The sequence below is a fragment of the Danaus plexippus genome, chromosome 10 (assembly GCF_018135715.1).
Source record: "Danaus plexippus chromosome 10, MEX_DaPlex, whole genome shotgun sequence".
Lineage (NCBI taxonomy): Eukaryota > Metazoa > Arthropoda > Insecta > Lepidoptera > Nymphalidae > Danaus > Danaus plexippus.
The window spans coordinates 9,175,255-9,427,843 of record NC_083543.1 but is presented as its reverse complement, the minus strand read 5'-3'; the positions used below and the strand labels follow the sequence as shown (position 1 = coordinate 9,427,843).

The 252,589-nt window shown below is 32.6% G+C and overlaps 6 protein-coding genes across 8 annotated transcripts; 4 read left to right on the top strand and 2 right to left on the bottom strand.

Moving 5' to 3' along the window:
* Nucleotides 1-4,451: 4,451 nt before the first annotated feature.
* LOC133318959 (uncharacterized) lies at nt 4,452-6,144 on the bottom strand (the record flags this gene model as incomplete). The annotated part of the gene is made up of 1 exon (XM_061521614.1): nt 4,452-6,144. A coding segment is annotated over exon 1 (1,693 nt), but the record flags the coding sequence as incomplete, so codon positions are not given.
* Nucleotides 6,145-10,155: 4,011 nt separating this feature from the next.
* On the top strand, nt 10,156-13,872 carry LOC116767141 (inorganic pyrophosphatase). The gene is made up of 4 exons (XM_032657327.2): nt 10,156-10,351; nt 12,195-12,799; nt 12,882-13,053; nt 13,204-13,872. Exons 1-4 carry the CDS (start codon nt 10,168-10,170, stop codon nt 13,233-13,235), a joined length of 993 nt encoding a protein of 330 aa, XP_032513218.2. The 5' UTR covers nt 10,156-10,167; the 3' UTR covers nt 13,236-13,872.
* Nucleotides 13,873-19,524: 5,652 nt separating this feature from the next.
* Nucleotides 19,525-24,035, top strand: LOC116767140 (proteoglycan Cow). The gene is made up of 9 exons (XM_032657326.2): nt 19,525-19,715; nt 20,123-20,177; nt 20,258-20,360; nt 21,838-22,174; nt 22,263-22,332; nt 22,411-22,509; nt 22,579-22,677; nt 22,740-23,027; nt 23,099-24,035. The coding sequence occupies exons 1-9, from the start codon at nt 19,608-19,610 to the stop codon at nt 23,224-23,226; spliced, it is 1,287 nt and encodes a 428-aa protein (XP_032513217.2). The 5' UTR covers nt 19,525-19,607; the 3' UTR covers nt 23,227-24,035.
* Nucleotides 24,036-26,981: 2,946 nt separating this feature from the next.
* On the bottom strand, nt 26,982-27,366 carry LOC116767072 (cytochrome b-c1 complex subunit 10-like). The gene has a single exon (XM_032657228.2). It carries the CDS (start codon nt 27,228-27,230, stop codon nt 27,051-27,053), a length of 180 nt encoding a protein of 59 aa, XP_032513119.1. The 5' UTR covers nt 27,231-27,366; the 3' UTR covers nt 26,982-27,050.
* A 259-nt stretch (nt 27,367-27,625) lies between these two features.
* Nucleotides 27,626-31,450, top strand: LOC116766861 (protein ST7 homolog). The gene is made up of 5 exons (XM_032656995.2): nt 27,626-27,990; nt 29,912-30,085; nt 30,155-30,340; nt 30,413-30,691; nt 30,762-31,450. Exons 1-5 carry the CDS (start codon nt 27,844-27,846, stop codon nt 31,338-31,340), a joined length of 1,365 nt encoding a protein of 454 aa, XP_032512886.2. The 5' UTR covers nt 27,626-27,843; the 3' UTR covers nt 31,341-31,450.
* A 4,476-nt stretch (nt 31,451-35,926) lies between these two features.
* Nucleotides 35,927-211,021, top strand: LOC116766723 (EGFR adapter protein-like). 3 transcript variants are annotated; one of them, XM_032656786.2, is made up of 12 exons: nt 35,927-36,128; nt 36,662-36,747; nt 160,487-160,567; nt 188,019-188,096; nt 188,368-188,514; nt 200,086-200,166; nt 205,821-205,906; nt 206,413-206,679; nt 206,792-206,923; nt 207,478-207,634; nt 207,811-207,978; nt 208,340-211,021. In XM_032656786.2, the coding sequence occupies exons 1-12, from the start codon at nt 35,927-35,929 to the stop codon at nt 208,493-208,495; spliced, it is 1,641 nt and encodes a 546-aa protein (XP_032512677.1). In that variant the 3' UTR covers nt 208,496-211,021. The 3 variants fall into 3 exon arrangements, with proteins under 3 accessions (XP_032512677.1, XP_032512674.1, XP_032512678.1); XM_032656783.2 differs by having other exon boundaries at nt 206,774-206,923; XM_032656787.2 differs by lacking the exons at nt 35,927-36,128; nt 36,662-36,747 and adding an exon at nt 142,358-142,607 and having other exon boundaries at nt 206,774-206,923.
* Nucleotides 211,022-252,589: the final 41,568 nt, after the last annotated feature.

The following is a 252,589-nucleotide window of genomic DNA, read 5'->3' as shown; positions in this document are numbered from 1 at the left end:
AACCAACCAACCTTGTTTATTACATGTATAAATAAAATAAAACTGTGATGATTGTTAAATACTAGGTACCGAATTCATTAGTAGACAGATGATTAGGCTGATGCACATGCTTAATATTAAAAGGGTTAACTACTAATATAAATATAAAAAAAACACAATGTTCTTTTAAAAAAAAAAAAAAAGAATTTATAAACCTTGTTTAATTAATAATAAAACACAAACCGGATCTTTTTTTTAAAGACATGACTTTGTTTACACTACAGGAACAAAAGTCGTACTCTAAAAGACTAAAACCATGTATAAAGTAATATGTCGTCATTGAAGTATTTTAATGTCCATGGTTAAAGATTTCAGGAGTTTGAACCTATTGTTTTGGAAATAGAAATATAATCCTACATTTTCATAAAATATAATATTTTAATTCCATATCTCACACAGATTTTTTGTTTCATTGTTTGTTTTTTTCAAAAAGCTATCATAGACATGACTTACATGCTTCTATTTTAGTATCGTAGAAGAAACGCTTATCTATCAGTTTTTCCAAGAAAATTAAAAAAAAAAATAAAGTTCGTTTAAATTTAATTATAAATATCTTAAATAACGATGTAAATAAATTATACATACCGACAATTAACCTCAAATCTATAAATGCACTCAAAATAGTTTATTCAAATCAGTTTTATCACTAATATTCAATATATATAGATATACTAATAAATAATAAATTATTAGTAAATACTATCACCGTCGTATATCAAATTGATTCAATAATATTTATTTATTCATAAATAAATGTTTAATTGTACTGTTATGAAACACGTGTTCTCAATATGAAAATACTAGAATATACAACTTGAACATAGTTATCAATTTTCATACCACCTAGAACTAACTTCACGATGTAGAATTTATCTGTCGGTGTGCGCGCGCATCGTAAAAATTCACTCTCATCATTTTTCTCCAACGCGCCAAAAGAAGTATAACTTCAAAAAGTGAAAATGTTATAAAAAGAAAATATTTATTATTGGTCATAGAATAATTTCTAGGGCTTATCGAATACAAATTACGCTCTCCTGTAAACAACGGGTTTTTATTTGACCTTATATACGTAGGAACCGTCGATACATGTGAATAAAAAAAAAAGACGAGTGGCACTCGACTTTTTTTTTTATAAAGCATAGCATTTTTTATCAACTTATGCAATTATAATTATATATCTATTTTATTTATGCAGTATTTTTTTTATATTAATTCAAGTTACAATTTGGTCGTGACGACCGATATATTTTTTTTCTTTTATTCAATAAATGAGAAGTTAATATTGTTCAAAATATTTTTATTTTATATTTCAATAAAAGTCTGTTTTTTATCAGCGAAGTTGATGTTGAAATCGCCAGCCAAGATAAGTGGAAATTTATTACCACTCTTACCAAGTATTTTCGACGCTTCTTCCGTGCACTTCAGTAAAGTGCGATGAATAAAATGCTCTACCTCGTCTAATTTAGGATTCGGAGAAATGTAAATTGCTACCATGACTATGTGTAGGCCATTTCTAAGTTTGCATAAGCACGCACAAATATCTCCAACAAATGAGCCCCTAACATTAACATCGCTAACGTGTGCAATATTTATTTCAATATTCGGAATCATAACATTAGTAACACTATTATTATTTTGGTAAATAGCTACCGCATCTTTTTGGAACGGTCTCTCGTTTGAATTGAACAATACAATTGACATTAGATATTTTAATCGGATTATCAGGCGTCATGCAAGTTTCGGTAAGAAGTAACACTTTGCTTGCCTCGTAACTGAATCTTCTAAATCGTATTTGTGACTATTTATACTTTGGCAGTTGAAAGTAATTATTGAAATGCCATTTCTATTACTAATGAAATCTAATACACTTTGAGCTATCGTCTGAACACTATTTAGAGTTATTCTTTTGAATTCTTGCAACAAAGATGCAGTCGATGCAGCTTGCTTTTGATTAAGATAAAACTTAAATGTAGAATAATCGTTTTTTGTCGTGATATACAATTTTTCAATATTAGTCACCCGAGAGAGCGCAACATAAACGAGTTCCTGAGAATGTGCTTTATTATACTCATATACTATTTCGTCAAAAGTTCCACCTTGCGACTTATGTATAGTTAGAACAAGAGCTGAAGTTAATGATGAAGTAGTTTTTTTATTATTGAAAATGAAAAACAAATCTAAAATAGACCAACAAGAATACAAAAACATAAAAAGTAAACTGTCGAAGTAAAATGAAAAATTGCCACTTGGATACGAAAGCAAAACACGTTTCAGTATCGACTTCTGAATCGCGCTATCAGTATTTTGTAGCTCGCTGACTATATATACGGTTGAGAGTACTCATTGCTCGGAAGTGTATTCTTAAGTGTGATGCTACTACTGTACGTTGATCGTTTCTTTGTATTTTAACGTTTGCAGGTCTATCAGCATATGCCATCAGGTAATTACTTTTTTTTTAATTTTAACACATTATACATACACGGTAAGGTCTAATTAGTTGCGGGCTTGAACTTGCTCGTGGACGAAGACAATAAGCACCTAGAATTGTGTGTGAAAGAGATAGAATCAGTTGTGAGCAGTTAGCAACTAGTTAACCTTCATACGTGTAGTCGCACGCACACATACACCGTGCCGAAGTTTGCCGAACTGAAACGATGTTCGATGATAGCTGTTAGGAATTTTTGTTACGGAATTTCTGGATTTGGTCTACACGCTCAAGGTCCGCGATAGAAGCTATGCAATATCTTAAAAAAACCTGTGGGATTTTATATTGTTTCTCAAATGTATCTTTTATCATAGGCCCATTTGGAGTTGCTTTAAGAATGGGGTAAGGCTTGACGTTTGATTTTATAGACCTTTTGATCAAGAAAATATGTATTACATTTGAAATCGCAAATCATAATTAATTTACTTCGCTTGTGGTTTTAAAGAATTTTCTTTAAGAAGAGGATCATTATAAGATAGTAAACATAGAACTCACAAAATATTTCCAAAATCACAGACATGATCTTTTAACAAAAAAAAAAAGGCTAAAAGTAAAGAGAGATCCGGAAAACACAAAAATAATTAGGAAAATATACATTAAATATTTACAAGGTTGGTCCGGTCAAAACTAAATTTGAAGTTATTAATAGAGTTTTTGTTCATCGTGAACAGTTTCCCAATTGTATGGCATAAGCTATAATTATACACAAAAGTCAGGGCCTAGATGTCAATAACGCGCTGATGATTATCGGTTCTGCATAATTCACATCCGGTCAACTTTACGTGGCACTTTTGCAAGTTACAAGTCGTGGGAGGCTATATCAAATTTATGTCTACTTTGGAAGTATTAAAGCGCAAAAAATTCAGTTTATGAATACAATAGACTAAGAAGCGTTTACCGATCAAACTTATCAAAAACTTAAACATTAAAGCCTCCGAGAAGAATCCATAGACACAGGGAGTGGGAACTATAGTTGAAGCTAAAGAAATAGTACCTGAAAAAAAATAGGAAGATTACCTACAAAAAAACCAAAAGATCAAAAGTCAGAGTGGACTTTCAGAAAATTCGTTGATGGTATTCGAGAATCAGAAGGTACCGGAAAAGGAGTTGTCTGAAGTGCTTATGAGTTAAATTGTGTTTTCATGCGATTGCCAAGTAAATCTATTTAAATCTATTATCTATTTAAACATATTTTTTTTTAATAATCTATTTAAACATATTTTTTTTTATTGTTATAACTTAAGATAGAAGGTCCCCTTAGCAGAAATTAAATAAACTAATCGACTTGGTATTGCATCGATCTTACAACTTTTTACTACAAAAGAACTGTGTTACAAGTCAAATTTTTTTTTACAAGTTTTGTTTTTGATGGCATCATTATACCATGGCATCATTATATTAAACTAGCTTTTGCCCGCGACTTCGTTCGCGTTTACTTCAGGTTCGTCCCGTCTAGTCTAGTAATAAGTAAGAAATACGGTAACTAAGCACTGCAGAGCCCTAATCATAGGCCTATAGGTAGCTACTGCAGTATGCTCCTATAAACTACATTTAACGATCTTTTTCCTTCAGCATAAACATGCAGATTCTTCGCTTTGGAAACACGTGAGCAAGCCACATAGAGCTGACCGTGAGAAAAACATGGCGTGCCCAAATGTAGGCCTGCTACCTTCAAGGTTTGACCCTGCGATTTGTTGATCGTCATTGAAAATGCGACTTTTAATGGGAACTGCAGGCGTTTAAAATTGAATGGTAAGTTGTTGGGTATGATTGGGATGCGCGGTATAAGAACATTGTCTCCCTTGGCTTCTCCAGTTAAAATTGTAGCCTTCACTATATGCCTTCCTAATTCGGTAACTCGCAACCGAGTACCGTTGCATAATCTTGGCGCATCCAGGTTACGCATTAACAAAACGGGTACACCTACCTTTAAATTCCAACTTGTGTGATGGCACCCCGGACAACTCTAAAGAGTTTAGGAACTCTACGGGATAACTTGTAGTGTCATCGGATGACATAACTGTGTCAATGGAATTATACACTGATGTTTCGCTGTTTATTTCGGCCAAGATTTTTTTATTTATTTTCGCAACAATCTCATTTTTTGGTGCCAATATGGTTCTTTCACACAACCAATTTTCGTCAAGAATATTTTGTTGCAGATTCGGAAAAACTTGTTCAATAAGTTCGTTTTCTGTCTCCACAGCATGACAAAATTGCTGTGTGAAAAGAACCATACCTTCTTGGTCGGTGTTTAGGTGGCCTTCACCAATTTCTAGCAGTTTTTGAGCATATGCTCCTGATTCGACATCGCTGAATAACTGGACTCGCATGTTAGTGGTAAGATAAAGCTTTTCAACTTTAGACCACAGATATGAGGCTTTTAGACATGCGTTAATTTCATCTGCTGCAGTGCCTCTCTCGATAACAGGTAAAGTCTGTCTAAAATCCCCTGCCAATAACACTACCACACCACCCATCAACTTTCGATTGCTGTGAATATCTTGTAGACAGCGATCAAGCGCCTCAATGGCGCGTTTGTGTGACATAGTGCACTCGTCCCACACGATCAGCATACATTGTTGCAAGAGGGCGCCACGGGCACTGCTCTTACTGATGTTGCACGTTGGGGTTTCTTCGCTCGCCAGATTAAGAGGTAATTTAAAAACCGAATGTGCCGTTCGTCCACCGCTCAGCAATATTGCAGCGATCCCAGAGGAAGCCACCGCTAATGCAACTTTACGGTCCTTACGAATTTTTGCTAGAAGCAAATTAAGCAAAAATGTTTTAACTGTACCGCCCGGGGCGTCAAGAAAGAAAAGGCCGCCTTTGTCAAGCTCAACTCGTTGTAATATTTTGTTATAAATGTTTTTTTGTTCGGGTAGCAGGCGTGGTTCAGTTTCGCTGACCTGAGCGTCTAATAAAGCAATATCGTAGCTTAGCTCTTTGATCAAATCGGTCGACAACTCTCCTCGACGCTCTGGTGTAGGCATACCGAAGTCAGACAATTTCTTACCGGAAATCGTTATTATTTTGTCCTCTATATGTCTCAGTGCTTCATTGAAACATAGATCATTGTTAACTTGATCCATCCTTTCAAATCTATGCAAGATATCCTTCGATAATGCAGATTTATACTTATCCCATAGTTGAAGAGGATTGGATAAACCGCAAGTGCATATCAATATTGCAAATAGTTCTCTTATTTGCGAAGGAGAGCGACACAGCACTGCCTCTTCCATTGTGGCATCCCAGTGGTTGTCATCTTCCAACAACCCCAACTTCTCACACGCTTGTCGAAAAGTTTCAAGTTCTTGGCCGTCAACTGTTTTTAGATCCAAAAAGCTAGTGGGGCCCTGTACTACATTCAGCAGCATTCGCAAACAGTAACATTCGAAGTTACTAACATGCACTGTGTAAATGCGCCCAAGAGCATCTCCTGCCTTCACACCTGGCCAGCCGTCGACAGGTGTGCCTTGTAAACGACGTTTCCATTCTTTCGACGACACGTTCCATGTATAGTAGCGGGGTACGTCAACATAAAGTAATGTTTTTGCAAATGCGTCATTTTGGCAAAGCAGGGAAAATGCAGTTAGTGTCGTCTTAGGTGGTGCGGCCATTCTCTCTCTAAAATTGTTTTCAGTGAAGTAAATCCGCTGACCGTTAGGCAGATGAACCGCAAGGTGAGTGACTGTTGGGTGTCTTTCATGCAGAGGCAGACCCAAGATCCGCCACGCTGCTTCGTTACTACTAACATATCTACCGGCTCGATACGTTTGCACCTCATCTCTCGGGTCAATATTAACATTCCCTTGCTGTCGAATGTTAAAAATAGCCTGGTCGCTGCCTTTGTTTATATATTTACAAATATATTTTATCGCCTGTACCGTATTGCAGAACTCTACATTTATGTGACAGTTATAAATTTTAGACAGAAGAGGAGAATATGGGACAATCCAGCTATTGTCAACCAATACTTCCTGTGTTCCACCTCGGGTTTTTAGAGTTATCGTACGGCCGCCATCTCCTGGTGTTCTACGCCTGTATTAAGGATAGCCTTTGTCGTTAGTTTGAGTATCTTTCAAAAGCGCCCTTGGATACTTTTTGGTGCATTTTCCTTCTTTCATGCATGGTGATGACGGATTTAGTGCACCACAGGGACCGTGAATCATATTTTTGGTTACAGTATCGTAGAGTTTTCGATCACTTTCTGGATTTGGTATCTCCGCACTTATGACTTCATCAATTTGGTTGGGGCGTAATTTTTTCGTCAACCACAGCAGTAAGTGCACGTGAGGCAGACCTCTTTTTTGCCACTCGATCGAGTACATGAAACACTTCATATCTCCAAATATTTTACCTTTTGTAAGTAGAGTAACCAATTTTTGTACTTTTATTTTAAATAACCTGGCTGTTAAGTCATGTCTGTCTGTTGCATTTTGACCTGGAATGAGCTCTTTAGTAATTTCTGGCCAAGCGGGATTACATGTCATTGTAATAAACAGATCAGGCCTCCCGTAGTTACGCACGTATGTGAACGCATCCTGCGTGTACTCATGAAGATATCTCGGGCTATTTACAAATGACGATGGGAGTATTACCAATTGACCCAAATTGTTTGGATCTAAATCCGCATCATTCCTGACCGCGTCTTGTAAATGTATATAGTTTTCTGCTCGCAGTTTTGTTTGGTTTAAAGCAATAAACCTTAAGCGCTCACTCTCCACTTTGACATACATGTCCACCAAAAACTGAAGAAAGAGAAACCTACATCGAAGCAATAAATTAAAATTGTTGCGACGTACCATCATATGATATGCATAAAAGTCTTTGCACGACACTTTTTTGTTCGGTATAGGCTGTTTTGTAACTGGGTTTGTCTGAGGAATATCAAAACTGTACCCCTCTTGTCCTTTCCAAAAAATTATCGGGTACTCGAGAGCATCATAAAATCTATGAGTGTCCGGAACTCTAGTAAGCCGGCCATCGTGCGCCTGAATAACAATGTCCCGAGACGCAGTTTGTTCAGTACTAACTACTACGGCAGCTATTTGGTTTGTGATCGGGGCATTGAATCGTCTTTCGTGTTCACCACGTGGTACACGATCTGGGTGTATCACGACCTTGTAATCATCGCTAGTCACTCTATCTTTAGCCATTTTAAATTCATGCACTAAAACGTTGTGATCATGTAGAACTTTTTGTATTTTTTGAACTGCGTTTCTTTCCACACCTGGTACGTACTCAGAACGCCTATCAACTTGTGCTTCCTCATCACCCATGAAATAAACTTGCAAAAATTTTGGTTGCGTATTAGCAGCAGGAAGCAAAGAGCCAATTGTGTGGTATATTTGCCCTTGGATTGTAAAAGTCGGGCAAAATCCTGACATCGACACAATGTTATCAGCTCCAAAAGATGTCATATGGAAGCATGTATTGTATTTTCTTATGTTTTTTAAAAAACGGCGAACTCATCTGTTTCATTTGAAAAAAGTTCTTTAAGAGGTTCAACAGGCTCGTCTATTGAAGGAAGAACTACTTTTCCTCCCGAACAACACATGCCTGCAGCTTCCTCTTTCCATTTAAGAGCACCGCAAAATCTGCATTCTTTATTCATCGCTTCTATTTTTATAAGCTTGTGGCTTTCGTAATCAAGAGTTTCATCGTACTCAAATGCAGCTTTATCGAATACTCCCCACGCGTTTCTTGTAAATATTAATCGTCGCTGTTGTGCCCTTTCAGCAACAGCGCGTCTGCGAGCTTCAGCAGCTTCAACAGTTTCAGTAGCTCTTTGGGACCCTATGTAAGTCGCTTGCTGAAGACGCCGAGCTTGAGACTGTTCGGGTGTCTCAGAAGCCCGTTGAGATGCCAGATATTCAGCGTTCTGTTGACGTCGAGCTTGAGACTGTTCGGGTGTCTCCGCAGCCCGTTGAGATGCTAGATACTCAGCATGCTGTCGACGTCGATCCTGGGACTGTTCGGGTGTCTAAGAAGCCCGTTGAGATGCCAGATATTCAGCGTTCTGTTGACGTCGAGCTTGAGACTGTTCGGGTGTCTGTGCAGCCCGTTGAGATGCTAGATACTCAGCATGCTGTCGACGTCTATCTTGGGACTGCTCTGGTGTCTCAGCAGCTCTTTGAGCTGCCTCACGCTCTGCTTGTTTAAGCCTTCGCAGTTCGGCTTGTGGAAACGTCTCGTTAAGTCTAGCTACTTTCATAGTTCGAGCTTTATTAGAGCTTTGGGAAAGATTAGACTTACGCTTTCGCGGCATAATTCTTAAGTACGTGTTGTTTCTATACTTCCAAAAAATGCAGTACGGTAGTTATTGTTATGATTGTACTTTAATGCAATCCTTGCCTATTTAATTAACCTATCTATATAGTAATTCAATTATCAATGAAGTAATTCGTTATAATTAACCTATTTATATAATTTGTTATAATTAACGGTAAATAACCTATCTATATAGTAATTGAATTATCAATGAAGTAATTCGTTATATAATTAACCTATTTATATAATTTGTTATAATTAACTGTAAGTAACCTATCTATATAGTAATTGAATTATCAATGAAGTAATTAATAAAAATGAAGTATCTTTTTGTACGTGTAACTCCTAACCAAAAAGAAACCTGGCAATAACTAACCTTAGGCCTATATTACTTAAAGTAGGCGACCATACGTTTTTATCAAATCGCTAGTGCCTTGAAAATTCGCAAAACGGACACAACCGTCTACGACGTCTGCCCTCACGCGTCTGCCCGTGTTCGGGTCGCGCACTCAGCGATGAGCCACTTCTTCCCCACCGCACCTACCCCGCTCCCCCCACGCCCCGTTCGCCTGGCGCCGCTGCCGGTATTTATCACCGAAACGGTATTTATCGCCGAAATTGCTATGACTCTGCATTTTAAATCTGTGATATCTTCGAAAATATTTATTTAATTTACATGCTGTAAAAAGCCATATTGATCTTTATTAAATGCACAATGTATTTAAGATACTTAATTGGATAAGGATTAATACTGTATTGCTTAAAATCGCTTCGTAAATAAGCCATTATTTCTCGTACAAAGTAAAGGATAAAAAATGGTTATTATGGGTTATTCCTAAGAGATAAACATATACCATCACGGACTTTTTTGTAGACCTTTTTAAGTTGTACAATACTGTAGTAAATTGTTTTGATCTATCTTGTAGGATTCAGTCAGCGTTTGCAATGTAAGCGCAAAAAATGTGGTTTTTTTTACGACCTCACTTTAAAAACCTCAAAAATTGTAGCCTATGTGTTATTCTGATGTATAAGCTATATCGTGGTAAAGTTTCATTCAAATCCATTAGTAGTAGTCCATCCAGTAGTTTTTACGTGAAAGAGTAACAAACATCCATACATCCATACTTACAAACTTTCGCCTTTATAATAGTAGTAGGATAAATTAGTAGTATATTATTAAAATTTAAAATATCATCAACAACAACATTTAATTTATATTTATTTTCTAACGACCAATCAGTCTTGTATTAAGAAAAATTTCAAAACAATATCTAAAATAGGAAAAGAAGTCAACATCGATTGCAACCTTAACTCCGCAAACAAATTAAAATGTCACCTTACGAACGTCAAAGTAACGTCAAACGTGTAAAATGTCAGTAACACGCGTTTTAGCGGCGAGTCCCCGGTGTTTGTCATTTGTTAAAACGCTTTGTGCGTCTGTCGGCATAGTTCACGTTAGGAAAGTGACGACGGTTACTGAAACGATCCGCTCCAAGATGTTCATCGCTGAAGAACGTGGCTCTCCTTTCGCGCCCGACTACAGGGTCTATTTTAGTAAGTCCTAGAATACTGTACTTCAAAACTTATTCATAAATTATCAGTCCAAAGGTTGATAAGAAACGTTTCCGTATTATCGAGTTCTCAGAGTCGGTTTACGTCATTTGGTAAGAGTTGCAGTGAAAGGTTGACCTTACATTCACAAGTCTCCGTTTAGAAACCTGTAGTTAGGTGGCATTTATATTAATAAATTCAAACTCTCTAAGACGGAAATTTAATTTTAAGATTATCAAAGTGTTTCGCGTTGTGAGTTCCGAGAGTAAATCTAATATGTATCTTTACGCCCCAATCAACCAATCGATATAATTCAAACTTTTTGTCATTCTGTTTTGTATTGACCGAGGACCATATTTGCCAACACTTGAATCTTAAATACCTTTAAGTATCATGAAGCTTATGTAATTGTTATGGAAACAAATATTAGTAAAGATAATCTAACAACAGAAGTGAGATAATTTTAATATGGATAGATTAGTAAAGATAAGTAATATTTGTTTGAATGTGGACTGTTGCAGTGTCTATATTATATAACATAAGTGTTTGTCTGACTCCTATCAAGTTCAAATCTCTTACTGTCACATGCATGTTCAGGGTCGGAGGATGTCTCATGTTCATGTATATTTTGATTCTTTACAATCTCATGAATCTGTAACAAACAAAGAGACTTACTTTGGTATTTACAGATGTGACTTGTGTTTTTAAACTCTGTAAGATTAACATCCATCTTAATGAATGATTTTTCTCTCCGACAGTGTTTAATACAATTTAATATATAAAGTAACTTTGATATATTTGATTGTGAATCATTCTCTTCAAATGTTATGGTCTTAACACTGGACTCTCTACAGCAATTCAAGTACATGTTCATATTTTCATATATATTTTTATTTTCCATCCCGTGTTAATGAGATCACAGTCCAACAGATCAATAGGAAACAATGTCATCTCTTGTTTATTTTACTGTTTAAATAAAACACTTGTGACATATTAATAGAATCTTTATTCTTCATTATAAAACCTCTCCCACACTTACAATGCTTTTTAATGTTATATTAAACTAAACATGTTTGTATAATAATAAATGTACTACTGATAAATATACAGGTACAGTAAATGAAGCAGAAAATATTACATTCCTTAGGGTCTCCAGCATACAAATACATTAAGAACTGATCCGTTAACATGATGTTCTATTTCATGGAATTCTTCCACGACGGCCATCCTCACTGCAGCGTGGAGTCCGATGGAGTCGGTTCCTCGGGCTGGTTACAAAAACAATAACTTTCTACATAATAAGTTTTCAATTTGAAAATTAAAAAAATATATAGTAATAATAATAAAGGTTTATTAAAAAGCTATTAATGAGATCTAATACTTTCGGATTATGGATGTAGTTTTTTTCAAATAATGAAATTCGTGTAGTGATCCGAAAATACTAATTTCATTTAAATGTAGCTATTTAATTATATTTCAAATAAATATTACGTCTCGCATCTTAAGGCTACATGAAAAGATTCATTTAAATATACTTTGAAATGAGTTATTTTTTTATTTTCATTATAATATATGTATGCCTCTTTATTTTAACTTTAATAATTAATATTTCCATTGCTTAATCTTGAGCACACAACATTAGCACATAACAAGCAAATTGTATAGAAGAAGCACCCTATGGCCGACTCAGAATTAATATCTTCAAAATGTCATTTAATATGAGAAATTAAATATATAATATTTTTGAGAAATCATTGAATAATAGACAGAATGAATCCATTGAGGATGATTGACCCTCGCTTAAAAAAAAAAATACATTCCATTAAGATGTGTGTTCCATCCCCAGAGGACGAGAGCGGTCCCGTCTCTCCGCTCCACGACATCCCGCTGTGGGCGGACCGCGGCCGGCGCGAGGCGCACATGGTGGTGGAGGTGCCGCGCTGGAGCAACGCCAAGATGGAGATCAGTCTCGGGGAACCTCTCAACCCAATCAAGCAGGACGTGAAGAAAGGTGCGCTCAGGTTCGTGGCCAACGTGTTCCCCCACCACGGGTACATCTGGAACTACGGAGCGCTGCCTCAGACCTGGGAGAACCCGCAGCACGTGGACCCCGCCACGCAAGCCCGCGGCGACAACGACCCCATAGACGTCATAGAGATCGGCGAGAGGGTCGCGGCCAGAGGTGACGTCATCACCGTCAAGATACTCGGAACACTCGCTCTCATCGACGAAGGAGAGACAGACTGGAAGTTGATAGCCATCGACGTGAAGGACCCCGCGGCCGCCAGGATGAACGACGTGGCCGACGTGGAGACCGTGTTCCCGGGGCTACTGAGGGCCACCGTGGAGTGGTTCAGATTGTACAAGGTGCCGGACGGGAAGCCCGTCAACCAGTTCGCCTTCGACGGAGAGGCCAAAGATGCCGCCTTCGCGCACCGCGTCGTGGACGAGGTCAGCGAAAGGACGAAAGGGTCAGTGTCGAGTGTAGTTCGGCTCGGAGCTGGGGACTGAGTGAGGCGTTCTCTGGTCGCAGGTGCACGAGTTTTGGAAGGCGCTGGTGGCGGGGGAGGCCGCGGACGCCAGCGACATCTGTAAGATGAACGTGTCGGTCGCGAACAGCGCGGCGCGCGTGGAGCGCGGGGAGGCGGCGCGAGTGTTGGCCGGAGCTCCGCCGGCAGCTCTGCCTCAGGACATACCAGCCAGCGGTACGTACGGTGTCGTGACACGACGCGATTAGCACTGGTTGTGAGTGTACTCGTCTAATGTGCACTTGTATGTTCTGTGTAAACAGTTTCACTAATATCTTTCCGCGACTCCTGCTGTCCTCGTCTTATAACATTTATTTTTCATTTCAGTTGACAAGTGGCACTACTTGTCGAGTCTCTAACCATCGTCCTCGTCCAGGGTCAACTCTTCGTCGGTCGCTTGTGGTGCAATCATATAGGATGTATAGGAAGGATTCTCTCTAATAATGACGCCTTGTTATATTGTTGGGATAAAAAAAAATAAGGGCAATGTTAGATTTTTCGTGTTTTCTTATTAAGTTATTTAAAAAAAAATGCATTATTTAACTAAAAATTACCTTGAAATGCCCCCATCTTCAACATGAAAACATTTTTTGTTAAAATTTATACAAAAAGAAAGATAACAAACCAGAAAAAAGTAATGTATCAGGAAGTTTTTATCAGATATAGTGAGTTGTTCAAATGTGAGAGATTATAGATTGATAAGCCTAAGTTCAAGTGTGATGATTCAAATATTATTATACATGTTGTTATTATTTAATGTTTTTGTTCGCCTGCTTGTTGTTGACTCGCTCCTTTAATTACTCGCTCCAATATTAATAAAATAGTTTGGTGAAACGACGTTGAATGCAAATATCAGCGGGGGGCGGGAACTGTTTAATGTTAGGTTTGCATTTAAAGAATTCAATAAAACGATAATATTCTGTGTCTGTGAGGAGCAGACTCAGAGCGCTGTGCTTTATTAATAATGATTCAATAAATCTTTGAAATATTTCATTATTACGTGTAGTTATTGATTGTCTTCAAAGTAATATATAACTGACTATTCCTGTCATTATCTTTCATAATATTTCATGACGGCCTAGTACTGAGCCTCTAGGTTCGAACCAAACACACGGAGAAAGTCTCAAATAATTTGCATCAAATATAGAATGTAATATAAGATTTCACAGATGTCACACGTTGATAAGTTTACATAGTGATGTTTACGAGCCATCCATAAAGTACGGCCCACGTTAATGAAGAGGGAGGGTAACACCGAAGTGTGACGAGGGGCATGTCGAGGTCAATAGTTTAGTGACGAAATTTAAAACACTAAAACGCAAAATGAAACTAGTATTATTCGGATTTACTACGCGGATTTTATTATTTAAAAACTACATAATCCCGACGTTTCGGTTACTTTGCAGCAACCGTGATCACCTCGTCTGCCCGTGATTCAATCGCCGAATCCAGCTAGGATGGGCAGCGTTTGGGAAGCTCCGTAAAATCTTTTCGTCCAAAATACCTCAGTGCCTTAAGACGAAGGTATTTAATCAGTGTGTGTTGCCAGTGATGACATGGATCCGAAACGTGCTTCATCAAAGGGCTTATGAATAGCCTCAGAGTCGCTCAAAGAGTTATACTCGGAGTTTGTCTACGGGATTGAATCAGAAATGAGGAGATACGTAGAAAAACGAGAGTCACAGACATAGCTAAACGGATTAGCTCTTTGAAGTGGCAGTGGACAGGCCAATATAGCCCGGAGAACACATGGCCGTTGGGGCCGAAAAGTGCTCGAATGAAGACCGCGGATTGGAAAGCGCAGCGTCGGACGTCCACCAACGAGATGGACGGACGACTTAGTCAAGGCCGCGGGTTTACGGTGGATGCAGGCGGCTTCGACCGAACTGCTTGGAAGTCGATGAGGGAGGACTATGTCCAGCAGTGGACCTCACATGGCTGAAATAGTAGTAGTAGTAGTAACTATGAGATAATCTCATACAACGTCATTTAACTTCTAGAGTTCTGTTGTAGCTAATGCATTATGCAAGTGAGACACTCAAATTTATTGTTTTCTAACTAGTCGTTTGTTTTGAAAATTTTTATGAAATGATGAACTTTATATTGATTTTATTAGATCATTATTTCAAAAAAATAAGTAAAAAATGTAAATAGCTGCCTCCTTTGATTATTTTTAAATACAAACTTAAATTTGAGGGGTTCACAAGTCCTAAAATTCATTCATGTGTACTTTACGGATGGCCTCTTACGAGTACACCTCTTTTACGACCGTTCATTCTATATCGTTAAATTTCGTTTAGGTTAAAAAATCACAGGAATGAGAAAAGAGATGGCTCAGTGTTGAGCTTTCTCTAAAGGCTACAAGTTTTTAGTTTGTTTTTTCTTATAATATTCGTTGGTTGTTTTAAATACCTATGGCCTTCATCCGTGCAAAGACGTGCACACTGCACAGTATATTCTGCCAATGTGGTGAAGAATGGAAGGAAACACGGTACACGATTAAATTGTGAATGAAATAAAATTTAACAGCTTCGAATCAAATCACAATTTGGAACTTTGTTAGTAGATCTAAAACAACACAAATTCCATTAAATACAAACATAGGATATATACTTTATAAAAAAAAGTAAAACTAATTCTATTATAATACAAAGGTTAAACAATTTATTACAACTGAATTCTAATGATTTTAATAAAGGACGGGGAATGTTGACGGAAAGAACATCATAGAGAAGGTGAAGGAGTTTAGAACATCCGAAGAGAAGATGGGAGTCGGAAGCTTCATCAGGGCCACATTTATGCTTATAACATTAATAATGAAATATCTTCACAGTTCGCTTATCAGATACATCATGTGTTTCTGACAGACAGATGTCAACGTCAACGTCTGAGATAATTAAAGTGGTGTTCAGTAACGAAACTACGGTAATGATTTCTTTTATATATTTATTATTTTTTATTTCTGAAACAACACACTTTTTTATGTTATAATTAATTATTTATTTATTTTGTCATAAAAATACTATTTAGTGTACGTAAACTTTGGAGTACTCCTCATTATTTATTAGGAGTTTTACGATTTATTTAGTCAATGACATGACGGTGATATATTAAATACCGCTTACAAAACAATATTTTGTAAAATATACAAAAATATAAGTGAAGACCTACTATAAGAACTTGTTGCTTTATTTATTTTTTGTTTGCTTCAGTGCTCCTAGTCTTAATTGGACCCATTAATTTAATTAAGCTTTTATTAAATGTAATTCTGATATTATTATTATAGCTCTGTATCGTCAATGTTGTGTCAAGAGTTACATCACCGGTTCAATTTCTTACTTAGGTAAATAGGTTTGAAATGAAATTGCGATCTCAAAAATGATAATTCGGTTTTCTGATATTATCATGAAGGGTGTTATTTTCACCTGATAAAGAAACCTTCCAATCTTTAGTAATATAACTGATATTTGTACCAACGACCACCCACTTATGGTTACAAAGATGACAGGAGTGAACGACAACATTGGTTGATGTAGATTGCAGGCTTATAAAAAAAAGTTATATTATTCTACAAAATATTTTAATTGGCATTTTATTTTTTCTTTTACCTATACATGAAACAAAAATAAAAAGCGATTGCTCCAAGACAACTCTCTTAAAAAAAAATGTTGTAAGTGGACGAAGTCTTATTAAAGAATTAAATGAACTTATAGCTTTTACTTTTAATATTTTTTTTCATGAATTTCACTTTTTTTACATTATTAATATATAATTGTTTCACAATAAAAATACCGGTCTAGAGCGAGTACTCCCTGTTTTTATCATATTTTTAGAAATTAAACTTGAAGGCGGACAGGCATTAGGTTATATAGTTCTGAGAAAATATAAAGTTATCAGTAACTTCTTAATTTAGAAATACATAGATTTTGATAACAACGAGATCGAATTTCAGAAGTTTTAAAGGGGTTACCTTTATCTATAGAGGCAATATAGAATCCCACAGGATATATGAGCGTCGGCGTCCAGAACAGACATTTCCGTAGGCGCGAATATTGAAGTGCGTCGTGTTAATAGAGCTAACGGTTCCTTGGGAAACCAACATCCCCAAAGACCATGCCATCAAGATCAATAAGTATTACGAAGCTCACTAAGAATAGGTTCGTGGCAAATTTGTACGCGGTAGAAGTGGGAGCGAGCGTTGTAAAAGCTAAATCTCTCCACAACCTACTAAAAACCTTGGGCCTGTCCAGATCTAACATCAAATCATCTTTAGAACATACTTCGAAGGCAGCTTTACCAGATTAGGTAAATTTTTGTTTTTATTGTTACAGTAATTCATAGCTAATTTTATTTCTCTCTCACTCAATTTAGTAAGAGACAAACCAGAGCTTATTGCAGGTCTTGCTAACGTCAGTACTCAGTAGTCGAATGTAACCAGAAAAGTCTCTGTTCAGCATTGTAATTTACGTCAAAGTATATTTTTATTTAATAGTTTTATTCTTTTCTTTAATCAAGGAATTTTCATAAAACGAGTTTGCCTATTTCCATGTAAAATAAAAAAAAAACGCCTAATTAGAACAAAAAACTCGTAGTTTTATGTTATCAAGACGTGGTATAAACTTCCAATACATTGTTATTAAAAAAAATATAAAACAATTGACAGCTACGTATGATAAAAGTGTAAATGGTCAAGCAGAGGTTTCAATAACTTCTGATGGATAATTTGAGTAGGTACCTCAAAGCATAGTCCTCACATTAAACTCAAACAATTTAATCTTAAGTGTAGCATTGTTTTCAGTTTAACATGTATTTGTGTCGGCCACTTTCCTTAGCAGCCTAGTCGTTATAGAAGATTAATATCAGATTAGACTAAGCAAATAATGTTTTTTTTTTCCTTATGTTAATTTTTTTGTCTTATTATCATTATTTATTGTACTAATATAGTTGTAAGGGTTCTTTTTTTTGTAACTAACAAATGGACTGTAAATTGTCTGAAATAAACAAATTATTATTATTATTATATCAATAGATTGACAAACCCAGTATATTACCACGTAAAAAACTTTTATTTTGATATAAATGACCTCAAAATATGTTTTATATCCCTTTATAAAGATAGGTCATATCAATAGGTTTTCGTTCAGTGTAGAGCTAGAGGTGTAACGGAATTCATCAGGTCTGTAGTAGGTACCTCATCCGTTACGTTATTTCACATTTTTTTACATACATCGTCATTACGTTAAATACTGAAATTGCTGTGACGTATCCTCTGAAATTAGATTGCCTATTGTACTTTTAAATCAGGCGCTCTTCTTCACTCACAGCTTAAACATTATGATGACCAATACATTATACAGCTCTCTGCTGATTTTGTTCTGCTCTCCGTGGGAGTCACTTTTAAATATCATGTACGATAAAAAAGATTAATTATAGTTTTTAAATCGTACGCAAAGTTACACTTGGATTTTTCCCCGCACTCTTTACTAGTAAAGTAACTTTTTAATTTTATCTCTCTTCAATAATCAGAATAATCGCATGTTAAGTTATGGCTTCCTTTCCTTCACCCTTTTTAAGCGTCTCTCTTATGAAATCTAACCGTCCGTAGTTATTACATGTTCCATATTACATTAAATACGAAGAAAAAATCAAAGCGTATATTTAGATATTAATTTCGTAACATTAATTCCCATTTTTTAATTATTAAATCAAGATTAAGAACTCATTTGTAATACCTACAGTAGCTTGTTCTGCTAACTTAGACTCGGATGCCTGCGATACAAAAAGTTTGAGTTTATATTCTTTAGTACGTTCGTAGATATCTTATGATTTAATAAAAAAGATATCTTAAATTAACTTATTGAAAGTACAGCTACGGACACTTTAAGTTAAGGTTGTGACTGATACTGATGATGGCGCTGAAAGTTGTTAGAGGTCGTCCGACAGTCGCGACAACTAACTTAAATCGCTTCAGGCTTTTTAAAAATTCCTATTCGTTCTTTTCTGTGAAACATTCCACGGATCCTCACAGACTTATTCCTCATTCATCATATGGAACTGTATATAAAGCTCTCTGAACATTAAACTGTATTATTGTTGACCCGAGCTGTGTTCACCTCACTGTTCATCGATCGCAGTCGTTGGCGCCACTGCGTCTGCCCCCCTCCCTCACCTCCTCACCCTCGCCCCTCCTTCACCCCCCGGGAGACGGTCGAGCTGGTGTCTCTCTCGGGCGAGGGCTCGCTCCTGACACCCGGGGTTGGGGGGAGGAGGGGGACACCGGCACAGCCTGGGACTGAAGATTAGACTAGAACAGATATGACAGGGTGTCCCAGTCAGGAAATAAAATGTTGCACTCACCTAAGCCTTAACAACGAGTGTTTACATACGAGTACGTATTGATAATGGAATAACTTAACCGTTCTATATAATTTGAATAAATGCTGCTTAAATCTTAGTTGCCTAAAAGGGATTGTTCGAATAGAATAAGCCCAATGAGAAATTTGAAGGTCGTTATTTCTAGGACTAATCCCTAACTTAACATCCGTCCTGAACCCTGACCGCCGCCCGGGGTCCCCCGCATGTCCTCTGAGAGTCAATCCGTGTGTAGGTACAACGCGAGCCCTTTCTTGTTGTCGTGTCGCGGAGGGTCGCCGGCTGCGGCAGTCTCCCGTCTCGCGCGAGCCTGACGACCGCGCTCTACTTTGTGACTAAATCACCACTTACCGAGCGCAATGCGGCCTAGGGGGCTGGCAGCTCTGCTGGCTGCCCTGCTGGCTGCGCTGCCTGCCAACGCCGCTCAGAGGAGGATCGACCAGGACTTCGAGTTCGACGATGCCCCGGTATCTGACCTACATAATATATAAACGTACCCTTGGTGATGTTTTGAAAATTATATATTTTATTGTTTTTGTGACCTACATAATACTTATTTCGATGTATTTTTCTTTCTAATGTGTATTTAATTGTAGGTATGAATCCCCGACAGGTTCCGTACGACAGGTACGATGTAGGTCAACAATAATGAATTGTTAACGTTAGCTTTTCATATTCAATTTTGCAATCACACCTTCACAGTTACAAACCATGTTGAGACAGATAATTGAATAATTTAATTTAGAAAATCCTGCATATTTCTTTAATATTTAATGGACAAGTTATATATCGGTTGTACCTAGTCGTATAACGTTAGGGTGTCGCAACAACGATATGTGTCATATGCAAATGTAGGCAAACGATTTCGTTTCAGGAGACGGCCGTAACGCACGCGCGTCGTCCTCGGAGATATGTTTACGATCCTGAGAGTAAGTATCGTCCGTTTAATGTGCTGGAGCTGCAATTCCTCGTACCCATGTAACGAACATCAGTAACTGTTCTCACTCAGATCCGATGTGTCGCGCTCTCGTGTGCAAGAAGCGCGAGGTGTGTCTGCTGCGCGACTCCTACACCGCGCTTTGCGCCTCCAAGAAAGACGTTCTCAGGAGAGGGTATTTATTGTTGACTTCAACATTTCATCGAACCAATACCGCAACACACTTTATACTAACACTAAGCAAAGAGTGGGGCGACGGTCGCTTTTAGGAACTTAAAAAAATACTATTATTGAGAAATTATCAATTTAGCACTTAAAGTTACATATATTTATTAGAAGAATACGCGTGTTTTGTAAATTCATAAAGGAAGCTGAAGCACCGAAGCAAAATTTATTAATTTTACAATTTTGCGGTAACAGGTCAGTTGGTGTTTCTAAAATAAAATTGTCTTATAACTTTATGATTTCAAGACTTCCAAACCTTACTGAATCATGAGTCGCTAGATAAAAGTTCATATCACGATATAACGAAAGTAGGTTGTTCGTGCAAAACACAACGTGACAGGTCTGGGCAGTGGGTCATGAGATCCACACACCTACACATGTTGTGTGATGATCTTTGATGTCCACCAACACTGTAATAGAGCTTTTTAGTTTTAGCAGGACCTAATATTTTTTTAAATTTTATACTAAAAAAACTGAAAAAAAATTCATTTCCATAGGTATAGCTATGGACAGATTTTTCAATTCAAAAACAACTTCGAAATATTACGATGTTAACCTGAATACATATTTTTGATTCTCACCTAAAGGGATCTCGCCGTTTAATTTTAAAAGGTCAATAATGTTCATGCCACTGTATAGATTTAAAAAAACAATGAACATTCAACTTACCTCCTACATGCGAATCTGGCCGTATTAATTTATACATTTTAAATTATTCTCAAAATATATAACTATTTGTTCGTTAATAAGTTAAATTTTAAAAATTTTGAAATATTGGATATGCTTCAAGGAATTTGTAAATTGAAATAATTTAATACAAAAGTTATGCTCTAACCTAACGACTTCTCAAACTGTAAAAGTATTTGGTTTTAATGACCTCTAAAACTTTCCTGACTTTTCGGTTAAATATAACTACAATTTTCGGATATGTTAAACGTTTTCCCTTTTCGAACTAAATTCTCCCGACGTCTCAGTTCTATTGCACCGCCCGTGATCACGTCATGAAAATAGTAATAAAAATAATTTTGTTTTTAAAATTAAGCGAAAATTTGGAAGTATTAGGGTATGTGCTTCTTTAACACTGATCATTACTAATTATAGATAATTTTAACTGATATATTTATACCTAATGCTCAATCATTTAGTATATAAAATGACAGTTCGATTCCTTACATCGCCGCAAACAATTATTAAAATATTTGTAGCGGAAATAAAATTTCACTTCGGCTATTGACGGGCGCCAGTCTACTACAAGCCTCTTGGGTAGTTTTCAAACCTCAAAACATTTTCAACTGCGTCTGCCTCAACTCCTGAACACTTTTAAGCTTTTTTAAGAGTGATACATTCAATATTCGGCTTTTATCAATTTTTTCTCTGATGAGAACTTTTCCCATTCGATTCATTCGATCTAATGATCTCTTCGACAGAGATCAAATAGTTTCGGACGTGTCGAGCGATGACGAGGACGTATTCTACGAGTCTTCCTCGGAGCACCGAGCGGGGTCCAGTCCCGGGTCCGGTCCGGGGTCAGGTCCGGGGTCCGGTCCGGGGCCCGGCCGTTGTGTGGGGTGCGGCGGGGCGGCGCGCGCGGCCTTCCTCTGCGGCTCCGACAACCGCACCTACTCGTCCTTGTGCCGGCTGGACCTCCATAACTGCGTGCACCGCTCGTCGCCGCCCGTGCGCCTCGCCTGCCGCGGCTTCTGTCCCTGCAAGCCCCGAGCGCCGCGCCCTCGACAGCACCGCACCCGCGGCTTCTACGAAGATGTACGTATGTTTCATTACAATAGCGTTATTATAATCGAATTGTTTCGAAACGTTATATTTAAAGGATGATCACTGTTGCATATTATAGGAACGAAGACGTCGCCGACTCGACTCTCACAACGAGGTGTACGAGCGCCCTTTCCGCCGTCCGTCTCAAGGTATTTTGGATAGTGTATCGACGTGACGGATATCTCGGGACAGAGTGTTGTCTAATTAACTCAACTTTTCTTCAACAGACGTTGATGGTTGCGCTCTCGATAAGATGGCTAACCGTCTCCTCGACTGGTTCTCCGTCTTGATGGACGAGGCGGGAGGCGTTCCTCCGCCGCAAGAAGGTAATTAGAGGAACGATAATCATGAAAAGTAAGTCTCCCTTTTGCTAGTCTTTCCGTGTGTGTGTGCAGGTTTCCCCTCAGGCTGTAAGCCCGAGGTCCGTTGGATGTTCTCCCACCTGGACGCCGGCGGCGACGGGCTGCTGTCTCCGAGCGACTTGTACGCGCTCCGTAAGTATTTCTTTCATTTCAGGACCCATCCTGCATCAGTCGCCCTAACCCGTCTGTCTCAGGTCACGACGAGCGCGAGCGTTGTCTCCGGCCGTTCCTGTCGTCGTGTGGTCCGGGGGCGCTGTCTCGTTGGTCCTGGTGCGGATGCCTGTCCCGGGCCTCTCGGCCGTGCGCGGCGCTGTCTCGGGCTCACCCCGCTCCTCCTCCGGGCTCGTACGTGCCGTCCTGCGATTCTCGCGGTTGGTACAGACCTCGCCAGTGTCACGCCGCACTCGGCGTGTGTTGGTGTGTGGACGCGCATGGCGTGGAGCTCGCCGGCTCGAGGACTAAGGGAAAGCCTCGGTGCCCCGGTAATGACGCATCCGCTAATTGTACCTTGTACGTTATTACTATCGCAATACTGATCGACTCTGGTTTGTAGGTGAAGACGAGGCTGAGGAGACGGAGTCTCGGGGGGGTGAGGTGAGGGAGGGTGACGTGAGGGGAGCACCAGATGACGATGAGGATGCTGGAGGCAGCGGCGACAGGAACAACGAACTGAGGTTCTAATAAACAGGAGTGCGAGGGACAAGGAGGGGGGATGCAGGGGAAGCAGTTCTAATATTATAACCATTCCATTAATTTCAGTAGCTTATTCTTTTGCAAGCGAAACGAACTGAAACTTACGGTATTTAAACGACGCGATGGTTATCGTGTTAGAGTTCATTGACCTCTATACACAAAAGGTCATTTTTGTTCGTTTTGCTCAATTTGTTCATCTTAAAAGAATAGATTGTAACGAATTTTGATAAAACAGGCCTACAATATTTTATTCTTCGGTTAACGTTTAAGAGAAATTGGATAAAGAACTTATTTTCATACGTAAATAAAAATACAGAGTTAATTTGCAAAAAATATCTTTACCATTCGTCGTATTTTCTTACATTTAAACATAAGCGCGTAAGCAAGTATAAGTTACAAATCATTATTTCTCATCATATAGTATACTAAATTATATATTATAGTTCTCATCAAACATTGTAGCAATAATCGTAAGTAACGTATTACTTTCAAAAATTTAACAAACTTATACTTTAAAATGTGCTCTAAAATAAGAATGTTCCACAACCAGCTTATGAAGTAATGATATTTATAAGTTTTTAATCTAGTTGTAGGCTAGTACCTTGTTAATAAGATTTCATATAAAGTTCATGGGCACTAAATGTTCAAAATTAAGAATGATTTGGATCAATGAATGTATGTACGTAATACAAAAGTAAATAATGATTTTTTCACGAGATATGATGCTCTCAGAAAACAATATACCTGTTATGTACTGTGCTTTGGTTTATGCAATAAAAAAATAGTTACTACATCAACCAAGTCTATTATTATTTCAAATGCTCCTTCATTCTTATAGACCCAAGTGGAGTCGAGTCAAGCACATCGTATCACAATGAGAGCCGCTTTCGCTTTGGGCTGTATTAAAAACATGACGTTTTCTGAAGAAAATGAACGTTTTCGGATTACTATGCATTATGTTATTATTTTAAAACTACATACACCCGACATTTTCGTTACTTTGCAACAACCGTGATCACGGGCAAACGAGATGAGAATGTCTGTCAGTTGGTCTTGTTACTTATCATCTAACGCCAACGCTTTCTTAATTCGTTAACTGACAGACACTCTTTTTGTGCCTGTGGTCTGTCTGGTCTGGACGTGTTATATTTTAAATTCTATATCATGCCAAATTGCCAACGACAGCATCGGCTCCACTCGGGTCCCTGCATCGTATGCGCTCGCAGCTGTTCCGACGAAGATACTGAATGAACTTGTACCTGTATATTTTATCCTGTATCCTGGCCTGTGTTAACAAAGTACTGTAAGAATATAAACTTAGAATGATTGGATAACACAAAACACGAATAAAAAGAGAGAGCTAGAGGGAATGCGTGGCGCTCGAACGCAAGCGAGTAATCAATTGTGACTTGTAAGTAATTTTAATAAAGTTTTTCTTAAAGAAACTCTTTAATTCCTTAATAATCAATTTCTACCCCTTCCTGTTTTCATTCCAACATCACGGAGTTTAACTTCTTCCACGCTGAGGGACTTCATGCACAATATTTTTTTTATTTAAAAGCGTTTATTTATTTTTGATGTAGACTATGTTTCTTTTCTTGGTAAAGTGAAAATACTATAATTAATTTATTCAACCGAAACCTTAGTGATGGACATCTAGAAGATGGTTCTGCTAGTGGAACCGAACACTTAATGCTGGATGACGATGTTCAAAGTAACGAATAGTATGAACCATCAGATTCCGAAGAAAGTCATGTAAGTCGTTTAGACATGAAAGGCGATAGGTGACTGTAATACTTATACTTTAGAAAATTCACATAACATTGTCATTCAGCAGCCACGCCGGAGCATACGTGCTAAAAATCCGTACGCCCGGGCAGCACTTAAAGGGAACACTTCGATTAGGATCTCTGCGATCATACGTACCATACGTACTCTTCATCACCGTATCATACGCCCTGCAACAGGACCCGGTCGCACCTGCAGACTGTAGAGCATTGGCAAGTAAAGTATCTTCCTTTGATATATTTTTACTTATGCAATTTTCGAGACAGTAGTCAGGTGAACGAACGTTGAAATATCTGTTAAAAGATCTAAACCAGAATATGTGATTGATGAAGAACAAACCTGGGAAAAGAGTGTCACCACTAACCATCGGGTGGATCTTTCGTTAAAGAATTGACGCATACGATTCACGGAACAAACAGGAATGTTATAATCAACAACTGGTTTACATCAATTCCATTAGCCAAGGGTTTACAACTCCAGCCATATAATTCACACTAGCTGGCACGCTTAGAGTAAATAAAAAGAGATTCCAGAAGAAATGAAAAAACAATTGATGAACCAGATAAGTTAATTCCTCAATATTTTGTTACTTACTTTGCAGTTCTTTAAACTAAATCTATCGAACATAGTTTACTTGAGTTAAGCCCTCCTTTAGTTTAGTTATCATAGCCTTAAGATAACCAAACCTTCTAGAAAACATCTCATATAGTTTTATGACCCAACACAAGGAGGTGAGGAATGGATTGGACCCGATGCGCTCTTCGTCGAGTAGCCGAAAAACGAAAATTGATGGCCCAAATGTATTTTCTATGGGATGATTAATATTGCCTTGGTCAAAAGCTATGGTATACAGTCTCATAATCTATAGACATCAGGCCCAACAGATATTCCTAGGAAAATGCTACAATTTCAAAATATTCTTATCAGTTTAAAGTAGCACTAATTTAATGATTATAAAATGAAAATTGAAAGTAAAATATAAATATCATTTCCTCAGGTATATTTCCAAAGCTGTCGTGTAATGATTCTAAAGTAATTATATAAATAAATCAAATATAAGAGATTCCATATGGATGAGGTCAAAACACAACATACGAGAATATGTGAAGGTTGCTCTCACACAAATATCTCTTATTAAATTATAAATAACTAGAGTTGGAGCATTAGAAGACTCAATACAATATGTCAGTAGAGCCGAGGTCGCTATTCATTGTGTAGTCTCCTACAACAATGTTATCATTCTAATTCATTGGAAGGCTTTATTAATTTAAGTTTTCACTTTAAATTACGTTGTCATTCTCCCTCACAACATTTATACATTTATACTCAGTTCTACTGATATAAATGCAAGTTTGTAAAGACATGAATGTTTGGTATGGACGCTTGTTGCTCTTTCATTTAAAATGTGTGAATCTGATTTTCAAGAAACTTTCCAACAATGTAACAGTCACCAAGAAACATGTAAACCTTAATTCATTCCTTCATTCCTCATCATTTAAACAGAACAGAATCACAATAGTTGTATATAGTAAGAGGTTGTGTCACGGGCGACAGATGTTACTGAAGTCTGTCCACCACTTATTTGTATAAAATACACATCATGCATCCTCTGTCCCCAACACCTCACAGAACACTACACCGCCAAAGATATGAACAAAAACTAGATAACTATAAATAATTCAATGCTACATGTATTATATCCTTACAGCAGCTTATCACCCTTCCAATATTAATAGATAGCAAGGTTTTATTGTTATTTATAGGAGTAACTTGGGGAAACAACTATAATAGATAGATGTATGTCAATAGTTGATTATTGAAGTTATTTTACGAGCAGAATTATCAAGTACAATATTTCCAATATCTGCCTATACCCATATAAAATTATAAATGTGTTTAATAGGATTCTACCAAAGAGCAAATGGAGAAAGTCAATTATTAATAAAAGTCCAAAACAGTAATCACAACTTATAATTACATACTATTATAAATAAATTGTCTCTACACTGACGACAACACTCCTCTTACTCTTCCTTAGGTTCGTCCTTGAACTTGCCTCTGTAAAAGGGGATTTTAGTGACGAACACCTTCCAGTCGGTGAAGTAAAGGAGTCCGATGAACGCTCCGCCACCGAAACCAGCCGCCGAGGAAGCGAAGCTGGCGGCGATCTCCGCGTGTTTCTTGCCTATTCTTCCCAACATCATGGATGTGATGTGATGATACCAAACTCTCGAGGGTCCTTGTAGTCACAGTATTACTTTGATTTTGAAGAGATGTTACGTAAAGTAACCTTCTCAGATTTTAATGACAATTGAATCTGACAGCTGAAATATGACAACTGATTGGAAATTACTCTCTCTATTAGAGTTTATTTTTGGATTAGCCCATTGTCTAGCAAATTTTTATAATTTCAAGTGATCTAGTTTTAAAATAGTTCTTATAGAAGGATGTTTAAGGTAGGAGGCACACATGTATCTTATTTTATATTTTTGCTTTCGATAAAAAAAAAACACCAGCTTATAATTATTTTTCAAAGAAATAATCTTAGTGAAGGGTTCTTTGAATATAATATTATTTTTATTATTTTATTTTAAAACTGTCAACAGTGAAAATAAAAAAAGATATTTTTATAATCACTCCTTACAGGTTTTTAAACTGTTAGCTGTCATTTGCGAATCGATTATTTGGTGTAATCTGAAACTTTGTTTTTATGGGAATATTTGAATTTGTGATGAAATCGATAAATCATGTTGTGAATGCGTAGACCCATTCGGTGTGGTTCTGGTTTGCTAATATATAAAGTGTATAAGAATAATTATGATGTGGGATGCGTCATCGTTCTTAAGCTCGCTCACGCCTAAGTTTTATGTAGCTCTGACCGGGACTTCGTCGCTCATCTCCGGCCTCATCCTTATTTTCGAGTGGTGGTACTTCAAGAAGTATGGAACTTCTTTCATTGAACAGGTGCCTTTTATATTCCCACAATATTCACATACGTTTTTGTTATTATAATTTTATAATTAAAAATATATATCTTAAAAATAATTCAATGAGAAATAACTTTAATTATTATTTACCTTATTCTTAGAATTTCAATTCATAGTTATATTTTTTAAGGTTGACTTCATCCAAAGTACTGTATATAAATATATATTCTATTAAAATTTGTGTATTTGACTTTTAATTCTCAGTAAAACCTAAAGACGTTATGATTTCTATATCTACATTTGTCAGACAAAAAATATAGTTTATCCTCAGTTTCGAAGGGTTTCATATTAAAAATGATGTTGTTATTTTTATTATCTGTAAAATATAAAAATCCTAATTAATTACTACAGAAACAGTTCAAGTGTTTTTAACAACAAACTGATATTGATGTAACATGAGGGATGTTTGATGTCAACAAATAAACAACAAAATAGTGAAACTTAATATAGTTAATGCAACTAATAAAGATCCTGACTGTAAATTAGAGTTGTTTTTGTTGTTGTAGTTCAGAGTTTATTTATATGTATTTTATATCACCACCTACGAAGGTGGTTTATGGGATTTTATTTTTGATGTGTGTTGAGTTTTTGAATGTCTTGAATATTTATCAAAGTTCACAAACATTTATAATAATATTATTTACATTAGAGAAACGGTCTGTGAAATAAGGAAAGAAACATTACCTGAACTGTGGAACACAACTTACAGTGACTTTCAGATGCTTCTCAAATGAATTACTTTTAAGTAATCATTTAAGAGTCCTTTTATTCAAAAAATACTCAAAGTTTCACCACTGTTAGAGCTGTGTTGGAAACAAATAGAATTTTTGTATATAAAGTCCAATAAAACTAAGAGAATTGTTAAATAAATATTTTTATCTTTTCATACAAAATACAAAAAGGAATCATTATATAGTTTTAACTTCATTAGACTGAGATGATGCCGGCCTCTTTGCCTCCATCGGTCACCCGCGACTGGAGCCTCGTGAAGTTGCTTATATTAAAGAGTGAATCTCATGTTTTAAGTATATTACTATTCATGATCTGATTAATAGAACATAATCTCAACAACTCCTTTTTAACTTCATTAGCTCTGTAAAGTTTTGTGTATTTTTTTTGCCTTGTAACCCTTGATATATAACAACTTGCTGTCTGTCACACCTCAGTGTTAATGTGTGATGTGGGTTATATATGTGAGGGTTGAATAACATATCTTAGATATTTAAAAAATCTGTGTGTAAACATACATTGGACCTGCATCCAGTTTGACAAACTACCTATCCTCGATCATAAAGACAGGTAGGTATATACTGAGATTAATCAATGAGGTGATTGAAAATAAAAACATAGTAATTTCGATAAAGAAGTTAGCTGGCAAATATCTAACACCCGCGGATCGGATCCCTTTATCAAAAATAGGAAATCAAGTGGCCTTGACCACACTTCCACACATCAAGACACATTAAGTTATTGTTGGCTGAAGATGACAAATAACGACACTTACTGACAAACTGTTTCACCTCGTCTGTCCGTGACGTCACAATCACTGCAAAGTAAAGGAAACGTCGGGAAAATATAAATGATAAGTAAATATGACAAACATAGCTATATTTAAGTGTATTCTCGTAACTATCACAAAAATATCTAGAATATCCGTGTTGAAATCAAATATTATAAAAAAATAGGAACAGTTCACACGAAGGAAAGATTGAAAAAAGCACACACTGGTTAGCAATATAAGACAGTTGCAACCAGTGTAGTCAACCAGTGTTGTCTTGATGCGACCCGATGTTTCCTCACTAAATAAGTAGATAAATAACAAACGAACCCTCACATGTTAATTATTATAAATTCTCTTGAACTGTCGGTGAACTACTCAGCATAGTGCTGTACGCTAGGTCTCTCTCAACCATCTCGGGCCGTGGCTGGGCGGCAACGGTGACGGAGACCCGCTCGACCTTAAGGTCTGGAGGAACCCCATGTCGCTCCTCCGCGGCGCCGAGTACGGCCGACTGTGGGGCGCCGTCCGCCGCGCGCCGCTCACCTACTACGACATGAACCTCTCCGCACAGGTGAGTCGCCGACATCCAGCGATGTGTTTCATTGACCTTCGACGAAGTCCTCAATCGTCTGTCCCTCAGGAGCATCAAGCGTGGTTCTGTAGCGGCGCGGGGACGTCCGGCGTGGACGAGACGCTGGCTCGAGCGTGGCGCGAGCGAGAGCCAGCTGCGCGGGTTGCGTGTGCTCGCGCCGCTCTCGCGCTAAGGCCGGACTGCGCAGCCGCCCTGCTGCTGCTGGCCGAGGAAGACGCGCCCACCGTCCTCGAGGTCGGCTTCCACACGCGCCTGCTGGTAGGATAGACTCGATCGATCGCTGACGGCGCCGTGCGTGTGGTTCAGGCTGAGCGCGTCCTGCGGCGGGCGTGGCGTGCGGGCGAGGCGTCGTGGCGCTCGCTGGCGGCGGCAGGGTCGGCGGCGGCGGCGCGGCGTGAAGCTGCCGTGTTAGCGCACGTGAAGCGCCGCGCCGCCATGTGTGCTCGCCGCCTCGGTCGCCTGCGAGACGCCGCCCGCCTCTTCCGGGAGTTGGCGCGGGACGCTCCGCCGGCGCTGAGTTCCCTCTCGTTACACGAGAACCTCATCGAGGTACTCCTCGAGCAAAAGGCCTACGCCGACGTCCAGGTCAGTGTCCGGCTCCTCGAGATGATAATGGTCCCGGCGTCTTTTACCATTCTATGTTGTGTGATGTCAGGCTCTCCTCGCTCGCTACGACGACGCGTGTCTGTCTTTGCCGCGCTCCGCGACCGTCTGCTACACGGCGGCACTGCTGAAGGCTCGCGCTGCCGCTAGCAGTTTCTCGACCTCAAACACAGCGCGGTCGCTGATCGAGTCCGCGCTGGAGGCCGCACGCCGCGCCATCGACTACAACGCCCACGTCCCCGAGTACCTCCTGGAGCTGCGGCCGTTGACTCTTCCGCCCGAGCACTACCTCCGGCGTGGAGACAGCGAGGCGGTGGCGTACGCGTTCTGGCATCTCCGCCACTGGCGCGCGGTAGACGGAGCGTTGGAGTTGCTGAGCGTGGCGTGGACGGCAGCGGGGCGCGGCGCCTACGTGACGGCGTGGTCGTCGTGCGCGGACCGTGAGCTACTGCCGGCGCACCATCCTCCCCCCCTGATGCCCCGCGGTTACACTCCCGGTCTCCTGCCTCTGGCGGCGGCGCTCTGTGGCGCTGCAGCGCTGTTGGCAGCGCTCGCTCAGCGGTGGCCGTCGCTGGCGCTGGCCGCGCTCGACCCTCGCCGAGTGCTGCTCGCGTTGCTTGCGGCGCTCTGAACGAAACACGCGAGGATATATCACTATAATTTCTCAAAAACTTATGTACTATGTATTAAAATGAATCTTAACAGTTTATTATAAGCTCAATAAACAGTAGTCTGACGTGACGCTGGTTTTACTACCTCAGACATACCTAACTATTTATAACTTACTTTTATATTACCTTACTATTTTCTTAATAAAGAGTCTCAACCAAGTTTTTCAGCAACATGAATATAGAAGAGAAGCTATTTATACCATAAAATTGCAAAACTATTTTATTGAAGTTATTCGGAAAGTAGATAACAAGCATTTTGATTGTATGACACCTATTAATATTAATATAACAGGGGGCTTTCCGAATGTTGTTAAAATATTCGTAGAAGCTAAAGTAATGGAAAGGTGGAACATGGATGTGCCGAAAGGTCTAGTTAGAGGCAATATGGCAATTATCACAGAAATAATCTGGCCCAGTTTTCGCAGAAGTCAACCATACGAAGAGTAACTTACATCAGTATGGTGTGCACATTTTGTTAACTCGGTGAAAAGTTTTACACTTACCCCTAGGACTAGGGAAGGAGGTGGTAATGTGTGATTCATGGACCAGAAATGAATTATAATATCAAAGATTTTATGAATGGCAAACCATGAAATGTTAATTTATTTAATACTCGGTACGAGTCCCGGCTTCGCACGGGCTCTTTACAAGAACTATAAAATAGCCTATATAATTTTGAGAATTATTAAACTTATATTATGATAACTTTCATTTGATACGCCCGATTTAAATGATTTAAAAAGTAATTTACAGGTACTGATGTAGGCTTGAAAACGAAGTAATTTATTTTTCTGGACTTTTCTGTACCCCTATATAAGATACACAATTCCACCATATATTATTTTTTTATATCTCAAAAAATTTAGGCAGTGTTTTGATTAAAAGCTTTCAGACGGCTTGTGTTTTCGCGACATCTTCAACAAATATCTTTAATTTACACACAATTAAATACAAAAACTTAACAAATTATATATTAACACCTTCCTCGAAAATCACGCTATCGAGTGGTGATAACTGTTTGATAATCGATGCAGCAGTTTTTCCGTTTATCGCGAACAGACAGACAGACAGACGCGGCGAGGGACTTTTTTTATAATATGTATTGATACTTCTTTGCGTTAAGGTTATTATGGTTTGTAAAAAAAGTACCTACTAAATTTATGATATTTATAAAGATATTTAATTTTTCATGAACCAGTAAGTATTTAAGCTTAAAAAAATTACGATTACTATTACGATTTGTTTTTTTTTATGTGAAAAGTGGCAAACGAGCAGACGGCCTACTTGATGGGCAGCAGTAATCGTCGCCCGTGGACATCCATAAATGTAGCGGATGCGTTGTTAACCTTAATTTTTTCGATTTTTTTCGATTTTTTTTGTTCGAAACCTGGCAAGTACCAATGTATTTTTTCATAGTCATATGTACTTTCTAAGAGTATTTAGACAGACGGGGAAGGAAAACATGGTGAGGAAACCTGGACTTATAATTTCAAATTATAAGTTTGAAATCGCCAACCATTCTTGAGCAAGCGTGGTGATCAATGCTCCATGTGAGAAGAGGCCTTTGCTCAGCAGTGGGCACCGATAGGCTGATGATGATGATGAGGAAAGGGTAGGAACGGGGAAAGGTTCGAGTGCTCTTCGTGTTGACGCAAGAAAGTATTAAAATAGTGATTTTTTTTTTTTATGCTAAAGGGATCAATCGAGCGGAAGGTCTACCTGATGGGTGGTAGTTACCGACGCCCATGGACATCTGCTACATAAGGGATGTTGCGGATGCGTTGTTGATTGTGGAAGAGGGAGAGGAAAGTGTGGGGAAACGGAAAGGGCAACCGGCTCTGACTCATCCTAATTTTCTTCAAATTTTAATATCTGAATTGTTTTCAAGATTTCGTTTATCTCGTTGAAGTTGGGTTTTGGGTTTGCCTGTATTTCATGTTTTTCAATCTTATCACTTACTATTCGCCTTCTACATATACATGAGTCTTGTTATTTATTCTTGTTAATAATTAACAAGTAAGTGATGGTATTTTCCCGAGATAAAGTTTTATTTAAGCACTTAATCCCTATTTTTCGTTTTAAATAAATTTTTCTTATCTTGACAAATTTATTGTAGAAAGTATTTTTTTTTTCATCTGTCGGTCTGTTTGTGTCCACTCAGTGAGAGAGGGAGGGAGAGCTCTTAAGATAAGTTACTTTCGTATCTATATCAGTTGACGTTAATCTCCGTGTTTTATGAAATAAATAAAAAAAAGCCTATATTTCTCACAGAAAAATTGAGTATACATGAATTGTTAGTATTTAGTATATCTATTACTTATCTCTATGATTTAATTTATATAATTTATACTATTTAGTGTTACTTATTTTAATTATGTTTAATTTAGAATGCTTAAACTAAAATTAGTCTGCAAGAACCCTTATGCAGGTAAAGGCCTCCTCCAAATTTTTCCAATCTTCTCTGCATTTTGCATCCAGTTTGGTCCTGCTGTGTTTTTAATTTCGTCCTCCCATCTTTAACGAGGTCTTCCTTTTTTTTGCTAACCGGACCTCTCCACTCTATAATAGTTTTGGTCCATCGCTGGTCTTAAAGGCGCGTGTCACGTGGCTGGTCCACTTCCATTTCAGCGATAGAGTTTGGAAAAGACCGTCTGTTGATTTGGTGGTATTTCTAATTTTTGTATGTATTTTTTGTATTTTCCTGATACTTAACATACTTCTCTACATCCCATGTTGGCATGATATAATTTTGTCTTTGACATTTTTGTTAAATTTTCACGTCTGGCAAGCGTAGATGAGACATGGTATGACACAAGAGTTCATCACTTTGGTTTTCAGCTTAATAGGTAATGAGCTCTTAAATATTTCTTTTAAGCTCCAATATTTGTTCCATGTTAGCTGTGCCCCACGTGGTACTTCATGATAGTTGTTTGACCCATTGAAGCTTACTTGATTGCCGAGGTAGATGTACTGGTCTGTATATTTTATTGGTTCACCGTCAATATGTACTGTTACCCTAGTACTACTGGTCTTCATTTTAAGACTTTACCATGTACTGTAGTTCTGTATCTTTTTCAGATACCAGAACCAGATCATCGGCGAAACGGAGGTGATTCAAGTGTTTATTATTGATCTTAATGCCGAACTGATAAGAAAAGTAGAGGCGAGAGCGGATCTCCCTGTTTTACCCCCCTCTCTACAGAGAACTATGGACCGACCGTATCCAGTTTAACTCTACTTTTGCTATCTCTATATATAAGCTTTTTATGACTTGAATGACTTAAATTAATAAATAATTAATTAATTTAAATTAATAATTATTAATTTAAATATAATTTAAATTAATAATTTTCCACGTCTTGTTATGAAAAAGTTTCCCAAATGTAGTTGTGCGAAACAGAGTCGAATGCTTTTTTATAATCAATATAAGCCATGTAGAGTGGTCTTCTTCTCTCTTGATATGTCTCTATAAGAAGCTCCTGCGTGTGGATATGATCTATTGCAGAGAAACCCTTTCGAAATCCCGTCGTCGCTTTTTGTCTGAATCTAATATAGCAGAACTATGTTAGATTCAGACCTTTGGGTGGGTGTTATTCGAGTTTGTAGAATGTGATTAAATAATTTTGTCAAGGGCATGACCAGGAGTGGAGTGGCTAAATGTAGACTTTCGTTTGTTTTGTTATCCGAGCCCGGGCTCTTGTCTGTTTTGAGTTTATTCAATGACTCCATGGTTTTGTTCTCTTGTTTTATATTTTATACCAAATATATTTTTATATGATTCATCTATAAAATTCGTTTATTAGTTTATGTTCCTCTGTACACATAAAAGTTTGACATATATAACTTTACATTCATTGTTACTTACATTCATATACACACATACTTCATACATATGACATTATGTTTCAAACTGTTTTGTTTTGGTAATAATTTAAATAATATATATATTTTTTGAGAACACAGGACACATGGGACTGAAAAGGAACGAAAGTGTCAAAGTCACAAGAATATATGACCCATTTTATAATTTTCATAGAAAATAATTATTTTCCACACAAAATTTACGTCAGATAATAAGTAGATAAGCAACAGGCGGCGCCAGTTATAGCTCTACATGGAACGAAAAAGATTCATCTGCTTCGTTGGGGTCGCGTAAGAACGTCGGACGTCAGTAGAGCCCCGGACGTGAGCCGGAGAGGATGCTGACGGAGAGATGCCTCTCACCTCAGGAGACCTCTGACGCGAATGTTACGACGTTCGCTGTAAACATACTATAAACTTAGTTCGAGTGCATCGTTTATAATATCGTGTACAGTGTAGGGTTTCATATCTTAAAGTATTGTTAAATTCTTAAAATCACGTGTAACGGAGTTTGTTTTGATAAAAAGTTTCTGGTCGTCGAAAGTTTTTTGTTTTCGAGTCGTAATATTCAAACTAGAAAGAAGTATGTCGTGTGTGTAGTGCGTGAGGTGTGCTCCGCGCGATGTGAGTGTGTGAGCCGGCGCGTGCTGTGCGCGTGCAGCACGGATGCAGGAAAGCGCGCGCGATGGCGGCGCGCCGCCTCGTGCTCAACGGTCTGACGGCGGAGGTGGCGGGTGTGGGCGGTGTGGGGGCGGACCCGGGGAGAGGAAACACTTCGCCGGAGTTCTACCACGAGCTGGAGCTGTACCGGCAGCTGCTGGCGCTGACAGAGACCACGCCGCGCCGCGCGCGCACACCTGACCCGCCGCCGCCACAACACGAACACGGTCAGAATATATTGATAATGATGTGTTTGTCATTATTATGTGTGAGATGTGAAGGATTAGTTAGATCCAAAACCAAAATGAACAAACAAAACATTAAAAACACGTTACATATATTCGTTGTATTTTGTCAAATAATTTATTCAAAAGGAAATCATACCTTTTTCGGCTTCAATTTCTATGAGATAACTTGTTGAATTACGACTCAAATAGTAGCTCAAAACTGCTATAGCGATAAAATCATAATTATACGAAAAAGTTACCTGTTATTGTTAATTGTAGAATTAAAAAGTTGAATGTTTTATCGACAAACTTTTATTCCGCGTAAAATAATGGTTTTCACTGCGGTTCCGTTATATGGTACAAAAATTATAATTATCTTCAGCCTAAAACTGCATAATGATTATGTTCTTTTTTTTCTAAAAGTTTCTACATATATATATATTGCATAAAATATCTTCCATGCCTCATTGTTTTTATAATTTTATGTCAATTGGTTAAATATAACAAACAAATGTAGTAAGTTCTGTGTGCAGAGTGTTTGCCGCGGCGATGTCGTACGCCCGCACCACGCTCGCGCCGTGCCGACTCCGCACCGCCGCCGTCCGCGCGCCACGCTCGGGTGAGTTACAAATCATTTAACGAATCATAATGAATAGACGATGTAATGATATTACATGACTTTAATATATAGGATATATGATGTGTATGATGCAAATGGAACGAATTAGTTGAAGGTAGGAAGTGTTAGGCGCGGTGGACAGTCTCAGAGCTCGACGATATTCCTCAGTCAGCTGAAGTTGGTTCTAAAGCCTTCATTGTAATATTGTTGTGTTTATGTTTACACACAACACGCGCTGCTCTTATCAAGCGTAACTGTCGATGGAAAGCCAATTGCCGACAACCTAATTAATATTCATAAGTATATTTTATGTTTTTCATAGTACTGATATATAAATACGTATCTATTGCGATGATCCATAACATTTATATTTTTATAACAGAAGGATAGCAACAATGTTTTCATACTATTTAAGTTGTTGTGTTTTTCTCGGGATGAGAAAATTATCTTAAAATGTTGAGTTTTATCAGCGTTCGTTGAGAACAGAGCCTAATAAAGAACTCGTTTGCCGCCGCACGTAACTCATTTCGAACGTCTTAAAAAGCCATTTACTGTTTTACATTTAACGTCCGGTGTTTAGCGACGGACGGGCGGTCGGAATATTAATACTGAATCTTCTTTAATTAGTATATAGAATAAAAATGTTTGCCGTTTATAAAAAGGTATAATTTTGCAAATTTTTGTGGTGACCGCGTAGTTGTTATATTTCTCTATGAGACGAGTTTTTTTGGCTGAAGTTTTCATAGATAATTTTTTCAGGCCCCTCATTCCTAGAAGTTAATCACTTTAAAAGTGTTTAACGACAACAGGAACATGTAATGTCGTTATCAAAAGTAAGAATGTAAGGTGGTGGTGGTGGTGGTTATCAATAGTAGGAATGCAATGTGATGTAATAGTAATGTTAGCGTCAGAGCGGAGTTTCCTTCTCTGCCTACTCCGGGGGTCGCGGAGGGATCATCTTATTAGTCTTTACGTTCAATTTAAATTGGACAATATTTTAAAATAATTTATGTATTCGGGTTGAAATGAGTCTGAGGAGATACAATAAGTATTTATAATTCTTATCGAAAAATATTGTGCAGGAGCAATGATTATAATTGCCTATTAAGAGTGTATTACTATGAGACCATTTCAATAATAGAATGATGGTGGATTCTCTGGGTGCTGTGTATGTTAATAATCAGTGAAGTTTAACATTTGCCGGTGACCTCGTCACCCCTTTCCCCTCTCTATTTATCCCCCGCAGACCTCACATAACAACTCTACTAATTATACTAAAGTGCACCGAAACCAACACATTATATTATAATTGCTTTAAACCAATTCTTCAGAATCCTTAACTTATTATTCCAGCATTCTTTGTACATACAACACCTCTATATCAATACGTTTTTAGAAGTTTGTTTCTTACTAATACGTAGCGTCTACGTTTGTCTACGATTGTCTACGTCGGAGCTATTGTGTTCGTAGTCACAACGCTAGATGTTTAGAAGTTTTGACAATAAACACTAGATATTTTAATGAATATTTCACTCTTGTACATATCGAGAATGCTGAAAAGAAAAATTGTTTTTAATTACCATAAGTGCTCATGATAAGAACTACACATAAGATTGTGATGCCTCTCTTTGATATAACGTCGGCGGCGACTTTGTTCTTGTTCCTCCCACATGAAACTTTTGTTTGAAGTTGACCGCGTACCGTTATCAAGTAAATGGCTTCATTGTATCTTTCTTTATCATCTTATAGAGCGGTTTTCTTACATCGACTCACGAAGACAACTCTCGCCACTAGTTGCGGCAAGTTCTGTTTAGCAAAATATTTCCCCATGATGTATTTGAAGGGAGACAAACTATTTTTTCTATGTATATAAGTAGTATCCGATGCCACAGTGGAGGTTGTGAAGTGTACTAGTATCGTAGTGTGATCGCGAGGACGCACTGCGAGCTCTGTACTCATTAATATTTATAAGAAGTCGCTCGTTGCTCTCAGTTTATATTAGTCGGTCAAAGGCACCGTCGACCACTTTTACATATTATTTAACATAATAGAGAGAACTAATCACATATACATATCTCAATTTACGTAGCAGTCTTTGTTTTATTTACATAAGTTGCGATGAAGTTTAATATTCCATAATTAATTGTAATTTATAAACAGAGAAATATTTTTATAAGTTTGACTCACCCCGACAAACAATGTAACCTTCCATAAAGTTGTAGTGAAAAGCTTTTGAATGTAACCAAGCGTTACATGTGATCGCTGAGTGTTCCATGACTCCGAGGTGACCGATGACAACGACACGCTCTTTATATAACAATCATTCAATGATCTTCTTCTTTTGATACAACGATCACTCATGTCTCAATGTACTTTATGAATATTTGATACCTCACACGTTTCATTAAAGGGAACTGAATCTTAAAACAGCTATGACATTGTTTTATTAAGACCATAAACTCTAAATTATTTACTAATAAAGAGTTTATATAAAGGCGGTTTTCGTTTTATAACATCTTTATTTAGTGAATGAAAAAATTCATAAAAGGCAAATATTATTTTATTAGAGACGAGAAGAGATCGTCAAGTGCGTGTATTATAAACATGTGCTCATCGCCTTATCAGATACATTCAAAACATTCAAATGGATTGATTTCCTTGAACGAGCAAATTCGCGCTAAGGTTGCACAATATTTTTTAACACGTTTCATTATAAACTACAATTTTTAAAATTTTTCCATATACTTCTGACGGAACAATTTTTATCTACTATATTCATGATTTATCAAAGAAACGACTTGTACTAGTATGAATTCTCATAAATGAAGTTTTTTTTGTAAACGTTAGTAGTTGTGATTTAAGAAAGTTTTTCATTTAAAACTAACATACTTTCCATTGCACTTGAAAGAAGGTCCTGAACATTTAGCAATGTGATCGATACTGGCAAGTCTTTAGAGTGTAATGTTGACACTAGACATTAATTTAGAAAACATCTCCAAGCGGTTTATTAAAACTAAAGAGAGACTGTGGACTGAAAATATTTGTAAACACTTACAGAAATAGAATGTACGAGTATCTGGGACGAGTCCTGTGGAACAAAATCTACTTATGTTTAATATAGTCATAGATTTTGTTTCCCCTGTTTAATGATATACAAACAATAATTATACATATTTATAAAATAAAAAGTACTAGGTAGCAACTCGCAGGGCATCTCAACTACAAAGTCTTTTAATAACGATAATATTTCGAAATATGTCTATATTTAAAAATATAAGCCACTAACCCTACACTCACAAGAACGCATGTTTCGAACTTTACTCCTAGAACAATGTTCTCGAACAGAGCTTTTCTGTTCGCCGAATATTCTTTAAAGTCACTGTTAAAAGACTTTCTCTTCTCGCATATTCTTCTAACACTTCATCAGCTCATTAACATCTACAAAATAAAGCTCAAGTAGAAGCCTTTGTATGGACTCAATAATTGGTAAATTTTTCGATTAAAAAACCTATCAATAACTCCTACAACATTTATTTGTCGTTTCAAACTCCTCTGATCTATCATATAAGCAATATTACTGAAAAAGTATCTTTAACATTTTAGAAGTTGAGTTTCGGGGACAGAGCTTTTTTCCTTATTCTTGTCCTACTTTAAAAATGAATAAAAATATAAAATTATTTTTAATTAATTGCGATTGCGAATTAAAATAAACTAATTCGTAAGAAAATAGAACATTAAATGTATATCAACAATTTTTCCATGTTACGTTATGAACAGTTACATTGGTGACTTGTTACATATAAGAAGTTCATTATTATCATACAAAGAATGTAATACATAAGGAACGTCGTAACATATTTTCTATAGTTAAAGCGACGATTAGGACATTTGTTGTCAGAAACATTCCCGCGTCTAGTGAGAAATAAAATAGAATAAATGTGGCCGCGTCCGCTGACTACCGGCGATATTAACAATAAAAGAAAACCGACTGAAAGAATTCACTGACCAAGCGAGGTTCAAAAACATTACTTAAAGTTTTAAAAAGAATAGTCTGGTTGAATTCACTGCATACAGAAGCTGAGTCGACATAGGGAATAATATTCTATGAGAAGAAATATCTATTACGAAGGAAAGAAACATTACCGTTTCTTATCTGAATGCTTAGAGAAAACTAAATGGAAAGCAAAGTCATGGAGTTTGGGCCCATCGGGACACAAACGAAATATTGTCTAGTGTTTTCGTAACAAAACAATCCCGTCGAGGGATTCACGATTTTATATACATGTGATAAGGTTTATATTACTATTGAACTTTTCGAGTATCAGTAAACAGGGTCGCCGATAAATAAAAGGTCCCGTGTCCGGGACCGGTGGACCTGCGGGCCCTCTGTCAGAGGTTGTTACACGTTCGGTGATCAGCTGAATTAGAATATTATGACGTTTGATAGTTACAATTATTACTGGATCCTTAAAGCAATGGAGTTATTTTTAGTATGTACGTTGTATTGTGTATATAGTCACGTGGCACAGATTATAGATTTCGTTATCAGCCGCGTACCGTATCTATTGTTTTAACTCGCTTTAAATATTTCTCTTTGAGCTTAATTCTGAAGACCACGCGGAAAAAGTCGTGGGCCAAAACTAGTATTCTACAAATGATAACATCTTAAGGTGTGAATATTGGATGATGTGTATTAGTTATTATCTGTTCACGGGAGATGTCATCGTACTGTTGTCTGAAGTTCATACAGTGTGAGGTAATAATAAGAACTCGTCACAGACGTATCAAGATTTAACAGCTATTAGGATCAAGCAGACGAGCAGCTAGACCACAGACAGAGGAACTAAAGAAACACAAAAATATATTAATGTGATATTTTAAATACATATTACATAAAATTAAATGATTGGATCCATGTTCGAGTGTTCGAGTCAAATGTCCAATTGAAAGTTATAACTCGGCGGCTTGGAGTGTCATTAAACTGGTTTCATAACTTTAAGTATATTGACAATTTTGAATTTTTCAAAATTATTACATAATCGATGTTATTGAGTTACTCTTCCAGCCTCACATTCTATACTACTACAAACGATGTTATATTGTGTGTCTGTGTGTGTGTATGTGTTTAACTAGAGATGTCTGTACTTTTTAAGAATAGTTTTTAGATGTATTACCTATTACATATAAGAATACCACCTTTATTAAATTAAAGATAAGTAGGGAACGTTAAAAGAATATCCGACTTGAAAACAAAGAGTTCATTAAAGTGTTTATATTGTGTTCGAGTTATAGTTAAGTCATGTTTAAACCAACGTTACATCGTGCATTCGATGGATTTGAAAAATATATGATTACACTTGATATGACGAGAAATTGAATTCCATATATATAATATACCTGTGTGATATTATTTTAAACCACTTCTCATGTCCCAGTTGCTCATAACAAAATATCAGATATTCATTCATGTGTATAACTAAAAAATCTTACCTGTTTTGTTTTGGTTTCGACGCAAAAAAGGCCGGCTCTAAGATAATGATAACATTTGTAACTGAAATGATATGATATGCTAGAAATCGTTTCAATTTACAAAATAAAAAGCTTTGGTTTAAATCGAAACGTTCATTTATAAAGAAACATGCGCTGTATTTTTTAGAATCGTTGAACTTTGTCCTCAATACCTTTATTTAGACAACTCTTCGAACTTTATCCACGGTTTAAAGTATATAGTGAAGTCACAAAATAAATAATTTTGATAAGGAAACGATGCTTATAAATATTAAGTTCTTTTTCCATTTATGAATCTTAAACATTAAGAAAACTATTGCAGAAATAGGAAACTTAATTAAGTATTTACGTTTACTTTAACATGCCTAACTGAGTTGTGAAGTTCGTCCGAAATATGAAACCACAAAATATCATTCTAATTGCGTTGTACCAAGGTGTTCGTAAACTCATTGAGTTCTACGAGCTTTCTTCATCGACAAAGTACGAAATTGACCCTACAAGATATGGTAATTGCGTAGTGCCTAAATACTTCTTTAGGAGATCTATAAACTACCTGAAAGCAACTTCAAAACTACAGACTTATTATTACAAGAAGCTATTGTTAATTATTTTATTTTGTGTCAGTTTGAAGGAAGTTAATTTTTAATACATTGGATTAACAAACATGCTTCACTGTCTTTGTGTGCTTGATTTAAACGAAGTTCAAAAAGTTTTATGAATTTCCTTAAGATAAATGTGATAAAGCGTTTTTAAATCCGTCATATATATTCGCGTCACAGTTGGTTGTTTCTATTATAACTTATATGTTGTATACGACGTTCATCGTATCAACTGTTATGTTTCGAAAAACAAATACAACTCACATCAAAAATTTAACAGAAGCAATATATATCTGAACCAGCCCGTCTTCCGCTCTGTACCGTTCCGTTCCGTTCGGAGACAAACCACACGATCGTCATTTGTTCTCGATATCACATAAAATCTGTCAAAGGATATTATTGTGTAGAAGTTATATTGTTAGTGCGGACATTTGGCACCGGTCGCCGCGCGCTGCGGACCGTTCATAACATCACAGCATTGGAAAACGATGCTTTATTAAAATTTATAACTTCACTGTTCAAATCTAAATAACAATAAACAATATACGATGACATGGCAATCAAAATATTTTAAAAGGAGTAAGTCTAAAGGAAAATGAAGAAAAGTGAAGGAAACTATAATACAAAACAAGTTTTGTTCACGTTAACACTTACCACCCGTAATCCCAGTCTTCAAGTGTCTCCTTCGTCCTCCTGAGGATGCTCTCCTCTGTCCTCTCCCCAACACTAACGATATTGAATTGCAAATTTGACACAAGAAGCTGACGGGACGAGGGACGTGACACTGGCTGTGTGTGTGTGTGTGTGTGTGTGTGTGTGTGTGTGTGTATTTGTTATGTGTGTGTGTGTGTGTGTGTGTGTGTGTGTGTGTGTGTGTGTGTGTGTGTGTGTGTGTGTGTGTGTGCGCGCGTGTGTGTGCGTATATCGTAATTTAAACTACTAATAATACTATCAAACATAAAAAATAAGTCGCTACTACAAAATCACAGGCATAATCATACACATGGAATTTATATGAAGACAATAATTAATATTTTATTCATGTACATTGTTTTGAGTCGTCACTGTGATCGGTTTCAGAAAATAAAACAATACTGAATGAGGATCTAAAGCTCACTGAAGAACTTGTCACCAGAATTATAAAAACATTCCGACATGTCCGTGAATGAGAACCTTCTGTGAACGTAACCACCTGCCTCAGGTGACGGTGAGGAAGTTGGATCGAATGATTTTACTGTGATCGAAATATTGAGACATACAGTGACCATTACCTCTTACACTGGATACATGGATGGTATGAAGGACGGAGGTATTATATTACTTTATGGATTTGTCTTCGTGAACTTTACGCTATCCCATATTATATTACTGTTTATAGTTAAAATTTACCTAAAGACCTGTCTTTAGTTATTGTATAAACATATTACATGTATTAAATCGAATCATCAAGTTCAATATCTCATGAGCTATTCATCGAAAGCGATGTCTTCTTCACGGTGACCGGTAACGTAACAATCTAACTATAAGGTCGGTTTACATTCACCTTAAATAAGGAATTTTAATGTAATAATTACGGCAAAAATTTTTTACTCATAAAATAATGGAGTAATAATTTGCAATGAAAAAGTTACATTATTTTTTATTTTAGTTTATTTACTTGAAAAAAGAATTTTCATACTATACGTATATTATATTCACAATTTGACTAACTTTTGAGTTTAGTACAGACGAGAAATTAGTTAATTAATCAATTTAATAAGTCGATGTTAAAATAGTTGAGTTCGAGTCATCGCCTTGCAACCTGCTAATGAGTGTCCGAAAACCAATTCTGAAGATTCGCTTCTTAGAGGGTTATTGAGGGTAATTTCCATCGTGCACGATCGGTGCTGCGCGAACAAAAATATCACAGATCGCATCAAACATAGTTTAGTGAAAGTCAGAGCAAGTTTTATCACTAAAGAACAGAAGCTTCACAGCTTACATCGATCATGATCAATCAAATCAAATCAAATTAAAACCTCTTCTGATAATAATATATTTAATATTTGTTAAGTTTTCAGGCATTTTAATATTCAATGGACATTATGAACCATCAACTTTGTCTAAATTGTTTAAACTGTCAATGTGATTTTATCTTTCATAATATATAAACTACGCTTGTAATATGATGTGACTACCAACACAAGACCGGAAATATACTTCTTAAGACATATGTACTTCCGGAAAGTGATGGTATTATGATGTGAGGAAGAAACGGCAGCCTCTTCTTGGCATCATAATGTTAACAATGATTCCTCAACATTTTATGTCTTAAGGAATATATTCAGTAATCGATTGCTCGAGTCAATGTTAAATGTTAACATATTTATTTTATAAGTTTCACCAGCATTTTATGAATATTTTTAAGATTATAAAGCTATTGTCAGTAAATCGGTTACTGTTTGAGATATTATCAATGGAATTCCATATTGTTATATAAAACTCCTCCGGGGTTGTAGTCCCTATCACATTAGAACTAGAAAAGTTAAGCACCGAATGCAACAAGACTTCATTTGATTTTCTTCTCTAATGTTGGAAAAATAAACTCTAGGCCAGGTCGTGACGTCACGAGTCATAAAAATCGTTAAAAATTTACATCCGTCCCATGTTTCAAGAACTTTTAATTAAACTGGTCCTGAGATGTTCATAAATATAAATCGAAAAAGCTCAAAGCGAACTCAATATCTATATAACTATTATCTTATTATGTCAACATCATTAGTCTACATTTGTTGTTTTGTCTCTTCGATCGCTCAACAATTATATAATCCGCATCATAAAGCTTATGAACAACAGTGCGAGATGTCTCCAGGGCTCCAGTTTTTAGGTAAAGTTAATAAAGATATATTAGAAGGCAATAGTAATTATACCAGTATGTTTAAAGACATTGTTTTCAATAAATCAAAGAATTGGTATAACATTGCAGCAATAATTATTTGAGATTCCGTAATATTCTAAAAATAAAAAGGGTCACGTCTGAAATATATTGTTTAAATATTTTAAAGCGACGACCGACGAAGATATCTTTCCCATTTTGGATGAAATATATTTAGAGTTTTCTCTTTGTGCATGTTATTTGTATTATATAAGGCACATCGTATGTTCTATTTTCTAAGACATTCACAATTTCAATTCACGTATTTGTTATTTATTAAAGAAGATTTTGTTGTTGTAAGAAATTGAAAACGTAATTCCACAAACAAATATTTTCATGCTTGTGCTCGGTACAGTCGCGAGGAAGCTATATTAGATGCGTCCTTGTGAATTGCGAGTACTTTAATTGACTAACACCCATTCACTTAAAATTAATAATTTCAAAGCATTTTTGAAGTTTTTATAATACCACAGCCTAAACATGTCCTGCGATTTGTTCGAATATCTTCATTATATAAGGAGTAAGTATGTTCTACATATTGATATGCTTGAAGTAATTTTCCTTTGTTTAAATCAGAATATATTGCAATTACCAGTTGCTTTAACTGAACTAAATAGTATTTTGACGGAATTGTTTATTTAAGAAAGTCAACTCAAGTTTCCAGATGAATCGATTTTTAAATTATTTATAATGTTCAGACAATCGTCTTTAATGCTGATTCATTCAGCTATGCGAGGGGAGTTTGTCTACGGGATCGAATCAGAAATGAGGAGATACGTAGAAGAACGAGAGTCACCGACATGGCTAAACGGATTAGCTCTTTGCAGTGGCAGTGGGCAGGCCATATAGCCCGGAGAACAGATGGCTGTTGGGGACGAAAAGTGCTCGAATGGAGACCGCGGATCGGAAAGCGCAGCGTCTCACGTCCACCAACGAAATGGACGGACGACTTAGTCAAGGCCGCCGGTTCACGGTGGATGACCGTTCAGGCCGCTTCGACCGAACCGCTTGGAAGTCGTGGAGGGAGGCCTATGTCCAGCATTGGACATCACATGACTGAAATAGTAGTAGCAGTAGACATTAATAAAAATTTTGTAAGATTTTCTCTTACCCAATTTTTTGTTTTCAGCTAAACATAAATCAAAATAATATTCCGCTCAATTGAAATATCAAATATTGAAGTTTTGAATAATTTTAATGTTGTTATAATTCTTATATAAAAGGAGCCATAAAGTTTTCCAACACAAGTCATACTTTTTTAATAGGTTTTACTTTCTTAATTACAGATTCAACAAAACATATATATATATATATATATATATCATTAGTAACTTTTTATGAATACTCGTATGCAGTAGAGTCTGAGTGAGTATTTATTCAGTGTATGGTCTATGTAGGTCGCGGTGGCCAGGAAAGGGTTTTCTTATTAAAGTTTTTTGGCTGTTTTGATATATATTTTCATAAAACTAATCCACACCAGTTCAGTCTATTTTTTACGGCAATTAAATCAGTTCATTTTAACGTCATGTGCTCGTATGTAGTTTCCTATTCCTTCCTTAAATATTTCTAAGCTAGTTCACTTATGTTACGTCATTTTATAGACAGTCTTAAATACAAATAAAATGGTCCAGGAATGAAAAAAATATTGTCGGCTATCGTCCGGCAATTAAAAACTTTAAATTGCATTCAAATCCTACAAATATATAAGTGACTTTTTGATTATATTGATAACATACAACAGGATAAAACACGTACATCTATGATATATGTTTTTACTGAAAGTTAAACAAATAATGTGACAATGTGCTCTATAATAAAAACATAACGCAATATAAAAAATGCACACACTAAATGAACTTTTACGCTCAAACATTCACTATTCAATTATAAAATATGTTTTTATATTTCGAAATTATTCAATTTTCATGAAAAAAAATGTTGCCAACATTTATCAAAGGCTTTGCAATTTTTATAAAATATGGAAGACAAATCAACACAACATTTTCATGTAAATTGTCGTTAGATTTAACCAGTTTCCAATATTTAAAAAAAATATAAGAATTTTATAACTCATCCTTTTTGGTCTTGGATCAGAACAAATTTTTTAGAATAAAAAAATAACAAATAAAAGTAGTTTAATGAGAAATAAATTGAAATTATTAGGTAATCTCGACTTAAGTGAATCTGAGACGACCTCATGTTTGTTTTTATTGTGACCCTTAACCTGCCTCGCCGTACAGCGAGAGCACTACACCTGAACTACCATCAATGTTGATATCAATCATCGTCACTCCGCGTTCGACTCATAAATCACGTCGGGAAAAATCTTGCGAACTGTTTGTGAAGGGCACTTTATTATAATATGGATCTTTTATAAAATATAGCTTCAGATGGAGCGAATCTTTAATTTTAAATTTAAAACTTTTCAAATTTTCACATAAATTGTTTTAAATAATTTGTATCGTAGCCAACCTCTTTCATACAATGTGGACAAGTAAGGGTAACACTCTTTATGTATTCTCATGCCGATTGTAGCTCATTTCAAAGACCGGAATATCCATACCATAGTATTGTACTTATCGGTGTTTTCCTTCTTATCCTCTTCCCTATTGACATTTCACAGCTTCATTCGATAGCTTCAATGACAGTTTGTTCATCCGATAGCTTCACGAACAATTCTTGAGTAGAAACGGCAGTCGTTGGAGAATATTTGTGAATTGTGAGACACAATCCAGTGATTGGTTTATAATTGCAGTATGTGTAAACCAATACTGATTTATAAGACTATCCGTTTGTTATGTCTGTATTTATATATTTTCTCCTAAACATTAACTAAATTGGACTCCTCGGATTCACGGAATGGAGTTGACGAGGATAACGATGGGACATTGAGTTCAGGTACATCCATCTACGTGTCTAGGCTCGAATACACACTGTGAGATATAATGTTTGGATAGTTCTTTACTATTATTCCAACTGTTGGTAGGTGGAAATGAACGCACTATCTCAGTAACAACCTGTTCACTATAGACTTGAGAATAACTTAATTATAATTAGCAGGAATTTCTTAAAGGAAACAGAGAGGCTGGCTACTTTTAACGGTCGGCTTGATTGGTTTTAAACAAGTTGCGGTCGTTAAGAAGCTCTTTGGATGTGCCTTGATTGAGTTCCAAGCAGTGAGGTGACGTTAGCTAGCGCCTACCCAAATGTGATTGCATTATTCAAAACACTGCCGGTATTGTGCTTGGTACTGACGAAGAAGTGGGCCGTATAGAAGTACTAGTAATTTGATATAAATTATAATACATCTGATGTTATGACTATCGTGGATATCAACTGTGTTGTGCTTTCTGTTGCCAGTTATCGAAGATTTCTTTTTCTGGTATTCATTTTTAGGATCAACTAGATTGCATGTTAATATATTTGTTATTAGATTATATAATAATTTTAGGAACTCTAGTAATAGATAATTCGGCTCGGTCAAAGATAGTATCATCAGAACAAAAAAATCTGCTGACGGTTGTATATTACGCGTAGTACTATGTCAAGAGATAAGCTTAGCAAGTACATTTCTATAGTACGGAGTATTTAAGGTTATTGAAGTCAAACGTTCCCTTAGTAATATGTTTTTGTCATCCATAGTAAAACAGACGTCCTCGTTGACTTTTAGTGCTCCGATGGTGATATGAAATTCAAAAGAAGAAATTAAAACAATATTTGGATATTAACAATATACACGCGCCAAAATAAGAGTAGAGCAACTAGCAAGAATTCCGTTAAAAAGGTTTTTTAAATTCCACGTGGTAAAACAGGATTTAACTACAATAGAACTTTTGCGTTCAGTATTTATAAGAGAAGTTGTGAAAATTTGTTCGTGTTCTGTCGGCTTTCATTTACTTTTCTTCATATATCTGACATTATATTGTATACTGGTGCTCCTTTACGTCAATTCAATGCAAATTATCAGTACACAAGCTCCTTCAAAACTAAATGTTGTCAAATACAATAAAAAACAATATCTGTATATTCAAAGAAAAATACAAAGACTTTAAGATAATTATGGAATAGACTTTTACTCATGTTTCTTCTTTATAATAAACAATTCAACTATTAGATCACAGAGGAACCTCTATTAATATAACTATTGGTATTAGTATACTAAATGTATATACTATTTCAATATGTATCGGAGTCTCAAGTCCGTCACGAGCGCTCCGTCTGTGAATATTCATGATGCGAACCAGAGGACGTCTCGTATATTAGTCGCTATAAATACATATTGTAATGTTCTGTTTGTACTAACTTGGTAAAAATAATACCTTCGCTTATTAAGTAATTATTAAAAAAAAATATTTCAATAAATATTTTTTCTTCCTAAAATAATAAAAATTATTTCATTTTTAATATATTTGATTGTAAGTTGTTGTTAAGTTATCAACATTAACTATGTTACTATAAGACAACAGGTAGTAGAGCCTAGCTGTGGTCCAGTTACTGCAGCTCGAACATGTGCTGCTCGAGTGCAACTTTTTATATAAAAAAATAATCGTTCACAAAGTCGCTTGTGGATACATTATTTGTATTTTATCTGTTTTATTAAATTTTGTTATGAATTTGGTTATTTCACGTACTTGTATGTCAATTATAAGAATTATATATTCATAAAGGAAGTTTAACTGTAAATGTTAGGTATTATTATTATTTTGTAAATTATTAGATTTTTTTTAATGTTAAAATTCGAGAGCTAGCCTTTAGTTTCAGAATATTATTATTGCCATAGAAAAACTAATAAAAAGTTACAAATATATTTACTGTTCCAGTTTTGAATACTTCATTAGAGGATTTTAAGTACAGTATAAGTTACATCCCAACAACGTTTTGATTATATTTACACATACAGCCTTAACGTCTTTGTATTAAAGTCGTTTGTAACAATTATCACACGAGCTGAACGTTCGAAAAGGAATAGGAATTCAATTCAGTAGAATTTGTTGTCAGACGGAATTCGTAATAAAGGAGCAAGTTAAATGAAAACCAACAAGAAGAGAGCAAGATGTGTGCGATCAGCAAACGGCGGCACACTATTAATATTATTACATTCTGAATAGGATTGTTAGAAATATATTCTTAATGCACTATTGTTCATCATTATGTCGAGTACCTTGAAAGATTACAATAACTTTTTATGAGTGGAAAAATAGAACCACCGCAAACAAATAAAAAATTAAGTTAACGGACTTCGACTGCAAAAAATCTGAATAAGAGAAGCAACTGTTTACGATCCTCATCGGAGCCTTAACGTTATTTTTGTGCAGATTGTATCTGAACGTGTTTGAGAACAATATGTTTAATATCTATAGTGGATCAAAATCTATTGTTTTTTGTTCAAATTCTAATAAATATTTGTATGTTTTTATTTTATTGCTTTAATTGTTCGATAGTCATTAATATTTATTTATTATTCTAACGCCTATATTATGTGTGTAAGAAATGATACAGTTTTATAAAAAAATATAAAACTGAGCATATGTAACATATAACACAATAACGTGAGTACATACCTTTATCTGCAATACTCCGGCTCTTAGTGGGCCCATCGTCTACCCTCAAAATATTTAAAGTATTTAAAGAACAGTTACATAATATCTTAGCAATTAGTAACGACAGTTTCTCCGGTATACAAAATATAATCGTCCTATATGTGTGTCGATAAAACTATAACTTATTATATTAATAATGTCAACGTTTTATTTCTTCAATGTTATATAAATCTTATTTAGATTAGTCTTGTTTATGAACTGCGTCATGACTGGTGCTGCCGTCATTTAATTATTCGCTAGTTCATTATATAAAGGATCTTAATTAAGATTCGCTTGTCATTAATAACCTATAGTTAGGGAATAATGTAACAGTTTTCAAATTATAAAAGTTTAGTCACTTTATACGCCGTATTTCTATAGTCGGGAATTTCCTCATTACGCTAAACTTATGCTCCACGTTCATAAATTTTGTTATTTATTAATACGCCCTACTTTTTTGTATCAAAATAAGTGACACTTATGATTTGAACTCAATAAGGACACAACATAACAAGTTCAACGACCGCACACTCTCTCGGCCCGAAGTTAAAAAAATGAACACTAATGTAAATCAATTAAAGTTACTAGTCAGGTGGCCTCTTACAAGAAATAGAAATCATAGAAAAATTAACTTAACACCGAAACTGACTTAGATTTCACTTCGCTTCGTTTTATTATCGGTTTTTAATCAGACATATATCATTTCAGTGACGTTTCATTTTCACGGACTCAAATTATCTACCTTCATAAATTTTCGAACAAAAGAGACTTATAGACATTGACCGGTTGAAAGAAAATTAATTTCCTTTGAAAATTGATTTAAATTTGTTCATTACCGTTAGATGTTATCAGATATGAAGGAACGGAGACCAGACCAGCTGCAAATGAGATCCAAACCGCAAAGATAATGTACAGAGATAAACAGAATCAATTCAAATTATATAGCTTTGAACATGTTACGAGTACAGTAAATGGCAAGTTTCTTCACACGCAATAAATGTTTTTTATTTAATTTGTAGTTTAATTTTATCACACATTATAAATTTTTCTCTTGTTTGCTTTTTATTCGTTTTTTTGTTAATGATTAAAATTTTTATTTCTATATTCTCTGAGAGAACAGCGATGATAACTAAACGGCCATTGGTAGGTGAAGACGGGAAGTGTGGGCGAGGTGGTTGGGGATACTCGGTATAACGGTTGTCCGATGATCGCACAATGCATCCACAATACATTCTGGAAGGCTCAGCTGCCAGCTGACGAAATATTTCTATAGTACTATCCTTGCAGGACCGGAGTGAAAAGGAATGCAATAACAGCCGAAGAGTCCGTGCGGGAGCCCTTGCGTAATCCACACGAAGAAACCTCAAAACCTAAACTAGCCTTTAAGCTATTTTAATTCAATAAGTTGCCTACATAGTCAGTGCTAACTACCTGGTGTCTCTCTTATTACAAATTAAAAAACGAAAAAGAAATGGAGGTGTTTTTTAGTGACTTCTTCAATATTACAGGATTTCTGCAATATCAGGGGATTTAATTCAAACCTAGACGTAGAACATCAACATCTTAATTGTGCAGCCGACCATTGTTTTGACAATCTGTCAGAGACACATAGCCTGTGTGGCGGATACATCTTATTTAATATATCCCGGCTACAATCTAGAACATATATTTCTGAGACACGCCGGTGTATGTGTATATGTTAGACAGAATGTCTTTCTCCGTCTCTTCCATTAAAAGACAGTGATCTATCGGTCTTTTGGGGTTGTGTGGATAATAATATTTATTAATATAATTGACCTGTTTCCTTCAATTTAGTGATGGCCACTAGTGGTGGTCGAAATATATCCGTGCATCTTCGGCCCACAAAGGGTCACAGGTCAGATCCACCAATTTACGTGCGTATCACCTTATCTCTCCAAGTTGATATAGATTGTAATCTAGCGCGAAGCTAGAAGACCTGATTGGATCTTGACAGATTACTACTACGATATTCACGGAATATGGAATGCTGAAAGTGTCACAACTAAACAATATACAATAGCATAATTTCATATGTGCATAAAAGTATATACGTTGTTCTAAATATATTTTAGATACCATCTTCTGTTTCACTGTTCCTACAGATGTGAAGTCAATGTTGTTTTATGTACAATAGGTGAGTGTTACGATCTCTCGTGATCTCGGATGTGAAGCCCCCACCTCTCATCGCTCACCAACGAAAGGCAATTTGTAAAACAATAATGTACGAGTTCCGGAATATTCAACTCGTTTTTAGTTCAGAGAAGATTTCCTCTTTTTGAATCCTTTGAAAGTTTATAAAATAGATGTCACTAAAAATTCAGGCTGGGATTTTATACAGCTCCTAAAAAATGCCTAGAGGATGACGGATTTAAAAATACTGAGATGACTATATTTTTTAGTTCTTCTAATATTTGCGAGTTCTCGTTTAAATATTGAAGGCGGTGAGAGATTTGTGGAGTTGTTTGTTTATTTGTTTTAATGTATTTTGGTATTACGTGGTATCGGTAATAAAGCTATGAAATTATGCATTCCATACACTTCAAAAGCGATTTCATGTCTACACGACTTATTTCAGTCTGCGATATTTAGCATATTATTTTATATATACTAAATGAAGAATATTGTTTCGTGTTCACTGTCAATGAAAACGTATTTATTTCCTGAGAACACGCTTGAGAGAGCTGCCATACTCACACATAATTACTGATGTGTTGAATCAAAAAAAAATGTACTCTCCAATACGAGAACGGTAACTGATACCTGATAAATGGTTGATAATTGAGTTCACAAGATGCCTTTTACAATTTAAAGGCTTTCATAGATATGTAATCTATTAATATTTATTGAAAAAAAAATTGTTACTTTTTAAATAAAATAATGTATACAGATACCCATCTTTCTTTTCCAGAGAAGTCCGCGGTTACGGATATCGATATCTGGCACAACACTAGTTTTAACGTTGTCCGTTCTTATTTTAACCGCATGACAGCTTACGTTTTGTTGTCCTGTGATGTCAAAGATATCATTCAGACCATTGAGTTGGGTGAGGGATATAGGTAATTTTTCACACCATAGAACAAGGATCATAATAAAGAAGTCCTTAATTCCTATTAATATATCTCTGATTAAAGCAGAAAAGTTATATAACGTTACTCTAGAATCTTCGTAATCGATATTGAAGGTTAGCGATCGATTTGAACAACTGACGCACTACTGACAGTTTTCTAGAAACTAGTGTGGACGCAAAAAAAATTATAATCCTTACCAGTATGAGTTTGATGACGGTTTTCTTAAAGGTGTTGCGACGCTCGTGCCTTCGTGAACTCAGATTGATTATTTATAAACGTTTTAGGGGTTTTATTGTGATTACGTGAATGGAAATTGCACATATTACTTTCTTGGTCTAATCTTTTGAATTTAAACATTTGTTGACAAAGTGTCGGTTAACAACGCCATCTACTGCCAAGTAGCTTCAATTTTGTCACTGTGTCGGTAAATCAGTTCTGTTGTTGATCATTTTTAATGCCTGAAACAACGGTTCAAACAATTTTTATGGAAAATTAAATCTAGCTAGATCATTTGTTTTAGTCCGAAACCCTTTACATAAACAAAAAAAAAATCATCGAAATCGTTAGAGCCTTTTCCGAGATGTACAAATATAAGATACATATAAATTTCTCGTTTATTAAGTCTATTTGTCAACATGTTTGGAAAATATACTTTACCCAAATACAATGCACAGAATATTATGTACAGACATCGACATGTGGTCGTATTTGTAATACTATGCAATTTTTATAATAGGTCTTATTTTAGTTCAAGCGGTATGATTTATTCTTTATCTTTGTTCATGAATTTCTAAAATTAAGGAATAATTTCCAATCCTCATTTATTACTATTCATAAATATTTGTAAAGCTGGTGTCGGTAAGTTGTAAGTCGGAGTGTTGTAAGGAAGTGAATATGTTTTAGAGGCAGTCTATTCACATTAACATTCACATTTTTGTTTAAATGAAACTAACATATTTTCGGATATACTACGTTTTTTCAATTAATTTATTTAATTTTAAAAGACTTTGTTAGAATTTTTGTCTTATTTCCCTTGTTATACAAGTTTTTTATTAATTTCAAAGCTCCACGATCGATTGAAATAACATTTTAAAAATGACTTCAAACAATCAACAACTTGTGTCATAGCTAGTTATGATTTATGATTATTGAATGTTGCTTTTTTATAAAAAAATACATATTGGTTATTACTTTTGATGAGGTTTTGTGAAGGATTAAAGACAAATGTTTCCAGTTAGTTCCAGACTTCCAGTGACTGTTGTTTGTAATACAATATATTACATGACCAAGGCAGCTATATATTAATGTTATGAACACAATGAAAACTATGTTACATAGATCTGGTGTAGGAGGAGGGGGAGGAGAGGATCCAGGGGTGAATGACCTCGCGTGACCTGTTGAATATTGTTTGTTTTTAGTTCATAAATCACCAATTAACATTCCTTTTATTTTAGTTTCTATGGAAACAAATATTTTATACATGATAATTTTAGACATTCTCTTTAACAATTTAACCATATATTTATCACTTAATTAAAGATGGAGAAATTTACTCCTATAATAAACATTATGATCCACAGCGACCCAACACAGTTGTTGGGTTGTATTTCATGTGCTACCTCGTCCTCTCTACTCCTACATGTAGAATTTAAATGTTAGTTGTTTCAAAGTAATCTAATGTTAAAACATGCATTTGTATCATAAAGGTCACTTTAAGAAAACTCTTTTGGCACATACAATAAAAACTGCGCGGTCGATTCATAACAGCCTATTTTTTTTATTTCTTGTGACATGAACATGATTTTGGTCATTTGTTGTTCATATATTATAATTAGTAAATCGTAGCTAATTGACAAATAATATTAATTATTAATAAATCCTGAACAAGTCCTCTCTCCCTCTCTTTCCCTCTCTGATCTCTCTCCTTCGGTATAATTACAGTAATTTGTATCTTCGTGTGAGCTTCGCCATCATTATCCTCAACACACTCACACTTATTGAAAAAAGAAATTAAATGCAACTTCCTCATGCATATACCAATCCAAACTTGATTTTACTAAAGTCTACATTAATGTGTTTGTAAACTGCCGCAGTTTTGTTCTTGCTTGTTGTTTGTGAACGTTTTATGAATGTTACTTTAGGTCTTAAAATGTGAAATTATATGTTTTAAACAACAGTAGTAGTATTTGTCACATCGCTGTAACTCACCACACGTATCGTCATTCGTTCGTTCTGGCTTCAACAAAAATGTAACTACTGATTTAATTCAATATTAAAACATATCCCTCAATCTCTAAACCATCTTCTCTCTGTGCTGCTCTCTTCGGGCGGTGTGTTCAGGTTGTGTCTATTGCTGACACAAGTCACATTGTAATATTCATAACATACAGAACGCGTATCATTCAATCTATTAACGATTTAAAGAATTGGAAGTTACAAAATCAGCTTCATGAATATGATATAGAATTACTCTTTTCATGATAAAGTTGAATAATTTATATCTCATTAAAGTGTAAATATAATTACGGCATCCAGTTTGTCGTTGGGTTTCAAAATTATGTATAATACGAGCTGGTTTCGTATGTTTTATATTAATACCCTTCACTGACTAAATTGCTCTATTATAATTTTTTGTTTACATTTTTTAAGTATTCACTCATATATCTGATTGTAAAACTAAAATTTTTTTAAAAAAAATATTCATTCATCATTCAGAACTCGGTGTCAGGTATTATTTTGTTTACGAGTATATATTAAACTTCTTCCTTCGGTCGAATAAATAGTATAACTGCTGGAGTAGATGGGAGGACAGTAGTACCCTTATTTCATATAGTATATTTCAATCCATATATTTGAATTCATAGAGTATATTCTTGTATTGTAGTGTAAGCGAAATAATATAAGAGTGGAACAACCTTGCGGTGTCTAAGAAATGTACACATTATTAAAAACATAGTTGAGTATTTGACAAAACGCAAGACGAAAGTCAACTAGTAAATGTTAGGAACTTTATTAATCAATTTATATATATATATATATATATATATATATATATAAGTAACTTTCTTCACCTGGAATGAACTGCTTGTTATTTTTTGAACTGTGTCTTTAATCGAATTAAGTAAAACGTAATCAGCAGTCGCCGCCGGCGACGTGTTTCAGTCGGAACTGTTCTTTAAAATCTTTTTTATATTTTTCTCATCGCTAATATAACTATTATATTTTTTTGAGAATTTTCAAAGATTTTAATTATATTAAAATAAAAAATATATGAGACTAACATTATATTGCTAAAGACGACTCTTCTAGAATCCCTGTACCAACATATTACATTTACCTACATATATTAAAAATATTGTTTTTAGAATATAACCAATATTTTAAAATTTCTTTTTCAATTCAACTTGATGGATCATCCCATTAAAGACATTAAAATAAATATCATATAATTTGTCAATAACCTACTTGTGTATTTAACGAACTTTATATTTCTAAATAAAATGCCTAAATTTATTTTAAATTTAATCAAAACTGTATTTTTGCAAACGTTGAAAATTAAAGTTTTTTCCAATGATCTTAATGTATGATTATCTTAAAATCTTGTTACTTAAGATGTAAAATATATCTTATTATTCGTATTTTTGGAGGCTCGTTGAAGTAGTTTAAATTTGTTAAATACAAAGAATTGATAAGTTTTTGAAACTTATGATAAAAGTAGTCAGAATAATAATACACTACCTGCTAATAATTATTTGTCAAAGCTTAGACACCACCGGCCTTACTGAACCTGCTGTTCTCCACATCTGCTGTAGTCGAAAAGCGTTGGAAAAACTGTTGTCCCTAACAGGGTGAAATGTTAGTCAGAGGGGCCAAACCATTGCCATGGCAAGACTATCACAAAAGATACAAAAATGGCAAATTTATCTATATTGACCAGCCCAGGGAGAAGGTATCTAAAGTTAAGGTCTTGGCGATTCCTACGCAAAGCCCTTACCTAAGTTTTCGAAGTGTCTATGCCTAGAAGTGGACAGATTCCATGATATCATTGTATGTATCGGTGGTCACCCGAAATCGTGTAACTTCAGGACTCGCAATAATATTTGCAGGATTTTCATCCGGTTCTTGATCTCGGTATGGAGAGTAGGTTGCGGCGCATAAAACCTAGCCAATTGGGATATGGGCGGCGCCCGTATCACTCAGCGGGGAAAAAGCTTTGTGCTGTCGGCGCCCCCGTGACCATCTTTTTTCCCTTCAACTTTTTATTCGTTTTGTTGGGATTTTTTTCCGTAAAACCCAAGTACTTACCCCGGTGTTAGGTTTGCATCTCTTCGTGGGGAGCTTTTGATAAATATTTCACGTGTCGCCGAGGTAGAGTTTAATACCACTAGGGATTGCCTAAATTCCAAACTGGCTACGGACCAGATGGTATTTCACGGCGCATGAGATTTATTTGACTTCTGTTTGGGTCTTGGATAGTTTCCTAGATTTTGGAATATCGGTCGACTGTATCTGGTACGCAAAGAGGGCCAAATGACTCTTAATCCGGGTTAGACGAGACGTTAATATTAGACGAGACGTGCAAATTCTTTGAAAGGATCTCCATTACTCCTCTTATCACGGATCTGGAAAAGGTAGGTCCAGAATTTATAGAGCCACACTTTGTTTCGATGGCGGGCCGATCATAAATCGCCGTTATTGTAATCCTAAACAAGTACGAAGGCGGCGGTAGGAGAGAGGCATGTAGTGATCGCGATTCCTCCCATTGTTTAAGACTCTTAAAAGTTTGATTAAGCCCCTTAATCTTAGTAGTTACTTTCGAAAAACTAAATCGTTTATTTATAAAGGATGGAAAAAGTATGAATTTTGACATATTAAGATTAAAATGGAATGTAGATGAAATGAATGCAAAAAACGACAATAATTTTTAAAAGATTCGTGCGTGCCCTTCCTAAATGGTTAAACTTTTTAAAAAGTTAGCATCTCAATGTACTTAGCCTTTACAAATATTTTCAACTTCTATCCAAACTATTAATAGCTTCATCTCTGCTGGCAAGTTTTCAGTTAGCTGTTGTTCACGTCATATAAAGTTAGTTGTTGCCCTAAACTCATTCCTAATTGTATTGAGCGGGAAGAGCATCTCTTCAAGAACGTTATTTTTCATTTCTTTCTTTAGCATATTAAAATAAAATTCTATTAACTCGGTAGGGGTTGGTTCTCTTGTCTTATTATAAACTTCTTTTATTTAAGAAGTATAAGACAACAGAACAGTCCACTTATTTTGAATAAATGTTTATAGAATTTTGTATGAATAAATTGTTAGATAAAATAATTATTGATAAAAGCTAATTAATTAATAAATTATCAACAGAATTACAATCTCCATCGTACTCGATCAATTTGTCACTCGACTGTGTGATGGACACGAACTAAGCATTAGGTACGACCAATTGTTAGGTATATGTTTAGAATTTGTATATCGTGTATGAATTTATGAGATTAAATAAAATTGTACTATGTTGGTCTCAAAAATATCAAAAAGTAGATATAACATAAATAAAAGGAACTCTATTAAGCTTCAAAGCGTCAAAACAAACTTTGCTTCGAATTCCGGATTTAGAGCAAAGGTAGATTAATTATTAAAGTAGAATTATCTTAAATACTCTTTCTATTTGCATTACTTTAACATATAAAAAATATGACGAAGAAGTTAAAGAAAAAACAAGTTGAACCATAACACTATAGTTCTGAACTTGTACCAGAACGCAAATTCGCTGATATAAGTTTAGAAGCAGTTTGTTTTAAAAGTATCGAAGTGAAACGTGCTTTGAAAACTGTCCACTTGAGTGTGGAGCGGGCTGCGTGAACTTATTAAAACATTTAATATGAGAATGTATCTTAAATTTTCACCGTAGTAAGAGATAATTACTAACTGTCATCTGAGAAAATAAAAAGAATTACAATAATATAATTCTAAGTAATATAGTTCTGCTTCCCGCTGGAAGTCATCATCATCATCCTTAGATATGAAAGAGACGTATATTATAAAGTAACGTAAGAGTACTGTAACCTTATATTATTTGTGAACAAAGAGTTATAAAGATGAAAGTTATAGCATTTAGAATTTATTGATTCTCATATAACAGTATCTGAGTGATCGAGTATCGCTCGGTATTCTTTAAGGATCGCGCAAGAACCTGAAATTGCTCGCTTAATATTAGATGTTAAATTGTGATTGATGAAGAATAGTTTAGAAATGAGAGAGATTTTTTTTTGGTAGAAAATGATTTAGCTACCGTCCTTATAAAAAGATTTACAGATGACTTTTATTACCGTTTTTATATTCATAAATCAAAATACATCGTCACTATGTTCCCGACTTTGTTAATAAGAATACTAAGGATTCAGCGCTTTGTTGCTATTGTTATCAAATGGTCTGGTCAGCTATCACAGTATAGCATTTCTCTTTAATTTTAACGCATCTTTCACTGGAAGTGTCTTTTATTATTAAATAATAGCATTTTTTTAGCTTTTATCTTTAACTTAAAGTACTGATATAGCTTATTCCTTCATTTCTTTTTATTTTCTCAGCAGGAGTGACATCATATATTAGTTATTAGCATATTATTGAATGTTGTTAAAACTCTGTAAACATGTTTACGTCAGCGTCAGTTAGGAAGAGAACAGTTCATTCCGATCAGGGGGTAGTTTTGTAAAACTGTTAACATTACAAAATGACATTTAATACATACATTCATATGGTTTTTTTTTTGACTTCCTAATTAAATTTACTATTTACTTTAAACTTTTTATTTCATAATAGTAACGTATTAAAATTCAATATTTTGAGGTACCGAGTCTTATTGTTGTTAGTAAATAAAATAAATTCTAAACAACAAAAGACCGCCGTGATTTGTATTTTCGTAGAGAAATCTCACTTGGATATTATATATTTCATTAGTAACTTTATTATAGAAATGAAATCTTGGCGACACGGTGTTATGAGGCTTACGTGTAGTTATGTACTATCAATATTTGTATCGTACTCGTGCAGATACGAGTATAGAGTGAATGGAGTAAATATATGAAAAGAAATCACATGTCAAGTAAATACAAGTCTAGGTTGAGGTTTATTGAATAATTCGAAACGTGAACTTCCACTTCCACTAGCACTGCGTTCCAGGGCTTTATGTAATTACATTAATTACATTTTTGGGTTTCTTAAACCATTCGGTCGTTCTGTGAATATACCTATTTTCGCAAAAATAATATTGCATTCAATAAAATTATCAGACAATCCCATAATTTTTCTATTCTTATAAACATTTTGATTACAAAAGCTATGTATCATGTATTAGTCAACACATCTGTACACAGCACGCTCGAAGACATTTCCTCATTTACGTCATCTATAAACCCTTTCAACTATAAAAATACAAAGATACACTCGAATACTACAGACGCAAGTGATTTAGATTGCAGTTTATTTTAAATTTTGTCTGAAATATTATAAGTTGAATCAAAAATCCTTCAATATCGTTTTTGATTGACGCGTAAAGAATGTCTGATTAAACATTTTAGATTTTTGTTCTTGCTATCAATTTCCGTTTTACCGTTTTTTCACGTTTTGTTTCTTCAAGCTGAAAACATATTTCGTCTAGAATCTCATAGGAAGCTACAAAAAGATATGTACGTTATTTTACGAATAATTAAAGTATGAGCCCGTATTTTTTGGTTTTCGTAATCAGGTAATTTTTTTCGTTATATTACTCTGCGGTCGGTTCGAGTTCTTGATAGTTAGTGTTATTTTTAATCTGTTAGAAGAAAAAACTTTACTGAAAGACGAAACAAGTTCCTTTGGATTCAGAGGTTATCTCAAACACTAATTTTGTGAAAGACTTCGTAGAGTAATAGGACACTCATTTTATTAAAGCTTAATCAAAAACTTAAAAAAAAATCTCAAGGGCACTACGACAGGTAATTATGTTAATGTTAGATAAATAAGATTATATTGTAAAGAACAAAAAACTGAATAATGATACTTATCGCAGACTTTTATAATAGACAAAGATCCCAGGGATCAGACCTTTCTTGTTATTTTCTGATAAACATTTATAATAAGTTAGAATTAGTGTCTACACTAAACGTAAACATCTCTGATGGCTTATACCGACTGCCAATTCCCAGGTAAGCAAATAATACAAAAATCCTTATGATTTTACCATTAACCTGCATTTGTTTGGACAATGAAAGGTTTTAATAGTAATAAATCACTTTATTATTATTAAAACCATTCATTGGACAAATTACAAGATAATTTTAATGAAAGAGTATTAAAAACGCACTTAATTATCATGCATGCTGAATGGATAGATGTTGGTAATTGGCCCCTAGCAACAAAATATATTTAAATAGCTAAATATTAAAATTAAAAAATGAGTATGAGACTGTTAGGAGGATTGTATTTTTCGCTGTCGATATTTAAAGTGTGTTCCAAAAAATTCTGCTTATAGAAAGTGTGTGGCAGTAGTCATTTGAAATTGTTTACAACATATGTAAAAATCAAACCCTAGACTAAAAGTGAGTAAAACTTTTACTCACCTGTAGCATCTGGCAACTGAGAATTGGTCGCCAGTAATAGCTAGCAGACATGTTAACGTTTCCTGTACTGATTTGATATGTTTTGTCTATCAGAAAATAAGGGATCTTGGACTTGTAATGTTTAATATGCGATCTGAGTAGTCTTGTTCCGTGCTGCTATCGATACATTACAGTAACGAACAAACATTTATATTTACTAAAATCACGGAATCAACTTTTACTCAACGAAATAATCTACATGAGATATTGAACTTTCAGAATTACTGTATTAAAAGAACATTATCGTCAACCTTTTTAAATAATTTACTATTTACATCAACACACAAAGAGACACTTTTTTTATGCTTGAAATTTGTGTAATTGCCCTTGATAATTATAATTTAACCAGCAATTTTTATAATTGTAAGCGGAGTACTTAAAGTATCGATAACATAATTTATATTTACTACCACTACTAAACAGACACTTAGAAGTTATATAGTATAAAGTCAAATTTGTTAATTTTTGTATTAATTTACAAAGCCGAATTGAGTTTTAAGGATCAATGTTATAAGTACGGTAGGCGATCTCTCTCTTTTGAAATAAAGTGGATAGCGCTTGACTATGAACCCATTTCTCAAAGAATGATTACTAATACTACATCTTATAACGCGTGAATCAGTCTCGAAGTTCTCAAATTTGTTACACAGAAAAACCATATAAATATATTGTCTATTCGGTCATTCAAATGTGTTGTAAGTGTTCATTGATGTTACCAGCCCTAGTGCTGTATAGTTTTATACATATGTAGTTCATTTACAATAGAAAGATAAAAAATAATATAATGATATAATATTCTTAATGCTCTTAAAATGTAAACCTTTTCTTCTGTAAGTGGCTATCACGAGTTACAAAAGCGCTTCCATTGTACCGCCTCGAGGGAGAGATGACACGCCGACGATATGTAGAGATTCCGTTAACTTTTCACACTCTGAAGTTATATTACTATACTATACTATACTACATATACTTCATATGTTGCAATTACATATTAATTATTTTTTAGACTTTTTAATTTTTTTAACCGACTTCAAATATAAAATCAACATGTATTAAAGAATTGGACTGCTGAAGGTAATAATTAAAAATGTTGGTATGTGATATATATAGTTAAATATCTTAAATTTCTGAAAAGAAACTAAAAATGAATAATAGCAGAAATATATGTTTACTCTAACAATAATTATTATTAATCTTGATTTATTACTTACACCTGTTTCGTTGTAAGAATCGATAAGTAATAATAAATTACTGATATAAAAGATGATTTGAAATTAATAGAAGCACGTCTGAGCGTCCTGAGGGAAATTACTCTGTGATTGTGATCGCGGCGTCGCTCATGAGATATAATGACGGTTTTTTTGATAGAATTCAAATACAAAATAATAAACCCTTTTTGAAAAATTTTTTGATCAGGAACAAACAAATACGTCTGTCAATCATATCGAGAAATCTAAAATTATTACAGTTCGTCTTCAAAATAACTTTAGTTATAATCTATTCTTCATAGTTCTGTTTGGCCTTTTAAAGTAATTTTAATTATTTTTATAAATAATGTTATTGTAGATATCCACAAGAATTGTAAGTTCACTTACGAGCTTTTTTTGACCATCTTTTACCCGACGCTTATTGAGGCCGGCTTGGTGATAGTGAATGCCTTAATCCAAATCTTAATCGTTGGCTAACTTATGCACTCATGGGTACAAGAGAGATCGTGGAAAGTTACTCCTTTGATATCTAAAGTAAACCAAAGTGTACCATATCTTGTACATACCTTGTATTCTGGTCGGAAGTCGTTATCCTAGTCTGGTATTAGTTATTTATAATGAACTCTTTGTTGTTGTGTAAAATTAGTGTAGTTAATCGTCTTAAGTGATTCATTTGATAAAAAAGATCTCAGAGAAAACCTGATCTATATACATCATCTACCGTATTTTTCTTAAAGCTGAATATTAAGAGAGAAGGTTATCTGGCGTTATATATATATTATATCTACTTTGAGAAGCTTCAAGGAATCGTGACTATGATAAGTGCAAATGGAACCGTGATCTTTGACTGTGGTTTTGACCGTGGAATAGGTAGGTAACACTATCAAGAAGATCAACACGTGTTATTATCCTACCAATATTACTTGAACTAAATCATTTGTATTCCCCTTTAATGATTTGTACTGTTCCTCGCATTTGATTCATGAGATATGAAAAATGGTCGTCTAAATAAAATTATATTTTAAAATGCATAATATGCAATGGAAAATTTAATGTACAAAATAAGTATTAGCTGATTAAAATTAATTTAAAATAATTGCTATTGTCATCTTCTCATAAATTGTGTTTTATTATTGAAATGTATAAATGTTAAGAGCTCAGAACTGTAATCATTACTTTGAACAACCTCATGTGGCAGAGTCTAAGAAACTTTCAATCTGGCAACAAATACATGTGTTGTAGGTGTACATTATCAAAGGTCGGTATGGAACGCTTCTCATTTAGGGACGTTAAAATTAAAATGTTATAAACATCCAATAGGATTAAATGGCTTTCATTATTGTGGGACTGACAGCAAAGTGTGAATTATAATTATGGTGCAAAGATTGTATAGAGGATACCGACTTGGAAATAAAAAAAAACGTTTTACGAAATGAAAAAATAAAAACAACTTAATAATGAAAACTAAAACGAACGCCTGATAAATATGGCGATAAAAATATATTATATTTGTATAAGACTATTGTTTAACTGAATTATTAAAGAAAACGACGAAATTTATTATTAAAGCACTCATGTGGTGTCGGTTTTTGAGCGGATGTAGAAACAGTATTAAAGTTAGTCTGGCATAGTGATCTGTTTGTTTTAATTAAAAGGAAATTACTTATCTGCAGTTATTCGTAGTTTAAATTAAACATTAAATTATTAATAAACTCAAAAAACATCTTGGACGGTGTTTTGTAAACACGAGCATCATTTATTAATTCATGTTGAGTGAATTCTCCTTCGTCGTGTAAGTTAATTGAAAAAAAAAAATGTAAAAAGAGATTATAACGTTCTTGTTTTTCTTAACAATCTGTAGCTATTCCTCGATACTCGAATTCACTTTAAAAACTCCACATCGGTGTCCACTTCAATATTTTATGTTTAATATGAGAATTGGCGAGTTCCATAGGAATTTTATTGTTCCTATATTAAAGAAGGATTTATTTGAAACAGTACATTTTTATAATAAAAGATATTTTATGGAAGCAGTTTTCTTTTTATTTTAATTTTCAATTAATTTTTTTTTGGATTTTCTATACGATGTCAGGAATATGTTAAGCTTCGTTACAATGATGTAGGTATTATACATTCGAGTATGTGTGTAGGTGGGACGGTGAAAGTCGACTGTAGTGATCATAAATCAGACACCAGTCCTCACTAGGAACCAACTCATTAAAATATAGGAAGAAGAGACTCTGGTATGAATATCATTCTGTTGAAATACTGAGTCATAAAAAAATGGATATTATAATTAAAAAATTTAAAATATGTTTAAACATTTTAGTGTGATGTTGCTTTTTCATAAAGGGTTACGCGCTCAGTTGGCGTGAAACAATCTTCGATTATTTTTATGATAATTGTTATAAAACCGAATGTAACTTTTTTATGGAAATAAACGCTCAAACCACTTCAATTAAAATATTAATTACAATAATTGGATCCTTGTCTTATGGAGATAAGGACGATATTCTCATTGAATGTGTTTAAAGAATAAGGTGAAAATGTTTGATGTCTGTCTAAAATAAATATGAGAGCATTAACTTACAATATGAAGTCGTAGTGGCTTGGAGGTGAAAGGCCCGCCTCTCATACGCGAGGGCACGGGTTCGAAACCTGGCAAATACCAATTTGATCTTTTCCAAGGCATATGTACTTTCTAAGAGTATTTAGACACCACTGACCGACGGTGAAGGGAAACAACGTGACGAAACCTGGTATTATAATTTTTAATTATAAGATTGAAATCGCCCATTCGTCTTGATAAAGCATGGTGATCAATGCTCTAATCTTCTTCATGTGAGAAGAAGCCTTTGCTCAGCAGTGGGCTCCGATAGGTTGATGATGATGAAGCGTAATAAAAAATTCTTTTAGTGTTTATGGAAACTATTATTATGTGTGACGAGTTAGAAAATAACGAAATTATTTTTACTTAATACAAGAATATTGTGGATAGAAAATTAACAAAAGAACATAAAAAAGTTTTATTGTTCGTATAAAACCTAATTCCACAATTGTTCAAAACGTTTGGTCGTTTCGTCTCGTCGGCGACAACTCTCTGACTAATAAAACAATCTCTGACGTGGAAGTTGTCCTCAGCACATCGAGTATTGAACAAAGAACAACTTATCACGGACACAGTTCGGTTTGAATGTTTCATGCTTATCAGTATTTTAGTCGATTCTCTAATGCTCTACTTAAAGTATGATAATGCTAGAGTTGAATGCGGCTTTGGCTCATATTAATCCTCTCTAAAAACGTTCGTTATCATGATTCATTAGATATTTTCAAGATCTGTCACTCAGAACCTGTCTGGGTGACTATGGAATTACATGAAGATGGTGTGTGTCATTTTGATAATCCGTCTCTAATTGAAGGAATAATAGCATAACAAACATTCCGTAGAATTAACAAATCTGAAATCGTTTAAAAAGTACCCCATGTAACTCTTATCATGTCATGTGCTTGTGAATGACATTTCTGTAACAAAAAGTCGATAGATTAGACAAAATTATAGACAGATTTCTGTAGGTATCGTATATAATTTCATTTGCGTTCAGTGAAAAGTTCTTTATTTGAAATTATGAATAAAAGCTTAAAAATATAAAAATATAGTATTAAGGTGAAATATTAAAATATTTTCACAACAACGAATTAACGCAATCCTGGTGGGAGTTCGTCTGAAGGTTTGTCAAATATTTATTGTAAGTCTTTAATATAAAATCCGTTCAATATAATGCATTAACCACAGACTCGTCTGTACTCTTATGTGGAATATTGTTATTTAATGAGTATGTAGCCGACAAGCAATTTAGCGATTTGGGTTGTGATTTACTGGAATATATTTTATGTATGAATTATAGAAATGGAACAATTATATGGCGAATAGAAATTGACGCTAAACTAAATATTTATTGTAAGATTCTACTCATTCTGTCCACAGTCCACACTGTCTGTCATTTCACACTTCGTTTAGTTTTGTTATTTGTTTGTAAGTCGTTCGATTATATATTTATGAATCAGAGTTGTAGCGCACAACAAAAAAACGTGACCCTCACTCAGAAAATAAACCTGAACTCAGAAATTAAAATATGTTACCATCACGGAAACAATGTTTTTGTTTAATTTTATTATCCCATCTTTATTTTAGGCGCATTTGCTTATGATATATAAAGGTAGTATACTTGTAGCTTCTCCGCGCAGTAGCTACCTACGGTCCTCTACGGTCTGCGCGGACTAAGTTTTATCAACTCTGTAATTTACCCGAGTACACTTCTTCACTTTTAAACTAGTTATAACTAAGAATCATATCTTTTCTAGAAAACTAATCTGAACTAATTTTTTACTAAGACTAATTTGTGTGCATAAAATGAACGTTAAATAAATCTACAAAGAAGATAAAAATATATTTTGGTGTTAGAAGAAAAAAATGTCCAGCGTGAAGAATGTTTTGTGAGTAGTAACAACATGTTTGTTGTATCTAATATTTATAAATTCCTCACCAACCTCTTCATATTTTCATGATGTATTATGATAAAATATAAAACCCCTACAATAATTCCCCAAAATAAAAAAACACGTACCATTGTAAAGTCATGTAAAAATATTTAAAATTTGGAATGCTTTGATTATGTGAATCCAATATTATACTAAGAAAATTTTATTTTAATATTATGTTTCGTCTACAAAACTCAATTATTTTGTGAATAAAATGTACAAATAAAGATTATAAGAGCAACTTCCAGTAAAACGACGTTAACTGTATTATGAAAATAACGTTATATTCCTATACAACACATTGTGATTTAACGCCCATTCGTGGAAATAATAATACCGCCAATATTAACCTGCATCATATTTATCAACATTTATTTTTTTTAAACTCAAAAATATTAATCAGTATTCAAAAGTTACATAACATCTATACACCGTGAAATACAAATATTAAAAATAAATAAATAATTTAAGTTCAAAGATATTTGCATTCGCAGATTGTACGTCGAATGAGCTCGTAAATAACTTAACATTGTAAATCGTTCAGTGTTGTCCGCTTATCGGTTGGTTCGGTTTAATTCCACTGTTTTTGCATCATCATTTAACTGTTGTTTTTAATAAATGGTTTGTTTTAAATTATAGTTGTTCTGCTGTGGTGTTGTTTTGTATGTTTCACACAAATAATAATAATATCTAAATGATCTCAACAAGGGATCCTGGTTGATAAAACTTACGGTAATGTTTTAAATTTTGAACTTTATTTTTTTCCCTCATATATTTTTAAGGCGATATGCGGGAATATTTAAAGGAGGTTCTAAAGAAATGTGTTTTTTTTTTCTGAATTTTTTTTTTAATTTATATTGTAAACATGTATTGTAAAATTTTTTTTTCGTCAAAGGTGACAAACGAGCAGACTTCCTACTTAAAGGAAGGTATCAGTGTCGCCCATGGACATCTGCAACATAAGAGATGTTGTTGAAATTAGAAATATACTAATTTCGACAGAGAGGATTACCCCTCCGGTAATTATTTAACACCAAAGATTATTCGAAATTTAAAAAAATATTTGTCCGCTCCCACAGCACAAAACCATTCTTTTCCTTTCATTTCATTTTACGGCATTCTTTTCATTGATCCATTTTTTCATCTAGAGCAGAATGCAAAGAAATTGTAAAATCTTTGGCACACACTTTTATCTCATCTGCCCGTGATCACGGCTGCTGTAAAGTAACTGAAACGTCGGATAATGTAAAATAAAATAATAAATGGGCTTAGTATACACGAAAGTCATAATGTCATTTTAATATAAGAGAATGGCTATAACAAGACCTACCATCTGATATGTCGTTAAAGTTTAAAGTGGTAAACCATTTTTGTCCTATATATAAATATATGTATGTTAACAAATTAATTCGGAAAGTAAAAATAGTTGATTTAAAGGAGAATTATTTGTAATTAAGATATTGTGAAAACTGAAGACTTACTTTGTTTCTGGACGTAAATATATTTTATTGTTATATTTATAACCATTAAATTGGAACAGATTTATTAAATTTTCTTGGCTTTGAGTTTCTCCACGGCATGTATTTGAATACAAGTTTGTAAGCCACATTTAATATACCAAGTCCAAAACATGTCATTAAGATCTATGTATTGCATTTAAACATTGACATGTTTAAGCCCTCTCTATAAACACTCATACATCCGACAATTATATAGAAAACTAAGATATGAAAAATAATTAGTTAAGTTGATAGTGCCCCAAATTTTTTATTATGGAAGTTTCTTATCAAAGAAATTGTATGTTAAGCTGGAATTTAAAAGCCGTTTAGTTATAAGAAATATTTACTTTGTATTCCACGCTCAAAGAATCTTTTACCAAATTTCCCAAATACAATTTAAGCTTTCCTTATTGCATTCCACCGCCTTCCCACGGTACGATCTTTCTTCTTTATAAAACGATCCAATCACTCAGATGTCTTGCGATAAACTTAATGAACCTTAAAAAGACAACTTAAGGTTTATCCTTACAAGACTTGATATATTTTTATTATAAATCTTTAGTATCATAACTAAGTATGTTTCTGCACGTCCGTAGGCATACATATGGACAAGCTTTTTGTTCCGAACCATTATTATAAATTTATAGTTTAGAAGTACAACATTTTTATTTTTTATTTTTATCCAACGTCAATATGTTAGCAATATCTTTTTACTTTTCGTTGTAATAAAATTCAGTTCTTGAAGTTTTAGATTAATTTTAAATATGAATATTTCTTTGAAGCCCTAACAGAACTTATCTGTTGCTATGGCTTTGAGGAATTAATAAAGACATAAATCATTTACTATTATATAGTAATTTTCAAACATATTGATCGATTCATTCATTGTTGTCATTTATATTAATATTAACTGGCTATTGACGTCGAAAGGACAACAGATGTCTTCCTCAGTAGTAACTATCAAAGAACTAGCGCTTTTAATGTTATAAATTTAACTCTTCATGTGGTAAATCGTCACTCAATTATTTGTAATTATCTGTTTATTTTTTAAAAGAGGAAAACTAATTTAAATTTTACCTTTTTTTTATGTGAAATGTGGCAAATGATACCTCATGGGCTGGGTAGTAGCGACCGCCGCCCATGGAAATCCGCAACATCTATTTTGCGGATGCGTTGACAACCTTGCTAGTTGAGGAAAAGGGAGGGGTGGGAGTAAAGATATGATAGGAAAGGGTGGGAACAGGGAAACAGCAACCGGGTCTCTCGCTCATCGGACGAAACGCAGCTCCTAAAGGCTACCTCACGCCGATCTTCTGTGAGAGGGTGGTACTTCCCCGGTCGAGCCAGCCCATGTTCGAGCTGTAGTAACTTGACCACAGCTAGGTTCTACCACCTACTAAAAAAAATTTTTAAAATATAATTACAATGAATATATTATTATTATTATTATTGTCAATATTTAGTTCTTACTCTGTATTTACAATGTTCATAAACATGAACACTATTTATTTACAGTCGATAGAACCTGGTTTTCACGATTTCCATAATCATCTATGTAGTTTGTTTCGTGTGAAGGGAGACAAGACAGCCCACTATTGGAAAAGATTCTTCTTTTTACTCTGCGTTTTTTAAACAAATTTCATTTTAAATTTTTTCACTTTCCGTTACTCTGGACCCTTAAAATCTATATATTATACTTACAGTTATTATAATACACGTATTTAAGTGATCAAAGAAGTTTATTATTTTAAGTTGAAAATCGTTAGTTACAAAATAATGTAAATGAACTGTCGGCTCACCTTTGTTGTTGTGTCTCACTTTGGTCAAAGGTTGATTATGTGTTTCGTTAATATTTTAATTTTATAACAAAGTTATAATTAAACTGTGGCGTTGTGCTCGCGGCGAGACTTAGTTAGAGGTAGTAGATATTAGTAAAGTCAAAAATTAATATCGACCACTCGTTATGTTGTCATACAATAACCAGCCTTGTCCAGTTATAGCTTAACTTAAAAGAGTCTCAATAGTATTCAATATTGATCAGAATTTTAAACATATCAGTTTTGATAAGCTAAAAACAAATTTTTATTATGTCATCGTAACAAAATTATTGTTCCCTTAACAATCTATTAACTGAGAACATTGTCAATAGAAATCTTAAGTAATAATAAATTACTGATATAAAAGATGATTTGAAATTAATAGAAGCACGTCTGAGCGTCCTGAGGGAAATTACTCTGTGATTGTGATCACGGCGTCGCTCATGAGACGCTGTCATCACAATGACGGTTCCGTTCTGGAGGTGAATCTTCACGGACCCCGAACTTGTTTGACGTCATTTCAGTTTTAAAATGATTCATCATTATTGAGTGTATTGACACAAACAGAATATATATAAATAAGTTGTGAATTTAACTTTGCGGCAAATAGTTATTATGAAATGTTTATTTTGGTAGCGAAAATGCCGATACTATGATTGTTACCAAATTAAGGTTTTACGATTGTAGCATTGGTTTCTTTAAGACTAGTTCCAAGTCATTAAAATGTATTATTTTATATAAAACATTTGCTACTTTTATGTTTTCGTCAAGCTCTACTAGTTTATCTAAACTACAAAGTTTATCTAATTTCTTTATTAAAAGAGCTTTATTTATAAATCATTACTACCTCGACTTCGTGCGTCTCGTCAAATAGGTGTCAATTTTACATGTCTGCTCTCTTTTCGTTAATTCTTTATTATTTGTTGCAAAAGTTTAGATTTGTCACGCCTTCATACATGCTAGAACAACTAACGTCCCTTGTATTGTCTCCAAAAATTCACTCTCTTTTTTAGTGCTACACTAGTTTTATTTAAATCTTTTGAGTTTATAAGCATATTACAGACATACGAGACCTTAATCCGAGAATATATTACTTCTTACACATGTTTTTTAAATTTATACAAAACTACGACTTGCACGTCTTTGCTCCTTCATCGTGTAACTCTGAGAACGTAGTCAGCGAATAGAAATGAAATCAAGAAAAGTTTAGAGCAAACTTACAGAAACATTTCCACTGTTCGATATCATATATTTTATTTTTATTATTGTTTTATTCATTCTTATCTGCTTTTTATTATAAAAGTTGTGGTTTTCATTTATTATCAGGTGGGATGATAGTCAAGCACTATTCTTATGTCATAAAAACACTTAATGTATTAAAAATAGTGTCCGTTTAGGTTATATATTTTTAAGAAAATTTAAAGTTGTCAGTTAATTCTCAATTTAGAAATAGATAGATTTTGATAATAACGAGATCGAAGTTCAGAAATTTTTAAGGAGTAACCTCTATCTATATATAGAGGCAATATAGAATCCCACAGAATATTTGTGCATCGGCGTCAAGACCAGACGTGTTTCTGTATTTGATTATTTTAAAGTGCTTTGTGTTAATAGAGCTAACGGTTCTTGGGAAACCAACATCCCCAAAGACCATGCCATTAAAGTCAATAAATATTACGAGCTCACTAAGAATAGTTTACAATTTTTCTATACGGTATTTCTATACGGTAGAAGTGGGAGCGAGAGGTATAACAACCAAATCTCTCTACAACCTACTAAAAGACTTGGGCATGTCCAGAATTAACGTCAATTCATTCTTAGAAAGTACTTCAAATTTAGCTCTGGTAAGGTCGCAAGTCCTAGGCACTGATACAACTCCTCTTCCTATAACGCGATGGATCCGGCATCCGCACGGAAAATCCAGGGTTTGCTGCTAAGTTTCGTCTCAGTAACCATGACCATAGATGATATTTTACCACTTTTTATTCACGCGTTTGTGTGTTGAATCTCAAAAAAATAAATCAATTAAAAATAACGCAGTCAATTAAAACTTAAAATTATTCATAATTCTGCAAATAAATTATTTTTGTCAATTTTTTGTGTCCTGTGGATATATTTATTAAAAAAAATTAAAACATTTTAAAATTTTGTGACTTTTCTTTTCTTCGTCACTAAAACATTACAAAGTTATATGATGTAAAGTTAAAAGTACTTTAGTTTCATTTAACAGTTGTAATAACGAGTACTTAACAAGATTTAAAAAGTACAGATGCCGTGTTACTTCTACTGAAGGTCGCTTATCACAGACGAACGTCAGTTGATTCGTGGGTCGGTCGGAGCGCTTGAAACATTTTTCCCTCTTTCATCGAAACTACGGCTTCCGGGAGATTACGGGATTATCCGACATTAAGAACAATTTTCTTTAAGGTCACGACAATTTGTCGAGTCAATTGTCCTAATAGGACACCAACAGTGAGATATTTTAAATGAAACTAGTATTATTCGGATTAACTACGCGGATTTTATTATTTAAAAACTACATAATCCCGACGATTCGGATACTTTGTCGTGATCACGGGCAGACGAGATGTGAATATCACAGAGCCATATAAAAATAATAAAATACGCGTAGTAATCCAAAAAATATTAGTTTTATTTAAATGAATACTAGCGAAAGTCTTAGATCTCATTGTTCGCTATTTGTTACATGTGCTAATGTTTGTATATAGATTTAAATTTGCTCTCTTCGTATGTATCATTTTACTGCCGTATATTTTTTGACGATAACACATTAATCCACTGTGTGCCAACAAATAGGGTTACAATTGTAACGTCCCATCAAAGTTAATTGAGTCATACTTTTTTGGTTTTCGCTTGATGTGAACATTTAAACTCTGGCCATTTGATCCGTTAATTCGTTTATCTTGAGCTGTCAACTTTCACATACTTTGTGTACTTTATCTTGAATGCATTATGTTTGGGTCAGGATGCATTATGTTTGGTTTTATTGCTGTTGCTGTTCTACGTTGGAAGGTAAAAAAATCACATTTATTCTATTCAAAGAAACCAAAACTAATAAAAATATTTTTAACAATTATAATATTTAGAAAATATTCAAAACAAGATATTTATTTTTCAATGTGAGTTAAAATTATGTTTAAATGATAATTGAGGGCATATTTCTTTGGAACACATGATTTAAAAATAAGAATAATATGTCTATATAACAATTAATTAAAACTCACGAACTATGGCTTATAAACTAATGTTTTTAATTAATGAATACAACAAATAGGGGCTTATTAAAGCTTACCTAAAACTGAGATTAATACTGAGAACATCCAAGGAGTTCAAGTATCATTTTCCTTTTCTATATTTATACAACGATCCTATATCATAATATGTTTCTTCTGTCTGACCCCTTCAATGAAGTTAATATTTTACTGTCAAAGTATTCTCAGCCCAGTTTATCAACTCACTATACACATCACCTTAATAGAAATCGTCCTTTAAGACTGGATACGCTTTAGTTTTTGTCAACATTAATATTGTCTATCACTTTTTCACAAATTATTTTTTCGTAAACTGATTTTTTGGTTGTAAGATTGTCATTAAATTCTTATTTATTTTAATAAGGTTAATTGTGCTAATTCATTTCTTAAATACATAATATATGATTTAACCATTGGATTAAAAATTTTGTAATAATTGTGTCAATTATTTTTTATTCTATTTTATAGTTTGAGACTCGTCAGTGTTAGAAGATTTTTGTGTGTGTTTCAAAAAAACGAAAAACTAATTCCGTTTTTCAAAACTGTACAAGCTGTGAGACTGAAACCTAAATAGTATTTAATAAAACGAAACAGTGAGGAGCGAACTCGACTCTGAAGTTACTTGTTTCGGTTTCGATGCAATTAGTCGTTAAGTAGAGCACAGAGCGTCCTCGGGAATTGAAAACAATACAGCATTTTAAAAATGTTATTTAAGATATAAATATAAAATATATTTAAAAGTTCCAAAGTACCAAAATTTGCCCGAACAAATACCTGTATGTAGAAATTCGGTGTTATCATTGGTATATAACTTAATATTTTTTTTACAAAAGCCATCAAATAAAAAAGCTTTTATTAAGCTTAATTTAATAAAATACAAAGAGGTGATATTTTGCTATTAAAACAAAATATTACAAATTATCTTAATACGCAATTAACTATTTGTTCCTTTAAAATAATCAGTTATTTTGTTGACTGTTAGTGAAATCGGTTATTAATTTTTTACCTAATATACATACTGACCGCAGTGCCATCTGCCGGGCGAGTTTGGGAATCTAAACCATTTGTGGCGCCACCCACATGCATACAAAAATATTAATTCAGATCGTTCACACATAAAGATAATCGTTAAATTTCCTAAACGACCGATCCTTTATGAAGAGATATAATAGTTCTATTCTAAGCAACAATAAACAATACACAGGGAGTCAATCAAACTAATTGTTTGATGAAATAAATTATAAAATTAGTAGACTGTCCTGAAATCCTTTTTGGTCAGTCGGTTAACCGCTACCGTAATTCCAGTGAATTGCCAGAAACCAGAACGATCACTTAATAATATTAATAGTAATTGTATTCTCTGATTTATATAATGTATTACAGTTTGTGAATTAAGTTCATTTTGTACATTGTTACAAGCTGAATAAACATCCTACATAAATGATTATTTAAATATTAAGTTACTTCTGTTGCAAAACTGACGGCGTAATAGCAGGATTAAATACACTAAGGAATTTGTTTGTGATATTTGTGTTGTGACATTTTAATACTTAAATTATAAGTGAAACGAAATTCTTAACCGTATCTCTTATATCGTTTACATATGAATAAATTTACGCTATAAATGTAAATTGCATACGCGAGAGTAATTGCACAAAGATTCCTTGAGCCTTTTGTGAGCTCTATTATATATTTCGTCTAAATATGTAACTCTTTCGATAAATTTTGTTCAGCAAGATAAGAATTGTTTTAAATTAAAAAAAAAAAACAAAATAGTATTTATAATAAAATTAAAACGTTACCATGACCGACTGGTAGCTGTCATGTACGATGTACGATGATAATAAATCTCTCAAAAGAAAATCAGTTTTGAATTTAACGGATGTTTAAAGAGGGTGTTCAATACTACTTCTTCTTCTCTCTCTATTATATTTTTATATTAAAGTGTTCTTCAATAACTTTAGAAATTTAACTATTCAACACACAACCAAGCGAAGGCCTCGACTTCCATAATTGGGGCATCGGCTACAAAGTCCTTTTAAAATCTACCACACTCCGTTGGTTAGTGAACATCATCACTCAAAATAAGATATCTTTCAGAATCTTTGTTACAAGAACGTAATAAATGTTAGAATAATCTTCTCTCTTCATGTTAAATGGTTCGACTAATTCAATATCCTCGCGAGATTCCGTGACTTGTTACTCGGTGTCTACTGAAAGGTCCACCTCGTTTTATTCCTCACTACCATTATATGGTTATCATAAATTATCATAAGCGGTTTTTAATGTTGTGACTAATAACTTATTAATTATCATCCTTAACATTTCGTTCACGGTTCTGTTGTAAACTGTCATGAATATTTAATTGTTAAGGCTTGCTACGAGCTAGCAACAGGAAGCCAGCAACAGGAATTATTTAATATAAGATGTTATATTGCTTTATTATATGATGATCCAAATAAAAAACCCAGCGATAATTTCATACTTTAAACGTTTATTTAGTCCAATGAAGAAATTTTGTATTTTGTTAAATTAACTCTTAGGAGTAACTGAAGGTATTATGTTCATTGTATTTATGAAAGAGTAAATATTACCTTTATTCTAAGCCAGAAGGAGGCCAGAAGTAAAATATAAACAAGAAGAAATAAGAAAAATAAGGGGGTTTTCTGGGTCGTTTCTGGATCGTTTAACAATAATATTAATTTCTTTTCAAACTTTAGATTCCCGTTTTTTCAGACTAGCAGGAACCGAAGCCTAACTAATTATTTCAAGTTTATTATTAACGAATTCATTAATTTGTTTCATTCTATAGATTTTCTCTTCATGTTAAACCATATCACGGTTCCTTTTAATTTCTCTTCTATATTTTCGCGACATTTTTAATGAACATGGAATGGTTTGTATTGCTCTTAATTTTGGTTGTCTAATACTCTTCTATAACTCTTAATACTTCGCTAACGATTTAACACATGTTTCAAATTGTATGTCGTTAATATTCGGCCACGTGACGCAAGCGTCATGGGATATATAAAAAGCTAACAAAATAAAATATTGTTAATAAAATAATTATCAATGCAATCTCCTTCGTCTGATGGATAAGGTGCTTTTTATGTTTTTAAATAACAAAACATAATTATAATTAATAAAAAACTTGTCTTGACGGCTCTTTATAACATCAGCAATATGCACGTGACCGTCTCCTTAGAATCGAATCATGGTTGTTTTAGAGTAATGATTTCTATATGTACAGTGAATACATCCATATAAAGGGAGTTTAAACCATTAATTTAAATATTAATACACACTCACACATAACAGACACTCACTTTATTTATTTCACCGACTGTTACTGACTTGGACTGGGTGGAGACTGACTGACTTGGTGGGATTGAATATAACTTGCTTATATTCAATCTAGTCAGGCTACAGTATAGGCCAAAAGTAGCCATAACCTCGGTATTCTCCAGAATACACTCCGGAGAGTATGAACAGGACTTACAAGCTTTTAATCGTTGCATCCCCTTCCTATCATTATACAACCAGACCAACGGTGTGCTTCCATCCTTTCGGCTTAGACCTTTCTCGCCACCGGACGAAGCGATACGCTTCCTCCTTTCGCACGCGTCAGCAAAAGATTAGAATAGGTTGCCTGCGTCTGTATTTCCTTCAAATTATAATTTGAGCGTTTTCAAGAATAGGGTGAATAGGCTGTTACTGACATTGTCAGCCGCCACATACGACTTCATTTCCAACTTCCAGCCGATGAAATTACAGTCAAGACTTATCCAGTTTGTGTCTGCATGTCTTACCTACCCAGTTGAAATTTAAAAGAAAAAAACGACGAGGAGTGTAACAACGCCCTTCTCTGAAAAAATATACCGGAGCAACGTGTACGAAATGTGTACACACGTGTGTGTGTTTGTTTTAGTACTATTTGTATTGAATTGGACATTCCCTTCTATATTATTAGCAGTTTTGTCGTCAGGATTTAAGAGCAGGAGATCTCTTATCTATCGGAGAGTTTCGGGATGGAGAGTAGAGTAGAGAAGAGTCGCTTTGACAACGGAGTTCGTTAGCTGATGTAAATTATTATTGATCACGCGTTGGTATCGTAAGAGTTCAGAGGTTGCTATGGAGATCGGTATTCCTTATGTACGTGAGTACGTCTTTGGCAATGCGCATTAAATTATTTTGCAGCACTTACAGACTTAATTGCTGAAGGACGAGGATGGGTTAAAAACACGCTGAGTACCACAGACCTGGAAGTAGGCTGGTCTTGTGAATTATGACGTTATTTTTAAGGCAGATTTTACTTTTACTGCAGATCAAGGGTTATATGATCACATGTGAAGTAGGCGGCCCTATTTTTAACTATCTGAATATGTTGATGGAAGGTGCTATAATTTTCCAGATTGATCCCTAAATATTAGGCTTAATTTTTTAACATAGAATGCCGAAACTGCTTCTTCTATTGAAAATAACTGCGGAGGTCTCTCGGGACATAATATCCAAGCACAGGATGTTTACACCGAGCGATGGTTGAACTCGAACTCCGGTGGAGTTTGTGCCCAGAGTCGTGTATTTTCTGGAATAAATTTTATTAATGATATTTGCACAACATCGTCACTAGGTATTTCACGGAACACAGGCCAGGTCATGGTCTTCACTGTTTTGAGAGCTCTCTCATAACAATGTTCAAATAAAACATTACTACAAATTGCTGTTAATTTTAATTTCTAATATTTCGGAAGGAATAATAGGAACTTGAAGGGAATTTTTATGTGAGTATACAAAATGTTCAAAAAAAGATATTCAGATAGTAAACAATATTTTCGGCTGTAATTTCTTGTTTTTTATTTTATATAAAATATAACTTTTCAGAAATTTAGACTTTATAGTAATTTCAAAATAAACGATTTAAGCTATTCTTAAAACTACTTAAAATTATTAACTCCAACGAAAGTTAAGTTTAAATCGAGTGAGTCGGCTCACGTGCACGGTGCAGTCACTTTATTGGAAGGTGAAATAAAACTTCGTCTTCACAGTCCAGACGATACCTACAGCTGTAAAAGAATCAAAATAAAACCTATTACAACTTTCTTTCCACTTGACGAATCTGCAAAGTTCCTTTACACGGACAAGGAATAAATATATCATATTAATTTAACATTTGGAGTTAACCTAACGGAAAATTATTATTTTTATTATTATTATCAATAATAACATTAATATTCAACAAATCTCATCAAAGGCATTGGATAGCTTTAGTTGTCAATGATTTGGAAGCACAGCGCACACAGACAAACTTCTACAAACTACGCTTTTATAAATCAGAGACATCCAACAAGCTAAAAAGTTGAGTCGGATTCAGTATCTTAAAATTTATTTCTTTCACATTCAATAGATCTTAATGCCAAGAACCAATAATTATTTGTTTCTGATTTACGAAGATTAATGTATCCACTTATTTGTTCTCAGTGACAAACATTGCTTGTTTACTCAATCACTGATTATGTTTGTTGGTTTTGTTTCTTTTTACGAAGTATATATTTTATTGTTCATGATCTTGTTTTATAATACAAAAATACCAAAGATTTTTTACATTGAAACCAAAACATTTAGTCGATCAATATGAGTTACACCTCGATTAATACCCAGAGCCGAGGTCATGGCAACATTAATTAATTTATATTAATGCTCTCATTTCAATATTCTTATGAGAGATTCCACACGTACATTGCTAACTGTATCGTCAAACCAGATATATCCCTCTGAATGTTTTTTGTTTTGTCTGGAACTAGGGAAATTAAGGCACTCCGTTTCTATTCTCACCTACAGAACTCTGTACTATTGCATAACTCATTGTTATAATCATTCAATGATTTCAGAAACAGCTCTTTTAGTTAACCTTCGTATTAGCTGGAAGTTATGGATAGTTTATCCACCTATAACTAAATAATTAAATTTAGTTCACTTTTCTGGGAAATTTACTATACATAAAAACTTCTTCATATTAAAATAACAGTTAGATATCAATACTGATCTGGACGTGCCCATATTTGAGTAAGGTATTATTTCGTTAATATATATTTTTAGTAGTTAAGTTGTAATACATTTAAGCATAAACGACCATCGATATTGTTGCTGATTTAAATGTGTGTTTTTTTTGTGGCACTCATCTTTGGGAATGGCTTCTTTATCTGTCTTGAACAGTGATGTATATAAAGAATAATTAACCCTTTCTGACTACGTTCATCTCTTGACTTAAGTTGTGGCTCTGTGATGACCTTAGAGTACAGTATACTATGGGTAAAATGTCATGTTTCTACCTTCATAAGTTTGTTAAAATCGAATTCATTAGTGGATCTGGACTTGAATATGAAAATATTAAAGTCCAGTTTATGTTTTGTGGGTAATCATATGTCTCATATACAAATGAAACTTTTCTCGTATGATTTGGCCTAATTAAAGAAATCATTCGCTTATATCTTTTGAGGGCAACAAAATTTTTGATGAGTTTTACACATGTTATGGAAATGTCAAATCGTACATGTTCCGAATTCTTCAATAATGTCTCTTGAATAATATTGAGTATGATTTAAATAAAAGAAGTTTTGGGTTTGCAGCGAAATAATGTGTACAATGGCAAATACCGTGTCACGAGCCTCTTCAGTTTGAGAACTCATTCATCAAGTATAAAATAGGACCATCCTTAGAAATGTTTACTGTGGATTTATTCGAAATGGCCAGAAACGTATTAGCATAACGCTTTAGGAAGGAAAGATTATTTGTATTTGTTTATAAAATTATTTTGCACAAAAGTAAAATAACAAGCAATATAAGCTTTTAAAAAGAACAAAGTGGCAGATGAAATAGTTTTAACAAGAAATAAGATCATTTTGAGCTTAGTCACTTTTTACACATGCCTCCCTATAATAAATAAGTTAACAATTAAGCATCTTTAAAACGATAATGAAAGTTTCTAGATCATTTAGGCTACTAAAATGTTAATTTACAGAACAATATAAAGTTTGTTTTATATAGAATCGAATTCAATAAAATAATTCAAGGATACGGGCGATTTGTTTTACTTTTGATAGAAAAAAGAACAAAACAGAAAGATGTCAATAAAAGTATAGGTACAAATAAGATCACATACAAAAAAATAATAAGCCCTAGACTTGACGTAACTTGTAGATATAAAGACTAAAGTATGAAAATACATAAATAAATAAAACACAATTTGAAGCTTATTCCTGATGTGAAGTAGAAGTTTCTTTACCGGTTCAGTTTAATATTGATTCTTAAAGTGCGTCTGAATCTTATTTTAGTAATTATAAACTTATTTATCAGCTTCGTACATGAACACTGGTTCTGAGACTTGTATGTACGAATACTGCAGTAGTTTCTGCATATAATAATCCTTGTTAATTAGTTATTCAACGTCGTGTTCCGAATTATTAATACTACATACTGATTGACACTCCCATAAATATGTATATGTTATAGTAATATGCACAGAATTAATTTTAATATTTCGACAATTTGCATGCACTTAGCTTCTTATACATATTTGTTTAATGAAAGTGTTTTTAAATAATTTCAAGAAGTCTTTTTCATTAGTTATACCTCAAAGGTGTAATTTACTTGGTGGAATTTTAGAATCTTGGAGGTATTAAAGTTCTCCAATAGCCGATTAAGAAATGGACATTTCACTTGTTGTTTTTAAGTTTGTTGTTTCGGTAGTTATTAATTATATATATACAACAATATAATAAGCAGGTATTGAGATCTCGTTTTGGTCTTGACGTGAAGGTACAGACCCGTATTCATACATTTTGAGCCATAGCGCAGTAAAGACATTTTTTCCTCCGTTGTTTAAATATTGGTATACTGTCTAAATCTTGGAATATTTTCGACATGGTACCTGTATAAAAAAACCGTGTAACCCCACGATAATTTCGTGTCAACAAACTATATAATGAGCAGTAAAGAATTTTACCCTTAGAAAGCGTGCGTCCTGCTATTGATAAGACTCCTCAAAGTAAAAAAAACTGCAATGCAACCAATGGAGACAACAGCTTTATATATTTTTTATGGTTTTTATCTGCTTGAGGAAACTGTTTATCTTGACCGAAACTTTTTAATAACTTGGAAGTCATCTGCAGTAATCAGTTTTTGGTCGGTAAAATTATCTCGGATCTCAATTTTGTGTAGTTTATTAAGTCCAAGGGTAAAGAAATTTTTGCCAGGACAGTTCTTAAAGGAAGAACGGCAGAACTTCACGCCTTCTATGGCTCTATAGAACTCTAGTCCGTTTGTGTGTGAAGTGCTACTAGTGCTGCCAAACTTCCCGTCAATCTTTGGCTTCGTAGTGAAACGTGCAAAAAGTCGTTTTGGTTGCCATGATATCGGGTCTTTCAGAAAAATCAATACGTGTCTTACTTCTTTATGCTTACAGTATGGAATGTTAAGATGGGAACGGTTTACTTACTTAGGTCTATCTTCCTCTCACGTATAATTTGTATGTCTTTAAAGCAAAAATATAACGTATTTATCATCTCAAATTACATTAAACAAAATAAAAAATATATTTCTATTAAAATTAAAAAGACTTAGCAGCTAACTTATTACTACTAGAATTGATAAATATGTAATAAAATATAGTTAAAAAAAACTTAAGACAGAAGAAAAAGTGGCATTGTAATAAATTATATATTAATATATGAAGGGTATATAATATTCCATTATAAAGCCACCCACGCGTCTTTATTACGCGAAGGTAATTATCTATCTAATACACCAACTACTTCGTACGGAGCAAAATAAATGAGTCTGCGGTGATTATGGTACATTATTCTGTAGACATTGTATGTTTAAGATGCCTCAAAACCACAATACTGGTCTTGACATTATTATAATATTATCATTATTATATTTGTTTTAACAACTGTGTTAAAAAAGGAAGTTGTAGAATGTTTTGATTGTTCGCGAACGAGCAAAACTAATAACGCACGAAATGAAAGCTCACGAACGTCAAAAAGCAACAACAAAATGTGAAACAGACAATCTTTAATATGTACAGAGCTGTTACAGGTACAACATTGTAAATGTATGATCCTCAACAGAGCTATTGCTTTTTTGTAATTACTCTTTATACTTATTGTTTCGCTGAGAATTACTTTTATGATATTTTTGTAACAAGTTTACACACGCACTCAAACATACACGCAACTAATAAAAAAATAAGATAACAGACAAAAATCCAGAAAGAATTCACCAATTTAATTAATTTTATTTGGATACTATCTAAAAAATTCGTAATAACAAAAAAAAAATACATACAAGAATATATGTGTTATTGATTAGTGAATAATAATGTACAGGTTAGTTGATGAAAACTTTTCTTGATATCATTTCTATTCGCTGACTACGTTCCTACAGTAACACGATGAAGTTAGAAGAGACATGCATTTTTTAATTCTGTTTGAATTTAGAATGCACATTTGAATTCCTTCTCCAAAACATAACTTATATGATTTATATTCATATGTTTGAACGCAATATAAAGTTACGAAAATAGTAGTTACTGTTTAAATAAATTATTTTAAATTAAAAGAAAAAAAAAGATCACTTAACATCTTATATTACTAAACCATTATAAAGTATTAAGAAGTGATATTAGCATCTCGAAATATCCCCTAAGAAGCTTCGATTTTACTCCTTAGGTGGCCTTAAAACAAAAATGCTCCCATTTACGATAAATTATATGTAATTAATTTAAATTTTAATTGAGAAACCTCACAAAGGAGTATGTCCGTTATAATATTTTTTTACCGCCTATAATTTTGGAATAATATTGAAGTTTGGTTTTGACTTTCAGTTATGATTTGTTTGGATAGACATGGATATTTTTACCAAGACTATAAAGTCATAAAAACTAAAGCTTACTAACAACGTACAAATACTACGTAAGTCTGACTTGTTAAAAACCTCTAAAAATTTTAGAACTCACATCGGCGAATAGAAATAAAGAAATGTAATAAGGGTTTTTATATGTAGACCAGACAACTATCGTATAACATAGGATTGGAAGGTGGTAAAGCCTAGCTGTGGTCATGTTACTACAGCTCGAACATGGGCTGGCTCGACCGGGGAAGTACCAACTCTCACAGAAGATCGGGGTGAAGTAGCCTTTAGTGTCTGCGTTTCGTCCGATGAGAGAGAGAGAGAGAGCATGTTGCCCTTTCTCCGTTCCCACCCTTTCCTGAAATTTCCTTATTCCCACCCCTCCCTTTTCCTCAAACTTCAAGGTTGGCAACGCATCCGCAACATCTAGTTGCGGATATCCATGGGCGACGGTCACTACCCACTGCCCATCAATTAGGCCGTCTGCTCGTTTGCCACCTTTCACATTAAAAAAAAAACATATCATGGGGGAATGAGTTCCCTCGCAAATTAGTCTTGGCATACCGTTAATATAGAAATGTTTATATTTAACTATATAACTGTTAAATATTTTTTATATAACCGATAAATAATTATAGTTTTATTTTGAACCAAATGAACCCAGCATTGTTCCTAAAATTTGAATTAATATCGATTGTTCCGAAAATAATTATGGAGGTACGTTAAACTCAACATTATCATTCCTGAGTTAATGAAATTACCACTCAAAATTAATATTAATTGTGTTTGATTTAGTTAAAAGTTTATTACTTTTTCAACGAAAGTTGATGCAACCTTTACTATTTAGTAAATGGCTCCCGTAGCAAACTGTCAATAGATTATATAAGAAAACGAAATAACTCAATGTTATATTAACCTTTAATTTAATGTTTCACTTACAATAATAAGATTTTCGCGAGTTTTATTCATTTAAATGAAACTAGTATTTTTGTAAGACTCACATCTCGTCTGCCCGTGATAAACGACCAATATAATCTTAAATATTTTTTTTTAAATTGTAAAACATTTTGCTTGCTCTATTAATGGTAAAAAGTTGTATTCTTGAACAATTTATGACTTTATTATTATAATAACAACTCCATGATAAAAGACGTTTTCTCGGCGCTCGAACAAAAGTAAAGTTTAGTATAGCATAGTCTTGTAAAGCTTCTCAAGGAGTCACGGTACAAAGTTTTAATTAAACATTATACTTAGCCTCTGTGGTCATTTCTGTTACGGGATAAGTTTAGTTCTTAGTGATTACGACGTTGTTCATGGATCGCACTATTACTTATAATGTAAATGTTAGGACTTGTAGTAACGCTATGTGCAGAACAAATTGGAAGTCGCTAAAGAGAGCGGTTTATTTAACACCATCTGAGATTCAACTCGGAACTTGTTGGCTCACAAACAAATGAAACCGTTTTCCTTACAATTAGGAGTGACCGTGTAAGTTTTAATTCACAATTATCTTATATTGCCACTACGTTTAACTAATACAATGACACACTGTGACACGTGTTATATTAGAAATATCTATGTTTCGTTTTTAAACGTATGTTACGTGTGACCGATCTGGCTCTTTGAACAATAATTATGTATTCTGGGATTCTGCAAACTAATACAATATATTAAAACAGTTTATGTCCCTTATTATACATAGAAGTAAGATTAGAATTTATTGTATTAGCACTCGTAATTTTATTGTATTTATAATAATCTTTGACTTCCTTTTTACCTTTGTATAGAGACAAAATTAGTAGAAAATCTCGGTAAAGCCTTTAAAAAAATTATATAAGTTGGAAGACTTAGAGATCGATAGATTGAGATCGATTGATTGGTTAAGTTGAAGGCAGTTATATTACCGAAAACTCTTACCTTATTATTTTATGATAGTATATAATTTAAACATAAATTGTTCTGTGAACTATTGGAATCGCATCTCTGGCAAACGTTTAACACTTCTTACTTGTGGGTAAATTATAAAAGAAGATTGATGGCCTTACAGGGAATAGGTAAGAAATTAAAATGTAATTTCTATAATTAACAAATCACACTTTTTGATTGAGTATTCGGTTAACTGTATTTGATGTGGCTACTACGTATTGCCTTATATTAATTTTTGAAATTAGAGACCTTAAACCGCAATTCAGGTCGAGAAATATTGTCTTTGGTACTATTATTACACTTGGTCCTTTGTGTGAGAAATTAAATTTCAGAATAAGCCGTTTTATATTGAAAATGTTACTAAATAAAGAAAATACTGTTGGATAGCTAATCAATTTTGGAAGAGGATGTCGGAGCCTGGCAAATATTATAAAGACACAAAAAACTATGTTTATTTGGAAATGATTCAGGTAGTGCAACCACATTAAGATAATAATCGAAAAAATCTCATTTAATAAGTATTTCTCTGGAGGTTCTAATTGGCAAACATATGTATGTGTACTGGTATGTGAACAAAAGGGACAGTGCCATAACAACGAAACCTATAGGCAGCAATCCTTCAGTTATTGATTTGATTTTTTTTGTGAGAAGAATTTTTGATGTGTGTAAATTTTAACAAATCATTTTCACTGCTTTGTCACTCCGTACCTTATATACACATTCTTGCCCGCGGTTCGATCACTTTAATTTTATTTAAGGGTTATAATAATCCTATACTGTCGCTGATTGTTGGAGCGACATCCAGATTCCTGTAACGACCACTTACTTCTAAAATCAATTTAGTTCTAAAATTATTATTTGAGATGGAGCTTGTCGCCAAAGAAGTTCCTAAGTTTTGTCTACAGGCGAGATTTGTGCTCATATATTTTAGTGAATTGATATTGATTCGGCAGTAAGCTGAAATTATTTAATATTTTATAGGGGCTCAATAAGAATTTAATGATTCAATCAATGTATGAAGGGTGTGTTTTTGGTAACTAGACTGATAACAACTTTCTCGGAATAGGCTTCTATTTGCACTTATAATATTCGATTTCCTCGCAGTGTTATTTATTCCTTTATATTTTATAGAGAAAGATAAAAATTTATTATATACTAAGAACCCTTTCTCGACTTTTTTTCAAAACTAATATAACTTTTAATGTAAATAGATAGTTATGAAAACATCAATAAGTATAAAATTGGTTATGAATTTCTTATAATCGGTTTAATTTTATGATTGGTATAAAAGGGTGAGAGGAGATCTTTCAATAACATAATAACTCTTGTTTATTTTATAATAAGTTGTCTGTGGTCACTTGAGTTCACTCGCTTCAGTAGGTCCCGAACCAGTCCTTTAGTAAGGGATTAATGAAATGCTTGCTCAACCCTTTTAAGATTGAATGCCTAAGAGCGCAAAATAAGATAATTTCAAAGATGAATATGCGTCTAACCGTGACCTAAATACCGTGCCATCGTGCAACGGTTTTATTCTAAAAAGATGTTTTTTTAAGTAGGAATAAATTTGTTTGTAATGAAATAAATAACTATGTTTTATACGTGTCATAACCGGTAACGTTTTTTAAATAATTTACATTACATTTGGCGAAAACAAACAGACAAACAAATACTACGACAAAATAATTATGCAATTTTTAAAATCTGTGGATGTGAATTTATAATTTTTATAAAAATAAAAATATTTATAAATAATATAATAGATTTGATAACTTTTTCTTTTTATCACATCTAATACACGTACCTCTCATATCCTTACATTACTTTGACTTTGAACTAATATTTATTTACATACAACTGTATGCGTTTCATTCTTTGTAACGGCATTCCAGTTCTATGAGACTCTTTTCAACGTCAGCAGGTGGGCTCAGCCCTACATTGCAAACAGGTTTGGAGTTTAGCCAAAAATTTTGACAAATTCGTTATAGATAACAAAGATACCTTTTCTTTAAATTTTCTTTTTTATGCCGGATAGATCTGAAAATAAATAATTTTAATAAACTTAAATAATATTCAGCATACATATAATATAAGAATAGTTTTTTAAACGGGAATTCAAGAACTATAATATAATAATCGAGAACCAGAGCATAATTATGAAAACAACTCATTAGTTTGTAAAATTATTGTCACCATTCGACAAGCCCGCCTCTCTCAGCTGCTGGACGGAGACGCGTCTTAAGAGCGCCAAACATTTATGAGTACTTTTTCATTAATGTAATAATAAAGCGATTCAACATGCTTGATTCTTTCCAGATGAGTCAATAAGTAGAGTAGGTGAGGATGGTCGATGGTTTCTGTACGAACACACTGCGGAAGCGCGAGATGAAATAAATTAATTATCCTCTTACATCTGTTTCATTACAGTCGAGATCACTACGATGAGTATCTCCCTTCATGTTCATAGAAACGGCTTCACACTATCTATTTGTAATATTTAATTAACGTTATAAACATATATTTTGTATTGGAATAAATACACGTTTTTTTGCGATAAATTGTATTTCAGAGTGAGAAGAAAATCACTCGTAATACATCGCGTTAACCAAAAGATTCTAAGGATTCTTAATTTGAAATGGTCGAATGGGAATGTAATGATGCCTTTTGTATGTTCGACTTTGATTTCGATCACATTTCTTTGTTACTTTGAAGCGAGTTTCGTAGAATATTGCCCATTATATTCAGTAACAGAAAGCTTGTTTAATACAAACACTAATTTCATTAGTTTGGTATAATTTAATAATGATACAAACTATTTATATTGTTAGTAATTTTTCTAGACCTTTATTAAACTTGCAGTTTACATGTATAACGTAAATTTATTGAGGAAAAATCTTACACTACAATTTATAGTTGAGTGTGTGACGTCATCCTAGATTCAATATGGCAAAATACTTAAGATGGCGAACTTGTTTTATGATACCCGTTCAACATGAGAACTAAATGAAAGGGTATATTGATTTAAACGAAACTAATATATTTCGGATATACTACGTGGATTTTATTATTTTAAAACTACATACTACTACATGTGACGACATCTCGTCTGCCCGTGATCACGGTTGCTGAAAAGTAATCGAAACGTCGGGATTATGTAGTTTTAAAATAATAAAATCCGTGTGGTATATCTGAAATATATTATTTTTATTTAAATGAATAAAACTCGCGAAAGTCTTAGATCTCATTAGGGTATATTGATATTAATTATAATGGTATTTAAAACTTATTCATTGAACGTAAATGAAATATCTTGTTCTGAATTATAAATGCGGTAGTAACTCTTCCTATTTGTCTGTATGTTACGTTTGCTGAGTTTTGGTATAGAGACAGATGGAACCCTGGAGAAGGACATAGGCTATCTTTTAACCCGATCCCGACACTACACGGGTTGATCCATGAAGCGCAGTTCGCGTTAAGTGGCCGTAATGGCAGAGAACGACTCTGACGTCCACGCGGGCGGAGTCGCGGGCAAAAGCTAGTATTGCTATATATTGCTGACGTTCCGTTATAAGTTGATGCTTAGACTCCAAAATCTTTCTAGAATTTAGCCCGAAGGACACAAATCTTGTATTTATAAGAAAAATATTATAGGTCTACGTTATTTGCATCATGTATACATAACTATGCATTTAGTAAGAAGCGGTAATTTAAACACCATAATCAGAGATTTACAATTTATTATAACTTCAACATTGTTACAATTAAGACATTACAAAACATATATATCGACATTTTTATATTGACATCTTATAGTTTAGGTTTCATGTAAATCATTTACAGTATTGAACAGTCAAAAAGTATCAAAACGTATTTTTATAATAACGGAAATAAGTACAGTTTATATTTCAGAAACATATTGTAAAACGTTTTGTTCATGTCTTGATATTTAAATTAATTTAAATAAAACTAATACTTTTCGGACTTACTACGCGCATTTTATTATACAAAAAAACTATATACGCCCGAAGTTTCGGTTACTTTTCAGCAACCATGTTCACGGACAGACGAGATACCCATCCCACGTCTAAAATTAAAAGGTTTAAAATACGCGTAGTAAATGCGAAAAATATTAATTTCATTTAAATGAATACTCGCGAACGTTTTAGATCTCACTGTATTGTAATTTCATTTTAATTCATTCAACCATTAAATTTGAAATGTTAGTTACAATGAATAAGACTACAAGACGCGAGTCAGAATTAACATACTTTTATTGTTGAAACGTATTTTTATTTTGTGAAGGGTCGACTCGTGCAACTGATGTTGTTATGTTATCTCGTGAAAAACGTTACTATCATTGTAATTCGAAGTTCTTCCTTTGGATTCTTAAAACGCGCCTTAAATATTAATTCAAAAGGTTTCAGTGTTACAAGACGTTTAAAACACGTTCTACCTATATATCGGATTTTTTTCGAGTGTCAAGAATAAAAGGAAACAGTAACTAGTTTTAGTCCGTTGAATTATAACGTAGGTTTATGTTAAAATCTCACTTACTAATGATAGCTTTTGATGTTTAAAGTTTTTCCTTCGAGGTTTTATTACATTCATATTTAACTTCTTAGTATTCCGTATATTCCGAGTACCAATCTGATCCGTTTTTAATGTTTATCTTAATATTTCTTTCAGTGCCTTCAGTGTCGTTAGATATAAAGGATGAAAATAATATTCCTTTTTATAGTTTGCGAACTCATTGTTCTTGTTATTGCAAAGAACCGTCAAGGACATATATTTACCATTTACAAGTTGGTCGAGGGGTCGATCGAGGGGGTTCTAGGTCTTCAGCATAAACGTCGAGAGAAGCTATAAGTGACGGCTTTGCATTTGTTGCATATCTTCCCTTTTATTAAATATTTAGTTTTATGTTTTCTTAATAATTAAATAGTCTCGTTTAGGCATGAATATTGTTAATTTTTTTTTTAAATTAAACTATGAGGCTAACCTCATGTATAAAGTTTGCAATATGTATCAGTTGTAGCATGTAGTACGTTCAGGGATCTCGTCCTAAAATTCCAAAGTGCTTCCTACAAAATGTTTCAAACTGGAAACTTGTAACGAAACTATGTTATCAATTACAACAAGATATTTGAATTATTGTTCAATCGTTTTGTATTATAAGGCATTTAAAGCGTCTAGCGTATGGTCGTGGCTCTTCTCGCTTAGTATTAAGGATGGGAAGATTAACGTTTTATCTTTTTGAAATCGTATAGTAAGTTTTTTAATAAAATTCTTTATAACCATTTATTTTGTAATTTTTAGAGAAGAAAAATTATTTATTTATTTTAAAAGTATGTGAATATTATGACAAAAGGTAATACTCTTGTGTGCGGGGGATTACTTCGATAAAAGAACTCGTGCCTAAGATATACTGAGATCTATGTAATGAAGTTGTAAGCGCAATCATTGATTGTTGTACGAATGTACCCCAATTAATAACTTTAATACTACTTTAATATAAATTAATAGATCCAAAATAAGACTCTATGAATAAATAACTAAATTTTAAATTTACTTGTTCTTAATAGATTAAGTATTAATAAAACAAGAATATTTTTATTCATTGATCGCCTCATTAAATGTTACATAACTCTATAAATCAGCTCAGTTGTTTGAATATTGAGTTGATGGAGGTGTCTCGAATCTTTAAAAGTAATGACCTTTTATATTTCTCCTTATAGCACTAAGCCCGAGGGTTGGTATTTTCACACTACTGAGAGTTGTAATATTAAACTTCTCGGCGAGTCATAGAAAAGTTTTAATTAAATTTCATTTTACTTAACCTTCCCACTAACTTAAATTTAATGTTGAGGTTCAAAATTACGTTATGCTAATATAATTGCAGGTACGTAAGTTTGTTTACTGAACGTTGTTTATTACTAACGTAATAAATTACTGAACGTTATTAACTGGTTTTATTATAAATGTTAAGCCACAATGCAGTTTATTCATTGTAAGACTAAATAAATTTCCAAAATCATGGAAAAGATAACATTTAAGTCGCAGTACTTGTATTGCTTGTGAGAGTATTAATTTAACGCTTTATTAGTTTGATACATGTTTTAAATATGAGAGTTTTTTAATATATATATAGACGCGAGCCTTTACGTAGTAAATTAACTAAACCAATATAATAATGACTGTTTGTTGTACTAGACCGACTTTACCGTCATCCCCCTAAATACCATTCGTTGTTACTCTTCACCCTGTCAGTACACAGTCTCCGCTTACTCCTATGTTAACTTAACACGTACGATTCCCTCTTTATTAGCTCCTCGATCACCTGTCTAAACCCCAACACCCAATAAAATGTTTATCGTTTCGTAAGATGTTCGTGGGAGAGGTTGACGTGAACCGATATCGGTTGCAACATGTTTGTTCATTCTACTCAGTCATCAGGGCTCGTGAGTAAAGAATTGTATTCGTTTATTTTCTTTAGACAACTTGTAGTATGAATATGACAATACTTTTATTTTCTTATCAACTTCAAGGGTAAAAGTGTTTATCAAATTATAATTGTCGCGCTAATTTTCATGTTCTCATTATGATGTTACTTCTGTAACAAAATTAAGCTCTTTCTGTTCAATTTTAACATCTGTTCTGTGATAGACCCAGATGGCGCCGAGGCGTTGCAATTACAACTTATTAAATGATTACATTTCTGACTTAAGTCTTAACTGTTTGATAAAAGAGTTTCAAATTTTACTTAGTACTCTACTTAAATGACTTGTCTTCGGTTTATCAATTGTACAATTATTGAGAATCTTCAGCATGTGATAAACTTAGTTTTATAGGCTTATGAGTTTTTAAAACATATACTATACAATAACATAGCACAAGGCAAAAAACTAACAAACAAACTTTTAACATTTTAAATTTTGAGTTGAAAAAAATATTAAAAACTTCTCACAACCTAATAAATAGTTAATAAAAAAAATTATACACACAATCAATCTTAAAAAAATAGTATTTATGTAAGTTTTTTTACTTATACTAAACTACTTTAAAGTAGAAACTAATGTATACAGTACAATGGCCGAAGAAGAACTTGTAAAAATAAATATGCAAAATACAAACGAAGAGCTCATTTTTCACTGCCGATTTTGGCAGGAGATGTCATGTTTACGTTTGATTTCAGTTTTACAAATTTATGAGAATAAAAAGAATCTTCACAGAATTATAGTTTGACGAATACAGGGGCACCAAAATGATCTCTTATGGGTTTTAATAGAAACCGGTTTTGTCTGTTCAAAGTTTGATGTAACTTGGAGAACGAAGTATAATGTGGCTTAGACAAATATAGAATCAAATGCATCAAGACGGCGAACCCGGTTCGAATAAAAATTATTTGTGAAAAAATTGTCTAGTCATATCGATAGCGATAAATAAGTTTATAAAGATTGTTTGGTTTTAAGAAGTAGTGTATTTAAATAGCGCTAAGTTTTTAGGATCTAGTACGTAGTAGTCATTTTATCACGATACCTTTGAGCAAGCCTTTCAACATCTTCGCAGTAAGCATGGTCACAGACAGATAACTTGAATTTTTATTCTTTGCTTTTTTTATGCCTTAAACAGCAAACGTGTTGATAGTCCAACTTAACGTGAGTGCTCACTGATATTAGCAACACCAGGTTTGCTAATACATTGTAAGCATTGGAGGTAAGAAGGTACTTGGGAACATAACTTTAAAAAAATGGATGAAAATTAAATTTCATCTTATAAAGAATGAAGAAGAAAAATGAATCTCAAAGCTATCCAAAGATATATATCAGTTTATAAAGTAAGAAATGCGAACTATAACAATAACTGTCCAAAATGTACTATTATCTTGAATCATTAACAAATATCCATTTTGCGACACAGATTTTTTTGTTTATATTTATGCAGTATAATTCACATACATCGGATACAATAACACTTTCGGTATGAAACGTAAAATATATGATTTTCAAAAGATTTTCGCGACTACTCTGTATCGCCTCGAGGGAGAAATGAAACCTCTCCGATGTAACGTGAATTAGATAACATTCACATGACATTAAAATATTAAAATTGAAATAAATTTTATAAAGAAAATTGTTCTTGTGAAATAAAATTGTGTAACGTTTCGTTTCATGTTTTAATTAAATTGCATGTTATATAATATTAAAAATGAAAATACTTTATGAAGATGACCTTGTATGATGTTATTTTATATAAAAATAAATAAATAATGCGAAGTTAAATACAATTTTATAAGATTAAACGTAAATTAAATAATATATATTTTTATTTTGACCAAATTCCAGCTTTATTGGTTTTGCTCATAGCAGTACATAAATATATCACAAAACAGTACAATTTATAAACGAAAATTTTAAATTAATATTTGAAGCACATCTTAAAAGTCCTGAGGGAAATTATGGCTTGATAGGAATCGGGACGCGTATTAGTTGAAATATAGATTTTAATTAGGTTCTTTATTCAGGAAAAAGCCTCATCATTGTTTATATATATTATATATACAAATTAAATAAATATAAGTTTCAAGGAATATAATTGTGTATGGAATTAAATGTTAAGAAGATGTGTTATTTATAGATGACAGTAGCAAGGCAAGAATGTTATCGGTTGAAACTTGAGTTTTAGCAAAAGTTAAACTTCATAAGGAATAATTTTTCATGTTTATTTTATTCGTGAACACAAATTGAACAAATAAAAGTCTGAAATTAATTTCATTCATTTTAGTGACTTCATTTTTACGACTTTAATGAAGAAATAGTGACTCATGCAAAATAGAATACAAGGTGGTATCAAGTAAATAAACGGATGTAAGCCGCGGTTTCTGCTTCATTGCATGTCTCTTTGAACAGGTGTTCACGAAACCAATAAAGAAGCAATAGCGAGTCAGAGACTGATAGACTCTTTTTACAGACGTCTGAAACACAGAGGGGTCTTAAACCGTCTAGAGGATAGTAGAATTGTTCTGAAGGGTTACAATACTTTCAATAATTATTCAATGTTTACCTTTATTCCATAATTACGGAGGCTTCAACCTGATTGACTCATTTTAAACGTATATATGTATATTTTTATTTAAATATATCGGACCTCTTGTAATTTTTAACCATTTGTAAGTATTTTGTATTTCTAACATAATCGTATAACAAAATATATTATACAGTTTCGATTGTTGATTTTCCCAAAGTGTTTTATAATATGGAGTTTGTTGTGAAGGTGTGATAATGGATTCAAAATATTTATGTTATCATAATACTATGACTTTTTCCACTCACAAATACAACTTTTATATTATGGCTATAAAACATTGTACAATATTAAATGTAATAAACTGGTTCAAGGTACTTCGTTCACCATCGACTTTTAAGAGAACTACATTTAAGATTAGATGAACACATGGTAATGGAATAAAATACATTTTTCGTGGGTAGGTGTAAAATAAGGAACACATTTAATTTTTGATCCACTGTGTTTCATATTTTGAAATTCAATAATTCGTTAATAATGCAATAATAAGTATCCTACTTACGTGGCTTCCATTAACTTCTAGAAACATTCATTACTAATTTTTAAAATTCACAAATCAATTTGCACACTGAACTCAGCAAAAACATAGAAGACATTGTCTAAATATTTCACTCCACAATGGATCCCTTTGATAAGGAACTAGCACAATCTCGAGTACCTAAATCTTCAAGCCATTTCAAAGATCTTTTCAGTCTATCTGCTGAATACATCTCCTTCAAAACCTTGGTCTGGAAAACATTATTAATGTTACAGCAGCAGTTACAGCTATTATCAGCGAGTTTTGATAAGCATGAGGCAATTTGTAGAAACAAAATTCTACTTTTCACGGACTCAATGAAACTTCTGACACTGTGACACATTCCATCGCCAAATCTGTATTATCTGACCGCATGTAGGTGCCTGGATTGGTATGGAGGGTATTGACGTCTGTGATAGACTTCTATTCTTGTGAAATTGTCAAGAAACCACGAATCCAAGACAGAAAGTTTTTCAGGCCTCACGGAAACATTTCGGTATTAAAAACTGCTGGATTTCCGATGGGATATAGTTGTCGTCTTGCCAAATAAAAGCAAAACAAAGATTGTATCCAACAGTGAGCTGAAGGACTTAATAGAGAAGATTTCTAAAGGTGCATTACTTGTAGACCAACATTTTAGATCTCGTCGTATTCAGAAAGTTAAATGATTATCTTTCTGGCACTTTCTTTTCTAATTAACAATATTGTCATATTTGTTTTCCTTTTTTTTATAACATGGCCTTCATCCGTGCAAGTCATATTTGTTCTTCTTCTTCTTTGTTTTGGTTAGTGGCATTTCCTTATAGATTTCGCCAAATCATGTGCTGATATTATACTGAACTATGTAAAGAGGGATTTGTGAATGAACAAGGTTGCGACTAGAGACTAAGAACTTTAATACTGCTGAGATCGTTCACCGATAGGTAAAATGTTGATGTATCTAAAACAAACAAGAAAAGACGCATACTATATATAAAAATAGTTAATTGATTAAAAGACACACTGTCTACAGTTTGATGTTATTTTGGTTAATAAAAGAACATAGAATATAAACAAAAGGAGAATTAACAAAAGAGAGCAAGGACTTGAAGTCAATGGGGCGGTTGATATCGGGAGGGAGGAGATCATAGAGAGAGGAAGACAGTCGAGGGCAAGTGAAAAAAATGTGATCTGGGGATCCTTCATCAAGACCGCACTCACAAAGAGCTGTCCTTTATGCGTAGCTTACCCAAGTGGACAAGGGTACACGCGTGTCCTAGCCTTAAGTCATATTTGTTTCAAGTGTTTATTTTTGTGACATTTATACTGTGATTTCTATGTGACAGTTCTATCAAGTTGTGTTCGGATATTCGTAATCACAACTTTGTCATTGCTGCAGTGTATAGTGCTGTATATATTATGTTTGTCTTTTTTTTAAAAGCAGTCATGTGCAAAGGATGTTATCTGACTTAATTTAAGGTGGTTAATTGTTTTTATAAATTTTAGTATAATATTTTTAATATTTTAATAATTTTATATATATTATATGTTATGTGTGGTAGTATATTAAATATTGACATTGATAATTATTTATTTTCTGATACCTCTAAAGTCGATAGCCTGTCTTCTTGTTCTGATTTACAAATCCATAGTATTTTTCATGATTCTTCTATTTTCTTTAACACTGTACATATTAATGCACAGATTATTCCAACGCATTATTCCGATCTTCTGGCATCCTTTAGCAACACATGTGCTGACTACATTTTGGTCTTTGTGTCATGGCTGAAACCTTCTCTTTACAACATTCCTAATTTTACCCTCGTACGTAATGACAGAACTCTTAAAAGAGGCGGAGGAATTTGTATCTATCTTTGTAATGACTTGCCCTTTCATACTATTTCTCAGCCTCCACAATGTGTTTTTGAACCTATTTTTAAAAACTTGATTTCATCTTTAAATCTTTCAATCCTTCCCTTGTCTGCAATTTACTATTCTTAAAATGCTGGATCTTCTCTTCTCTAAAATTGTGTCTCAACCTGAATTTGCTAGCTCTTGTGTCCAAGTGTCGTCGCCTTTTTCTTACTATGACCTCATTTTTCTAAATTATAGTTTATATATCACAAGGCGTAAACGCCGTACATTTTTTTGTCGTAGTCTAAAAACTGTTAATACTAATGCTCTTAGATCTGTAGCACGGTGAATAGATAGGACTCCTTTTTACAATTCCGCGAGTATCTTAGAAAAAGTGAAGGTTTTCAAATCTGAAATTTATAAAGTATATGATATCCATGCTTCTATGAGACTTATTCAAGTTAGGCATTATCCTACACTTTGGCTTACTCCAACAATGAAATCCTTAATGGCCAAACAGGATAAAGCCAAACGTAAATTCAGAAAGGATCAGTCGCTTGGTGACCATGCTGCCTGCAAAAAGCTGCGTAGTTTCTATAATAGAATGTGTAGGGATGCAAAGCGTAGCTATATCTTCTCCTCTATTTGCAATACTTCAAACTCACAAATGTGGAGCTTTCTAAACTCATTAGGTGTGGGTAATCATTCCAAGTGTAAATCCTTCCAAAATATTAAATTAAATGATTTAAATAATCATTTCTCCTATCCTCCGGTGTCTGTGCCTTCTTCTCGTAAGAACTATTCTTTAATGAAACTGGCTTCCGCCTCCCCATCTAATGTTAACTCTTTTTTATTTCCCATAATAAAAGAACATAACAGAATCAATGTTGACATACTTGTACCAATACTTAGCATTGTATTACCTGTATTAACTCATATTTTTAATTTTTTTTGGTATCAAGAACAACAAGACCCCACCATAGTACCAGTTTTGCTTTACTGAAAGTAACAGATGATGTCCGGTACGCTATGGATAATAGGAACTAAATATATTAGTTCTCCTGGACTTCAGTAATGCATTTAGCTCGGTTGACATTTTATTAGGAATCCTCTCCTCGCTCTCGTTATCTTCAGCTGTTATTAAATGTTTTCAATCTTACCTCGTTGGTCGTCGGCAGTTGGTGAAATCCTATAAGAGCTCCTCTGATTGGAATGGCACATATTGGGTTACCACAAGGCATCGTCTACAAGGTCAGTCGTGGTGGCCTGGAGGTTAAAGGCCCGCCTCTCATACGTGAGGGCACGGGTTCGAAACCTGGCAAGTACCAATGTGATCTTTTCCGAGTCATATGTACTTTCTATGAGTATTTAGATACCACTGACGGACGGTGAAGGAAAACATCGTGAGGAAACCTGGTTTTATAGTTTCAAATTATAAGACCGAAATCGCCAACCCGTCTTGAGCTAGCGTGGTGATTAATGCTCTAACCTTCTCCATGCGAGAAAGAGGCCTTGGCTCAGCAGTGGGCTCCGATAGGCTGATGATGATGATGATGATGACGATCGTCCTATCTCCTTTACTCTTTTCTATTTTCATAAATAATATTTCTAAAAATATTTCATTTCCCTACCATCTCTATGCAGATATCTTGCAGCTCTATAGGCATGGTAGAGCATGCTACACAACTGTGTAAAAACTTAGGTTTATTCATTGGTCGTGAACAGCTCAAGTGAATGAAATAAGTAGAAAAATTCACCGTAGCCTATATTCTCTTAAACGTCTGTAAAACTTTCTTCCTTTTAAAACTAAAATTATTCTTGTACAATCTCTTCTTTTTTCCTTACTCGATTACGGTGATGTTTGCTACTTAGATGCCACTGATGAGCTGCTCGATAAATTGGATCTTTCTCAGAATTTATGCATCCGTTTTATTTTCGGCTTGCGTTAATACGACCACTTTTCTGAATTCCGCAGTAAGTTAAAGTGGCTCCTCATCCGCTTCCACCGGAATATACATGTTTTAACGCTAATGTACAATATGTTCATTCTTCTCCCCCGCACCTACTTGAGTCCTTCCTAATCGCTCTTTTTACACAAAATTCTTTTGATTTCTTCCCTTTAATACATTTTTTTTCTCGTAAATCCTTCTCTGTCCAAGGAGCACAAATTTGGAACTCACTCCCACCTTCTGTTTACAAAGACAGTCCAGGTGCACTTGCATTTAAACATCGACTTAAGAGACATCTTGAGTCACTTTTATCTTCTGATATGTTATGTTTTTTTATTTACACTATTTCGACAAAATGTGGTATGGATATATATATTTATATATGTGTATCTACCACATATCTTTTCTAGTTTCCTCTAACAAAAAAGTTTCTGGTAGAGATCACTTTTAAGAGATAAGTTATCCTTTGTGTATAACAATTTTTTTATAATAATGAAACTATTTCTACTATTGGTAAAATAAATAAATAAATGAATTAATTAATCAATAAATGATTCAATGAATGAAGGAACAAACAAACGAACGAACGAAAGAATGAATGAATGAATAAATAAAAGTTCATTTATATTTGTTATAAACTTTATTTGGAAATTGGCTCAACTATTTATGATTGAGATCTGTAATGTAAAGGGAGTTCCACAACATACTCATAAACGATTGCAGTTCATAACAGTATTTTAAATCAAACGTGCTAAACTAACTTATTCTAAAAATTGTGAAAAAAGACATTTTTAATAACAGCAGTTATAAAATGCCGAAGGCTGAATTTTAAAAGTTCTATTGTTCCCGACAGTTTCATGGACAAAAGAAATTTTAAAATACTACACGTGATAGACCTGTTACCTTTTGAACAATTATTAAAATGTGTGAAAAGGTAGTTTTTGGGTGGTGGTCAGATTCTTAATTTATAAAAAAACTGTGCTCCAATAACATTTAGTTGGTAATTCAGTTGGTGTCACTTGACACTTGGTGAAAGTCTTTGCTTGCGACGTTTCTCGTTTATTTAGTTTAAATTGGCATTAAATTTCTATTAAATTAAAATATCATGTAATTTAACAAAGTTTATAGTAAATATTCTGAACAACTATATTTTGGCCATATGAGGTTAATTTCTTTCCCATACTATTTCAATGTTAATCAACAAGCTTATATTTGAACCATTTTCATTACACAGCCTTGCGAACTTAAACACTCGGCTCTAACTAAAACACTTGAGGGATATGAAAATTCAACGTTAAACTTATCAAGAGTACATTTGATTAGTGACTAGACTTACATTACAACTTTGATAAAATTCAACCTAATTATGAAATGATAGAAACGTTTTTTCATATTATTGACTCAGTGACTCGATGTTTCACAGAAATCTGTGACTAAAGAATATGTAACGACTGTACAATATTATATTTTTACTTTAAGGAATATTTTTGTATGATTAAACTGTATTAAACGCTTGCTGTAAACTTGTTCTCCGCCAACAGTCAAAAGTTACTTAAATTTGTTTTATCCGGGTACGGGTCGGAGACATCTTTTTTAATGAACATCAAACAGTCTGCAAAAGTTATGTGCTATAACAATTTCTGATAATTTATTTCATCCCACATAACGTTATTATCTCTCACGGCTGGAGGCTCATTGTCTCATTCGGCTCAAACAATTCGAGTTCGAAGCGAGCCTTGCAAAAAAAACATACAGATTATGTATTCGTCTGAAAAATATAGAACTTCTAGTTTAAGCTCCTGATTTAGCTAGACTTAGAATTATTATCTATATATTATTAGTTTAAAATACCAACTATTTTTTATTAAAAATTGTCAATTTTAGCTTATTTTTATTAAATGATAACTAATTAATTGCTGTGTTTTTCTACATTTAGCTCCAAACTAATGGTATTAAGATTTCTAGTACCTGTTTTTGAAAATTCAGCAAAACATGTTGTCCAATGATTCTGTGTACGTTTGCAACTTTTCGTTGAATTCCATTCATAGGGGTAGCTAAGAAATTTGGATTTAATTGAATATAATTGTAATATACTGTACAAAAATGTTGAAGCTTTGCAAACTTACGGGAAAATTTTAACATTATAAAAAACTTCTTTAAAAGCTATCGATCTCAGCGTAACTGGCATCCTATGCATGAACAAAGGTCTTCTGGCTACTTGTGTCAATCATTCTCTACCCTTAACGATCCACTGTTTCCTCAGAATTTGAAATAAAATTTCAGTTACTGGAGAACTTTACGAGTCAAAACTTCTTTCTTCATCAAGACTCACACTTTTCTCTCTTTCGCATCGTATGGGTTACTTCTCGAATTATATCACAGTACACGCAACTAGTCTCATTAATGGTTACCAGAAAACATCTGACCTTTCCCAACAGATTGACCTTCAAGAGACCTTTAACGGAGTATTTGTTTTAACATTGAAAAACTCTTTAACGATTCTTTATTATCATATTTATATTCTCTTTTTATTCATGTATTTATTTTCGGATAAGGTATGTATATATTAGGTTACATATTATATATGATAAAGTTCTATTTACTGAGTTTGTAACTTAATTTTGAAAAGTTGTATTATTTCCTTCTCTAATTTCGGTTAAAGTTTTGTGCCGCTACTATTTTCTTCAAAGTACCTTTAATGCTTTAACAACTAAATAAACCATTTGTGCATCTTTAAGACTTTAAATAATAAATAAATTAAAACTTTACGCCACGTTCCTCGTATCTTCTATCAAAAGGTTTTTTGTATATTATATCAAGTGAAACTTAAATCAAATCTCTTACTCACCAATCGAATCAAAATATATAAATTTAACGTCGCACTGATACATTATTATATTATTTAGAAGGAAACATTAATATTTCCATCCAGTGTTGTATATCTTTATACCAAATAAGTTATTTTCAGTAACTCAACGAGCGACTAATAACATAACAACACAGCCGTAATTCAAACTCAGCGGTAATCTTTTTGTTTATTATCTTAGGAAACGTTTTTGGTTTTCTCGAATGTAAAGGATGAAATAAAATGTTTTTCCTTTGACTTATAGCTCCTTGAAGTTATCATCTTTTATCGTCCCGATAAATAAATAAAGAAATTGCAAATTTTACTTGAATAATTTTAATATTTGGTGGGCTTGGAAATTTTTTGTCAAGTGGTTCACAAAATATGACATAATTAATTTGGAAATTTCTGATTTGTTGTCTAAAAGAGAGACCCTCTTCATATCTCAAAAAAAAGTCTCTTTAAACTCAGTAGTTTTCAAATATTGTCAGAATAAATAGAGCTTTAAGAATCTGTAATATTTTTCTTTTTTTCTGAAGTTTTTCGCTTAATAAGGCCGACTTAGAAGACTATAAACAATATCATGATATGTGAATGATAATTTAAATACCCTCCTAATGTCAAAATATGAGCAGTTCGTTGTTCGGTGTCTATATCTATCCCCGTCAGCCGTCTCCCGGCTCTGGTCCTCATAAATCACGCCGAGACTCGACTTCACCTGAAACAAACTTTCAAAATAGACGTGGAAGGTACTTTATCAAAATTGTAACTTTTCACATTCTTTTGAAGGCTCTAGAGTTTGTTACTATTTGCTACAATAAGTTCAAGTGAATATTTTAACTGTCATTACATAACATTAATAAATTTATATACGAAAAAAAAACATACCAGATGCTATTTTTTGATCACAGAGACTCAAAAGAAAATAAAATGTATTTTCTGCAGGCTTATTATTATTCTCATATTTGCGTGTCATCCGTACTTTTAATATCAATTGGTATAAATATCGATATATTTATAAAAAAATTCTCCAATCTTACTATAAAAGTAAATGTTCAATAATCTTGTGATTCGATACTGTTACTGTAAATATATAACATGTTTTTAATAACCCTAATTTAAACTAAATAAACTCTTCAATAATTAAAAATTTTGAAACATTGAATCGATACAAGTAAGATTCGAATGAGTGATCCCCGGAATATTCCGTCCTTGTTGTTTCAAGTTTATGCTATGACCCTGATTAATTTAGATTTATTAATTATTTTTAATAGATTTACAAAGCTGCTTTAATGTTAGAAAAATAATAAGATATCTAGACAAAAAATTAAAAAAACACTTTAAAGAATTTTATAAACATAATGTCACAAAATGTATAGTTTGTTAATTAAAAAGTAACATTTATATATCATTAACTAAATGTGTCTCTTTGGATATATACAAAGGGTAGGATAACATTGTCTTAGACGTTATCCTGAACATCTTTTAACGTCCCAAAAAGATATGGAATTACTTTAATTCTCTCTCCCAGCAAAATACAAACTGCTTCTTATAAAATGGGATTTTGAATAGATACAAAAGATTTATATATATGAAGATATTAATGATAAGTGTGAAGAAATCAGAAAAAGTCAACACTTAAGACTGATTACAAATAAAGCATTAATATACCAGAAGAAATATGTTCTATTTTTAATTGGTCGGGAAAATTAAGAAAGAGAGCAAATCCGACAAAAAAATACAAATTTTAGACTGAAATATTCCCCTGTAGTAAAAATATATGTGAGAGCCAGGTGATTCTAGTGGAACCGAGAGCGAGACCCTAGTTCCTTAGAAGGCCGTCGGGTCTTGGCGTTCAGTACCGGCGACGTAGAATGGGTTTCCATTTTGAAGAACGGATAGTCTTTATTCAAAATAATACTCGTTTATTGCTAACAAATTCTTACAATGACTGTCAAGAATTGTATAGCAGAGATTCTACCACTGTGGCTCCTAAGAGCGACCAATGTAGAATGAATTCGATACGATTATGCTTGGTCCTGTACGTGGTAGATTCTGTTTTACAATTGTGGGTACTTGAACAAAAGTAATCACATGATATATTGCTAAGACTATTTACATTGATGAAGTGGGTAATTTGAAAACACGGCAACGAATTTCTTCCATAAGTTCTTAAATTTTATATATATTGCAGATCTCCTTGGACACTCAGCCGCTAGGTCTTAAATGTGTTTCTTTACTTTATTTGCCTTTCTTTATGTTAGACAATTTGTTTCACTATCCTTTCCACGGCTTTGATTGGCTTTTCCTTATTTCTATTAATAATACAATATAAATGGAACAGAATGTCAGTTACAAAATTCCCTCCATCACAGACCATGTTCCCTGTATTTTGATAAATAAAAAACAAAACAAAACTTATTGCATGAGTATATAATTTTTGTCAAAAATACAAATTTCTATATAAACAGGCCTTCATGTCAAAATAATAACTAACTACCCCTAGGTAACAAACATTTACACTGGAACTAAAAATAATGATATAACTTCCATATTTTTATGAATGATCAATAAAGTTTTCAAATTATGCATGGTTATGGCGGAGTTATAATTTTGTCAATATTTTTCATATTCAATTCATATTATATTTAATGAAATTATTATTTTTTTTCCACCACAATATAGAACCACTTATCTTTTGAATCTGTATGATCACTTTGAAGCCTACTTTTATCGCTTTTTTAAGTGTTTACTTCAGCATATTATATGTTAAGAGAGCTTGTACCCTTCTTAATAATATTTATTGGAATTTTATGAGTACACTAAAATTGATTCGGATATTTTGCCATTCAGATATTAATTTCTAAACTCAGTTCTTAATAATGAGTGAAGGAGGGAGATGTTCATCTTTGCACAGAAAACGTAATCGTTAACTGTTACCCAACATTAAAACACAACCCAATAACAAATTGCATTAAAGTATTGGCCATTCATTAGATAAGGTAAATATAACGTGTCAGATGAATTCAATTGAATATTTTTATTAACCAAATATGTGAATAAATATTCCGAAAGCAATAGGAAGACTTTGTCAATAATCCGATTTCTTTCTCCGATTACCGTGATGTTGCACGCCCTTCCTATATGCATAATGCTTAGTCCAAGTTTGTACAGCTACCCTACATACAAAAGCGTTTCCCGTATATCATTCAGTAAACTTCGTAAATATTATAATGTGAGATTTATGAATCAAGAACTCGTAACGTTGTGTATGAAGTGTTTCGATGATAACTTGGACTAAGCATACTGGTCAACCTTTTTATTACAAACCATCATCTTAATTTATTTCCTTAACTTATTTGATCTTTGTGTGTGCTATGTTTGTGTTATAAATAATATATTTGATGTTCGTTACTTTCTTTTTTTTAATGATTAATAAAAATCAAAAGTGTATTTCAAGTTCTGCCTATATTTTTAAAACGGTCAAAGAACAAGTGGTACACTTTTTTAACCACTGTGAACTGCTTACCGATGTAAATGTTCAAAACCAAATATTAAGAATAACCGAAAAAATCCTAAGTTCCACTTCAATAAGTATAACATGTATATGACTGATGTTTTATAATTCAGTACATTATGTCTAGACGGCTACTGTTTGTGATCTAGTACGAACTGCTCCTATTAATCATATTCGTCGCGATTTAGGATTTTTCTGACGCATCTTGATTTTAAATTCATTTATATCTTATTGGAGAGTACATTTCCAGTTCCATAAAAACAATACAAATTATAATAATTTACCTTTTTAATATTACTCAAAGTTCTGAGTTCACATATAGTAGTCAATGTTGAATTTTATATTTGCTCTGGCAACTTTCGACTATCCAATACACCCTTACAGATTATTGATTTGTTTGTTCAAGTTGTTTATTGTTTAAAGTCAAAGAAAGCCGGATGTCGAACACAGTATGAATGTATGTACGTTGTTGTTGTTGTTGTTTTGAATGTGTTCGTTGATACACATTAATCTTAGTTTCCCGTCTCGAGTGCAACACACCTGGAACACGGGTTTATAGTCAGTTCGCTTATAAATTATAACCTTCGAAAATGTCGTCTTCAGGTGTTTCAAACTAATCCCACAAGTATTTATATATTCAGGATTTTGGCAAATTCATTTTAAGGTTATTGTAATAACAGATTCATACTTCATTAAAAATATTTACAGTTTATTATGTATAGTTTTAATTTATAATAAACATAAAAATACTACTGACTCAGTTTTAATTAGAAAATACAACGAACACAACGTACATGTTTATCTTCTTTATAGAAAACGGATAGATAAAGATTTTTATTAACGCACTAATAAAACAAGACTTGCTACAACGACATGCTTTGTGCACGTTGTTGGAATAAAATAACATGAAGATATCTTGTAACGTTCTAATATTACAGCCACCGTGTTAAATGAGTCGAGTAATTTAATACATACTTAGTGATCCCTTTTGCAATGTCGATTTGTAAGCTCGATATTTTATCCCGAGCAGATTCAAAATGATAATGAAATTTCAAATAACCGTAACCTCTAATCTAAATGAAGACTCGCTTTAATAAAAGATGACTTTAAATACACGCTGGTATAAGTTTACATTCCATATTTATGAAATTTAAATCTTGTAACAGTTATGTTTCAGAGATTTAAGCAAATACTTGTTATATAGCAACCATTAATTATTAGAATTTTCATTTACAACTTCGACTACAACATGTCACTATGTTTAAGAAATTTTAAGAATTAAAAATTTAATGTATATGCAGAATGAAAAAGATTAAATTGAATTTGTAAAAAGTGATTCAGGACAAAAACAAAATAAACAATCGTTATCGATGAAATATTGAAGAGATTGAAATACTTTATCGTCAGTAAAACGAGAATTGAGCCAACAGCCAATTGGAGCTACGTCGCCGAAGCTCGCTTTTATCCCTCTTGTTAATATTGTTTGTAAATATTAATGTGTATCTTTTGAAATTACTCTCAACCTAAAAATATTTTAATCAGCCCGAAGAGAAGTCATCAGTAATATTGCGAGAAATTGCGAATAGCTCTACCCTCGAGATTGCTATTGTCATATATCGGAATTGTGAATTTTAATTTATATTAACACAAAATATACTTTTTGTTACGTAATACTTCATTCACATCTGTGTTCGTTACATAAAGGATGCTTTGGCTCCGAGCAAGGTATTTTCGATTATTAAGCAGATAAGTTTGCTCCGATAGGAGATTTGTCACTGATGCTCCATATAAGTGTGGTACACACAGCACACTATGTCCATCAACTGCTGATGACTTCTCATGGTCATTGTCCTGAATTATCTGAAACCGAAATTATGATGGACGAAAACCTGTATCGTTTGAAAGACAAGAGTCCCCGGGTCACCGTCCCAACAAATTCCTTATGACTACTACCATGTTGGACTACCACTTATTTATAGCGGGGCAATTAATTCATCCGTTGTCTTTCTTTGTCGTTACAAAAAGAAAAGGTTAAATATAGTTATTAACAATGTGTTATTTAATAGCATTATTTTATGGCGTGTCTATCAAAGCGTAATATATTATAAAAGAAAGGGTCTACGTCAAAAGCGGGTCCTTTATTTACTATCTTTATTTTTTTTAATGAAGCTATAATCAACCAACGACTTGGAAATTGCACGTAAATCACTACGTCGCACCCAGAGATTTCAATACTTTTCCTACTTTGTGTAATTGTCCCTTGCCCTACTTTGATGGAGTAGATTTAAATAAATATATTTTTGCCCAGCCTTTTTGAACTGACCAAGATTTAGGTTTAATCTTAAATATATTTATGAAGGCGGCTTCCATGAGGAAAAAATTGTATTCTTTCTTTTTCTTTTTTATAAGTTTTAACATCAAATATGTTGTTACAAAAAAAAGAAAGTTTATTTTGTATATTGTCCTAATAATAAAATATATGGTTAGGATAAAAAAATATCCGCATATCTGTTTTCACATTCTTTTATTCATTTTGTTTTTAAAATTTCAAACTTTTTAATGCTAATGAATGAGTGAATCATACTAACTGACGACCTGTGAAGAAAATGTTCGAATTCTATTTTATGACTTTCTTTCCTGCTATGACCAATGCTTTTGTTTCACACAGTCTAAGACAATACGATACCCAAGACTGGATACAAAACTAAGAAGATTTTCAGACAAATGCCTTGTTCCTAATTCCTAATAAAGATTGATTCAGTTCTAGACCTCTCGAATCTGTCATAACCCCAAATCCTTGACGCGGTGTTAACGACATACATTTTTCGAAAGATCATACTAATATAAGTTACTACAAAGAAACATAATTAACTTTGGTAGGATGAATCATTTAAATCAAGGATGAAACAAACACACACATACCATGTCAGTACCACGTTTTTACTTTGTATACCAGATTGTTTCTATGAAAGTAAAAGAAAATGAAAAAATCTATATGCAAAATAACTAAGAGTCGTGATATTCGTTACCTTTTCTTGATTCTCGTGTACCAGAACGTGCTCTATTATGTGTTTCATACACATATTTCATGAGAGCAAAACAAACAAAATTTTTGTTTTTCTGATCACAATAAATACTATACGACAACCAACTTAAAACTTATATAAAACTCCACTGTAAATGATTATAATGTAACCAATTATAATTAGATAATCTGGACAAAAAGAAATTATTTATAATTTAATAAAATCATTCATAAATACTCGTGTACATATTTTTTTGAAAACTCTTCGCCATCATTATTAAAGTAACTTTTAAATATATATTCAAAATTTTCGAGTCTATTTGGAACATCTGCGCGTCTGATGCATTGTATGTAATCTGTTACAGCCTGCGACATAATTTATTAAATTTGAAATCTTATAGTAACTTGACTTCTTTATACTTATAGTTATAATATCAGAAGATTCCACTTTTTACCATTCCGAATGTGAGGAGACTATTTTTAAAATAATTAGAACGAAATGGCTTCGATAATAATAAAAGGCACTTTATTTATATGTAACGTATTAAATTCCTTGCAACCTTTATATCTTTGCCATTTAATTACATAAGTATTTATTATACACAAGTACAACAACAATTGACAATATATTTTAATGACATAAAGTGGAAGTGATGATATTCTTGTTTTTTTTTTTGAACATATTGTAATCATACAAAGACTTCTTAAATTTCGTCCATCTATCGCATGCAGCATTACATGATTGCCAGGGAGTGGGAGTACAACGGATTAAGATCATTTCGACAATCATGATAGATAACACAAACCGAGCGTGTAGCATTTATAATCACACATTCGTGGAAGTCCTGAACTATATTTTGTGTTTCCGTCGGCGATTTAAATAAATACTGATATCATATCATTTATAAATACTATTGTGTTTGTATTATATTCTATAAATATGAATAGTTGGATATCTGTCTTTTGTTGATTTACTATGAAAAGCCTAATTCTATTATGAAGTTTAGATTAAAATAAATTTTGAAATATAAATATATATTGTATGATTTTTGTAAAGTATTTATGATCAACAATGTATAGTTTTACTTAATGAAAAAAATTACATATATGTATAACATTCGTCGCCAAACTTTTAAAAAGCTAAAATACTAATCGAAGTAATTTTCGCAATGCCTTAAAAACAACACTGGATTTAATTTTTGAAAACCAAATATCCCACTTAAGCAAACTCCAGCTATATTTTTCTACTCTGAGTGTAACTTGGAGAGTAATTTAAGCAAAGCCTCCTTTAAACATTAATTATATTAAATATTTAATGTTAAAGAAAAAGGTCTCACTTGGGTATAGATTAAACCTTTTTGCAGGAAATAAAACAAAAATTAATATGATACAAATTATGCATCTGTAATCATTTTGAAAAAAACTAAAATAGTCGAAAACGTGCTTTTAAATGAATCATTCAAAATGATGTAATAATCTTCGAAATAAAATATAACATTAATAACAAATATTTTTTTATTTTATATTATTTATCTCATTTAATTCTTCCAACACATATAAGAGATACATCCAGTTGTCGCGTCGTAACACACTTGTAGAGTTTCGTATTACGCATCATTAAGTAAATTGAAAAGGTGATATATGTTTGTTTATTTACTTCTTATTTATAATATAACTCTTTGAGAGGACAGTTTCAAACAAGAGTATAATGTAAAAGATAAGATCGATAATTGTTTATGGTTCGATATATAACAACGAATGCGAATGTGTGGTTTGGTGTTTGTACGCTTTTTGTGAGATCTTAGTGATAAATGTTTCATATTAGCCACAAGTGACAAGACCACAACACGCACAGAATGCACAGGGTGTGTTGTGTGCAGAGTGCACAGGGCATGTTGTGTGCAGAGAGCACAGGGTGAAGTTTCATCGAGTTTGTATTCAGAAGTTCGCTAACTGTAACAACTGTGACATGAACCAAGTACTCTGTAATTTACAGAATGAAGTGAGACGTAATCATAGTTCCATAAATATTTAAGTGGTTTATTTAAAGCATCCAAATTTTAACAATCTCACCCTTATTACTTTGGATTAAAAAAATACAGAATCATTCTTTAAAAACATTAAATGTGAAAATCGTATTAAAAGCAGATAATAAAAATGAAATGTATATAATTCACAGTACGATATAATATCTCGGACGTCTGTCCGTGAAGTACGAGTGTTATGTCAGCAACAATTTCTTCTTTGATACAGCAACATCAGCAAATATTCTTTATACACGAACAACTAATAAGATCTCCGGTCCCTCGTATTTGGTTCCGTTTATATTTTTCTTGAATTCTAAATTGTGACAAAAATGTAGATTTATGTCAATTTTATTTTATTATGAATATTTATTATTAAGTAATGGTGCAAGCAGCAAGAACAGAATGAAGAAATTAAATTATCTCTAACCACATTTTTCATATGGTGTTTTAAAGTTTTAGAATTTTCTTAAAAACTACATCAAGTATAATTTTTTACTTGCTTATTTCGGTAAAATGTCAAATTACAATTGTTAATTAAGTACATCGATGTTTTCTATGAAAAATTTGTTCTTATGATGAATTAGTAACGAAAAAAATCTCCGGAAAACCTAAAATTCATTGGTCGGGGTTCAAACTAGAGGTTGTAATACAAAGTATTGCGCACATTGGGCTTATTGCTGCTGCGACTTACCGATACCTTAAAAATATAATAATAATAATTTATATATGTTGTCTCCTCGGAAGTTAACACGATTAAAACTTTCCGTATGGGTGAAATTTATTTGCAATGAAGATATTGATACGTTTTGGACAATATCTTTCATTCCGTATTATTATTGCAGTCGTATTTAATTAAGTTATAAAATTGTTTAATTATTTATAACCATTAAGTAAAATATTGCCGGGTATACGTTATGATGAGTTCCGTTTAATTTCAATCGAAAATAAATAAAAAGTTATGGAATGGTATTAAATTTATTTTCATTAACACCAGGTTCATGCAACACGAACAGTACTTGATAATCAAACAATTTATAATAAGCGAAATATTATATTTATAGCCATACAGAATAATACAACTTTGAATTACAGAAAAGAATTTGAAATACTTAAATTATCCTCGTTTTTTTGCAATACGCCTCCTTTTACTATTTTTATGGTTATTTTAGATGAGATGTTTTTCTTTGTCATAAAATTATCTACGCTTTATGAACAGCGACATAAATCCCTAACCTTGATATTACAATGTCTCAATATTCCAGCAATAAAAAGCGAGGCTATCATAAATATCCGACGTTGTCACAGAACAGAAAATACAACTTATTCTATGTAAAATAAAATACTGCATAAAAACCCTTCCCATGAAAAAAAAATTATAGAGACCCTTGTCTTAAAAACCACATGAACAAAATGGGACAATCGAAGAATTTTAATGTTGTTTCAACTTCTATAAAATTAAGGGAACGAGGAATAAAAATCCTTCAGATATTTCATGAGAGTGTTCCTTAGTGACAGTTGTGATCCTCTTTTCAATCTTCACATACAGTTTTTTGGAACTAAGTTATCATAACACTATAGTTAAATACGTAAAAATAAAGTTTCTACTTCTCCTAACACACCATTCCAGACATATAAACTTGTTTACTATTAAATATAAAAGAGCACGCTCCTTACTGTACTCTGACTTGAAACAGATGAAGATTACGTATTTATTTAATTTTGATTTTAGATTGATCCCTTGCTTTAATAACAATAACAACGATAGTGTTTTAATGAGAAGAAACCTCTTAGCATTCAATGGATTCACCGTGCGGGTGCCGGGTCCATCGCGTTGCAGGGAGAGGAGCTTCAACAGTGCCTGGGACTTGCGATCCAAGTGTAGGCTTAAGGGGCCCCTAACTAACGCGCGTAAAACGCTCACTTCCACTGTCCAAGCTCCTCTCCCTATCTAACCAAATTTGAAAAGAATCTACTAGGGCTGCCTTCAAAGTACGTTCCAGGAATGAATTGATGTGAGTTCTGGACAGGTCCAAATCTTTTAGTAGGTTATAGGGAGATTTAGCCGTTAAACCTTTGCTCCCACTTCTACCATGTATAAATCCACGACGAACCTATTTCGAGTGAGTTCATTTGTGAGCTCTTAATATTTGTTGACCTTGATGGTATGGTCTTTGGGGATGTTGGTTTCCCAAGGAACCGTAAGCTCCATCATCACAACGCGCTTTAAAATTCGCGAATACATAAATATGTCTGGTCTGGAGGCCGACATACAAATATCCTAGGAGATTTTGTATTTAATAATTTGAAATAGTGAGTTTATTGTTAATGTAGTTATGTTAAGAATGTTTTTAGTCCCAAGTAATATAGTCATATAAGCCTTAATTAAATAGAAAACCTCTATGTTCACAACACGCGAAAAGCATAAAGTAAAGTAAGGACGCGTTGTTTGTTAAAAGATTACGATACTATTGTCTTTATAACATACATACTTATATATTATGTGACTATTAATTGAAATACAGTTGTGATTGTTGTTTATATAATACGTGTAACTATAATAAGCTCATAGGTAAATATAATAAATACATTTATATTAATACTGCACGAGCACCTCTCCTCGTTTCATTGCATTGTTCGCTCCTGTTCGCAATGAAGACAGAATATATAAGTTAGCACAGCTTCCAAAATAAAAGTTTGTTTGGAGAATGTCAGAAGCATTTCATTTAAAACAGTTGTGAACTGAGTTCCAATTATCACGTAAACCAGACTTACGGCATATCTAGTTTAGGCAAACTTTATTGCTTTTTCTGTGAACCTAATTTCGAAATTTAAACTAAAGAAGAGGAAGAATAGAAGAACACAGGAAAAATTTTGCTCATTATGAAATATTAAACATTTATAATAATAAAAACATATAAGTAAATTATTTCTTCTCAAATCTAATATAAGTAAAAATAACAAAATTGAAATAAACGGGTGGTGTGGAAAAACTTAACTGAATTTTTCGCTCGTGGCACATTCGCTTTGTACTTCATCGTCCATCGTTCCCCCGAGGCCACACAATGTAGACGGTAGACGGTTATGATGCTACAGATAGCCATTTTTGTTAGAAAATGTCTGTTTATAAAATTATTTGACTCATATTTCGACTTATAAATCACGCTTGTTAATAAATTAATAATAAAACAGTATTGAAAAATACGAGTTCCGAAAGTATTTCATTTAATTATGTAAATATGTTGGAATACAGTCTGCATACTAATTAATTAACACCAGTCATTAAAAATATTCTTCTCGATTGTAATTTAAAAATGTTAACTTTGTCGTCTTTTCTATAATATGATCGGTAGTAACCCAATAAATGAAGAGCTGTGAGAACATCTTTTGAAAGCATTTAATCTGTTAAGACACCTTCTACGAAGACGAAAAAGTTTAAAAATCATAACAATATTAGTTGAATATAATACTTTGTATTGGCTTCTATGTTTTTTTTTTATTTATATGTACGTCTGTAGTATATAAGTTTTTTTTTACAAATAAAATCTGTGTTTCAAAGCACGAAGAAGCTATTCCACAAAATTCAGTATTAGTTTGCAATTCATATTTTATAAGTAGTCTATATCGTCTTCATATCGAGTACAGACGTGTTGGGTTTGATTGTATACACTCTTACAAGTAACTCTGGCTTCAACATCTCAATATTTTAAACAAAACGTCGTTGGGCTATTTGAATTACATCTTTTTATTAAAAAATATAATTAAAGCATTGAGGAAAACATTAATATAGAAGTAAATTATTTGTGTTACATAATGTTACGTTTTCTTGAGAAAATAACTAAAAAATGTGTACTTGAAATTTTGTAAGTGTATATGATAGCAATAATTATAGTTTTGAGTGAGTTAGTTAATTTTTTAAATAAAAATATTTATCTGAATAGTTTTAAAAACTCTCTTTCTTTTTTTTAAGTTGTATAACTATTGTTTTATGTGAAGTAACCAGATTTGTACTACGTTAAAAGTTGAAATTGTTGGTAATTAAAATTGTATACAACTTCAGATGTACTTCTCTGTACGTATATATTTCCGTATGTATAATATTTTCCTCAGCGGATTTATTCGACAAAAATTAAAATTCTATAGCGACGCGGACGTCTACGTTAGAATTCATATGTCATATGTTCGTTTTGTTTAAGTTTTGATCTTTTTTATAAACATCTTTATGAATATTTATTTTCAGCATTCTCATAAATCAACTTTTATATTAATATATATTTAATTTCGTAAATGTTACTTATATGAAACTAATATTTTTACACATTACTACTCGTATTATGTTATTTTTAAAAAATGCATAAAATATTAGTTTCGTTTAAATGAATGCTTGCGAAAGTCTTAGATCTCATTTTATAAAAGTTATATTTGGTACCGCACATATCCATATATCATGTTAAATATAATCACATTAGCAGATTTCGATCGTTTCCATATTAAGTGTGTCAATAACACAAGCCACAACGTGTGGGATTACAGATTCATGAGATTACAGATATGAACGCGGCGCTTGGCGATTATTACATTTAGCTGATGATAGTTATTATATATTTAAAATAAAAATATATATATATGCCTAATTACACTTGAAAATAATTAATATATAATATTTGTTAGAGAAACTATTTTCTCCCAAATGAATACATAGATACGAATATATTGAACGAAGTAACTTGACCTACAAGTGGAACGATATAAGGTTACCTTTGATAATGTAATAGGATTTCTCTAATCAGCATTACTATTAAAATTCCTCTCAACTCCCCTTAATAGAGTTGCAGACTGCACTGGGTGCGTTGAATACACTCCCTGACTATGACACATCTCACAAGCATATAAAAAACTATAGAAACTTAGCAATCTTAGGTTTATTTGTAAAAAAATGAGGCTACACTAATCACTCTACATTTCCTTGGCTAAGAAAGGAAAAAAATTGGCTTTTCGCCTTAAACTGAAATGCCTAAAATATTTAAAATTTATTATCTACTCTCTTATTATATTTACTTTCACTAATCGTAACTAACACTAGGAACCAATTTAATAATAAATATCTAATTATGTCTATTTATATTTATATCACTGTGAGGTATAATTATAAAATGATGATATTGATGCAAGAAAAAAGTAGGAAAGAGTGAAACGAGCTTTGACATTAATTTAATTACAAAGACCGGTACGTACTCACAAGTTATTGACCTCCTTTTTAAAAATTGGGTCAAAGAAAATAGGAACAGTGAGATAAGGTAAGGACATGTGAAAAGAAAACGATCAAATAAAATTCAATGTTCCAACTTCATGTTTAAAATGGAATGTGATCAAAGAAAATGTAATGTTGCTTCGTAAGTTAGACTGACATTAGAAACACATAATACAAAAGTTGTTTAAAGTAAACTAGCTTCATACTGAATAAGAAGAGGGAAGTATGGTTGACGTGGTCAATAAAAACTAAATTATATCATACTATCTATCGAAGTTATTCAAAGTACATTAATACATGTTCAAAAACGCAAAAGATTATCTTAATTCCTATAAGTATCAGAAAACACATCGCTGGGCGAATGAGGGCTTGTCTAATTTCGTAGGATTTGAGTTTGATCAGTGACTCGTATAATCGCAGGATCAAGCTCACCTCACCGAGCTCACTGTGCTTTGAATTTAACTAGTTGAAGCACACTCTACTCCCGGCAGTCGGAACAGGGAGACGGGAGTTTTGAACGGATTCAACTGGATATATTTTCAATTCACAAAATCGGAGTTGGAATATTGAGCTCTGATATTTTCATTCATGTTGAGTATTTTTAAAGCATTTTACTTTAATCCCCGTTTACGAACTGACTAGATTATGGCAGCGATTCTGTTCTCTTGGAATTTTAATTGGATTCAGAGAAAATTAGAATGTATACTTAAATAATATAGATATAGTAATCAACGTGCAGCGCCATCTAGTCTTCGTGCAGTATTTTTTGATTCGAATAACAACAACCTGTATATTTTTGGAACATTACAAATATAAGTAAGACCGTGAAAATATGTTTATATGTCAATACGAGTATATATAAGTGATAGATGTTGTGTATAGTATGATAAAGATACTTTTGTGAAATTTTCTGTCATGGTATAAGTAAGAAAAGGAATTCAGGAAAGTTTACAAATTCCCTCAGCACTTGGTCTGTGTCCCTTTACTGGCCATGAAGTACGCCCGCCGTCTGCCAAACGACCCGGGAGTATCGTTGAATTGCTTAAAGAGAATATATACATCAGAAGAATGCTACATATTTAAGGTGGTGGTTTAATATTTGGAATACTTTTGTTTTAACCTACTTCCTTATGTTTTTATCAAGTCACGAACACTGAGCATCTGAAAAACTTAACAGAGAATTTTGCGAGCCTTCTAGTCTTTCTTATTATTCAAATATTACGGCTTTAATATATCTTGTATATTGAAGGTTAACAAATTGTTAACATTAATATTATTTGTAATCCTTAACCTCGTTTATAATTGATTGAAAAAGTCTTAGTGACACAAAATGTCAAGTAAATGTAGGTCTCTCTTCATATAACTTAGTATAAACGAATGACACTCAATCTGACCTATCATGGTCCGTTTGATGTTCCTAATAACAATTGGCCCTACGGTGTTGATTGCGCTCGGGGGAGTACCTGCTTCAGAGTCATTCTATAACCTCAAAAACCGCAGTATTACTGTTAATAAAGAAACTGTTCAAATCATTACAAACATATTTTACAACATTCCAACAGTTGTTAGAGGCTGTTACTTGTAATTATGTCAGATATTTGAATGTTATTGGTACTTAGAAATATAATAAGATGTTAAGTCTAAAATAAGTGTCTGGCATTAATAAATAATATATTTCAAAAAAATAATAATCAATTGTGAACATTATCAATAGATAATAAGAATACATAAATAATCCGTTTAAAAAAAAAAAACTTTTAGGCATGTTTTTATACTAATAGTTCTATATGAGTCAAAAGGAAAAAAAAGGTTCTGAAAATTAAAAAAAAAAGAATATGTTAAATAAATATATAATAGTCTAGTTTGTCATTCAATGAGGATTAGTAGCTTACTAGCTTTAGGTTTTAGGGCACCCTGGTAACATTTATCACAATTAATATATGGTGAAAAAATTATTACAAAAGTTTTATTCTATTGACTTGCTCAAATCGTAAATAATATAATAATAGTTCTCATTAAGTTTTGACCAAAAAAATACACAAGAAAATCTAAACAGCGCCCAATTTGTTTTAATATATATGTGTTTGTTATAGAATATTAAATTAAAAGCTTATATGTTTTGTTTTGAAAACCACGTGGAGGTCATTACCAATTATTAACTTAAAATTATTTTCTGATAAATCTATTTAATGTAGTGAGAAAAGAGGTAGATCCAATGAGTAGTTTTAAGTGCTGTTTAATAAATGTATGCTGAATTTAATTGTTGTATCCAAAGGGCTCCATAACATTAATAACATATTTAACATTCTACATACTTATCACAAACAATATTTCTGATGTGATCATTAATGCAGCGAACGTGTGAAGGATTTCGTGCTAAGCAATAATCCCCTGTCAATCTACTTAAGGCACACGGCGCTGGGAGCAGAGCCGCGCGGAGCTTCCGTCGACAGCAGACAAGGGACTATTTTATAGCAGAATAATAGAAAACATTTCACACGTTATTAAATAAAATAATTTGGTAATAAAAAGAGTTAACAAGTTAAAATGAAAAATATATTGTATGAATATAAAATGACTCTTATAACAAGTTATAGGAATAAAAATTAAACAACTGCAAGGAGGTCGAACCTCGCGACCTGTCGCTTACAAGCCTATGAGCAAACACAAAGATCCACAAGAGGTACTCGTTCCAAGATATTACTTTCAAGATTGTTTCCAAGCATTGCGAAAAATTACGTCTTTGGCTAGAAGAACCAAAAATCTAATATTTAAACTTATCTGGGTTATTATCAAGGATTTAGGATCGGAACCAATTTACGATATGGGTAGTAGGGTCGTCTTTTATAAAAGTAATTGTTTGTTGGTAGATTTCCAGCTTAAAAGAATATAAAACTTGAGATCATCCGCATATAAAGGATACTTGGAGAGTTTGATTTTATAAATAAAATCCGAGCTGTGTAAAATGAACAGTATTTCTTAAATAAAACCTTGTACGGCCTAGTAGTTGGACCTAGACTTAGTAAACAAGAAATTATCAGATGCAAATTTACAGGCGGTCATATATAGATATCAATTCGAAATGTTAAATAAGCATTGTTAGCCCGTACTAAGATTGAATATCTTTAGAATGTCAGTTTTAACAGGAATAAGGTAATAGTAGCGTATTAAAACTGTGAAAAGATGAAGAACAGAAGAAAAACAAATAACATCCACAAGCAAGAGTATTGTGTTACAAGTGTGTTATCAGTCAAATGCAAGAACAACAACTGTGCCATTAATTACTCTAAAACCTTATCGATGTCCTGGAAAATCCTCTGTCATCTTAGAATATTCTGACACTTACGAGTCGTAAATTTTTTCCATTATTTCATCAAAGCGTTGAAAGTTATTAATTAGACGGAGGCTTTTGCGAGTATGAGGAATCCGAATTTTGAATATTTGACTGACAGGATTAGCTTCTCAATTACTTTGAAAAGATTTTAAATAAGATTTTTTTCTAAACTACAAGAAAAGATCACACAATAAACACATTTGTATCTACAAGGATATATGATTCAATTATCATCTGGATCGTTCTTGGTTGTTATACCTTCAGATTTGAAGTAGAAAATAAGCTGCAATTGATAAACACGCTAGCCTAATAAAAGCCTATTTATTCTTGCCTTGAACCCACACAAATTGTCCGTCCCAGGAAACTCAGACGGAGTCAAACTGTTCCAATTCTTCTCTGTACGAGAGGAAGGAAGCCGCGAATCGAAAATCTTATGTACACAAACACTCCCAGAGGAAACAGTAACCTTACAGTAATGGAAGTGAAATATTTCAATATTTGTAGACTAGTATCGGTAGAGGCGGATGTTCACATCAATAGATCTCCCAACGAGAGACGTACACACAGAAGTCTCGACATCAATAAAGCTTACAGTAGTCATTGTTTCTCTTTTATATTTTTGAAATTATGTCACACAGCTTTTAAGTATAAGATAAATTTCATATTTAACAACATATTCCAAGTGGGACAAATGTTGTATTTGCTTAGGTTTTTCTATGTTTCAGTTCAGTTACAAACACAATATTTCAAAAGGTGATAAAATGTTCATTATAGTTAAAAGAAATGTTTTTTTATAAACCTTTGTCTCTTATTTTCGCTATCTGTAACACTTAAGGAAACCCGGAGATATATCAAATATAGATTAAGGGCCTTCACCTCTGTTAGTCAGGGTAAGGTGCGCATAAACAATATCCACCTGGTTGGTATACTTATTCGAAGCCTATGTTAAAGTCTATCGTAAAATCTTATCTGAGATCCTCGTGTCTTTAAAACTAAAGTAACCTGCATCATTCTGTCAATGTGTCTTTCTTATCTTTATTCATGTTCCGAAGTCATTTTACAAAGTATCTTTTGCTTTGTTAATAATATATAAATTAATTGAATTAAGAATTGCGCTCTCTCATTTCTGTAATCAGCACTTTTTAGTGTGATTTTGAAAAAAAAAAAGATATATTTTAGAAAGTTTTTATTATTGTCGGTACACTTTTTTAAATTTTAAGGTGTAAGTTAGATTTCTCTTTAGACTCTATATTGTTAAATGCTTTTTACTATACTATGTAATTTGTCATCGGAAGCTTTGATATATGAGTATCGGGGTTCTCATTTTGTTTCACACATTATATACACTACGGGTGTGTGATGTGATCCAGCGTCTCTACATTCTTTGAGCGCTTTTAAACCGTTTTCACAAGGTACAACGATTCTCACAACAGTATTTACAAATATATAAAAATATATGTACATTTTTGTAGATAAAGATAATCATAAGAAGCAAAATTTTTTTTAATAAACAACATTTGGTTTTCTCCTCTACATCTACAACGTAATTATGTCTTTCTTAAAACCAAGTCCATGCCTTCATCTTTATTTTATATTATCGTTATGTAACACTTGTGCATAATTTGTTTTATGTTTTATACGTATTTTTTATCCCATTCCACGAAATTCATCAGGGTTCTTAGAAATTCAAGCAGCACTTAGCCCCGTCTGGCCTTGACGTGCCTCGTCTTCTCGACATCCGAAACGACCTACCGAAATTACATAAATGTGCCTCAATGTGGGATTTCCACATTGAAGCATTGAGATGTAGCAAGTACCTAGTAACAGTTACATTTAAACAATATTAACACATAACATGTCAAAGAAAGATTGTGAAATACTTTTCAGCAATGGATATCGTTAAATATAGATAATGTTATGGGCGCTAAGATATCTATTTATTTTCTTACGTCAGCATAGTTTTAGTTGTATTCTATGTTAAATTGAAAGTTTCATTCACAAGTAATTTTATTATCAATAAAAAACTACCAGTGCTATAAAAGATATTATTGTTAATTTTTACTGTGAGAATAAAAACAACAAGATTCAAAGTGACCCTGCTTCGGTTGCCCTTAATAGCTATAATAACAATTGGTGCTTCAATTTATCCCTCAAAGGACAGTTTTAGCCCTCGCGATGGGTAATCCCACAATCTCTTTGTAACCGTAGTATTGTTATAAAAGAGGGAAAAGTTCCGACCGCTATTATTTATCCATTCAATAAAATTTACATGGTACATTTATGACAATTACATAAAAAAATCTTAACTTAGCATATAATTTCAAATATAAACACTTTCAAATATACTAAATATTATAAAAGTTACAATATTTTGTTTCCAAGGTATTTATACGTTAGTTGATGACGTTTGATACTTTTGACTATTAAAGATTTCAGCAAGGCATTAAATGGGAGAAGTAATAACAATCTTTTGAAACCAATTAAACTCTGTTTTTCATAAGGTCACTGAACCAAATAATAAGCACCACTTATTGTTCTTATATTTATTAAATCACCTGTAAAGGACATAAAGTCTATGATATTTTTAACTAGAAAAAATATAAATATAAAGTTTATAATACATAATAAAAAAAACATTTAAATTATATTCGTGTGTAAAATGCAATGGAATTAATGTTTACTTTAATGTTTTATTTTAGAAGGAATGTTTTCTGCTCAGTCAACACTGAAGTCAGAATAAACACCCTCGATAAGATCTTACAATATAGGTATATTTTGGAGTAAAATTACATGACAAAAGCGTTGTCAGTAAAAGAGTTTGATTTACCTCTCGTATGGTTTTTGTCAATATTTTTTACCATAGCATAAATATTCACCATGGCTTTACCAAATCTTAATACTGTAAATTTATATGAGTGTCGAAGCTTTTTTATACAATAAATACAATATTAGCACTGTAAAAATGAGAACGTTAAAATATAAGGCCTATCGCGGATCAAAGATTTAGGGAGGATCAAAAACTGTGTACAGCGAGTAATGTTAGTAACGTGATATGAATATTCATACGCTATGTGCGCTTTTGAAGGATTTGTCGCTATAAGCTGCTGAAAAAAATCGACCTATATATGTATATGTAGGCGATGTATTTGTTATTATACTATTGTAGTTCGTGAGCGACCGACATATTCTTACACAAAAAGGGGGACTAAAAGTATACTGTACGGTATTTCCTTAAATGATTATAGCCACTGCTTGCATTATTAATATTAATATATTATCTGTCAGCAGGCAAACCTATTGCTAAGTTAGTTATCGGTAGTTTTTTTTTTGAGATTGTAAATAGTATTTTTTTTAAATTGTACCATTATTATTTTTGATAATTGTAAAATAACTGTAGAAAGACCCCTCAATATTTCTATAAAAGAAAGTAAAAATAAAGTCACGAATAAGTATAGTTTGTAGTCGAGCCATCGATGTACTTAAGTAAGAATAGCCGTTAATAAACGAGCCTCGCTAGTAATATTTATTAAAATGGAACCATTGAACTTACAAAAAAAAAATTGTAACACAATATTTAGATGTCAAGTAGAATAAAAAACTATCGACTATGAAATATATTTAATTGATCAAAGTGTATCTACTAAAGCTTCTCGGTTCGTATTAGGAATATCTATTGAAAGTGTGGTTTCCCCTAAAAATACCGAATTTACTGGAGCTCCAATATTGCAGAACATTCCCCTTAAGATCAATCAAAATAGTGGTAACGAACGACGTTAAATTTCGGAGATATTTGGAGGATAAAGCCAAACTGGCCTTTAAAAAACTAGGAGTACTGAGTAGAGCGAGAGAGGACTTCACACCCGGACCCTCGTTTTTACAATACAAAATACAGATTTGTCCCCACATGAAGTACTTTTCTCATCTCTGGTCTGGTGCCCCACAGTACCAATTTCTTTCACTTGACTCCATATAACATCGAGCTGTTCGCGTTGTCGACGATCACATGCTCATGGACGATTTAGAACTTTTAAGCCTCCGAAGGGGATGTGAGCTCCCTCAGTATGTTCTATCATCTGTATAACTTTCAATGTTTCGAGGAACTGTTTGATGTAGTGTCATCGTTACCCTTTTATCATCGCATTACCCGCCGTATTATCGGCTTTCATCTACATCATCTGTACCAAAATCAAGGACGGCAACGCATCTGCATCACTCCTTATGTTCCAAAAGTCCATGGTTACCACTTTCCATCAGGTTGACCGTCTGCTTGTTGGCGCCTTGGGTCAGAAAAAACTGTTACTTTAAACAATAAATTCTTTCAATAGCTCCCTTTAGAAAAGCGTTCGACCTGATTGTAATAGCTCTTCCACCGCTTTCTTGATTTTGTGAAAAGTGATTCTTTTTCATTTTGTGAAAAGTGATTCTTTTCCATTTTGTGAAAAGTGATTTCTGTGCTCAGTGCCTCACTTCCATATCGCATCTTACCGCCTCTGAAGGTTCTTCAAGCTTCGAACCATAATAAATCTTGGTATTGTGAAAGTGGTGCTGGCAAATCGCCTAGAGTTGTCATATCTACCTAATTTAGACAAATAATTATTGTTAGTTTAAGCTGTGTTTCTATTTATACGGTTAAGAGCAAAATTTTTAATAATTAAACCTAAAAGTGTTAACAATATAAAACACAAATTTTTGAAATTAAATTTTCTATTTTGCTATAAGCTAGTTTTAAATTTTAAGAAATGGAAACTACTAATTCAATTGAGACTTATTCATCTGATTTCGCTGAAGTTTGGTTTTTGAAATAAGCAATTGCTGTGTAGGTGCCATTTTTCACTATTTTTGCTAAGAGAACGCAAGTTTCAGCGAATCTTAACATTTAGAGTAACGAACTCATACAAAACGTATTGAATTTATTTCATTTTAACGCAAAGTTACTTATTAAAAAAAAAATATTTATGATGTAATCAGTTGCATACTTGAATAACCGTACATTACAAAATTATCAATTATTCCAATCCAATGGGTCTTTTTATATCCTTCAGGTACTAAATAATAAATTTGGAACAATTAAAAAACATTAGCGAATGTAAAACACAAAGGTAACGATTTGGGGACGATTAAAGAATTAAACTTCGTGTTAAAGTGAACAATTGATTGGAGGGCTTCGAATCTACCTTAAAAGAGATTCTTTGAAAGGGGAAAGCAATTTCGGACACAATCCCCGGCACATAAAAGGGTTTAAAGTATTTTAAGTGAAAATGGTTTTCCATATTATATTATGTTTTATACTGATTTTAGAACAAAGTAACGTTGCAATACAGACTGGAAGAGAATCTTAATTTTAATGTAATGTCTCAAAACATGAGATCCGTTTTTGACAGAATTTAAATTACTGTTCAGTAATATAGGTCAATTGTTAATTGACTTAAGCTTCAAAGTCCAAGCAACGAGGCAGAGCTGGTGACAGTCGAAATAAATTTAACCAAAAACTATGTAAAATACATAGAAATAGTAATTGAACAAAATGTTCTTATAAATATAAGCATGAATAATAATAATATAGAAATGGTTTTTTTAAAGCCTAAATATTTATTTTCTTTGTATGAATATTCGTGTGGTTGAAATAATAAAAGAAATAATGTAGTTGTATAGAGTATGGAGTGATGAAGTGAAGCAGTTCATCTTGTATATGGAAACTAAATCTTCAATGATGTTCATATTTTTATTGCATGATATTTTCATGAGGCCCTTCGTGCTCAAACTATGAATATTATTATTTATTAAAGGTAAAGGTACCTAAATAAGTGTCTGTTAATTTATTGAAATGTATTTTATTCAAAGGATTTGTATTTATTTCATCTAAAATAAGTTTGAATATTGTAGATTGAAAGAAAAATAGGAAAATAAAAATCCAATAGGTACTGCATAAATAGTAAATTGAATACTAGCACGTACACCTTGTTTATTTAATAGTCGAACGTGACTTGTGTTTTGGCAGTTGTGGGGTAAATTAATACTGCAAGAGATTTCCGCTGTTAATTTAAATGGTTATTTTACTTCTATTGAAGTGGACGTACTTTTATTGACTTGATTGAATCTGTTAACATTGACTGGTGATTGATCATTAGCTCCGAGAGCGTTTGAATGCTCTATTTGAATGCGAGCAACTTTAATACGTACAAGTAATTTTCTAAAGTTAATAATTGGATGCGAAATTAAATATGTAATTGCCTGATTAACAAGTTCAAAAGTTATGCTAAAAATTAGTACTATTTTTTGAATATTAAAAATTTACAATAAATAAAATTTTAATGAGAATTCAACAAGGAGCGCAAGTCGAACCTGCAACCTCCGGAATGTCGGACTCCAGCTGCCTTACTAAAGATACCTTATGATACTAACTATTTGAAGAAGAGTGAAGGTTGGCACAAAGTAGGATAGTTCATGAAGTAAAATATTTTCATTAGAATACGCACAAGAAGATAAGTAATTAATTAATATTGATATAAAATTGTGACTTAATGACTGTTGTTGAGTTTTATTAATAAGAATAAAACTTCTCCAATAAAAAAGAACAACTACTTACATTTTTGTCATCGCGAGCTGAAGTGTATCCGAAATATACTACTTTTGTTTCAGTGTCTTATAAAATGTATAAAATTATTACATATTTTGTATCGCATTGAGCTATCTTTGTATACGTATTAATAATATGAAATATTTCCTGATCTCAACAAATATGAAAACTGAAGTGCATTTTCTTTTGTATCTTTTTAATTTTTAAATATTGTGACATCAGTATTTTCATCTCGTGGGAAATCATGTTGTAAATAGACGGACAGAGTAAACAACTGGACATTCGACATCATTGCTGTGTGTTGATTTTGTTTCAAATTACGACGGAACAATAACAACTTTTGATTATATTTTTTGCTTGTTAAAGATAATATTGACTTAACACCTGTAAATTTATACTTTAGTGTAAAACAATCCTCTAAAACTAGTCACGAATATATGCTTTCGTATTATTATTTATGCTTAAAATTATTCACAAAATATATACTAAAATGAACCTAAATAATTTTATGAACCGTAACAGAGGTCAGTTACGGTCACTAATGAGTACTGACGCCACAATGAACCTTTTTTTGTTAGAACCTTCACTCACAAATTATATTTGCTTCCTTTTGTCCGGAGTCCATTAATATTTTAATATTGTGTCAGTATAGCTATATTTATAAAAAAAATCCGTAAGTCAATAATCCAATAACGTGATGTTTGCTAATTCAATGTCGGATGGCAAAACTCAAATTTGTGAATTAGGTACAGTTGTGTTTTAATTATAAAATAATGGGCAATCATAAAAGTTAAATCATTATTATTTTAAAAAATCTATTTATATAAGATTATTTTATATACAGCATTAAATTATGTTAATTTTATCAACTAATTTCAAAATTTATATTTAGACTTTCCGTTAATTCTGGAAAAGATATGTTAATAATAAAAAACATTTTCTTAAATGCATCATATAATAATATAATATATATTTATGCACTTGTATCAAATAATTTTATATATAGTCATATTTGCTGAACAAACTGTAAGTAAATATTTTTCTAATGGAGTCTATATGACTGAGTGCTGTTTCTAATAGTTTTGTTCAGAAAATCGTGTTTCATGCAATACTCACAGCGGGACTGACTGAAGACATCCAACTCACATAGAGAGCCTATATTCAACAAAACGCTAATCATTATCTTTAATGTATATTTAATAGTATTCAATAGAAAACGCACCAAAATTCACGAACTTTTTTGATATTTATTTCTAAGTAGTAGTTCATTTCTTCGCTTATGTTTTTCCGATTGTACACTTAAAAATTTCAATATATTTTTATAGTCTAAAAGGTTTCAAAATAATTTTACCTTATAATTCTGAAGGCCTTACTACCGAAAAAATATAAAAAATGTTGATGAAATTAACACATTATCAAGGAAAATGTATTTCATATGTGGTAAAATTGTTTCCCTATTTCATGTATTTTATATCAACAAAGTTTAAATTAGGGTACTTATTACAATAATGAGTGTAATGACCGGACAACAGCGGATCAGAACTGCCAACATTATAACATTTTGATGGACCGTTTTAGGGAAATTTAATCGCCTAGTTTGAAATAAACACTCATGCATACACTTATCTATCAAATTTGATATGTGAAAATATATATTTTTAAAGGAAGCCTTAAATTATTCATAATCATTTTTTTTCATTTTATAGAACCTTTATTATATTATTTTATTTTGTTGACCACGGCCTTAGATCCGTTATGATACATCACAGATCGAAATCCGTTAAAAAACATATACATATATCAAAATCAATTGACGAGGCTACTGAAGTCAAAGCCTTACTAATTGTAATGGAAAAGGTAGCTGGCAATTATCTCACAATATTAAACATATAAAATTTAAAGTCCGAGTTGACATTTGCAGATCTTAAGACGAAACACATTCTTTTTGCATTCAGATCAGTACAGGAGAAAATAAAGGAATCTTTGATGCTGGGTAACGAAAAACAGTATTCTTAGAAAAAGTGTTTTTCGTCAAACTGCATACGGAGCGTGTCCCGTTCCTTCAATAGCTGAAGTCAAAACTGTCAACGCTAGGTACGTAGTGTGACGATGCGGATTTGGGTTAAGCATACAGCACTAACTCACAAACACTTTCAATTCGTCTCATCGTGTCACGGTTACTGTATAGTATTCGAAGCGTCCAAGAAAATGTAAATAATAAAACGAAGTCCAGAACGCACAGTTATCATATTTTGCACTCGTATTACTTTAGGACAACCGAAAATCGTATCGTACGTATCGCTTACATACAATTCTATCCTATAGTGATATATATAAATATAAATCAGTCCTATATAAATTTTGTCAAGGTCCGACGCACATTGGAAAAAGTTAACTCTAAATATGTTTTATTAAAAACTTCTTCGCAACTTATTTACATCGAGATTGATTTTCATTACTTGTAGTGATGCTAAGTTTTGCTAAATGCTCAGTGAAACTTTCTTTTGACTGGGGTGAGTCTGTTAAGTTTGGTTTTTGCTGTGTTAATTAATTGAGATATTTGTTTTATTTTAATTAAAACAAAGATTTAAATCACCATATAAGGTTTGAATGTATGAGAATGTGTTAAGGTTAAAAATATCGACACATATTACAATTTTCAAACTCGTATCCTATTATGCAGTTGCATGGAGCAAATGATTCGATCACGGCTCGTAGCGCGATCACTCTTTGAAAGCGGAAATTTTATCTATAAATTTTCTCATTTTGGAGAATTTTTAAATGATCTTTTAATTAATGTTTGCTTAAAAACTGTTTTTGTGTTAAAGTTAATATTACTAAAAAGTGACCTAAAAAGTTACAGTGAAAATGTAAATATGATACGAATTCCAATTAAAATAATGTTCTGTAAGTTTACTAATAGAATTATTTCCAAGCCTAAACAAAGCAGATTCATAAAAAAATCCACAGTCGTCTTTTTGTACTCCTCTTTATTAAAATTCTTGCTCAGACAAACGCCTTCTCAACTAGTGAGCTGTCGTGTTAAGAATTTCTATTTATACAAGAAAATTACAACAAAACCGTTTAACGCCGTTTATTTTGCTGACCTTTTTTGTATCAGTCATTACAGAACACATTTTAAAATATATTCTGTTTGCAAAATTTATTAAGAGACTTAGGACGTGGCAAAAAAATTCTGAAAAATTATTCTGCTTAAACTTAACACTTACTGTGAGTTAAAAACGACATGCTTTATTTATTTTTTACCAAAATACCTCCGTTCTTAATGATGCAATTTATGCAAAAATGTATTTTCATTTAATTTAATTACTTTGTTCTGTGAATTATTAACTGTCGGACCCATTGTTCATCCCGCGCCACTAACATTGCCTTTTAAATAAGATTTTTTCGCTTCACAATTGTTATGAAAATAAGTATTTATAAAAAAAGCACAGTAGACAAAATATATTATTGGGGTTATTACTCCCAATATCAATGAAAAAAGTTTATGGAACAGACAAAATCTATAATAACCTTTAAAAACGTTTTCGTTAAATGTTTATAAGCTTTTTTTGAACTCAATCAAGTGCGTAAATATTATTTTAAATAAGAATCCGACTTAAGGTAAATTGTGTCGCCATCGAGAATATCAAAGTTGTTTTTTTTATATTCAATATAAAGAAAAACGTTCTAAAAATACCTTTCACTGTTTACTGTTTGTCAATTATACTTTTTGCATGATCTCTTTCCTACTTCAACGTCGTCAGTGTATATATGTATATGTGATTGTTCAGTTAATTCTATTGAAAGTAATAAAATTTCATTGCGTAGTAACATCATTTAAACCACAACGTAACATTATAATATAATGTTACTATAACATTATAGCAAGTGATATTAATTATTTATTAATATTGCTGTCACTATGACTTAGGATAACGATAAATATGCTTGTGGAGATTTGAAAAATGAATTGTTGTCATGGTTGGAAATTCATGTAACTACGGGCCGAGAAGTAAAAATAAAGAGTGACAATATATAGTTCAATACAATAACTCAAAATAAATAAATTAAATGACTTCAAGATAACTTGAAATTTGACTCCATTTATAACAACGGATACTTTCATTCTTAGGACACTTTTTCAGAACAATACGTGTAAGTAAATTATAACTTCATAATGCCAACTTGTATTAAATCTACTAGATGTTGCCCGCGGCTCCGCCCGCGTTTTGGTCGCTTTTTGCATAACCATATATATATATATATATATCAAACTTAAAATAATAACATACATACAGAAAAGAGATGATAACAAATAATAGACAACCACAACCAACAAACAACAATGAGTTTTCGAACCGCACGGTTATCATTACACAACGGAGTATCTTAAGGTATCTAGGTTGATGACTTATTTTATCAACGCCATCTATCGAGCACAGTGTTCAACACTTCAACCGCGCCCGCGCGCACTGCGTTATTTTTGTTACCTCTCATAAGTTTTAATATTAAGATTAACATATATTAGAACATATTTTTTGTAACTTGTATAACTAATTAACTATTATCTAATATAACATATAACTAATTAATATTAAGTTGTAGTGGTTAAAAGTTTTGAAGTAGTTTGAAGTAAATTTTCTATTAGCCATAACTTCTTTTGCCCTTAACCGATTTTGACGAAACAAAGTTTTGACAATGCTCCTAATTATATGTAATCCAACTGTTAAAACCGCGTTCAAATCCGTTGAGTAGTTTTGAAGTTATAACGTACCAGACAGACAGACAGACAGACAAAAATTCCAAAAAATTTTTTTTTGGTTTCTATGACTGTTCTTTAATTGCCTCCTATCAGTTTTTTAGAAAAATATTTAACAGACATTCGAGTTTTACTGTCTTATTATATGTATAGATAACTTTTACAACGCAATATGTATAGATAACTTTTACAACGCAATATGTCCTAACAAAATATATCTATTGTCGCTCTAGCTAGTTGTATTGCATCCTGTGAACCTGTTTGTTTATAATTAGTTTGTTCATACTTAGCTTTTTGGTGATAAAGTATAGAAAAAATATCTAATTATTATCTAATATAACATAAAATACCACTATTTGCTTTTGTTCATTACAAATCCTCGCTGAAATTTCTTTTCACATTCGTCATTCCTACTTTATAAGGTGTGACTTTTATCTTTTACAAGATTAAGTTACACAAACAATAAAATATAAATGTATTTAATATCAGAGTCTTGTAAGCTAATTAGTGGCTGCGTATGTTTCTGTAATGTGTCTCGTACAGTGTAGTAGGACACAGTTAACATGGTATGTGATGTATTGTGTTTTTTGCAAATTAGGATTAATTTGAACTGTAATGAAAATATGATTAAATAATACTGACGGTAGTAATCTTCTTAATATTTCATTGAATATAAGTATTGAATATAAGTCGTGGTGGCCTGGAGGTTGAAGGCCCGCCTCTAATACGCTAGGGTGCGGGTTCGAAACCTGGCATGTACTAATGAGATCTTTTCCGAGTTATATGTACTTTCTAAGAGTATTTAAACACCAATGATAGACGGTGAAGGAAAACATCGTGAGAGAACCTGGTCTTATAATTTCAAATTTTAAGTTTGAAATCGCCAACCCGCCTCGAGCAAGCGTGGTGATTAATGCTCTAACCTTCTCCATGTGAGAAGAGGCCTTTGCTCAGCAGTGGGCTCTGATAGGCTGATGATGATGATGATGATGATAAGTAGTTATAATAAAAAGGACAAAACAAAAAACATTTTCCTTGTATGTCTATCTGTTCGTCTTTTTATGTATTCTATACTTTTATTATTATTTTATCCTAAAAAGTAATTTCCCCTGCGATTTAATAATGTTGTATTTAAATTGAAACTTTATGTTTATGGATGTCACTTTAGATTTTTCATTAAATTTAATAGTTGTAGTCTTCATATCCACTTATTTATAACTTATCATTTTTTTCATCCTAACAGATGTCTAGAACATTTTTTGTTGTAGTACTCAGAGGTAGAAAAAAGATTTAGATTATATATCATTGAATATGTCGAAAGAGTAAATTTCATTGTCAATCTTCGCAAATAGAGGAGACCATTGTTATTATTATATTATGGGTTTTACATTATTTTATAACTTTATGCAACTTCCAAAGCGTGAAGTTGCAACTTTATTAATATATCATTTAGGCCTTAATTATTAAACAGCAACGGAAAGCTATAATAGATGCAAACGATGACTTTAAAAAAAAAAAAAAACAATTTACCTCATACATACCACTAACTATATTTTTAACTTTAAACTAATTTAAATTTTAATATTTTTTCAGTCTATTTAGAGTCATTGTTTGTTTGTTTATAATTTAATCCAACAAATTATTCTCTCAGATATATATTATAATAGTTTGTAATGAATTCAATAATACAGGGACGAAGTTGCGTGCAACAGTAGGTACTTTGTGTTTCAGTAAAATATTATAAAATCGCTTTAATGGGGCTTATGAAACATAAATTATCGTTCTCTTTTAGTTAAACTTTATGTATTTCCTTTTTCCTTAAAGAAATTCGAACAAGTATTTTATCATCCTCCACTTTCCTTTCCTAAGTGTATTTTAATAAATCAGCTTATAAAAAAAATCTATTTTTAGGTCGTGGATGGATTGAGATTGAAATCAATTGTTACGTATAGCATATTCTATAAATATAGCTATTATCAAAGCTAAATCTGTTTACATTTTTGTATAAAAAATAACTAAATAGATGTCAATAGTAAAAACGTGCCTAAATTAATTGTTTTTATTCTATTCAAATAGATTTAAATATTTTTTAAACTCCATAAAGAGACATTGAAAAACGATAACGTAAGTTATGATTCGAGTTACTTTTACATCCTCCAACATCACAACCTCATACTCATTAAGATCAAACAAAATCCTAGGAGATTGAAAATACGATAGTTTCCCTTATAAGCCACCGTTCATATTCTTTAGAATATGCTTAAAGTGTGAGTAAGTAAAAAGTAATTTAAACATGGCATATTCTAGAAAAGCATACACTAACAAAGATGAATGCATCCATTTCTAAAACAGTTAAGAAGTAAGCGTATGAACTTTTTGATGATATTTAATTTGTTTCTGATCTTATGGGGAAAAAACAATTTTAAAACTAAATTAATCTTGTCTACGGGAAACAGAATTTCTTATATTCCCCTTTTTCTCTCATAAATTCTTTCTTCCTCCAGATGTCCTGGAACATTGCTGATACGGTTACTCCATTGATTTAAGTTGATACGTACTCCTGAATTATTTGGAAGTAAAATAAACGAGATTATTTTACCATCTCCGTTCCTAGGGAAACCAACATCCCCAAAGACCATGCCGTCAAGGTCATTAAATATTACGAGCTCACAAACGAACTCACCCGAAATAGGTTCGTCGTGGATTTGTACGCAGTAGAAGTGGGAGCGAGAGGTATAACGGCAAAATCTCTCTAAGACCTAGTAAAAGACTTGGGCCTGTCCTAAATTAATATCAATTCATTCCTGGAACGTACTTCGAAGGCAGCCCTTGTAGGTTCTTTTCAAATTTGTTTAGGTAGAGAGAGGAGCTTCGACGGTGGAGATGAACGTTTAAAGTGCGTTAGATAGGGGCCCGTTAAACCTATACCTGGGTCGCAAGTCCCAGGCACTGTTGAAGCTCCAACCCTGCAACGCGATGGACCCGGCACCCGCAAGGTGAATCCGTTGAATGCTAAGAGGTTTCGTCTTGGTCTTATATCTTTTTATTATTATATCATTTGAGAAACGATATTTACTTAAATTTGTTCAATTGGATATCTTATAAAGTCTTGTTTCTTAATTAACTATTTGTTTATCACAAACAGTATGCAATAACTAACTTATCACCGTACTATATCAATTCCAAACAACAATTGTTTTGACTCTCAGTAGTAGGAACAACACTTTGAAAGTCACTGAAACGACGCAGTCATAGGAATGTATCGAAGAATTATATATTTTATAAAAATATCTCCAATGAAACACCTTGAACTTCGTCAGTTGGCTCTGGTGTAGCGAAATTATAATAATATTATTATTATCATGAAGTATGAACAAAACACCCAGCATTACTACATAGAACATACATATATCCGTTATAGCAATTCTAACTCCAAAGGATTCGATTTATGTTATTTTATACATAAGAGTAAGGACATCCTTGTGGAACCACGTCCAAGACTTATATTCCTTAAGAAGCCTTTGTGTCTTTGTTGAGGATCGGTGACGAAGGATGTTTTTCCATTTTGAAGAAAATGTAAATAGGTTAAAATAGTAGTAAAATATTGCTAGCAAAATTCCTTACTGTGACTGTTTAGAATTGTGTAGCAGATATTCTATTTCTGTGATTCTAAGAGTGACCAATATATAATAAATTTTGCTACGATTATGGTTTGACTCTCATATGGTAAATTCTGCAATAAAATTGTGCATACTTAGACAAAACAAATCAACTCATACATTTCTTAAATTATTTACATCCTCAAAGCTAGTTATTTGAAGACAATTATAATGATTTCACAGTTCACAATTCATGACTATTATAACTACTAATAAACGAATACATGAAAAGAAATATTTAGGAGAAAGAAATCTCCTTGACATGAAATATTAATTATTAGAATAAAAAAAATAATTCTAATTTTGAAGAATTCGTATAACCCTTAATACGCAAAACAATTAAAGTTACATTAGACGCTAAATCATCAGTTATTTTAGAAAAACGAAAAACCACATGCGTAATTAAACAAATATGAAAATAAAAAAAAGTCATCTATTTTGTAGAACTCAGACTGGCGAATGGAAATGTAAAGACGAAAAACGAAAAATTTTAATAAAATATGGTCCTTGTATGTTTTATAGAGCTATTGACTTTATGCAAAAAGCTCATAGTGATTACGGTTCGAAATAGGAAATAAAAAACACACGAAAAAAATAACGACTACCGTCTGATTAATTTATTAAAAATGTGATATAAATAAATTGTATTGTTTACGTTAATGTTAAAAACAAAATGATCAACAAATCTCATTGAAGGTTAAATGCTCAGGCTTTCAAAATGCCACAGTAGCTTCACTCATAAAACACTTCGCTTATTTCTCAGTTCAGATGCCATTTAATAACTTAATAAGATTAATTTTAGGGTCTTAAATATAAAGAAAGCGGTAGACTAAAGTTTTTATTTTCAATTGCTTTCCTATCCATAATGTAGCAAAAAATATATATTTTTATTACTATATTTAAACATTAAATATATTTAAGGACTTAATTTAATAAAACCATCTTAGTGAGATCTAGGACTTTCGCGAATATTTATTTAAATAAAACTAATATTTGTCGGATTACTACGCGTATTTTATAATTTTAAAAAACTACATACTCCCGACGTTTCGGTTACTTACGAGATGTGATATTCACATCTCGACTGCCCATGCTCACGATTGCTGCAAACTAACCGAAACGTCGGGAGTATGTAGTATTTTAAAATTATAAAATAAGCGTAGTAATCCGACAAATATTAGTTTCATTTAATACCAGCTTCCCAAGACACAAAGGCAGTAGGTAAGGGAAAATAAATAAAAAAATACTTTTCCCCTCCAGAGACTAATTTACACAGATTAAAATGTGTTTGTGTTTCGTGAAGCTCTTTTTCATTGCAAATATAACATATTAAATTCGTAGCTGTTGTCCAGCTCATTTTAAACTTGTTTAAAAAGTAACTTTTAAATAATGCCACATATTTATCTGTCGTTACCGTCAATTTAGTGCCAGATGTAGCTACAAAATAACGATACTGTTAGTAAACTATGTAAGAATTACAGAATATGCTGAGAACTTATTTTTTTGTTTCCCAACATAAAATCAAGTACCGTAAAATAATAATTTTGTTAATTGCATTCAGAAAATAGTTGCTAGTTCTGTTCAGGGAATTTGAAGAAAACCTTGGAATGATATCAAAAAGAAGAGGAAAATTACCAAAATTCTTATGCAATTTAATTTTTTATAATGAGACTTCTAGAGAGTCACTGTTTTTAATTTTATAAAATTTAAATTAGATTCAAGCATAAAAAAGTGTAAAGTGAAGTTTTCTAGCCATGTATGTTTCCTTAAGTAAATTAATTTATTTAATAAAGGACGATGTGACGTAATCTTGACGTAAGACGTAATCTTGAATTCATGAGAACCTTATGTCATTTATAATTGCTCGATATATAAAATCTCGTAGTAATTTACTCAAAATATGAATTTGATTACATAAACATAACAAAATAAAACAATGATCTTGTAGTGAGTAATGATGATTAAGTTCTTTTTATTCGTTCTTTAACATATAGAATAACGTTAATGATACTCCAGCAACACGCATTATGCAGTAGTTAGAAATTGAGTACAAAATATAAATATAGACGATGGAATTTTCTATAAACGTGCATATGAAGTTCAGAATAATATTTTTTCATCCTGCTCTAATATAACGGAGTCCACTATCAAAGACCCATTCCCTAAATGCTTTAAGGAATATCAGCTATTATGGAAACAACATCGTCTCCTAATCTATTTACCTTTTCACTTATCTCACTCTACTCTAGACACAGTCTTACATTTCTCTGGAGACGCCATTTCAGGGATCTCTAAGCTATACTACATTCTACCCCCAAGCAACATTGGAATTCTTGGTATCCCATTTAGAACTAAGTCAAGTTTCGTCAAATCATCAGAGACTTAAGCTCACAATCTTAACTGTTATGTGAAATGGTTTGCTGTGTTGGAGGGTGATACTTCAACTGAGGACCAGCCGAATTCTAGCTGCAGTCCGTAACCGAATGTTATGCTCTGCAACCTCAATGATGTAAGGTGAATAATTTAACATAAGTATTTATTGGAAGGTTCTACTGAATATCATCTAAAAGTATTAGATATTGGGTACAAGAAGTTTTAGTTTACTAGTAAACATTGAATTTTGCTTTACGGTGGAAAACATTATAAATTCAAATAAATGTTATTTATTTAAATAGGTTTTTTTCTAGTTAAAGGTGACTTACGTTATTACTTACTTCCTTATTATATAATTAGTGTCTTTGTATGAGACATGTTAATAATTACAAAAAACAATAGAATACATCATCTTTAGGTAATGTTCGGCTGTGAAATTTACTTTACATTTTTGCTCCATTACCGAATGATCTTTCTTGTCACTACAATATCTAACATCAGTACAATTATCTTGTTTTTCTTAGATAGACGAGACACAAGGGTAAATTAAATATACTTTTTCTATGAAATGCCAAGTAATTCAACTCAACTCATCTGTTATATTTATTTTATGCTCGTTCCCTCTTTCATAGTACAGTTTTAATAAATTTGTATTTTGATAGGCGGTTTTATAAAAAATAAAATGGTGTTAAACAATATTTTGTCATAAAAAATAGAGTGACTAAAATATAACGTTTCAAAAAAAACTAAGTTTTTGTTTCTGTTTGATTCTCTCAAAACAAAATTGAAAGAGAAAAATTGAAACATTAATTTTGTATGAAAAATGGTATTGACTGAATCTGGAAGCGACGTTTCCCATTTCCAGAAACAAACAAGAGGTTACCAACAATACTTTCGAGAAATTCACTACGTCTTAGTACTAGAAACGTACCTAGTTAAAAAACAACAACTTAATTAGTTTTTGTGCCTCGCTCTAAACAGTCTGTCTTTTAAAAAATAAGACGTTTTCTAATTCTGGAAAGATGTTTTATAAATAAATCGAAAATACCAATTAAAAATACTCTCTGTGATGTAAAATCAAATGAGAGTGGCTCGCTATTATTACGGATGTACATTAAATATGTAGGGCTTTACTCAAAGAACGGCGACATTCCCATCCGAGGTCGCTGCATGGAAACACTAAATAACACTGAATTATATACAAACATTTGCCTTTTTTGGATTTTATGTGCCATGAAATTAGATTAGAATATTACAGTTATATTGAGAAGGAGTAGAGTAGAAGGGCAAATAAAAATTAAAAATAATGAAGCAATACGATAATTAAGGACGGCGATGAAAATTTTAATGATATTAGATTAAAATAGTGTGTTAAAACTCAATGTCGATATGTCTCTAAATAAAATTGGCTGAAGCTCGTATTGTATTATGTTGTAAATTAATTAGCGAGACGTTAACGGTGCGAAACTAACGGTTATTTGCAGGAAAACGGACGAACAAATGTTTTGCGAAGCGTGAAATGTGAATGTAGCGTCTGCATCATAGAAACGATTTAATAAGTGAATTCTGGCATTACAGAATCGTTTGTGATAGTGGTGTCGGTACTTTCGATGAGATGTTCAAGAGACATGTCAATGTGTACATTACGTAAAATTATATGCATGTAAAACGTAAAAATATGTTCGTAAAAATGACACTAATTTTCATAATGCATAAAATTTACAATGAAGACGATCCATGATTATGATGATCTTATAAAATGAATAAAAGGCTACATTTTTTGTTTGAAGTCTCGAGGGTCATATAAATAAAAGTAGATAGTGACAATCTTATTAACTCTGAATATCATAAGACTAAAGGTGTGTATAGAAACATCTGTGGACCATTTTCTTAACATATTTCTAGCTAAAATTAATCTTGAACAAAAGTTATTAAATGTCACACGAGTAAAAGATAAACGGTGTTTTTACGAGAATTTTACTTCTGGAAGCGATATTAAAGAGTGTACATTTACGATATTATTAATAACAGTTGGGCGAGTTAGGAAAATTTCAAATCTTTTCATTTTTCAAGTTTTAATCCCCAATTTTATTTCGGCTTTAAACTAAGTTTACGAGATTTCCAATTAAAACTTAGAGTCCAGCAGGTTAATCCTTTATATTAAATTTATTACCGTCCCTAAATGACTTTTAGCAGGAGGCATATTGGGACGCGAAAATTAAGAAATTGCTTAAAGAACAGTATCAAGGACTAAAATTACTCGAAAATTTAGTGAAAGAATTGTAAGTTAATATAGAGGCCATGTGATATTAAACATTAATATGACAAGAGGGATCTTTTTGTTTACATATAACAGATTAAATAACTTGTTTAAGAAAATAACGATGCCTTGATTTAATTTATAACATATAGAAAAAGCAAAGCAAATTCTGTTTTGGCTGCATGATTCACATCCATGTAATGATTAAATTATGGAACCGTATTTGTAGAATAGTTGTATAAGAATATAAAAATAAAAAGTCCCAAAAAACCAAAGTTACTATGAATTTAAAATTAAAGGAGCTATTTAACGGACTATATCATCAGAACATTGGAAGATTAAACACGATTCATTGTCACAGAGGAGACGAGAACCAACTACAGCGAAACACACTTACCCCGCCTTATCCTGGTCTTGGGTTAAGGGAATAAGATCCGTGGGACTAAAATCTTACATGACATTGACGTTGACAGAACACTTTAAAATAATATATATTTCCTAATTGAGGTCTATGACTTTCGCGAGTTTTATTCATTTAAATGAAACTAATTCTATTCGGATATACTGATTATGATAATAAAATAATTGAAATTCTTTCGGATAACTCTATTTATAAAAAAGTTAACAAAGACCCGACGAGTAAAGTTATAAAGCACGCGTAGCATATCCCAATAATATTAGTTTCATTTAAATAAATATTTCCTTTTCTATAATCCACATAAAAATATTTAAAGCATTAAATTTTAATCCTGAAATATTTCGATTGAGTCTATTTTCAATCCAATACTACATTACTGTTTGCCGAGTCGAAATCGAAACACTGACTTGAGAGATATTAAAGGTAGCAACGAAAAGCTTTGTGAACGATCTGAATAGCGTTTTTAATATCTTACCATCTTTATTTAAATTAAACAAAACAAGTATTTAATTTTAACATCAGTATGGTCATTATGAGTATTGTATACTCATTCATTATGACTTATATGATGGAAGCAATATAAAAGAATTCAAATAATTAAGCTTAAAGAGCGTCATTAAAACAAGCCACTTGTAAGGTAGCGCCAATCGTTCATAACAAACCTTTAATGTGACTAAGTTTTAAGATTTAGGTAAAAAGAAATATTTCTGCAGATTGGTTTTTGTTTTAGTATATCCTTGACTATAAACATAAATATTAGAAGTTTGCTAACAGATCCAACACACGTTGTCCTGCCTTGTCGACGAAATCATTCCGAACAAGGCGCTGGGTGAGAGTTATAATACGTTTTTAGCAAAGAGTACATTATAAAGATAATAATAAAGTTATTTGTTAAGATTTCTTAAATTAAAAAAAATTGTGCCCGATGTACGTCATTTTTGTATCATTCTTTTTAACTTCTAAGAATTGTCAGAAATCAATAAGAAAAGACAAATTACATTAATAAAGTCATTACCAGGTTAGTGTATTCAGCAAAAATATTGTTTAATTAAAAAAAAAAATGATAATTTTTTGTGGATTTTTTATAACAATTTCTTATACTAAAATAAAAAAAAATAACAGAGACGCAAAACAAAGCTCGAATTTGGCTCCATTGTATAAGAGTAAAAAAAGCAAATACATTAACTATACGACACGGATATCATTGTTAATTAATATAGAACTTTAAAATTAATATAAAAAATACAGTACTAAAAAATATAAATTGAAGAATAATAAAACAGAATTAGCATTTGAGAGTCGACACACAAACCTTTTTAAAATGTATTTGTTGACCTCCTAATTAAGTTACACAAAAAAGTTGCAGAATATTAAGGTTTTAAAAGTTCTTCGATGGTTAGAAGAATATTTTAATTACACGTAATATTAAGCTCGTGTCATTGTAGATTTTTTTTAAACAGCCAACATTATGTTTCATATTTTAATATAAATATCCTCTGAGACAGTTTTATAAATTACGAATAAGGTCCCTGCAAATAATTTGCATAACAAATAAAAACATTTGCGGGTCGGTGACCCGAATTAATTGTGGATGTGGGCGTGACGAGGACCGGTCGGGCACCGGTCGGACCGGTCGCCCTTCCAGACCTGATGGGAGTTAGGGCTCGAGAGTCTGCGTGGAGTAGTGTAGCGAGTGGGACAGGCTGCAGTACTCCTGAATCTTACGGTGGTATCGAGTACTGGCACCTGTAGTGCTGGCGAGTTAGCGCGGTAGTATCGTAGTGACCTGGGGAGTTCCTGTAGTCTGCGTGGGTGTGGTGAGGTAGTGTCCGAGGATCGAGGATTCATGGTAGTGAAAAAAGATGCGTCCGCATGTAGTGCAGTAGTGCCCTAGCGGGGATGAAACGTTCGCGCCGATATGTTGGCTCTCCGCCACGCCAAGGTATTTCATGAATATTATTGTATTTCTTTTCTCTTCAGAGAATATTTAGAAATATTTTATCATATTTAAGATAACATTTTATATTTGTTGTAGTATTACAAATATAACTGTGAAAAAAAATTGTTCACATGTAAGTGTCTAATGTGCCCTGGTGAAATTAGGCCTGTAATCCAAATTTCAAATAATATTAACCCGACCCTCTGCTCCAATTTCATTGACTGCGTTATAATCATCATACAATTTTTCTAATGATTGGCACATTGTATGACTATAGTTTCTTACTTCAAATCCTCCTGGACATGTGATGATTAGACGGGAAATGTTGTCCTTGAAGGTGAATTAGAGTACCTTTGTTCGCAAGCTAGTTTCTAGCTAATGAACTAGAAACTAATATCTACGCCTGGAGGTCATTTTAAATTATATTTATTAAAATAGTTTAGCATAATTTATTTTAATGTAATTTCTGTTACTAACAATTATTTTATTTCACATCTTATTTGTTTTATTTTTTTATCTTCGAGTAATGCAATATCGGTTGAGGCCTGACCCGTCTATGTAAATCAGTCTGGACGCGGTGTCGGATTACACGCAGGAATGAACTTGCGAACATGTGCGCTCATGAGTGTGTGTAATCATATTGAAAAACAAATAAGATAATAATAGTTACTATAAAGGATTTATAGCCTGCTAAAGGCAAATCATTTTTTCATACTACTTGAAAAACATCTCTAGGTTAGATTATGTTAAGAGAATTTGAAAAATATTACCAGTAATTTGAAAAAATAATATAAGTGATATTTTTATTAAAGGTGCTTTGATTATTTCTATGTTATATGTACACTGTAAAAGTTATAATGGTATTGATTTTCCAAAAACACTTTTTTGCATTCAATAAGAAAGAGAAAACGTCTAAAAATTGTACAGATACGTACCAAGGTCCTACTGTGCAATTCACACGAGGCTCTTTCTTTCTGAGATAACAGGCACTTGTTTTTCATGGATTTATGTCTTGACGTTAAATGAAAAAAAAAACAAAAGTTTCCACATAATAAAACCCTTCCTCTCCCGCGACTGTGGTTCTTACTTGTACGATTTATTACTATATACGAGTATATTCACTTATTACGAAGAGAAGGAAAACGTTTTTGCGGTATTGATGTCGAAGTAAAGAATTATGATTAGTAATAAATAATGGAGTTACTATTGTTAAATATTACTTGCTACTAAAAAAGGTGAATCAATTGGCTTCCTCCACATGTCGTTCTAGACCGGACGGGGTCGTTGGGTCTGTAATGTTTTATAATAACGAGATTCTCCTAACAAGAGATGGTAACTTTACATTACAAGAGGTTCTTCGTTATTCTGATGAACGTCGATTTCTCTGACATTTCATTATGAACATATTAATTTCGTCATGTCATGTCATGGAGCATACTTTACTCAAACCGCTCCATGAGCTGGAAAATCACAGATTCTCTCTCAAGAAATAAATGACTGAAAGATCTTTATACAAGCCCTCAGTGTACCAATATATCAATGTATATATTAAAAGGTTATAGCTCAAGGATTAACGTTGAATGTTTGAATATGAATCGAAGAATCAATATTACTTCAATTTAAAGATGGCGAGTCACGTAGTCGATTTACGAGTTTTATATTGGCCTCGAAAGGAATACGAAAGAATTCCTGAACCCGTGAACATTAACACTGGCGCCAGGTGGTTCAGAGGAGGCGAGAGTGGCAGGACGTGTTAAAACAACGACTAATGAAGCCAACACTGACAAAGACATCGCTTAGATAATTAAAGGAACAGATTATATTATTTAAGAAGACCTATTCGCTATAAATTTTGGTTTCGCATAAATAAACTGTATTATAACCTAAAGAAATGTGTAATGAATTTTTCATTTATTACATTTAACTACAGACTTTGTTTGTTTTTTGGAATTTTATTTATAATGTTCAGATTGCAACGAAACTATAAATAACTTAAAAGAATAATTTTCATGACATGTTCTTTATAATAACTACTTATTAAACAATTCTCTCTCTTCTGCGATATGAAATACGTCAGTCAAAAAATAAATGAAGTTTTACTTACTTGTATAGATGTATTAGAATTACCTCGAATAGACACAGCTGGTGAAGACTGTATATAAATACCTCTTGTATACAATTTTTTTTTAGTATATTTATTTAAAATGATATTTTCTTTCTGCGTTTTCCACATCATTTTCATTTCGCAAAATATAAAAATAAACATTTTTTTCTTTGTTAACACAGAACGTCACTGTACAGAAGTAAAATTATTATAATCCATTCGTAAAACATAATTACATTGTCTGTCAGCTCTTTACAAAAAGCGGAAAGTTGAACTAATTAGGATCTCAACTAATATCACTCCAGGATTTTCTTGTGGCTCTCGTAGATGTCTGGGAATGCAGCACTCTATATAAATGTATTTAATAAAATTTTGTTTCTATTTCTTGATTTTGTCGTATAAATTTTTAGAATTATTCTTAGAAACAATTGTCAAAGGAGTGTTGAGAAAATGACTATTCTGCTGTGAAAGGCCAGAGAGGTTTCATAGTCATCTTAAATTTAGAATTTGTTACTTAGCTTATTTGGTTTTGTCATCTGGAGCAGGGGTGTATCATATATATATATATAACATATATTTAAAGTCAAAAAATACTTAAGGTTGAGTTCCAAATGGCATGGCAGTTGTAATATCTTCACAAAAATCTTGATATCCAATCAAGTTTCTTTGGACCAATTACTTCGATAACTCCAGTGACAATTCTTTTTTTCTCCACAATTCCTGACACCGACAATGAATAATAAACCGAATCTTAGACCTTGTTCACACTAATGAATTTGCTAAAGTTGGTATAATGTTTAGTTACCAGACGAATTTAATGCTAAACTTTGTCTACATACTACTTGAAGAAGTAAATTGAAAAGCTGTGTTTTATATTGTCTTTAATAGACATAACCTTTTTTACTCTTTATTTTAAATATTTATTAAATAGTAATATTGAGATCTCAGACTTTCGAGAGTATTCATTAAAATAAATCTAATATTTTTCGGATTTACTACGCGAATTTTATTATTTTATAAAGTACATAATCCCGACGTTTCGGTTACTTTTCAGCAACCGTGATCAGGGGCAGACGAGATGTGAATGTCTGACATTCGCGGAGTAAATCCGAAAAATATTATTTTTATTTTAAATAGTAATATTATATACAAAAATGTAAATTAAAATAAAGCTAAGGCTTTAAGATATTTTAATCCTGACCAAAGCCGTATCTGTCATCGGTTTGTCTGAACTCAGCTTAACAGTAATCTCGTATAAAAAAGAAGCTTAGTTGAGATAGTAAGGGCGCCTCGCAGTTGACACGCTAACAGACGACCTTATATTTTTAATTTTTGCTTAAAATTCGAAGAATAACCTAAATATTTTTCTTCTTTTATGTTTAAATGTTTAAATATATTTTAATAACTCTTATAAAACTTCTAAACATTATATAAACATGACAATGTTGGAACAATACTACCATACACAGAACATTCTTCTCTTCTCTATCTTTTGAACAAAACGAGCTTCAAATCAAAACGATCTTATGTTCTGGCACGCTTTGGGTCACTCACTTACCAACAAGGTTCATAAAATATAAGAATAGTGAGATTTTATAAGGCGTTGTATCCATCAGTGTAGTCGAAGTTGCCTTAAGTTTTAGAGAGATAGATAGAGATTGTGTGTGTATAACTTGGTGTGTGAAGAACAAGTTAACAACTTCAAACAGAGTCAACGTTTATATTAAGTTTATGCTAAAGTATTAAGCGTATTATATATAATATCCACTTCGTTATATTTTTAATGCTTTCAGAGGCAATAAAAATGAATCTTGAGGTTGCATCACCTGAGGGCGGTCATAACCGCTGCGTGTAATTAATGGTCTACGAAATTATTGCGATCGGATCAATCTGTTAGTGGCCTAAAGTTCAGTGAACTCAAATTTGGGTCTCGTATCCTTAAAAGCGGGGAATTTTTATCATATTAGCGGATCGATAATTTAGTTCCACGGAAATAAATCAGAAAAGTTTCGAACGAGATTGTACATAGGTGGTTATTAACATGATAAATGTTCTTGATAATATTATGAGTGAAAAATAGATCATTAATAAAAGTGGAATTAAAAGGTTTTCTATATTTACATGTGACAAATATACTTTTTGTTCCTCGGGAAATATAAACATGGTGATGACGTCACGTTACATAACATTCAACATTAACATTTGAACCACGTCGTTGGAATTCTCCTGTTTGAGCTTTGATCCAACTTTGAAAATGTTAGGTAATTTTAAAGCCATTCGCCGCAGACAATTTCAGAATACTTTTAAGAACAGAAAATTCAAAAATGGTTCCAATTTATAAAAAAAATGTTGAATAACGGAGTTTGTCACATTAAATTCTTATTTTTTTATGTTTGAGTTCCAATTAAGGTAGTTAACGTTTTCTGGTAGGTAAAAGTGTATTTTTTTATTTTGTAAAATTTAAAAAGTAACAAACGCATGTGCACAAATTTAAACTTATTCAAGTGACCTACATCATAACATTAACAAGGCAAAATAGGTTCATTTTAAGAACATAAACTTTGATTAAAATACTCAACAATGGAAACATTAGTATTAAGTCTAGTAATTTAAATAATTGATAGTATTTAATTTTGCTCTGAAATCACTCTCAGTCCGTTCACAATAGATAAAGAATTTCGTATATATTTTCAGAGATAAGACGCTCCGTGTGACAAAGGTCGAGATATTGTTAGGAGACTTCTAAGTTTCATTAAACAAACAGTAATTAATAGAACTGGCGATACTGCCTTTGGATATTGTTAAATTTTAATTAATGAAATTAATTATCACATATAATGTCAATAATTCAATTAAAATGAATTCGAAATAATTTATCAATTATAATTATTATTGCGTTCAAACAGACGAGTTTGGTAATGCCTCTACAAATTCCTGTCTAAAATTATAGTATTGGCGAAACGGCTCTCATTGAATTATTCATTTCATTTAAAAATACATTTTTTATTTCATAAATTGGATCATTGAACGTTTATCACAACACGTAAACGTTCCAATAACCAATTATAAATAAAGTACAGAATAAAAAAAGTTTCAATGAAAGATTAATGTAATTGGTATGGCGATTAGTTTTTTAAAGTTTATTAAAAAACTTGAATTAAAAAACAGTAATATCTGTTTCTTTTTTTTTTGCAGAAGCAGAACATTTTAAACTCTGAGATTATCCTATTTTATTGTATTGATTCTTAGTGTCACGATCGTATTTTTTTAACCTTATATGTATATATAATTAAATCGGCTTCAAGAACTGTTATTTTCATTTTCTTTCTTTATAATACGATAGTATCAAATTTTTTAACAGTAACGTAGCAAGTAAGAAATTAAATTGCATTAATGCCAGAGACGTAAGCGTCACCTGTAGTAATGCAAATAATTTCACACTCATGAATATTATAAAGCCATGCCGAGTGGCAAATCATAACTTGAAACAAGCGTCGCATACTATTTTTTACTAATTAATATAATACAAAAAAATTATTCTGCTTCTTATTCTGAAATTTGTAAAGTAATATTTATTTTTCATTATACATAATAATTCACCTTCAGTTACTTCGCCATCACTCAATGACAAAATTCAATTAACGGATCTCAGAGTTGCAGAAGTTCCTTTAGTTCCGGAACTTTAGGCAAAACATTTAAAGTTTTAATCAACTGCATTCATCTGGGCTTTCATTTGAAGGCATTGAATTCTTATAAAAGCACGTACACCGATGTTTGTAATATCTACAATATAAATTAACATCAGGTTTATTTTTATTGACAGTAATATAATAAAATAAAAGTTCTTTTTGAAAATAATAGCTTCGTCTGTCCACTTAATCGCTTGATTGGTTGAAAATGTGAAACATAAAGTACTTATATATTAATCCGGATATTTCGATAGCCAATGAAATTACACGGGAACGATAACCGGAACGAAATTGATTGCATTATTTCTGTATCCCCATATTCATTTATTGTTGGCATGAAAGCGGAAGCTGCAGAGATAGTATTTGGCCAAATAGCGAAAATAACTTACGGGCGAGAAGCCGTCCGGGCGCAATTTAATATATCAGTCACTTAATCCTTTTATTGACAATTTAAACGTTCATAAGGTTAATCAATTTTAATATGCATACACATTATTTATGTTTTGTTGTTATTATATCAGAAAATATACTTTTTTGTCATTATGATAAAATATATAAGATCAAGTGATAAGTTTTTTAACGATCCCGAGGGAACATTGTTTTTTATATTTTACAATACTATTCTAGCAAATCAAGATTGCTTGTTTGACAACGATTTGCTTGGACTAACAATAAAAACATAAAATGTATTTAAAAGAAATAAATCAGTAATTTTAAAAATACAAATCCTTTGATATTCATTACATACTGTGAATTTGATATGTATAGTGTAGAGCAATTAACTTGCACCTATAAAGTAATGGTAAAGCAATTAAATCCAAAAATTCAACAAAGTGGCTTAAATACTACATTAATTATAAAAAAATCTATGTATAGCCAAAGCCCTAGGCGACAATGACCTAAGCCATCAACTAGCTAGGGCATTAAGATCAATTCTAAAATTAATTCAAGGAATATCAGCGCCAACCGCATAATATCACGATAATTTTGACCGGGCAAAACAGGAAGTAGATTTTGACAAAAACCCTTTTGTGTATTCGAAAACCATTTTTAAGAAAGAACGCGGTCAGCTTCTCTTGATCAACGAACAAATTTATGATCATTTTAAGAGCACATACGAAGTGCCAAAAAGTATGACTCTATACGGATCCCAATGAACAAAAATCTGGAATTCTTCGTATCGATTTCCATGGCATTCCACCAACGCTAGAGGAAATAAGTAGTCAGATAAAGAACAAGTCGTCTAAATCTGTGCCGGGACCCGATGGTATCCCATATATAGTCTTTAAAAAATTTCCATTGGTTCGTAAACATCTCATAAAAATATACTATAAAATCTGGCCAAGGAAACAAATCCCGGAGTGATTTCGGAAAGCAATTTTTGTCATCATTCCCAAAAAAGATCGAGTCACAGATCCGAAAGATACTAGACCGATAGCCTTAACAAATACTATATCCAAAATCTTTTTCTCAGTTCTACAAACGAGAATGACGCGATTCATGCTCAGCAACAGGTATTTTAGGCCAAAACACCAGAAAGGGTTTTTACCCGGAATTTCTGGATGCCTAGAACATAACACTTTGCTGTCGGAGAGTTTAAAAGATGCTAGGAAAAGCGAGAGGCAAATTACAGTTTGTTGAATTGATGCTACTCGCGCTGAGATGGTAGAACTTTCCACCCCTAGTTAGTGATATGATCGCGTTGTATTACTCAAAATTAAAGTTTTCTATAACAACTAAAGAAGGCCCTTCAAAAAGTTACAATATAGGACTATTTCAAGGTTGCTGTTTATCTCCAATTGTATTTAATATTGTAATTAACATCTTAGTAGATATATTAATCAGCAACGTGAAAAATGGGAGTATCGGTTCAAGTTTAATAATAAATACACGGAATCCATTTTTGCCTTCGCTGGCGATCTTGCAATACTGACACGTAACCCCAAACACTGTCAAGTATTATTGGCTGAATTGGATAAATTCTGTGAGTGGACCGATGGATTGAGAACAAAACCAAGTAAATGCACCTGTCTGTGTCTCGGTAGGTGGAATACAAGATACACCTCATACGATCCGGGATTATCGTTACAGAAAATGCAACATGTAAATTTCTCGGTCGGATGATTGATAATATAGGTCGTACTTCCTCTTTAGAAGGAATAGTAGATAGCTTTTTAAACGATCTCAACAAGGTAGATAGCCAACAGATCAGTAACTTAAAAAAGCTTGGATCTACGATAACTTCAAGTTTAAATTGGCCTTTCCTCGTCTATGATCTTAATAAAACCCTTTTGTCAAAGTTACATGCAGGTGTTAAAATATAGTTAAAATTAAAATATTTTATAAAAAAGATTTACATTCATATTTTCAAATAAAACAATTCATTAACACATCTAATAACATTTTATTTATTTATTGTACATGTTATAAATTTACAGAATATTCTTTTTTCAGAAAGAAAAGCTATACAATAAAATATACTTATCTCGCCTAATATTCGCCAAATGTTTTCTTCTTTGCTACTAAATATTTCACTATATCTTCATAAGTCTTCTGGAGATCCGTTCCTTGTTGCTGTCCAATGTCAACTGCCTTGCTTCGGTGAAGAGCAATGTTTTATAGGTCTTATCCACAACACCCGATATTCAAAAATATTTATTTTTTAATTGTAACAAAGCATATATTCAAAATATAAATTTATACATAACTCTTAAATAATAGCAAATATTTTAGTAAATTATATTTTGAAAGCGGATTCTAACTTAACAGTATACTAAACACATATTTGACACGTTACTGGCGACGAACCGCTTTTGTATCTAAGTCTTATTCTTACTTTTTAATAATAATTCCTTCAGTATTAAGTCAGATAATATTTTAAATATAATAAATATATATATATATATATATATATATATTAAGTTTTATAACAAAGATGATTTCAATATAATAGTAGGTATACTAAACACTCGTTTGACATATTATTGACGACGCAACACTTTTGTTAGTCTTACTCTCACTATTCGATTATTTAATTTTTAAATGATAAGTTATGTATTTCTATACAAATAGTATATTTAATAAACATTGTATAATTATACAACAGTATCCTAAAACGCCCATACTGACATGTACTTCGTTCTCGAAGTACAATTATAGTAGCCCATTAATTTCAACATACAAGAACAAATTTTGTACTATCCACTGGATAATAATCCTTTAAAGATCAGAGTAATTTAATAAGATGGCGTAAAGGTACGGTTGGAACTGCTAGGCATTTGTTAGTGGGATGTAAGGTACTCCTGGATAGCGGTCAATACTCGCGTCGTCACGATAGGGTTATATGTGAAGCGGTTAGTCTTTCAGTAGGCAGAGCGCAAAGGGAAATAACCACAAACGAGAGATCAGTAGGTTTTGTGAGAGAGGGCACTAGGGCTATAAAATCAAATGTCAAGCCTTACTCCATCCTTGAAGCGGCTTCAGATTGGACTATAATGATGGATACGTATGAAAAACAATACAAAATCCCCGTGAATATTTGTGCGTCGGCCTCTAGACCAGACATATGTATTCGCGAATTTTAAAGCGCCTTGTGATGATAGAGCTTACGGTTCCTTGGGAAACCAACATCCTCAAAGACCAAACCATCAAGGTCAACAAATATTACGAGCTCACTCGAAATAAGTTCGTCGTGGATTTATACGCGGTAGAAGGGGGAGCAAGAGGTATAACGGCTAAATCTCTCTATAACCTACTAAAAGACTTGGGCCTGTCCAGAACTCACATCAATTCTTTCTTGGAACGTACTTCGAAGCCAGCCCTAGTAGGTTCTTTTCAAATTTGGTTAGGTAGGGATAGGAGCTTGGACATTGGAGTTGAGCGTTTAACGCTCGTTAGATAGAGGCCCCTAAAACCTACACCTGGGTCGCAAGTCTCAGGCACTGTCCCTGCAACGCGATGAACCCGGCACCCGCACGGTGAATCCATTGAATGCTAAGAGGTTTCGTCTCTTCGTCTCCATGACTTATCTTTCTTTTGAGAAAGATTTATAAGAATTAACAAGGTTAATGAAATAGGAGACATATGACATTTGGTAAACTGTCTATGAAAAATAAAGGTATTCATTTGACTTTTGGTAAAAAATCTTTTTAAAAATGAAATATACCTCAAGCCTCATCAGTAAATATTTTTTTGTTAATCACTATGATCCTTTTGCATGATTTGTTGGTCTTGTACACATATATACTGCGTTATGCACCTGGTTTTGTTTGGGCCGAGTCTCGAACACAATTTTGGAACGTATTTTTGAATCTAATAGGCTGAAATTTCGCTAATAAGTTAAAATTATATGACAAGGATAGATGTGTGACGTCATTCTAGATTCAAAATGGCGGAACACCCGCTATGGCGAATTAAATGATGGATTCTTTTTTACAATATCAAAAGTTCACAAAGCTTGAATTTAATATTGTTTTTATATTTAATTTATTTCAGATATGAAAATCTTTCTATTAATTACCATTGTTAAGAGTTTGTAGGTATGTGAACTGATTTTTAATCAAACAAGCTTTTTAAAAAGGGCAACTTTTTTACACAATTCTAAAATGTGCAGTTCACTATAAATTGATATACAATCAGGAAGTTAAGACGATTGATATTTGAAGCTAAACGTTTGTGATATCGTGTTCCTTTGGCTTGACAGATGGAATTATGATTATATAAAATTTAAATGAGTCAGTGAGTTTACTAACTTATATTAAATTTTAATTCAAACGCAGCAAGTGAATATCACCAGTGTTGTAATACTAATTTCCTGTTCCCTTTATATCCGTAAAGTCTTCTTAAATTTTCTTAATTTCAATCTTCTTATCAGCTTTCTTATTTAAGTTTTTATAGTATTACTTTCAAATAATGATTAGTGATAATAATGAATCCTAACTTTTGTTATTGGTTATATTTTGGAAGTACTTTTGTTACTAACTATTTTGTGAGCTACTTATTTGCTGCGCTTTTTTTTTAATTAATGTAATAGTACTGAAGCGGTTGGACATTATATTCCTTCATCGATTCAATACAAGAAATTAACATACGTATATTATTTCGGCATCCACTATGCAATAGAGGACCATTGACGTTATTGAGTTATCAGAAGTACTCTAGCATCGAGTAGTCAGTGGCTGTGATTGGAATAATACAGTCGGTTGTTCAAAGATTTGACAATTGGATGAATTTAGATAAAGTGGGAGAAGAAAAACCAAAAAATAAGATTGTTAAAATATGCGTACTATTAAAGGTATGATTGTTAACATGAAATGTTCAAAAGGAATCATAAAACTGAAAGGACGTTTACTTATTCTATGATCTCAACGATCCGTTATATTAAGCCAGACCCTACTCCACATTGTTGATTTATTCAACAAATTTCAGCTATTCTCATTATACTAATCAAGTAGGTTACGTCGTTAAAATAAACGGCAAGAGCCATACCGTTTACTTTAAGGGACCTCACACACCGACGAATGAAGAGCAAGAATTTACTATAGACAAAGTAAATGATGTTGAAGTTTAAAAGTGTATGTTGTTAAGACGTATTAAACCGTATCCACATTGTAGAACCTAATTGGACATCGTTCTATTCAAATCATTATTACATTTAAATAGTATAAACTATAATTATTCATAAAACCTTTAAAATTCAAAAGGTAACTCCTTTGTTCCAGTTCTTCGATTCAAGACACATCTGCAGATCGTGTAGATTTTCTTCTTTCAAACTTTGCACCGTAATGTTACTGTCAAACTCCAAGGGCCTTCCAACTCGGGAAGTGCCATTCAAATTCAAGATCCGCGCTTGTTTCAAACTTCACACTTGAGTTATAACAAATGTCGTTATCCAATAAGTTTATATAGTTTGATGAGTCTGTTCTTGTTGATAATGTGAACCATGTTAGTCATAAGTCACGACCGATATAATAACAATTGACAAGATATTCTTTCACCTGCTTAGCTTTAAGCTCTGCTCTGTTTGTATTGTTGGTTATACGAGTATATTTTACTATTGACTTGATGATACAAATTGATAAAATTTTATGATATTTTATTTATGTTTGTCCTAACGATGACGAGGCATTCACTAGAAACGTGCATATAACTAATCTACTTGCCTACTAATGTACATTTTTTTGTCATCTCTACTGTTAAAAAACTTTTTATCCGATAAGACAAGAACTTTGACTGTGCCTTCTATGTTCAAAACTCTTTAGACGATATATCGCTGAAATATATTAGGTGTAGAAAATGTATTGAGCGACATTGAAATACATATAACATTAGTTCGTGTGATAACCACGTCCAAGACGTATATAGAAGGCCGCATAGCATTCCAATTAGCTCTCTGCATCAGTGATCATTTCAATCGGAAAACATAAACGTCTTTTGAAATATAAACAAAACAAAAAGAGCTCGCAATACCTGTTCACGGAAGTTGCTACTGAGAAATAATACAACTTGCTGATATGAAAAAATCTAAAATTTTGTAATTGTGTTATATTTGTAAAGTCTACATGTTGACGTTTAAAATATATTCAACGTAACTTTTACAGTGTCGTACTAAGTTTTAAAGTTACGATTTAGAACGAATTTTACGAACTTCAATATTCGTAATTTTCGCAGATCTCTCAAACGAGACAGAAACATTTTCAACTCCATGTCCATAAATTTCTATTGTTAAATTATTCTAGTAGTAGATTACGATAATTAAAGCATTAAGACATCTTTTGAACGCAGAATTCTTAATAAAGAAATAGCATATAATCAATTGTATGACGTCAATATTGATTACGTCATATTTTATATTATAGGGTTTTCCATTAAGGGCGCTTAATCTTTGAAATGCAAAAAAAAAATACATGCAGGAAAGATATTTGCGAAATTTTTTTTTTATTTGGAAGGTCTATTGACCCCATTATGTATGGAATATGACATCATTCAAATGACCGCCACGGCTTCGGTTGGTGGCGCGCACACGAAAGGTCCAATTTTCGATGACTCTGGCGCACAAATCGGGCTGTATTTGATCGATGGCGTGGCGTATGTTGACTTTGAGGGCATCGGTGGTTTGCGGCTTGTTGGCATAGACCTGCGACTTAAGAAAACCCCACAAGAAAAAGTCCAGCGGGGTCAAATCGCACGATCTCGGTGGCCAGTTCACGTCGCCTCCGCGCGAGATGACCATGTCCAGAAATTGCTCGTGCAGAACTTCCATCGTAGCGTGTGCTGTGTGGCACGTAGCGCCGTCCTGTTGAAACCACATGTTGTCCAGATCCATATTCTCGATTTCAGGCCAAAAGAAGTTGGTTATCATCGACCGGTATCGCTCACCATTGACGGTGACGGCCACACCATTATCGTTTTCGAAAAAATACGGACCAATCACGCCTCCGGCCCAAAATCCGCACCAAACAGTCACTTTCTGCGGGTGCATTGCCACTTGGTGAACCTCGTGTGGATTGGTCTCGTCCCAAATACGGCAATTTTGCTTGTTGACATAGCCATTCATCCAAAAATGCGCCTCGTCGCTGAAGATGATTTTTTTGCCAAAATCGGCGTCAACTTCCAACTGCTCTAATGCCCAGTCAGCGAACACACGGCGCTGTCTATGGTCATTAACCTTGAGCTCTTGGGTCAGCTGGATCTTGTACGGGTGCAGGCTCAAGTCACAACGCAAAATTCGCCAAGTTGTCGTCTGCGAAAGGCCGAGTTCCTGTGCGCGACGCGGAATTGACTGCCGCGGGTTTTCGAGGACACTGTAGCGCACAGCGGCGATATTCTCGGCAGATCTCGCGTTACGTTGACGCACGGGAACCGGCTGATTGTTAACTGACCCGGTTGACTCGAATTTGTCCACCAATCGACGGATAGTCGACTCGGCAGGACGATCATCGCGACCGTAAAACGGGCGAAGTGCGCGGAACGTTGCTCGAACTGAAGACCCATTTTCATAAAACAATTTTATGATTTGCACGTGCTGCTCGACACTGTAACCTGCCATGGTGGTTTGGGAGGACGGAATGAATATAACACACTGAATTTGACAGCTGTCACTCAAACAACATGGCCGCAATCAGCTGTCAAAGTTCAAGCGTCCCTATTGGAAAACCCCATATTTATTGCATTTCTGGGCTCACAGAGAATTGTTTTAATAATTCCATTAAGTAATAGTTTTAATAAACAACAGTGACGTGAGTTAGAGCCGTACAATTCATTTTGTTTTCAATTAAAACTTTAAATACTAAGTTTTGAAAATCCCGACGTCGGTATAAATGGTAGTTGTCGGTTACGGCCTAGAACCATTACAGCTGTGCCACGAACTTGTTACACTTGTCATGTAAATATATACTTTCTATTCATTTATATAAAGTTTACTTTAGCGAGCTCTTAAATTAATTCATTTCAAATATCCAAAGATTTTTCGAACCTAAATAGAGTTCGTATTTTTTGTCATAGAATCTTAAAGACATTTTGTTACAGTCACATGCGACTGGTTTTCTAGACTTTTTAATTATTGTTTGAACGCAATACACTAAACTTATTGTATTGTAATGTAATGGTGTGTAGAAAAAGACTTTTCGATTCTAACAGTAGGTAATTTTATTCATTTCCAGTCTACAAGTGAACAAACATTAAATAATTTATGTGATTCTGTTAATAATTTGTAAATGTGAGGAACTATTTTTAAAACTTACAATAGAATATAATAATATTCTAATAATTAAATGAAAATTGCGATTATAATTTTAAGTGCATATTTCACTTATTTATTTATTTTATTAATGCTGGTAGTTAATAAGTATGTAAAATGATATAAAAAAAAACAAACTACTGTCGCCACCTTTTGGCAAATCACAAAATACGTTAGTGGTTTAGGAGGGTGATCCGCGCAAGGGTTGATGTAAATGAAAACTACCTGCCACTAGATGGCGCTATTTATAGAGAACTATATCGCGAATAGTTACGAAAATTGATACTCTAGATGTCGCGGTCTGCACATGTTTTACCTTTAACTGATATATTGTATTAAAACTTAACGTAAGTAGCTTTACAACCCTGTCCTACCCTACTAAATTGTGATTTCGATAAATCTATATTTTTATCAAAACTAGTATTTCAACAAGTTTTAGAATGAAAAACAGCTTTAAATGATTAGTTTCTAATTTATATTTAATATAAACATAATATCAACTTCAAATAATAATTAATAACTGTTTTTATTTATAGCCACAGTGTAATGAGATCTAAGACTTTCGCGAGTATTCATTTAATTGTAACTAATATTTTTCGGATTACTACGCGTATTTTATTGTTTTAAAAACCACACACTCCCGACGTTTCGATTACTTTATAGAAACCGTGATCACGGGCAGTAGAGAAAGAGTCACCGTGTGTATAAATAAACTAATTTTTGAATTTGAACTTTAGGAAAATCGACTCTTCAGAAATAAATTTTTAATTTCCATGTTTTCTATGGAGTATATTGGTATATGTCCCATCATTTACGTAGATTGTTAAAGCGACAGAAACCTGAGCCTCCGCTGCGGTCTACTAATAAGTCTGCTATACCTACTCAGTACCGCTAAGCTTTCATATTCGCAATTTCTAAGTATTCACTTCTTATGTAACAGTTTCGTATTTTATAATAATATTGATTTTAGGGACATAAAAAAAAACTCTCTTTCGTCCCCAAATCAATACACAATAAGAATATATCGAAGTATATCAGCAAAGCTAAAGCTCTGCTAATTGCAACATATTGGATGCGATACTAATTTCTAACCCATCGATAGTTGCAATATATCAATAGGGCACGCCGTAGCTTCCATTATGGGAACTATTATTAAATTATAAAGACCCACACAATAGAATCCCAATCGGCCATCTGCGCTAATTAAAACCAAATGCCACTTACGGAGCCTCACTTAACCTTTGAACAATGACTCTCTAATTGTATCTAGAAGTGGTCTATAGAATTAGACGTCATGAAACATGCACGTGAGGATAAAAGTAATTAATACCTCTCTTTAAATTATATCGCTTCCTTCATATTAAAAAAATTAAACGCCTGAGGCCTGAGGTCAACTTTTGACCTATTCATGATCGTATTGTTCTTATATAAAAAAATAACCTTATGTTGAAATCAATTTAAGGTATTGCTTTAATTTATGATTTGACTCATTAGTATCTTTTCTTTTTAACTTGATTTATCCAAAAACAGTGACGCAAGATCTTCTCTCGATTCTGAGCTTTGATGTTCATAACTAATTTTTTAATCATATATAAATGGTCCAGTTCCAGTTTCCATTTGTTATTACCACTATAATAATAACATTTATATCCGACACGTAATTATATTTGAAAATAAACATTTGGAATAACATACCCCTAGATGAAGGGTCGCTAATTTAATTACATCGTATAGGATATCGACCATACGAGAGATCGTTTAGAGAGAGGGTGAGAATTTAATGTTTTTTTAGAAGCCCAACAGTTTTTATGGCTAGTTAATTAAATTAATAGTTTTTTTGCAATCAGTACTTTAACAGAAAAAATTATACAATTTCTTTGATATACTTATCTAGAATTTATTACTCTTAAAGGTGGAAATGACGTCTACGACTCCTTAAGTCATCGCAACAATTCTTAGACGTCAATATAAGAAGCATGGTATATAAAACATGGAGCAAAGACATGCACTTAGAATTTATTATAACTTTTAATTTTGCAATCAGCCCTTTAAAAGAAAAAAGAATACCAACGCTTTGATATGTCTATCTAGAAGTTATTACTGTAAAAGGTGGTAATTAAGTCTGCGACTCCTTAAATCGTCACAACAATTCCAATAGTGCAAGAACCTACGACGGCTAGACCCACAGTATTCTATAAAAGCTGAAAATTTCTCTTTACATGTCTCCTATACACGTAAGAACGATCAGTCACTATAGAGTTATAGTTATAGGGTTGTGCTCGGGCATTTAACAGATGACAAAGATAGGACTTCTCTCATCAAAGTATAACGTCCAATATTTTTTACATTTTCTTCGGGATAAATTTAAAAACCTCTTCGTCCATCGCCGGATACCTATGACGGTTGGTTCCCCCCGCCAGACATCCCTAAACTTTAAAAAAATATAATTATACTCTCGTTATAGTATAAAAGCTGATTTTATATTTGTATGTTACCTGGAGACCTATAAAAATATGTTACCTCAATAGCCGGACAGTTTTAACGGTTTTATCACATATTGCCAGATACATTGAAAGTCCACTGGAGGTCCACATTAAAAGGAAAAACATTAAAATATATTACCAACTTCCTTAAAAGCAATGAATTAAACAAACAAATTATTTTATTGAATGACGGAATGTGAAAATAAAAGCGGAAAATCGGAAAAAGATTTTTCAAGTTTAATGTTGGACTTGAGATTTTGTTTCATTATTGAGTTTAAAATAATTCGTATAATTATAACAAGAAACTTTCAAAAACACAGTCAACTTTTGGGTTACTTACATGATGTGTAGATTACAAGTGCTATTTTTTACCTTTTAAGCACTCAACGAATATGTCATAGCTAAATGGGTATCTACCTAAGAAGCATTTTGTAGGTGGTAGAGACTAGCTGTAGTTATGTAATTACATATCGAACATGGGCTGGCTCAACCGGGGAAGTACCACCTTATCACAGAAGATCGGCGTGAAGAAGCCTTTAATGGCTGCGTTTCGTCCGATGAGTGAGAGAGCCGGTTGCCCTTTCCCTATTCCCACTTTCTCCCGTTATTCCCTTATTCCCACCCTTCCCTATTCCTCAAAAACTAAGTTTGGCAACGCATCCGCAACAGAGATGTTGCGGATATCCATGGGTGACGGTAGCTACTGCCCAGCAAGTAGACCGTCCGCTCGTTTGCCACCTTTAACATAAAAAATAAAATAACATCCTTCAGCACCACAACCGCTACGTCAGAACATCTTTAGTATGACTTTATTTTTATATAGTATAATATTTATTAGTATGAAAGAGACTTTATTATTTCATTTTCAGTACCTGGGCTCTTTCCCGGCGGGCGGCGGCGAGCACGAGGCGCGGGTCGAAACTGTCTCCAGACGACTACATCTCATGAAGGTATGTTCTCATTTCTCACTGACAATAGATTCTATCATATTTGTTCAAAGTATTATTAAAAGGTAACTGATAAAATAGACATTGGACTGTGTATTTTCAGCAAAACCTCAAAAGATAATATTTTCAAGATTTCATATCGTTGGTCAGATAAAGACACTGACAACTTTCAAGGAAAAGATACCTTTATTGGCTTTGATTTTGTTTATTTCTCTTTTAAAAATATATGTTGTTATAGTCTTTATGTGTATCAATATTACGGGAGTACATTAATCTAACCCCACCTATTGAACATTATATCTGGGAATGCAATTTAAATGTGCCGGTTAGATTTATGTTTCAAAACAAAGACAAAATCAGCAAACGAAAAGGATACAATTTTAGGTTCGCTATAAAAACGTCGTAAAGTGTAAACGCGACACTACACCGGTCAGCAGTCGGCAGGTGACCTGATTCGATGTTAAGGTTCACGTAATCTTGTATCAAGAATTTATCAAAAAATGTATTGAGGTTTTTACTTATTTATAACGCTATGTATGTAACTTATATATTTTTAATGAAGATGTTATCAGGAGGATATTTAGATTAAATATTTTTTATCTACGTAATGTATAGACATGTCATAACTTGTAATATTTTATGATTTACTTATTACATAAAAGCATAACAATTTATTTTATGTAAGAACATAACATAACTGTACTATCAATGTATAAAAGTTTTTAAAAATGTGGTTTATTAACGGCATTAATTAAAATTTTCTGGAAATCATTGAATATAGATTATTAAAATCGTATTTTGAATTTTAGCTTTTTAATTCTAAAACGAGAAAGATAATGCGAAATGGACAATAAACAAGATTTAATAATCAATTTTATTTTTAGTCTGAGTACGGAATACATTTCGATTTCAGATGAGAGATCAGAGATGAATATTAAAAAATAAACATAAGATCATTCGAATTACTTATCCAATCACACAAACACAACCGAGCACATGACGTGATTTCAAATATAATAAAAGCTTACACTTCGCACCGACAAAAATTTTCTTAGAGTTTTGCTGAGTACCTTTCACTTTGTTATGCGACATGCGATAGATAATTGAAAATATATAAAGGCTTTAATTTTGAAAATATATGCTTTCAACTTATACTAGTTTATTGTTATATAATGGTGTACCAAACAGTAATATTTAAATAATATTCTAATGGTGAAATTTAGACCAAGTTAAAGAAAAATTCTATTGAACTGTCCTGTTACATCTGAATGAGGTTCACGATTGAGGTCAAGCGATGTCAAGCGACTTTAGAGGAGACCACTCTCAGCTCTCACACGCTGTCTGCTTTAATGAATGATGCATGAAACTGCGGACTTTCAGCAAAATGAAATATTTCATGGAGAATATTTGATAATTAATATTTTAAGATTAGAAGTATCGAGATCATTGGTACGTTAAGTAGAATGTAAACGATCACTGCAATTTCTTTCGTTAAGTTACTCTTTTTTTTATTCTATAAGTAACAGAGAACAATTGAAAAACTTGAGAAATAAGCTATGTCGTAGTAAACCATCGAAATTTAAAAATGAATAACATTCGTAAGTCCTGAATATATGATGTCGTTGGTTTATAGTTTTTTATTAATATCTTTTAGCTTTCATTATCATATTAAATGTGATACGGTGAAGTCGCAGTGAAATCAGAACAAACTAATCTTAATGTATTCATTCTAAAATATTCTTAAGATCTTAAAGTTTTAGAGACGAAACCTCTTAGCATTCAATGGATTCACCGTGCGGGTGCCGGGTCCATTGCGTTGCAGGGAGTGGAGCTTCAACAGTGCCTGGGACTTGCGACCCAGGTGTAGGTTTAAGGGGCCCCTAACTAACGCGCGTTAAACGCTCACCTCCACTGTCCAAGCTCCTCTCCCTACCTAACCATATTTGAAAAGAACCTACTAGGGCTGCCTTCGAAATACGTTCCAAGAACGAATTGATGTGAGTTCTGGACAGGCCCAAGTCTTTTAGCAGGTTGTAGAGAGATTTAGCCGTTATACCTCTCGCTCCCACTTCTACCGCGTATAAATCCACGACGAACTTATTTCGAGTGAGTTCGTTTGTGAGCTCGTAATATTTGTTGACCTTGATGGTATGGTCTTTGGGGATGTTGGTTTCCCAAGGAACCGTAAGCTCTATCATCACAACGCGCTTTAAGATTCGCGAATACATAAATATGTCTGGTCTGGAGGCCGACGCACAAATATCCTCGGGGATTTTGTATTGTTTTTCATACGTATCCATCATTATAGTCCAATCAGTAGCCGCTTTAAGGATGGAGTAAGGCTTGACATTTGTTTTTATAGCCCTAGTGCCCTCTCTCACAAAACCTACTGATCGCTCGTTTGTGGTTATTTCCTTTTGCGCTCTGGCTACCGAAAGACTAACCGCTTCACGTATGATTTCTAGAACCCTATCGTGACGACGCGAGTATTGACCGCTATCGAGGAGTACCTTACATCCCACTAGCAAGTGCCTAGCAGTTCCAACTGCCTTCCCACAGATATAGCAAGTCTTTTCGGTACCTTTACCCCATCTTACTAAATTACTTTGATCTGGGAGAGTCATCTGGAACGCATTGAGATAGAATTTTAGCAATGCTGGCGACCAATCATGGATTAAGTTGCGCCATTTTAGTGCTAATGGGATGCAAAAATCTCCTATGTCTAACCACTCGTTCTGCATTTCTAAACTTATTGCATGGATCTTATATTTATCATTCTCGTCTTGCCGAATAAAAGACTTCAATATATCCGTATCTTGGACCTTCCTACTTGATCCTAACCCTACTCTGTTACTTTGTGCTCCTATCATAAACTGCTTATGGAATTGAAGTCTTGACTCTAGCTCTGGGACATCTTTGACGTCATCCTGGGATTTACCCAGGATATATCTCTTGGAAACTCGTAGGTGTTTATAGAGCTCCGATGGCCTTTTTAGACTCATCCCAAAGCTATTGCGATCCCTAAATAAAGCCGATGAATCAGCCGTTAGCGCGAGCCCGAGCCACAACTTCAACATCTTTATGACGCCTGCATCTAACTTTGACAAAAGGGTTTTATTGAAATCATAAACGAGGAAAGGCCAATTTAAACGTGAAGTCAGATAATTATCGTAGATCCAAGCTTTTTTAACGTTACTGATCTGTTGGCTATCTACCTTGTTGAGATCGTTTAAAAAGCTTTCTACTATACCTTCTAAAAATGGAGTACGACCTATATTATCAATCTTCCGACCGAGAAATTTAAATGGTGCATTTTCTGTAACCGTAGAAATGCATTGACCGCCTAACGATAATCCCGGATCGTATGAGGTGTATCTTGTACTCCGCCTACCGAGACACAGACAGTGGCATTTACTTGGTTTTGTCCTCAATCCATCGGTCCACTCACAGAATCTATCCACTTCATCTAATAGTACTTGACAGTGTTTGGGGTTACGTGTCAGTATTGCGAGATCGTCAGCGAAGGCTAAAATGGATTCCGTGTATTTATTATTAAACTTGAACCGATACCCCCATTTTTTCTCGTTGCTGGTTAATTTATCTACTAAGATGTTAATTACAATATTAAATACAATTGGAGACAAACAGCAACCTTGAAATAGTCCTACATTGTAACTAAAAGTTTTTGAATGGCCTTCTTTAGTTGTTATAGAAAACTTTAATTTTGAGTAGTACGACGCGATCATATCGGTAACTAGGGGCGGAAAGTTGTACCATCTTAGCGCGAATAGCATCAATTCGTGTTGTATCGACCCGAACGCGTTCTCTAAGTCTATCCAACAAACTGTAATTTGCCTCTCGCTTTTCCTAGCATCTTTTAAACTCTCCGACAGCAAAGTGTTGTGTTCTAGGCAGCCAGAAATTCCGGGTAAAAACCCTTTCTGGTGATTTGGCCTAAAATACCTGTTGCTGAGCATGAATCGCGTCATTCTCGTTTGTAGAACTGAGAAAAAGATTTTGGATATAGTATTTGTTAAGGCTATCGGTCTAGTATCTTTCGGATCTGTGACTCGATCTTTTTTGGGAATGAGGACAAAAATTGCTTTCCCGAAGCACTCCGGGATTTGCTTCCTTGACCAGATTTTATCGTATATATTTATGAGATGTTTACGAACCGATGGACATTTTTTAAAGACTATATATGGGATACCATCGGGTCCCGGCGCAGATTTAGACGATTTTTTCTTTATCTGAATACTTATCTCATCTAGCGTTGGAGGGATGCCGTGGAAATCGAAACGAGGAATTCCAGGTTTTTGATCGTTGGGATCCGCATAGAGTCTTACACTTTTAGGCACTTCGTATGTGCTCTTAAAATGATCGTAAATTTGTTCATTGGTCAAGAGAAGCTGTCCGCGTTCTTTCTTAAAAATGGTTTTCGAATACTCAAAAGGGTTTTTATCAAAATCTACTTCCTGTTTTGCCCGGTCAAAAATATCGCGATTTTTTGCGGTTTGCGCCGATATTCCTTGAATTAATTTTAGAATTGATCTTAACGCCCTAGCTAGTTGATGACTAAGGTGATTGTCGCCTAGGGCTTTGGCTATACGTAGATTTTTTATTAATTCCCGTTTTTTCCTCCTCATTTTTATCTTGAAAGAATTGTCTTTATTTTTGCGAGCGTAATGATTTCGAGGTGGATATTGCTCGTTAAAGTAGTCGTAAATAGTATTTTGGAAAGTTTCTACTCGCGAGTTCAAATCCTGCTTCGAGCCCGGATGCTCTAACAGGTCCGCTAAATTGTCGTCGTGAACTTTCCAAGTCGATTGTTTCATGTTTGGAATGCTAAGACGTGTCCGGATGTCAATGGACTCCTGGTAGTTTCCAGTTAATGGTTCACCATGGGATACATGAGGGTCAACTCTATCCGCAGTGAAAGTTGAAGAACTTACCGACGATTGTCGTGCTTCAACACCATTATGTGTTTTTAGATGTTTAATGTACCAGGCTCGTCTCTTGTAATTTTTCCCGCACGTAGGGCATTTCAAATCCGTATTCGCGCCGTTTTCGCCGTTTACATCGACCGGTGGACAGATCTTTCGCCCCCCCTCTCGGACTGTCCTAGGGGTATTTTTCTTAATAGGACTTTTAGCTTCGTAAATCCCGGGCTGGGCTTGCTAGGCCGTTGCCCTCGGCTGTCTTTCCAGCAGTCATCTGTCTTTCCAGCGCCATCTGTCTTTCCAGCGTCAACTGTCTTTCCAGCGTCAGCCCGACTCTCCGGGCAGTCGTTTTAAATGAGACGAAACCTCTTAGCATTCAATGGATTCACCGTGCGGGTGCCGGGTCCATTGCGTTGCAGGGAGTGGAGCTTCAACAGTGCCTGGGACTTGCGACCCAGGTGTAGGTTTAAGGGGCCCCTAACTAACGCGCGTTAAACGCTCACCTCCACTGTCCAAGCTCCTCTCCCTACCTAACCATATTTGAAAAGAACCTACTAGGGCTGCCTTCGAAATACGTTCCAAGAACGAATTGATGTGAGTTCTGGACAGGCCCAAGTCTTTTAGCAGGTTGTAGAGAGATTTAGCCGTTATACCTCTCGCTCCCACTTCTACCGCGTATAAATCCACGACGAACTTATTTCGAGTGAGTTCGTTTGTGAGCTCGTAATATTTGTTGACCTTGATGGTATGGTCTTTGGGGATGTTGGTTTCCCAAGGAACCGTAAGCTCTATCATCACAACGCGCTTTAAGATTCGCGAATACATAAATATGTCTGGTCTGGAGGCCGACGCACAAATATCCTCGGGGATTTTGTATTGTTTTTCATACGTATCCATCATTATAGTCCAATCAGTAGCCGCTTTAAGGATGGAGTAAGGCTTGACATTTGTTTTTATAGCCCTAGTGCCCTCTCTCACAAAACCTACTGATCGCTCGTTTGTGGTTATTTCCTTTTGCGCTCTGGCTACCGAAAGACTAACCGCTTCACGTATGATTTCTAGAACCCTATCGTGACGACGCGAGTATTGACCGCTATCGAGGAGTACCTTACATCCCACTAGCAAGTGCCTAGCAGTTCCAACTGCCTTCCCACAGATATAGCAAGTCTTTTCGGTACCTTTACCCCATCTTACTAAATTACTTTGATCTGGGAGAGTCATCTGGAACGCATTGAGATAGAATTTTAGCAATGCTGGCGACCAATCATGGATTAAGGTGCGCCATTTTAGTGCTAATGGGATGCAAAAATCTCCTATGTCTAACCACTCGTTCTGCATTTCTAAACTTATTGCATGGATCTTATATTTATCATTCTCGTCTTGCCGAATAAAAGACTTCAATATATCCGTATCTTGGACCTTCCTACTTGATCCTAACCCTACTCTGTTACTTTGCGCTCCTATCATAAACTGCTTGTGGAATTGAAGCCTTGACTCTAGCTCTGGGGCATCTTTGTCTTTTGGGAGCGATGTAACGACGTCATCCTGGGATTTCCCCAGGATATATCTCTTGGAAACTCTTAGGTGTTTGTAGAGCTCCGATGGCCTTTTTAGACTCATCCCAAAACTATTGCGATCCCTAAATAAAGCCGATGAATCAGCCGTTAGCGCGAGCCCGAGCCACAACTTCAACATCTTTATGACGCCTGCATCTAACTTTGACAAAAGGGTTTTATTGAAATCATAAACGAGGAAAGGCCAATTTAAACGTGAAGTCAGATAATTATCGTAGATCCAAGCTTTTTTAACGTTACTGATCTGTTGGCTATCTACCTTGTTGAGATCGTTTAAAAAGCTTTCTACTATACCTTCTAAAAATGGAGTACGACCTATATTATCAATCTTCCGACCGAGAAATTTAAATGGTGCATTTTCTGTAACCGTAGAAATGCATTGACCGCCTAACGATAATCCCGGATCGTATGAGGTGTATCTTGTACTCCGCCTACCGAGACACAGACAGTGGCATTTACTTGGTTTTGTCCTCAATCCATCGGTCCACTCACAGAATCTATCCACTTCATCTAATAGTACTTGACAGTGTTTGGGGTTACGTGTCAGTATTGCGAGATCGTCAGCGAAGGCTAAAATGGATTCCGTGTATTTATTATTAAACTTGAACCGATACCCCCATTTTTTCTCGTTGCTGGTTAATTTATCTACTAAGATGTTAATTACAATATTAAATACAATTGGAGACAAACAGCAACCTTGAAATAGTCCTACATTGTAACTAAAAGTTTTTGAATGGCCTTCTTTAGTTGTTATAGAAAACTTTAATTTTGAGTAGTACGACGCGATCATATCGGTAACTAGGGGCGGAAAGTTGTACCATCTTAGCGCGAATAGCATCAATTCGTGTTGTATCGACCCGAACGCGTTCTCTAAGTCTATCCAACAAACTGTAATTTGCCTCTCGCTTTTCCTAGCATCTTTTAAACTCTCCGACAGCAAAGTGTTGTGTTCTAGGCAGCCAGAAATTCCGGGTAAAAACCCTTTCTGGTGATTTGGCCTAAAATACCTGTTGCTGAGCATGAATCGCGTCATTCTCGTTTGTAGAACTGAGAAAAAGATTTTGGATATAGTATTTGTTAAGGCTATCGGTCTAGTATCTTTCGGATCTGTGACTCGATCTTTTTTGGGAATGAGGACAAAAATTGCTTTCCCGAAGCACTCCGGGATTTGCTTCCTTGACCAGATTTTATCGTATATATTTATGAGATGTTTACGAACCGATGGACATTTTTTAAAGACTATATATGGGATACCATCGGGTCCCGGCGCAGATTTAGACGATTTTTTCTTTATCTGAATACTTATCTCATCTAGCGTTGGAGGGATGCCGTGGAAATCGAAACGAGGAATTCCAGGTTTTTGATCGTTGGGATCCGCATAGAGTCTTACACTTTTAGGCACTTCGTATGTGCTCTTAAAATGATCGTAAATTTGTTCATTGGTCAAGAGAAGCTGTCCGCGTTCTTTCTTAAAAATGGTTTTCGAATACTCAAAAGGGTTTTTATCAAAATCTACTTCCTGTTTTGCCCGGTCAAAAATATCGCGATTTTTTGCGGTTTGCGCCGATATTCCTTGAATTAATTTTAGAATTGATCTTAACGCCCTAGCTAGTTGATGACTAAGGTGATTGTCGCCTAGGGCTTTGGCTATACGTAGATTTTTTATTAATTCCCGTTTTTTCCTCCTCATTTTTATCTTGAAAGAATTGTCTTTATTTTTGCGAGCGTAATGATTTCGAGGTGGATATTGCTCGTTAAAGTAGTCGTAAATAGTATTTTGGAAAGTTTCTACTCGCGAGTTCAAATCCTGCTTCGAGCCCGGATGCTCTAACAGGTCCGCTAAATTGTCGTCGTGAACTTTCCAAGTCGATTGTTTCATGTTTGGAATGCTAAGACGTGTCCGGATGTCAATGGACTCCTGGTAGTTTCCAGTTAATGGTTCACCATGGGATACATGAGGGTCAACTCTATCCGCAGTGAAAGTTGAAGAACTTACCGACGATTGTCGTGCTTCAACACCATTATGTGTTTTTAGATGTTTAATGTACCAGGCTCGTCTCTTGTAATTTTTCCCGCACGTAGGGCATTTCAAATCCGTATTCGCGCCGTTTTCGCCGTTTACATCGACCGGTGGACAGATCTTTCGCCCCCCCTCTCGGACTGTCCTAGGGGTATTTTTCTTAATAGGACTTTTAGCTTCGTAAATCCCGGGCTGGGCTTGCTAGGCCGTTGCCCTCGGCTGTCTTTCCAGCAGTCATCTGTCTTTCCAGCGCCATCTGTCTTTCCAGCGTCAACTGTCTTTCCAGCGTCAGCCCGACTCTCCGGGCAGTCGTTTTAAATGAGACGAAACCTCTTAGCATTCAATGGATTCACCGTGCGGGTGCCGGGTCCATTGCGTTGCAGGGAGTGGAGCTTCAACAGTGCCTGGGACTTGCGACCCAGGTGTAGGTTTAAGGGGCCCCTAACTAACGCGCGTTAAACGCTCACCTCCACTGTCCAAGCTCCTCTCCCTACCTAACCATATTTGAAAAGAACCTACTAGGGCTGCCTTCGAAATACGTTCCAAGAACGAATTGATGTGAGTTCTGGACAGGCCCAAGTCTTTTAGCAGGTTGTAGAGAGATTTAGCCGTTATACCTCTCGCTCCCACTTCTACCGCGTATAAATCCACGACGAACTTATTTCGAGTGAGTTCGTTTGTGAGCTCGTAATATTTGTTGACCTTGATGGTATGGTCTTTGGGGATGTTGGTTTCCCAAGGAACCGTAAGCTCTATCATCACAACGCGCTTTAAGATTCGCGAATACATAAATATGTCTGGTCTGGAGGCCGACGCACAAATATCCTCGGGGATTTTGTATTGTTTTTCATACGTATCCATCATTATAGTCCAATCAGTAGCCGCTTTAAGGATGGAGTAAGGCTTGACATTTGTTTTTATAGCCCTAGTGCCCTCTCTCACAAAACCTACTGATCGCTCGTTTGTGGTTATTTCCTTTTGCGCTCTGGCTACCGAAAGACTAACCGCTTCACGTATGATTTCTAGAACCCTATCGTGACGACGCGAGTATTGACCGCTATCGAGGAGTACCTTACATATATTCCCAAATAATTGCCGAAAACTTAAAAAACACTAACCACATTATAGTGTGACCTCATGCAACTCATGAATACACAAAATGTAGGTTTATTGTCAAAAAGTGTTATTTACTTTTTATAATTATACCTAATAAAATAAAATATTCAAATTTCAAAATATATAGTACTCCATTTCTCTATTAGTTTAGGAAGAATCGGTTTATATGTTGTTATATACATTGATAAATGTGTCAAAGCTGGTCGTTGAAGGAGAAAAGAAACAAAAAAATATCCATAACAAAGAGGAAGTATTGCTCTTTTAATAACTTTGTATATAATGAACGAATATTATAAAAATAAATTAATTAAATGTTTTCTGTTCGGTTTTGAATGTTTTCATATAATATAAATAGTTATTTATTATCAGCCACCATATAAGTTTAACAATTATTAACGTTCCGATCAAGCGTGCGGTTACAGTAATTAAACTTATCCAAATCAGGAAAGTTTTAGCAAATTTAAAATATAAAGTGTTCGTTTTGGAATAAAACTTTTGTTTGAGCCGGTGCTCGGCGCTCGCTACTTACCTCGCCGTTTTGTTGTTGGCTGTGAAATGCCGAACTCGTCTACAGAGGAGTTTAACAGTTTTCAGTATTAGATTCGTTGCATCTGGATTTTTATACAAGATTTAAACTTTTAAATGGATCTAGTTTACACGATTTCTATTTTATACTTATAAATAATTTGTTTTAAGAGAACTTAAATTTAAATGTTTTAGATACCGTTAATATTATATATATTTTTTTTTTATTTGGAATTGTCATAATTAATGTATAACGCGTTATGAAATAACGCTATTACTTTATAATTTAAAAAGGTATTGTTAAAAGGACAGCACGACTCCTAGGATAGTGTACGTAACTATACACGAACTTTGTTAGGTTTTTGTGGTTTTTTAAGCGCCTTTTATTAATAATTTGAGGGAACATATAAAAGCAATGAGAAGTGTAAGTATAAAAGCAAACAAAGCTTAAAAGGGAGTACAACAAAGTGCCATAGGGAGATTTCAAAATGCACTGTCACCCCACACTTATTACACCATAGTACTTAATGTTAGGGTTTCGTAAGCTGTAGGTATCACTGTAGCTGTAGGTGCTTTGATGACAAATGTTTATTACTATAAAAGGCAGAATAACCGAATTCATCTGTGGGAGGTTATGAAAATGTCAGCTTTAACTTGACGAGTTGTTTCAAATTTGTTCATATTAATTCTGAGCAGGGCTTTCGCGGCTATCTCGTTATGTGCACATTATTCCATCCAAAAATTCATTCAGTGGAACTTATACGTAAGTAATTTTAACTTGAGTAATTTTGGAAAACAGTATTTATCATGTATACTAATAAACTCTTCTACTAATAACCTCTTTGACGAGAGGTTTTTTTTTTTGCGTGATGACAGTTGAATTGTTTCTATAATTCAAAAATATTACTGAGATCTAAAATTTTCGCGAGTTTTATTCATTTAAATGAAACTAATATATTTCGGGTATTGAATTATATAACTCATACCAAAAAATAAAAAAATCCTGCAAAACACAATTACTGTCCTTACGACTGAAAGATGTTTTTTTATCTGCGGCTTCCGTAGTACTGACATTGTGTAAGATATATTTACATGTTCTTAATTTTAAAACAATAAATGCAAACACATACAAATCATTTTGAATATTAATAAATTAGTAGGCAATATATTTGTATTTCATGTAAGAGAGACGAAACCTCTCAGCATTCCTTAGATTCACCGTGCGGGTGCCGGGTCCATAGTTTCTTCAATATTTCGAGAAGGTTATATTTCTTTTATATTTTATTATGGGACAGTATCTAATACGGTATCTTTACTCTACATAAGCGAGGCAGCTCGCGGCTACATTGAGATTAATCTGTTGTTCCGAGCACAGAACCAGACGAGCCGAATTAAAGCGAACGACACCGGACGCATCAAAAGAATCCTTTGTGTCTCGGATATTGCGTTGCCGACTGCCATTTTTATTCACCCGTCTAGAGTTTTTAACTGATAGCTGAACGAATATAAGATCTAAAACGAGTTAACCAGGGAAAAGATATGAATGAACATTATTTCTAACTCTTAAAACTAGTTTTTATTAGCCTTTCTATATTTTTATGACGGTCATAAATGAAATGTTTGAAGTGGAATAGTTTTATTATAAGTAGGTCAATTGACAGATAGTAACAGACAGTAACATGACCTTGAGGTGGAGTGTAGATCCAAAGCGGATCCAATCTGCGCGATACGCCGCGAAGCCACTACGACCCCCGCGGGACACATTTTTTATATAACCAGGGCTAGGTTAGCTTACAAAAAAAATAACGTTATATAATCTAGGTCTGACTCATACATATCTCACATATTGATTTGAATGTTAAATATTTAATCTTCTTTTTTACATGATATACTCATTACTGAGCTTAGGAAGCACTATTAGAGCATTTTCGATTCTTGCCAAAGGCCAAAGTTTTTGCTCTAAAAAACTGAAGTAACACTTGTTTTTTATTCTTATATATCTTTTGCGGTAATAATTTTCTGTAGAAATATTGATACTTCAACCCTAAACAAATCTCACGCAAAATTGCAAAGGACTGTTTCACGGGTCCCGATTCTCGTTTATTCGCTCTTCGATTGCTGCCCGAATTAGACTGCCTTTGAAAGGACATGCCAATATCTAAAATACGGTCTTTACATTACCATGAAATTACAAATAGTTCACAGAATACACTTGGGAGATGTTGCCGACTACATTTTCAAAATATTATTTGAGAAAAAGTTGGAATAAATAAGTACCGTAACTGCTGCAACTACGGTTTATATTTTATTTTGTAGAACTATGTTATTGTTTTGTATAAAAACCTCCAGAGAGAAAGCACTTTGGACCAGAACCTTCATATTGAGGCATTGATGTACGATGGACCTCACTAGTTTCTATACCCAGCGTGTAAAAAAAGATATAACCTCTAAGTTTGTTTATATTTTGTGTGGTTAGTCAGTGATTAAGATTTAACATTTAATACATTGAAATTGAGTTATATGCCGAACTTATATCTTGTTAATAGTTGTTAGCTCAGCCGCTCCCTCGTGATAATGTGAACTTTATTGAGTGTTCGCAAAATAAAACTAAGTATGGTAGATATAAAAGTAGCGGAGGTCTTTAATTTTTTAAGTAACATAATTCGTAGTCGCCTCATAATGTTTAAATATCTTGAATATTTAACTTCTATTTGAACTGATATTATATTGTCAAATATTAGTGTTCTTAAAATTGAAAGATATCTTTAATATTTTTGTTATAACTCAATACTTTTCCTGCCATGGCAGTCTCTTGGCTAAAATGTTTATAAGTCTATGCATAAAACCTGACATATGTGATGAAAGTTTGATTACGTTTTTACGAGCGCCTCTCCCTCGGTTTCCTGTGCGCCGATCTCCTCTCTCCCCTAGTGGCGACGAATTAATTATGACTGTCAACATTATAATCCCTGGTACGAGGCAACACCACCGAGAATATTAACCGATGTTGTATTAGATGAATTTTGTTTGTAATGTGTTAGGCTTTTTCTATAAGTTATTACTATATTGAAGATACTTATAGAGAAAATGAAATAATTAATATTTACGTATTAATATTGTACTATACTTAATTACTTGGTACTGTACGTGTGTATAGAAATACCTTGAGGTGTATTTGATTTGCACGTTACGGAAACAAAATAAAAACGACTCCTTCTCACGGCAAGGCGCGCTGAGCCGTCATAATTTTTGCATTGATTTTTACGAACGAACGAAATGAACACTTTAAGGGGAATTTTAATTTATTTAAATCAAAAATATGACATCATAAATATAAACATTTTTCAATTCAAATATATTACACATCTTCAGTTCGCTGAACGGATTCAACATTGAAGATCTCGCTCAGCAAATATTATATTCTGTTATGAAATAAAACTGAGCCATCCGATCCTATAGAGTAAAGAGAACTACTGGAACAACAACCGCGACCCAGCGACAGGGATCGGACTTCATGGCGGTACATTGTATTTCTATGAATACCAATCTTTACATTCGTTATTTATTACACTTCACTTGTTTACTAGATGTAGAGATTGAATATTTAAAATAAAGTTTGAAAAATATATTTATTATATAAATGCGAATCTTTTAATATAAGTTTTATTATTTCATAACTTTTACGATATTTTAATATATATACATTGTAGTCGACATCAGTCTGAGGTCGTCGGTGTGAGTAACTCTATATCGTCCACATTTGCTACTTTTATGCAAAATGTAATTGGAAGCTCCGCTTGTCTTTCAGTTTGTCATTTCTGTCACTTTTTATTTCCTAAACATCTTGTTTCTTTCATTGTTGGAATCCGAATGTGTTTTGAAGTTGTTAAAAATATATATTTTTTGTTTTGATATGTCTGACATGAGTTTGAAAAATATGCAAAACAATGGAACTTAAATAAAAGTAAGTGAAAATAAATCATTAAGTTCTAAACCTAGGAGAAAGATTAATTTAAAGTATGTTTAATAAGTACGAAACTACTCATAGCAATTCTTCTAAACTAATGAGTTTCGGGGTTATATGAACTCGCGAAAATCTTAGATATTATTGTTATGTCAATACGTTTACTATCAAGATGTTTTTTCTTCTAAATCAAATTGATTATTAAAACTGGTTCTAAGTATAAACCAAGTAGTGCTAAATTTTAGTAGGCACGAGGCGCAGTTGCCTAGTAACCTTAAGTATTCACCCTAATAATAATTTAGGCTCACCACTTGATGTAGATATTCAGCAAACTTAGTCGCTAAGCCATAAAGACCCCTCTGTTACTGTCAGTACTCTGTACTTGGTTCCATAACGTCACTTTGCTCAAAGTTGTTGAGATTACTTGATCTAACGCCGTACTGAGCAAATGCCTTTAATTTATTCATTTTCTTAAATAGGCTCTAACGATAACGTTTTATAATATAATAAAATATTTATTAAAAAAAATCTAATCATACATTAAAATAATTTAATGGTTAAAATAAAATTATTTTATATACATACGTTGGTACAAAAATAACAGAGTCACATTTAAATAGTAAATTTCTTTATCCAATTGAAATCTATTCCTTAGTTGTAAAGAAATTTACAAACATAAGAAAAATATATCATTCAAAAGAGTTTGTTTTATCGTGAAAAACGGATTTTGTAAAAAGTCAGACGTACGTCGCACAATAAGTATTACTTAAAAGCTACAAAAAAGTTTAAACTGGCGAGTTTCATACGTAACGTGAGACTGTCTCAATGAGAATTAAACTCTCGCTGCAGTTGAGCTCCGACACGTAATGAACTTAGTTTTATTAACTTACTTTTGATGGCTCAAGCTCTGGAACATTTACTTGGTGTACTTTGTAACCTACTTCGTTTTATACGTCTTAACGCAGGCTCCTCGAGGCGCTATGAGTTCTACGGTACAGATAGTATACTCGTTAACAATCTTCTTACTCTAGTTTTATGTTAACATCAATAGTAACTATGTAACTTTTTGTCTTTTAACTTTTACATGTTTCATTCACGAAAAAGAGTTTCTCATTCTTTATGTAATCAAGGTTTTGTTAAGAGCTTCGGTTGAGTGTTTCTAGGTAACAAGTCCGCCAAGTTATTAAATTACCTATTCTAAGTCCAAGTTAAGCCTCGTGAGCGAACTTTTACAATAAAGTTGCTTGAGATTTCATCAAGACTCAGAATTCCAACTTTATATTTTTCTTTTGTGAAAAGTAATGATTGTCAAGATATCCTTTGCTTCAGCCTTATTAAAAAACTGACGATGTAATAAACGGATTGAAGAATATCAAATTTTCATATTATTTTTATAAAAATATATTATATTTATAATGTTGTTCGACGAATTTATCAAATGCTATGAGAGAGAATAAAAAAAGCCTTGAAATAAACAAATGAAACTACTGGATTCAAATAAAGCCCATAAAAGTTCATTTGAACATTTGCAACGTTCGGAAAACTAATAGATTAACATTATGAAGTGTCTTGTGAGAGATTTATATTTTTATCCATATAAAATGAAAGTATTTTTGTCTTTCTCATGCTAAGTCATTGTTATCACTACCGTTATTACTCTCAGTGATTATATCAGCATCGTGTACTTGACACATAGGAAGGTCATCCGGAATAATTAATTCTGACCAGCAACAATAAGACAGTATATTAAACTATTTATGATACTGTATGCCTGAGAGAGTATAATTTCAAGAGATAGAATTAAAGATTTTATGACTCATAACTAATCTCCATACAATTAAAGACACTTATTAGAATATCATAATGATCGAAACACAATGTCGCTTCCCAGTTTTTCGTGTAATTTATGAGTATGTAGAGTGATCAATGAACTAAACAAAATCTGCTGTAACTTAATTATAAACTGTACATACGAGAAATATAAGACGTAATTATAATAATATAGAAGACAAATTGCCACATTCAATAACGTTTCCCGGGTTGGCAGTAGATAGCGCACGAAGCTACCCTTTCCTATCGGATACATAATCTTTATCTGAGCTATAAAACAGCCTCCGAGAGCTTGGCATTCACACGACACACTTGATATAAAGTGACGAGAACAAATAAAACTTCACAGGTTCAGTTCAGCAGACGAATGTGAATTTTGGGTGGTTTGAGAGTTTCCGATCGACTTCTGTTATCTTTGTTTGTAAAAATATGTAATAAGAAAAAAACTATTCATTCCTTTTTTACTAAAATGTTTTTATTTAAGGAGGTTTTATTGAGAATATGAAATTCGTTATTGTGTTATTGAAACCTTGAATTGTAATCTTGCATCATGCCGCTTTCTCTGGTCGGAGAGGATGCGAGTGGAATGGTACTGAGTTTTGACCTCAAAAGTTACGAAAAATACTGGACTTGTCAAATAAAATAAATATTTACAGTAAGCATACATAAGTTATTATTAAGCCTGTTACGTACGCGCAACATATTAAAAAATAAATAAACATCGCCGGGGAAACATCGTTGTATGGATAAAATATCATATTACGAGTGACGTTGCTGACTCCGCGGAACGAACTCCAAGCCGAGTGAACCAGAAGATTCCTGATACCACACAAGCTATGGAATGGTATCGCTATCCTAACATCGGGCAATCATGTAGTCTTAGGTATAGGTAATAAGTTTTAATGTATAATTCTTATTATAACATACATATCAGCAAGTTTCGTAGTTTTCCTGGAACCTCCGGTTGCCATCCTATATAATTAGCATGCAAGAGTTTTTAAATCAAATCGATGAATAAGACAAAGACTGATACTGAATCTTGAAAAATAGTTGAAAAAGTTAAACTACATTACAGTTTAAATCTCAAATTAAGTAGCAAAGTGTATGAACAAGATGAAATCACCACATTTAATAACAAAGAGGTCCGATAAATATGAAATTCGGAACGTGATACTTTCCTACATTAACATTTTAAAACATCGCTAAGGATTGTAAATGGTTTATTAAAGCATGGAATTGAATACCTAATATTTTGACTAACAAGGCTTTCACAGTTTTTGGTGATTCAAGAATAACAAGAGGAGCGCGTTGTTATAATTTACTGTTTAATATCATGGATATTTTAATATTTTTTTAAATGTCAAGTTGGTGTTAGGTTCATGTGTAGGTACTTTAAAAATTATTTAAATCTAATTATTTGTTACTAAACAAAATATTGTATATAAATATATAACTTGTATTAAAAACTCGACCTAAAAAGCTCCGCCGGCGGAAATGTAATGGTTGTAACATTTTATATAATAAAGTCAAATCGTTCGTTTCAGTGTGAGCGTAGTCGGAACACTCAAAGTATAATTGCTCGCAAAACAGCACTCATCCGGCGTCGAATAAATAATATGAAATACTTGCCTAAAGTTATTAAAGCAAATCATTAAAAAGTTGTGAGAACTCAGACGGAAAGTTTCACGAAAATTAACAATTTACTGCACGGCATGGAAGGTGTTCGTTTTATTTAAAATCAATATATTCACTTTCTTTAAACTGTCTAACATTTTATTATGAATTGCTTTGAACCGTTGGCCATCTGAGTTCCAAGCGATAGATGTTCTCTCTAAGTTTAAAGAGTAAAAAAAGGTATGTCATAAGTTTCGGTTGTTTCTTTTCTAGCATCCACAGTGTTTAATATTTATCCTTAAGTAAGAAAATGTGCGTGAAGTCAATTAATGTCTTTTCCTGAAACGTATGACTACTGTGAATCAATAGCTTTAAATATAGATATTGTTTCTTCATCTGGTATAACGTTGCTTCTAAAATTATATTTTAGGACGAATCCGTTTTCAAATGTATTTATCATTCAATCTTAACGTGTAACGAGAACCAGTGGATGTTATTATAAAAAGTGTTACGTATTATATTGAACATTGAGTGGTGTATTGATAGAGTGATTATTGATACTACTGAGCTGTTACGATCATTTACTGTGATATAATTACCATTTTAATTCATTAAAAACTACTGTAATTTTGTTTTTAATTAAAAACCTTAATTACGGACAGGCTCTGAATAATGGAAGCCCCCGCGGTGACGGTTAAGAGGTCTGCCCTTTTTGTGAAAAAACGTTTTTTATTACCTTAACATTTTAAGTATTTTAATTTCTTGCATCGACATATGGGAAAATTCATTTATCCACAAAATACTTTAGTTAAAAAATATATATATCTATTTAAATATTTATCTCTCTATTTTTTTTTTGTAGCAGACTGTTTTAATCACTGTGTGTCAATTTATAAAGGTAGTAAATATTTTGCCCAAATTATAAGACCTTTATCTCGAAGATTATTTAGCAAAAGTTACAATACCAATTTAATTATACACCAGATGATTCTAATTTAAAATGAATATACATTATACTACATGCAAACAGATATTCATAAAAATTAATAATAAAAATTAACCCTCACTTGTATAGGACTTCAAGCATCAATGGGGATTCGGGTATAACATTGGAGGCAAAACTGAGAAGTGACTTTAAAGCGATTGACCAAACTTCACATGGTAAGCCAGTGGAATTATAAACGGAGAAAACATTTCTAAGGAATTCCATCTGTCGAGTATAAACAACAAAAATATTTTTGATTTTGATCTCGTTGATGCCATAATAGTTACAAATTTTAAGTAATCACATGTATGGTGAACGCTTAATATTAACACACAATGAAGGGTATGTGTCGTTTAAAGCTCTCTTAATATAAATCAAGCCTGAAGTAGTTTACGTGTCAGAGAGCTGTCCGTATAATATTCTCCCCACGTCGGTCCTCGGTCGGACTCGATGCGATCGGCCGCAGATGTTTGATCAGTGCCTTATTTATTCATTCCTTACACGACGGCTTCTTAATACCAATTCCGATTCATTTCTATAAAAACGTTTAACGTTAGTTTTGTGCTTTTCATTTGTTTTAAGATTTTTTTTTGATAACTCATTTTATAAACAATCATATCACAGATTATAGAGAAAATGAAGATAGTTGCAATAAAAAAAATGATTTAAAAAAATGTTATTGTTCAGACAAGTTAGAATGAAATGCAATACTATTAAATATATAACAAAAAAGGTTTTATTTATTCTTACAATTTTTTTAGTTCGACAAAAAAACAAAGACAAATAAATATATCGCGGAAGTTGGTGAGCATGACGGCGATAATCCCAGAAGGAGTTAGTTAATTCTAACGATTACGTTTTTGCAATTCTCAATTCTAACAAAGAGAAAGCTTTTAAATTAAAAGTAATAAAACTTGTATAGAACAAGAGATTTAAGATTAAAAATAAGGGAAGGACATAAAACAGAGGCCGACTTTCAGTTTTTTATCTGGTCGTTTTTGTTGTAACGTTTCTCTCTTAATTAAATTCCCGTTTAGCATCCTGTAAAATATTACTGGAACTCAGATCTTCTCAAATATATTACTATTTGAGAAATTACAAGACTTTAAACACAGTTTTGTAATACATCGATATAATATCTAGTGATGTTGTTTACTATTTTTAAAGGATATTCTTGAATATTAAATCACGCAACAATGAGGAGCAATACAACGTGTACCTGGCAAGCTACTTTTATCTGTCGTCAATATATGAAACGCGTTCGTAGTTTATAGCATGAAGTTTCAAGGGCGTACGGCTAGACTGTAGACTGTAGACTTCGCATTATAGACTGTAGACTGTCGACTGTAGACTGTAGGTGGTAGGCTGTATGCACTGGGTGAGGACAAGTCACTAGTCAGTCGCGAGTCGACGCGCCGTGGAGCGCACGTGACGCGACCACCTACTGTCGATTCACGAGTATCGTGTTGGACGTAAAGAGTGCGTGTAAAGGTTTGTTACTTAATATAACGGCGTAACATATCATATAATCTTTATTATATTAAAATACATTATTTTATTAAACTCAACATTCATAATTAAAAGTGAGTATATTTTTATATATTTTAAAAGTTAAATGATGTATTGTGGAAGTTATACGGTATTATTAAAATTTTAAAATTAATTTAAAATAGATTAGATTCGGTCGTAATTCATACAAGTCATTTAAGTTAAATTTTGTCCTCGAGTCTGTTCGAAATGTCCTATAATTGAACGATTTTTTGAAAAAGTCCTCTAACGTGATGAACAGGTGAGGAAAATTTAAAGAATATATCAAACTTGATGTAGATTTTATAAGCGGTCTTACAGCAGCTGACGAACGTTCGACTTCTCTATGAGCTATCAGTATAGAACCTGAAACAGTTATTGCTTTGGCTATTAAACTAATGAGAACATATTTCGGTTCATGAAATATTATTAGACAAATATGAAAGTGTTCTCTAAAGGACAATCAAATTTCTTTAAAATATTGATAACTTTTATTCTTAATCTAATTAAAAAACGACCAAAATTCCTAATTCTACGTTACGTTTGAACGTGTTGTCGCGAGAGGACTCGTCCTTATTGAATCGATTTTAATGATTCTTCTCTTTCTGAAAGGAGACATTTCAAGCTTGCTCTCAGGGTAAGGAAACTAGGATTTGATAGTCACCTCAGATACATCGAACTACAAACACTCACAACTACCAACTTTAACCACCTAAAATCGTAGCTACATAAGTCGGAGAACCCACCACGTTTTTATGCGCGTACTTCCAGTTTTTTTTTGGGATTAATTGAATAAAAGCAAATTTTTTATTACATCGTTGTTTTTATCCCCAATAATTTTATATTATTGTAAAATTGTAATACTAGTTATTAAACACAAACTTATAATTACACAAATATATAAATCTATTATTGAATAATTTCTGGTTGGCAAAATACTTTATGATAAGCACATTATTTTTTTATTTTGTAATCTCCTGTTTGAACTCGGTTGATTTTTAGGTAAAAATTATTTCTTGACTGCTTTGGGACATTATTTAATATAATTTTCCACACACAGAATTCGGAAATTTACATAAAATTGTAAGTCGAAGGATATTATCCAATTCCTTATAATTTAAGTAAATAATGAAAATTTATTCTCAATTTTTTTTTGTTTTGTTATGCCGTGATATTTATGTCATTAGTATTATTCGGATTTACTACGCAGATTTTATTATTTAAAAACTACATAATCTCGACGTTTCGGTTACTTTGCAGAAACCGTGATCACGTGATCAATCCGCGTAGTAGATCCGAATAATACTAGTTTCATTTAAATGAATACTCGCGAAAATCTTAGATCTCATTATTTATGTCATATTTTTATAGAAAAATGTTCTAAATAAAGATCGCGGGATTGTGTGTTAGGAAAACATTTTTATTAATTTTGTGCCATTATACAAAATTATATAATAATTTATATTATTTATAGGTACATATTATATAACACTCGTTTCTATTTTATGTAATTAATATAGAAAATCTGTCTCTGTAATGTCATTTAGAACTTTACGAGGCCCAATCTCAATTCTCTTTGTGTAATAACTCGTTAAATTGACGAAAGCAACGTCCAAACTTTCAGAATAAATAGAAATTTATTCCAACATGAAAAGAAATTATTCTTGTTAGAAAAAAATGCCAGTTAATTCTACAAACAATTTATAATACCTAATAATGTTTCCAGTTTTTCTTCACACAAGTCTAAGTATAAGAGTTGAACGTATCAATTCGGTTGAGTCAGTCAGTCGTTCCTCACACCGCACAGTTTTCCTGATTTATTAAATCAAACTTTACCACTTACTTTGCCGTCAAGTGTCGTGACAGATTGAAGTTTTGTTCAGTTCAATCAATCGTTTTGCTGCTTACATACCTCGTGATCTTATCTTTACAATACAAACCTCATAAGGCTTAATCTTAATCTATATTATTCACCATTCACTATTTATACACTGACGAGTAACTATTCTTAATCATTTTTCCATTGTTGAATTTTGTTTGTTATAAGTTTTGAAGACAGACGAAACCTCTTAGCATTCAATGGATTCACCGTGCCGGCGCCGGGTCCATCGCGTTGCAGGGAGAGGAGCTTCAACAGTGCCTGGGACTTGCGACCCAGGTGTAGGCTTAAGGGACCCCAAACTAACGCGCGTAAAACGCTCACTTCCACTGTCCAAGCTCCTCTCCCTATCTAACCAAATTTGAAAAGAATCTACTAGGGCTGCCTTCAAAGTACGTTCCAGGAATGAATTGATGTGAGTTCTGGACAGGTCCAAGTCTTTTAGTAGGTTGTAGAGAGATTTAGCCGTTATACCTCTCGCTCCCACTTCTACCATGTATAAATCCACGACGAACCTATTTCGAGTGAGTTCGTTTGTGAGCTCGTTTGTTGACCTTGATGGTATGGTCTTTGGAGATGTTGGTTTCCCAAGGAACCGTAAGCTCCATCATGACAACGCGCTTTAAAATTCGCGAATACATAAATATGTCTGGTCTGGAGGCCGACGCACAAATATCCTCGGGGATTTTGTATTGTTTTTCACACGTATTTTGCAAAAGTTTACCAAAATATTTTGAAACATAAAACGATAGCAACTATTTTAAATGTCTACGACTCTGATGTGAGAGTAAAGAGGCCGGAGAGCTTTAGCGATAGCTACGGTAACTGGGTGGCAAATATAGTGAGATGTTGTTCACTCACTCGTTCATAATTTAACATAATAAAGTACTCGGTACATATTTGATCATACTTCTGATTGCTTTCCGTAGAATCAATAGTTCATTTCAGTCGTACACAATTCAAGCATCATTCGTTAACACTTAGAGAATTAAAACGAGATTTTATATTTAATCTCATTTTGTGTTTGATTTTGTTCGTATCTATTACTTATGTTAATTTTTAATGAGATAACTTTAGTTGTATAATATTTTTTTTGTACAAGTTTACCTAGAGGTGAAATAAGAATGTTTGTTCTTGATGTTAAATCGGTTTTGAACCTTTGAGTGAAAGATTTTAATTTAGCATTATACAAAATAATCTTAACAAATTTTCAACAAACAATCTTTGTTTCGGAACACTATTGATGTCTCTATAATAAATCGTTAAATCTTACATTGTATTTATGAAAACATTATGTGAGACATGACGTAGAAGTGCTGTGATCTTAACGGAATGCTTTAAGTTTAATGGGTCGATGTACCTCACAATAGTACACTTGAACTAAATACACTCTTCCTATTTTGTCGTAGAACTTGAGGCCGCCTACTAATGGACTCGCGGTCTTTATTGTGGTACATTTTAAAACCTGATGGCGTTGTTTAATACCATTTTGACTGCTATCTAAGTATGTGGAAGCAATTGCAAATTTCCTTAGACTTTTTGATATTTTTTGTCCTTCTGAAATGAATTCTGAAGACACAAAAACTCTTTTTGATTTTATGAAATGTTTGTATATTAGAAGGTCCCGAGGCTCGTCGTTAACATTAAAATGATTAATCGAAATCTCTAATATATTTTTAAACTCTTTTTCAATGCAAACAATCATTTATAACTTAATGTTATGTGAAAATTTATTTTCAAATAAAAATGAGAAAATGAAAAAATAACTTCAAAATGTTGTATATGAAAATTAATATTTGAATATTTCTTAATTAATTATATATTTCTAGTGCTATGAAACACGTTTTGCTTTATTTTCTTAACTAATGAAAAAAAAATTCAATCGTACCTCTCTTGGTCAAAGAATAGAATATTCTTGAGAATTGTAATTGCATTATAATTTATAAGCATTTACTTAAAACAAATACGAAAGTACAAAATGTATGAAAGAATTAGCTTGAGTAAGTGACCTCACAAATAGTTTATGCAAATTAAAAAAAAATGTAACGAAGGAAAAAAATAAAGAAAAATTCAAGAAATTAGCAGAATATGGTGCTGGAGTATAAAGATAAAGAGAATTCTAAGAAATTGTGTTCCCCTTTCATTTAATAAGTAGAGTACCTAAATTAAAATATTTTTAATTATTATCAATCTTAAATAAGTTTAAAATATTCATTAATTAACAATAAAAAATGGGAGTTATAAGCTCTCCTTCATCTTATCTTTAAAATTATTTGAACAAAATATTACTAAAGTATAAATTGTTTAAATAATAAAAAAGTCCAATACTTAAATATTCAAAGAGAATATTCGAAATATTCGCGAGCGCCGACACATCGCGACAGAACCGAAAGGAGCTCTTAAGAAAATGGTTTTGAATGTAGGCACGGCGCTGAAAGTCCCAGTGGCACTCGTTTGTAGCTTGTTTCTAGTGATGTGCTCCTTCAACACGAATTAATGTTGAGAGCACATCTGCGGAATTATTTTTGGCGCTAATTACTGTTTCTAGAAGACACTGCACTTCTTTGATGTCGGCTGTGTATTGTTAAATATTTATTTTACGTTGGTACTGAATAGATATTCATGAAAATACATTATCAAAATCTTTAAAGATAATTTTTAAAGTTATCTGTGTTACACTCTATATGAAGTATATCAACCATCTGCATTTCGTTTATTTTCTCCGATTAATTATTTAATATAAGTAAGAACTCATTAAATAATTCGAGCATGTTTTGATTTTATATCACTCTTATCTCACTTATCTTCTCAGGCCTTTAAAAAATCTTAGTGAGTACTTAAATAGCTATTGAGCTCTGTGGCTTTCCGATTCAATACAGTGCATAATAGTTATTTAATACGTCTTAAGATAAGTATTACGTGGACAACCAAAGTATTTATACCCCATACAGAGTATTATATTTTTTCAACTTAAACAAATGCTGATTATTATAACTTTAAATTTTCCAGAATGAAATTTATAAAACACAATTGGATTTTAATAACATCGTTATGTGAGAAATTCAAATTGCTTAAAGTTCCTTATGGGAATCTGTCGAAAAAAAAAATTGGAACACGCCTGTATAAAAAAGTTTGATTAGGAGCCATGTTATTAAATTAAGGTGTTGCTTCTGTAGAGCGAAATAGTCCCCATGTGGACATATTCACAAGTTACCCGTTATATTAACACAATACTGTTAAGGAAAAGACAATCATAAGATAATTTATTTTACACATAGGATAGTTAACGTTTGTTTGAAAATCCTCGTATCAGAGGTGCAAGCTTGGTGAAATGTTAAAAATAAGAAAGAAACCAATTTGTTTCCGAGAAGCGGTTTCTCTAATACTATTAAAATCCATTATTATTATTCAATTATTTGCTATTGTGACTTAATAGTCGGAATAGAGGATAGAGTCGGACAGAGTGTCGGTTACAATGGAGTTATTTATTCAATGTATTTATTCATTTAAGTTACAGAGATCTAAACAGACGAAGACGGAGATGAAAAGTTTTTTGAAATAAAATTTACGTCTGAAGCTCAAGTAGTTCTAACCACCGGTGGCATCACTTTACAGAAAATAATTTCTATGCGCTAGCGACAAATAGGTCATCTCTGTATTGAAAGCGCCTTCGTAACGAGTCCGCTGAAACTGGCATTTCCACTAACAGGAAATTCATTAGCGCCGACACAAGGAAAGCCTTAACATATACTAGATTTACTTATTTCTAGAGGGCATAATGATACAGTCACTCCTGATACAGACTATTTTTATTAACGGTTATAGTAACATATTTTATTTTTCTTTTATTTGGTTAAGGTTCATTTTATATATAAAACGATTCCAACTTACCTGTGAGGAATAAAATACAGAAAATGACAAATACCAGAAAATATAAGCGCAAAAGTCTGGACATGGGCTTCTTTTATTAATACGAGTTACTCTGTGTCCACTGGTATCTGTAGGAGGGTTGCTTGCAAGTGATATTCTTAGTTTGGTTAATAAAACCTTTTTCATATTCCAAGTGTTCCGTTCGCCGTATTTCACGCACGTTTTTGTAATTTAGAGCACTTCTCCTGACCATATTATAACAATAGTGACTGAATGAAAGCTGTACATATATTTGATAAGCTCACTGCCATGTGTCAGGCGAGCGCCGCGCCCCAAGGGACAGATATTTCAATTTTGTGAGTGGTTTGTTACGAACAGTTACCCATCCTTCCGTCGATTTAGAAACATTCTAACAAATTATTACTTTATATTATTTTCATGGGACTAAAAAGAAACGGTGTAGATAAATCTTAATCTATATCTGATTGATAACATCACCTCCGTATTGAACAGTACTAGCAATGAATCTAAACATGTTTGGTTTCAGAGATAATGTGTAATTTGTCCTTCACATCATTTAGTAACCGGTAACGGCATTTATGACCTCATACAAAATACAATAGTTTTGTCCCTTGTTTCGTCTTAAACTGACTGGAGATTTTTGATTTATTACAACCCATACTGTTCTGATGTACTTATAAATAATATTTTAAACTTAATTCAAATCCACTCAATATTTTTTTAATAAAAACTAACAAATATCATTATTATAGGCACCCACTTGGTGTATCTTTTTATAGACGCTTGAACGTATATACTTTTGCAACTGTATCCAGTCTAAACATATTCCTGTAGGTATATAACATTTCATTCACAACTGTGAGTATAGTATGTCATGTTAAACAATGAAAATAAAAAAAAAGCAACAATGCATATTGTGATACCGGGAAATTAGAAAATGTGAAACAATAAAACAATTCATATCTTAATTAAAGTTGATAAGGTCTGGCGATGACGATGTAGATCCGTTCTTCATTTGTTTCAGTACAGAAGGGCACAGTTAAGGTATTGCGGGGTTGACAGATCTGGCTTAATTAAAATGTCTAATGAGAGTGCTTCACTCCTCCCCACTCCCCCCCCCTCTTCTTTCTCTATATCCTCTCGTTATTGCACCAAGTCCGTTTGTTTGGCCAGTTAGCACATGTTATGCGCTTGATGTCTTTTTGAAATGTTATTACAGAAATTTATATTATTATATATTCAAAGCCTTCTTAGTGACTTTTATATTTATATTTTTATGTAAATAGATTCACTATGATAAAATTGTCATCTATCTGGTCTCACATGTATAACGTAAACATACTCGTATATATATTATTTGCGAACAGATATTTTTTATTTCCATACGTACTTCACATGCAGCCGAAGACTGCTGTGATTTAAACCAGCAAAGTAATTTTGTATGATAATTTAATTAGTCCTTAAAAATCGTCATTTTATTTCTTCTTCATTGGAAAATAAATATTGTGGTTAGATTAAGAGCTATAACTTTTGTGATATTAAATATTGTGTCTTATTTCTTGAATGTAAAGTGTATATTTATTTGGCAGCAGGAGAGCGAGCATGCGATACCGGTGATCGTAGTGGTGGCTCTCACAGGGGTCAAGGTGTGCGACCCCGAGGACCAGGTGAGCTCTGATAAGACATAACAGATAACTAAACTGCACTGTCATCTGATAAGCATCAGAATAGATCTTTAATTGTCTTTAACAACATTTAAGAACATCTATTAATGGATTCAATTATTTATACACAGTTTATCATATTCAAATTCTTTAGTTTCATGTCAAGTGTACTAATCACATAAGGTGAGAATAAAATTTCGCATTTTTGATTATGAATCCAAAATAATGAATATAATTGACTTTTGACTTAATACACTTAATGTTTTGTGTTCAGAGTGTCCGTATGTGTCACGCTCTGCGTCGAATCTCGTACACCACGTGTGAGGCGCCGCGCGCGCTCTTCGCCTTCGTGGCCCGCGAGCCACGCTGTGAGCCCACGTCCCAGTACTGCCACGCCTTCGAGACTGATTCGCCTGAACAGGTTAATATAACATCATATACTTACAATATTATTCCCACTAACAAGCTACTGAAATCACGTCTGTAAGTAATGTTTCAACGCCAAAATATAAACTTATAATTTATAATTGTTTATACTTAGCTTCTATTTAACTTAAAAAAAATTGCATTTTTTTAAGAATCATAATTGTAACCCGCCAGTGTCATGTCCATTTATTATATGACTGTCTTATAAAAATGTAAGTGTTTATTTCTATGAATTTACAATATATTTAGAAATATGAGAAAGCCACATCACATTACTTTACACCACTAACAGTAAAGTCTTGTAATTACATTTTCTATTTCGACATATTGAATGTACAAGTCTCTGTAGTAGTATTTGCAAAGCGTTTCAAACTAATCTGGGATCCAGGCTTAATCTAAGCTGAAACTTGGCATTCGGTATTGGTTTTTGGCCTCCGGTTTATTCAAGTGCCAATATTGTGGCCGGCCACTAGCGAAGTGTTGAATTGCTGTTTGCCCTGTTTATATATAGGATAATATTGTGTTCGATACCTGCTGCTGTGGCTTCGCTAACGTTAACTTTATATCCAGCACTAGCAACCCAAACGTATTGGAATTTATTCTGGCCATATACAATGCTGTGACCTTTATTGAGTAAATAACCAAATAATAATAATATAGTACGATATATGACTAAAAAATAAGAAAAGGATTTTTAAATAATCATACATTAATAGTCATGTTCAAAATATCCGATAAATAATTTATAAAGCGATGGAGAGTGCAGAGCTGTGTTCGTTCGACTCTTACACTTATTGAAAGACTTTCTCGAAGGATCTGAATTTTTAGTTAAACCTCAAAAGTTTCTTCGCAGAAAAAGTTAAGCCTAGTTTAAAATCTTTGACCGTTACTGTATATAATAAGACCGGATTATCGTCTGAAACATTCAAGGCTTAAATATTTTGTTTAAGCTCGGCGGTATTAGCGAAACGATAAAAGAAAAATATTTATAAATGTATCACAAAACGTTTTACATTTAAAACTGCTTCCGATTGTGGGTACATTTACTCCTATTTCGCATATTGGACACGTATTAATGTATATGAGTTTCTATGCAGCACCATTAAAGGTAATAACACTTTAAGGAATCTATGTAGATGGCGTTTAAAACTGATAATGGATGATATTGATGGTATTGTATTTTAGTAATTTAACACGTTTTCACGATATTGTTTTACAAAGTTTCAAAGGAGATCTTAATTCGACTTATGATAACTAATAGCATGAGCTCTCGTAAATTTCAGCCATTATTATAATTTATAGTCTCGAATTGCTAATGGTAGGAGAAATCGGTGGCGGGGGAGGGGGTAGCTTTAGTTCGTCAACAATATATTTTTTTAAATTTATAAAGGTTATTGGAGAATAGTTAATCATGTTTATAATTTTCTAAGAGAACAAGCAGTTAGTATTCTTTTCACTTTAATAAAACTAAATCAATCATACAACAGAGAGGTCAACGACTTCACACAATTTACCCTAATTTAAATCCGGAACAGAAACGAGCCATGTTTGTAATAAAATCCCCCTAAAATGTTTGGTAATAAGAGGATACATTCAATAAATATATCATTTTGTCTAGCTGTTTATTGTAATCAGTTAAATAAATAATTCAGTTACACTATATCTGTAATATATATGACAATTATCACATTCAAGTTTCATTTTTACCTTTTAAATAAAAATCATTTATTATTGCATAAGCTCTCTTAAATACCTTTTATGTTACCTAAGTATTAATTTTATTTCAATTAACAAAGTTTTATTTAATAAATATTGCATAATATTGACGACCGTTTCAATAACTATCGGACTCTCGTAAACAATGAATAGTGTTTAATGGATTTGTATCGACTGAGTGATCTCGAGGGATATCGGCAGGTAACACCGTAGCTCGTCATACAACAATCTACAATCTAATTAATAAATATCCAAAGAGAAAATGTAGAATGAAAATTTGATAGTCACAACCAAACATCGAACTTGTTACTCGGATAATTCAAGTACAACTGCGGATAGTTTTCGGTCATCGCTTCATTCCATATGTATGTGATAAGATATGTATTAAGTAAATAAAGAATTATTATATGTATTTCTTTTCATACTACTAAAGTTCTGACGCAACTTTAGTAGTATGAAATGGTAAACTTCTTGGGTATCAGTAAGTAGTATCACTAAACTTAGATTCCAGTAACATACAATGCAATTCCAATTCTAAAATTGACAACTAAAATGTGTTCTTTAATTATAAAACAATTTAAGTATGTTACCGTACTTTGGTCACATAAAAAGTATCTCTCTACAAACGTCTTACTTTTAGTACATCTGTATGTTTTCGAGTAGAAATTGTTTCAGTTTTACGACTTTCTAACATATTCCGTATGTGTATGTTCCATCAATGATCACGATAATGATCTCTAACTTTTATTACTCCCATAAAATCATCAACGCTCCAGTCTTAAACATTAAAACATCATTTAAATTCACCGAGTCTGTTTATGTCACAGTCGTATTCTTATTTCTTGGCGATTCAACTGTCGGGTAATTCAGTGATGAATGTCGGGCTCTTGATGAATTACTGGCAGTACTTAAAACGTTTCACCGAGTATGGAACTAATATAGTATTGAATGGTAATCGTGGAAGTCATTAAATTGGCGAGGGTCATCAACCGAGCGCCGCCTCTCGGACGAGAAATAAAAGGCACGGGGGGTAGGGTCGCCATGGTTTGTAAGAAAAAAATATAAAGCTTCCGCCATTTTAATACTTTATTAAAAAACCAATTTTTATTTCCCATTACTTTTTATTGTTACACTGACCGCCTCTAAAACATTAACAGCTGCATTCATAAACTTATTTTAAAATTGGTACAAATACAAACAACAGTAAGGGATAAAAAATGCATTAAGTATGTTTTAATAATGCTTACCGTCGCATGCAGAATATTCTAGATAGTTCGGAGTGGTCACACGGCAGTCGGCACACCAGGCGTGTCGACTGTGGAGTGTGTAGTGTGGAGACGAGGTGCGCGGGCGCTCGCGTTTCTCATTGTACTCTTTCCTCACCGTAAAGGCTTTACTTGAAACTAGTTCTAAGTCAACGGTTTGAGTAGTCTGTAGTCAAGAGTCAGTAGTCACTTAGTCAGTAGCGACTTGATCGTCGAGCTGAAAGCACGTGTCGTTATGTCGTGTGTTCTGTTGACGTGATTTACGCGGTATGTGATTATTTGATTAATTGTGTTGTGTTTGTGAAGTGACTGAACCGAGTGTGGTGGGAAATTTACCTTGGTATGGTTTACGCTTTGATAGTTTTATTACTGATGATAAGTAAAGATGTGTGTATTCTTATTAATTCAGATAGTTCAGTAATGTGTTAAGATTTTTTAATTATACAATTACATACATATATAAAAACTTCTTGCATACACAGGTACCGCTGTTAGGTACAAGTTCAGTTTCAAAGTTTATAACCTCATTCCAAAAATATCTTTTACAGTAGCTTATTGTGAGATGAGTTTAGACTTTAATTTAACCTAAAAAGTTTCGTCTTAAAAACTTGTAATACTATGAATGTTGATTCCAATTTCAAGTCAATATGTCACATGGTTAAAGACCTTTCTTACATTTTTAAATTAAAACCTTACATGAGTCAGGTTTTAAGTTAAAAACTCACAATGATGTGAAAAATTTAAGTTTGTATATGCTTAAGAAATGTTTATATGAAAATTTCATTTTTTAGTGCCAATGATCGTTCTACCTGTGGGTCTGTAAAACAACATTGTAATGAGTAAAGGTTTTACTAAGTTTATTCTTCGATAACAAATGCTATTTCTTATCAATAAACTTAACACCTTCCTTTGGTTAATGAAATTATTTATTTAAAAGGTATTGTAGGACGGCTCACCCCCGTACTTCGCAGTATTGTTCTCACGTCAATAGACCGCGCTGGGCGAATACTACCTGACCTTTCATTATTGCCGTCTTTCCAACTAACAAAAGCACATTTTTTTTGTCTTTTCGCCTTTTTGTTGTTGCAGTTCGTCTGTTTATTACTAAAGTTATATAAGGATGCATTTATCCGGTTACTAAAAGATAAATGGAATTCTCAGATGATAACTTTTCTATCTATATAGACTCTCACTATCGACTTGTCTCTATGAGTGAAAGCACATTTTATCAAATAATATAATTTCAGGTAATGTATTTATTTTTCAGAAATGTAAGCATTTTATTCATTGGAAAGATAAAATTAGAGAATTTTCTCTTTTTTCCACTGGAATTAAGTTTCATTAAATAAAAAAAAATATCTCCCTTAAGGTGTGTCAATTTATTAATAGTGCTATACCATCTGATGAATTATAATATGAGGACTTTTAAGTTTTATGATTCTATTATTCTAGTTACAGGTCTTGTAACATTAGTCGCAATAGTCATTTATTATAGAGCATCTCTCGCCGCCCATGCCGACAGCAACTGGCCCAGACTCCCTCACCCCGTATTGTTTTCGCATCTGTGCCGGTCCTTTTGTCCTCTACTAATCACGGATATTGTTCGATCCTACCGTCCCCTATTGTAAAACAGAATTCAAATTATTATTGTCGTGGAGACATTCAGCTTTATTTGTTAATTATGTTAACAAAAACCTTTAAATTTTTTAACACGTGGTAACATTAATATTGTAAAACGAGTTCGTACAAGCGCAACACATATTATGAAATTGAATAATCTGATTCATATCATTGGTATTTGTTTTATGCTCTGGATATTTATTTATTAGGCTCATTTCACCGGGGATTATATTAGAATGCGGATAAGTCTCTATTCAAAGCATCTTTACAAAGTACTAGCTCCGTCTACAGTCTAGACACTATCGTATAGGCCTCGCTGATATTTTCTCTTACAAAGGATTTTTTTTTTCACATTATTTTTCGTTTATAGAACAATATATCCGCTGGTATAGACGGTGCGGAATAACTGTACTAGTGTAAGTAACTTTTTGACTGAAGTTCAAAAATAATAATGATTTCATAAATTAACTTTAGACGAATTGTTGATTATTTATTTAAATATAATTCAATTCAATAAATATCGTTCTCTTGTTTAATTTGTTTTAAATTTAACTACAAGCACTCAAGAGTCAACAAGTCAAAATTTTAATGCATAAATTTTATTCCGACCTGAGATAAAGAGCAATTAAAGCCGAAATACTTAAAGGAGCTTGGTACTTCCCATAATGTGCTCTGTGATATGAAAATGGCTTGGAGTGATATATGGCCACCATCACTACATTCTGTTGTAGCTTTTAAAGACTTATGTCTGATCGACATCAAACAAACTATTTCTCTCGGATGATTTGACTCAACGTGACGCTTCAGTTATTAGTTTTCATATTTTTTGGTTGAAATTTCACTCCAATTTAAGAAACACTTCCTTTGAATTAAAGTCAGGCTTTTAAATAATTCGCGGAATCAAAAAAAAGTTAATATTTTTTATATAAGAAAATATATAGTTACATATATACCTCTCTGATAGATGTATAGTGATCGATTACGTCAAATATATGAAATAATCATGTACATATTTGACTAACGAGTTTTACTTACCGCTTAAACATATTGGATTTAGCGTGTACGTCGCTAAAGCGAAATTAATTTGAATGTTAATGTACAATACTTAAAAAATTTACTCTACCTATGTATATAAGTATCTACCTAATTATAACTACTACCTATAAAATAATTAACCTTTTCTTGATAACAAATTTCAAAACAAACAATAGAGTAAATACTCGCCTGAGAATACCAATAATACTTCGATACGACATACGAACAGGATTCAACCCTGTAGACATTGTGAATAGTAGTACTTTAGTAACAAGCTATACTTTAGTTTGAAATTAAAAATAAATTAGAAATATTGAACACTTCCTAACAAATAAATATGTGAATTATATTCGAACATATTAATAGTCTGCACTGTTCTGGTGAAGACTTCACTGCGGTGACGGAAACAAATGACTACAGTTACGTTAATGTAATCGAAGCCCAGTCCCATCCCTCATTAGTTTTCAGATCTGAACACTTCTACAATGTAAAAGGATCTTTACAAGCACATTACAATATATTTATATCTATTAATATCACTGTCTTCATTTTTACTTTAGAAACTTACTCTTGTCTCTTGTGTTTTGTATTGGACTTATAAATTTACTAAAAACAAATAAAAAGTATATTTTAGTGAACTGAGTTTTTCAAACAATTTCTTTTAAGACATATAGTATATAAAGAATACGATCATAATGTATTAGATAATATCGTTAAAGGTGCTTTATATTTAGTGACGAAATACGTCATTTTATTTTAATTCTTACTGAACTTAGTAGGTGATTTTATTCCTATTTATAATACACAAAAAATATACAATTATATTATCGAGCATATTCTGTTTTAATAGAATAATTGTATTTTCAATACATAAAAGCTGGGAACAAGATGTTTGAGTTTAAAATACGTTTTATTTCCTTGTAAACATCCGCTTCTATTGTAGATGGTTTCATGTCGTAACACGCCAACTGTCTTCACTCCTTATAACACGCGTCTATAATAAATCACTTCTTCAAAGTGTTACATCGTCAACATATACTTTTTCTAGATATAGGAATAATATTTTATTTCTATTTTTATTTTTATTACCAAGTACTTTTACTCTAAACCGATACGATCAATGTATCTACAGGTCTGTCGTAACTAACTTCGCGGAGCACTATTATGAATGTATTTAATCGTACAAGTGTAAGTATCAAAGTGCTATGGAAGGAAGGTTTACGATGAGACCACCGAGGAGTTCGGTTCCGTGTGAGTAATAAACAAACAACCTATATTAGGAACGAGCTCTGTACTCAGAGACGTGAAGAGACACGTGTTGACGCTAACACAGAGTGACGTACTTGAAGCGATCTTAGGATTGATAAATGTTTTGATAAAACCAGAAAGATACAAACTATTGATAAGTCTGTCAAGTTTTACTTGATCCAACATTCTACAAAAAACGTATACTTACCTAATTATAATACTACCAATTCAGATAACAACAAAAAATATGTTTCGGTCAATAAGTATTGTTTAAAGTGATTAATAATGCAAAACAAAGTTGATAAGACCCGAGCCCTTCGAAACACAAAACTGCTAATTATTTTATACATTAATACAAGTCAATAAACGTTTTTACCATAACGTATCGTGATTCTAAACATCAACACGTTTAATGATCTGTTTCTTTGCGACGATCTCTTTTATCTCCATTGTTATGTTAATATTTTGCTAATCATAGCGACGCCTCCTGCATCTTAATTTCATTAAGACATTGTCTTCATTAATGAGAGATTTTTTTATTGGTAGAGGATTATGTTAAGGTAAGCTACAAGATAATTGCTAACGAACGCTCAGATAAATTTGAATTTGAATCTTTGTAACAACTTCAGATTACCAGTTTACATGATTTGTGTCTTATTTAACTTTATTAGTGTTAAACCCTCTTCTTCCCGGACCAATCTCCGACTTTGGGTTGACAGAGAAATGTTTTAGAACATTATTAACTATCAGCAACATATACAGCATACGTCACGGGACTTCATACACCACACAATTCTCATGACGCGATCCCGAGGAAACTTCACGACATTTCGAAATAAATAGCTGATTATTGGTAATTCTGATTTAAAATTTATTAAACATTTAAGTAATGTACCTGTGAGCGATGTCACACCCTGACAACCCCCACATTTATGACGTCACTAGGAGTAGGAGAGTAGTATCGGGGGACTAGTTGGACTGTGTTTGGATCATTGGTGTTTTCAAATTATATATTTATGTCAGTGTTTTCGTTACTGCTGGTTGTAATACCGGTTCATACTCAGATATCTGAGTGACCTTATTTGAATAACAGACGGACACTTTTCCCGGTAATATCTAACAATCGCTATTGTTCTATTAGTAATGGTTTATTTATTAATGTATCGTATGCGGTACGAAGCAGGCTCCGCGGCTGCAATTTCGATGAACAAAGTGAAATACGAATCCATTAAGTCCGGCGACACACTGGAAGCGGTACGACTCGTTCTTTCTAGCTTTGAAGGATTCATTCTATTAAAAGTATACAAAAAAAGTACACGTAATATATTTGTATTATATTACGTTTTTAGATGAATATCAATTTCTCTGTCAAGACATTTTTTAGTCATCTTCAGTTCCCAAGTTATAGATGAAACTTAGGCTCTAGACTGCATCAAGCATTGAGGGTTAGTTTCTGATGATGTTCTCCGTTGTATTTACATAGAACTAAGTACCATGGAATTAAATCATTAATATGTTTGTTCCGTCGGTCGTCTGTATCTCTGTTTATGGTTCCAGTTTGTGGTGTGGGTACAAAGCGAGCGTGTATCATCGGCGCGCGGCTCATATTGTATTACCGAGTATTTGCGGCTCGGGAACATGCAGACGGAACGATTGAATCCTGTTCTCACAATGTACGACTATTACATTGCGGGATAGCAATTTCGTTGTTTACTTATTTATTTGAGTGTGGTTTCTTGTTTTATCAAGAAATTGTTATTTTTCTAATACAGTGACGCTACCCCGAAGGCGGCAAACTGAATAACGCTGTGATTCCATGAACTTTATTTTTTTAAATATTAAGTAAAGTTTACGGTAGAAACCAATCTATGAAAAAAAATTCTTTGATGACACAATAATTATTTTAAGTTATTTGTTTATTGAAAACATGTTTTGCTAATATCATATGGATAATGTAATGATTATTATTCAGTTCTCCATATTTGGGAACCGCCATGTTGAACTTAACCTGCGGTATTGAAACCAAATACATATATTTATAATTGTTAACGTATTTCAACTAAATCTCTAAAAGATAATTGCTTTAAAAATATTTATCTAATTTAGTCCTGAAAATAATGTTAACAAGATATTTTATAAAAGTCACGATAAAGTAAAAAAGGGTAATAAAATTACTTTTACAAGGGACATTTTTTTAAAGTACATACATCGAACTGTAAGTTATCTGTCACATATTCTTATTTATTTATCACATATATATTTCGTTAAAACCTTCCCAGTTAGTAACGTCACACCTTGTACGGTTTATAAACTCAGTCATCGCCAACACTTCAGCTGGATAAGGAAGAAACTATAAAAACCTGTCGATAAATAAAGCAAGAAAATACTCGAGTGTTACTTATCTGTTTACGAGCTGAGAGAACGAATTCATTTACTACGCAGACTTTTTATCGGAATTTTAATTGATCGATTCCCCATCGAGGTGTGGGTGTCCGATTATAAGCATTTCTATTTGACCGCTTCTTATAATAATATGTCATTTGTCACTTACATGATTAATCTCTAGGGTAAGGGAGTGGATGGAATCAAGAATGAGTATTAGAGGTAGTTTGGCAGTAGCACCAGTGACAGAGAAATTAGGGAGAAATAGGCTCGCATGGTGTGAGCGTGTCAGGAGAAGGATGCAAGGTATACAATGAAAGATCGTGTGAGAAATAATATGCATACGATAAGCGTGAATTCAAATATGATGGCTGATAGATTATTATGGTGGAGATGTACTTACTATGATATGCTTAAGGAAACGGAAAAACTTCTGGGAGCTGACTGGGAAGATATTAGTTGAAACTTATTTCTTGATTACATTCACAAAGTACACTACATTTATGGAAACTAAATAACCACATATATGTTTGTTTGTTGCTTCTTAATGTGCTATCTCACGAACCAATTTTCATTAACTGGGATGTATTGATAAGAGAGCCGTCTTTAGATGTAATTTAAAGAGTCAAAGATAAATTATATATTCTAATTTAAAATTTAATTGTCTTTTGTAAAATAAATTTCACATTTTTGTAATCAATGATACAATAATTACAATTTAACGATGTCCGAAACGATGCGGTACGTGGGAAGCGATTTCGATTCTGATATAATATTTTCTGTAGGGATTATATATTTTAAATAAGAATTAAGTACATGCGTTTTAAAAGCTTTAAAAGGGGGAGGTGTACCACAAGATTTTATTAAACTCGCAATATGTGTGTTTGTTTGTCTATATACATCTTATAAATATTTTTAAGGTACATGTTGTCCGATTACAGATTTGTGAAGGAAAACAACTGAAATAAATAAGTTGATGTGATCAATTGTGACAATTAAGATTTTCTCACTACGTAATTACAAGTAAACTCATCCGAAAATATATATATATATATATATATAAAATAGCACTTATTTGAAATGGTTTCAGAGTTTTAATTAATTTTATAGAAATAGTTTATATTTTACGACAGAATTATAGCAAAATTAAAACTTGGAAATGTGTTGCATCTGAAGTAGGTACCTACTACATGAATATGCTTAAAGTTTGATGTATAAAATAAAACTCATTACACACCTTATAATAATATATTAAGAAAAAAATATGTTTCTACTTTATTTGAAAAATACTTAATTTCATCATGTAAAATGTTCTCCATGAAATATTAACCAGAAGTGAAAACTAAGTAAATCATGAAAACTAACTACAATTAGGTAAATATATAACTTCATGCAAAGAAATATATACATACGTCTCACAACATTCCTATGAGTACAGATGTCTATCCTGATTTGAAATTATTAAAATCTTATTGTTAGTTAATTTATATCTAAAATTTCTTATTTCCCTCAAACTGGTATCATTCTGTTAGAGATGAATGTCTGATGTAATTTGTATGACAGAGTCATTATAACATGTATAAACAGGAAACGTCGCTCCTTCCGTTATATCCCAGAGAACGGATGTTGGTGCTACTTTACAGGCTTTTTGTTTAACGTTTCATGAATCCAGTCCCCGTTTATTTAACTAGTTCTGCCTCACATCTCCTTTTGTTTTCTGTAGAAAAAGGATTAGAATATAAACCAACATTTCTTGTGAAAAACGTTGTGTACAATTTTTACTCTTTCACTACGTTTTATAAAATATAAATTTATGTTCGGATAATTCAAAGCATTGTTTAATACATCCATGAAATCTAGAAAACGACTTAGGTTTTAGATTTTGAAGTAACTAGTAAATGTGGAGACTTAATATGTTAATGTGGTTACAACAGCCGCTGAACTTACTCGACTAGTCTGCCAGGAGTTTTCCGCATTACAGAAAATATACTGACCACAACATAAATGTTAAACTATAAAATATAAATACTGAAATAAAATATGAATCGTAAAATTAACTACCGAGAGATCGGATTCATGTGCTGGAAACAACCACAGAAATATTGGAGTCGTAAAAAGCTTTGCGTTTCATCTTCAAACGGGACGCGGAATGTTCATGGTGGAAATAGTAAATATTTGTAATGCAAGAGGACAAATTAAATTTTGTTTTGAAACGTTAATTATGTGCTTTAATGGAGATACACATATGGTAATATATTTATTCACTTGTAGGCGTTGATTCATGATTGTGTCTGTTTCAGGCCGAGGAGCTGAACGCGTTAGTGGGAGATGCGTTCCGGATGGCTTTCGCGTCGCAACTGCAACCTTCCGCTCCACTCTGGGTGTGTTGATACTTACCATCAAACAAACATACAAACCCACATACACACATACATACATACATGCGTTTCTATGCCCTCTATTATTCATTTATATATAACATAGCAAATATTTTGCGACGTCACAAAATATAGACATTTGTTCAAAAAACGCCGGCCCAATTGGATTGTTTTTTTTCCTAACATTTAACATCAAACAATATATATTTATTTTAGTTTCGTTCTGTGCGGTATGTTCACTGCTCGCACCACCACCTCCTCCTCCACACTCCACCTGTAAATTACACCTGCTATTGTCTAAACAAATAACCCTTCTGTATAATGAAGATTTAGTGTTCTGTGCCAGCGGCCGCTCTAATGGCCTCTAAGTGGACTGTAAGGAATTTAAATTGAAACTTTATTTAACTTTGCCCTCTACATGACACTGTATTAGTCTAGTTTTTATTTCGAAGTGTAATAATTCCTATGCAAAAATTATTTTTTTCTTATGTTTTAATATGATTACTTTGTATATTTTTATAATAGTATGCTATAATCTTTTTATTTCGTTTAAATTTTAAGCACCCATAATTTTCTTAGCAATTAGTAGTTCTGTTCGAAATACTTCAGCTCATTTATATATAAGATTTAATAGATGGAGCATTAATAAATTATAATGTATTAATGAAAAATTAATGTTTCTAATAAACGAGAGTCTATTTCAAAAGATCGTAAACAAGGTTCATATTATTTACAGCGGACACGTTTATGAGATCGATTCATTTCGTTACTGCACGTAATAAACTGAGGGTTTTTAACATATTATGTGAATTTTACAATTGTCAGGTTTAAATATAAAATATATTGTTAATATGATGATGTGGACTTACTAAAACTATAAACATTATACATATATTTATTATTAGAACTACTTAATACTCTTGTGTTTCCTGTGTTTTATTGAATGTGATTGTTTATTTTTATCTTTACATTCAGGTCGACAGATTCACTGCTCTTCTATTTTATATATAACGTTTCGTCTTGAGAGAGAGGACTTACACACAGAGATAAAGATCACTGTGATATAACTCACTATCACTCACTCTCTACAGTTACTATCAGGAAGTTAAATAACTTGAATGAATGTTTTTTTTTGTTGGATCTGTTCAAAAAATTTTTAGAAAAGAGTGGCCTTTAGCCTAACATAAAACAACATTTTATTTTTATCCTGAAGTTCGTAAACTCGCGGATAGATTTGTTTTCCAGGGACAGTTCTTATATAAACTTTATGATTAGAATATGATTTTTTCCTTTCTTGGTGTATTAACCAGAATTTTTTAATAAATGTCATTCCTTAAGTTTCGCAAAATATAATATACATATTAGAAAAAAATATTATTTTAAAGTACTTACTACATATACAAACTTCTTCAACAACCGAAAGACATCTCAATTTGACCAACTAACAATAAATATAACCATATCAGATACAACAAACAATACTACCAACATTAGAATAACGTTCAAAGCATGAGTTCATTAAACTTCAAAGTTACATTATAAAAGGTTACGGACGTGACCTTTACTTTATACGACTTTTAAAACTCATATTTATTTCATCCTTATAATTTTATATTCTCTAGGAGTTCTTTGTGTTTGGTTACATCTACATTTAATTATAATTAAGTCATTACACACAAAAGCGAGCTAGAAATAATCATTTCATTATCAGTACCTAAAATAAGTTGTCCTTGACTTGTATGTAGGTGTAACACGTGTCTTAAAACATTGAGTGAAAATAAACTCTTTCAGTTATTAAAGGCAAAGTTTTTTGTACAAAATATGAAGGCCGACTCGAAGAAATGAGGATTTGAAAGCGGACGTTAGACAGAGATCGATTTATACACATTGACATAATGTAGAAAGAGATGTGAGATCACGCAGATTGTCGTGCGAAGCTCCCGTAACGTATTTGTGACGTACTTCATAACAGGGTTTATTATGGAGAAAGTATTCGGTTAATTTGTAGTGTGGGCGGATTATATATAGGCTCCCATAGGTTGAAAATATATTGAACACAAGTATACTAGTGAATAGGATGACTTAAAAAGAGTGGCGCATTCAATGCAGTAGAGACAAGTCTCATAATAGTCAACATATAGAATGGCTCACATCGTAGAATAAAAACTTATTACGGCCGACATAAAAATTTTACCACGAGATTATTACAGAGCTATGAAAAATATATTTTTAAAACGAGCATTCATTTTAGGTTTAATTAAGGGTTAATGAACTGTTTGGAAGGTTACAATTGATGTAAGATTTTCATTTACAATGTTTGTACAAAACGGGATGTGGTCTCGAGAAGCGAATGCGGTTTAATGTCGGCTGTCTGGTTTTAACGAACGTCAGGTCAACCATAAACTAAAGTGTTATGAGCGAGCTACGAGATGTCTAAAGAATCTTTAAAATATTCGTTTAATAGTTTTATATATTTCTCAGTTATTGAAAGAATGTCTATTTTAGTATTTCCTTTGGCGCGTGTGAAGGTCCGACTCTGAGTGAATCGCTTCTAACGACTCGCCCGGAGATGTCGTGTCTGATCTCTGAAGACATTCTTCAAAAAAAAACTGCTTTGTACACCCGCCCCCGCTATTTGGGACACAGTTCAGTTGTGTGGTCTAATTTATAGACGAAATTCATTTTACTATAGTTCCAAATCCCCTCTGTACAGATTTCTCTTTATATTTATTATGTTAAATATCTCTTGATAACAAAGGAATATTTCATTATTCTCCTACTGATGGTCGGTAGTAAAACTATTTCATTCGTCTCGTACGAATGTTTCGATTCCCGACTATCATATTACAACAACATTTCACTTTCGCTTGAACAGAGTGACACACGCGGACTCAGCTGCGAGCTTCCTTCAAGGTTCTGATGTTGTTAAATCGATTCCATTCAAATTATAATAATATAATTAATTTGGCGCGGACATGTTTTATGTAAACATCACGGAAGTGACGTAGTGTGATTATAAAAAATTACGTTGCGTACAATACCTATTCTTCAGAAAAATGCGAAATCAGTCTGTAAAGTTATTTTATAATAATCAACTGATCTGAAAGTTGTTTGATTATATTATAAAAATAATTCAATATACGTTATCTTATGTCACCGTCCACCGTCCCAACATAACGGCTCGTCCGATCATTACAATCTGTTCCCAAATCTTAAGCTCCGTTAGTCTGATAGAAAACGTGCTCTGTTGTTGATGTTTCCACCGTCGGCATCATCAGCCACTATCACTCATACTGTACTGTAATTTACTGCGTTCTGACAATAACATAAAGTATTTCATGTGTACATAGAAATGTTGTACCTACATACATGTGATTGGCAATTCTTGTAAAACATCGCCAGAACTAGAATTAACTTTATACAAATATGTAAATATTGAATATGTGATCAGGATCAAAAATTAATTTTTCATATTTCTTTTACATCAGAACCTGTTCAATGTTAATTTTTGTTTTTGGAGTTATGTGAAATTTTATATTATATGAAGAATTAATATATTATAAGTATTAAGGTGGCGTCTTTAATATATGTAGTTAATATATATTTCTTCTTTCACTCCGTTTTTAAGTAAATCAATTCAGTAATGTCGAACGTCATGTTGAACACGCGCTTCTAATATTTTGTCTTCTGTGTGGTTTAATGGAACCCCACATTAAATGTTCCAAACACTCGTCTCCGATCATGATTTAAATGAATTTATCACGCGATAAATATTGATCCTGTCGCTATCGACTCGCTACAAGCACAGACAGACACATAAATGTCAGTTTAAGCAAGATCAAGTGAAATAGAAAACCCCTTCTATGATATGATTAAAATATGTTTAAGGTCTACAAAGCTTTAAAGAAATATCAATATGTATTATAACATGTTATTTCAAGTACTTGTCTATTCAATCGTGTTATTTCTAATGTGGTTCTTGTATGCGAGAACACGGACGGTGAATATTGTGTTGCACAAATATTTATTAATATCAGTTTCAGCGCCAACTAACACAAATAATCTTTTATATTTTATTACTTTATTAATACGACTGTATTAAGCACATGTATCAGAATTATGACCCGGCTGAATAAAATAAAGAACCGACTTTTGTGAGCACTTTGATTATTCTTAATATATATAACTATATTTTATTAAATAAAAATAAACGTGAAGTAAAATAATAATATTTCTTTCTCGACAAGTTGGAGATTTTATTTTGCAGAGAAAATAAAAACACGTCATTCAATAAACCCCTGACTGCATCAACTTCGTTTTCTCGTCAGTGGCCTGATGGGAGACGCGATCAGTTTTTGTCCTCTCTGACGGATGGCGGCCGCTCTCCCTCGCTGAAATTTATTGCTCATATTATATTTCTTATACTCGAGATATATAATTGAAAAAAAATCTGTCCTTAACTTAAAAGTAATAAACTTGTCAGACTGCTTCGAAATTAGTATCATTCAATCTTAATGTTTTTGCATCAAAGGTATATAATTCGATGGCCTAATTGCTCTGAGCGATGTTTAATAACCGAATATAATTCAAGCGTCTAAGTCGGATGTGGGTTCACCCTCGAGACTCTTTCACTAAAATAAAACACAACAGGACTATTTGTCTGCGATGTCGAATATTATTTTAAACGAATTCTGTCACGCGACAGCATATCCGTCGAGAATTAAACTGTGTCTAACGAAAATATTCCTTATTTTGTATAAAGTAGAGTATAGAATGAGATTTTCTGTGACTTCAATTCATCCGTAGTAAAGTGGGCCGAAAATTGAAAATAAAAGGCTAAGAATAGCTTTGATTTAATAAAGGAATTTGGAGAAACATGAAATTAATTTGTGTTTCTATAAGCTGCCTGTTTCATTAGTCATTGAAGGTGTTTATATATTTTAAAAAGATTAGTTTGAAAAACTCGAGTAATTTTAAATCATTTGTAATGAACATCTTGACCAACACAATCATCTTACACTGAACACTATGTAGTATAATATGTTTATATATGTTATTCACTCATACAAAATCATGTTAAGACAAAACATACAAATGCAACGTTTTCAATAATTTAAAATATTATATAATTAAATAAGAAATAAAATAAAAAAGATAAAAATTACATCTTTTTTTCTTAAATAACATTACGAGAATCGAAATGTTCTCGATAACTGCACGCAGTCAGTTAACAACAAAGGTTTACTCTCACTGGAGGCCCTTATGTATCTTAAACTTATACGTATAAGGTTCATTTTAAGGTAAAACTGTGAATATAAAGGCACTCATGAGTTGGCGATAGGTCGTCGGTTCGCATTCCATTCGAGGAATGCGCGGGCGACTGATTTATAACCTGACTTTGGTTTACTGTTCGCTGACAAAAGCACCAATTAATTAAGGATTTCCGAAAATACTTAAGAAAGTGGATTACAGTTTTTTAGACGCTAATCCGGTAACGTTCATGTGTGAACTTTAAAGCAGTATAAACTAAACATCGCTATTAAAAACCTACTGAGCTTTACGATCGAAACAATATGTTAATCTGTTAACAATTATTGTGTTAAAGAGCGTCTTATTTAAAATACAATATATTTTTGAATATTATAATTGTTTTTCAGAGCAAAGAGCTAAGTGGAGGCTCGTGCCCTCGTGCTCCCGACACTCTCCCGGGACTGACGCACCATTACCCTCACCGACTGGACCGGTAAACTATTATTACTTTAATTAATATTCACAAAAATAATATAAGAAATTAATTAAATCATTATTTTAAAATATATTATTTTTCTTACTAATGTTCATATATTATATTCTTCACACAAAAAAGTTATTTTTTTGAACACCTGAAATGATGTTCGCTTAGTTTTGTGTAACTTTAACGAGGAACGGCAAACGAAGAAACACAAGTCTATTACTTTAAAAATGTTGTAAGAATCTATCTTTGTAAGTATTTTGATATATAATATATTATATATTAAACTGTTCCGTAAAGTATGCTTTCTAGTACCGAAAATTCCATTCACACGAGATGATTTTTCACTATGTTCGTTTAAGGTTATGTTACTTTAAAAAAATTTTTTTTTGTAGTTTTTCGAAGTTAATCGTTGTTTATATATTTCTTGAAAGGAATAAATCACGTATTTTATATAATCATAAAATATGCTCGTTAATAATAACTTTTCTTAGTTTAATATATTTCAAATATTTCAGGTCTCCATCACAATGCGATATAATGGGCGGGTCCAAGCTGGACGGCTGCGATGCGAGCGAACCCAGCGAGGCCAGCGAGGCCAGTCCCAGCTCCTCGGAGGATTGGAACTCACCCACAGAACTCAGCTGTTACAGGAGACTCGGAGAGAGACTCGAGAGAATGGAGCGACCTCCCCTCATGAAAAGACTCGCGCTAGGACTCAGCGGAGCCTTGCTGCAGCCCTCGGACGACGACGCGACGCCACTCGTGACAGATACGCCCACTACGTCAGTTCCTATATATACATACACACAGAATATATATTTATATAAAATAAGTGAATTGATGACGTCACAGTTTAATGTTCTTTAATGATTATAGAGACACCCAACATTCCAGCCCAACCAACGTCCCGCTGTGTCTTAACGGAGGATACATCAACGAGGCGTCCGAAGCCGAGGCTCGTCGAGACGCTCGCCGGGACCAGAGGCCGGACCCAGACTTCAGAACCTGCAATAATATTACAAACGGGTAAAAAATACAATGATAATAATACATCCAGAACGTAACGAAATATGGAAGTATTAAAGCCAGACGACGATACGCTGGTGTTTCTTAGAGGAAAATAGACTAGGTCAAATATATTTAGTTTCTTAAAAGTTTCTCAAGAAAACATCAAAAAATACCAACACCGGACTTATAAATGCGCAAAACATCAGGCAAATCCGTTTTTTGGGTCGTAACAGATACAGATACAGATCCGCGGAGCAAGAAACGCCAATTTGAAGTCGGTTCAAAATCAATTGCTACCTTGTTTCGCCAAAACCTTAAAGTGGTTTGTCCGGTTTTTCTTCTTATTTTGTTGGTTGAAGTTTCCGTTCTGTTCGCTAATCAAAAAAAAAAAAAAAACAAATATACGTTAAACCTGAAACAAAAAATATTAAATATATTATTGTACTGAACTTGTGATACTGGAATACTCAGACGTTGTAAAATGCGAATCAATCGTTTTAAAAAGAACTTCTCATTGCTTTTATTCTTTTTGAATGAATTCACATTCTTGTCATCACCTTGTATACATGTAGCCGCCCCGGCCCCGGCAGCGGAAGCGGTGCTGGCTCCTCGTCCTCCGGGGAGTCTTCCTGTTCGCGAGCCTCCGGTAACAACAACAACTGTAACTTGCGACCTCTGGAGCCTGAACTGAGACACGCTCCATGGTTCCAGCAGGGCATCCCTAGAGAGGTTATTATGGACTATTCTTACATTTTACATTTTCTTCTATTCATTTCACATTTCTCATGAAACACTGTAAATAAAGAAACAAACTAGTAAAAGCTTTATTGTAAAGTAACTGCATCGCCTGATTCCGATGTAATGAATTCTTTCGTTGTCCGAAATTTATTTTTTGAACATTGCAGATAGCCCTGGAGGTGCTCGGGGCGCAGACCCCGGGCTCGTTTCTTGTCCGCGCCTCCACCACTCAGGCGGGCTGCCTTGCGTTGTCTCTGCGGGTGCCCCGGGACTTCGCTCCTCACGGCATCGCCCATTACCTAATACTGAGAACTAATAAGGGATACAAAATCAAGGTATGTTATCTGAATTATTACTGTACTAGTGCAATTATTTATTGTCCTTTTTCTATACAAGAGTTTTTGTTCTCCCAATAATGTAGCTCTCGATACACTCTTAGGGTGTATTCCTATATCTCACTAGAGTATTTTTTGTACCGCAGATATTATTATGTTGTAAATATACTGTAATTTTTTTTTTTAATTTTATATAACCTTTTCATTATTTTAGTTATTGCATATGTATTTTGATATGACGGATATCGTGGTACAATACTCCAAAATTTTGGTTTTAGAATCCTCAGTAGTCTTATTAATATGTCTATAAGACAATAAATTTCCCGCTTACAATGTTCTACACACCTGTTTATTCTTGAAGGGCTTCACGAAGGAGTTCAGTTCCCTATCAGCCCTCGTGACTCACCACAGCGTGATGCCGGAGCTGTTGCCGGTCGCTCTCAGGCTGCCGAGACGAGCGCCGCGCTACAACGACGAGAGGGAAAACATCGACGAGCTCCGCACACACGACCTCTGAGGGCTACGGAAGTTACGGAGACCTCCAGCTAGAGGGAGATGCAAGATGCGGAAGACCTAGAGATAGAGGGGGACGGATGGTGACGCCAATAACAATGAGAGACACTTCACATTAAGATGGAGTTGATTGAAGAAATGTTATTCTTCTCTAGGTGATTGGTGGAAATTCATGTTTGTGTGTTCTACTGACGTCTTATTGGAGTTAATAGTGACAGACTGTTAAATTTTTGGGTGGATTATGTGACTATTGAAAACATGCTGTTGTATAGAATCGTTAACCTCTCAGGAGTAAGACACTTTTAATTAATTCCATAACACACTCCTGACATACAAATACGGGAATCCTATTATTTTATTCATTATTATAGAAGTTGTGATAAAGTTAGACATTTGTAACCGATCACTATACTGTTGCTTGAAATTTATAATTAGCTAAAATACATCATGTGTCCTTCGTCGGCTTCACGGTTTCGCCAAAATGTCCCCTATTATAGAATAGTTGTAACGAATGTATTGAGGGTGATTAATAAATATTTGGCAATAGTTAGAATTCTAAAATTATCTTCGAAATTATATCGAACAATATTAGTCGTTGCGAAGTCACTAAATTATTGTACGTTGTCTAGTTACAGTGCTAAGATAGTTTTTTATAAAATGTGATAATTTTACTTAGGGCATGTAAAAATTTTTGTAAAATAACAAATGTGTATATGGATTTGTAATTATAGATTTTCGTGTCATAATTTAGTTTAAATTTAGTGCAATGATGCGATCCACGAGTCTGCGTTATTAAAGGTATTTCTAGTCTTAAAAACATTTCTAAGTTTTTTTTAAAAAATTTTTATGCAAATTGCACAAATACGAAAAATCTCTCTTCTCGCCTGGTCATTTTGCCATGATTGAATATTATATAGAATCTTAAAATTTATTTTAAATGTCAAGTTTTATAATGAATTGTTTTTGTTATACTTCTATAATATAAATAATATCGCGAAATATAAAACAAAATAACTAAAACACAATTTTTATGGAAGTTAATATTTGTGGTGCGTAAAAAATGTAGTTTTTGCGAAAGTTTATACGTTACATGTTATTGATAAAAAGCGGTCGAGTTGTTTATGACGAAATGCCTTTTAGCTAGTACTGATGTTTTAGGTTTACGACATGTGGATTGATATTATTATGAGGCATTAACTATTGTTATAACGAATTATCGTATTACATGGCCCCTGGATAGAATTCAAGAGAATTGCAGAAATGTAACGTTATACGTTATGTATATATATACATATATGTTCGTACGTCCGACGATACAATTTAATTATTAAGGTGAATTTCCCGAATTTCTCGGAAACGTCTTTGACAAATAAAATGAAAATAAATAAAAATAAGGAGTCAGGTTCAATACTATTCAAATGTTGTCCATGTTTTAATAACTCACTTGGATATGTTTTTGGTGTATATTATTTCTATATACATAAAGCACTTTAAGTTCCCACCACGACCGTTAGAATGAGTATTCTGTAATGGGATTTCATCCTCAAATCTTCGTCGTAAGGAGCAATTGAAAATTTTATATCAATTGACAAACAAGTAAAAATACAAACTTTTTCATCAGGAGATCTTATTTAAATTCAATTATTTGAATCAAATTCTAAAGGAAGGAAGGAAGGAGTCCCTGGATCTTTTATAGAAACTCATGTGAGCGCTGACTAATATAGAGGACTTGAACTCAAAACTGAATTGCTTCGAGGCGTCAACTGATTTTAATTTCAATGTAAGAAAATGAGCAGAATGTATAAAAGAGACAAATAACAAAGTTAATGTTATGTAACTTAAATTAATTTAATATCAATCTACATGTTGTCAAAAACACTGCCTTAGTACGGATCACGTATATTATAAAATTAGGATTAGCCTGTTGATGTTTATCGATTATTAAAAATATATTTAGGCTAATATTCGAAGCCTCTGTAATGATCGACGTGCTGACTCCATACCGTATCTTCTAATGTTCAAAACATCTCCCTTGTATTATATTCACTTCTAATGCGGCAATAGTCTATCAAAAAGTAGACAGTAGATATGCTTTCTTGTATGTATTAATGTTATGTTACTCGTATGTCATAGCTTCTGATACAGATGGGGGATGTTTTGAAATCCATTTATAAAAGTAAGAACACGTCATGTTTATGAATATTCATTTTCTTTTTTGTAGTTGTAAAGCGCATTTCACAGTCACAATAAAACACATCAATGTACAAGATGAATGAACATCAAACTGGCTAGACTTAAGTATCTCATTGTTAAAGTAGTGCTGTTCCCGGAGACGGCGACGCTTCTTGAACTGTTGTATATATGACTGACAGAAAAATACGCGTTAAATATTATATAGTTTGTATTCCAGGAGTGTCGTCGTCTTCTCGAACTTTCGGGCGTTGTCAAACAATGCCAGTGTAACCCTAACGAACCATCGCCTCTGTATACATACACTAATAATTTATTCAATAAAAATGATAATAAAATATATTTGTGTTATTTACTGTCTTTCTAAGAAACAACTTATAATGTTCAATAATTTAAAGATTTTTTTTAGCTGGAAAACAGTTCATTAGTGACTAGAAGATGTCTGTTTGAAAATTCTTTTAACCGTGTGGAACTTGGGTTATATCATTCTTGACCGGATTGATCGGTTTTTGGATACAATATGTGTGATTGTAGAAACTGGTGAGGAAACAAAAGAAAACTGATAAAAAGCTCATACAAAAAATGTTAGTTCGTGTTTATTTATACTAGGAAATTGCTTCAAGAAGTCGGATCTACAGCCACCAGTCCATAAAAATACTTAATATGTACAATTACTTAGCAACAAACCGTGTATAGTAGAAATTCGTCTAAGGCATCATAAAATCGAATAAAATTATTTCCATAAATACTAATATTTTTTCGTGTTTATAAATTCAACAGAATTTACTTCATGTACGTTTTTGTTGAATAAAAACAAATAAGAACGAGTTGTTACACATCGGAGATTTTTGCATTAGCACTTACATGGCGTTTAATTCATAATTAGTTGTCAGCCCTACCAAAATTTTATATCGATCCGTTCCAGATGACTCTCCCAGATCAGATTAAACTCGTAAGATGGGGTAAAGGTACCGAAAATCTTGCTACATCTGTGGGGAATTGGTAAGTATTTTCTGGTTGGATGTAAGGTATTCATGGGTAGTGGTCAATATTCGTGTAATCACGATAAGGTTCTGGAAATCAAACGTGAAGCGGTTAGTCTTTCGGTAGCCATAGGTCAAAAAGAGACAACCGCAAACAAGTAAGCAGTAGGGTTTGTGAGAGAAGGCGCTAGGGCTATAAAATCCAATGTCAAGCTTTACTCTATCCTTGGATGATTAAAGATAACGATGGATACGTATGAAAAACAATATAAAAATCCATGAAGATATTTGTAAAAAATATTGTGTCTTAAGTTTTCTTGTTAACGATCCATCAATCATCATTAGTGTTTAAGTTTAAGTTGTTTAAGTAAACTTACTTGAAGCAATTGTAAACACTAATGATGATGAAATATAAAAATGCTCTAGTGAATACCTTTAGCAAAGTCAAAACAATTTAATTGATATGATGTTAACCGAGTGGAGCGTAGTTGAATTTTTATTTTTAACATTTCCATTTTTGTTTTACCATTTTTTTCCATTGTTTTACCAAGTCAAGTCCAAGTCGTTCCCAAGTTTAAACTCACTCAGGAAAGACAATCCAACGAATTTTCGAAGACTAAGTTTATTGTACTTAATTTTCACTAATAGGTATGACTATGTCAGTTAGTGACAGTATCATTCAAATCCAAGAGCCGTAAGATGAACTGAAGCCTAAATTAAGAGAGGGTATCCCTATAGCAGGTTTTCCTGGTTCTCCATGATAACAGACCTGGTATCTCTATCTTCAATAGTAAGAGACTTCGTGTAAAATATTCTTGTGGACCGAATTTTAATAGTGTGCTGTACTTTCTTAGCTCAGAACTAGATCACTGTCAAAAGAATGTGCGTTGTTTATAATAGTTCTGAAATATTTCAATCCGAATCATAAATGGTGCATTTAATAGATAGTGATTCTGGAATTTAATGTTAATAATTTAAAAACTCATAACTTACTTAGAATTTAATGAAAATCAATATTGTTATAGCAAAAAATAAGAAAATAAAAGCAGATTACTTTATTTTTGTAAAAATATCTAAATAGAATTGTTAGGAAAAATATATTTTATCATAATGTTATCGTTATTTTATGAATTATGGATATAATGACGGTAACCTTAGAATTACTAATGAGAGACTTCATAGATGACGTATTGCAGTCGGTAGTTTTGAAAATATTCCCGGCCAGCCGTCCTGGCTTTGGCGCCACCAGACAATAATAAAAAGGTTGTCGCACTGGCATTCGATTTATTCCAATCCAATCGTTTGGAGAAGTGATCAGTGCTCATACAATGAAAGATACGTATCCGAGTATTGTGTCGGTAAAGTGATTTAAGGAATCAAGAAAGTCTCAAAGGATGAATATATACATCGAAACTATCTGAGGTTTGGATTTTTAACCGTTGTTCAACAATAAGTAGTAAAATTTTCAATAAAGATTTGCAAATATCCAACACTACATAACCAAAAATAAATATCGGAATTTTCACTTTCAATAACTCCTTGAACAAGTAACCCGTTGTAAATGATCGAATACGATACATTACGAGACAGACCGCTTTAACACTTGCGAAGCAAAGTATACAACTAATAATCTAACAATTATTTGTTAATAAACAAACGAGTATCAAGTATTAAAATTATAATATTAAAGCTTACCCGCATTTAACACTGATTCTGTATTGATTCTTTGTGACAGTAATATAAGTTATAACAACTCTTCTTCATCTTGAATACTTTTTAAGGAAAACCGACTTATTGCACGCTGATTTAAATATGAAAAGATTGAAAGTAATTGAACATCTATCTACTACCAGCATACAATCAAAACACCGAACATTTACAGTTTTGAGACATTTTCATCTCGTCAGCTGCTAATCACGGTTACTGAAAAGTAATTGAAACGCGAGGAACATGTAGAAATGAAATAATTAAAAATATGTAGTATCCGAAAAACGTAGTTTCATTGAACTGTCAGATATCAGTAACGGGAATATATTACTCACCCTTATTTTTATGTTAACAACGTCATCTAACGGCAAACAACAATATCAAATAATCCAGAACCTAGCACAGCGTGTATGGTTGATAATTTCATAAACTATATACATTTACTATTACATATCACATTTTTTACTGGCATAGCTGAGCCACTTCAATATTAAGGTAATTGTAGTACAGGATCATTGATTACAGATGGCATGCTTGCGAAAAACATGCTTCTTTAAAAACTAATAGATGGCGCCTTTTTGGTTATTTAATCAACGTAATAAAACGTATACAATGGGAGTCAGTGTCTTGATGTGTTAATCTGGACTCCAAGTTGCGAACCGGGTCGATAGATCACATTAGGTCAAGAAATCTGTAAACAAGCCAAGTATCAATAAAAAAAATTATGCAATAACACACGCAAAGCAGACTATGTGGTAGAATGTTTCCCGACAAAGAAGGTATACCAAAATGCTGACATTAAGTTAGTAACTTTAGATACATCTACGACATCTATCGTCAATTATATAAAACTAAATGATAAATTACATTTTTTCACTGCTAGCATCTTTGAAGTGTCTATGAGGTTTTAATAATGAGAGGAAAACGCAAGTACCTACAGAGAATGATAATACAATTATAATGTAAACGGAGACTATACAAAGGAAAGGCACTTTCATATCGTCTTTCCATAATCATGAATGTTAAAAAGTAATGGAAACATCGTTTAAAATAATAGTGCGGGGTTGTTACATATTTAATAGTTATATATACAGACTGATTCTAAACTTGCCTATGAGGTTCAATAACATTTTCTTCCTCTGTCTATTTATATTAAATGTATGAAGCACCCGGTCTGAGCTGAGCAGTTCCAAAGAACTGTTCACTGTGCAGTGCACTTCCACAAGGTTCAGCTCCTTCAGCCATACTTATACGAAAATTTTACGACGTAGCAGAAATAATAAAGATAACATACCTAACATATGTTATGTGACTGTACCCTTAGATATATTTTTCAAAAAAATGTTTTTATAAGAATCGATTCACTACAATGTGTTTTAAAGTGCCTGAAGAATATAAATAAAGAGGCAAATATTAGCATGCAACATTATTTATTTGATTATTAAAAAAAGACCATGGATCAGAAGATAAAAAGATAATTAGTTATACTTTAAAATTAAGATGTTTTTACCAGATATAAAAATATTTATATAGATTTTTCCCTGCTTGTTTTCTAAAAACGTAATTTTAAAGTTAAGAAGCTCTTCGTTTTATTGGTTTTGTTCAAGAACACATAAACAATTATTTCGAAACTTTACCTTTCATAACTTTGTTAACGGAAAAAGTACAAAGCGGTTAAATAATTTGGCTTTGAAAATTTTTTATTAATATTTTTTTAAAAAGTACAGTTTGGCTAATGAATTAATTTTAGAACTTTTTATGTCAATTAGCGTCAAGATCCAGAGACTCGCGAACTTATTTCTTATAAACATTTAAATTGTAAAATGTTCAATGTGGTGTTTTGTTTCACCCCAAAAACTCATAATTTTGACTTTGAGTATTTGTTCTTATGCTATGGTCCTAATACTTAACTATCTACACAACATATAAATGTTGATTGATGAATTTTTTTGTGTTGTCACTCATCAATACAGGTGACATGATTTTAAAAAAGTTTAATACTTTAATTAATGAAGGAATAACATCTTTTGTTTTTATTAATGTTGTCAAAAACTGAAAAAAGCAAAAATGTCTGTCGAAAAACAATGAGTCCTTTAAAGCTGCATCTACGAGTAAGTCTTCAGAAATCTTTTAAATTGATTAAAACAGTGGAAAAGTTTTTTTGACAAAATTAAATTTATGATAACCACAATTTGACAAGGTTGAAAATCTGCACAATTTTGTTTGCCACTATGTATTAATAATATTTTATTTAATCTTGTCATAGATTTTATAAAATGAAGTAAAAGGTAATTTTTTATAATAACTAAGGCCATAAAAAATATTTTACAAAAAGACTTTATTGTTATATATCACATCACTAATATATTTATCTACACTATTGGTTATGGGAGAAAATTGTCTCGGAAAGGTTTAATGTTTAGAACAGTTTTAATATGTTGCTGATTGTGCAATAGATTTCATTTCAAGCAATGAGAACGTGTGAACATATTAACATTTAAAATAAGAAAATCTTTAAATAGACAGGTCCTTACTTTCTAGTTTAAACTGGCTAATGATGACGTTTGACTCACTCATAGTGGATTTTTCTAAATTCAGTAAAGAAACCACTCTATCATTAACATTTTTATTCAGATTGTCTAAAAATAAAATAAATTTATGAAGAATTTCACATCTCGTTTGTAGCCTTTATGCATGTCTTAATTAGCTCCGCAGAACGGCGAGCGACGCTTTTGTAAGTCTTGACACTCGTTTTACTGAATTCTGAATATGTTAATGTTTATGTAGAAGTCCCTGGAATGATATTCTCACAGTTTAAAAAGGAACTTAGTTCATAGCAAGTTATAATATACTATAACTATATATTCTAATTTGACATTAAAAAATTGATTTTTTTGCAGTTTGGGAAAAATATATTGTTAACATTAAAATAAGTTACATTTACCATGACCGTACTTGTAACTTCCTACTACACAAACGTCATATTCTCTTGGGGGCGAGCCTTGGGGGTCCTTAGGGGCTACTTGGATATCATTTGGCGAATCGTGGGTCGGATAAAAAGACATAAACCTTTATTACTTAAAAGCTTCCTTCAGACACCATTCATATTTTTTTAAATAATTACGTATTAGGATAAAATCCTTAGAAAATACTCGAAGATGAATTTTATTAATGTTAAAATTCCGGATGTCGCAGTAATAGATAACTATACACAGACATATGCAGGTCTCGCGAGTCTCGTAAGAATGTGGGGTGAATTTTCGCAGATTACTCATTTAAAACTTCAGCACCTACTGAAGTTACTTTAAACTTATCCGAGAGAAGAGGACTGAAGCCTGAACTTACTTGGAAATACTCTCAGCATCGACAAATGTTTTGCTTTAAAAAGGTAGAAAATGTATAAGTAAATAAGATTACGAAACTTTAAAAACAAAGATTATTAGAATGCGAATAGAAATATTGATTTAAGTTAAATAATAATTAATGAAGTCAGAAGGACATTTCTTTCGTGCATTGAGCAATTAATCACGCTTACAATAAGTGATTGCTTCTCAAGCGACATCATTTTTCACATAAAATCTTTGTTTACGAGAGACTTTGATTACGATGCTTAGTGATCTTTGACTTTGGTAATTTAGAGACTAATGCGTATGATTCAAATCTTCTCAGAAGATTCGTTCTTAAAATTATTAGAAATATATGATTCGAAAATAACAGTTAAACGATAGGTCGTTATGAGTTTTAATATTTCGGTACGTGGTTTATAGTTAAGCTTAGTGCTACTGAAGGTATATTTAACATCTTTTGTTTCCGAGTTTGGTTTATTTTAGAGAGAATTTTAAACGATGTTGATTTGTATATCAGGTATATCCCCGTTTTAATACGATATTATTGCAAGTTTTAAAGAAGGAATAGTAGACGAAGAATGAATACAACCAAAACATTATTTCAAAACACTATATAAGTTTTCTTGACACCCTAATGATTAGCATCGTTATATAACAGCAGATAATTGACTGCAAAAGTCCTAGCTCGAAACCCAGGCGACATATTTCCACTGCTAAATGCATGAAATTTGTATGTATGACTTTAAATTACTGTGAAGCTACTTGGCGCGCTTTACTACTAACATGTACTCAGATATATTTTAAAAAACATATACAAGAGGATGTGTTTGTGTATTCTATGATGTTTCATAGATATGACATGGATAGATATATTATATTATGAAAATGTTATTATATATATAATACACAATATATATATGGAATAACCTTAAAGATACTATACATTCGCCGTAGGATATAGTTATATACTTAATATAATATTTCAACTAAAACCTTTTCCCATGTACCACCATTAGCTCTTTACAATTTCTACATCGTTAATTTGCTGCGCCGTTGTAAAAGCTGGTTCCATTCTATTCTATTAAAATTTGTGAATTGAATTAATTACACCAAAAGCAGTTTCAGTTTTCGTGTGTTGGATGTGCTTTGGAATATTTATAAAACATTTTAATGATAAGAAAAATACAATTTTAAATTACATGGCGCCCTAACTTATTTTTTAAGAAATTTGTTATGTACGTTAGGCTAATATAAAAGTTGTTTATATTAATTTAAAATATATGATTTCAAACTTTATATCAAAATACAAAATACTTGTTAGTTATATGATTCAGAGGAATATTTAAATAATATAATAACGAGAAGAGAAACTTTATGAAAATCAAAAACCTTTGAATTCTTTAGAAAGTGTACTATTTATTTAAGCAGGTAATTATTTCTTTATCTTTTCATATTGTTTGCTTTGCCAAAATATTCCCATATCTATAGTCTTTAATTACCAGACATACGCTTGTCATGCGTACTTTTCATTTGCCAAGTGTTGCATAATTGCAACGTCTGAGTCCTTATAATAACATCGTTTCTTGTTACACTGTTTTCGTTTCGCTACAAAATCATACATCTCTGGCCTTGGATTACAATATGATCCTAATTTAAAATAGTCATTGTCTACTTGTATTATGTCATATTTATACAAGAGATTTAAAGAGCTTTTTGACTTCTAACACTCTCTTCGAACCAGACAAGCTAGAGTGTTTTTTATGGTGATGAGGTGTCAAATGAACAAAATAATGGCCCATCTGGTTTGAAAAGGAATTTTTCAGTTAAGCTTATGCCATTAACAACATAAGGGTAACCGCAGAAATTGCCTGTCTTGTTTTTGCTTAAGAAACTCCTCATCTTAAAATCATTCCGAAGATGTGGGTGACATCCACCTCTATTGCGGAGAGATAATCCTGATTGGGCAGTAAGTGAAAATATCTCCCTGGGAATCTCCTGTTATACCCATGATAAAACTACTACTAAGGGTTCATGGTTGTCTATAATATTGGTATTTAAGATTTGAGATACCTGGCGTAGTCCATACATCTCCAAACTACTAAAATTCTTAGTAAATTAAATGTAGTACGTATAGTAGGAAAGCGGCAGGCTAGAGTAAAAAACGATATTGTATACAAACATGTTCATTGTACAGTATAGTCTAAGCAAGTGCCATGCTATGTAATATTGTCACATTCGACTCACTTACTCCAGCCTATTGAGTGCTAATGAAGTTTTACTTTCCAAGTGACTTTGAAGCTAGACCTTTTTTAGTATAGTGATCCTACTCGAGACCACTGGCTCTCTTCGCATATTGAAAGTAATGCAGCAAGTTCTGCGTTATGAGATTTTGGGTGATAGTTTACTTTCGTCGTAAAGACGCAAAGAGAACATACAAAAGGTTGACTTTATCTTTCATGAAATTTTCCAGCAAGCCATCAGGTTTGTGCAAAAAGGTGTTATAAAAAATTTACACAGGAAGCCCTCTGCTTCTTTGGAAAGATTGTAAGAAACAAGGTAGAGATGAAAACCTCCTTGTCTGTGTTAAATTTCTTCTTCGCTCTTTCTTTGCTCCACCTTTTTGTTTTTTAAATGTTTTAAGGGAGACGTTTCACTCTTTCTTAAGCTTGTATGACTCTGGATCCTTTGCAGTCAGTTCCACAAACCAAGCTTGATTTTTATATGGTCTTGAGCGTGACGCTTTGCAAACGACCTAATAAACCAGGGCTGCCACTAACGGCCAGTGTAGTGGGTATGAAACATTCCATTCCCTGCAGTATAGTGTCCGCTAAGATTAAATTATGTCCAGACCAGTACCAGAGCTGCTTCCAAGCATAAAAGGTCTTAAACTTTCACAATTCATCAGAATCCGCCGTCTGCCAGAAATTTTATGTTCTTTGTCTAAAAATTTTATGCCGGAAATGTTAGCTGGGGTGCAGACACCAGATTCCAAATTACGCTCAGAAGCGGTTTGAATTTCAGAGGAATGGGTGGAAAAGCGAAAAGTAATGAAGAAACGCCATTTTAATATTATAGTCAGTAACAATGTCAACCTTAAAGTGAAATCGGTAAAGGTTAAAAAAAAATCAACTCATACGGAATCAAATAATTCCTTTTTATAAAGATATTACATATATTTATATAAAAAAAACATTTTTAAAATTACAATAATGTGTTTAGTGAGATAATATTGAAAACAAACTTAGCAATATTAAAAATTTGACATAAATAATACTCTCGAATTTTACTGTTCATAACTTGAGTTTATATATTAAAATTCATCACTAAACTACTTTGAACCGCCACAAAATAAGATATTTCTGACAGTAATGGTAAAGGAATGTTTCGGTTTTCGAATTCAGATTGTTTAACAGATTGAAATCAAACTGATTCAAATATTTGAGTAAATTACTTCATCAGTTAATAAATTCATAACGTATTTTAACAAAATACATGAATTTTATTCTCTGAAGACATATTTTAGCTCGATTTGATCATACTATTTCTAACAAGTTTTTAAAACCCAATGATGTCTTTTGTATATATTTACTGTTTTAAGAAAAAGTACAATACGATGAAAAACGAGTTCTGTAAACAAGTGCCTTTTGTCAGATGATGATATCTCATACATGCTGTGACGTGGCCACTGTTACTTTATTTTTAATAGATCTTCCAGCTGTTTTTGTTAAATGGTTGATTATGTCCGGAGGTAAACCATGACACGGACTCCTTGAAGCATAATTCAACTTTCTTGTGACGTATCGTACAACACTTCCCAAATACCAGTTTTATATTTTTATTGAATAAACTTCTGTCGCGGATTAGTTTATACTGATGACCAACATCAGCGTGCTAGATTATAATTATCAATGTATCTTACTTCATAAAGTTCAATAAAAACTTGATCTACATTCTGATGTCCTGGAAAGAAAAATAAATACATATTAGGTATATGGAAAGTTACGCGTACAACTCTATAATCTCTTACCCCTGTAGGAGTACAGTTCAGATATAATAATTATACATAAATGCAGTTTAAGACGGATGCTTCTACGATGAATGGGGATTAAGTCAAGACGTGGTTTACTGTAGATAATGACAATTTATTACGTGATAATTGCACTACATATTCGGTAGTAATAGATTGCACCCTTAAGTAAATTATGCGACTAATTATATTCGATTCCTTAATAAACACGATGGGAAGGCCGTATATTGCTAAGTAATGAACATTTAGACATTATATATGTGTTATATTGTCAACCAACTCTGGTTACACAGGGGAGATAGGTAGTTAACATAACTTCTATGCAGAAGACATTGTTGCTCGTTGATGTAATTTAAAAAAAATACAAATCTGCGAATTTACGACAAGGGTGTGATTATGCTTATACAATTATTCGTCTCACATTTATTTAAATACACTTTAAAATTAATACTGATAAACTTAAAATGCTTTGTAACATCTTGGTGTCGCCGGAGTGTAATATTTAAGTTCACAGCAGACCGATTTATTTCTTTTTGTCGGAAAACCCGTCCCGGTTCGTAATTTTAAAAATAAATTCCTTGAGATTTGCTACAATGAGTTTCATTTGCATGTTGTTGGTGATGGAAATTCTGTAGGAGCGCCTAAACCAGAGTGCTATTTATGACAATATTTTTAAGTGGTAGGCAATCATAATTTGTTCTGTCATAATTGGAAAGATCTTATTCTATATTATGTCTATTTGCCTGTATTGTAAAGTTAAATTAATTTTAATTAAAAAGGGAGAATCCTTTGAAAATTTGCCGTTTAGTGGCCACACATTAGCTACTTCTGTCAAATATATTAAGGCAATTAAACTTGGTCCAAGTTAACATTTTTTCTTTGTCTCTGACACTTTAATGAGTACTCGGGGCTTCCGAATTAAGTTTCGGTCGTTGTATAATTACGTAATCTACAATCACCTTAATTTTATTGTGTACCTACTTCATTACTTACAACTTATAAGTTACAAGTAACATTTGTAATTTTTTATAATAATATTTTTAACATTTAACCTTTTTAAGAGGACATTACATTGTTATTTATATTTTGATGGATTTAGAAAATCCGAAATTGTGACAATTTTTATAGCGATTATAGTAGTAGTTTAGTTTTTTTATTTATTTTAATACTTTCTGGGAGTATATTACTTAGTTTTTTTAGGAATTGAGAAGAATTATAAAAATTTCTAGTATCTTAAATCAGAAGAAAAAAAAATTAAATTTGACGTTTTTTTTCTAAGTACTTATCTCAATTGAGAAGAAATGAGAAAACTTATGAAACTATTATTAACTCTAATTTTAAAGTTACAGTTTTTTAAAAAAGTTTTCTAGTATATAAGACGATTAAACAAGCAGTTTTAAGATGGCTCAGGTTCTTAAATCAAAGGAGAAGTTTGTCGAGAAGAGTTTGTTGAAGTTGAACTGAAGAAGAGTTTGTTGAATTTAAATCATATGTTAATAAAACAAAGCTAATAATACATAAATTTAAAATTATAGTTTGTATTCACAACATGAACATATATATATTTATATATATATAGCATAGTATTTAAAATTTTGTATTGTTAATAAAATTTTCTTTACAGATAGTGTTGTTTCTGCTCTGGAGGTTAAATTTGGTTAACGTCGGGAAGTTTCATAAGGGTAAGACGGCATTTTTTTTCCGACCGCCTCGAAAGATTCATCCAAACTCAACTCACAACAGGCCGGACATCGGAATCACACTAATTCTAATCTTACTTATGATCATCGTATTTCGACATTTTCTCTTCTGTCTAGTTTCATTAAATATTGCTATGAATACTCACTTATATCTGATGTCTCCTGAATGTCTAAAATATTATGATGAAGAATTTCAATGAAAACTAATTTTTAGAGTAGGTTTCCAAAAGGTGTAAATAATCATGTTTTGGAAGAACGTATTGCTTAAGGTTAAAATGATGTTTAACAATAAAAAGGCAATTACTGTAGATATCACAACCACACTATTACATTAGGCAGCTTGGAGACGCTAGGAAACATTTTGTCTTTTTATATAGGCCGTGAAATTATTTATAAAATTTTAAATCTCTTACGAAAAATAAACAAAAACTGACTTAAACTATCGCATGGTTTTGGGTTGTGCAAACACTTATATCTGTGGTGGCTGGGATATCTACTACAACCTATCGGTGAGTCACACATTCATAATGAATCTCCAAGTGATATGAAAACTATTATTGTATTTCTGTTTTTCTAGAACTTATATCAATTAGTTTTATGTAAATATTTTTATTATAATTTAAATGTAATAATTTTTTTAAGGGGAAGCGTGGAATTCATATGGATAATGTTAATATTAATTTCACCATACAATATCATACTTAGGATGATTGGAAAGTATGTAAGCTCATTATTTTAATAACCATCAAAGGGGCCTGAGTTTGCTATACTTAAAGAACCACTATAAAAAATGTAGCAGAGTACCTTTAGTACCAGCTTCTATTTAACAATCAACCGCAAAGTTCAACCGTTCTTCCTTTATAAATTACCTTTATAACGAATATATCTGAAAAACGTCGGAGCTAAGTCAAAGGTACAACCTCGTACTAGGGTTATACTGTTCGCATTTGAAAAGCCTCCTTTTCATGTACATGCGTCTGTGACTGAGTGTCCTTAATTAAGTGATACTCATGGTAGTGTAGGTTTAAGGGTTCCTTATAGTGAAGTAAATAATTACCACAGTCGAGTGTTTTACATATCGTTAACAACCAGACTATTTACAGAGATTCGTTATGTTTCAAATATCCCTCAAAGTTATTCAAGTAATAAAGTTAATTTGTTCTTTGTCAAAGTATAAAGGTTCTGGGCAAGCTGTTTCCATTTACACTAACATGAAATATCAGACTTTATCTTTTAAAAGCTTTTAAAAATTATACCATTCCTTCTCCGTGATCCAGCGTCGTGTCTGCGGGATGACCATTCAATAAGTTTCAATCATTCGGTTTCGTGACTACTTTCTAATAAGATAAAATATTTATGGAATATTATTATAGTGTTATTTTCATTGAAAATAAATTGAAATCGATTAAATAGAGGTTTTATATGAATTTTGAATAGTTTAATATATTTTTTTACACAGAACAGGCTACTACAGTTATTTAATAAATTATAACAGTTCATATAATTTTATCATAGTTAGTTCTCAAAACCTCTGTTTTTGTAAGAATTGAATTTTCATTGAAACATTAAAAGTTGTAAGTAGCTATCGGAAAGGCTATACTATAAATATAGTCGTAAAATGTTATTACAAACCTAGCGCGGGGCACTTCCTGCGTCGGATTCGGGACGGGTCCGAGACGACCCCGGACACGACGACACGGAACATTAAGATATTTAGCTTTTATTATATTTACTTCTTTTTATTAATGCTTACATACTATTAAGTGTGTAAAAATATATTAAAAAGTATCATTCTTTTTTTATTCTATAATTCTTCGGTTCTGGTACGGCTTTGATTTTGAAATTTAATGACTAAAAAAACCTTAAAGTTTAGGCAGTTGAGACAATGGGGTTCCGAAGTACGCAGTAGATTGGGATTCAATTTTGGAACTGGCCCTTATGTAAACCGGGTTTATTTTCAGATTGTAAGGTGATATGCATGAAAATGATTTCATACATCAAAGATACGAATTTACATTGTAAAAAGGTGATTGGTAATATATGAGATGAAAGCTTTAAGACAGAAATACATTTTGTTTTATGACCAGTCTGATGTAGTCCGGTTTGGACAAAGTAATATTTTAAAAGGTTCAAGAAATAAATGTTTAAAATGTAAAAAAAAATAGTTTATTTAAATTTAAACCCTTGACAATCTCGGGGAAATTCTCTCGCATGAAGTTTAAGCAGAGTTCAACACGAGGCGAATAACTTAACTTTAAATTTTAAAACTTTGTCTTACTCTATCTTCAGAAATGGAATGTTTAAATAGTAAGGTTTCTCACACATCTCACTGGGAATTAATATGATTTTAACATATTTTTTTATTCCTATAAATTTATGATATTATTTTATTGAAGATAAGTCCGATTATTATAGTGTTATAGAGATGTTTTTATCTTAATTAACCGGAATCTAAATGAATCCTAACGTCGGATTAAAATAAACGTATTACATTTCACGAGAATTTTATATAAAATATAATGTCATTTAAATGTAACATTTCACAGAGACTCTTCATCTGTTTGAGCCACAAATTATCATATTTAAAAAGTTTCACAGATAATAACCGTTTCTAATTAAAATGTCGGTGTAATATCGTAAAATTAATATTAAATAAAATGAAATTAAATATTCCTGATATTGAAGATAATTACAGTAAGACTATAATAAGGCCTATTTTACCGTTTTTAAAAACTACATTCGACTACCCGTGATCACGTGGTGAAACGTCGGGAGTATGTAGTTTTTAAAAATAATAAAATACACGTAGTTATCCGAAAATATTAGTTTCATTTAAATGAATTTGAAATTTAAATGAGTCTTAGATCTCATTATATAATGAGACTTACCTGAACTTTTAATATTTAATTAAAATCAACAGAGTTTAGAAAATAAAGCTTTAATTTTACTAAAGTTATAAACATTGTTTCATTGAACACAAAGTATTACGCGATAGCATTAGTAAGTCCATAATATCCGTCTCATCGTAGCTATATTAAAGATCTGGTGCCGTGAAAACATTAGTTTTATAGTTTTATTACAATTAACCAAAAAATCTTTAAAAACATTTTATAAATTTTATAAAAGTCACTTTCAAACTTTGAATATTTATGATCGCGTTACATTTGCGAGTTACAGCAATGACATAGTATTTTTATAAACAATTTTGTTCAACGTTGAGGATAAACATCGCGGCGTTTATTTCATAGCGTTTGCTTGCGCGGGAGGAAAATCCTTTGAAAACTTAAGGTGTGTATGTATGGAGGCAAGTTGAGGGCTAGACTAGGGCTAGGTCCTTGGTGAGCTGATTAAACAGGAGACTAATACAGTATATTTGGTTCACCTTGACCATTGATGAAAAGTCTAGACAATTTGACTTATGTAACAAGATTAACATATAAAATTGAATTCAAGACTTACGGCGCAATGCATTTCATATGAAGCCAATTTCAGAGTATCGATTCGTAATATCGCAAGATAAACGACATAGTTCTAGCCATCTCGGCGCTGACATCCCAGATATTGAATTTTTGTTAAGTTCTATTTTGTTGAAATTCATATTAATATTTTGAAAAATTTGGTTTGATACAAAAAATGTTTGTTTCTTATCGTCGTTTATTATATATTTAAATTCTGTTGAATAAAGTCTCTTTAAATATAACCTTCCAGTTCATCTTCATTTACCTTCACTTTATACATGAATTTTAAAACTTAGTTTTCTTTGTTGTATGTTCAGATCTTTATATTAAATAAAAATGAATTCAAAGTTTTATTAAAGGTTCATATGTTTTTATTACACGTTTTCAAGGCCAACTATAAAATAAGGTAAAAAATATGTATTATTGTAATGTACAGGCGACCAACACATTACATTTTTATTAAATAACTGCATTAGTGTGACCATTTTAAAATAACGTCAGGTAGACGATGAAAATTAATGTTCATATGGAAATAAATAATAAAATAGTTACCAAATTACTAATAGTTATTATCACCTATAGTAAACGTGAGTACACCTTTTTGTGACAACCTTGTTTTTCCATTAAATGCATATTTTATTTCATTAAATAGGATTCTTAAATGGTAGAAGTAAACTGATAAGAAATCTAAAAAAAAATTATTTTGATTTTTCTTCAACAAAATTTTTTTGAGAACAAAATTTTGTCGGAAAGTTAAGAGTATTATTATTGTTACCACTCAGCTGTATAAGCGTCTGAGACAACGTCATATGACAAAAGACGTGACGTTGTATGTTATGTTTTAATAAAGATATTTCACTTACAAACTATGAATGTCTTCAATAACATCAAACGGTATCTTTACTGAATGGTATCCATTCACCATTCCAATACTAAGTCCAAACGAACTAATAAGCTTTTATTTTTATGCAAATTTTTAATTAAAAATCAACGTAAATTGAGAAGGCATTTCGAATTAGATAAACGTCTGAATTTTTAAATCTTTGTAATTAAATAATAATCCGGCGTGAAATTTCGTGCAAACATGGAGGGTGGGACTGAACCTCTCACCCCTATTCATATATTCTTTCTGCGGTTCCACTTTTCACAGTGCGGTTTGGCATTGTCGTATTGCGGAGTTACACTTTTTTTTGCCGGAAATCGTCATATACTTTCCGGTTAACGAGAAGTCTACTCGTTTCAATAGTTAACAATAAAGATTTACTTATACGTTGTTTATGCAGTTTGCTTCTAAAGAAATATTATACGTTTACTCCAAAGAAAACACAGAAACAGAATTTTTCAGTACTTCGTTCACAGAGAACAATTGTCTCTTATATTTTTAACAATCATAGACGGTGTTTACGGTTCCATGTGATGCTGTCAAAGTCCTATGTTCCAGGAAATAGGTACCTTGGCTTTCTTTAGATGCCTTATGGAAGGTCTAAACAACCACTCTGTTTATTTTTCCAAACCGCTGTTTATTTTTCCAAATCACCAAAAATCTACTTTTAGTTAATTTTGGTGAAGTTAAATAAACTATAATGTTGGAATAAAGCTATTTATCTTTGTACAAATAAGGGAAAAAAAGCAGTTCAGTGGCAATTTCTTCTATTATCAAATGATTAATTGGTCACTTATAGGAAAATTATAAAAATTATATTGTTAACATAAAAATATGGAATATATTTTCATTGTTCTCTCGTTAATATTGTAAAGTTACTAAAAAGATGGGTATAACCACTTTTTGCAATGGAAGTTTTTTTAAGGGGAAAAGTAAATGCCTTTTATTATAGTACGGGTTTAAAACATGGTTCACTCTAAGATTCAAACAATAAGTAAAGCACAAAAAAAGGAAATGAATTGCAATACATACATCGTAAATTATTATTATCCCTACTACAGGATGGAAACAAAAAGTGGAGGTATTTATTAATTTACTTTTACGCATGTACAGAATACCCAATGAGCGAGCATTTCTTAACTTTAATTAGTAGTACAAATAAAGCTACTGGCTGTGCAGAAGCAAGCAAAAAAGGAACGGAAAAAAAATAAATGACATAAATTTCTTTCCGTATTAAAACATAGCTATGTGTCTATAAAGAAAGAATATATATATATATATGAATAAGCTTATTCAGTAAAAAATGTTTTACTAAGATGAAATTTAATACCGCATAGACTGGGATAGTTCATTTTGTTATCAACAAGCTGTTAAGAGAAAAAATGTTATATATAAACCCAGTCGATGAATAGCGGCTTGAAGTAACAAACTGTTTGAATGATGGGACTTGTGTTATAGACACTGGACAAAAAGAAAATTTACACCCAATCGCTATACTAAGATAAGAGAAATTGAAAAAAGGAAGCAAAGCATCCCCATTTTGCTGCTGTCACGTACTGATAGTTAGTTTATAATCAGGTCAGACTCCTCACAGAAAGATAACGTAAGTGACATAAATATTATATGAAATAAAATTCTTTTAATTTTCTGTCCACTTTTCCGTCCACTTCTTTCTATTGGACATCCCAGCGAAGAGAACTTTTAATATATGTATACCCCTAAATCTAAATGTGATGAGTATGTTAAAGTTGTTGTAAGTATGTTAAATTAAAGTAAAATTTAAATATTTTTGCAAGTAGTACTTTTAGCCATATTGAAATTACAATGGCTATACGTTTTGAATGAATGTGGGACCCACATTTAGGTTATTTTTGTCAGTTTGAGAGTACTTTTTTATATTAAAACCTTTAGACAACGTTGAACAATTTCATATGCGTACGAAACCCTCATAGATCAAACTAGACTCAGCAGATATAACCTAGACTCAGCAGGGAATGCGAAGATCTACAATCCATGTCAGTCAATTCAATACTGTAATGATACCAATTCAACGATCATGGTTTTCATGATCTCCATCGTAAATATGCTCAGAGAGTGAGAGAGATGAAGAGCGACAATGTCTCGGCAATGTCGTCTTAACACTAGGTCTGGCCTCTTAGAGGCATCCTTGGGAAATGTTTATTTAGAGAGTGCGTCTCATCCGAACCACTCACCCTCTCCAGGAACCCTTCAAAGCCAATACGGCTAACAGCAATAGTCCAATTGAAATTCAAAATCCTTCAAAAACGTAAGTCTGAAGGATTTACCTTAAGTGGGATTTATTTCTTGTTCGATATTATTTTCTTATTTTATTTTATGCCAAATGTAGATTGCGGTTTATAATATGTATATTTCATTAAAATTGTGTTGTGTGTATTAGCGCATACTTGTTTTAGCAATACTGTGTGCTTATATAGTTATCGAAGTATTCGCCATACTATTTTAATTGACGCCAAAGTTCCCGTATTTAGTCTTATTATAAGAATCTTAAGTCAGTATATCGGTAAATATTAGTAGTAACATTTCATATAATATATTTTTATTACGGATAATTATTTAGGATTCGAACAAAATCATAAAAAATATAACTGTCTTATATACCTACATGTTTTTATTAAAAATGTAACCTTAAGTGGAACAAACTAGTTTTAAAGAGTTTAAAGTAGTTATAATCTTAAACCAAAACACCTTAAACAACTTAAATTTAATTTACAAAATACTTACAAATCGTGTCTAGCGCAAAACTGAATAAACCTAATGTCATCGCTTCAGCGTCACTTTGGGTGCGCTCCAGAGTTTTTAAGCTTCGGTTTGAATTAAATGTGGTTTCCCTATTATATGTTATATATAAGTCTTTGTAAAGAGAATTTTGTTTTGTTATTTTGTTATTTTGTTTCAGCTATTATAGCCGTTTTATATTGATTTCCTGAGATAATTACTTTCGACATTACATTATTGCAAATGCATAAGCAGAAGCTCGTAAATTTTATTATATTTTCTTGATTTTTTAAACGCTCTATAAAAAAAATTCACATCTGTTATTGAATTTTCAATATTGCAATACTATAAAAGCAATGTGTCACATAAATAAGATTACGACCCTTGTCACTTCATGGCCCGTCATGTCGAAATTCAAACGTTAAACATTTTATTGCTTTATAAGCTAATATTCCAAAGAAAATATTAGTAATATTATTTTTTTTACAAATATTTTATGACTAAATTGTTTGAAAACACTTTATAATATACATATTTAAAAAATATATCTATTTATAAAATATCTGACACTGTCACTGCCACTGTCTTTTATAGCCATTGTCCTTCCGTAACAGATTCTTTCTTAATATTAAATAAGTCCATCTAATACAAACCCTATTATATCGTAATCGCCAGAAAAACATACTGCACGCACGCACTCACATACAACTACAACATACAAAAACAAACTGAGATAGAATACTAGCATGAGAGATACCAATAAAGAAGTCCCAAAAGAGAGGAAAACTAAAACAATCACAAGGAAACATAGTAATAGTAAACACGCTATAAGAAAAATGTATTCATTGATTTGCTGTAGCCGCGGTCATGGAAACAGGATGTTTTAAGTCATCCACCGGCAACGATTCTACGGAAGTATTTGTAACGTAAGATAAAATGTAAAATAATAAAATCAGATGTCAAATCGAAAAGCAGATTTATTTTGATACGTTCACGTAGACATGTGGAGATATTTTTGTAATGAATATTTAGAACTTCAGTTAGGTTGCCAATATCACTATTGTTAATAGGACAAGTTATATTCTTCTCCTTTAGTTCGCTTATTACCAGTTCCACTTTATTTCGTGGCTTATGTTATACCGTTAACTCTGGTAAAACTTCATTACTAACTATTGTCAGTTGTAAATTCTTTTTAAACAGTAGTTTTTATTTTGGGACTTTTAATATAAGTTTCTGGTTTGAAATTAGAATTGTTTTTTTTTAAGGTTGAGAACGACATATGCTGTAAAAATTACTTGATTTAAATTATTTATTTTCATTGAAATATTAAAATAAATATGTAATTTTTATCATGAATATTGTGCGATACATGTTTTTAACGCGGATAAGTTCTAATAAAATTTTCCACGCTCTTATTGCACTAATTAGATTTGTGTGGAATTAAAAGCAAAAGACAACCCAAATTTGTAGACGTACTTTATGCGATGTCTTGTGTTCTCAATGACAGTGGTTATGGTAGCTTCCAATTAAATGTAGGTAGGCAATAAAAAAAAATTAATAAGATAATTTGTAGTTAGAATATATAATAACTAATTTAGGTTAATTTATAAAATATCTTAGAGAACTGTTTTTTTGACTCTTCGTATTCTCATCATTACGATGAGCGTAGCTGACATAATTAAGGATCCTTTTTCGAAAACGTTTGAAGTTGTTAATGCAGACTTATATTTATAAAACACTATATTAACAGTATGTGGTAAGAAAAAATATTTCTTTCGAAAAGTTTCTTCACAGATATTTTTTCTAATAACAAAACATATAAAAATTCTAGTTTATTATATTTTTTGTCATTAAGAATAGTGCGCCACTCTATGGATGAGAAACGAATAATGAGAAAATATGGTTTTAAATTTATCAAGCTTGTTATATTTATTAACTTCAATCGAAGGATCACCTCTTGAGTTTTCTTAAATTTAATATATTTTTTATCTTAATATGAAACTAAACATAATAAACGTTAAACTTAGCAGATAGTATCCTAGTTGTTTTGTTCATTGTATTTCTCACAATTAATTACAGCGCTTAATGGAAATTTCTTGGAATTCCAGCCGTTATTAACCATTTAATATTATACTTTTTTATTAAAAAAATTTGACATTGAATTCGTCAGGGGACTACTTTTATTAACGGTTTATTAGATACTAATACATTTTAGTTATTTCTCGTGGAATCATATACGTCAAGTGAACGTTGGCATATAATCACGAATTTTTTTAATTAACTAGCAAGTCTTACAGGGCGAGATTCACGGCCAGCCAGAAATTCCAGGAAAACTACCAGTTACTTTGACGTAACTGTGTTATGATAACGATTCCATTCTAAGACTTATAACCTATACTTAAGGCTGCATGATTGCCTCAGATGTTACGATATACCATCATATTTCTTGTGTGGCATCAGGTATCTTCTGGTTCACAAGGCCAGGTGGTCATTGCGCGTAGTCGGCAGCGTCGTTATACGATATTTCATCCAGATAACGTTGTTGTCCCGGCGATATTCAACGAACTTTACATATATCATAATAATAGTCTGCTGTTTTCTTTCGCACTTCGTTTGCGTGTGGTTTGTCTTAATTGATCATTTATATTAATTAAATTAGGATATTTACAAAACGTGAGTCGAATTCGAAATAGCGATTGTCTTGTTTTATAATTAAACTATAACAGAAATATAATAAAATAAATCCTATGACATCATTACAATGCAGACTTTAGAATTTGATCGACAAGAAGGACTTTGAAAAATATTAGAATTATACATAATAGCAGGTTGCTAACAATGTGACAAAACACACTTCTACTGCATCGTGCCATAGCCACAGAGACTGACTCAATCAAGGCATGTAAATACAAAATATCACCAATTGATTCTTTAAAAAAAAAATTGCAGAATAGTGGTTTGTACTTAGAAAAATATATTTAAGCCACCAAAACATGTATTAAATAAAACAATGCTGAATTTGAAAATTTTATTGGCAAATAATTAAAAAATTTGTAAATAAAATCTTCTTTTGTAAAAAAATTTCAAATTAAATTTACATAAATTAACTGCTGCTGTGGTCCTTGTCGAAGTTTAATTATAAACAACCCCTTCCATAGTCGGGAATATATTTGCAACCAATTTAATAATCAGTGTTCGTCTCTGTTACTGTTTTTATTTTTCCAGCTTTTCTATAGTGACAAAGAGACTCGCCGATGAATGGATAAAAAACAGATCAAAAGATTAAAAAAAAAAATTTTTTCATGTTCTTTAAATAATTTTAATAGTTTTTAGTTAAAAAAAAAAAACAAATCGACTTTAATTTGTCTTTATTGATTAATTATTTACGATAAAGAAGAGTTAAAGATAAATGGCACACACTCATTAATAACTACTCGTTTCTAATACACACTCAATCATTTACCTGTAAAAGTACTAAGTTCCGCACTCCGGTCTCTTTCAACGTTGAACGAAAAGTGTCACCTACTACTGCAGTTTGTTGGCCATTTATAAGAATTGGCAGTTAATGTCATCACGTGACAGACGTCGTATCGCTGGTTGAGAGTATTGCGAATGGTAGTATTTTATAAAAACTAACGTATTCTTTATGAGATATTTAAACTATACAGTTATAGAGCTTAGACTTCAGAATGAGACGGATTGCAATTTATCGTAAAGTTTCGTATAGTTAACGCAACATCAAAGAATAACAGCTGTAGGGATGGAATCTCCTGATTGAAAATATAGATGTCGCTGTCGGTTTGTTCCTAGGTACATTTTTTTTAATACACTATACAATTCTCTTTTAGCCACATTTAAAGACCAGGCAAACGAAAACGCTGGCAAAACTAGTACAGTATTTATTTTATCTTCAGAATATAAAGAAAATGTGAGATGGTACGATTTGTTCAAATTTTTAAGGATATATGACTTGAACGAAAAATTAATATATATAAACATTATTGATTTTAACAAATGAGGGAAACACAACAGTAAGAGTTTGGTTTTAAAATAGCACAAAAATTTGGCAAAATTCCTGTAACGTTACATGAATTCCATTCATTCAGAATATTGTTACCGAAAAGTCGCGTACTGTTCTTTGTTCCCATAAAATACGATATCATAATACGTTTGACAATTATTTGGAAACGATTCAGTATTTATCAATATCGATGTAACTTTGGAATAAGTGACATTATAACATATTTATAATTTCATTCATTCATTAAATTTAATTGGTTTATCATACATGTTGTTTGATATCTATTATGTATAAATAAATCTATGTCGACTCATTTATATACCTTGTGTAAATAATGTTTTAATTAATCCCACCAACATTAATTCTCTTTGGTTTCCAAGAATGCTCATTTGTTTTACGTTCTATACAATTTATAAGAACATTGGTAGTCGTTAATAGTTTTTAAAGACACGTGGCAAGAAACCGTGGAAAAACACCGAAAGTACGACATCCTCACGGATTGATGATGTACATAGTTTTGGTCTATTCCCTTAAGCTGTAAGAAATTAGAACTTGAGGGAAAATATAACGAGAGAATTGTAAGACTCGTAAAGGAGTTGTTTAATTTTATTCACAAAAGTTGGTAGCATTTTAAAATATGACCAGAAATTAATAATTTTTAAAATTTGTCAAATATCCACCTAAAATATAATAAATATTACAAATAAAACCTCTTTAAGCTTTTTATAAAATAAACTACTTATCGTTTTTACGGACGAGTCGGATGCTTAATATGTAAGCTTCGTCGTTTGAAAATATTGAAACAATACGTAAGTTGTAATTATCTCTAAGTGCCCGCCGGAGTGATGTATACGATGCATATTGGATATTCTTCACATTTATTGTTCTACAGAGAATTGTAACAGCAACGTGTTCCAGCTATAGTTTACTTAAAGAAATATTGTAGTGAAGTGAACTGTAATTTTGATCAATAATGTATTTATTTTATTATTTATTAATGTTAAACTTAGCTCAAGATCAGCGTCAAGATGTCATCCAGTTTCAAAGATACGTCCAATAATATTTCCTCACATCATATTTATGTACAAATTTATGTTCTTCATGCTTAATAAAAGTGTCTTCGTACTTCTCTTCGGCGGGTTTTCTTCCTAACTGATTCCCGCGGGATTTTCGGAACTGTAAGCCTCTGGTTATTCTTCCCGTACATTCTTCGAAGAGAACTTGATATATAAATATATTTAACTGGTAACTAATGGTTGTTGAAAATGTCAGAACACAAACCTGAAACTGAAACATTATAAACTTCCACGAACATGTCACAAGTAGAACATTATAATCGAAAAGTTATTATTTAAAATATTTAAATAAACACTGAACATGCAGCAATCAGAATACTAATGAATATTTTTTAATATCTCTTATCAGATTCCACGATATCAAATTATACACCAAAACATAATAACACGAAATTGTTTCTTTTTATACATCAAATATTACAATTATATTGAATGTGCTCTTTAAAACTTTTTAATATCCTTAAGCTCGATTCTAAGCTTTTGGAAGTTTTTCAACTGGTATACTTGTCTTCATTGCAAAGGTGTATCTCTGGGAAATAAAATTTTGTGAACCTTTCAGAACTTATTAAGACCCATATCAAAATTTTATTTATTTAAGATAAAAACCACATTCAATTCAATATTTATAGGTAAATTCATAAATTATACTATGAGTATCAACAGCAAAGTGGAATGTGTAATTTTTGTATTTATTTCCTTTTTGTGTCGCGTTAAAAATATATTATTTGGTGTACATTTTTGTTGCTTAAATAATGAAATATATATTTTAATTTAAAAGATAATTTAAGTTCCTTTATTTTAAATTAACCATATTATTCATCTATTTTTTAATATTAGCACATTTTTTAGAAAAAACGTTGAATGACAAACGACAGACAGGAAAAATATAAACACCAAATTAATTTTATGTATTTTATGTAAATAAAAAAGTATATATTATTATGTTATAAATTGAAGCCGTAATTAAATGTTCTCAACCGAGTGTGATTTGAGGGTCATTTAGTTTCGTTAAATTATTAATGAAACTATTGAAATAAATAATATTCATAAAAAAAATTCAGATAATTAATTTTTTTTTTTAGATGCATGGAAGTTACGTAACTTTGCCAATACGGTGTATTTGAAATTAACCTACAAGTACGAGTAAGTGATTTTTTAACGATCGATGTAGTCTGTTTACTTGAAGTTGGATCATGTAGAGAGAAGTGGACACCTTGACATTTGACGACTTCAATACAAAAACTTAATAATAATGTTTAAAATCATATTCAACATAACAAATTTAAGTGTAAAGTATCGTTCGTAAATAAGATGGAAATTTAACCTAGCGAGAATTAATAGTTTTAGCAGCATTTATTTATTGATTTTTGTATTCAAGAATCCTGTATTAATAATTATTTTCTAACATTGATATGAAAGCCTATTAGTTAAAAACACTGATTCAATATTTGATTAATAGGTCCCTTAATCAAAATATTAACAAAATTAATATCTCCCGAATCATGAATCTGTTTAAATAATTAACTCGCACTTATAAAGACTTTATATTTTTTAAATTTCCGTATGAGACAACATTTATTTCATAAAATAATAACAAAAATCGAATGCATAAGTTTAAGGTAAATTATATTGTCAACATTCAACATTGAACTTGCTAAACATTGACAGAAACGAAAAAAAAAACGAATTTCAAACGTGTTTTGCTATTCTGCAGAGATTCAACCTTTTCATTTTAAAATTAAATTTGCTTACCAAATAAAGCGATTTTTAAAGTTGTATTAATTTTAGGAATTTTTAATCCCAGTATAATTTATTATCAAAGTCACTGAACAATATAAATATTTATGGTTATATTATGTTAACTACAGCCGGAAGATCGGAAAAGAAACCAATGACAGGTTTAAAACTAATTTTAATTAACTAGCAATTAAATTACAATTTAAACTTATATTTAATACGATACGACCTACTCGATGTAAGTTGGTACAAAAAGTTTACAATATTATAAAATGAAATATAATTCTAAACTATAAGATGTCATTCCCGGTAAATGCCCCTTATTGTGTATTTCGAGGGAATTCCATATCAGCATGTCGTCATGGGGTATGTGTGCGTAACTGTTGTAATTTGTGAGGTGAAGATAATTAAAAATAGTAAGGAGCCATTTAAGATGCTTTAACATTTTAATTCAATAATACTTAATTATAAAGAAATTATTATTGAAATATTTTTCCTTGTAATCACACAATAAAGTGGATTCTACCTACCAATTTTATTTAAAAAGGGTCACCTAAAAATAATTTTTTTTTTAATAAATTATAGCTCCTGAAACTTCATATTAGAAAAAAATAAAATAAAAAATAATTCACTTTTGTAATTCCCGTCATTTTTTTATCATTTTAAACCTGAGAAAGGTTCCCAAGGATCCCCAGTAAGAGTGGAAGTTTTTGTGAATTGGAATCCTAAAATAATCCTTAACACCGCGGACAACGTGTAAAATACATAACATATTCTTCCAAAACTTCACCTGCCCTGAGTGAAGAGAAGCCGTATTTTTTTTAATTTTTATATTAAGAAAGGCTCAATTTACCTCTCAAATTAACTCCATTGAAGTTGTACTAGAATTGAAGTTGAAGTTGAAGAAATTGTATTAGAAAAATTTTTTTTCTTGGCAGAGGTTTTCGTATCGAAGCCAAGCAAATAATAACTGCCCTGGTCTGATCTCAGTTACCATCCTATCTGTGAATTCCTTTAAATTTCCTTGATGAGCAATATTATCATTTTCATAAAAAAAAACAATACAATCTCGTCTGCAGTTTCATGGCTTCAAAAATTACGTTACAGATAGAACTCTGGCCTGAGCGAGAAAGCTTACAAAACCCTCAAAGTGGAGAAGTTAGGGACTAAGTCTAAGTTCTCCTAATGAGAAATCGTCAATTCACTCTCCAGTGCTAAAGTTCGTAGAAAATCGACTTCACTCGCAAGGCAAGTCTTTCTTTCTTGCAGAGAGTTATACAGCACCAACAAATCTAGCGAAACTGTTAGAGCTGTAGTCATTATAACAAGGTTAAAAAATGTTCAATGATTATTTTTATCTTAACATATAATTACTTGAATTACATATATTTTTGTACCTTATTAATATCCTTTTTAATGTAATGGTTGGATATATGAGGTCCTTACTTTCTGTTGGTGTTTTAGAAATAATTTATTTTTAAGATCTCGATAATAATTCCTACCGTTTAACAGTAATGATTTAACTGGTTAATGAAAAATTTATAACTTAAAGACACGGAATAACTTATTACATATAAATTATGTTTAATATCACAGAATTGGAAAAAAAATCGAGGTTAAACTTCGAGGCTATTAGTTAAAACAATTTCTATTATATGATAATATAAAGCGACGATAATTTACACTTGAATATCATCATCAGCCTATATCAGTCCACTGCTGAACATAAGCCCCTCCAATTGCATGCCACTGAGATCGATCTTCGGCTACTCGGGTCCAGCTCCTGCTGGTTATCAGTTAGGGAATATAAATACTCAAAATAACTTCATAAACATAGTTATCTGCCGAGACTTCGCAGAGTTTTTCCGGTCAGAATCAATATTGAGTCACTTAGATTTTCGCCATATTGAAATTGCAACTCCTGTAAAAACTTTCTGCACGTCGTTGCATGTAACCTTTGAATTATTTGAGTTGTCTACATCCTAATAGGTTAATATGTTGTATTTATTCATTGCTGCAATGTTTTAGGAACGATTTTTGGTTCGTCTTGTATTTGTAATATGCCAAGAATGTTTGTTCCATAAAAAGGGTTTTTTGCGCTGAACAAGAAAATTTTCTTTTAATATTTAGCTACGTTAGAAAATCAGTCAATAGTGTTTAATAATATTTTACACTAAACTTGAGTTCTTGTCTCCATTGTTAGGGTAAGAATCCAAAGTGACGAAAATTATATTTACAATTACTTTAAATCCATACTAATATTATAAATGCAAAAGTAACTCTGAATGTCTGTCTGTCTGTTACGCTTTCACACCTAAACAAGTGAACTACTTTTTAATGTAAAAAATTAGGGGAGAATGATTAAAAAGAGGTGATGAATGTTCGTATGGAAAATCGTCATCTTTGAAAATATAACAGTGAAACTTTGTATTTAGACACTTTATTAGAAGTGATTAATTTGCAAATTTTTTTTTTTATTTATCCATACTAATATTATAAATGCGAAAGTAACTCTGTCTGTCTGTCTATCTGTCTGCCTGTCACTCAACCAAGCCTAAACTACTGAAACAATTTGCATGAAATTTGGTATGGAGAAATTTTGATACCCGAGAAAGGACATAGGCTACTTTTTACCCCGAGAAAATGGCGCATTTCCATGGGAACATTCAGGTGGGCCGATCGCTTTTACGCCTACACCACTGAACAGATTTAAATGAAATTTGGTAAAGAGATAGTTTGAGACTTAAGAAAGGACATGAGTTACTTTTGACCGCGAGAAAACAACGCATTCCCATGGGTTAAAATTACTTTTCTGGCCAAGGAAGGAAAAACAAAAAACATCGTATATAAAAATGTATTGCAGTAACCTATCTTCTTCTTAAAATGTATTAACCTAACCTAACCTATGAAAATCACACTTAGTATGGCCTCATCCCATCTCGGCACAATTCAAAAATACGTACAAAAAAGTACAGCTCAGGTTTTTTCATACTACTATACAAAAAAAACTATCCAATGCGGACGAAGTCGCGGGCAAAAACTAGTTTATTATATTTAATATAATTTAACAGGCCAATAAAAAGTGGCCAACGATCCTTTTGTTGATAAGTTGCTGTAATCTGAAATGGATATCAGTAACGTAAAAATAATTTTAGAGGCTTTTAAATATATATATACCATATTTCGGTTATTGGAACCGACGTTTCCACTTCGAGCACGGATACTAGAAATTCAATCAATAAAAATAAGTAAAACACGAAACTGATGCAGATCTCGGATATAGATATTATAGAAAGCTTTTATAGGCCATAATATTATTTTACGTACACAGGAGACTATAGTAGAACTGAATTGTTACTCAAGATTAACAAAGAACATCACGACATACATTATTAAGATTTTCATCCAACTCGTTATTTTTATAACCGTGGTTGGCTTCAAGGCGTTTTATAATTCCTAATTGAGAAGGTAACGAAGTTGAGAACAGTCAAAAGACAACTTGTATTGTACGAATATAATGTATTCCGTATTCGAGAGAGTCTCAGCGGGTTATGTTTAAAATAAAACTGTTCGTAAAATAAACTATCTCAGACTGATAAAGAGTACCTCTATTAAGTTGTCTAAACCAGAAGACGCTCTCAACATAGTTTGAATATAAATATAAGAAGCCTTACTTTCATTATATGCTATAAATGTATTAATTAATGTAATGTAATTTGCAACGGAAATTCAATTCAGTTTTGATGATTAGTTTTCAAAGATAATTGGTTGCACTCTATTAATTAATTCAGAATAGTCACAAATAATATACCTAAATAATTACTACCAACGTTATAGTTTCCCTATTTCTTTTGTTTATCACTTCACGAATTATATAATATTTCTATTTAAAACATTTGATTGATTTGAGTAAAATTTTGTTTAATTGAAATAATAAAACTTGTCCGTCAAAGTTCATTTCTACAATTGTAGCAACAGATTGTAAATTATTTTTATAGAAATTTAAACCAACTGAAGATGTAGTCGTCACTTTTCATTTTCAAAGAATTGTTTGGTTAACGTATGTACTCTAATGTATGTTTTTTTTGTATAAAAGTTTTCTATGTTGTCATAAATTATTATAAAACGACTTATTCGCAGTGCGCTGGAACAAAGCGGTCTTATAATTATTATGAGATCTCTAAAGATCATTACGGTTTCTTTACACGAAACATTCTCATTATGCGAATTTTCATTTTTAGGGAACAAGAAATATTAAAATACTATTTATTAATTGGTATTTATGTATTTGTGTTGAACAATTTAACTTTTTCTAGATTAAAGCGAGGTAACCTTTTATGAGCATCTCATCTGCCCTGCTACTAGATCCTGAGTTTATTCTGAAATCAGATGATATGTTTCATAAAAAAAAAGAGAAGAACATAAAAAAACTATATAATACGTTGTATCGAAGTTATAGTTACGTAATTTTTCTTAAAAAATATTTTACCAATTGTTTTATAACATGTTATATACAACTGACATATATTTCAATAGTATGGACATATAATATTTAAGTTCAATACTGTGGGCATATGACTTAAATGTTCATTTTTCAAAATTAACTTCCATAAATTTTTATATTTAATAGTATACTTCTAAGGTTTACTTGCTTTGAACAAACTATACTTTCTGTGTTTTTTTTTAAATTCGAAACAGCAAAAAGTATAGTTATATGAACTTTTAAATTATAAATAATTAAATGTTTCTTTTAAGAATACACCTAATTAGATCATCATCTCTGATATGGAATATTTTAATGAAACAAAACATTCAATTATTTACTGTTTTACTATTGTGTAACATAATCTCCAATCACACATAATATAAAGCAATGAGACGAAAAATATATGCTTTTAATAGATTAAAACTTTCACTATAAAACTGTTCAACTAATTTTATTTAAGAAGCAATACAGAATGACTGCTATACATTTATATGTTATAATAATAAATAATTAACAATTTTCAGTTTCCATATTGTTCATGACATTTAATTTTAATTAACACACAAAATTCGTATAGGAATTATATATTATTTATAATCAGTAATACACACATAAAACGAGATCATTCAAGGCTAACAGCCTATGTAGTATGCCAATTCAAAATAATAAGAACAGATTAAACGTATGATAAAGATAAGCAAAGTTATAACAACCGTTCTCGTAATTAAATAATGATATTCAATTTTGGACATTCCTTGACAGACCTGAGAGGAAATTAGCAGCGCAATATTACATATGCACTTCGAGCTGATGTTAAAACCAAAAAATCTTCAATTTAAAATTTGGCTTGCAGTCTAAATAATAAAAGGTGCTATCCAGAAAAAAACATATTCAGCGGTGAAATAGTGAAACCAGTAATTTTGGTAACGAAATTATAGTTCCGAACTTTTGTCAAACAAAAAGAGATGACAGTCCAACTAAACTTTATCTTTGGAAAACCGCTATTCTCACACACTTAGGTATAACTGCCGCAGTTATTTATTTGTTCTCAACTGCAGAAAACTATTTCTTAATTGCATTAGAATTATTCGATTTCTTTAGCTTATTTTATTTGTATTTGTGAGTCTGTTTGATAAATTTTAAAATTCCAGGCCAATGAAAAATTCACTCAATATTTTAATCATTTTGTGTCAAATATGCAAATGATGATGAGGATGTTACATTTAACTATTTGTTATTTATAATGTGTCGCGATATATTTAATGATAATAACTTAATTATAAAAATTGATAGCACAAATATGTTCTTAGCCTTTAGCAACTTGTTTTCTAAAGTGGAGATTTAGAATAGAAAACTGATTAGGATTTTGTAAAGCAACTTTGTAGATATCACCGCTGCCCTGGTTCAGCGGTTGAAACACATAGACCAAGTCTCGTGGCCAGTTTTGTGATGTCGATCCGTTTCACTGTAAGATATTTCTCATTGCTAACAAGAGGAGCTCAATGTTATAAAAAAATAATATAAATAATAAAAAGTTATATAATTATGATTATGTAAAATTGCTTGAATGTAAATGATGTTTTTTTTTTTCAAATATTCTGTTCTATTTATAAAGTATTGTGGATAATAAACGACAAAGAAGCAACAACTTTGTTTGCATTTGAAAGAAAAAAGAGAAATTAATAATAGTGTATCAGGACTCTCGACAGCGTAATAGTAAATCACTACTTTAATATTAGTTGTTCTTTAATATTATGCACGTGATATATGTTCTTTACAATTCTGAAACACTCTTTGTAAGTTTATTTTTGAACATATACTTAGCCAACTACGATTATATATCTGTGACAGATTACATATATGTTTTAAAGACGTCCATTCTTTCACAGTAGAAGTACCTTGAATCCGTAAGAGACGATACGCTTCCTCTTAACTCCTGTGTAGAACAAAGGTTTGGAGCGTCTCTGTTTCTTTTTGTTCATTAACAAATTGGATGTCTTCAAGGCTTCGACCACGTACACTTTTAATCACCTACGGATTCAATTAAACCTACCATCAAGTCGGACGTTTGTTAAGTCACTAGCAAAAAGCCTTATATATGATACATTTTATGTAAGCTGAATCAGAAAACAAAGTATATTTTTACTAAAAAATGGTTTGTTTTAAATAGATTTTCAGTGCCGTCACAGCAACAATGGTCCTACAAAAGGCCTTGCCACACTGGTCCTTGCATAGTTGTTTTCATAAAATATTCTGAAAGAAATATATGAAACGTAAAAATAAAAGGAAATAAAGAATACTATTCTGCAAAGTTTATTTCAGTCAGATATACTTTTTATGTACACTGGAATTTTAATACAATATATAAAAAATCAATAGTGGTTGAATCAAATAATCCCATTAAAATACCACTAAATATATAAGCGATACAAACATGACTAGTTTTATTTAGTATAACAGTTAAGATAGATAATATTTAGGCAAAAAAATATACAGGTTTTTAAATGAATTACACAATCACCTTCTAGCTGTGGGGTTGAATTGAACATATTGTGTCTTATATCCTCTTAACTTTTTGTCTTTTACTATTTACTATATATTTTTTTTATCGTTTCAATTTTAAAAACTTTCTAAGTAATTTGAATCATCATTTAATAATTCTAAATTATTTCTCGTATAAGATAAGCGATGTCCTTAGTATATCTGTCTTCTATTCCCAGACTTCAGGTATTTCATTTAAACTATCTAATTTAACGAAATTTAAACTAATATTATTCAACCCCAATCTGCAGATTCAATCCCATAATTGTTTGACGAAGTGTAAACTTGAATCTCTCAAATACTGAAAATAGTAAAGACGGTGAATGTTGAATGTTTAGCTCGTCTCGAATTAATTTCTAAAATCATGCAATTTGGATTGCTAATTCACTTTACGTAATGAATATTTAGAAGGTAAGGTGAAACAAGTAGCTAGGTACAAATCGCTAATTAAAGTTGCAAACGGTTTGTATAATTAAACATTTATTAACAGACCCTTTACTTAAGATTTCATTCGTTTTCTTAAGGTTCTACAAATTTTTCTTGAGGGTTGTAATGTAAAAAATGCCTTGTTTTGTTATAAATGTTTGTGTTTCTAACTAGCTCTGTTTTTAGGGATTAAATTATTCGTTTTTATTATAGAAGTATAAATTTGATGCCATTGTATTATAGAAGTATAAATTCGATTTATTTTTATTTTAAAATTATGTGTCCGTTAATATACTACGGTAAAATTATTTTGGGCAAATTATACAAATGAAGCTCTCTAATGAAGCTCTGTGTCATAAGTCAGTTTATATAATGAGCCTCCTATCAAAAATATTTATCAGTTACTTTGAAATCACATATTTACTTAAAATACTTTTCTTTCATTGTTATAATCAAGTAACCTATTGTCACTATTGCCATTTCTTGTTTATTTTTATAACACTTCAGACACGCCTTAGAGCTATGCTATTCTTTAGATGTTAGATTACAAGGTCATATCCGTACGAGGGATACTTGCAAAACAATAGAGGCTCCTGCTAGTGATCCTGTTAAAGGATTATCTGATAAGGTAGCTTAACCTAGCTTAGGTGATAACCTAGCTTAGCACGTAACAATAACAACAACAGTGTATAGGGATCATACTAGTAGAGCAAATATAAGCGTCATTTCAGAAAATTTTCAATCAAATATCTAACTTCATTAAAGAGTGCAATAGTTAATTGAGCCTTTGATAGCATCAATTAGTTTATCTAATATATTCACTCTTCAATGGATTTATTGATATTCCAAATTAGGTCTAATGACGCGGCAGGTGAATTGGATAAGAAAGGTTAATGGAATACTGATCGTAACCTATAATTTAGATTCTTTCCGCAAAAGCTTACAGGCTATTAGCTCGTTAAGTTGAGTTCCTTACATTAATCAACAGAATTGCAGACTTGTTAAAGAGGCTGTCCCCTCAAACAGTCGGCTTTTCAACTAAATACTGCGTTTGAGTAAAAAGCGGCTCAAAACTTAACAAACGTATTACTGCAAGACGTATGCATACAATGCAGGAAAGAAGGCAAAACTGTTGCTAACGTTATTTTACATTGAACTGTGGTCTTCGTGTATTTGGGTTTCAAGTAACTCTGAGGCAGGAGGTTTCTTTAGGCAATGAAGTTAGGTAAGAATTCCTTTGCAATTTCTCGAAGAACTGGGACATCGTGATTTCGAGCATCGTGAGCCGATTCTCCTCTACAGTAGTAGTAGTCTATACCGAGCTACCAAAAAGAGCCTTTATATGCAATACGAGAGATGCATTACATAAAAATATTTCAAAAAGAAAATTGATAAAGTATCGGATTATTAATAAATGTAAATAACCAGAAACTTTCAATCACTACTCAGAACAAATTATAAAAATTGTCAAAAAGACTTAACAGATTTAGTTTACACGGTTTTAAAAATAGAAAAAAATCCAGTGGTCAAATAAGTTTAAATAAAAAAATATATATTGCAAAACCTTAATATTGTATCAGCTATTTGATTTCAATTTTCATACAACAATATAAGAAATTTTATGTTTATAGACTGAAGCACTTTTACAGATGAGTTATATCACTTAAGTTGTTAAACAGATATACAAACAAATAACATCTTTCAACATAATTATTGAAAAACAAGTAACGCTTAGGAGATCAAATAATATGATTTGATTTTCTCGTAATTAGAAACAAGTCATTTTACAATAAAAAAATACGTGAATAAAGAAAAAAAAGCTACATTATATCATGCAATAAACATTTCTACAATGGCTGGGTTATCTAAGTTAGGTCTCATTTGCTTCTGTTACACTCGTAAAGAAAGAAATCTGAGGAAAACGAGAAGTCACATTCAATACAAAAAAAAAAATACAAAGAAAGATAGATAATGAAAATGAAGCATACTTTAACAGAGAAAGCGTCGTCGTACGATATAATAATAATTCACTTTTAAAATTAGAACGTTAATTTTTGATTTTTTAATCTATTAACTTAAGGCTTCTAAAGTAAAGAATAATTGTATAATAAAATAATAGTTCCTTATTTACTTGATTATATATTATCGACCATATTTGCAGAATAAATTATATAAAAGTAAGAAATTAAAGCTACAATTTATTTAGTTCTATATTACTAGAATGTCTATATAAATGTAATAATAAATTATATTCGTTCTTTTATTCTTCATTGGATACAAAGGGTTTCTGATAACTTAATTAATAATTAATATTTTTGTTTGAATTTTACTTCTAGAAAAACCTCAATGAATTGTAGTTCCGTAATTTGTTGGTCCTTCATTTTGAATCTAATGTAATCTTAAAAGCTAATTTAAGATTTTAGTATTTCTTGTGAAATTTTCCATTATCAATCTCAAGTCAAGATCATGGTTAATTTATTTGAGTTTTGATGAAGAAAGTCAGATCCTGCTGCTGTTTAAATTAGTAAATTGAATTCATTGATTTTTTTTCATATCGATAAGACGAGACGTAAGTAAGACGTAATTGGCAACTATTGTTATAAGTATTCCAATTTCTGCTTCACATTTTGCAACGTAAATTTTTCCAGGATTCAAATATGTAAATTATCATCACTCATAAAAATAATTTTTTTCTCAAACATGGCAAAAAAGGCGATTGAATAAAAGTTAGGTAAATCTTTACCTTCATTTAATAATTTTTACATGTTTTTATAATATTTAATGTTTATAACGTATTTGAAATATATAATTTTGTACGATAAACCATTAACTAGATTGTTTTAATTCCAACAATAATTATTAACAATTATTGGAACTTAATAATTATTACATCCATAAATAAATTTATAATTATTTAATACTGACAATTATTACGCTTTAATTTCATATAATGAATACAGCAACACAACGGCGAAGAGAAGTTATCTATATCTTTCTCAATCGGGTACATTGGGCAGTTCTGAGTTCACCCAATTGGGCCTTTCTTCATCTCAGATTACCTATGAAAAAACGTAAATGCGGGTGAAGCAAAACAAGTTTTCACTTCAAAAACAAAAAAATATAAATTTAATAAAAATAATAAAATTAAAGTCACCAAACTACATTCATGAATAAATAGATCCTATATATAGAGAAAAGTAACGGAAGTGACACGCGAAGTAATATAAATGTTTACAATCAAGTTCCAAAAATGCTAAGGTGAAGGTGACTACATTGAATCAATTAAACACAGAAAAACAAAGAGAATAATAAGCCTTTGTTTTTGGCAAACTTTGAATCGAAGGCTGATGGATGGCAAATTGTGAATTACGAGAAAGCTTTTGATTGATTGAAGCCTTTTGATCAAAACCAAGGCGGTACTTCAGTTCCTTCAAAACTGCCCAGGTAATCAATTAAACATTGAAGTACTGAGAAAAATTCAGTGACGAATAAACGTAGGATACAGTATAGAACGAAGGTACATACAGCAACAAAACAGTATCAGTTCGAACTTAGAAAGTTAAAGCACGGAATGAGAAAGGGTGACGGTATTTTGCCTAAGCTGTTTACACCTGCCCTTGAAGATATTTTTAAAGCTTTTGTGTAGGAAATAATAGGCGTTTACATCAATGATAAGTACCTCAAACCTTTCCTATTCAGTATCTGATATCTTAAAGTTCTGTCCAACTAGTTACTGATAAATATATTGACAATCGGCGAACCATATAGTTGTGTTGAACTTCAAGAGAGAGGTAAACAGTTGAAACAGACAGCTTTCAGTTCGGGAAACGAATAAGCATCAGAATGAAACTATGGTTTCCAAATATATCCGAATGGATCAAAGCTACTCCTACATCTCGTCTGCCCGTAATCCCGGTTGACGTAAAATAAATGAAATACTAGGTAAAATATATAATGAAATATCGGGTAAAATGTATAATATATAAAATCGTAAAGTATATCTTAAAACTATAGTTTCATTCAAATGTGTGGTCGCGAATATCTTAGATATCATAAAGAACATCTTCTTGTCAAACTTATCACAGTGTACAAAGCACAGGTTAACTACTGCTGTCACGTTTGGGAAGGTGTCAAATGTTACCTCAGGGCTTTGGAATCCGTGGAGAGGCTTACGGAAAGGCTTATTCGTGACCGGATTTGGGTGGAACAAGAGTAATCGGCCTTGAGGACAGGCGTAAAATAAATGGTATTTATTTATTAAATCGGTAATATTTTAGAGAGTATGCGTAGGAAGTCTCTTTAATTACTCCATCAACATTTTACATCGCACACCGTAACGCTCGACAGGCCTCCATTTTAATGTAAAAGATCTTCTTTGAAACTGAATGGTAGTATACTTTTCTTTCTCTCTTTCTCATATGCTAACTAAACTCACCTAATTTTGCCAAAATTGTATGTTAATTGTTTTTAATATTATTATACAAAAATATATTAATTTTGTTTAACTTATTAGGTCTATAAGTACGGTGGAATATTAAATTAAGTATATGTAACCTATTCATGAGGGAACATCTACAATGTTTGATATAGGTACCACATATTTCTTACTTCTTTTGAAACTCTTAAGTTTATCATTTCTTAAGATATATATAGTGTTATTTAAAAAACTTACATATTCTGGAAAGTCTTCAGCTATATTATCTCACTTTCTGTTTACATCTTAAAGACGATTTTTAAGGAAATAATTTGCTATCTCAAAAATCTTTATAGTTGTCAAGCCGATTATGATTTATGGAAGTGTCCTAATCAGTGAAAATATTTGTTAAATATATGTTATATAAGCATAAGGCCGTGTCTGGATTACTATTAAGTTATGGGTAGATTCTCTGGAGAGACGGACAAATATGCTAATAAGTGACAATAATTTGCTTACAATCAATCTAGTTCGTTTTGATCATATAATGTGTATATTAGCCAGCCTCTCGATATTTTATAGGATACACTTTAGAAAGTTTGTGCAGAAATATTAGTATATTATTAGTACGAATGGGTATTCGTACTAATTAATTAATTATAACAAATTAAAAGATATATTTTTGAAGTGAACAACTATTTTAAAGTGTATTAGATACTCAAGTTTAAATGTGCTTGATAAAAACTAAAATAATAAACATTAAAACTTAAAATTAACGAAAATATAGAAATAATTGGTGTAAACTAGTGGAGTGGCCAGTGTGTTGTATAAAACGCGTAAGCGACACGGAATACACGGCGCTTACGACGTTTTGGACGTGAAATTTTTATAAAGCAAAGTAATACTTATGCAGTGTTTCTTTTTGTTTACCTGCCTCACATTATAAAACAAAATGGATTGTAAACAATGTATGGATATGTTAAAACCTGAGGTATCTATTAAATGCGTTAGATGTCAAGGTAACTTCCATCACGAATGTATTGGATTATCAGAAGGTGATTTTAAGAAAATGTTGCTAATGAATAAGGCCAAATGGAAGTGTCCTAATTGTAAAATTTCTAAAAAGATTGGTCAAAGCAGTCCCCAAGAGCTGACCGCGTCTCAACCACATTCTATTTTAAACGTTGATGCAAACTCTTTGATGTCTCATTTCGATGAGCGTTTTAATAGATTAAGCTCAACTATCGAGTCATTCAAAACTTTTATAACTGATGAATTGAAAAAAGTTACTGATACGGTCAAGAAGTGGACTGAAAGAATTGTAAACATTGAGTCATCTGTAAAAAGTGTTAATGAAAGAATAGATAATTTTGAGGTCGAATTATCTAAAATCCATAGTTTGCAAGCGGAATTAAATAAATTAAAGACATTGATCAAGGACTTAAAGGAAAGCCACAGTAAGAATGAGCAATGGGTTCGGCGCTCTAATATACAGATTAATGGCATACCTCAAAAAAAGGGTGAGAATTTAATAAATATAGTTGAATTACTTGCTGAAAGATCAAACTTTAAAGTGTGCCCTGATACTGACATTGACTTTGTTACTCGAGTAGCCACCAAAAATGATTTAGACATTTAAAAGCCTAAACCTATTATTCTGAAGATGCAGGCTCGATATAAAAAGGATGATTTCTTGTCATCACTTCGCAAATTAGGAAGCATCAAAGCGTCTGACATTGGATTTCCAGGGGTGCAAAATCAAATATATGTTAATGATCACCTCTCCACGTGTTACAAAGCATTATTGAGAGAAGCCAAACGTCTTTCTAAGGAAAAAGGTTATGTCTATTGTTGGGTCCGGAATTGCGCGATTATGGTACGAAGAACAGATAACTCGTCCATACTCCACATTACATCTGAGGAATCTTAAAAAAAAATCTCATAAGCGTTAACTCGTTATTTAATATTTTTTTTACTTACTTAATTTATTATAGGCAATCGTTATATTTTTTATATTCTTATATTTTTTATGTAATTCTTTGCATTATATCATACTTTATACCTTATAAGCGAATTAAATTTGATGAAATTGCTATGCTTGTCGGTGGTTATGAGTCTAAATCTTGTGATAAGTTAATTTTACTTCTTCTATTTAATAAAAATAAGCCTAGGGGTAATTGCTCAGATATTAGTACTCTACTTAGGTATTGGATAATGTTATTCGAAAACTTTAATTGGATAATTCGTAATAAACAGAATGCATATTTGTATATTTTTCTATATCCGCCATGATTTTGAATATTTTATGACATTATCTGCCTAATAGAAACGTGGCTTTTGGAAGGTATTCTTGACGAGGAATTATTTGATACCCGATATACTGCATATCGTAATGACCGTAAATGTGACTGTCTTGATGTGGAGAGAGGGGGTGGAACATTAATAGCTACTCGTAAGGAATTTTCTGTAGACATGTGTATTAAAGAATTTTCACCAACCCATCCTCATGTCGATATTACATACTTAAAAATTATATTGCAGCACAATTTATCACATAAGTCAATATTTCTTTTCTGTTGCTATTTTCCACAAAATTGTTACCAGACTGAGTCACAATTGGAATTTTTCGAGTTCGTTCCTGACTTAATTATTCATCATCCATGTCAAGACATTGTGATGGTGGGTGATTTTAACATAAGTAAATCGGTTTGGTTATATAGTGATGATAACAGTTCTCTTAATATTTCAAATCCTTTTGTGGATGTTATAACATATCAGTTATCTGCATTTATAAATTTTACAAGCTTGCGTCAGTTTAATCACGTTCTTAATGTAAACGGTAGGTTATTGGATTTAATTCTTTCAAATTTACACTGTGATGTATCTCGTACCGCCCCTTTATCTGAACCAGAGGATGCCCACCACCCTGCTCTCTGTCTTATGATAGATATTTGTTCAAATCAAAGGAATTTAAGACCTAATAGGTGTATTGTTCGTTTATATCATAAGGCTGACTACGAGGTTGTTAGTGCTGAATTAAACAAAGTTAATTGGGAGCTTCAGTTAAATAATAAAAATATAACCGAAGCAGTTGATATGTTTTATCAAATCGTGGACCAGATCATACAACATTTTATTCCATCAAAAGTGATTACTGAAAACAATAAATATCCTTGTTGGTATTCTCGGACACTAATTACCTTAATAAATAAAAAAATAAAATGGCATAGGAAGTGGAAAATTTATGGACGAATATATGATTACAATAAATTTTCGGACCTTCGGGCTCAAACAAAAAATATTGATACGGATTGTTACAACTTATTCGTAGAGAGAGCAGAGCAGAATATATATTTTATTTATAAGCATTTCTGGACTTTTATAAAATCTAAGAAAGGTCATAACAGTCTGCCGGATATTTTATATTATAATAATGAATTCAGTTCTGATGGACAACAAATCTCGAATATGTTAAATCACTTTTTATTTCTGTTTTTGAATTGGATTCAGGGTCCATGTCGATCATATCGTCTAACAACTCTTGCAATCAGACAATAATAAATTCAATTGAGATTACTAATAACAAAGTAGAGCATTATCTTTCAAAGCTGAATATATCTAAGGGTAGCGACCCAGATGGCCTACATCCTATTTTTCTAAAAAAATGCAGCAAGGCACTTTGCACTCCTTTAACTATTCTCTTTACAAAGTCCTTGAACACGGGTTGTATGCCAAAGGAGTGGAAGAAATCTTTAATTACACCTATTTTTAAACAAGGCGATAAAAATAACGTTAAAAACTACCGTGGCATTTCAAAATTGTCTGTGATTCCTAAGATGTTTGAAAAAAATATTTTTGATACCTTGTTTCCGTTATTAAGGCCTTTACTTATACCAAATCAACATGGATTCATCAATAAACGCTCAACTGAGTCAAATCTTTGCGAATTTCTTGATATAGTATTGAAAGCTATGGAAGATGGTCACCAGGTGGATGCCGTGTACACCGATTATTCGAAAGCTTTTGATAAAATTTCTCATAATCTGTTGCAAAAAAAACTAGAAAACATCGGTGTACACGGCGATCTTTTGCGATGGTTGACATGCTACCTTCGTGATCGTACTCAAGCTGTCGCAGTTAAAGGGTTTACTTCTACTTTTGTACCTATAACATCCGGTGTGCCTCAGGGTTCCCACCTTGGTCCCTTATTATTTAACGTCTTTATCAATGACTTAACATGCTGCCTCTTAAACTCACAGTTTTTACTCTATGCCGATGATACAAAAAATTTCAAAGTTATAAGAGATAACCAGGATTGTATCGAACTCCAAAATGATCTAAATAG

Coding starts and splice junctions, on each gene's coding strand:
- LOC116767141 (XM_032657327.2), top strand. CDS start 10,168: ATGTCAGTAACACGCGTTTTAGCGGCGAGTCCCCGGTGTTTGTCATTT. Junction 12,800..12,881: donor CGCACCGCGTCGTGGACGAG/GTCAGCGAAAGG, acceptor CTCTGGTCGCAG/GTGCACGAGTTTTGGAAGGC. Junction 13,054..13,203: donor TCAGGACATACCAGCCAGCG/GTACGTACGGTG, acceptor TTTTCATTTCAG/TTGACAAGTGGCACTACTTG.
- LOC116767140 (XM_032657326.2), top strand. CDS start 19,608: ATGCGGCCTAGGGGGCTGGCAGCTCTGCTGGCTGCCCTGCTGGCTGCG. Junction 20,178..20,257: donor ATATGTTTACGATCCTGAGA/GTAAGTATCGTC, acceptor GTTCTCACTCAG/ATCCGATGTGTCGCGCTCTC. Junction 22,510..22,578: donor CGTTCCTCCGCCGCAAGAAG/GTAATTAGAGGA, acceptor GTGTGTGTGCAG/GTTTCCCCTCAGGCTGTAAG.
- LOC116767072 (XM_032657228.2), bottom strand. CDS start 27,230: ATGATGTTGGGAAGAATAGGCAAGAAACACGCGGAGATCGCCGCCAGC.
- LOC116766861 (XM_032656995.2), top strand. CDS start 27,844: ATGATGTGGGATGCGTCATCGTTCTTAAGCTCGCTCACGCCTAAGTTT. Junction 27,991..29,911: donor GAACTTCTTTCATTGAACAG/GTGCCTTTTATA, acceptor GCTGTACGCTAG/GTCTCTCTCAACCATCTCGG. Junction 30,692..30,761: donor AGGCCTACGCCGACGTCCAG/GTCAGTGTCCGG, acceptor GTGTGATGTCAG/GCTCTCCTCGCTCGCTACGA.
- LOC116766723 (XM_032656783.2), top strand. CDS start 35,927: ATGGCGGCGCGCCGCCTCGTGCTCAACGGTCTGACGGCGGAGGTGGCG. Junction 36,748..160,486: donor CGTCCGCGCGCCACGCTCGG/GTGAGTTACAAA, acceptor TTTCATTTTCAG/TACCTGGGCTCTTTCCCGGC. Junction 206,924..207,477: donor TGCAATAATATTACAAACGG/GTAAAAAATACA, acceptor GTATACATGTAG/CCGCCCCGGCCCCGGCAGCG.